The following is a 230460-nucleotide window of genomic DNA, read 5'->3' as shown; positions in this document are numbered from 1 at the left end:
TCCTCTCTCAGCCTTCACGGTGCAATCCCAAAGGTCTCACTGTCCTCATCATTTCTAATATTCCTTATACTGTTTGTAAATGTTAGGAAATTGAAAAACACAAAGTATAAATCACAATTCCAGTGCCAAATAATTATTAAAGAAGTCTCCAAGACACCCCGATAGCGACTCCCCCTGAATTTACAGACGCACATGGACACACACGCATCTGTCCTTCCATCTACTCTTGCAATAAAGAGAACAGTGCTGGACACGTTGGCAGGCAACTTGTTTTTTTCACTCAGTGTGATCGCTTAGACCTTTCTATCAAAACACAGACCCCCTGCCTCTCTTTCTTGGCTGCATGGCATTCTGCTGTGGGAGGGGGACTTCATCAGTGTCCCCAGCACCAGGCAGGCTGCTTCCACGCTGCCAGGCTCACCACCGGAAACAAACCCCCTGTGCGCGGGGCCACGTGGACTTGGGCGAGCGTGAATGCAAGAGCCCAGGGAAAGCCAGTCTCCTGCTTCTGCTCTGGATGGGGCGCATTACGCCAGCAGGCCTTCATGCGACTTCTCCACCTCGTCGGCCTCAGTGGAAAAGAAAAAGGGAAGCTAGGGCCAAGGAGGGAGCTGAGGGTTGCAGTTCTGCCCCTCCAGGGCTGGTAGAGAAGGGTTGTGGGTCTTGGTTGCGCTGCAGGAGGGGCTGTGGTAGAGGGGCTTCAGCCTCCTCCTCAGAGCGGTGGACCAAGTTGGTTAAAGCCTCCAAAATGTTTCTAGCACTTTGGGTGTCAAACTGCTCTACTGAGGACATTACACCAGCTCAAGGTTTCAATTTCCTTCCCTGAGAAGATGGAGGCTCTTAATACTAACTAACCGTGCCCCGATGTCTCTCTTAGGACTAGGACTAGGGGGTCTGCACAATAGCATCAAGAAGCCGAAATGTGAGCACCACGTCAGGACTGTCGAGGTAGAGCCTCCCCAGTCCACACCACTAGAGGGCGCCCTGGGCCCACAGTGGGCAGCGGACCCTGAGAACCTGCGCCACCTGGTGACGGCCCCAGAGTGTCCAGGTGTCCAGCTCCGGGTGTCCAGGGCAATGTCAGAAGTAGGCCGGATCCACCCTGTGCTTCAAGAATAGAGACCTCGGGTGCCTGGAAGGCAGTCGCATCTGATCAGAAACCTGGACCCCAAACCATTCACTCATCTACTCAACAAATGCCCGTGGGGCGCCTCCTGTGTGACACACACTGGCCTAGACCCAGCACATACATCCGTGGACAGGACGGAACCTGGCCTCAAGGAGTTTCATTCTGTTGCCTGGAATATTCGTGGGTCAGTGAGGCTATCATGAAAAATTAAATGGGGAGAGGGAGGTGGGAGTGGGGAGAGGACATTTTACCTGGGGAAGTCAGGAAGACCTCAGGGAGAGTGATGTGGGGGTAAGGGCCACCCATAGGAGTGTGGGGCAATATTCCAGGCAGAGGGAAGAGAGGCGCCAGGGCCCCGAGGGCTGAACCAGAGCAGCTCTCAATGCCTCCCTGGCCTCTGCATTATTTAATATGACTCAGAAAAAAATTTATATCTAAATATTGTTTTGTGATTTACTCTTCAACTTTAACATTTTTTATTGTAGACTTTTTTTTTATTTTGAGGAAGATTAGCCCTGAGCTAGCATCTGCTGCCAATCTTCCTCTTTTTGCTGAGGAAGACTGGCCCTAAGCTAACATCCGTGTCCATCTTCCTCTACTTTATATGTGGGACGCCTACCACAGCATGGCTTGCCAAGCGGTGCCATGTCTCCTCCGGGATCCGAACCAGTGAATCCCAGGTCGCCGAAGCGGAACGTGCACACTTAACTGCTGCGCCACCGGGCTGGCCACTGTTGTAGACATTTTTGAACATAGACAAAAGTAGAAAGAATAGAGAGAGGATATGAACTACTTATCCATCACCCATCTTCAATAATTATCAACATTCTTCAGTCCCTTGCTTCATATGTTCTCCCCCCACCCAGCTTTTGTCTACCACTTTGCCAGAGTAAAGTAAATCCCAGACAGTATTCCATTGTATCCATAAATATTTCGATATATACCACTAACATACAGAAAATTTTTAAAAATTATCATTATCAGACAATAAAATTAACAATTCTATGTAATCTACATAGAAATCAAAATATATAACCATGTACACCTGAAATTCATAAGTTATAAACCAATGTTACCACAATAAATAAAGAAAAAAATTCCTTCTTAATATCCAATCCCCTGTCCATTTGTCAATTTCCCTTGTCTCAAAGTGTCTTTTTACGGCTAGTTTGTCGAATCAGGGTCCCAACAAGGGGCCCGCAGCTGCTGTGGATGGTGTCCCCGTCTCTTGACCCGGATTCACTCTTTGGTGCTGTGTGTGGCGCCCGCCTGTCTGTGCCAGCATTTCCACCTGTGAAACCTGTGCACTGAACACTCCCCTCACCTCCTTTATGGGACACCTGAGACGACACCTGCAGAGAGCCAGGGATTGGCCGACAAACTGTCACCGTTTCCTGGGGCCCCACTGTGTGTGCACAATCAAAACACGGTGCCTCAGGGAGTGAGTGAACCTCCATTCCGCACTAGAATAGTGGGCAGTGTGGTGTGGAGGGCAGGCGGGCTGGCACCAAGCAAAGCTCCTCAGCACACTGCTCACCAGATGCACCCACAGCCAGCACACAGCAGGGGCCTGACCAGCAGTCACAGGCCTGTGAATGTGCCCTGACCCACTCAGCAGACTCTCCAGGGGCCCCACTTTCTGCCTCTCCCCAGCCAACTCCCACAAAACAAACAAATGGGCAAAACCAAAACAGAACACAACACTTCCAAAGGGGCAGATCCCAGTGGAGGGCTGTGTAACCTCGCCTCCTGAGATGGCTATGTAAGAGCAAAGGATTCAGGAGATGGGGGCCACGTGACACCCAGTGACAGCCACACTATCTAGAGCTCCCTGTTCCAAGCACCTGCATTGCATACTCACAGCCTAGGGGAGAAGTACTATTGTACTATTATGAGCCCACCTTTTCAGATGAGGAAACTGAGGCACAGAGTGGAAAGGCTCCAAGGTCTGGTTGGGCCAGCTCTTGAGGCCAAGTAGCCAGTTACTTGGAGCACTTGCAGCACCAGTACTTGCAGTGCCCGCTCCTGTCCTCCAAGCTCACTCTGTACTCCTCACCCCAGAGCAAGGGGACTAGTGCATATATTGGCTGCCTGGAGAGACTCTGGGGAGAAACTGAGGATGGAGACGGATTTTCAGGAGAGAGAGGAAGAGAACAAAGAGCAGAGGGTGAGAGGCTAAAAGGGAAGGAGAGGGGAGCAGACCAGGGTTTGGTGCCTCAGCCCAGGTCTGGGGCCCTGGAGAGCGAGGCCAGAGGCAGAGTGGATGCGGGAGGGGGCGTCAATGCTCTCTTCCCCATTAAAGCCTCTGTCCCGCAGGAGTGCACTCCATGCCAACCCCCTGCCCGGGCCAGTGTGAGAAAGGGTGGTGGGCGAGTTCCTTCCCTCCTGTTCAGGAATCAGTGCTGTATCCCAGATGGCCCCACCCCCCTCAACGGCCTCTCCAGACCCTAGATCCGTGACCTTAGCAAGCATTTTTATCCTGCCAATGCTTTAGCCTGTGTGACATCTGCAGTAAGACGGAATTTTACGCTTTTGGGTAAAAGACGAAGTAAACAAGTTGTGTATCCTGTTATCCCTTCATTTCAAAATTCAAGGGGGGGGGGGTGTGGGTGTGTCTGGAAGGGAGGGATGTGTTCCATGTTTCTAATTCTGGGGACGGGGGAAAGCAGGTTTTCTCTGGCTCTCCCTCCATGCCCTCCCCTCCCAGGTGGAATCGCTAGTCACTCCACCGGCGGAAGCTGTTGTGTCCCCTGGATCATTTAGTTGTCCCATTCAGGATTCTTCCAGCTCTGGCTTGTCGTCCTCCCGTTGCCCCTGACTTTAGCGCTGTCTGCTTCTCTGCTCTAGAATTCCTGATACGCGGGGCCGTGTGCCTCCTCTGTTCCTTTCTGTCAGCACAGGAGAACCTGTATGAAAACAGGCTCCCCCAAAGGGATCAGGCCTCCCAAGGCTGGTGCGGGGAGGCGGGGACCAGAATTCGCAGGACGGGTTTGGAGGCAGGGGTTCTTGCCAAAGGCTAAGTGAACTATCGTGGGATTTTCTTTTTGCCTTTATATTGTCTCGTGGGGTGTTTCAGAATCCACAGAAGAATGGATAGGTGGAAGGATGCAGGGACATGGCTCAATCCTCTCTGTGACAAGATCTAAGACACTCCAAGGCAGAAACTCAGGGCACCCTAAATTGAGAAGAGACCCCCCCCCCCAGGTTATGGAGGGAGGCACCTGAGGACTGGTCCCCGAGGGTCCCTCGGCATTTTCTAGCCCCCAGAGTGGAAGCAAACAGGGTCGCTTGCATGTGCTCAGAAGAGGGGACTTAAGCGAGGAAAGCTGCCCCTTCCTATTTGAGTGCGGCTAGAAGCCTCTAAATGAGACCCCTGTAGTTTTTTGTCTACAAGACCTACGGGAGCATAAAAGCTTGTAGAACTCAAAGAGGTTTTGCAGCATGCTCCCATGGCCTCACTGAGTCTGTGTGTGGTTTTAAAGCTCATATGGATCTAGTCACCAGGAACTTTAGAGATGCCAACTCTAAAATAAAAAAAGAAGGAAGAAAGAAAGAAAACTTGAAGGACTGATAAAGGATTGCAATGAAAACGTGAGACACGGAATTTCTCAGCCTTCAATGTGGCCAAAGGTTCAACTGAGGATGTTCAAAAAAACCAAGACAGCCCTGTTTGGTGAATAGCCGCCGAGTGGCTTTGTTTTGTGGTCAGGTTTTCTTGCGCCTTCGCCACCGAGAGCAGTTTCGGGAACGGCATCAATCCGCGTGCGGACGCCGCTCCGGCCCCAGACCCGAGCCTGCCGCGCCCACCCGCGCTGGGGCCCCGCGACCCTGCGGCCCCGCCGCCGCTCCGCGCCCTGCGGGCGACCAGCCAGTCGTCCGACACCATGGAAAGTTCTAGTCTAAATGAGATGCTACGGGGAAGAGCCTTTCTATAGAAATTTTTGGCACCTTTCCGTGACTGATTTTATTAATTTTACACCAGAAAAGAGGTTAATTGTTTTTTTCCCCAAGGTAGGCTGACTGCAGAGTTGTTTTTTTTATTCCTCATCTTTTCCCTTCCCTATCGACTCCCAAGTGGTTGGGCCTCCTTTTTGATGCAGGCGGGGCGTCGCGGCGCTTGCGGTGGCGCGGTCGCCTGCCTGTCGCCTGCCCGGGGCCCGCGGGGGCGCACGGCGCGCGGCCCGGGTTCAGACTTTTCAAAATGGCAAATGTGAATGGCTTCACTGTAAATGGTTTCCTGGTGTTCACAACACAAACGGAGCGTTTGAATATTTATTGTGAGCACGCAGCGTTTGGGAGAGAACGGACAAAGATCTCTTACGCAATTATCTTGTTCCAGCTTTAAAATATTCGCTGTCACTGCTTTCACGGGTCTTGTGAGAAAGAAAAGTCTCTTTTTCTTTAACTCTCTTTTCCCTCGAACGCAATTACCATCTCATTCGTGGCTCTTTGTGGCCACCTAATCTTGCCGATTATGCCGGTGACACGGCCACAAAGCGACATGACTGACGTACCTGACAGCTCTGGCTGGTGACACAGTGGCCACAAAGAGGGACGGCCCTTTGTGGGATGAGTCCCACCGACTGCCAGCCTCGAGGACCTCTGGCTGGGAAGGTGCAAGCCGGGAGGGAGGCCGCGCACTTGCTAGCCCAGCGCGCTGCAGAGCAGGGACTCCGGAGCACACCTGCCTGCTCGTCCCTTGTCGCCTCCAAACGGCACATCTGCACTCGCGTTCAATGGGTCACCGCACACGACGCAGCAGGCAGGTCTGGAGACCAGTGCCCACGCCCGAGGCCTCGTCTGCCTTCCCCAGGCCCTCCCAATCCTGCGCTCCGGGGCTGCGTGGGCAACACACGCCGCTACAGCCAAGCGTGCAGTTGCACACCTTGTAGAGGGACCCCGTGTGCAGAAGCCTGTGTGCGGAACCCTGTGTTGTAAAGAAGCAGATACACTAACATGTACTTGCCCCGAGCGCCACAAAACAGCCCCCAGGCTGGCAATCGGATCTCAGCTCCCTGGGCTGGCGCAGTCACTGGCCCGCGCGCAGCCACTCAGGCAGTGTGGCTAGGGTCTGGTGCATTGGGTGGGTTATGTTCTCTCACTTTTGGTCTTTTTTCCCCACTTTCCTTTTCAGACTACAGAAATAATACATATTTATTATTAAAAAATTATCCACCTTCCCATAACACTACCTGGTTATCAGCGTGGAGCACGTTCTCCAAAATCTTCTTCTTTGTACATTTACTAACATCCATACTATTAACAGTAATTTGTCTTACAGAAAAGGATTGCACTATACATACTGTTTAACAACTGACTTTTTTCTTCATTCTATCTTGGTCATCTTTGCACGATGGACATTTTTAGCAACTGATTTTTAATCGGTTTTAGGGGTAGCTCAGGCTTGGGCTCAGGGAAATGGTCTACAACCCCAAGAGTCAAGGCCCTGCCTCACTGGCTGACCAGTGACCCCATGGCCTGCCCCTCAGCACCGGGAAAACAGTAGCTTTCTTTATGTCCAAAGATTTAAATAGCTAGAAATATGCCAAACCTCGCACTGGCTTTAAGATTGACATTAAAATAACAGAACGGGGAAAAGCAAACTTGTAACGCAACAGAGTGACCAGAAGCAGGGTCACCGAGGGTATCCAGGTGTGGTTAAAACTTCCCTTCCAGTAGGGGTGGCAGGTGGGGAGAGCACCTGCAGCTGAGAGTGACTGGGAAGCCCTTCCAGGTCTCAGACCCTCGAGAGCCTCTCTCATCAAAGGTTCTCCAGGTGACCGGCCCAGAGGAAGCCAAGCCACCCAGCTCTCTCAGCCTCAGTTTCCCCATCATGAACACCAAATCAGAACACGCTTTGTAAGCAAAGCTGATGTGCCTCAGGCCACCTGATTACTCTGCCGTCTGAGAGGCCACACGCTGGGACCTGGAGAGAGAACCCTCGTCTCCCCAGTTCAGCGAGACACCTGTGAGAACACTGAGGGATCTAGAACCCATGTTCTTCAGAAGGAAAAAATTGATCTAGAATTTTACCAGATGTCATTTCAAAAGCCTTCTGAAAAATACTGTCAATAGGCAACATTTGGCTGCCACAAAAATCTGCACAAACACCTTAATTAATCATTGACACATTCCATTAAGTTTACCGAATGTCAGCAGAAAAAGTGATGTTCAGATTTTAAAATCTCTTACTGAAAGAATTCATTTGTTATGTATACCTTTTAAAAAAATTTATTACAAAAATAGTCAATGCTTGAACATGGTAGAAAATTGAGACAGTCCAGTGAAAGGCAAGCCCTCCTCCTACCTCCATACAGAGGTTCCCTGTGGTTCTGCTTGGAGACAAGCACTGTTACAGGCACTGCCATCAGGGGGTTCCACACATACTAGCAGGGTCAGGGGCTTTCTGAACAGAGCCGTTGGAAAGATTACGTGCAGGTAATATGTGCAGGATCCTAGCTCAGTGTTGGCTGTTATTCTAACACAATAGGAAGCCTGGGCCAGCAGCTCCAGAGCAGCCTAGGCGGCCCAGGGCATCCTCCTCTGCCCTGCCATTCTAAGTTGTATTGTTGTCCACATATTCGTCAATATTTGGTCACGGATGGCTGCCACTCCTCCAGGTCTCATGTGACTGCATCCAGAACCCAAAGGGAAGGATGGGTCTTCTCCCCAGGGGTTCTCTCTTTAGAGCTCAGCTGCAGAGGATGCTAGGAAAGCCAGCATCTGGTGCATTCTCCTTTCTTTGCTGGAGCCAGTCCTGGCAGGAAGTAGGTGAGGGATGGCTCCTGGTGGCCACCCACAGTACCTGCCACAGTGGGCTCTGCTCCCAGCATTCAAAGTCATTGTGCACATTAAAACAGACGCCATTTTTCACTATTAGAGTAGAAAAAATAAAAGTTTGCTAACACAGTGTTTTGGCAAGGATGTAGAGAAACAAGTGCTCTTCATAAATTTCTGGCAGGAGTAAAACCTGTACAACTGCTGTGGAGAGCGATTTGGCAATCTCTCTCCAAATGAAGACTGCTCACACTATTTGACCCAGCAATTACACACTTCGGGCAGTGCATCCTACAGATAGCCCTGAACATATGTGAAATGACATCTATAAGAGACAGTCTTAGTAGTACTGTTTGTGACAGAAAAAGTCTGAAATAGCCAGTATGTCCATCAAATAAAGATCATTAAATAAATAATGGTACAGCCATACAATGCAGCCATTAATGAGAAAGAGGCAGTTTTATATGTGCCGATACAGAGTGATTTCTCAGGTATATTTTTAAGTAAAAAAAGCAAATATAGTATACTATCACTTGTATTTTAAAAATTAAGTATATAATTATATAAAACTAAAGTTATATAACTTTTATGTCATTCATTATGTGTCAGACATACTGTTCTGAGCACTTTACAAATACTTAATTTTCACATTAAGTAAAAACTTATGAAACAAAACTATGAAACAGATATTATCCTTATTGTACGAGTGAGCTTGCCCATGTGACACACTCTAGCCCATAGAATGTGGGTGGAAGTGACAACAGCTAGTTCCAAGTCAAGGACTTAAGAGTCACGGCACGTGTCTGCTGGTCCTCCTCCATCTCTGCTCTCCCCACGAGAACACGATTCGATGCCTACAGGCCCAGAAGAATGAGAAACACAGGAGCTGCGTGAGCCCAACCTGCAGCCTGGGACCTGGCCCAGCCAGCGCAGGCGAGATGAACTGTCCTAGCACGTCACACCCACCTAGTGAGCAAGAAACACAAATGTGTCATTTTAGACTGCAGAGATTAAGGCTATTTGAAAGTGATTAATACATTTACTTAAAAAAAATTTTTTTATTGTGGTCTAACGTCACACCCACCTAGTGAGCGAGAAACACAAATGTGTCATTTTAGACTGCAGAGATTAAGGCTATTTGAAAGTGATTAATACATTTACTTAAAAAAAATTTTTTTATTGTGGTCTAAATAGTTTATAACATTGTGAAATTTCAGTTGTACATTATTATTTGTCAAACACCATATAAATGTGCCCCTGCACCCCTTGTGCCCTCCTTCCCTCCTCCCTCCCCCGGGTAAACCACTAACTTGTTCCCTTTGTCTGTAAGTTTGTTTATATTCCATTCCACATGAGTGAAATCATATAGTTAATACTTATTTTAAAAATCAAAAAAAGTTATTTGTATTTCCTTTCTATTAACTGTTCACTCATGTCTTTTGCCTATTTTTCTATTGGATGTTTTTTCTTATTAATATCTAAAGCCCCTTTACATAAGTGTTGCGAATTTCTTCCCAGTTTGTCATTTGACTGTATGCTTTTTCCATCAAGAAGATTTTAATTTATATGTGTTTGAATTTATCAGTCTTCCTTATAGCATTACCTTGAGTTTTTGTTTCATAATTAGAAATTAAAAACTGAAATTGTTTTCCCATATTTTCTTCTGGGACTTGTATAGTTTCATTTTTAACATATGATTCATCTGGAAGATACTTTGGGTAACGCATTTTTTCCCCACTGAAACGCCATGTTTACCATATACTAAATTTCTGTAGGAATTTAGGTCTTTGCGGAGTCTGTTCTTTTTTCCTTGTTTTGTTCATAATCCAGTCTCACCCTGGCTATTTACTGTGTTAAGATTTGTGGTGGCCAATGAATTACACTACCAGCTTCTTTCCACAAGTTTCCAGTGACAGAGGGAGGATGAAATACAAGCTTAATTCTTGTCCTTCTCTCCTGAATTAAACCAGCAGACTCAGACCATCAGTGGCCCTCTGACCTCATGCAGAAGAGAGAAATGTGAATCTGGGGACTGATCACTTTGAGAGAAAGCCCAGAATTTATTCCCCCCTGGTGGGGGTGAGGGCAGAGGTGGGAGGTGGAGAGAAGCCAGAAGTGTCCCTGGACCATCTCTCCAAGGGGATGAAGAGACAGCCTCCCTCTCACGCCAGGAGGTGACAACTGAAGCCTCCTGTCTGACTCCTGGGAGGACCAGCCTCCCTCACTAGCCTGTTCAGCACTGTCCTGGTTATTGCACGGCATCGTTCCCTATCAATCACTTTTAGAATCACTTTTCCACTTAAAAAGTACTTTGTAGGTATTATTACTGGAAAGCCATTAAATAAACAGATCAGTTTAGGGAGGATTGACAGATTTAGTTATTGGATCTTTTTCATCCAAAGTAGATCCTACCGTAATGCAAAATAGTATTCCTAACAAGCCTCCCATTTGCACGCTAAAATTAGGCTACGGGGAAAGCAGCGTTTGGGGGCAACCACTTAAAATCTAAGCAACCTTGTAACTAAAGCAGCAATGGTAATTATTACACCAATCCTAATAAAACTCCAGCACAGTTAAAAGGACATGTAAAATCCTAATGAAGATATCCATTAAATGTATGATTTTATCCTTTAAGATTGATGGAGGTACTCTAAGGCAGGTTGAGGCAGGAGCAAAGATGTGGCAGGTGGACAGGCAGTGCAGGCCCAGCTCAAAACCCAGCGATCCCAGAGACGCTGGTTGTGGCCATCACCCATGATCGTGGAGAATTCCCAACCAGCAACAGGTCGCCAAGCATTAGTCAATCCACCTGTGCCACTGCCCTCCCACAGGCGCACGGGGTCTGACTCGAGTGACAGATAAAGCACCGAGGTGAAGTGGGCACATGTCATTCCTCCTATTCAAGTGTCCGGTGTCCCCAGTGAGACTTTCAAGTTTTCTTCATATAAACTTCACACATTTCTTTGTATGTTTATTCCTAGGTTACAATTGTTTAAATTAGTGTGCATTTAAAAACTTACCTACAGGATTCTTTGTTCCAGTATGCCTAGCTCTTTACCTGGGCATAAAATTAGAAATTTAAAGATAAAACACAACCAGAGACTGTCCATTTTATTTAAGATTAAAAGACAGCTTTTTAATCATAAAAAAGATCAATAGTTGTTGGGTTGTCTCTATTCTTTACATGTTTATTCACCAATGTGGGTGATTTGGAAGAACTTGTTAACATTGCAGCGCAGTGGTTTTTCTTTTCCATTAAGCACCCAATGTGTTATCTATCGCTGCATCACAAATTACCACTAACTTCGTGGCTTAAACAGCAATCATGTACAATGTCAGTTTCCGTGGGTCGGGAATCCAGGCACAGCTCAGCTGGGCCTCTGCGTTGGGGTCTCTCATAGGCTGCAGTCAGGGTGTTGGCCAGGATTGGGTCTTGTGTGAAGGCTTGACTGAGGAATCAGCTTTCAAGCTCATTTACGGGGTGGTTGACAGGATTCACTTCCTTTTGGCCTGCTGGACTGAACTCCTCAGTTCCTTCCTGGCTGTTGGTTAGAGGACGCCCTCGATTCTTTGCCACTTGACCCTCCCCAGGATGGCACCTTGCTTCATTAAAGCCAGCAAGGGAGAGTCTGCTAGCAGGGCGGAAGTCAGGATCTTTTGTAATCTAATCACAGAAATGATATTTCCATCAACGTTATTCTATTGGTTAGAAGCAAGTTCCTAAAGTGGAGGGGATTACACAGGGCCAGGAACACGAGGTGTCAGGAGTCACTGTGGGCCGCCGTAGACGCTGCCTACCACACCCACTCGATTCCTTACTAATTGTGCTTACTCACAAAGCAAGTACTTTTAGAATGTCAACGCTCTGAACATTTTTAGTTATCTGCTCATTCTCTTATCCAGATGAAGGTAAGATAAAAACAGGTGAATTACTTCTTCTTTAAAATAAACAATATTTGAACTGTTTAGTTTCACTACTTTAACATGTCATTGGCCTGTTAACAATAATGACAGAGAAAGTAGTGATATCAAATAATTTCTGCAGTGGTCCTGTAAGATTTGGGGATTTATGAAGAGGTCTGGGGCAAGGAGTCCCAAGTTAGTGAGGCAGAGTGACACCACAGAGCGGAGCTGGCAAGAAGCTGGACCTCTGGTTGCGGGAATTCAGTGGCATTTTGAAATTTAATAAAAGCTGACTGGCAACCTAAAAAGATACAGTTTTCATAAAATTTGAAAAGTAAAATTTATCAGATGCCAACTTAGTCTGCTACTGGAGTTTGGGAACCAAGAATATGAGATCTGCAGATCTTATGCATCTGGATATCCAGAATGTGCCGTGGCCGAGAATGTATCTTTAAGAAGGTTGATAAATTAGTTTTCACTAGATGGAAAGACATAAAAAAATGTATCATTTAGGAAGATGCTGAGAAAATAGTTTTTCACTTCAGAACAAGGTTTCCATCAAGCCTCCAGAAAATACAAGTATCTACCACGTTAAATATAAAAATTTAGGAAATTAATACTGAGTTGAAAAGGGAGGAAAGCCATTTAAGAAACAGAGCAAAGAGAACAAGTTCGTATTTGTGAGAAACAGCCCAATTTAATTCTACCCGGAGACCTGTGCCCCATAAAATATGTGTATTGTACATATAAAACCATCCCTACCTCAGAGTTTAATTGAAGACTAAAAACAGATGCCGTCTGATCCAGTCTCATTTCTGGACTAATTAAATCAGTAATGATGCACACGAATCATCACTGAATCCTACAGAACTTCATGTCTCGCCTGCTAAATGTCTTGACTGGTTGACAAGCAGGACTATGTCCAATGAGCTAATCCTGGCGGGACACGCTCGTTTGTGATCTCAGGGTTGCATTACAACCAAAGGGAATTGAACTTTTAAAAGCAGACATACACCAATGTCATGGTTTCCCCTCATTACTTCAATTAGAGTTTCTATTATCTGCAACTGGGCACCCAAGTCAGAAAAACCAAGGTTTGATCCGAGCTCCAACCCTTTTCACTGTGTGACTTTTAGCTAATACTTAACCAGCCCAAGCCTGAATTTGTTCATTTACACCAGGCCATCCCAGGCCATCCTGCCCCCTCCTGTTGCTCAGCCCCACCCAAAGCCTACTATCAATCCACTGTCTTCCCATAGACCCTGTTGTGGGTACCTGGAGGCTGCAGCAGGAGGAAGGCCTCTGACCCTCCTCACCAAGAAAGAGTCTTTCTCTGTAAAGCTGATGACAAAGAAGGGTGACAGTGTATATAGAACATTACCTGGCACATAGGAAGCACTCAACAAATGTTTAACTGTTACTATGAGGAACTGTCTAAAGGAGACTGGTGAGAAACCAGGTAGGGAATCTTGGGGGAAGCCTGAGATGATGTTTACTGGGAATGGTGAGAAGGAATGGCGAGAAGGAATGGCTGAGACATTTGAATCAGAACAGTGAGCAGAGAACCTTCCAGACCAGTGAATGTGGCCCAGGGAACTGCTGGGCAGTAGGTCACATCATACAGATGAGGTGCTGACCAGGTGAGGCGATGCAGTGGTGAATAGGGGAGACTAAGTCTGTAGTCACACAGAGCTTCTGTTCCAGAGGAGAGAGAGAATTAGCTAGTAAACAAATGTGCAAGAACGTATCAAGTAGAGATGGGGGGCTATAATGCCAACAGTGTGATGCAATGAGGATAGTCAGGGGGTACCTTGGATAAGGTAGGCAGGAAAGGCCTCCCAAGGGAAGTGTGGAGCCGCCACACAAAGGTTGGGGAAGAGCCTTAGAGACCAAGGGCCCAGCCAGTGTGAAGGACCCAAGCACTAAGCTGGAAGAATACACAAGCCACACAGTTGGAGCTTAGTGAGCAAGAGGTTGGAGGGTGGGTGAGGCCGCAGAGGGAAGCAGGGACCAGATGACAAAGGGCCTCCCAGGCCACAGGGGAGTCTGGTGCGGACTTCAGATTACATGTAATGTAATTGTACACATAAGCAGTGGAGCCTTGGTGCTGGTCTACATTTTCAAAAAATCTAACTGTCTACTGGTGGATAAAGGGTTCTAGAGTCAAGAGCAGAAGCTGCAGTCTGGTGAGGTAACTACCACAGTGGTCTGAGACAGAGGTGATGGCTGGGGCACTGTTGCCAACACTGGGCATGGACTGAAAGACTTATTTGAAATACATTTTGGAGAAAGTTGATATAGGTGATGAAGGTAAAAGACACCAAAACCTACAGTTTTAGCTGAGTAATTGGATAGATAGTGGTGACATCTATTGAGATAAAAAAAACTGGAGAGGCCAGGAGGGAATCCAAAGTTTGAGATGCCAATTTGCTAATCAAGTGGAAATGTCTGGTTGGACATGAGTTTGGAGCTCAGAGGAGAGGTTAGGACTCAAGATAACAATTGGGAATGGATGAGAAGGAGAAACAGCTTCTAAATGAAAGGCTAATTAAAGGAAAGCTTATAACTTGGTCTATTAGATGCTCTCCCACATTATAGCTTACAGTGAAGGCAGCCAATGGTCCCTAGTTGCGTGAGGAGTGATGACTGGTCACAATGAATCACTGGTTCACATCCAACTGCTCTTAAAACTCTAAGCATCATGGTTCCAAAACATGGAGGCATAGGAAGAAATGCATATCCATGAAAGGACATGGGTCTGTGGAAGGAGAGTCTCATCCTTCTTTTTTTGACCTCCTGAGTATAACCTAAAAGGCAAAATGATGGTTACAAAGAAATGGCAATATCACAACCCTTAGGAATTGAAAGACCACGGCAAAATTTTTAAAAAGCAATACCACTGTTTTAAAATTTTTGAGGCTGTTTTCAAATAAATACACATTCGAGTGACGTCAGCATCATGGTGGAGTGAGTTGTTTCCTTTGTCTCTCTCCTCTAAGTTACAACTCAATGGACATTCATTAACCAACAAAGGATTCCCTACATAGCACAACAGGACGCCTGAGAGATCCATGCAGCCATACATCTGAAGGTGGGTGGACTCGATACCTGGGGAGCAGTGGAATTGTGTGAGCAGACTCCTCCTCGTCCCAGTGGCAACAATCCAGGTCACGGATCCTCACACAGTAGAATGTAAGAGCAGGCGGGGGCGCCTGGTCCATATGCCAATGCTTTCGAAGTGGTAGTCCAGCCACTGGGAGTGCTCACCATGCCATGCCTTGCCTGTGAGAATGCTCCCATCAAGTGGTGGCAGCTGAGCCCCCACAAAGGAGCCCTACACACCAAATGCAGTAGCTTAGCAAAATTGCTGGTGAGCACAGTGCTGGCCCATATGAAAAAGACTGCCCCTCCCACATAGTGCAGCAGATCAGTGGGTCACCTGCCAAGCACAGGAGCCCTGCCCGCACCACAGCAACCCACCTGCTGAGCACAGAAGCCCCACCCATGCATGCATGCATGACCTGCTGAGTGGCTGCAGCCAGCCTGCATAACCACAGAGTGGCCCTACTGGCACATCTTTCAGCAAGTGTAGCGGGTTCAGAAAACACAGCTCCTGCCCACTTGCACAGTGGTGGCCGGTGCAATACACAACCTGATACTACCACAAATGCACTGGCAAAGGATCAATTCATCAAACACCATGAAGAACTACAGTAATGCTTCAGGGCAGAAGGAAAATGACAGTCTCCAGAAACCAATCCTGAAGTCACAGAAATTAACAATCTAAATGACACAGAATTCAAAATAGCTGTCATAAAGAAACTCAATGAGTTACAGGAAAACTCAGAAAGACAGTTCAATGAGCTCAGGAATAAAATTAACGAGCAGAAAGAATTCTTCACCAAAGAGACTGAAGCCCTTAAAAAAATCTATACAGAAATTCTAGATATGAAGAACACAATTAATGAGATAAAAAATAATCTAGGAGCTATAAAAAATAAACCTGACCTACTGGCGGAGAAAATAAGTAACCTAGAACCTAGAAATGCTTTAGGTGGAGGAGGAGAGAGAACTAAGATTTAAAAAAATGAAGAAATTCTTTGAGAAATGTCTGACTCAATTAAGAAAAGCAAAATAAGGATTATAAGTATTTCAGAGGGAGAAGAGAGAGAGAAAGGAGCAAAGAGCTTGTTCAAAAGAATAAGAGTTGAGAACTTCCCAAACCTGGGGAAGAAACATGAAGCCTATAGAACTCCTAATTACATAAATGTAAAAGGACCTTCTCCAATGATATAACATCAAAACTGGCAAAAGTCAAAGACAAAGAAAAAATATTAAGGGTAGCAAAGCATAAGAAATTAACCTACAGAGGAACCTCTATCAGGCTTTCAGTGGATTTCTCAGCAGAAACCTTATAGGCTAGGAGAGAGTGGAATGATATATTCAAAATACAGAAACAGAGGCCAGCCCCATGGCCAAGTGATTAAGTTTGTGTGCTCCGCTTTGGTGGCTCGGGGTTCACGGGTTCAGATCCCAGGTGCAGACCCACACATCACTCGTCAAGCCATGCTGTGGTGGCATCCCACATACAAAGTAGAGGAAGACTGGCAAGAGATGTTAGCTCAGGGCCAATCTTCCTTACCAAGAAATAAAAAAATAAAAACATAAAATAATTTTTTAAAACTACTGAAATACAAAAAACTTTCTGCCAAGAATACTCTATCCACCGAAACTATCCTTCAGATAGGATAGAAAAATAAAAGTTTTCCCAGATAAACAACAGCTGAGGGAGTTCACTGCCACTAGACCCACCTTACAAGAAATGATGAAGGAAGCCCTCCTACCTGAAACAAAAAGGCAAAGGTTTACAAAGCCTTGAGCAAGGAGACAGACAGACAGACAGAATCAGAAAAACGCAGTGATCTATCAGAACAGATTAGTAAACATTTAATTATAACATAAAAGATAAAGGGAAGGAAAGCATCAAAAATAACTACAACACTTCAATTTGTTCACTAACTCACAAGACAAAAAAGAACTATTTGTGACAACAATAACTCAGAAGAGGAAAAGGATGGAACCTGCTTAGGCTAATGAAGATAAGAGGCTATCAGAAAATGGACTATCTCATCTATGAGATCTTTTACATCATGGGAACCACTAAACAAAAACTCAGAGCAGAGACACAAATCATAATAAAGAGAAAACTGATAAAACCATCACAGAAAACTACCAAACTGAAAGGGCAGTCTGAAATACAAGGCAAAAGAAACTATGGAAATACAGAATAACTGGAAAACAAGAGATAAAATGGCAGTATTAAGCCCTCATATGTCAACAATCACTCTCAATGTAAATGGATTGAATTCTCTAATCAAAAGAGTGGCTGGATGGATTAAAAAGAAGACCCGACAATATGCTGCCTCCAGGAAACAGATCTCAGGCTCTAAAGACAAACAGGCTCAGAGTGAAGGGATGGAAGATGATACTCCAAGCAAATGGCAATCAGAAGGAAGCAGGTGTTGCCATACTTATAACAGACAAAGCAGACTTCAAGATAGAAAAGACAAAGAGACTAAGGGGGGCAGTATACAATGATAAAAGAGGCACTCCACCAAGAGGACATGATACTTATGAATATATATGCACCTAACACAGGAAAAGCAAAGTATATAAAGCAACTATTAACAGACCTAAAGGCAGAAATGGATAGCAACACAATAATAGTAGGGGACCTCAAAACCCCACATACATGAATGGATAGAACACCCAGACAGAAAGTCAACAAGGAAAACAGTGCTCTTAAATGAAACACCAGACCAAATAACACACACACACACATATATATATATATAAACATCCAAAAAGAGCAGAATACACATTCTTCTCAAGTGCACATGGAACATTCTCAAAGACAGACCATATGTTTGGAAACAAGGCAAACCTCAATAAACTTAAGAAGACTGAAATCATATCAAGCATCTTTTCTGATTACAATGCTATGAAACTAGAAATCAACTCAAATAAAAAAGCTGGGAAAGTCACAAATATGTGGTGACTAGACAACATGCTACTGAACGACCATCGGATCAATGGAGAAATCAAAATATACCTAGATACAAATGAAAATGAAAAATGAAATACCACATACTAAAGCTTATGGGATGCAGCAAAAGGAGTACTAAGAGGGAACTTTATACCAATACAGGCCTACCTCAACAAACAAGAAAAATCTCAAATAAGCAATCCTAAATTACACCTAACAGAACTAGAAAAAGAAGACCAACCAAAGCCCAAAGTCAGCAGAAGGGAAATAATAAAAATCAGAGAAGAAATAAATGAAATAGAGAATAAAAAAACAGTAGAAAGGATCAATGAACTAAGAGCTGGTTCTTTAAGAAGATAAACAAAATCGACAAACCTTTAGCCAGACTCACTAAGGAAAAACAGCGAAGGTTCAAATAAACAAAATTTGAAATGAAAGAGGAGAAATTACAATGGATACCACAGAAATGCAAAGGATTATAAGAGAATACTATGAAAAAGTATACGCCCTCAAATTGGATAACCTAGAAGAAATAAATAAATTCTTAGACTCATACAATCTTCCACAATTGAATCAAGAAGAAATAGAGAATCTGAACAGACCAATCACAGTAAAGAAATTGAAACAGTCATCAAAAACCTACCCAAAAACAAAACTTGACAACTAGATGGCTTCTCTGGAGAATTCTACCAAACATTCAAAGACGATTTAATACTTATCCTTCTCAAAATATTTCAAAAAATTGAAGAAGACGGAACGCTTCCTAACTCATTCTATGAGGCTAACATTAACCTGATACCAAAATCAGACAAGACACGCCAATTACAGGCCAATATCACTGATGAACACAGATGCAAAAATCCTCAACAAAATATTGGCAAGTCGAAAACAGCAAAATATTAAAAGGATCATAAACCATGATCAAGTGGGACTTACATCAGGGATGCAGGGATGGTTCAACATCTGCAAATCAATGTGATATACCACATTAACAAAATGAGGAATAAAAACCACATAATCATCTCAATAGATGCAGAGAAAGCATTTGACAAGATTCAACATCTGTGTATGATAAAAACTCTCAATAAAATGGGTATAAAAGGAACGTAACCTCAACATAATAAAGGCCAGATATGACAAACCCATTGCAACATCGTATTCAATGGGGAAAAACTGAAAGCCATCCCTCCTAAAAACAGGAACAAGACAAGGATGCCCACTCTTGCCACTCCTACTCAACACAGTACTGGAAGTTTTGGCCGGAGCAATTAGGCAAGAAAAAGAAATAAAAGGTATCCAAATAGGCAAAGAAGAAGTGAAATTCTCACTGTTTGCAGATGACATGATTTTATATATAGAAAACCCTAAAGAATCCACGAGAAAAGTATTAGAAATAATCAACTACAGCAAAGTTGCAGGGTACAAAATCAACTAACAAAAATCAGTTGCATTTCTATACACTAATAACAAACCAGCAGAAAGAGAAGTCAAGAAAACAATCCCAGTTACAATCACAACAAAAATAATAAAATATCTAGGAATAAACTGAACGAAGGAGGTAAAAGACCTTTACACTGAAAACTATAAGACATTATTAAAAGAAACTGAAGACAACATAAAGAAACAGACAGATATTCCATGCTCTTGGATTGGAAGAATAAACATAGTTAAAATGTCCATATTATCTAAAGCAATCTACAGATTCAATGCAATCACAATCAGAATCCCAGTAACTTTTTTCACAGAAATAGAACAAAGAATCTGAAAATTTATATTGAACAACAAAAGACTTCAAATAGCCAAAGCAATTCTGAGAAAAAAGAACAAAGCTGGAGGCATCATATTCCCTGACTTCAAAATATACTACAAAGCTATAGTAATCAAAACGGCATGGTACTGGCACAAAAACAGACACACAGATCAATGAAACAGAACTGAAAGCCCAGAAATAACACCACACATCTGTGGACAGCTAATCTTTGATAAAGGAGCCAAGAACATACAATGGAGAAAGGAAAGTCTCTTCAGTAAATGGTGTTGGGAAAAGTGGACAGCCACATGCAAAAGAATGAAAATAGACCATTCTCTCTCACCATACACAAAAATTAACTCAAAATGGACTAAAGACTTGAAGGTACGACCTGAAACCATAAAACTCCAGAAAGAAAATATAGGCAGTATACTCTTTCACATCAGTCTTAGCAGCATCTTTTCAAATATCATGTGTACTCAGGCAAGGGAAACAAAAGAAAAAATAAACAAACAGACTACACCAGATTAAAGAGGTTCTGCAAGGCAAAGGAAATGATGAAAAAACCGAAAAGACAACCCACCAACTGGGAGAAAACATTTGCAAATCATATATCCGACAAGGGGTTAATTTCCAAAATATATAAAGAACTCATAAAATTCAACAACAAAAAATCAAACAACCCCGGGCTGGCCCCATGGCTGAGTGGTTAAGTTCACATGCTACGTTTCAGCAGCCCAGGGTCTCGCTGGTTTGGATCCCGGATGTGGACCTAGCACCATTCATCAAACCACACTGAGGCGGCATCCCACGTAGCACAACTAGAAGGACCTCCAACTAGAATATACAACTATGTACTGGGGAACTTAGGGGAGGAGGAGAAGAAGAAGAAAATCAGCAACAGATGTTAGCTTAGGTGCCAATTTAAAAAAAAAGACAACTCGATCAAAAAATGGGCAGAGGATCTGAACAGACATTTTTCCAAAGAACATATACAAATGGCCAATAGGCACATGAAAAGATGTTCAACATCACTAATCATCAGGGAAATGCAAATCAAAACTACATTTAGATATCACCATACACCTGTTAGAATGGCTATAATTACAAGACAAAAAACAACAAATGTTGGAGAGGATGTGGAGAAAAGGGAACCCTCATACACTGCTGGTGGGAATGCAAACCAGTACAGCCACTATGGAAAACAGTATGGAGATTCCTCAAAAAATTAAAAATAGAAATACCATATGACCCAGGTATCCCACTACTGGGTATTTATCCAAAGAACTTGAAATCAACAATTCAAAGAGATTTACGCATCTCTGTGTTCATTGCATTATTCACAATAGCCAAGACTTGGAAGCAACTCAAGTGTCCATCAACTGGCAAATAAAGAAGATGTGGTAAACACATACAATGGAATATTACTCAGCCATACAAAAGACAAAATAGTCCCATTTGCAACATGGATGGACCTTGAGGGTACTATGTTAAGTGAAATAAGCCAGACAGAGAAAGACAATCACCATATGATTTCACTCATATGTAGAAGATAAACACATGGACAAAGAGAAACAATTAGTGGTTACCAGAGGGGAAGGGGGTTGGGGGATGGGCAAAAGGGACACATATGTAAGATGACATATAAAAAACTAGCCACTGGTGGTAAGCATGATGCAGTCTAGCCAGAAACTGATATATAATGATGTATACCTGAAATTACACAATGTTATAAACCAATATGACCTCAATAAAATAATTTTAAAAAATAAAATAAATAAATAAATACACTTTAGAGCCTGAAGTCATCTCATATTTGATGTACAAAATCTAGGATTGGAGTCGGGTAATGTCACTAAAAGCAGCAACTGTTTAACTTATGAAAAATGTTTTCACAAATTTGATTTCTAAGAAAGAATTTCTAATCAAGAGAAAGTGAGGTGAAGAGGAAAGAACGAATTTGTTTTTCTATTTCAAACTCACAATCATTGGTTCAAAACTGCTACTGGGTTTAAGTCATCTAGGCAGCTTTTCAAACACTCTGAGGTCTTCCTGCTCCATCCATAACATCCGACTGTCATCATGTCCAAGCTACAACCTAGGATTTTGTTGCTCCAAAGGAGAAGGCTGTTGGCTGTGGCTCAAGATACTTTACCAAGAGACTTACTAGCAACGCTTGAGAAGCAATTAAGAATCATGCTCCTCCTGGGTAGGCCAGGTAACTGGGTCACCTTCTCTTCTCACTTCACATCTTACCACAGCTCAAGATGTCACATCAGGAGAGCTCTTCTGTCCCCTTAGTGACTCACCACCCTCCCGTCTCACCCTGTGTCCCACTAGCACCTGCTTGCAGAGAGCCCCTCCTGGATTCTGGAGCAATTGTTCCATCTAGCTTTAATTACAATAAATGCTATCTTAAGATATATCAACCTCTCCATTATACTCACACAGAATACAAAGATTTTCCCTACTCTGGAGAAAAATAATTTCTTTGAAAGTAAGCTTCCTTTCTATCCTGAGCAATTAGCTACAAGACAGGAGCAACAGAGAAGGAATTTCTTAGGGGAAAGGAAACTATATAATGGAGGAGAAAAATCACAGAACAGACCCAGGAGCTTGGAAATAATTAGCAGGATAAAGTAATATTCTGATTTCTTTATGACATCACCTAAAAAAGGCAAGTTCAGTGGAAATTAAGTTTATTTCTAGATATACCATATTAAAATATATGCCATGTTTATTTAGAATAGTATAATCAATGCAAAAATAGAACTCTCCTCTGTAAAAGTTAAGAACAATACTGTAGGCTAGATACATGATATTTTAGTCAGGTCTTCAGTATTAGCATCTCAGATCAAAGAATCTAGTTATACACACCAACTTATCATACAAAATATATACAAAAGCATAATTGTAGTGTAGAAAAATGAAGTTACCAAAATATAACTTATGTAATTTACTTTACAAAAAATGTATTCCAGTTAATTTTTTTCAAGAGCTTCACCAATTAGTCGAATAGCGACACTCTTGCCCTCGTCTGTCTGAATAACGAGCAAAGCTTCAAATCTGCCCACCGACTTTGGTCTGAACTGCACGGGCATGTTGATGTAATGCTGGGCTCTGTAAAGAGAAAGGAAACATCAGCAGCCTGATGCCACAGCAACGTGTGAATCACCTGCCATAGTTAGCACAATGCCTGGCAGAAAGCTCCAGTAGGTTTTTGATGAAAGAATCTAGTCAAGTTACATACAGCTTAAATTTAGCTCTCATTTCTCTGATGCTATAATTAAATAAGAAACTGGCACAAAGTAGAGAAGAATCTAAACTCTGATTTAACAGTACAGCACATAGATTACTGGCTATCCAATAAAAAGAGGAAAAGGGAAATAAGAGGTCTGGTCTGTTGTGTCTGGAGCTTCGCAGGCTGTCTGCAACAGCAGGTGGCCGTCGACCTCAGAGTCAGGGGGCCTCCTCCACACCCCGACCTTCTGACCGTGGCAGCACACTCAGCTGGGAAGAACATTCAACCGACCTGCCCCGTGCCTATCAGTAACGGGGCTGTAACAGTTTTTGCTCCAAAATTCATACGAAACTTTTATCAAAAATCTTCTTGAAAATGTACTTTCAGATTATACAGTAGGTAATGAGTGCTCTATGTTTAAAAGTAGTATGTTGGGAGGTTTGTTTTTGTCTATAAAACCAGGTCCAAAGAGCTTCAAAAATATACCTTTCCTCCTGCAGTGAATGAGACCACATATACTTTATCACCGCCTATGGACGTCATTGACTTTCAGTCTTAGTTGATAGCTTTTAGACTTTCCTCGAGAGGAGGTACTTCATCCCTTAGTCTCATCTGAGAGCTACATGTTTTAAAGTTCAGCAATCAGAACTGATAGACACTTTTATTTCCAAAATATTCCTGATAAAACCCAGGACAGTATCAGGTTTTGCGTTCACAATAGCACAGTGGGTTAGAAATTTAGAAAGTATTTCAAAGCCCTTTTCCTGGATATAATTGATAACGCAGAATATATACATATACACATATATTTAAAGACTGGGTTACTTTCCCCAAATGCATTTTACCTTATTTTTCCATGTCAAAGCTAATGTGCCTTTAAAAAAAGTACCTGTTCCATGGCATTGACAAATCACAATTTTCTCTTTCATGTTAGCATTTCAATATACAGAATAATAGTACAATTTGCCAACTTAAGAGACCTTATAATTTATTAATTACTAAAAGTAATAAAATATCCCAAGGTAAATCCCTGGAAGATCCCAATATTAGCAAATTTCAACATGGAATATAGAACTGTTCTATATTCAATTGAGGAAGTATTTAAAAAAATGTATTGTGATGAACATGTATCATCCACTTTAGATATACAGATACTTTGAGTAAACTATAACACAATTTAGAAAGAACTATGAACTTTAATATAGCTATAGAATACTATCAATAAGATGGACATATTTAAAATAGTAGCTTGTATTATTATTATTAAAAACTGCTTTAATCTCTCTCTCTCCACACACACACACACACACAAAACGGAAAAGGTAGTAGTAAAGTATGCTGAACCTAGTGGAGAGGTCTCGTTCTGAATCTTTCCTAGCTAATGGCCCATCTTACGGCAAATGCATATGAGAGCACAGTTTGTGAAGAGAGCAGAGAGGCAGCTGTGGACGTGCATTCTCAACCACCTCGTTCGCTACAGGCCCCGGTCTACATTTAAAGGGCTTATCAGAACCTACAATTCTTTAAGCCACACTTTTTCTTTCTTTTCTTTTTTAATTTAAAAGCAATACTTTGTGTAAGAAAAAGCTAGTACGTTAGCACAGCCAAGGTACCATCATTATCAAAGAAATCAAGAAATTGCTTGGCTCCTGTGCGTGGGTGAGAAGTAACGGCAGTAACGACAGTGTTGTTCCTTGGCTGTGACTTCTGTGAGCACTGTCCTTCCCTCTCAAATGACACAGGACGGTGTGTCAGCTGAGCAGCTGCAGCTTGCCAGGACCTGCAGCATGCTGCTGCATGGAAACGCAGGCATGGAGGAGGGGAGGCATGTTAGACTTGAAAGAAAACAATAGGTGAACAGGAGGATGCTCTTCAGGGATAAGCGGGAACATGAACAAATTCTTTTAAAAAAGATATGAGAAAGAGATGAATACCCAGAATCCAAAAAGGAACCTTTACAAAAAACCCTTAATGTTTCCTTTTCCCTATTACCTCCTGTATAATCGGTCACGTTAAGGGGGTTAACATCCCCAACATAAGTCACACTCACCCATCCCTGCACGAGGCAGAACTCATGCAAGTTCTGGAGGAAGCTCTCCTGCCTATTTATGTCGCTGTCAGTCGACACCCCAAAGGCCACGTGCTGCTTTATGCGTGAGCGTGAGAACTCACTGAGAGCAGCCCCATCAGGCTTCACAACAGCCTTGGAAAAGGGGCATATTTGTAAGGCAATTATTACCTCATGTACCCTACAGATGACTAAAGTCACGTTGTTACTCTGGAAGGGCATAGTTAATGGTGTCACAGAGCAGAAAGCGATCTAATGAATGAAAATGGGATTAATGAAAGGCTGGGAATAGCTTCTCATGATTCTCAAAACAGATCTTGTTTCACTTGCCAAAGCAAGCTAACTGTTGCTCTCAACCAGCAATTAGATTTCATGATCCCTTGTCCAAAGTCAAAGTGTCTCACACTTCAGACAGATACAAAAGCACTCAACGCTTATAATGAGAACGAGTGCTACTATTGCAGTTTTGTGGTAAAAAATTTCAAGTGAGATACTGTAGCAAAGTTCTGCTTCTTTTCCACAGTTGAAAAAAGTCATTTTTTTTTAAGCATGCTTTTTGGTGAGGAAGATTGGCCCTGAGCTACCATCTGTTGCCAATCTTCCTCTTCCTTTTTTTCTCCCCAAAGCCCCAGTACATGGTTGTATATCCTTGTTGAAGATCATCCTAGTTCTTCTATGTGGGATGCTGCCACAGCATGGCCTGATGAGTAGTGTGTAGGTCCGCACACTGGTGAATCCCGGGCCACCAAAGCAGAGCGTGCAAACTTAACCACTCAGCCACGGGGCTGGTCCCAAGTGATTCTTATGTATAAAGAAACCACCTCTCTGCCTTCCTTTACATAAACTTTAAGCCTATGGATGTGCCATGAGAGAAGAATTTTCTGTGACCTAGGATTTACTCATTTGGTTAAATAGATCACAGAGTTACTCCCTTTATAAACATGACTTTCTTATTCATATTTCACGAGGTTTATACTGAGTTGCTGCTATTAAAGTTGAAGCTGGAGGGGGTCAGCCCCACAGCTGAGTGGTTAAGTTTGCACACTCCGCTTCAGTGGCCTGGGGTTTACGGGTCTGGGATCCTGGGCACAGACCTACACATTGCTTATCGAGTCATGCTGTGGTGGCATCCCACAGAGAGAAACTAGAATGACCTATAACTAGGATACACAACTATGTACTGGGGCTTTGCAACAGTCTTCTTCATCAGGGCCAATCTTCCTCGTCAAAAGAAAAAAAAAGTTGATGCTGGAATTTGTAACATCATGCATTTATCCTGAGTTCCATAATGATAGTTAATATGGATGAACACTTTCCAGAAACTCATCATGATCAGAATAACTTAAGTATCTGTCACAAGTAAGGTATAAAATTATCTTCAAAGTATAAAAATTTAAAAATATTTTAAAGTAATAACATGTTCAAAGAGTATAAAGCAAACAAAATTGTATCCTGTGATGGTAGCTTATGTAAACTGTCTAAATTTTGCTTAATTTAAAAATACATTCCCATATTTATAAATTGTTTTAGATGCCATTAATATGACCTAAGCTGCACAGAAAAGCAGTGCTCTAATTTATGACAGCTTAAAATTTTCTAGCCTTGCAATGGCAAGTCAACATGCTCAACTCTATAAAAATGTCTACTTTTAAATGGCTAGCAATGAATACATTTTATATTTTGAAACTGGTTTTTAGAAAACAAGTTAAAGCTAAGCAAAATGCCATTTCATTTACAAAGATTGAATTTCTTATTAAAAATGTTTTAAGTGGGGCTGGCCCAGTGGCGCAGCAGTTAGTCCACACGTTCCGCTTTGACGGCCTGGGGTTTGCTGGTTCAGATTCCGGGTGCGGACATGGCACTGCTTGGCAAGCCATGCCGTGGCAGGTGTCCCACATATAAAGTAGAGGAAGATGGGCACAGATGTTAGCTCAGGGCCAGTCTTCCTCAGCAAAAAGAGGAGGATTGGCAGCAGATGTTAGCTCAGGGCTGATCTTCCTCAAAAAAAAAAAAAAAAGTTTTAAGCATCATGTTTATAATATTGAAGTCGAGATACACATGAAAAGGAGGAGGGGGAGGAGGAAGAAGTGCAGCAGCCGTTGCAGCTGTTATTAAGATAACTACTAAATCCAGGAAGGTTCACAAACAAGAAATAACGCTACTAGCTTGCTACAAAAATCAGATAAAGAAAAATAAAGATGGCTAATATGAAAATAATTTGACAATTGCCAAAATTATATCTCAATTTAGGTAATGTCCGTATTCTATGAATTTATAATATCTCAATGACAATTATACTATACCACAGAAGGACTGCCACCCCAAAGTTCCCCTTCTATCTCCTTCATTCAATTGGTCTTGTTCCTATATCCCTATTAGGAATACACTCTGCCACGTGCAATGCTATTGCAATGGAATACGTTTAGGTTCTTTTTCTGCAAGAGTCAAGGAGGTAGAGGATTTGGCTTACAAATTTCAGCTGAAATAGAATTTTTTAAAAAATCTGTGAAAGCAAATTAAGCAAAGAACATAACATCAAAAGAGAATTTGAAACCACAATGCCTTCAGTAATGAAAGTTGGAAAATGAATGTTTAATTCCAGGAAGTCTTAACTGCATCATCCTCTAGCTATAAAATGGGGAAAAGTGACATAAAGCTAAACAATTTAACAAGCTATTTTAAATAATGAGTCTTTACCACAACTACAGATAAGCTGAATGCAAACACTGTTTTAAAAAATTGGTAATGGGGCCAGCCCAGTGGTGCAGCAGTTAAGTTTACACGTTCCGCTTTGGCAGCCTGGGTTTCGCTGGTTTGGATCCTGGGTGTGCACCTACCCATCACGTGTCAAGCCATGCTGTGGCTGGCATCCCACATATAAAGTAAAGGAAGATGGGCACAGATGTTAGCTCAGGGCCAGTCTTCCTCAGGAAAAAAAGGAGGATTGACAGCAGATGTTAGCTCTGGGCTACTCTTCCTCAAAAAAAAAAAAAAGCATGGTACTAGGCTGTTAAAGGGAATTTAAAAATAAAGGTCTGTAAAATTTCTTAGAATTATTTTTTTATTTTTATTTTTTTTAGATAAGAAGAACTTCTTCAAACAAAAATCTGAAGCTCTTCCAGAAGTTGTGACATGTGTATGCTAGTTTACACATAAGTATTCCACCTGAACCACCTTGCATTTAGAGATATACTCCTCCAAAAAGCTGGTTAAGATCAGGATATGAACCAGGCAGAGAAGAAACAGGAAGCAGAATTAATAATGTAGTTATGACGAAGTCTGAATTCAGATAATAACAGCGTTCAGGATAGACCATTTATTCAGTATCTATTTGTACTCAGTTCCTAAGGAGTTACCATCACTGGGAATTTAAATGATCTATTTTTAAATAAACTAATTGCTTCTGCAGTTATGCCACTCTGTATTTAGGAGTACCAACCTCTAATAACACGCAGTACAACATTGCTAGTCTTAAGCCATCAGGGCAAACCTTTAACTGGAGGGATCACAGACTGCTGGGAGACAAGATGTCCGAGCAGAGAACTCGGAAAACGTGGACTTAGTAGTTTTTTAAACTTAGGTCTTTCTCTTCTGTGTAGTTGTTGAAGGGCTCAGTGGGAAAGCACGGATACGACGTTCTATCAAAATCTCTGGATGGACCCTGCGGGCAAGGCCAACTAAACGGAGGGAGGGCTTTATTAACAATGCTGAGGATACCATCGTCTGCTGAGTGCTTCCTATGACCAGGCACTAATACCCACACGTCTCTGATGAGTTCCTCCTAACAATTCCATGCTGTCAGGAGCGTTATCATCTCCATTATACGAATTAGGAAATTGAGGCTTAGAGAAATTAAGTCTATGACAACTTTCTAGATATATTCATTGTTCAATCTGCACAGTTTGCCTTCAGGTAAGTCTCCCAGAAGGCAAAGGAAGTGCTTAACTCTCGAGTACATAAATAACACGTTGTACAGTATATTGGATGGGGAAGGGGTGGTGAAAGAGTGAAAAGAAAAGGTCAGAGGTGGCAGGAACAGGCCTCCCACAAGTCATCTTTTCACGATCTAGAGATATGTGTAAGTTTCTAGAGCACAGCACTGCTGGTCTTAATAATTCAGTAAGACAGTCCGAGAATGTTTGCAGAGTGGTCCAAGTTTTCATAGAATATAACATGTTTTTGGAATAGTCTCCTAATGCTAAAATGAAAGATCTTATACTAATTAAATGGTTTGATTAAAGATTCAAAGATGAAGATAAAATTATTCTTCAGTATTAAGCTCAAAAGAACCCTACTGTTAAAATTCTAAGTAACAATGACAACTCAGTTTGAGATTTCAACCTAAATATACATCATAGGGAAAAAGAAAATTAGCAAGGATGACAAGAAAATGAGGCCCTGATTTAAGAACAATATAGGTTATTTGAAGAATGACAACTGGAAAATACATTAGTAAAAGTTTTCCCAATTAGTCTGGGAAGGTTTTTGTCCTAATCAGTGAAAATTTAAATCCCTGATTCTTAGCATAGTGAAAATAACATTCAAAGCAGGAACTGTTCTAAAGTTCATCACAAGATAATTAAGGTTCTACTGCTAGGTAACAGGAATCATATGCTAAGTCCACAACATCGCTCGAAGTTGGGGTTGCTAGATGGTGAAGCACACCTGGGGGCAGCCAGGCACTGCTTTCCTGCAGGCTCCTTCTCTCTGTCCTGCTTATGAAGATGCAGGTGCTCAATGTTCTGTGGGGTTGGCAATGAAGATGAGGGGCTGTAACAGCGGGAGACCGCGCAAGTCCTAACTCCCAAGAGGAATTTCGGTGTCCTTGAAAACAAAGTCCTGAACTAGGATGAGAACATTTTGATTTAGGATAAACTCACCTCAAAGAATACTTTGAATGTTTGACGTAGAAAGGCTCTCTGGGACTTAAAAACTTCAGCTGGAATTTAATATGAAACACTTCATGAAGTTATGCAAGTCAGATAATTGAGCACACTTAAAACATACATTTCTTTAATTAAAGATAACATTTTATAAATTTAAGTGTAGTCACAAAATTAGGTAAGACAATAAATGCTAATGAAAATACATTTAAGGAAATTTTAATATGAATTTACTCTAGTTTTGACTAGAGTAAATGTCATCCAGAAATATGTAGGTGTGATGGTTCAGAAGAAAAAGAGAAAAAGCTAAAAAATGAAAATATGAAAACAAATGCTAAATATTTTCAATCTTCAGATAAAGGGTCATGAACTTCCCATGAGTTTATTTTCAAATACATATTAAGGCATTTTAAAAATTAACTCATTATTACAACTTGAATATAACCTATAAAACAAGCTTCTAACTATCAGGAAAATGTTTACCAAACAGTTGAATACGCTGACTTTTCCAAAACCCACAGTAGTACTGCCAACTTACTGAGTGTGTAATAAAAGAATTATTTCGCAAATTGACTTTTAACATCCTTGATTCTCCAACTCTAGTTGGCAGAAACTGATACACATCTTCTGGGGCATAAACTCCACGGTGGGTCAAGTCAAGCTGCCTGCTTTGGAAATAGGTTTAAAAGTTAATTATTTTAAAGATCCATAGTAATTTAAACTATTTATATATTAAATTATGAAGTATTGCTTTAATTTCTGTTTTCTCTCACAACTCAGTTAAAAAACAGTTTTGTAATGGCAATTTAACTAATCTATATAAAGATCATGCTGACAGCAGAAATACTCACATAAAGGTCCTAGGGTAGCTGCTCTGTAAGACAGGAGAGCAGCGGCACCTCCACCCCCTCTTTCTCACTGAAGTCTGGCTTGCCAGGCATCTCAAACCCTGTTGTAGAAAGGTGGTCCTTCCACCTGAGTTTATTTCACCCAGACTACTCACAGTACAGTCCACTGGATGATCTTCATTTTCACAGGGATACACACTACTCTGAGAGTACGGGACAAGCTTTGGCCTCTAGGCAGCATTTAATGGTAGTGACCACTTCCTCTTGCCTTGGCTTCCAGATTCCGTGCTGCTGACTTTCATTTCTCTGGCCACTCATTAGTCTGTGCAGGCTCCTCTCCACTCCCTCACCTCTAATGCTGTGTCTCAAAGGCTTGGCCCTGGACATCCCTAACAGCTCACACTACACTCTCCTTAGGCAATCTCATCTCAGCTGATCCAGTGACTTCACACCTATGTGACTTCCAGGTTTGTATTCTCAGCTCAGACTGAGCCTCTGGACAACATACCTATATATCCCGTCATCACACAATTTTCTCCCTTTGGCTATGTCAAAGATATCTTTGTCTCTACAAATACAGACTAAACTTGATCTTTCTCCTCAAACCTGATCCTCTACTTGTATTTTCCATCTTGGGGAATGGTACCTGGGAGCCAACTTTGACCCCCTTTCTCTCTCACACCCCTTTATCCAATCTACTATGAGTTCTTCAAATTTCTTTCCTACATACTTCTCAAATCTGCCCATTTCTCATCATCTTCCTTGACTTCATCTTAGTCCTGGACTTCTTAAAAATAGCCTCTGACTTGTTTTACCCTATCTACTCTTGCCTCCTTCTAATCAGTCCATATAAATACTTGAATCTGATTATGTCATTCAATGGCTTCCAATAGCTTCCCAGATAAACACTCAAATCCTTCATCTGACATTCAAGGCCCTGAGTGGTCTGCACTCTGCCCACCTCCCTCTCTAGCCTCACCTCACACTATTCTCCCTTCTACTCTGTGCTGTAGGCCTGTGGGCTGCTTTTGGTTTCTCAAGAGCCAACAATCCTCATCACCTTAGTCTTTTACACAGCTGGGAACTTTTCCTACCCTGTTCACCTAGCTCATTTCCACTCATCCTACTCAACTTAAAGGTCCCATTTCAAGAAGGTTCCCAGATATCACAGATCAAGCTCCTTCTGTCATGTTTCCCATTTATTTCCTTCCAGTCCTTTCAAACCCTGTTAGTATGATTATTTGTGATGTGACTCCTCCTCTAGAAGGTGAAGTCCAAGGAGGCAAAGAGCAGGGCAGCTTTGCTTCCTGTCTTATCTCCGCTACCTGGCACAGTGAGCATTCAGTAAGCATGGGATGAGGAGACGAGCAAAGACATAGAGGGTGTGGTAAGAATATACTCTTTAAAGGATTCTAATTTCTTACAAAATGCATTATTCACTCCCATTAGAAAATAAATGACCACATTTATATTAAGTTCAACAGGTATTGAACATATCCATTTTTCTTACAAGCAACTTCCTCCAGAACTAAGTCAGACCTAAACATTAGTTAATTAAGGATTAGAAGAAATATTTTCATTAGGTAAAATACTTAAATATTATCAATAAAGCTACGTAAGCTGCTGGTATAAAATATACATTTTTTTAAAGTTTTTAAGAATCTATTTTCATATACTACTTTTGGGAATAGTTTTGAGAAAACTATTTGGCGGTTTACTCCAAAGTTAAACTCATGCTTACCATATGACCCAGCAATTCCACTCTTAGGTATTTTTATCCAAAAGAAATGAAAAGGTATGTCTACAAAAATACACACACAATAATGTTCATAGCACCTTCATCCATAATGGCTCCAAATTAGAAGCCAACCAAATGTCAATAAGGAAATGAACAAATTATGATATGTTCATATGATGGAATACCAAACAATACAAAGTAACAAACTACTGATATACTCAACAACACAAATGAATCCCAAAAAACATTAAGAAGCTAGACACAAAGACTGCATATGTATAAGAAATTCAGCAAAACCAACCTATAGCAATAGATCAGAATAGAACAAATCTTGGGGTAAGGGTAGGGGTTGACTGCAAAGGGACACATAAGGACTTTCTGGGGAGAGAGAAACACTCTCCATCTTGACTGGAGTGGTAGTAACGCACGTAAACTTACAGGTAAAATCATTGAGCATTTTACCGAATGCAGTTACATCTCAATAAAGTACTGGAAAAAAATTCATAAGAATGACAGAAACAACATACCCAGGTATGAGAGCAGAAGCCTCTGATGCAGCTTGTCTTTGGGGCTTAACTAAATTATCTATTTTAATGAGGGTATTTGTGGAAATGCATGGATTTTCTGGTTCATTTTCTGCTTTGACACTCTGTATAAAAAAATCACAGGGTGGTGGGGGAGAAATAAATACTCTAGGAAAATATATGGATATTTACCTATTTGAATTGTACTATTTCCCTCATAACTTTTTAAGAGGAGAAAAGATTTTTAAGTTCCCTAAAATTACAAACTCTATGCTTTCTTTTACACACACACACACACACACACACACACACAAACAATCTTACCTAATCAAGTCAAACAGAGGTTTCATAGAGCCAAACCCAGACCTTCAACATGCCAATCAATAAAAACAAATGAGAAAATTAGGATTATAGGGCTATACAACAGAATTAGTAAAACAAGAATACCAGGAAAATAGTCTGCATTTTCAAACCAGTTTTTCATGTCAGTTTCACTTAGTGTTTTAAGTGAAACTTTAACTTATTTACTTCTAATAATTTACTTAAATTCAGTGTAATACTCACTTGTCCAGAGAGTTGAAATCTCAAGGTGTGTTTCATGTGAGGCTCTTTAAGGGGGTGACACTCAACATCCCAAAATTGGGCATAATCCCCTTTATCTCTGGGCAAAAACGTGATGGAGACCTACAAAACAACACATCCAGAAGAGAGATTTAGACACTGAAACTTACACACATGTAGCTAGATCACCAATTCAAAGTGTCGGTATGAAAAATTAAAGGAAAAAATGTTTTTGCATTGGCTAGTTTTGCCACTAATTGAAAAAGAATTTGAACAATTCTATTTTTAGTGGGCTTTTATTAGACCAGATCCAAAATACATTTTTCTTTAAGGGTTTATGTAACATAGTCTTTAAAATATAAATTTTTCAAACTAAAAAAAAATATATATCAAAAAGTTCTAGAACTGTCAAGTAGAAGACCTAAACGAGGAGGGTCCAACGGCAAAAACACAACGCAGTCTTTCACTGCAATATTTTTGGAACCCTCTGCTGGCCAAGTGGGAGAGCACTAAGGCCTAGCCCACGCCACTAACTGGAGAGACCGAAAGCACACACAGAAAAGTGAAGGAAGGAGTCGGGGTGTAACAGGAGGCAGAAAAGACAAGGGCTGCTAGGCTACAGAATAGCAGTTTTTCTTACGATTCACTTCAGAACGTTGGTCAGAACTAGTTATCTTGACCATACAGCTCAAAGGTATATATATGAACTGTATGCGTACAACCTGTAAAAAGCTCAATAATGAGAAAGTGGTAAAATTTAAAAATAGTATTTTATCAAGTTTACCAGTATTAAGAGCTTTCTTTGTCAAAGAATTTAATGTTAAAAATACTGACTACGAGCTAGGTTAGTTAGGTTAACAGTTAATCAGTATCTTAGAGTCTGGACTTAACATTAGAACACTTAAGTGACCTAATCTCTGTCGATACAGAACATAAGAAACAATGCAGCCAGCAAGCCTGAGAGTGAAGGCAGAGGCAGGATACTGACAGGGATGAGATCATCGAGATTAGGGAATGACACTGGAAAAGATGATAGGGACGCTGAGAAGATTAAGGAAGAAAAGAATGAAAACAACCATGTCCTAAATAGTGAAAACATACAAATTATGTGGAACCACTGGGGACTACAGTACCACATATTCTACAGATGCCACTTACACCTGCTTCTATCACCAAAAAATAAACAACGAGGAGAGAAACACTTAGTGCATGTTATACACTAGGCACATAATGGGAACTTTAACACTGATTAGCTCATTTAATCCCAAATCAAACTGACCAGTGTTTCAAAAAATTACTGTGTACATCTCTTACTGTAAGAAATAGGTTATAATTAACATTTCTTTTCCCCTTGTAGATCACTATTATATACATCAGTAATTGTGCTATTTGGTAATACTTCCCTAAATGGTCCCAAAATGATGTGCTTTACTTCCCCCTGCCTCCCCCCACAACAAATTAAATAACCAGACCTAGAGTTCCTTTGATAAATAAGATTTGACAATGTGGCCAGCAATTAATTTGGTCAGCATATACAGTCATGAACACAATAAAAATCAAAGATCTCAGGGAGCTTATATTTCCACTGTGTGAAGAAGAGAAATTCCTGGGAGCCAATCTAGTCCTGCATCCTCACTCTTCTCCTTTTTTACAGTTTTACTGAGATATAACTCACATACATACAATTCACCCATTTCAGGTGTAGTCAGTGGTTTTCAGTATATCTCTAGAACTGTGAAACCATCACCACAATCTAATTTTAAAATATTTTCAATAATCCCCAAAGAAACCCCATACCATTAGCAGTCATTCCCCACTCTCCATCCTCACTCCCAGCCCCAGCAATCACTAATCTACTTTCTGTCTCTATAGATTTATCTGTTCTGGACATTTCACATAAAGTGAATCATACAACATGCTGCCTTTTGTGTCTGGCTTGTTTCAGCATAGTCTTCTCAAGATTCATCCAAGTTGGTAGCATGTTATCAGTAATTCATTCTTTATTGCCAAGCATTTCATGGTATGGATATACCACATTTTGTTTATCCATCCATCAGCTGATGGACATTTGGGTTATTTCCAACCTTTTTGGCTATTTTGAATAAGGCTGCTAAGAACATTTGTGTCCAAGTTTTCATTTGAATACTGATTTTCAATGTTTTTGGGTATATATCCAGAAGTGGGGTTGCTGACTTATATGGTAATTCGACATTTAATTTATAGAGGAACTATCAGTTTTCCACAGCACCTATTCCATTTTCCTTCTCCACCAGCAGCGTATGAGAGTTCTAATCTCTCTACATCCTCATCAACACTTGTTTTTTTTTTAAATCATAGTCATCCTAGTGGGTGTGAAGTGATATCTCATTGTGGTTTTGTTTGGAACTTTGGTGATGACTAGTAATTTTGAGCATCTTTTCATGTGTTTATTGCCCACTTGTAAATCTTCTTTGGAGAAATGTCTATTCAGATCATCTACTCATTTTTTAAACTGCTTATTTGTCTTTATTTTATTTTAAACTATTACTAAGTCACGTGATTTATTTATTTTTTTGTGAGGAAGATCGGCCCTGAGCGGACATCTGTTGTCGATCTTCCTCTTCTTTTTTTCTTCTTCTCCCCAAAGCCCCAGCACATAGTTGTATATCCTAGTTATGAGTCAGTCTAGCTCTTCTATATGGGATGCCACCAAAGCACGGCTTAATGAGCGGTGCATGGGTCTGTGCCCAGGATCCAAACTGGCACATCATGGGCCACCGAAGCACAGTACATGAACTTAACCACTTGGCCAGTGGGCCAGCCCGTCTTTATCTTATTGAGTTGTACACATTCTTACACATTCTGAACATAAGTCCTTTGTCAAATACTTGATTTCTAAATATCACCTCGCATACTCTGGTTGTCTTTTCACTGACTTAATGGTATCTTTTGACACACAAAAGTTTTTAATTTTGATAATTCATCTAGTTTTTCTTTTGTCACTTGTGCTTTATTGGTGTTATATCTAAGAAACCAATGCTTAACTCAGAGTCATGAAGATTTATGTTATCTTCCTAATATCATGTGAGTGCTATAGTTTAAATGAGTCTCAGCTATCAGCATAAAAAAGAAAAAGTACATTACTGAGGCCAAGTGAACAACTAATGTCACTAAGAGATATCTGAAGGGGCTATGTCAGGTCTACAAATGAATTAAAATTTAAGAGGTCATGGTACTAAAGGGATCCATCACCACGTACCCATGAAGATATACTGCTGACTACAACGTGGACATTGAGTTGTTTTTGAGTAGTGGCAGATTTTTCTGACTATGACTGGTGGACAAAACCATCGTCTAGATCAGCACTACTTGAAGTGTGTCCTAACTTTAGCAAGCTGCAGCCGCATGAAGTGCTTGTATCAGAACATAAATCAATCATACCACTAAGCATGGGGCTTCATTTAGCTGTTTAGAAAGCCAGACTTTCTGCTGCAGGAAGCAGCAAACTGACTTGCACTGATGCAGGCCTCTTCTCCTGTGGCAGCCTGGCTGTGAGGAGCACTGGTCTAGGTGTAGCAAACTACTCTGGGTGGGAACAAATGAGGCACTCCTGGCCAATCAACACCATGTTCTTACCAGCTGGCTGTGAAAAAAAAGTCAGAACTCACCTTTTGGATTCTGTGGCTTTCCAGTATACCAGAAATAGGAGAACATCTGAATGCTGTATAGGTGGCTCTAAAAACATCTCCACTTTCATCGACTCCCTACAAAGTAATCATTTAAACAATCATATGAAAAAATATAAAAGTCAACAGATCAATTTGGAGTGACACCATTACCTTTTGGTTATTGAGGACACAAACTCATTTTCAGTGAACAAGGAAAGCTCAAGGCCTGCCTGGTGTGGTAGCGCCACTTGACGTGGCTCACAGAAGGCCTCTCCTCCGTATGTCAGCAGCCACTCCTCCCTGGCTACGGCAATCTTGAGGATGCTATTCGTAATGTTGAAGGATTGCCTTTCCCTCAAAGACCCGGAAGAACTCGCTGAATGTACATTTTAACATCCTATGCAATACTAGCTATTTCTTTTCAGTAGGTCCAGCAGTATCTTTTGGACACATTTTATTAATATTATGGCTCAAAACTGTTACCATCACAACATACATGACAACACACTCAATTCAGGCAGTGCCCACTGGCGGAGATCCTTGCACTACACAGTAGGCTAACACTGGCAAAGAACATTCAATTCTGCCACCTGTACTAGCTCCCACTGGCTGAAAATATACAACAGTATTTGGAAAACAGGAGAGAAAAACTGTGTGCATGCGCACATACACACAATGTTCTACAACAAAATTTTTATATATTTTAAAAAATTACATTATTTCAGATAAAAATCAGGGCTGTAGGCGATAAATGGAGCAAGCACCTATTTTCATATACATTTTCTAATTTGACTCTCAAAACCACCTTGTGAAAAACACCGGGCATGTATTAGCCCCACCAACAGAGAAAATCAAGTAAATGGATGTGGAATAAAAATCCAATAATCTCAACCTAAGCTCATAACTCAGTTTTTAAAACATCCTGCATAAAGTTTAAACAATAAAATGAATTTATTCAAGGCAATTATTACTAACCTTGACATAAGCTGGAGCTAAAGATGACAGATGCCACTTCACGACTGTGTTACCATGATTCTCAAGTTCCAGATAATTTTCTAAAAGGAACACATATGTAACAACTCAAACCATCTCTTGGAAAGGCAAATAAACAGATTACTGTGATAATGTGTGATAATTACTGTGATTACCTCGTCACAGGGGAAAAAATACAACATTAAATCCCTAGAGGAGTCCAATAAGAACTGCAGTATTTTCTAAGAAAATCAACTTTGACAGATTATCTTATTTTGGATTTAATCAAAGTGCAATGCAAAGCTACTGAGGGGCTTAAGCAAGGAAGCAATAAGATGATTTACATTTTTAAAGAAGTACTGGCTTCTGTCGATAAAAACTGCAAGAGAATGAGAGAGGAAGGAGGAGGCTGGTAAGACGTCACTGCAGCAGCTCAGCTGAGAGATGATGCAAGGGTGGCGTGCGTCAGGCTTGAATCACAGCAATGGGAGGAAAAGCAGCAGGCAGATACGGGATCTAGTTTGAAGACAGACTCCAAAGGACTTGCTAATGGACTGGAGGGGCAAGGGCAGACAAATCAACTTCCAGGGATCTGGCTTAACCAAAAGGGTAGATAGTGGTACCACTTACTGACATGGATAAGGCTGGAGGAGAAGCAGGTTTCATGGGTAAAACAAGAGTTGTATTTTTGTGAGATGCGCACATGCAGAAGCTGAGCAGGTGCCTGGGTGTGCACATCTGGGGAACACCCCAGGAGAACAGAGAGAAGGAAGCGGACACAGGCAGGCAGAGAAGGAGGAGTCAAGCAGTGAAACCTGAGGAGGAGGAGATGAGGCAGGGAAAAACCAGGAGAGCTACAAGAAGGAAATGTTGGAAGGAGTGGTTAACAGTGTTGAGAGGTCAAATCAACAAAGACACATAAAAGAGACCTAGGATTTGGTAAAATGTATCTTTTCAGTGACCTTGATAGGAACTGGTTCAGGGCATGCTTGGTGGTACCAGCTAAACTGCCTGAGGAAGTGAAGGCAAGGAGCACAATCTTCACTATAAAGGGGTGTTGAGGAAGGCAGGAGCTGCAGCAAAATCTGGGGCGAAGGAAGGCATTCCTTAAATAAGTGATGGTAGAGTGTACCATGTGCTGATGGAAATGCATCAACAAAGAGGGAGAAACTGATGACACAGGAGGGAGAAGGGGCCAGAGGAAGTCCCTGAGAAGGCAGGAAGAGGTGGGCCTAGATTCCAAGCAGAATGGCCTGTGATGGAAATAGAAGCCTTTCATTTAGTGTAACGGTTTCTACATTTTCAATGTTGTGTGAGGCAAAGTCAAGAGATGGAAAGAGTGAGAGCAAGAATAGGAGAGGGGAAGGGGAGTAGAAGCTTGGAGAAGAAAGAAGCTGTTAAATAACTGTTGGAGATGGGTAAAGGACACATACTAAGGAGGGCTGGTAGAAAAGCCTAGTACTGAGGGGGTATCTCAGAGTTGAGATATGCATAGGTCAGCACAGTTGTAGTTTTCTCCAGCAATGTTCTGATGTTATGGTGGAGACATGGAGTAGGCAGACAGTTGGGTTTAACAAGGGTTGGGATTTTGCCAGACAAGAATGCAAAGAGGGTTATAAGAGAAGTGGGACATAGGTGGGGTGATGGAGAGTGAAAGGGTAGTAGAGCCAGTGGCCTGGAGGTCTGAATGAGGTCAGACAACTGCTGTAATTCCTAGAGTAAGTGAGCTGGAAAGATGGGGAGTAGGGGTGAGGGGATGACGGTCAGCAAGTGACAAGGTCCAGGAGAGGACCATGAAAGCAGCAAATTGAGCTTGAGTGGAAGACAGAATCAATGACAAAGGCAAGGAGCTAGAAGGCCAGGTGACAGATTGTCCCAAATCTTTTCTAATAGGTCCCACTTAAAATCCTAGTCATTTAGACTGAGCCCTTACAGAGGGTGGGAGAAAGCAAAAAGCAATATTCTCAGGACTTTTGAGGAATTTTAGCAATAGTGAGTGTCTGCTACATGGCAAACACTATGCTAAGTGCTTTACATATATTATTTCATCTATTCCTCAAAGTCCTCTGTGATAGGTGTTAATTACAATGGTCATTTTACAAATGGGGAATCTGAGCAAGTCTATTTAACCTCTCTAGAGCCTCAAAGTCATATTAGTAAGTGACAGGACCAGGTGCTATCCACCTTTCTCTCTTCTTCAGCTACTAACTAATTAGCAGTTCTGGTCAAAGATCTAGTGAGAATTGGGGAGAGATGGTCGTGACCACATAAATTCTTAGACTCCTGGCATATATAGAGCTGATAAATGCCTAGATTTAACATCTTATGATTTTTAAGCTCCCTCAAATTCAGCCCATCAGTGAAATGATTGCCACTGACTACTTGATTTTCTTCTGAAGTAGGGGGGGAAATTTTGTACCTATCACTAATGATGGTTAAACAAGAAAAGGACATTAGACTCAACATATCAGTAGGCATTTTAATTACATAATCTTGTGATGCAATACCTGAAGTTTCACCAGGTTCTGTTGTAGGAAAACTAACAGTCTTGTTTCTTATCTCAATTTTTGTGGAAGGTGGTTTTGTCATTGGTTTTACCAGATGACTAACTGAAGGCTCAGTCACTGGGGAAAGGATTCCAAACGGTCTGGAGGCCAAACGAGTGAGAAGTTCCTCTTGGGTCAAGTCTTCTTGAATTTGAACTTTCACAATCTTCTGAAATGAGCCAAATAAAGGAGGAATAAGATACAAATGTAGCTGTCATTTTTATTTATTTTTTTAAAGATTGGCACCTGAGCTAACATCTGTTGCTAATCTTTTTTTTTTTCTTCATCTTCTTCCCAAAGCCCCCAGTACATAGTTGTATGTTCTAGTTGCAGGTTCTTCTACTGGAGCTATGTGGGACACCACCTCAGCGTGGCCTGATGAGCAGTGCTAGGTTGCACCCAGGATCCGAACCAGTGAAACCCTGGGCCACAGAAACAGAGCATGTGAACTTCACCACTTGGCCATGGGGCCGGCCTCAGTAGCTATCATTTTTAAAGAAAAAATTCCGATTTTTAAATCATGGTAGAGAAAAGGAATGAACAAATGATTATTATTCATTATCATTCATATAAATGAAACTGATGAATTTAGAAATTAAAGTTTATTCAGATCTCAAAGTAAATCTTTGACTTCATCCCCTCTCCCCCAACTCCCTTCTTTTTTTCAAAGCAAATTAATAATGGCTTCTATGCCCCACTCTCCACTCCTGCCCCACCCAGGAGAACCGTTCAGATCACTAACTGAAAAACTCTGTACTAAGTGCTCTATTTAAATAAATCTAGTTGGGCTGAAGGAACAGACACTTTCATTTGATTTCTGTAATGTAAGTGCTAATAGGGTTTATGACAAATTACAAAATAAGAAAAATGTTGCCCAAAAAAACACTTTAAAAAGTACCTTCTGTCCATTGTCACAGTGTATATAGATGAAACCACTCCATGGGAACATTGACTGTTTTGTGGATAAGGAGGAATTAGGACTCACAAGAATTTGTAGTTTACTCCTTAAAAAAAAGAAATTTAATAATGAAAACCAAGAATATCATATACTTTAATAGCAATAACAAGAAGAATTATAAATGCTGTTCTGTCAATGACCAACTATTTCCTTCTTGCTCAGAAAGAGCACAGAGCAGAGGTGAGCTCCCACATACATCTGATTTTGCATCAACCCCAACTCAGTGGCTAACAAAAACCTGACTGGCATGACCCCATGAACCTAAGGGAAAACTCATGTGAAAACAGACCATGCCATAGAAATACATTTAGAACGCAATTCAAAATAAAACTTTCTGGAGCAAAAGACCAATTCTATCAATTATCTGAGCCAACTGATAATAAAGAATGATACAGTCACAGTACAAAGAGATCTAATAGCTGGGGAGGAAGCTGGAAGAAAAAGGGGGAGATGGCAAAGGAATGAATATTGTTTCTTTTTTACCCAGCTGCTAAAATTTTCTGCACTCATTGGTCTAAGAGCTATGGGATATCAAAGATGACTTTTAAAGTGTGGATGATGTAATCAGATTTGTAACTTAAAAGCAATCCTCATGGGGGCCTGCTCTGTGGCCTAGTGGTTAAGTTCAAGTGCACTCTGCTTCAGCAGCCTGGGATTGGCTCCCAAGCGGGGACCTACACCACTTGTCGACAGCCATGCTGTGGCAGCAACCCACATACGAAATAGAGGAAGACTACAAAATAGGACAAATCTTCCTCAAGGAAAAAGAGGAAAATTGCCAACAGATGTTAGTTCAAGGCGAATCTTCCTTAGTGGAAAAAAAAAAAACCCACCACCCGTTACAAAAGATATTTCAGTACACACAACAAAAACGGCAGAGCAAGATTATTTTCCATTGCTAAGAGCTAAATACATGAGGCAATGGAAAAAGTTATTTGTGAACAACCTGTCCTATCAGTTCCCTATCTTTTCAACTATTAATTAGTAAATGTTTAACTGATTGCTTTGGTCCTAGGAATGTTTCTCTGTAGTGTCCCTAACCATACCTTAGCTCAGTCTTAGTCAAGTAAACTCTCCTAAAATGTATACTCCATCATTTTGCAAAAGTAAATAGATTTTATGTTGCTGTTCTGCAAAGCTGCTATTCCCAAATATGAAGGAACTTTCAGAAGTGAATGTTCTGTGCCAACCCAGATAAAGTCCCTGAAAAGCTGGAGAGTTGTGGCTTTACCTCCTATCAATGATTAAGCTGCAAACAGAGAGCAGCTGCATCAACGTGTGGCTGCAAATGACTTCCTTGTATCTTAGAATATTCTTTGTAGAAAATGGAGAACTAGGTTATGGCTCAGCCATATTAAAAGTCAGAAAGCTTTGTCTATAAAATGTCCTTTAGACAAAATCAGCCAAATAAGTGAGCCAAACCCAAGGTAATGAAGGGCAGAACCATCTGGGCTTTAGAGACCACCGCTCCTCATCACATGCCGAATTGCATCCCTTGCTTTGTAATTTTGTAGGCAGAGTAACACATCTGATGTCTTGCGCTCCAGGAAATCTTTCCCACCTCACACGTCTCTCTCGACTCTTTTAGGCTACATACCATAATTCACTGTGGACATGGTCTCTACTCTCGCTAAGCTACATGAGTCTTGAACTCACTGTGGTTCCACAGAACAATACATGGCACTCTGTACAGAGTCAGAACACTGCAAAATTCTACCAAATAAATGAAAATGGCCTATCATTTGAACCTTAAAGAGTCATCATGCTAGCATCTGAATGACACCCAGAGGAAATGGAAGCCATACTTACTCTGGTGCGATAAATCCATGTTGTGGTGTTACCGTAAGACAATGTGCCGGCCAGTACAGCTCAAATTTCAGTAACCTAATAGAATTATTTAAAATATGGAAACGTCCAGTTTTTGCCAGATCACCTATTAGATCAGATAAATGTTACTTACATTTAATGTTAGTGAAAAAAATGTTAATAAATAGTAAAAATGAACCCTAAATAAATACACTAGTATACCAATTTATTTTGCTTTCTCAATTGCCCAGTTACAGGAATTTCAAATCCTTGGTAAAGCAGACCATTTGTTTACTCTTGGAAACTACAAAGACATTGAACAAAGTTCAATAATGAACAAAGTTAGAAAAAAAAGGAAATATGGAAATTGTTACTACCTGGTCATATCTTAGGCACACACATAGGTACCACATTTGTTCCTGCTCTGAACCAACTATATCACTGTTAAGGGTAAAAGAAACCAAGTGCCAAATGAGTTCTTTGGGAAACAGGATGTGGTGGGAGGAATGGCCCACGAACGGGTGGCTCTGCCGTTTGGGGAACTAGGAGCATGGCCTGAGGACCACGGCCCTGTGTCAGGATGATACTCCAGTGGAGTCTGAGTTAGGTCACTAGTAAGTGAGAGGAGGATGTGTGCAAGCCATTGGTCACATTTGCAAAAAGTCCACGGATACGCTCTAGATGAGCCAAGGCTACAGAGAAGGTACAACCCTGGGTTCCAGACTGCAGTCCTGTCATGTTTTCACTGACATACTCACAAGGAGAAGGGGCCAGCAAAATCAGCTGTTCAGGTTGGACAGTCCACATTTCTTCAGAAGACGATTTATCTTGAGGTGGGCGAACAGCTTGTGAAAGAAGTGGAGAACCCTGAGGACCTTTCACTGGTAAAACATCCAAAGAAACATTGCCACCATGCTTCCCAGAACTATCAGATTCACTACAGAGAGAAGAAATTAAAAGGGATAAAAAGCCAGACTGTGTCACGTGTTTATATTAATTCTTCATAAATCTAAACACATTTAGCTAAAACTAAAAATGTATTATATAGTTTGTATTGTTCAGTAAATAAAAATCCCTCACACTGTGTATTCTTAAAGTAATGCATAAAAAAAAAAGTACAGTATAGGTCAAATATTATACTAATCTGTAATTAGAATACTCAAATGATTTAATTTCTTTCCTGCCTTGATTTCTGCATGCCACTGAGGTCTCTTGAAAGGTTTACTAGAAAATTACCCATTATTAAGAATATAAAAAAAACAATGAAACTCAATGTATCTATAACTGTACAATAACTGGTTTCATAATGCTAACACCAAAAAACTTTAAAACAAGAAAGTCTTCTGGGAAAAACACTATGGTAAGAAATGCCAATAAAGTTTAAGAAGATTTTTATTAAGTGTTGAAACAGTGTTTTCCAATAAGCTTTAGATTACAAAAAATTGTAATTCAAATAAATTTTGTAAACACAAAAGCACAACTTAACTGAAGTTCAACTGTGCAGGACCCAAATTCTCCTACCATACAGTGGAGCTAAATCTTTATTTTAAGTCGGCTTTTCAAATCAGACCTCTACTGCCCCAGAGAAATAACGGAGGCATCAGCCAAAAGTCAGAAACAATTTTTAAAAAGTTGATTCTTGGCTTTTTGGCTTCCTAAGAACCAGTTGCTCACTATTTAAGTGGTTTTCAAGATAATTTTAAATATATGTAACTACTATCTTTAATTCTTTCTTTGACAGAATATCTTAGAAAAAAATTAACACAAAGTATAGGGAAAAGCAAGCAAGCTGGCATGAGCTGGAGGCACTGTGTGCTGGGTGGGTGTGAGCCATTAGTGAGCTCTCAGATGGCGGCACTGGGACCTGAAAGGAACTCTCAGTCAGTGTTGAGTTGGCAACACTGGGCCCAGGGCGAGAGCCCATGTGATGAGAAGATTGGTTAAAGATCTTCTCATTGTTTACCCCTGGAGAAGGCACACTGAGAAAACAAATGGCATCACTTCTGCGGTGTTCTGCATCTGCAAACTGAAACTGAGGAATATTTTACAAAGTAACTGGCCTGTACTCTACAAAAACATCAAGGTCATTGGTAAGAAAAGGGTTAGCAGCTGGCCTGCAGCCTATTTTCTCCTTGTTACCAGGGAATGCCCAGGAAAAAATTAGGTAAATGTAGTAAAATGTTAACAATTGGGAATCTCAGTGCAGGTAGCAGATGGGAGTTTTCTGTACTGTTTTTTAAGTTTTCTGTAAATCTGAAATTATTTCAACTTAAACTAAAAAATAAAGGTGAAATAAACATTTTGAGACAAAAAAAAAAGTACAAGGACAAGATCAGCCCTACTACACATCAAATAATCTTGAAATCTGATGAAAGATGTTTTGTTTGTTTTACCTTTTAGATACTAACCTGGCTTTGGAAGAAGGCTGAAGAAATTCTCTGTTAGAAATGGAATCTCTGAATTCTCCAATTACTGAAAGTATAATTTTACGCATGTTTCCATAAAAGAGCTGAACATCGTTAGGGCGTTGGGGAAGATCATACACTGAAATAGAAAATAATGTTTGAAATACAAGAATCTTTACATAACCACATCACAAAGTAACAGATAAATTTATATATTTATAGCTATAGAATATTATTTTCCTTGGTTGGGGTAGGTGATATTTTGATTTTTAATACTATTGATTATAGGAAGTTCAGCATCAACGACTCCAGTCTTGGATTTGAACTACAACCTTGCCAATCATGAGCTCTGTGACCTTTAGCAACTTAACCTCTCTAAGCTTTTGTCTCCTCAAGTACGACATGGAGTGACAATCTATCTCAGGCATTGTTGTGAGCATTAAAATAAGAATGGTTTTGGGGCCAGCCTGGTGGCATATTGGTTAAGTTCATGTGCTTTGCTTCAGTGGCCCGGGATTTGCAGGCTCGGATCCCAGGCACAGACCTAGCACCACTCCTCAAGCCATGCTGTGGCAGCATCCCACATAAAGTAGAGGAAGATTGGCACAGATGTTAGCTCAGCGACAATCTTCCTCACAAAAAAAGAGAATGTTTTTAAAGATACATGTGGCAACAAACATTTACATAAAGCTTACTGTGGGCCACACACTGTCCTAATCCCTTTGTATTATTAACCTAGTTAGTTTTCACAACTCCTCTTTGAGGAAGGTATTATAATCTGAAGCACAAAGAGGTTAAAAGCACACAATTTATAAGTGGTAGTCTCACAGACATTTAACTTAAGCAAATCTAGAAACCAGGCAATATTAATATAACTAAATACAGTAGATTAATAAAACAGGGCTTGAGTTGAACATCTTTATATTAATCCATCTGAATTTATATATACAAGGAATTTTATAGAATATGTTTGTATTCTACATATAAATCAGACATTAAGAATTATTTTTTTTAATGATAATTTGTGTGTGTGTGAGGAAGATTTGCCCTGAGCTAACATCCATTGCCAGTCTTCCTCTTGTCTTTGCTTGAGGAAGGTTGGCCCTGAGCTAACACCTGTGCCAATCTTCCTCTGTTTTGTATGTGGGATGTCTCCACAGTATGGCTGACGAGTGGAGTAGGTCTGCACCCGGGATCCGAACCTGCAAACCCTGGCCTGTCCAAGTGGAGCACATGGAACTTTAACCATTCGGCCCTGGGGCTGGCCCCCTTAAATGGAAATTTTAAAAGAACACAGTAAGTGTAAATTGAAATTTATAGTAACCAAGACATCAGACTACAAAAGTTTAAATCAACTGTAAAAATATTTGCCACTAATTACACATTTTGCAAAAGTGAGATTACAAATACTTCTAATAGTAATATGCTCAAACAAATGTTATTCAAAATAATCATGTAAAAAGTTCAATTGCAACATTCTCATAGGTGATCTACTCTACTAATGAACACAAAATTAAGTGGGATTGTTTCCTCCCTCCACCTGGATGATAAATATACCATCTCAAGGAATCCCATATTCCTTGAGGTGGAATCTGGAGTCCCAAAGACAGACCTGAAGTCTCAACTCAATCCCGTCTTAGATAGGTAATCTCAGCAGGTCACCTGAGCTCTTGGTTGAGTTTATCAATGAGACTCTTAATATAACACACTTCTCGAATTTTTGTATATGCACTGTCTCCCCTGGAACATCCTTACCCATGTAGGTCCCTGTGTTCTCCACCTTGTCAACTCCTCCTAGTTCTTCAGGATACCTCAAGAGTCACCTCATTCTAAGTGGGGTATCCTTTCTCTGTGCTCTCCCAGATTCCTAAATGCAGCTCTATCATAGCACTTTTCATACTGTACTTTAATCATCTGCCTTCCCCTTAGTCTGTAAACCATTAAAGGGCAAGAACTGCATCTTTCACCTCTACAGACTGGCACCCTGTACTCTCAAACACGTTCATTTAATGAATGAAACATTGGTGAATCATGAAACTGTGTCAAGTTCTGAACCACTACAAACTCACACTTAATTTTAATCACAGTCTTCATTATTGCTGCAATATGTCACTAAGTGTTTGTGTTTCATCTACGTAGCATAGCTCAGTTTAACTCTTTTATTAGGATCTTTCTTATGAGGAAGAGAGAAGGATGGTGAAGCTCACAAGAGCTGAAAGTGGCAGAGCTGGGTCTTGAATTGAGTTTCAACTGTAAATCCAAGGTTCTTTCAATACTCTGCTACCTTAACACATGCTGACAAGATCCATTTCAAATCTTTTCATTATTTTTAACTAACCCACCCTGCCTTGCCTTTAGCAGATGATCTAGACTCTTAATTACTGAAAAGATCAAAGATTACATTACATCATCTCTACAGAGGCATAAATATCCTTTTCCTTTACTATTTCATATTTCAGAAGCAATACATGTTACATCATTAAAAAACTAGAAAACAAAAACAGGGGGGAAAAACATTACCACCTGAAATTCTACCACCAGAACATAACTGCTGTTAATATTTTGCTGTGTATACCCCTGCTATTTTGCCTATGTAGTTATACATAGACATGTTATTTTTACCAAAATGAGATCTTATTATGCAAACTTTAAAAATAATTTTTTCTTAATAAATGAAGAGCTTCCCATACTATTTAATATAGAATATAATTGCTTTAATAGCTTCAAAATATTCTATTGCATAATCAAATAATTTTCTATTCTTGGGCACTTGGGTTACTTCTGACTTCTTGCTATTATATATAATACTGTGGTGAAAATCTCTACATTTTTATACAATTTGTATGTCTCAATATATATATTTTTTGTATCAGTAATAAACACCAAAAAATACTTGAACTGTTTAGCTCAGATAGGGCTAAACATCTAAGTTAGAGTCACTCCACCACTGTCTATTCTGGATTTTTTTTTTTTTTGCCACCATCACATCCTCCATTAAATCGTATAGTAGGTACAAAAGCACAGAAATCTCAAAACGAGTGTAAGTTCACAATCATTAAATCTTAAATAGTAATTAATTTGAGTTTAACAATGACCATTTTCCTCCTCCTGTTTACAGGTCTACCCATAGAATAGGTGCAATAATATATTAATCATATCTTAACATTTACGTTGTAAAGCTCTCTCACTTTATCTTCACAACAATTCTGTATGATGAGAAATTAGATATTATCATTCTTCTCATTTTACAGATAAGGAAATTGAGTTTTAGTGACGTATTTGTCCAAAGTCATACTGTGGCTCAAACTCAGCCTGATGCCATATCTAAACTCACACCCTCCCCCCTTATTTCAATCACCAGACCTAGGTAATACTACAAATGACCCAAAAGATTTAAGACGTTGAAATTCTTACCTTCAGTTACCAGTAGCTCATCTTGAAATGCTTCGGCAAAATCAATGTTCTGTAGCACACTATGTTCTGGAAGTATCTGTTTTATAATCCCTGGTTTATCCAACAGGGCTCTGCCAGTAGAGATTTTCATTCAAAACTTAGATATAAAATTACCTTAACTAGATTTTCATCAGCATATGTGGCAAATCCCACTAAGAGCATGATACGTTAGCACATAGATCTCATGTCTTAAATCCTAATATAAGTAATTTTAAAAAGAAAACCTATTCTGGAAGTTCCCTTAAAAGTTATATATGGTAGTACAATAATCAGTTCCAGCCAAACAGTAACATCAAAACAAGAACTCCCTAATGTAACAGTAGAAAGAAGAGTAAAATTAGATTCTTTTCAGGTCTAACATTTTCATTGTTTGTGATAATTTGGTTATAGTTAGAAATTTGTCTCAGAAAAAAATTATGCTAAGAAAATGATACAAATAAGACATCAGAGGGAGACACTTAAATTACCATGTAACTATGTTTATCTGGCCTCCTCTAGAGAATCTTTGAGGTGAGAGTTGAAATGTAAATTTCTCTGTAGTACTCAGATGTTCACAAACAAAAGAAGTCTCATCACTGTAAATCTGTGGCAAAGAGGAAGCTCTAAAACAATATGCTGATTTCTATATCCCAGTAGACAGAAAGGAAACAAAACCCAAAAAACCTAGAAATCGAATTTCTCCAAATGCCAGTTTCTATTTCTAAAACGCTTAATTGAGAAACAAAACCATGTTCAAAGTTGAACTTTTCACATTGCGTCTGCTCTAACATCATGTGGCAATTTACCACAAAACTCTCTCTTTTTAAACATTCCAATAATCCTCAACAGATTAAAAATAAAACAAAACAATTTCCTAAATTATGCATCAGAATAAAACAGAGCAGAGCACAAAGGGTTGGAAGAAGGAAGGACTGGTATATGCATGTGCCCCTCCTCCACCGGGATTTAATGATTCCCTACTAACAGAGGAAACATTGAGAGCTTCACTTATTTATATTAGATTCAGGTCCTCTGGGCTAGGAAACACACTTTTATAACATAAGAACTCTGAATTCAACATACAAGAACGTTACCTGGATGTAAGTCACAAGCTAGACATAAATATCTAAATCTGACAACATTGCAGCATATTAAACTAATTTAAACTAGATATACCAAATTTTCTAGAAGCACCTGCTTTAAGTAGTTAGCAGAGTTAAACACCCTACACATTTCTAAAACATGACTTGATCCTTTCACATAATTCACAACATTCCCAGAAATATTCCAAATAAGTCAGGTGTGTTTACAATATACTCTTTCAGTAGTTCTTAAATCTTTCCTGAAATTGATCTACCATCATTACAAAGATGGTCCTATTATGGAGTCTGAGTCTCCTATTTGAGTAAGAGAAGAGGCACAATAAATATGTCTCAAAAAGAAGGTACATTGCAAATATACGAAATGAGTTTCCTACAGGTATTTTCTCTTCACATTATGGTAGCTTATCAGCTACATAAACTTTATCAAGATTTTTCATCTACCAGTTCACTAAGAAATAGTGAAACATGTTCCAGAAATTCCAAATCCCAAACCATTTTTTATGACTTCATTATTTCTACTGAATAGTTTCCAATGCTGTCTAAGATAAGTAACCTACCTTCGATACTGCTGTCTTGAAATTTCATCTCCACTAAAGAAGTACACAGTTGACAGTTCTGTTGTGGTTTTATAATTGCTTTCTCTGTCTGACGGATTATATATTATAGTAACATCCTGAAGCCAAGAAAAAAATCAGGAGTGATATTAAATATTTTTCTTAAGTTATTTCACTATGAATAAACTCTCACATGAGCCTAACCAGTCAAAATAGACATGAAGGTATATGCATAGCATTTCCAAGAATATCAGATAAGTACTTCTTTTCCAATATTATTTCCAAATATTATTTTAGTTTTTAGCCATAAAATAATTATCAAGAAAAACATGAGTTCATATTTTTAGTGCAAAGACTTTTATACTTACTTCTTGTGTTTTTTCCTTGAGCACAAATTTATCTGGAAAAATCCTTAATACTTTAGGATCCAGCAAAACCTTTTTCTGAGAATCCTTAAAACCTATTGCTTTAACAAAAGCTGCCCGAGAGCCAGTGTTACGGACAGAAAAAACAATTCTCCTTTCTTTGCCAGGTATTAAGTCATTCACTGTTACCATGTAACTGTCAGATAATTTTTTGACATCTTCCAAAATAAGATTACTTGTTCCTCCATATCCAGACAAAGGTATCTAAAAGCACAGAACATATACATCCAAAATTATTCCTATGTAAACAGAAAGCAGAAGATTAAATTATAGTCAGAGAAAAAAATACATACAGATTTAACATAACTAAAATTATTATTCTTTGTGTACTTTGGCTACTTGTTACCCCACTTCCAGTCCAGCATTATATTTAAAACTTTGTCTTAAGAGAAAAGCAAACTGAAGAGCTGCAAAATTACCTTCCAATATGCTAAGAATAATTATTTCATTGTTATGAAAGCCAAGCTTAAATGATAAAGAAATAATAAAAAGATTACAGATATGCTTGCTTAAGAAGTATTTAGGGTGAAATTTACTTATGTTTGTAATTTACTTTGAAATGCATAAAAAAACAGATGAATGATGGATGGTTAGATACGTGATGAGAGAAATATAGGAAAATCTTAACTGTAGAATCTAAGCTGTAGGGTATGTGAGTGTTCACTGTCTAATTCTTTCAACTTCCTAGTAATTCTGAATTTTTGAAATAAAATGTTTTTGGGGAAAAATCTATTGTCTTACAATCCTGTTAGCTTTTGTCTAGCACAGTCAGAGAGAAGCATGCCAAAGGGACCAAATAGAAGCTAGGCACTCAAACAACTCTCAGAGGACAGATGCCCCGGTAGCGGGGGTGCAGACTAAAGGCAGCCTTTAGGTGCTGACTGATGCTGTCCTTGAGCCAGGATGCTTTCTCAGGGCTCAGTGCTACCAAGAAACAAGGATTCACGGAATAAACTCTATAAATAAGAATGTAGGAAAATAGATGCCCTGTTAGAAAACAAACTTTTCATTCTCTTTAAAATGTACTCCTTTAAAAAGGATCTTTCATTCCTAATTATTAAAGTAAGTGCCAAAGAACCCCTTGCAAACCCGAAAACATCAATAGCTTATTTTGAGTTATGTTATGCACTTATCAAAATAACATTTTGAAAAATTAAATTTAGGCTCCTCACAATTAGTAATTGCTTGCTAAAATTAATAGCATTTTAAAGGGCTTCAGATCTGAAGCTCCTACAAACCCCACCTCATTTAGAGTGAGCTCTGGGAGTTTCAGGAGCCAAAAGTGTTCCTAATTTTTCTTTTCCCACAGAAACTTGCAAATAAATTTTATGTATGAAACTAGAAAATAACAGGGAAAAAGTTAGCTTTTGAAAACACTCAATATAAGTATTCTTCCTGTATATTCAAAGTCTAAGAAACCACAAATAACTACTGAGTAAACAGTTAAGAAAAAGAATGCTTAAATAAAACGAAATGTGACTAATGCTAATAAGTCCAAAGATTCAACAGAAAAACTGACTGTAGAGCAGGGTTTCTTACCCTCGGCACTATGGACATTTTGAGCCGGATCATTCACTGCAGTGAGGGCCACCCTGTGCACTATAAGGTGTTTACCCACGTCCTTGGCCTCTACCCGCTTGATCACAGTAGCACCCTTTTACCGCTCCCAGTTATGACAACCCAGAATGTCTCTGGAAATTGCCAAATGTCCCCTAGAGGGTAAAACAGCCTCCGGTTGAGGATTGCTGCTCTATGGGACTAGAAAACAGAGAGCTAGTATGAACACCTAGAGCCTGCACAGTGGATAATCATGGGCTCTGCAGTCAGGTAGCCTGAATTTGACCATTTACTGGCATGTAAGATGCACAACCATGGGCAGGCATCTCCCTGGGCCTCAGTTTCCACATGTGTACAATGGAGATGGTGGTATGATCTCAGACAGTTGTTTTGAAGATAAAATGTGATAATCCATGTAGTGATTAAGAGTAGTGCCTGGCAGATACCCATAGCATGCAATGAATATATTTTTATTGCAGTCCCATCATGTTTTATAATACAGAAAGCATAGATAATTTCATTTGTTTCTCACAACAAAACCAGGAACTTGGGGTGGTAATTAGCTGCATTTCAGCTAGGGGAGTGAAGCACGAATGAGTGAAGAGACCGATTCAGGGTGAGGAATAGAGGCCTGGATTCTCTCATCCCTAGAGCTCAGGGCGCTTCCACCACTGAACCCGGCTACTTATCTCCACAAAGACACATTAATGTTGATAGTCTAAGTCTTCCTGTGAGATAAGAGCCATATTCATCTGTGCACTTCAGGTCTCCGTTCAGCCCACCTCTGAGAGAGGAGAGGTGGCATCTACCTAGCTCTGATTCTCACTAGGATCCTGATATGTCTTAAGAGACTATCAACCCAAACTTCTGTTTGGTTGACTGTCAAATCAAATGGTTCTGTCCTAAATGACCAGGGAATTATTAGCTCTCCAGAGATTCTTGTTGAAGAATAACTTCAAAATCTTGGCTAGTAAACCTGAAACTAATCAAAATATATTCATGATCGTCTGAAAGATACAGCCCATTTAGTCCTCTCCACAAACCACTTGATCATTATATGAAACCAGATCATTAGAGTATGTAGTACCTTGGCATTGTGTCCTAGGTTCACATGTAACGATGTTAGTTTTAAAAATGACCACTTACATCTTTAAACAATTTTGCCCTCTATAGCTCACAGGGCCAATTGAAGAGTTCCACAGAGAATATGTCAAGCTCCAGCATCAAAAAAAGTTAAATTTGACATAAATATCTCTACAAAAAGAAAAAGCTTCTAGGTATTGTTAACCTTGACACTAGGAAATGAACCTGAATTTTAGCGCCAGCCCCACTGCCAAACAACCGTACAGTTTTCAGGTATGCACTTCTACAGAGCTCAAGTTTCACTCGACTATCTTGCCCTCCTTTCCTTTTCTCAGTGATTTATCACTTTTCTCTCTTAGTGCTCTGAATGCATCTATGGAAATAACTTGAAATCCTTTGTAAAATTTTTAAAAATTATGCTAGGAGGAAACAAAATATAAAAACTCCTATCTGTGTATCTCTATTTCTGAAACAGAGTCTGCTAAATGGTGTCAATAGATATTTTGCTGAACCGAAAAAGTAAAATTTACTTGGAAAGTCAACATCTTAAACAGTTCAATCTGGATTTACCAAAAAATCTGTTCCTGAAAAGTTTGGGTACACTTCAAAATTCTCAAACTGAAATGAAAGTTAAAAGCATTAGAAGAGATTGTTACTTATAGGAACACTATGGTGGCTGTTTTTATAACATGACAATTCTACAAAGTATATAATTACTCTCTAACTTGTTTATAAATCTAAGCAATTATATATTTTGACTTATAAGAAGCAGAGTATATATAATTTACCAATATTAAACTAATAGTTATAACACATCATAAACTCCATGGAAGGAAAAAGAACAATAACATTATCTTACCGTGAACTTAATGCCTGGTTGTAATCGAATTCCAAGTTGTTTAATTTCTAGTTTAGCCAACATACAAGATAATCGAGTAGGTGCAAATAATATAGAGATGTTAATGTCTTCTTTTGGATGAATTCTGATCTCACAGTTACTGGTCAATCGCTCTTCTGAACCAAAAGTGTGCTGAAGCTACAATTTAAAAACAATCATTGCATAAAACAAAGCAGTAGCACAAATAAAACATGCCATTAACATAAACTCTTCAAAGATGACTAACACAAAACAGTCTGCATATCTAAGTGTTCTGCATCCATGTTACCAGCTCCTAGTTAATACCAGCCCTGATATTGGTTCCCCTACAGTGAACCCAGTATATATGGGTTAAAATTAAAGGCACACATTCCCAGTTCCCTGGTTCTTTAGTTATACTCATGTAAATGCTTGTTTCTTTAACCTCTGACTCCCTGAGCTACAGAGCCAAATAGAAGTCACAAATTGTTAAAGTCCAGATGACCTCACACTGGGTTCCCACTAAAGTTGTGGCTAATCCCAGGACCTTGAAGTTCTTTTACAGAGAAACTAATGTCCAGAGAATATCAAGAAACCAAAGCTTCCCAGGCCCAACTCCTTGGCTTCCTGATGTTGGAGTCTACCTTCCACCATGGAGATAAACAGCCAAGGACACTCATCTGAGAAATCCTTTGTCTCCTCTGCTGGAAGGAGCCCGAGACACAGGCCAATGGGAAAAGCCTGACCAAGGAGGTCCTGGACCCTCTCCCCTACCTAAAATCCCCAATAAAAACCCACCGCCATTTCTTAACGGGGAGCAAGCAACTTATGGAGCACTCGCCCTTGCTTTGCTCCCTCTGCCTGGCAAAGCAAAGCCTTCCTTTTTCTCCCAAGACTCTGTTCTTGTTATTTGGTTTGGCATCGGGATCAGAGACTGAACTTTTGGTACCATCCAGATGGAACATAAAACAGAAGAAAACCATGCACTCCACAAACCTGAAAGCAATCCTGATCCTGTCCTCTAATAAGCAGTCGTAAATGTTGGGTTGTAGACGTAGAATCATTTCTTAAAGCTAGTTTCTGAAGCCTAAAAACAATTACACATTTTAAATGTGGTTTTCCTCCATGGATATTGCTACTATTATAAAAACAAAGCCAATTAAAGTCAACTGCAATGTTTAGAGATGGACTGATTGCATATGCCATTTTAGCAGCCTGGAATTCTCTCCAAAGTCCTAGAAGTCTACATTTCTGAAAACATATGCTCAAGACTCACCATTTCAGAGAAGCTTTTGGCTTAATCTCTCTCCTATTATAGCTCCTTAGCTGCCCTTATTATTTATACTATATAGCTATGATCTGTCCTACGAAACAATCAGTGAAAATCAAGATTAACAAATTCATTAAGTCATTAAGTCAATACCACACTTAGCTCAAATATCTAGCTTTCATGGAAATACGGGGTCCTAGGCACACTGCCCAGATTTTTCATTCTAAGAGACTTATTTGCACAAAGCAGGCTTTTAAATAGTATATTGAATTAACCTTTCTTTTGAAAAGTTACAATGTGGGGCTGGCCCCATGGCCGAGTGATTAAGTTCACATGTTCCGCTTCAGTGGCCCAGGGTTTCACCGGTTTCGATCCTGGGCGCAGACAGGGCACCGCGTATCAGGCCATGTTGAGGCGGTGTCCCACATGCCACAACTAGAAGGACCCACAACTAAAATATACAACTATGTACTGGGGGGATTTGAGAAGACAAAAAAAAGAAGATTGGCAACCATTGTTAACTCAGGTGCCAATCTTTAAAAAAAAAAAAAGTTACAATGCAAGTAGAATGGACATATGAATACCAGGTTGCTGATATTAAGAAGCTCTTTCCATCTTCAAAAATATATGAATCTTCTCATCATTGGAGAATAGAGAATACAAGAGTAATCTCTATTTTACTCACATTTTGAAGATTGGCAGTTATTATTTAATACTTAATTATTTAAGCAGTGGTCTATGCCGTGTCCACCTTGTGTTAAAAGGGAAAGGCTGCTGAGCCTAACCTCAGAATAAAATCTAAGACCTTTGGCTAACAGCACACCTGAGAAAAGCCTTCCACAGGTACACTGACTGGGAAAGACTTACCTGAAAAACATCATTTAAAAAAATTTTTCCTTATTTAGTTTTAAAGAAATGCGGTTATCATTTTCAAGTAGTAGAGTTTTCAAGTGGGGGGGCTCAGTTTCTAATTTTAAAAATAAACTATACAAAATAAAAAGGGTTAACATTTTTATTATATAAAGAGTCTGGACAAATTAATAAGAAAAAAATATTAAAATTCTAACCAACAAATAGTCAAAGTATATAAGCAGACTTAAGAGAGAGAAACTAGAACGAATGAATAAATATATGAAAAAAACTAGAACTTTAGAAATCTAAAAATACCAAGTTGGAATGAAATGCCACTTTGGACCACTTTACACTTAGAAAACATAATTTTAATTTATTAATTATCATTCCTATCTGCAACTGAGGCAAAACCCATTAACTCAATGAGAATATTGTCCCCTAAATTATATATACTAATTTCTCCTCCATACTCTGGAAGAAGAGCTCACTTTAAATATCCCTTTTGCAACAAGCACCTTTTACAAAGGCAGGTCAGGAGCAGGCAAGTGCCCCATAGGCAGAGATCTAGTTGGGCATCATCATCTCCCTGCCCTGTTTCTGAGTCCCCTCCTAGCACCCATTGGGTCACAGCTTTTGTCTGCTCCTACGACATTTCACAGTGGGAGAGAAAATAGGAAGATTCTTTAATAAGCAGATAGAACACCTCTTTATCAGGAACACTGCTGCCACATCTTTACAGAAGAGTAGCAGGAGCCATCTGTGGTAGGAAAAATTACTGTTCTCAGCAGAACACCAAGATGGGAGGAGAAACAAAGAAACACAAATCCATAATTTAGCTAGGCGCTGCACTAAACACTTTACGTACATTAACATGTTTAATATCTATTAACTCTCTGGAATTGTTACTTTCACAAGCCCACTTTAGCCATCATGTGGCGTACCATCAACTGACTAAAGAAGAGCCATTCTTGCTCCTCCAGGCTGAGGTAAGACATCTAACCAACTCCTGTAAACGGGGGACATGATAGGCTTTTCAGGTCAATTCCCTGCACTGGCATGGGACTGACTCATAAGCTGCTTTTGGAACAAGACAAGGTACAGATAACCACATGAATGGTTAAGCAGACGTATGAACTCTATAAAGTAAGGAGGTTCAATTAGATCCTCTGGCACAGACAAAACTATAATTTTACAGAAGTAATTTCTTCACATCATTAGTCGAGATTTAACCAGAACTTTCCTCTCTCTCAGGTACCACAGAATGTATGGTAAAACACTTAGGACAAACACAAAAGCACAAAATATGAAAGAATAAACATTCAGGTTTAATTATTTCCTAGGTTGTTAATTAGAAGTGTTTACTGATTTGGGGTCCGTAAAAAAATCTAGATATGTTGCTAAGTTTATGAAGGGAAAAAATATTACTTTACTACATATATATGCCAATGAATTTTATTAACTCAGAGTTATCCATAATGTATAACCAAAATAAATATAAAAATAAGATTAGAGACATAATTCACATTAAACTAAGACAGAATATATCTGCTCTATTAGACACTCCAGTACTCTTTACAGTAAGATGTATTCACCGAATAGTTTGTAAACTCCTTAAACAGAATGCAATGCCTCTAATTATTTTTCTTCCTACTTGTCCATAGTGCCTTCCAGAGAAGGAACAAAGATACTCATAATTGCCTAAATTTGGTAATCAGTAGAGAATTTACCAAAGAGCTTAAGAAAACCAAAACCTACTTTTTTTTGGATTACATTTTAAAAAGAGGTGAAAACTTTAATTAAAAAATTTTAATTCATGATAAGAAGATCAAGGAGTATAAAACAGCTTTATCTCAATTCTAAAAACATATAAATACAGCAGAGAATAACAATAGGTGATGACAGCAAAACTTTAGCACTCGGAGGCTGCTACATGCACACTTACTGTGTTCTACCAAGAGGGACGCCTCCCCAAGCCAGAAACTGCTTGTTGGATAAAATCGATGGGATATCTGAGCAGCAGGGCCCAAGCGTCACAGGTTTACTGCCTGAAGAAACTACTTCACCTTTTAACACCACTTCATATTGAGGTCCAAATGGCTGCACAAATATTCTCAAGATCCTAACAAAGAAAACCATCTAAGTTGAATGTTCAGAATTCAATTCTTTTGGCAACTATTTCCTACATGCTTCCTTTGTCCATGAGATTGATCTGGGTGTTAAGGATACAATGACATTCCCACCCTTAGAGCTTAATATTCCAGAGGAGAATACAGACAAAAAAGAGTCTGTTACAGTACTATCTATAGGGTGGAAGAGGAGAAGGTCACAGGGCTATAGAAATACTACTAAACACTATTTATGAGGAATTTGGGAAGAGTTGAGGAAAGCTTCCCGGATGATAGAGTTAACCCAGTGAAGTTGAGGGTAAGCATTCAGGCACAAGTATTCACACTTGCGCGGGCCAGCTCTTCTCCAGTAAGCAGTAGCAGACCGAGCACACCAGGGCATTCTATACCCAAGGTGGGCCATAGGCCACATGTGGCTCTGGACAGCATGCTTCTAAGCTAGGCTTATCAAGCAAGTTCAAATACTAATGACAATGGTGCTCTAACCACTGTGAGGTGATAGTCACTTATGACTGGGTGCCAAAAAGTCAGAGAACTGGAGAAGCGGTGGTGAAAAGTATCTTTAACAACTGACAATGTCAATCAATAGTTTCCTTGGAGAGAAAGAAAAAGTTAACGAGAAACATCAAGATTAACATTTTATTATTTACTTTTCTCAAAATATACTTGAAAATTGTGATTTCTTAAATTCTAGTCAGCTAGTTTAAAAGGAGATTTTTAGTAAAAAGAAAAGAAAAAACCTGAGGCTAAATGAAAGAGATTAAACAGAGCTATATCATCTATAGGTGAAGTAAAACATGTACTCTATCATTCAGGATGTGGATTGAAGCATAGCTTAAATAAGTGGCTGTTTTGAGAAATGGGTAAAAAACTTGTCATTATGAACAATTTTATATTACCTTTCCTCACAGGCTTTGGGATCCTTTGGAGTAAATGAAACTATAATTTCGTGTTCTTCTCCAGGTTTAAGGAATAGAGTCTCTGGATCCACTGAAAAGTGACTTCCTTGATCTGGGATCTAAATATTTATATAATTATAACTAAATGCCAACTTAGGCAAATATGGCTTTTACACAGTTACTCTCCTTACGTGTCTTTCTCCTTTACTATGACAGATTATTTTCCCCTTCCTCTTTGTCCATCACTGCCCCACTTTGTCTTATTCTCTTGGAAAAGGTACTTCTTTCTCCCTCCTCTTCCATAACAAACTTTATCTTCCACCCCACCCCTAATTCTTGGTCACTAACACCCTCACATTTGCCCACATGTCTCAGAAATAATGTCTACATATGTGGATCATTCTCCTTCAATTCTACCTAGCCACAGGATAATACACACATTTTTTAGGAACTAATCTAGAACTTGCTTCTTACAAATAAAACATTAGATGTTAAAGTTCCTTATCTATTTTATACTAGCATAACACCCAGCTTTTAAAGCACTCTCAGATTCCTCCATTTGATCTCACAGTGTGAGGAAGTACTATGTTACAGCACTCTGACATCAATTCTTACCTTGATATCTAAGTAAACGTTAATATTCCCAGCATTTTTCAAAGGTAAGTGCTGCTTTGTTGAGGAAGCCACACTGGCGAACAAGTGTATAGTCTAAAGGATGGGGTAAAACAGGCATTTTAAACATATGTCACTATGAGAATGAAATCAACCTAATACAAAATAACGCAAAGAGAAGAGTTTAGGTACCTGTAAGTCTTTCGGAGCATGTATCCTAGCTATTCCTGTTCTTGCTCGAAGACTAATACTTTCAATGACTGGTGTAGGGTTTGGGCTATCAACTTCTATATCAACCCTTGCCAAGAATTCTTCTGCCGAGTCCAGAATCTCTGTAAAAGTTCATTCTTTTAGTTCAGACACCAGAGAGTTATTTAATTCTAAACGCCACGAGTGGTCCAACACTAGGCCCTCAGAGGTCACAAGAAATCTTAAGCAAGATGATTTTTTAAAGAACTCAAAGAGGAATAGAAATGAGCGAAGGAGAGAAAGAAGAAAAAGGAAGAAAACATCCAATCGGTAGATGTGATAAAAATCAATTAACAGAAAAGATCCCAAAAGTTTTCAGTGGTACTTGAGTCAAGTTACATGAATAGAACTCAAAACAGCACGCTCTCTGCCCCATTTAAAAAATAACATAAAATATTTGACAAATTATGCAAAGTATTCATATTTACTGACAGAGGAAATAAGCCTCAACTTTGTAGTTTATTTAGCTACAGAGTAAAGCAATTCCCACAAAACATAAACACGATACCTGAAGAAGTGATCTGTTTCTTTGGACTATGGAAAAGAACCCAAATCACCAGAAATTCTGGATCCTGTAAAATAAAAAAAAAAAATTTAATGTACACTGGCATTAAGATCAAAATCTTAATGAAAGAAATACAGTTTAGAAACCTAACTTACTCTTTCATTCTAAACCAGTTCTTCAATCCACCCAGCTTACCTGTCCATCATAACTGGCAGGCATCATGTGATTGATCACAGAAGGAGCTGCCAGCTGAGCAATCACGTCAGCATAAGGAGCAGCGTTCATAGAAGCATGGACAGGTTCCTTGGAAAATGTGAAGCAGCGCCAGGCTATGGCATTCTGTTGAGAAATAGAAGAGTTAGTTTCAATAACGTGAATGGTGTAATGTTAAATTTGTTGACAGAATCCTCAACAAAAAAATTTACTTTCATAAGAAAAATTGACCAAGAATGATACGCCAGTGTCTACAATTCCAAATCAATTTGCTCTGTTAGCAGGTTCTTAATGTACATTAGTACTTACTGCATTAATAATAAGTCTGATAGGCACAGTGGCACGTGTCTTGTTTATCAATTTTAATGGAAGAGCTTTCCAGCCTCCATAAGTCAAGTCCCCAAAATCAAGAAAATCTTTTTTTTCTGTTTCCACCTAATTATGGGGGGAAAAAAAAAGACTGATTTATAAAAAGGAATAAGTCACCAAAATCAAGAACATCTTTCTTTTCTGTTTCTACTTAATTATGAAAAAAAGGGACTGATTTATAAAAAGCAATATATTAATAAATTTCACAGCTTATGTGCGTATCACTGCGCTTTTTAGCCACAAATAAAGAGTCAGCATTAAAGGTAAACTTAAGTTTCCCCAAGCTATTTTACAATTGCTATTTTCTACAAAAATAAATGTTAAATTCTTTTTTTGAGGTAGCCTATATACCTAAATATACTACAGAACAAAGCAGTATCTTAGCTGCTGTTATTCTGAAAAGACTATTAGATCTTAAGACAAACTGACAATTTCATAAAATATATAAGCCTCCCTTCAATGAGCTCTATTATTACAATATTAACTTCTCAATTCCCTTCAAAACATATGTTGGCATTTTCAGATTTAGTCCAATCTTCCGACAATACTGAAGATGTCTACAATCATATCAAAACAGACATATCAAAAGTTTAAAATGAGTGCCTACCATCATGACAGACTGACTTCTTTAAACATGAGAAACCAACTTAACAGACCCCTCACACCCACTCATGTAGAAATGCTGGATAATATTTAACACACACATGAATTTTCTTGGCCTAGCCAAACATAAAATAAACAGAAATTAAAAGCAGAGTGGCAAATGGGAGCTGACTTCCCTGGTAGCCCATGAAGGTTTGGGCTTGACTCACCCACAAAGTGGGTGAGCTTCAATACCCTCCTGAGAAAGAAGGTAGGACCTTGAGCTTGTCGTGCGCAGGGTGAGGCTGGAATAAAATCTAAATTCCCTGCAAAAAGTGCAGAAATTCAAAGTGCCCTTTTTATGAAAAGAGAACAGGAAAAACTCTGTTTACGTGTCTGAGGGGACAACAAGAAAGCTTGTCCAGGGTTGAGTGGGCACTGGAAGATCGACTGCAGGAAAGTGAAACCCTAGGCCTATGCCACAAGTGTATTTCTAATTTATTTCAGATTATTTCTAGTTTCAGGTCCTAATTCTTCCGCTAGTTAGTTTTGCTCCATCTCACTGATATTTTCTTCATGTAGTTTCTAATTTTTTAATTGATATTTTAAATTTTTTAGTGTAAGCTCATATTCACATTGGCTGCTTTTTGCTATAGAAATCCCATGTGTTCTGGATTTTCAGTGTCCCTGAAGAATACTTTGAATAATGCTGGGAGCACTAAAGGTTTCAGTGATTTTCAGCTTGGAGCTCCCATACCTGAGTGGCCCACAAGTGGCTTACGCTCTAGTGGGGACAAGGAAGATCAGACAATAACAATACACAGGTAAATATTTAGTATGTCAAATGCTGAAAAGTGCTAAACAGAAAAGTAAAGCTGGCTAAAGGGAAGAGGGAAGTGGGAATGTGGGGATGAAGTGACAGGCGGTGGCAGCCATTCTATGAACAGTGTTCAGGTGACATCTGAGCAGAGATCTGGAGAAAGCGAGAAAGGAAGGAATGCGATGATCTGTGAGAAGAGTATTACAGTCAGATAACAATAGTATTGAAACTCTGACAGGGATCGTCAGTACTGGTGGCTGCTTCCTCACTAGCGATACTTTCCGAGCTGTCTTCACGCATCCAGAGAACTTAGCTTTCACGTGCAGCCAAACTGATGCCACACACTTTCTAAATCTATATGTGATGTTATCACTGAAAGTTATTCCAAGCTGAGACACTCATTCATAAAACATAGGGCAGTTGTTTTATTTATCTTATAAACATATATTCAAGATTTCCTCTACCTAACCACTTAGTACATTGTTTCTTAAAGTGATATTTAAAAGGCTAATGTATAACATCCAGCATTTACATACCACCAGGAATAATCACTGAATCTGGGTAAATTTCTTAATCTCCTGTTGTTTTTTTTTCAAACTGATTATGCCAAGTAACTTTTCAGAATGTCCCAAACTAACATTCAAGAAATTCCAGGCTAATGTGTTACCTTCAAAGAGTGAATTTGAAGCAACTCCTCCCTCTTTTCCAAGAGATAATTTCGTGGAGGAGGAAAGACAAGCCTGGTTTCATATTTGAGATACAGGGTCTTACCTGACTTGGTTATATTTAGAATTTCAGCCCAATCAAAAGAACAAAAACAAAAAGAATTGGAAAGAAGAGCCAAGGAATGCAAAAAAATAATCACACAGCATAATTATTAGCAAAGATTTATACTCCAGAATATCAGGAACATCTACAAAAATCAGTAAAGACATCCAAAACAACAGAAAAATGGGCAAGAAATATAAACAAGCAGTTCAGAGAACAGGAAATCAGAATGGCTAACAAACATACACAAAAATGCTCAACATCACTAGTAATACAAGTATACAAATTAAAAAGTTATTTCACATCCAAGAAGTAAGCAAACAATTTAAAATCTAACAATAACAAATGCTAGCAACAATAGGAACTCTCATACTTTTATTGTGGGAACCTAAATTAGCAATTTGGCAATATCTAGCCAAACTAAAAGTCCATATACCATAAAATATGACATTTGCTGTAGGTACCTGGGAGATCCTTTATGAAGTTAAGAAAGTAATCTAACGGTTTTTACAGATGTGGCCTCTATATAAAATTCCTAAACTGTCTCTCACGGCGAATACTGTTCCCTAGTCAAATCCTGCTGGTCCTTTAGCGCCCAAATACTCTTAGTTCCAAGCCTCCCAGAAGGTTTCCACTGGCCTGGCTAACACTGAACCATCCTTATACCACTGGCTCCCAAACTTGTCTGTATGTTGGACTCAAAGCCCAGACCACACCTCAGACCAAGAAAATCACAATCTCTGGAGGTGGGGTACAGACATCAGCATTTTTTGAAGTTCGTCAGGTGATTCCAAGGAGCAAACAAGTTTTGGAACCACAGCCTTACACTATTAAATATCACTTATGTGAGCAACTCAAAATATGGCAACTTCAAATATTGCTTGGTTTTCATGTCTGCTACAAAAATGTAAGCTGTTTAAGGTCAGGTACAAAAACCTAGTATAGTGGAATGTATGGAAATGCAAAAAATTACTGACATTGGTTCTCAAGTGAGGGGTAACTTGGCAATATCTGGAAACATTTTTGGTTGTCACAAGTGGGAGGAAGGAGGTATTACTGACGCCCAATGGGTAGAGACCAAGGACGCTGCTAAACATCCTATACTGCACAAGACAGCCCCTCACCTCCAACAAAGAATGATCCAGCCTGAAATATCAACAGTACCAAAGTTGAAAAACACTGCCCTAGAGAACAGCAAGCATTGCAGAGCTGATTTAAAAGTATATAAATTGGCATACAAGCAAAAAGAAAAAGATCATTAAGAGTTTATAATATGAGAACTTCTATAAACTCTACTTCCTCTTCCATGGCCCTGAAAATAAAAAGTTTCTTGAGCTAAGTTACTAAGCATTCTCCAGAGAAAAGGCACATGCACAGTGAAAAGAAACCCTGAATGATTCTCATCAGGCTCCTCAGGAGGCTAACCTGCCCCTCATTCCCCACATCCCACCACTAAACAGAAGCCCAGAACTTTGTTGAATGAAACAATAAATTAACTATAGGAGTCAGTAACACCTGTTAAGTGTGGCTAAAATATTAGGTTCAATTCACATATTAGGATTCAACAAATTTTTAATTATTATGACGAGCTGTTCTGATTTTCCTGTTTTACACCCTCCCCACCTCTCCCTCACACATTCCTTAATCTTGTTCAGTATGTTAGTTCTAATTTCACTCATAATCAACCAAGACAAGACACTTCTTATACAGCTGTGGTTGTTAACTAAAGCTCAAATTTGCAATCTTCTGGTGATATTTATAAATTATTGATACCTAGCCGCCTCCCTGCTCCTCCCCGAATTCTGATTTAGTTGGTCTGGGTGGGACTCAGGCATTGGGGTGCATTTAACACCCCCAGTGTTATCCCAACATGCAGAGAGGGTTGAGAACCATTGACCTAAAGATGCATATAATCCAGCAACTGCTTCATTATCCCAAATTGGCTAGACCAAGTTTCTTTCATTTCCAAAAAATAAGTGACTGTGGAAGAGGAACATTTTCAGTTAGCAAATAATCTTCAGGTATAAAAAAGAAGAATATGAATATGATACTTTCCTAAGTGCACATCAAATTACATACATACTAGAAACCAGTTGGAAAATAGGGTTTAATGTTATACATCGCTTTATAAACATCTTAGCAAGCATATCTTTCTGTAAAACAACTAATAATTTTAAAGTTTGGAATAAGAAGCTATTAAGAACCAGTGTTTAGCTTAATTGTAACTTTGTGGCAATTCATTTTTCCCCAAATATTACTTCTAAGGTAAAACAGCCTTGACTAAAATACCAGGTATGACAAAGGCCCGTTTACAAATAGTTACCTCAATCACAGGGGTCTCAGCAATAGCAGTAAGAATGACTCTGCTTGCCAAGGCTTCTGATTGTACTATTGTCTCCGGATCTGCTGAAAATGGCCAAGAGGCAACACTGAATGTACATCTGAAAATCCCAGGATCAGATGGTATGAAAAGTACTTTTATCTCTTCTGTGGCATGAGGTCTTATGATGACTTTATTTTTGAAAACTAAACAACGATATGCTGAAAGATCCACCTTAAAAAAAAAAGTCACATGGCTCGTTAAGAAATGCCCTGACACTGAAAATCAAAAGTTCAACTAGGAAAAGTGACATCAGCATCATGGTGGAGTGATCTCTTCCCTTAGACTCTCTCCCCTAAGATACAATGAAAAGGACATTCATAACCCAACAGAGGACATTACACAACACAACAGACATCTGAGAGATCCACACAACCATACGTCTGAAGGTGGAGGTGCTGGCTCCCCAAGGAGGAAGTGGAAGGAGGTAAGGGGAGCTCCTCTCCCTCCCTGGCAGCAATCCAGGGTGTGGGACTGCATGTGGCCCTGCAAGAAGAGTGGGCAGGGGCAGCTCTCGTCCAGAATGCCTTCACTCTCCAAGTTGCTTCCCAGTCATGAGAAAGCCCCACACAGAAAAAACCAAGCAACTGTGAGGGTTTCTTCATCAAGCCAGCACACCAGGAGGGTAGATAGTGAGGGCAGAGCAAGAAAGTCCCAGGGATCATACACGCGAAAGAAAGCACCCTGCTACCTGTACCAGCCTCGTAGGATGGCCAAAGCAAGGGACTCACAACAGTGTCCATGTACATACATTTATAAAGTGGCAGCAGCGAGCGGGCAATCGCAGACTGGCCCTGGCAGCACAGATTAAAAAAGACAGGCACAGAAACCAGGGATCACAATGGGCTCAGAATACACAGATCCTGCTCTCCAGTGGCAGCAAGTGGAATCTGTGATCAGATACTTCCACTATGAAAAGGTACAAATCCACTCCATCAAATAGTATGAAAAGGTACTTAAACATTCCAGATCAGAAGGAAAACAACAAGCACCCAGAAATCAATCCTGAAGGCACAGAAATTTACAATCTAAATGACAGAGAATTCAAAATAGCTATCGTAAAAAAACTCAATGAGCTACAAGAAAATTCAGAAAGACAGTTTAATGAAATCAGGAACAAAATTAATGAAATTAATGAACAGAGGGAATTCTTCACAAAAGAGATTGAAACTATAAAGAAAAACCAATCAGAAATGTCAGAGATGAAAAACACAATGAATGAGATAAATTACAATCTGGAGCCCTTGAACAACAGAGCTGATATTATGGAGGACAGAATTAGCAACTGGGAGGACAAAAATATAAAAATGCTTCAGAGGAAGGAAGAAAGAGAACTAAGACTAAAAAGAAAAGAAGAAATTCTCTGAGAAACATCTGACTCAATTATGAAATGCAACATAAGGATTATGAGTATTCCAGAGGGAGAAAGGAGCAAAAGCTTGTTCAAAGAAATAATAGCTGAGAACTTCCCAAACCTGGGGAAGGAGCTGGAAGTACAAGTAAAAGAAGCTAATAGAACTCCTAATTACATCAATGTAAAAAGACCTTCTCCAAGGCATATATTAATAAAACTGGCAAAAGTCAATGACAAAGAAAAAATATTAAGGGAAACAAGGCAGAAGAAAATAACATACAAAGGAACCCCTATCAGGCATTCAGTGGATTTCTCAGCAGAAACCTTACAGGGTAGGAGAGAGGGGAAAAAGATATTCAAAATTCTGAAAGATAAAAACTTTGAGCCAAGAATACTCTATCCAACGAAAATATCCTTCAGATATGATGGAGAAATAAAAACTTTCCCAGACACAAATGCTGAGGGAGTTCATCGCCACAAGACACCCCCTTTCAAGAAATGATCAAGAAGGGACTCATACCTGAAAAAAAAAAAAAGAAAGAAAGTGTTTACAAAGCTTTGAGCGAGGAGATAAATAGGCCGACAAAATCAGAAAACTGCAGCTCTCTATCAGAACAGGTTAGCAAACAACTATAACATGAAAGATAAAGGGAAGGAAAACATCAAAAATAACTATAATCTTGTCATTTTAACTACAAACTCACAACACAAAACGGAATAAATTGTGACAATAACAACTTAGAGGGGGAAGAGGAATGGGATGGAACCTGCTTAGACTAAGGAAATAAGAGGCTATCAGAAAATGGACTATCTCATCTACGAGATTTTTAATCCAAAACTCACATTAACCACTGAACAATCAGAACAGAGACACAAATAATAAAAAAAGAGAAAATGGAGGAAACTATCACAGAGAACTACCAAACATAATTAGCAGTCTGAAATACACAGGACAAGAAACAAGGGAAATACAGAATAACTGGAAAACAAGTGATAAAATGGCAGATTAAGCATTCATATCTCAACTATAACTCTAAATGTAAATAGACTGAAGTCTCCAACGAAAAGACACACAGTGGTTGGGAGCTGGCCCACTGTTCATGGGTTGAAATCCCAGGTGTGGACCTGGGCACTACTAATCAAGCCATGCTGTGGCAGCATCTCACATACAAAATAGAGGAAGACTGGCAACAGATGTTAGCTCAGGGCCAGTCTTCCTCACCAAAAAAATAAAGGTAAAAAATAAATAAAAAGACAGAATGGCTGGATGGATTAAAAAACAAAACTCAACATTAAGCTGCCTCCAGGAAATACCTCTCAGCTCTAAAGACAAACACAGGCTCAGAGTGAAGAGATGGAAGATGATACTCCAAGCTAATGGCAAACAAAAGAAAGCAGGTGTTGCCATACTGAGACAAAGTAGACTTCATGATAAAAAAGACAATAAGAGACAGAGGAGCAGTATATAATGATAAAAGGGATACTCCACCAAGAGGACATAACACTTATAAATCTATATGCATCCAACACAGGAGCACCAAAGTACATAAAGCAACTATTAACAAACCTAAAGGAGACATTAACAGCATCACACAGGGGACCTTAACATCCCATTTACATCAATTGATAAATCATCCAGACAGAAAGTCAACAAGGAAAACAGTGGCCTTAAATGAAAAACTAGACTATATGGACTTAATAGATACATATAGAACACTCCATCCCAAAACAGCAGAATACACATTCTTCTCAAGTGCACGTGGAACATTCTCAAAGACACACCATATGTTGGGAAACAAGACAGGCCTCAATAAATTTAAGATTAAAATCATATCAAGCATCTTTTCCAACCATAACGCTATGAAACTAGAAATCAACTATAAGAAAAAAGCTGGGAAAGTCACAAATATGGAGACCAAACAACAGGCTACTGAACAACCAATGGATCATTAAAGAAATTAAACGAAAATTTTAAAAATATCTAGAACAAAGGAAAATGAAAATACACCATACCAACTCATATGGGATGCAGCAAAACTGGTCCTGAGAGGGAAATTCATAGCAATACTGGCCCACCTTAACAAACAAGAAAAATCTCAAATAAGCAATCTTACACTACACCTAACATAACTAGATAAAGAAAAACAAACAAAGCCAAAAGTCAGCAGAAGGATGGAAATAATAAAAATTAGAGCAGAAATAAATGAAATTGAAACCAAACAAACAGTAGAAAGGATTAACGAAACTAAGAGCTAATTCTTTGAGGAGATAAACAAAATTGACAATTAGCCATACTCACTAAGAAAAATAGAGAGAAGGCTCAAATAAATAAAATTAGAGATAAAAGAGGAGAAATTACAATACTTACCACAGAAATACAAAGGATTACAAGAGCACACTATGAAAATCTGTATGCAAACAAACTGGACAATCTAGAAGAAACAGATAAATTCTTAGACTCTTACAACCTCCCAAAACTGAATCAAGAAGAAATAGAGAGCCTGAATAGATCAATCACAAGTAACAAGATTGAAACATGTAATCAAAAACCTCCCCAAAAATAAAACTCCACCCAGATGGCTTCTTTGGGGAATTCTACCAAGCATTTAAAGAAGATTTAATACCTATCCTTCTCAAATTATTCCAAAAAATGGAAGAAGATGGAACATTTCCTAACACATTTTACAAGACCAACATCACTCTGATCCCCAAGTCAGACTAGGACAACACAAAGAAAGAAAACTACATGCCAGTATCACTGATGAACATAGATGCAAAAATCCTCAACAAAACATTGGCAAATTGAATACAGCAATACATTAAAAGGATCATATGCCATGATCAAGTGAGATTTATGCCAGGGATGGTTCAACAGCCACAAATCAATCAATGTGACACACTACATTAATATAACGAGGAATAAAAATCATGATCATCTCAATAGATGCTGAGAAAGCATTTGACAAGATGCAACCTCCATTCAGGATAAAAACTCTCAATAAAATGGGTATAGAAGGAAAGTACATCAATATAATAAAGGTCATACATGACAAACACACAGCCAACATCATACCCAACAGGGAAAAACTGAAAGCCATCCCTCTGAGAGCAGGAACAAGACAAGGGTGGCCACACGTGCCACTCTTATTCAACGTAGTACTGGAGATTTGGGGCAGAGTAATTAGGCAAGAAAAAGAAATAAAGGGTATCTAAACTGGTATTGAAGAAGTGAAACTTTCGCTGTTTTGCAGACGACATGATTTTATATACAGAAAACCCTAAAGAATCCATCAGGAAACTATGAGAAATAATCAACAGCTGCAGCAAAGTTGCAGGGTACAAAATCAACTTACAAAAATCAGTGGTATTTTTATCCTCTAATAACAAACTAAGGGAAAGAGAACTCAAGAATACAATCCTATATCCAGTTGCAACAAAAATAATAAAATATCTGGGAATAAATTTAATCAACAAGGTGAAAGACCTATACACTGAAAACCATAAAGTGTTACTGAAAGAAACTGATCATGACATAAAGAAATGGAAAGATATACCATACATAGGGATTGGAAAAATAAACATAGTTAAAATGTCCATACTACCTAAAGCAATCTACAGATTCAATGCATTCTCAATCAGAATCCCAATAACATTGTTCACGGAAACAGAACAAGCAATCCTAAAATTCACATGAGGCATCAAAAGACCCGAAATAGCTAAAGCAGTCCTGAGAAAAAAGAAGAAAGCTGGAGACATCACAATCCCTGACTTCAAAGTATACTACAAGGCAATAGTAATCAAAACAGCATGGCACTGGCACAAAAACAGACACACATATCAATGGAACAGAATTGAAAGACCAGAAATAAATCCACACACCTATGGACAGCTAATCTTCAACAAAGGAGCCAAGAACACACAATGAGAAAGAAAAGTCTCTTCCATAAATGGTGTTAAGGAAATTGAACAGTCACATGCAAAAGAATGAAAGTAGACCATTAACTTTTGCCATACAAAATAATTAACTCAAAATCGATTAAAGACTTGAAGGTAAGATGTGAAGCCACAAAACCCCAGGAAGAAAATATAGGCAGTACACTCTTTGACATCGGTCTTAGAAGGATCTTTTCTAATACCATGTCTACTTGGGCAAGAGAAACAAAAGCAAAAATAAACAAATGGGACTTCATCAGACTAAAGAGCTTCTGCAAGGCAAAGGCAACCAGGAACAAAATGAAAAGACAACTCAGCAACTGGGAGAAAACATTTGCAAATCATATATCCAACAAGCGGTTAATCTCCAAAATATTTAAAGAACTCACACAACTCAACAACAAAAAAACAGACAACCCGATCAAAAAATGGGCAGAGGCTCTGAACAGACGTTTTTCCAAAGAAGATATACAGATGGTCAATAGGCACATGAAAAGATGTTCAACATAACTAATGATCATGGACATGCAAATCATCACTACAATGAGATACCACCTTACACCCATTAGAATGGCTATAATCACCAAGACAAAAAATAACAAACGTTGGAGAGGATGTGGAGAAAAGGGAAGTCTTATACACTGCTGGCGGGAATGCAAACTGGTGCAGCCACTACGGAAAACAGCAGGGAGATTTCTCAAAAAATTAAAAATAGAAATACCGTACAACCCTGCTATCCCACTACTGGGTATTTATTCAAAGAACTTGAAATCAACAATTCAAGGAGACTTATGCACCCCTATGTCCACTGCAGCATTATTCACAATAGCCAAGATGTGGAAGCAACCCAAGTGCCCATAGACTGAAGAATGGATAAAGAAGATGTGGTGTATACACACACACACACACACACACACAACGGAATACTTCTCAGCCATAAAAAAAAGACAAAATTGTCCCATTCCCAACAACATGGATGGACCTTGAGGGTATTATGTTAAGCGAAATAAGCCAGACAGAGAAAGACAAACACCATATGATTTCACTCATATGTGGAAGACAAACTTACACACAGACAAAGAGAAGTGTTTAGTGGTTACCAGAGGGGAAAGGGGTTTGGGGGGTGGGCATAACGGGTTAAGGGGCAGATTTATATGGCGACTGACAAATAATAATGCACAACTGAAATTTCACAATGTTATGAACTATTTTGACCTCAATTACAAAAAAAAGTAGAATCAACTTGTTTAACATCCCTTTTGACAGTCACTCCAACTACCAAATGTAGACACTACCTCTTCAAAAATACCCAAGTCTTTTAACTCATTATTCATAAAGTCCAATCAGTCAAAATTATCAAGACTTAAGAGGGTAAGTTATCCATACCCTCACTTTCCTTGAAAAGGGCACTGAAAATGGCAGTGCTTCACAGCCCTGTACCTCACCCTAGGACCTGGTTTCTGTACCTCTGTAATGGAGGGGCTTTGACTGATCTCTAAGATTCCTCATCAGGCCTCCACGTCTACAATTATGTCTCACTCCAACCCCTCCCTCCTCACTGTAAATGAGGATCTTCTTTTCTACTCCCACTTCAGAGACAACATTACTTCCTACATGCCCAATTTCTCCTCCTTCCATTCTCAACTCTTTTCTCCAACCACCTGCTTTTCCTCTAACCTCAGGATCAGAGAAGAAAGACCAGGAAAAAGGGAGAGAAAGAGTAGACACAGTCTTATTTTATCAGGTAAATAAAGGTTATTACTAGGAGGTAAGAGGGGAGAGTAAACCCATCTACTGATGTTTGTCTCTAAGTAGCAGTCGCAAAACCAGGACATTCCAAAACAGGAACTGCTGACCATATTTCCCACCCTCCCTATTCACTGATTTTCAAATGGTCATTGTAATCAACGAAAGGCGATTTAGAGTCTGGATCTTTAGCAGCTGTTAACTGCTAACTGATCAGGTGAGAAACCCTTGCTCTAACAGTTAATGCGAAAACTGTATTTCCAGGTATTTCCAAAGATCATATACAAACATGATCAGATAAATTAGTCAAAAATATTCCACTGGGGCCAGCCTGGTGGCGCAGCAGTTAAGTTTGCTTGTCCTGCTTTGGTGGCCCGGGGTTCGCCGGTTCAGATCCCGGGTGCGGCCATGGCACTGCTTGGTACGCCATGCTATGGTAGGCATCCCACATATAAAGTAGAGGAAGATGGGCATGGATGTTAGCTCAGGGCCAGTCTTCCTCAGCAAATAGAGGAGGATTGGCAGCAGTTAGTTCAGGGCTAATCTTTCTCAGAAAAAAAAAAGGGGGCGGTGGGAGACTCCACTTACTAAATGTAGGCATAGGTCCCAAGAGTAACTTGTTTCTTTGTTTTTTTTGATAAATGACAGTAACTTACATTCAATTCCATTTAACAAAACTGAAAAGCAGAGATCAGAAATCAGAGCTTTCAGTTAATGGTGTAAATGACAACACTGAAAGCATATTTACATGATTTTATAAATAAATGACAATGAAATATAATGATTAGTAAGTAAACAATAATAACTGATGGAAAATGAGCAACACATTCAGATTTCACTTCTTACACTAGAAGCACAACAACAAAGGGATGACTGAGAAAAAAAGGATACCATTCCAACAATTCCGTACAAGGTATGGGGAGGGGGGCATACTCTGTAATATAAAAAGAAGAACTAGAACAAGGAGAAATCCAGCATTAATCATAATCCAATAGCTAAGTCAAAGGAGAGAGACACAGAAAGCTTACCTTTTCACCATTAACACTAACACTGAGAACCCCAATGCTGACTTGCAGCCAGCGGTCAGTTGGATTAAGTACACTAAGATGGGTTTGTGAAGCAATGCCAACACAGCAAGCGTGAGGAAACTTCAGCTCCTCAGGTACTCTTACATTCCCTGGGAAAAATAAAGCATAGTCAAAATGCAAGTTATATCAAACACTTGACTCAAAGCACAATTGGTTAAATGAAAATTTCTATATAAGACTATCTGTTTATACCCAAGAGCTATGGTATAACATGCCCCAAGTCTTTAGGAGGCCTTGAGACTGTATACGCCTCAGTGAGGCTGGCCAGTAATTTTTTCCTGCTGCATCCAGCTGATGAAGAACAATAACTAAAATTGATCGAACTCACAGTTTACTGCTAATCAACTCTTACATATTACTACCTATTAGTAATCTCTTCCTTTTTTCTCTCACAAATATAAGCCACTGGAACCTAATAAGAAATGAGAGGCTCTAACTTGAATTTTTACTACTACAACCAATCTTTTCTCCACCCTTCTGCAGTTACTCTGAAATTTCCTTCAGAAGAAAGGGCAGAAAAGAAGACAGCACTCCAGTGGCCATGTGCACTGTGCCAGAAAAAGAACAGCACCCAGCTCTGCTCAGCAGAGTAACTGTCAACAAGAGGACAGGGGGCAGCGCAGCCACTACAGACAAGAGCAGAAGGGTGCTGTCTCTCACTACCGCAACAGTTACCCCGCAAAAGGCTTACAAGCTAGAAGGAGACTCACTCCTTCAGGGAAGCAACCCTAAACTGGACATTTCCTAATTGAAAGAATAACAGAAATCCAAGTGCAAAGCACAAGAGAGAGACAAGAAACAAAGGCATCAGGGGTTTCATCTGCATAAGTTCTCATGTTTTTCTAAGGCCACTTCAGGGTCCCTTGCACAGAAATGTGTTACGGTCTCTGTTCCAAACTCAGGACAAAGCAAAAAACTTTCGAGACACTTAGGTCAATCAGTATCTCCTTGAAACAAACTAGATTTATGGTCTCATTTGAGAAAACTCAACTTTTAAATAATAGCAAGCAAAAATAATCATCAACAGAGAAAAAGAATCTTACCAAATCCTGATGTCATTCCTGAATCCCATGGTTTGATTCCTTGATTTGCACCAACAGACTGCACAGGAAAAGGTTTTGCTGTACTTAAAAGATTCTGATTTAAGGCATTAGAATATGGGTTACAAAGAGAAGAGGTACCCATCAATCCAGAGCCAATATTTTGTCCTAGACAAATGCCCACAGCCACCGAGTTCTGAACATGCTCTCCTGTGACAACAGGATAAGGATAACTTCCTGAGAATCCACAGACTGCGGCAGTGCCAGCATGGCACTGAGGCAAAGCAACATCTCCAGCTGAAGGTAGTGTTCCCAAATACTGCTGGGCTAAGGGAGCTGCAGTAAAAGAATGCCGAGTCAAGAGTGTAGGAACTGTAGTGGGCACATTCTGCATCTCAGGAAAAGAACCACAAGCCACAGTGCTGGGAACAGCAGCACACTGGTTTCCAGAGGCCACCTGATGAGGAACCTGGCCACCTAATGCACTGTCAGCAGTTGACGGATCTTCAGAAGTTCCTCTTTCACCTTCGTTCACAGGTGCCTGACGTGATACAGGGAGGCGTGGCATCACTGACACAGCCAGGTGGCTGAGACCTGACTTGCTCAGTAGACCCAGGTTGATCTGGTCCAATTCACTGGGGTTTGAGGTCAAACCTACCACATTGGTTTCTGATAGATCTCTACTTTTGCAGGAGAGATCATTACCCAATCTAAAGTTAGGTTTTACATCTTCGGGTTTGCTACTCAGAGAAGTAGTTTCAGTCACTTTTTCTGTATCCAAGTTTTTCTGGATAGTATATGATAATGTTCTTTTTTTTCTACTTTGAAATGGACCTTTTTCTCTCAACTTTTCCACAGCCTTTTCCTCTGATAGAACTGGACTGGCTTGAACAATTGTGGTGCTCAACTCATCGGTGATATCACTCTGCGTGTGACAAAAAATGTTTAGAAATAATCCATAGATAAACTGAATATTACAAATTAAAACCATGCTGATATAACTTCAAATAAAATAATAAAGAGATCTACACGAGATTAATTCTGAAAAAAAGTTGCCTTACACAAGGAAAAGTAGTTTTACAGCTGTGAAGTACACGATTAAAAGTTAGAAAGTGTGCATTCATTGTTTTATAGAAATAATTATGAGGAGACTAAAGAGGAGGCATACACCAATTACATCTCTGAAAAATTTACATAAAGGACCAGAGACAAGTAATTTTTTGCAAATTTAAGGGATTTTTCCTGTAACTTATAATAAAAATTTAAGTAAATTAATAACAAAGGAGTATGGGGCGAGCAAGCTTCCCAATGATATCAACATGAGCTTAGGAAGCAATGCAAAGCCAGGTCACAGGTTCTCTCACCCCCATTATTTGTTCACACTGTTGTTATGCTTGAAGATGCTAATTTTTATGAGCATTGAGTCTTCTCCAATGTGTAAGCTTATGTGGTTCTGTTTTCTTAAGGATGAAATAATAGCCATAGTCAATGTTCATACAGTCATTTCTTTATAAGGCATCACCTTGGGGGTGACATCTACAGCTCTGGAGGGTAGACCAGCCAGAATTTACACACAACTTAAGATACACTTGACCCTCACTGATTATTCTTGGTACTTGGTTTGCAAATTTCTCCTGGACCAAAGCTTTAGAAACAAAGACATTGATAAATACCCAGATTATTTGTCAGTCATCATCATCAAGAAATCAATCATTAAACAGAAATAAACAGCAGCCTGCATGTATTCAGTGGTGACTTCTTGGTGCCAAGCCCGGTCCTCACATCACTGTCTCTCCTTACAGATGAAGAAATAGGCTTGGGGAGGTTATAATCTATATCAGAAAGTAGCAAAGGAGAGGCCATCTGACTCCACAATTCAGCTCTTAATCACTATGCTAAGAACATAGAGACCCAATATCTAACAGCATCATCAAAAAGACAGCTTTCAATGAAATGGGTACACTGATTTGTCCAACATGATGTCGTGTTTAGTAACTTTAGTGGATATATTTAGTAATAGCTGGGTGGAGAAGGCCTCTATTGCATACTCACAACAGTCATATTCAGCTCATTAACAAACAGTAGTCACATTTACAAAACACACACACAGATAATAAAATTCTAGCTTCTCCTACACAAATCTCAGATCTACCTATTTCTCTCCCACCCCCACTGCCACTACCTCAGTCCAAGCCTGCACTATCTCTCGCTTGACTGACTACAGTAGCCTTATGTCAAATCTTCCTGGTTCTGATCTTGCCCCTCCTCAACACCTCCACCACACTGCAACTGCAATGAGCTTTTAAAACTTCAACACAGATCATATCAGTGTCCTGCTTAAGAGCCTTCAAACTCCCAAATTTTACATCCTAGACTCTTCATGGTTTGGCCTCTCCTCCTTTCCTCATGTACATAGATTTATGGCAGCCATTCCATTCCAAACTTCACAGAGTCTCTCAAATGCAGTGTGTATTTCATAATTCCATGCCTTCTCCCATTTGTTTGTCTGCTTCCTCCCTGCCTAATTCCAAGTAGTCCTGCAAAATATGACTTCAATACATTACCTATCCCTTCCATAAACCTTTGCTGAACTCTTTTGCCACCTGCCAGTCAGATTTTTAGTAACCTCCTTCTGAATCCCCACAGCACAGGTCTATCAAAGTGCATTTCATTACACAGTGTGTCTTGTGTGCCCTCCACCAGACTGACAGCTTTTGGAGGGCAGATACTAAAATATTTATACTTCTAGTGCCTACCCAGCATGAGTAGCTGTTTAATCAAAACACGTACACACACATATTCATCTTACAGGTAAAACAGCAACAGAAATTATATAGACCTGAACTTCAGTCTGAGTCCTATATCAGTAACACTTTGGAGCCAGAAGCCTTACTAAAGAAATAAAAAAAGAACTACCCACCTTATGGTCTTCAAGGCCATGATCTGAGGTCATGGTGGGACATGTGCTCTCTTGTTCAGACACATAAGTAAGCCTGCTCACACTAGCTTGTGGACACATCAACTGAGACAACTCACTTTCACAGGCGGGCGTCTGATGATGAGCTGCTGAACCAACAGACTCTACAGCACACCTGAAAGAGAATACCTCGTGATCAGAGCTATCCATTCCTTTACTCAACATTATCTACACTAGCAAAAAGCCATTCCTGCTTGCCCACAATCTTGTTAATCTACAGCCTCTGCTCTAGGTGGCATGTAGAGTAACTCAACCATGGATTCAATTTTTTACACTTAATTATATAAATCATAAATTATATTCCTATTGAATGAAGTATCTGGCAAGCTACTGTAAAAGAAAAATGCTGTGCATTTTCATTAATAAATTCCATGTACAGTCACATAATGTTAACCACTCATTCAATAAAAGTTTATTGAATACCTGACACAGAGCAATAAGCAGAGTATCCAAAAATTCCTGCTCTCAAAGAGCAAAGATAAAAAAAAGAATCATGTGGATAAGTGCAAAGAAATGAGAAAAGTAGGGGTCAGCCCTGTGGCCAATTGGCTAAGTTCCTGTGCTCCACTACAGCGGCCCAGGGTTTTGCAGGTTCAGATCCTGGGCGCAGACGTGGCACTGCTCATCAATGCATGTTGAAGCGACATCCCACATAGCACAACTAGAGGCACTCACAACTATAATATACAACTATGTACCGGGGGGGGGGGGGGGGGGGGGCTTTGGGGAGAAGCAGAAAAAGAAGAAGAAAAAAATAAAGACTGGCAACCGATGTTAGCACAGGTGCCAATCTAAAAAAACAAAAAAAAAAGGAAAGAAATGGGAGAAGTAATATACCGCTGATAGGAATATAAAGCGGTACAACTTTTGGTTGAGCAATTAAGCAATGCATATCAAAAGCCCCTTGACTCAGATACTCTACATCTAGGAACTAATCCTAAGAAAAAAATTAATGCTAATTATAAAGACTGCTAAAAGGATATGTCATCATATATCACTATCGATAATAAAGTAGGGAACCTTAAATGTCATACAGGAAGAATTAGGCTATGGAAATTCTGGCACAAACACACAATAAAACACTATGCAGCCATTTTAAATCATGCTATTGAATATTATCCTTTGACTCAGAAAGATATTCACAATACATTAAGTAAAAATAAAAAATTAGAAAGCAATGAATAGTAAGATCCCACATCAATTTAATACATGTGCCATATTCTGTTAGTCAATACTCATCACAAGGTCAGCCCTATTCAAGGAGAGAGACTGCACCTCGTGAGGAGAAGTGGCAAAGTCACACTGGACAGGAAATTTTGTCGCAGCCACCTCTGGAAACACTTGCTGCACCTACTGAACACTCTGCCATTTAGTTTCAATTCAGCCCTTAATTGACTGAATTTTACCCCATCATTTTTTTGCACAAAGTTCAGAATAGTCAGCTTGGCAATGAACACAGACAGAAAATTCTGTTTTGAATTTTGGATTTTCATAAAGCCCCAAATCAAGACAGTATTGGCAAAATACTAGTTAGTGAATTTCTAACCAACGGAGACAAAATATTAACTAAATTGCTCCGGGCCTATTTTAGCCACTGTATAACATTCACTCTACCTGGGTTCCTGTATGCACATGCACACACATGTGCATACATACACAGACACCATGATACAGCATGAAAAAAGTTCTGGGTTACTGGGGTGATGTGTTGTATTAGTCTATCTCCTTTGGTTAAAAGGAACAAATGCATTTAGGATGTATTACCTCAAGTAACAAGAAGTGAACTGTAAGAACACATGGAAGTAAGAGGAGAGAAATTTCAGTCAAGATGTCCGACTTCAAAGGAATCCAAAAACTGCCAAGGTGCAGTCACACCAAGTCTCAAAGGCAGTTCTGGAATCAGAAACTCTAAATCAGCTCTATGGACCTGCTGGAAACTAAGCCACAGCAAAACTTATCAGAGGAAGTGCACTCACCAAAAAAATGTTGCCATTGAACAAATGAAAATTCTGACCAATATTTCACCATGAATATAAAAAAACTTAATGGAATATGAGCTGGCCGAAACCAGGAAAAAAGGAGAACAAAAATATCAAACCCATTTTACCACAACAAAAAAGTACAAAGAGGATTTCAATAAAAATAAGTGAATACAAAATTAGAGCCTACATTCGCAGCAATGAAAAGCATAGTTGATGCTACAGAAAATCAGAGACGTAAAGGATAAACATTGGAACAGCTATCCCACAATACAGAGCGAATATATACAGAAAGGAAACTCAGGAAAGAGCAAATGTTCATGGATGACGAGAGAAAGGAGGATCAAGTAATGGGCAACCAACATACTCAAAAGGAGGAGGGAATAAGTGGAACACAGACAGTAATCAAAGGTAATAGAAAATAAAACTCCCCTCAGTTGTAGAAGGAACTGTGTATGCAGAGATTATCATAATCCAAGAAAATCAACTGAAAGCACATTCATTTGAAGTTGATGAGGCAAAAATGAGAGAAAGCAATAGTAGGAACATAAAAATGGAGCCAGAAATTAGGCTTAGACAAAAACACATATTGTGCGACAGGAGAATGGATAAACAGAATGTGGTATATTCATGCAATGGAGTACCACACAGCAATCAACACAATGAGCTGCTGATAAATCTACTGCAACAACAGGATGAATCTCAAAAACACATTAAGTGGAAGAAGCTGGACACACAAAAATGTTCTGATTCCACTCACATGAAATGCAAGAACAGATAAAACTAAACCATAGTGATACAAATCAGAAAGTGGACGCCAGAGCAGGGGTGGGAGGAAGGAGGAGAACTGATTGGAAAAAAGCAAGGGATTTTTACTGGGGTGATGTAAACAGTCTATATATTTTAGGGGGTGGTGTTTAAATAGGTGTACGTAAGTGTCAAAAACTCATTGAATGGGGCCGGACCAGTGGCATAGTGGTTAAGTTTGCACACTGTGCTTCCGCAGCCTGAGGTTAGCAGGCTCAGATCCCGGGGGTGGACGTACACATCACTCGCCAAGCATGCTGTGGTGGCATCTCACATATAAAATTGAGGAAGACTGGCATAGATATTAGCTCGGGGACAATATTCCTCAAGCAAAATGAGGAAGATTGGCAACAAATATTAGCTCAGAGCCAATCTTCCTCATCAAAAAAAAAAAAAACCTCATTGAATGACACCTTTAACATCTGTGCATTTTATTATATGTTAATTATATATAGATAAAAATATAATATAACAATGCATACTGTGAAATCCTAAAACTGGGTTAGGAGTGGGCCAAAAAATGACAGTAAGCTTGCTAGCAGGCTAAACTGTGTCCCTGAAAGGATTCACGGATTAGTCTACATGCCATATACTGAGGAGATCTCAACTAGTATTTGCTTTGCCAACTATAGCAAAAAACATATGTTAAGCAACTCAGCAACACAACATCACTCTCATTTCATCTTCCCCAGGCATTTTAGTTCAGAGTACACTTACCCTCTTATAAGTTGGCCTTTTCTCATTAAGTCCCATTGTTTTGCCCCAAGCTGAGAGGTGAGGGTGCAGGTGTTTGGCTAGCCTACCCACATGGAGTAAGATTACCAATTCCATGGTCATATTAAAAGGTAAACATGATGCCCTCATTCAAAATACCTCACCATATGCCAAGTTCATGAGAAAGTTTGGCATCCACTCCCACAGGTGTGCTTCCTAAACTTAATGAATAAGTATATTTTCTCAGGAGCACAAGAAAAAACAGGTGGGTCCAAGAGTGAGAGACCATCTGGCCCAGCATTTTGTTTCCGATCATGCAGTAAAGGGCAGTGTGAAGGAAAAAAATCATAAAGTTGTAAGTCTTCTAATATAATAATAATAATAGGCATTCTCATAGTTTTTATTAAAAGCCTTCATATACAATTAAAAACTATCAAAACCAAAGAAAACAGGATGAAATTGGGAAGTACACGGGGGAAAGACACATTGCAAGAAACACCATAAGGAATCTAGATTTTAGAAATGTGATGTGCAAATGAAATGAAACAAGTAAGAAAGAGGCAGATCACTGTGATGATGGAAAAGTTCTGTATCTTTTTTTTTTTTTTTTAAAGATTTTATTTTTTCCTTTTTCTCCCCAAAGCCCCCCAGTACATAGTTGTGTATATTTCGTTGTGGGTTCTTCTAGTTGTGGCATGTGGGACGCTGCCTCAGCGTGGTCTGATGAGCAGTGCCATGTCCGCGCCCAGGATTCGAACTAACGAAACACTGGGCCGCCTAAAGCGGAGCACGCAAACTTAACCACTCGGCCACGGGGCCAGCCCCAAAAGTTCTGTATCTTTGATTGTGATGATGGTTACACAAATTCACACCTGTGATAAAATGACACTGATTTCTACCCACATGTTGCACCCATGACAAGCTCTTGGCTGTGATCCCATGCTATAATTATGTAAGATGTAACTATTGGGGTAAACTAGGTTAAGGGTACACGAAATCTCTCTATACTATCTCTGCAACTTATTGTGAAGCTATAATTATCCCAAAATAGAAAGTTCTTAAAGAAAGGATTAAAGAGAAAATAAATGCACAAGTCAGGAAAAATAGATCCCACATATGCATCACTGGAGTTCCTGGGGGCAGTAGGGGTTAGAGCAGGACCAATATTTTAACCAATAGTACAACAGAAACTTTCTTAAATAAGAGATTATTTGAATCCACATATTGAAAGAGTATGCTGTGTGATATGGCAAAGTAATCATGAAGACTCAACATAGAGATACAGCCTAATAAAATTACTAGACTTGAAAGATAAAGTATCTTCGGCATAAGCTTACCAAAAGATCAAGTCAATTCTGAGATAAAAAGAATTAGGGTAGCCTCAGATTTCCCTCCTGTATTCATTAGAGACAGTAAAGCAATCTCTACAAGCAACTTAAGAAAGCGTAAGCCAAAGATTTCAAACAGTCATGCTGTCCTTCAATTACAAATGCCACAGATCAACTTTTGAACATAAAAGAGCCTAAGGAATATTGCTCCCTCAGTCCTTCTCTGAACAAACTACCACAGGACACACTTCAGTCAACCAAGAGGGGAAATATCTGATGGCAAGAACTGAATACATTAAACTGTAAAACAAGAACTAAACAAGTATAGGGTACAGTGATAAACCACAATGTGAATGAAATGTCAATGTAGAAATTACATAACTAAAAAAAAGTGAAAAGAGAAAGAACATGAGAATAAGTTCACTAAATGTCTCATTGGTAACAGACGGTGTTACAGGTTGAGTTGTGCTCCCCAAAAAAGATATGTTGAAGTCCTAACCCCCTACACCTGAGAAAGTGACCTTATTTGGAAGTGGGGTCACTGCAGATGTAATTAGTCAAGATGAGGTCATAGTGGAGTAGGCTGGGCCGTTAATTCAATGTGAATGGCGTCCTTATTAAGAAGAGAGAAATTTGGACACAGATACAGATGGTAGACAGCCCTGTGATTACAGAAATGCATCTACAAGCCAATGGACATGTAGGGCTAACAGAAGCTGGAAGAGGCAAAGAAGGACTCTCCCCTAAAACCTTCAGAGAGAACATGGCCCTGGACTTCTAGCCTACAGAACACGAGACAATAAATTTCTGCTGTTTTACGCTACCCAGTTTGTGGTATTTTGTTATGGCAGCCATGGGAAACTAATACAGTTGGGAATCAAAGAACATCATTTAAAAACTGAGAAAACAAGTGTCAGAAGTAGAAGAACATTTAACAGTACAAAATTAAACACTTAAAAATAATTTTAGAGACAAATATGAGTGGGGAGAAGAAGGAGGAAAAACCCCTGGATGACATCGATGATGACACATCATAGTCAGATGACCTTCACATTTGGTTGGGCTGAATGACTTGGAATGTCCTTTAAAATATGAACTTAATTGTTAAAACAAGAGGTGGCTGTGTATATGAAAAAGTGTTTCAAAATGAGGTATCTAGAAGGAGTCATTGAAGCAGGAGAGAATTAAGCTCTCCATTGATATTTAGCTCTAACTTACCCATACCATTTCAAATGAATATGCAAAATTTCAATGGTACCTTGGGAAACAACAGGGAACTGTGAAACCAAATATAACATCAATTTTTTCAAAATATTGATCATTTTTGAGAATTTCACTGTTTAGGTAAATTTTTCTGTTTAATAAAATCTTTCAGGGCCAGCCCAGTGGCCTAGTGGTTAAGTTCAGTGTGCTCTGCTTCAGCAGCCCAGGCTCGGTTCCCCAGTGCAAACCTGCACTGCTCTGTTAGCAGCCATGCTATGCTGGAGGCACACATACTAAAAACTAGAGGAAGACTGGCATAGATGTTAGCTCAGGGTGAATCTTCCTCAGGACAAAAAATCTTTCAATAGAGAAACACATAAAAGATCTTTTATAAAGCCATAAAAGAAAAAAGTCATAAATTTAATAAAATAAACTTTCTGTATGGCAAAAAATACAAGTAAAAAATATTCTAAAGACTAGTAATTATAACTCATATCACAAATAAAGGGCTATTTATTCTCCCTAATACATCGAGGGCTCCTAGAAATGGAGACAAAAAAGACTAACAAGGGGCTGGCCCAGTGGCATAGTGGTTGGGTTTACGCTCTGCGTCAGCAGCCCGGGGTTTGCAGGTTCAGATCCCAGGTGCAGACCTAGAACTCCTCATCAAGCCATGCTGTGGAGGCATTCCACATAAAATAGAGGAAGAGTGGCACAGGTGCTGGCTCAGCAACAATCTTCCTCAAGCAAAAAGAAGACTGGCAACAGATGTCTGCCCAGGGCCAATTTTCTTCGCACACAAACAAAAAAAGACTAAGAATTCATAAGAAAAATGGACAACAAACATGAATAGTTATTGATAGAAAAGGAAATACAAATATAGATGAAAAGATGCCCATCATCACTCAAACAATATGAATTAAAGTTATATTGAAATACTATTTTTCTCACCTATCAGATTAGATTGTCAACAATCCGAAAGTGTGATAAACAGTCTTTTGGTGAAGCTGTGGGGAAACAGGCCCTCTCCTAAACTGTTGGTGGAAAATTAAATTAACACAACCTCTATGGAGGGGTTTTACTAATATAAATGTGAATATGAATGTATATATAGTCTTGTGTCACATAACAACAATTCAGTCAATGATGGACCACACATACAATGGCACTTCCATAAGATTAGTATCATATAGCCTAGATGTGTAGGAGGCTATATCGTCTAAGTTTGTGTAAGCACACTCTTATGATTTTCGCACAATTATGAAACTGCCTAACAATACATTTATCAGAACATATCCCTGTCATTAAGAGACATGTGAATGTACTCTTTGACCCAACAATCTCATTTCTGGGAACTACAGATATATTTGCACATGTCCATAGTAACTATAACACAGATGAAGCTGTAATGAATAACTTTATAGGGCAAAACATAAGAAGTGTGTAAAGGACCCTATGTTTAGTGTAAAAACGGATGACAATAAGAATATATATTTAGGGGCTGGCCCAGTGGCGCAGCAGTTAAGTTCGCTCATTCCACTTCTCAGCGGCCCAGGGTTCGCTGGTTCGGATCCCAGGTTGTGGATACGGCACTGCTGGGCAAAAGCCACGCTGTGGTAGGCATCCCACATATAAAGTAGAGAACAATGGACACAGATGTTAGCTCAGAGCCAGTCTTCCTCAGCAAAAAGAGGACGACTGGCAGTAGTTAGCTCAGGGCTAATCTTCCTCAAAAAAAGCAAAACCAATATATATTCATATTTGCTTTCCTTTTGTTGCTAGTGCCATTGAGTTGATTCCAATTCCCACCAACCCGGTGTACAGCTGAGTGGAACCCTGCCCAGTCTTTTGATGCCATCCTCTCATCTTCTGTTGCTATATCAGACAATGCTCTGCTGCTATTCATAGGGTTTAATGGCCAATTTTTTTGGAAGTGGGTGGCCAGGTCCTTCTTCTTAGTCTGTCTTAGTCTAGAAGCTCTGCTGAAACCTGTCCACCATGGCTGATCCTGCTGGTATCTGAAATACTGGTGGCATAGCTTTCAGTATCACAGCAACATGCAGCCACCACAGTATGACAACTGACAGACAGGTGGTGTGGTTCCCTGACCAGGAAACAAACCCAGGCCATGGCAGTGAGAGCTCCAAATCTTAACCACTAGACCACCAGGGCTGGTCATATTTGCTTATACACACATAAAGAAACTCTAGAAGAATAGCTAAGAAACTAATAACAGCTGGTGAAGAAAGTAATAACATGGTGAAGGGATTGGGGAACCAGGCAGACGAGGAACAGCTTAATGGAGGAAATATACACAGCACATCTATACGCAAATACACGTATGTACATTTGATAAAGCAATAAATTTACACTGTTCAAAAGTTATATATACATACACACATATATCTATATATGTGTATAATTTTTGAAGAATGTTACCTTACGGCCTTTTTGAAAAATTAAATTTTAAAAAGTTCTTATAACTGGAAGGTTAAGTTAGTTTATAGCTTGGGTTAAAACCTGTGAAATATTAGGATTCTTATTTTAACCCTTGAAAAAGCATTTTACCAATTTCATTAGTATTAAAAATGTAAATTAAGACTATAAAATAAAAAAAATCCAAAAATATAAGTTATTTAAAATTCTGATAGGAAAACAGTGTGATGGACACTCTCACCATACATTGATAGTAAGAGTGCAAGTCTCTAAGACACTTTGCAAAAATAATTTGCTAATATAGAGAGCCTTAAAATATTCCTACTCCGGTAATTTCACTTCTAGGTATCTATCCTAACGAAATCAGTCAAAATACAAAACAAAATTTTTATAAGCCAAGTTGTTCATCTCAATATCATGAAAGTGGCAAAATATAATAGAATACTTAGTAAGAATTCACCAGAAGCCTCAAATAAACCATGACAGATTCATTAGGCAGTCTGTAACATTACTAATTTTCTTTTAAATACAGCGAATTATTATAATAAATGAAAGAAACAGAGTATAAACATTTGCACAGAAAAATGGCTTGAAAGAAATCCACAAAATATTTACAATGGTTACCTTTGAGAGATGAACCTACAGATGATTAATTTTCTTCTTTATATTTTTTCTATACTGAGCATGTATTTTTATTATTAAGAAAAAAAAGGTAAGCACCTACCCGGATAAACTTGTTCCAGAAATTTCACTAGGAGAAGAATGACTCAGTGGAGAAGTTGAAGGTCTGAAGCTATCCTGGTCATCCTCTGAGCCATGTCCACCATGCTCAGGAGAGGGATTTTTCAAATCTATGAGAAAGGTGTATTGTCTAATGAGAACAGAAAAAAAACAAAAAAACAGCAACCACTCTGCAATTTTATAAATGTGATCAATTACTCTGACACTTACCAACATTTTTAGGTGAGATTGTGAAATGTTTATCAAAAGTTATATGCTTTTCACTGTTGCTTGTTTCACTAACATACTCATTTTGCCTCTGATTTTCTCTATTACTTTGTATTTCTTCACACTCTTCTGACAGCCAAAGGGATGCTTTTCTGGAGTTCCGTACTAATGAATAACTATTAGACGTTGGAGTGGACACTGAGGTAGCTTTTTCACTGTTACCAACATCTGGTAATTTGCTGTCAATGGAATATGGCTTCACATCAACTACTGTGCTCTCATTCTCTCTTATATTTCTAAGAATCGAATTTGAAGAATTTATTGTTTTAAATGATTCCTGGTTCTCGCTCTCTTCGTTTTCACCAGAAAAAAGAGCTGCTGTATTTTCTTCTGGCTTCCTTACACGTATATTAGTAGTATCTAACTCCACTGTATGGATGTCTTGTGTAGTCCGTTCTTTTGGCAAAGATAAATCACAAATACCAGACATATCAGCTCTTGAAAAATCACCTTCAAATCTACTAACTTCTGTTTTTTTAAGGTATTTCTCCATATCAAATATGCTGGATCCATTAGTTTTTTCTAAATCATTAGGTAAGAAATGAGACACAATGGAATAATCCTTTTGTTTATCATCTTCCTGAAAAGTCTTCTCTCTGGTTTTATTTGAAAGTGCCTTCATCATGGCAGCAAGCTGGGAGGGATCAGTATTCACTGATGCATTTGCAATGGCTGAGGCAATGGTGCTTATCCTAAGTACAGAATCACCATCATCAGGTAGTTCACCTCTGTATCTTTGAGGTTTGCTGTTCATGAAGAATGTGTCCTAGAAATGTGAAAATTTACATCAGATAAACTTACCTCAGTTCCAGACAGGTACATATTAGTTTAATCTTTATTTCTAAGTACTACATGAGATTTAACAGCAGCAAGAAATTAATGGTACACCAGTTAAGTATCCTAATGAAAAAAGATAGCTATTATCAACTTTAACTTAGAGTACTGCGTTACTTGCAAAATCAGATTATCAATTGTTAAAAAAAAATCTTCAAGAGCTAAATAGATGCTAAAACAGAATTAGAGAATAATTTAAAACCAAGAAATTAGGACACTGTGATAGAAAAACCATTGAGACACTTTGTTTGCAAGTATAATTCTAGGTAATTTCATTCACCTGTTAGAATTATTTATAAGCAAGACATAAATAGGAACCATGGATAAAAAACTGAAATGGAACCAAAAGCAAAGAAACATAAACCTATTTAATATTAAAAAACGCAAGTTAAGACTTCTGCCTCAAGCAATAGTAGATTAAGTAATGCAAACCAACTCTTGCTGAAAGCAATTAGAATGGGACAACATATCCAAAGGCATCTCTCAGAAGGCACTAGAGAGCTAAAAAAGGAGTAAAAAACTATGGGGCCAAAATCTAAGAGAAGAAAGGTCCCAGAGAGATCAGCCCAGTAATAAGGATGCTTTCCCCTAGGGGATCTGCTGTTTCACGAAGAGGCATCTGACTTCATAACACATTCTATGAGGCCAACACCACTCTGATAAGAGAGCCTGACAAGGACAGCACGAAAAAGGAGAACTACAGGCCAATATCACTGATTAATATAGATGCAAAAATTCTCAACAAAATTTTGGCAACCTGAATTCAGCAATGCATCAAAAGGATCAGACATCACGATCAAGTGGGATTCATACCAGGGACACAAGGATGGATGACATCTGCAAATCAATCAACGTGATACACCTCATCAACAAACTGAGGAATAAAAACCACGTGATCATCTCAATAGATGCAGAGAAAGCATCTGACAAGATCCAACAGCCATTTATGATAAAAACTCTTAACAAAATCGGGATAGAAGGAAATTACCTCAACATAATAAAGGCCATATATGACAAGCCACAGCCAACATCATACTCAATGGGCAAAAACTGAACTCCATCACCCTGAGAACAGGAAGGAGACAAGGACATACTCTATCACCACTTTTATTCAATATAGTACTGGAGGTTTTGGCCAGAGCAATTATACAAGAGAAAGAAATAAAAGGAATCCAAATAGGCAATGAAGAAGTGAAACTCTCACTGTTCGCAGACGACATGATCTTATATATAGAAAACCCCAAAGAATCCACTGGAAAACTATTAGAAATAATCAACAACTACAGCAAAGTTGCAGGGTATAAAATGAACTTACATAAATCAGTAACATTTCTATACTCTAATAACGAACTAACAGAAAAAGAACTCAAGGACACAATCCCATTCACAATCTCAACAAAAAGAATAAAATACCTTGGGGTGAATTTAACTAAGGAAGTGAAAGACCTATACAATGAAAACTACAAGAGTTTCCTGAAAGAAATTGATGACTACATAAGAGATGGAAAGACATTCCATGCACATGGACTGGAAGAATAAACATAGTTAAAATGTCCATACTACCTAAAGCAATCTACAGATTCAACACTATCCAAATCTGAACCCCAATGACATTCTTTACAGAAACATAACAAAGAATCCTAAAATTCATATGGGGCGACAAAAGACCCTGAATTGCTAAAGCAATCCTGAGAAAAAAGAACAAAGCTGGAGGCATCACAATCCCTGACTTCAAAACATACTAGAAAGCTACAGTAATCAAAACAGCATGGTACTGGTACAAAAATAGGTGCAGAGATCAATGGAACAGAATTGAAAGCTCAGAAATAAAACCACACATCTATGGACAGCTAATCTTCGATAAAGGGGCTGAGAGCATACAATGGAGAAAATAAAGTCTTTTCAACAAATGGTGCTGGGAAAACTGGACAGCCACATGGAAAAGAATGAAAATTGACCATTCTTTTTCACCATTTACAAAAATAAACTCAAAATGGATCAAAGAGTTAAAGGTAAGAACTGAAACCATAAGGCTTCTAGAAGAAAATGTAGGCAGTGTACACTCTTTGACATCAGGCTTAAAAGGATTTTTTCAGGGGTTGGCCCAGTGGCGCAGCAGCTAAGTGCACACGTTCCACTTCGGCGGCCTGGGGTTCGCTGGTTCAGATCCCGGGTGCCAACATGGCACTGCTTGGCATACCATGCTGTGGCAAGCATCCCACACAGAAAGCAGAGGAAGATGAGCACAAATGTTAGCTCAGGGCCAGTCTTCCTCAGCAAAAAGAGGAGGATTGGCAGCAGATGTTAGCTCAGGGCTAATCTTCCTCAAAAAAAAAAAAAAAAGGATCTTTTCGGACACCATGTCTTCTCAGACAAGAGAAACAACAAAAAGAATGAACAAATGGGACTTCATCAGACTAAAGAGCTTCTTCAAGGCAAGGGAAAACAGGATTGAAACAAAAAAACAACCCGCTAATTGGGAAAAATTATTTGCAAGTCATATATCTGACAAAGGGTTAATCTCCATAATATATAAAGAACTCATACAACTCAACAACAAAAAATCAAACAATCCGATAAAAAAATGGGCAGGAAACACGAACAGATATTTCTCCAAGGAAGATATACAAGGAGCCAGCCCGGCGGCGCAGCAATTAAGTTCACATGTTCTGCTTCAGCGGCCCAGGGTTTGTCAGCTTGGATGCCGGGTGCAGACATGGCACCGCCTGGCAAGCTATGCTGTGGTAGGTGTCCCACATATAAAGTAGAGGAAGATGGGCACAATGTTAGCTCAGGGCCAGTCTTCCTCAGGAAAAAGAGAAGAATTGGCAGCAGTTAGCTCAGGGCTAGTCTTCCTCAAAAAAAATAAAGAAGATACACAGATGGCCAATAGGCACATGAAAAGATGTTCATCATCACTCATCATCAGGGAAACGCAAATCAAAAACTACACTAAGATATCACCTTACACATTAGAATGGCAAAAATAACCAAAACAAAAAGTAACAAATGTTGGAGAGGTTGTGAAGAAAAGGGAACCCTCATGCACTGCTGGTAGGAATGCAAACTGGTACAGCCACTATGGAAAACAGTATGGAGACTTCTCAAAAAATTAAAAAGAGAAATACCATATGACCCAGCCATCCCACTACTGGGTATCTACCCAAAGAACTTGAAATCAGCAATTCCAAAAGTCTCATGCACTCCTATGTTCATTGCAGCATTATTTACAATAGCCAAGATGTGGAAGCAACCTAAGTGCCCATCAACTGATGATTTGATACAGAATATATGGTATGTCTATACAATGGAATACTACTCAGCCATAAAAAAGGATAAAACTGTCCCATTCACAACAACATGGATGGACCTTGAGGGTCTTATGTTAAGTGAAATAAGCCAGATAGGGAAAGGCAATCTCCGTGTGACTCCACTCATATGTGGAAGTTAAACATGTAGACAAAGAGAACAGATTAGTGGCTACCAGAGAAAAGCGGGGGTAGGCACAAAGAGTGAAGTGGTGCACCTACAACACGACTGACAAACAATAACGTACAACTGAAATTTCACAAGGTTGAAAACTATTATGATCTCAATAAAAACTGAAAAAATAAAAGAAGAGGCAGCTGATAAGACTTCAAGTAGAAGCCAAATAAAGCTCTTCTTACGGGAGTTAAGGGTATAAAAACTCAGTTCAGAGTTCACCAATACAAGAGGGCACAGGGTAAACATGGTAAATATCCATGCTTTAGGATAAGATCACAAAGGGTTACACCCTAGGAGTAAAGGTAAACCAAAATTAAACTGGTCCTCATAAGGTTGAGGCCCAGCTCCAATCAGCTCAATCCCAGTAACTGGATTAAAGTTATGTGAGATTGCTGTGTTCCTCCTCCTTGTCAAAAGCAAATATAAATCTCGTCTGGAAGATAACATCTCCCATGGCCTCAAATTATTTCCACAACTTTTCTTGTAAAAGTAAACCTCTCAATGAACGAATGACACTTGATGTTCCAAGATAATATGGCCAAAATCCCAGAGAAACAGACTCACAGGGGGATACGGAAAATGGAGTCATCAGAACCCAGAACACACCTAAATCTAAAATCTAAAACATAAACTTCTAAAACATATTTATGGAAATAAAAGACACTATTGAGAACTCTAGCAGAGGACTAGAAATTATAAAGGAAAAACAAAATGTAAATTCTATAATCGAAAAATACAATAACAAATTAAGACCCCAAAGGATGAGTTGACCAACAAATGGGACTCAACGGAAAAAAGACTCAGACTTGGAAGAGAAGCCCAAAGAAAATATCCAGAATGAACCATGAAAGAGAAAGTATGGAAAATACACAACAGAACAGAAAGAACATAAAGAAAAAAAGAGATACTCGGAGAAAATCTGACAAACTTTAAACTCAGCAGAAAAGAGAAGAGAAAATGAAACAAAAATTACATTTGAAGAGATATTGGCTGAGAATTTTAAAAACTTGTGAAAGTCAACAATCCAAGATTTAAGAAGGCCTACAAACCCCAAGCAGGATAAAACAACAGACACCTAAACACATCATAGTAAAATGCAGAAAAACCAAACAAAGAAAAAAATTTTAAAGCAGTCAGAAATAGTAAGATACATTATCTTTAATGAAGTTAAGAAGATTGACAGCAAACTTTTAAAATAAAACAATTTGAAATAACATATTCAAATTGCTAAAAGTTGTTTCTAACCTGGAATTCTATACCAAACAAAAATATACTTCAAGAGTGAAGGTAAAATAAAGATATTTTTAGAGAAAGAAAAAACAGAGAATTCATGATCAGCAGATCCTGACTAAAAGAAACTGTAAGGGTAGTCTTTAAGTAAAAGAAAATTAATCTCAGACGGAAGGTCAGAGATGTATATTGGCTGATGAAATAATAATAATCACCATCATCATCATCATAATGTGTTATGGAGTTTAAATAGAGATAGAATTAAAATATAAAACAACAGTAGCTTACAAGACTGGAGTGGAGTAAACTGAATGTTTGATGATCCTTGTACTGTCAAGTAAGAGGCAAAAACCAAAAAAAAACGCCCACTTTCATTAAACATTGGTAAGCAAAGGCGACAGCTTATAATTTCCTGACTAACCATTAAAATAACATGAAAAGAATATATAATTACCAAATTAATAGAGGGGGAAAATTAGAATAATATAAAATACTTAAACCAATCCAAAAGAATGCAAAAAAGAAAAAGAACACAGTCTAGGTGAAACAAACATAAAGTGAGTAAAGAGAGCAGATTCAAACCCCCATATATTGGTAATTCTATTAAATATAAATGGAAAGAAAGACTGTAAGACTGGTTGAAAAATAAAATCCAACTCTCTCTTCTTATAGGAGAAACATCTAATATGTAAGGATATAGAAAAGTTAAAAGTAAAATAATAGAAGAAGACATAACACGAAAACACTAACTAAAGAAGGCTGGCGTTAACTATGATAACATCAGACTGGACTTAAGGCATAAAGCCTAACTACAGACAAAGAGAGCTATGCACAATGTTAAAAGGTTCAATTCACCAAAAAAAAGAGAGAACAATTCCAATTTGTATATACCTAAAAATATAGCCTTGAAATTTTTAAAGCAAATATCAACAGACTCATAACACTAATGGACAAATCCACAATCATGGTGTGAGATTTTAATACTAAGTAATTGAAAGAACAAGCATAACAATTTTAAGAATACAGTTTGATCATCATGATTTTAAACATTTCACCTTAATGAAATATACAGAAGAGGGCAACCAACTATCAGACACTAGGTATTCCTTTCATGTGCACAGAAAATATTTGCAAAAACTGAACAAATGCTGAGCCATGATATATATCATGTCTCAACAAATTTCAAAAGACTAAAACCAGAAGTTTCTCTGACTACAGTGCAACTAACCTAAAATCACTATTTAAAAATTTGAAAAATCCTCAAATGTTTGGAAACTAAGCAACACATTTCCAAAAACCAATGGGCCAGAGAAATAAGAAAATACACTGAAAGAAATGATAATGAAAAAATGACATATCAAAACATAGGATGAAAAAAAACAGGAAAGGACGCAAGAAAATCTCTGCTTTCAGGCAAATTTATACCATCAGATGCTTATATAAGAAAAGCAGAAAGGCAGAAAAATTAAGCTAAGCATTCATCCCAAGAAGTTAGACAAATAACAAATTAAATTCACAGACAGTTGAAGGAAGGAAACGAAGGCCAAAAAATATGAAATAGAAAACAGAAATAAAATTGATAAATTAATAAAACTGAGAAATACCTTCTAAGAATCATCAAGAAAAAGAAAGAGGCAAAATAGCCAATATTAGAAATAACAAAGAAGACATCCCTTAAGAGCCTAACATATTAAACAATCAAAAAAGGATATTATGGTCAACATTACTGTGACATATTATCAAGTTTAGGTGAAAGATTACAATTCCTAGAAAACTACAATTTACTAAAACTGACACAAAAAATTTTAAACATCAGATTAGTCCTATAACTATTAAAGAAATTGAATCTGCAATTAAAAAGTATTAGATAAAGAAAATTCCAGACTCAGATGATTTCACCAATGTATTCTACCAAAACCTAAAGAAAATAGTACTAATCTTAGAAAAACTCTTCTGGAAAATCGAAAAAAAGAGACCAGCAAAACCTTGATATCAAAACCAAGCAACAACATTCTAAGGGGCACTCGTCTCACTCACGAATACAAGTGCAAAATTCTAAATAAACTATTAGCAAACCAAATCAAATGATCTACAAAAGGGATAATGTATCATGACCCGAGTGAGGTTTATTCCAAGCATAGAAGAATGGTTTAATATTCAAAAACCATTTAATGTAATTCACCACATTACCAAAAGAAGAGAAAGCTCATGTTTACCTTGATAAATGCAAAAAAGCATTTGACAAGATTCAATCTCCTTACAAGTTAAAAACAAAAGTAGCAAACAAAAATTAAAAGGGAATTTTTTAAATCTGATGATAAATAAAAACCCACAGCATTTACCAAATTTAAAGATAAAATACAGAAAAGCTTTCCCGCTGAGAGAAACCGGGCATTATCACTTCTATTCAACACTGTTGTAAGATGCTGTCAAGTAAGGCCAGAGAAGGAAATCAGGTATAAAAATTAGAAAGGAACAAAACTACTGTTATTCTCAGATGATAATAACTGCATATACAGAAAAATCCAAAGAATCTACAGATAATTGTTAGAGTTAATTGTAAATTTAACATGGTGGTTGGATATAAAGTGAGTATATAAAAAAACATATTTCTGTTTAGCCACAACAAAGGGAAAATGAAGTTGAGAAAGATAATATTAAAATACCATTTCAAAGACTTAGGAAGAAATCTAAGAAAAGATATGCAAAAATCTCTGCACAAAAAATCATAAAATACAGAGAGAAATTAAAACCTAAATGGAAGAATGGATAATTTTCATGGATTAGAAGATTCAATGTTATAAAGATGTCAATTTTACCGTTCTATAGATTAAATGCAATCCCATTTAAAAGCCCAACAGGGTTGCTGGTTGCTTAGTTTGAGGAAGGTGACAATCTGATTTTAACATACATATGGAAATGCAAAGAATCAAGACTAGCCAAGATACTCTTAAAGAAAGATAAGAGGGGAGGACTTCCTCTACTAGATGTCAAGACCTACTATAAAGCTGCAATATTTTAACAGTTTTACATTGACACAAGACAGACACAAGAGAGATCCCAAATGTCCGTCAACAGTAGAATGGATATAGCAACTGCAGAATACTCACAGAAGTCTATATAATAATGAAAATAGGCTTCTATTATACTTAACATAGTTGCATCTAGCAAACAGAAGTGAAAAAATCAAACAAAAAAGAATACATGCTACATGACTTCTTGGACATAATGTTCAACAACAGGCTAAATTAATAGTGTTAGAGGTCAGAGAGGAAGGAGTAGCATTCAGGAGGGGCAAAAAAATGGCTTCTAGGCTGTTGCCAATGCTCTTTCTTGAACTAGGGTGTACACAGGTCTATTAAGTTGTGATAACTCACTGACTCTAAGTTTGTTTTATAAACTCTTTTGTATGTTTACTATATATTGATAAAAACGTTTTTAAAAATTTAAAGAACACTTGTAACAAAATTGAATCCAAGAAAAACCCAACCATGTTATACTGCATATATTTTTCATGTCACCTTATCTTGATCTTATACAAGAACTACGACAACATGGTTTTAGCTTTCCTTCAGGAAAAGCTTTAGATACCTCTGTTTTCCCTTTATTGGCGGTTAATGTCACATCATTATCATCCACTTGTGAAATACTCTCCAGTTCTTCAGCCTGAAGTGTAACTGATTCTTCACTTAGTAGCTGTGCCTTTAAATCTCCTGTAGGAAATATACAATATTCAACTTACATCTATACAGTATCTCACAGAAACAATCTGTGGGATAAGGACCATTCAACATAATTGCCAAGGAAGAAGTCTTTGTACTCCAAATATCGGTCATCCTCACCAAAATTGTTTAAATGTACAGTCCCTAGAAGAAAGGACCATAGCACTGTTAATTTGGCTCAACTCTACAAAGTCTAAACTTTGAAGAAGACTGGATTTTACTCTCTCCCTTGCAAATACTGACAATCTCATTTAATATTTTTCAGCTTTAAACATTTCACAAATACACAATAAATTGAATTTAAAAATGAGTACTTCTTTACAATAAGAGAAAAAGCAACCAACTGTATATTCAGTCTCTTGATCCCAACTCCTCTATTGGAATACAGGAGCATTAATAAGCACTGGAGCATATCTGGTATACAGTTGTGCACCACATAATGACATTTTGGTCAACTGAAGACGGTATATACAACAGGGTTCCCATAAGATTAGTACCATAATCTTAGTGTGTAGTAGGCTACACCATTTAGGATTGTGTAACTACACTCTACATGTTTGCACAATGATGAAATCGCCTAATGATGCATTTCTCAGAATGTATCCCTATCAAGTGACGCACGACTAATTTTATATGATATGTAGCACCAGACATTGTACTAGCAAAAAGTAGCTGTCCTATAGTTGTATGTTGTTTGATTTTAAATAGCTAGCATAGATACTTATCATATTTAGACCATCATAGTCCAAATCTTAAAAGACTTCTTTAACTAAAAGTCTGCCTAAATAATAAATATAATAGCTATAATGCATTAACTCAGTAGTTTGATAGGCCAAAGTTAACTAGCCCATTTGAACAAGTTACATTTCATTTATTTTGGTTTTTACAAAAGGATTTAGGTGGATTTCAGCTGACTTGTTCCCACTTTAGATTGAAAAGGCAATTTGGGGTTATATAAGAATCAAATCTGTAACTAATACTGAAGAAATTCAAAGTGGTATACACATTTTCATTCATAAAGAACATGATCTCACAACCACTAATTTACAGGTTAAAAAAAAAAGGTTACCAAAATCTCCGTCCTTTAATCCATTACCTGACAATAGACCATGGTTAAGATGGGCCATTTCTTTTTCCAAATTACTTCTTGATAAATCAGATTTTCTTATTAAAGCAACAGGTTCTCTCTTCTCTGGTGATCTAATAAAATAACCAAATGATGGCTACAAAATAAACATGTGAATTATTTCCTTAGTATTCAACAGCTTTGGGAAATTCTACTTTATCTTAATACTAGTAACTTAGCTAAATGACTTCAACAAAATAATTCTGTCCTTTCCATTTAAACTTAAATTACTGAAGACGAACTTTAAAAGTCCAGATAGAACCTTTAAGTTCCTTATTGCTAGCTATATTTAATCATCAGAACTAATATTGTCTTGTTGCCCTTACTAAGAAATCCAAATTAAAACCACCCAGAAATGACACTTTTTTCCTTCAGTAATTATTATTGAGCTCTTACTATATGCCAGGCACTGGTGAATTGTCATCAGTGACATATCAGTGAGAAAAAGATAAAATTTCCTGCCTTCCTGGAACTTACAGTATAAGGGTATTTTATTTTATAAAATAAAAACATCCCTGAAAATCTGTATTAAGATTAGGTATGTTCCTACTGGCCTGGAGGAAAGTTTTTGAAAGATTTATGTTCAAGGAGCCTGCTAAAGGGCAGGGAATTCCCATTTGTCTTTCTTATAGATCTTTCACATGATAGACACAAAATGTGAATTTGTTAAATGCACTCAATTTTCAATTGATGTTCACTTGGGAATTTCTTCCCTTGATCCAGCAACTCGAAGGTAAGTAACATTTCATAACTAATACCAAAATAGAAATTCCAAATGATAGACCTATTTTTCCATGATCTAGTGCTTTGTTCATTTGTTTAGTAAGGAATTCAGTTACTCTTCAACTTCTCTCATAATGTCAAAAATCCCAATCGATCCAGGCAGAAAAATCTGCCTCTCTAAAGTATTTATTTTCATTTTTTAATTCATTGCACAGATGGGACCCACAATTCAGTTTCAAATTTAAGTTCTGTAAATTAACTGTGAGTTCTAACACCATAGCCATTATTTTAAATTATACTCCTAGTGAAATTCAGTTTTAATAAACTTCCCTCCAATAACCTTAACACCCTAAATGGAATTTATCAACAAGTCCTTTGACTCTACCTCCAAAAGAAATCTTGAACCCTTGAGTTTTTCTGTTTCCATATTATCATCCTAGATCCCAACTTTCATTGTATCTCTTCCCGTGTACTAAAGTCTCTGCCTGCTTCACTGCCTTTCTCCATGCAAGCTCCTGACATACATGGTGGCATCCTGTCACACCTGGAGATGGGCCTGGACACCAAAACAAAGCTGCTACCTCCCTCCAAGCACTTCTTCCCAGTTCATTAGAGATGAACCCAAGTCCTACAAGGACCCCTCATGATCTGGCTCTTGTCTATTTCTACTATTTAATCCATACTATCTTCGCTCCCCGTCCCTACTCACATTAGCTCTATTTGCCTGCTTTCTTTTCCTCCAATATGCCATTCAAGTTCCTACTACCAGGCCTTCACATATATGGTCTCCCTTTGCTGGGAACACTCTTCCTCCAGATCCTCGGGTAGCTGCCTCCTTCTCATCATTTAGGTCCCAGTTCAATGCCATCTCCTCAGATGTCACCCTGAGCACCACAGCTAAAGCAGCTCCTTCTGCTCACTCATTCCTCATAGAACTGATCACTATTGCCTGCATTTTTAAAATTTCTACATGTATCACATCTTATTAAACAAAAACACTCCTATATTTCAAAACATGTTTTTAGACTAGAGGTTAAAAATGTGAATCTTTCAATTCGTCCCATCAACCAATGATAGAACAATACCAGTGGCAACTGACAGGTATTGAATACTTACTGCATGTTAGGTTTGGTGCTAAATGTTTTACATGCACCATCACATTTAATTCTTACAAAACCCTATAAAATAGCATTCCATTTTAGAAATTGGAAAATTAAGGCATAGAAAAGTTAAATAAATTGTTCTGTGTCATAGAACTAGTTAAAAGGCAGAGCTAGGACTGGAGTCAGGGTCTGACCAACTACAAAACCTAAGCTTCTTACCACTATTCTATCATGTCTCTATTCTGTCTCTGCTTTAAAGATCCTATGCTCTAGCTATACCATAATAATATTCAAAATATAAAGGCTGGTGAATTTAACCACTTATAACACATATCATACTTACTCTTTTCACATTGTAACCACCACCAAGGCAACCAAGAGCTTCAGACCTTTGAGCAAAGAACTCTCCTAAAGACAGGCGTAAATAACTGGCATCATCTTTGTCCAAATCTGATGTGCTAAGTGATTTCCTCAAGAAATTGTAATTAATTGAAGTCCCCCAGGACGTATCCCCTAGAGCAACTGAAGTGTTCTGGGCATCTATATTTTCTTCCTAGGAAAAAAGTTATTGTTTCATTTTATTTCCCCAGTGAGCCCTCTTTCTGTTCTTCTAATATGCAAAAATAAAAAAATGTAACTAAGAAAACCTAAATATTTTAATTGTTTTAAAACTTGAATGAATTCAAGCTTAAGCAGCTAATAAAGGTAATGAAGTCCAGAAGAAGAGAAATTCATTTTTTAATACTTGAGTTAGAATATGCATGATTTTAATATATTGCTTAATGAAACCCTGATTGTCATCAATACGAATCTTTAGAAAAGAGCGCATCTTCAATAAAAATAAATAGCATTACCTCATTTTAAAACATGGTTAAAAACTATGAAACTATCTTTGAAGCCTATTAAGGCAATTTTAAGTGAATTAAACATCATTTCAGTGTGCCAGTTATTTTTCAATTAATAATTTAGATTATGAAAGAAAAAGCAGAAATTGTCTAAACACGAGAAGAATAAGAATATTCTATACTATAAACTCTAGATCTATTCAGAAAGAAATGACCATTTTGCCTACATTTAAATTAATTCAGAAAAAATTTTAAACTTTCCTTAATGCCAATAAAATACAAACCTGCATAAATTGATGCTCCTTATTAAATTCTTCTTCATCTTGTGCAATCAAATTCAATGCATCAGCTTAAAAAAGAATAAGTGTGTATAATTATACTAATGCCTAATTAAATACTAGCATATAAATAAAACTTTCCTTGTTAGCAAAATGAAATACTAAAGAAATAAAATTGAAAAAAGTATGTGAAAGCTTCTATCACACGAAGGATGCATCTGTATTAAGCCTGTGGTTCTCAAACTTTTGGTAATGAACATCCTACTGTGACTTATTTCATCAGCTACTAACTTGCCCTAACTTACTAAAGGGGCTTCACAATGTAAGCTTTTTATTTTTAAAAGATTCAGATTAATTTTAGCCTTGAAGATTGGCACACCTGAGTTAAGGTACTTGCCCATACATACCTATGGAGTTTCATCTGGAACTATCAGACTGACAAGTCATGCTGCAAACGCATCATGAAGATGGCTGCTGGGGTGCCCAATCTCACCAGTTTGCTCAGGACTGTCCAAGTTTTACAAAGGACAAGTCCCACATCCCAGCAAACCCCACAGCCTGGGCAAACAGGGATAAGTGGTCACCCAACGTCTGCCCTCCAAGTTCCTACCGAGGAACTCAGTCCACCTTACAGAAATGAATGTGCTCAGACACTTTCAATGTCTAAGCCAAGGCCATAAACTAAAATGCCCCGGAAGCTAGGGGTGAATGAGCAAAGGTGGCCAGGTGTAACACAATAGGGAGTGGTGGGATAGTGACAAACTAGAAAGCATATGATCCTGCTCAAGGCATTAGAACTGAAAAGAATTTTAAACATGTTGGCTAAATCAGAAAAGTCTGCAGATTAGACTCTAGACTGCCCATCTGCGGCCCACGCTGGGCCTTTGCCTGGTACTTTAGGATAGCAGCAGAGAAGGGAAGAGTGAACAGCAACCCAGAAGGGACAATCCACTCATGGCCCAAACAAGAGAGATGTCCCCAACTCTCATTAGTCCATCAGGGGCAAATCATATCCAAACTACCCTTTTTAAAACCCTGACAGTCCAACATCAACATCTTGAGAGACAAAAGGAGAACAGATACGGGAGAGTATTTAAAGTCTGGAAAAGTAGAGCTCAGGATTCTTACTTGTTAGGACAGTGCTGCTTCTTTACTTTGAGAATCCATCATTTTTTATATAAACACATTCTTAACCTAGAACTCTATGAATGAGCATCAGGAGAACCATGAAGCTCCTGAAATCACATGCAAAATATCTTCCACATAAAAATTTTTCCAAGATTCTCTATAGGGTCCATGACTCAAGGTAAGGACACTGCCATAAAATGTGAAAGCATCAACCAAATCTAACAGCCAAAAGAGGGGAAGTAGGAAATCAGCCCCTAACAAGGTAACCCAGAAAAACTTACTTCAATGAGTGAAATATGGTTTTTAAATTATTAAACAGCTCCAAATGCTATTTATTATACTCCTAAGTACCTTTTCTCTGAACCTTAAGAGATTCTTCAGTTAAAGAAAAATCTAGTTATATTGTTACCTTGTATGCACATCAGAAATCAGTCATGAATTCTGAGAAAGCAGAACTTAGTTTTTTATAAGAATTTATGCCCAATTCTTTACGAAATCTAAACAACAGTCCTCTCAAATGTCACCTGAATGCTTTAGTTGTTAAATTTTGAAGCAGTCCTTATGTCCTACTTTCCCACTCCACCCACCAAAGCCCATTCAGTGTTTAAATCCTAGGCCAGAAGCAGAAATAATGTGGTACCTCATATGCATGGAACTATCAGAGAGTGGGAAGGCAGAAATGTGGAAGAGGGAAAAGTATCTCAAGGAAATTTTCGGAGTAAAGTTTAAGTAGATACATTTTCATTTAAAATGACTGATGGCATAAAATTAAGCCCTTAGTCCAATCTTCTTCTTCTGAATATCTCTTCTTACATTTTCAAAATTCTCTTCTCTAGTTCATCCTCCTTTCTTTCCTTCCATTAAACTTTTTAATTTTCCATAATCATTTTCCCCATTGCCTTACCACCCATGCTAGTCATTCTTTTCCTAACCACAAGGATGGTTTCATTAAATTCCTCCATTATCTATTTTCATTTTTCCTTTAATAATAATACACCCACATAGTTCAAACTTCAAAAGATCTATTATGTAAATTATGTTTCAATAAAGAGTTTTAAGAACTTAACCAAAAGACATAAAAAGGAATACAACACAGAAGTCTCCCTCTGACCCCACACACTACATCTCCAGAAGCAACCAATGTATAAAGTACCCATAAAGCCCCTATTTGATTTTTGAGTTCAAGTAGCTAGAGATTCCTGTAGTCCACTTTTTTTTTTAAATCTCTCCACTGGATGTATTTATAAATACATGTGTGTGCTCCCCTCTTCCACCTTTTTACACAAATGTTAGAATATTTTATATGCTTTTCTATGTCTTGGATTTTAAATAATTTCTTTTGGTGGTCATTCCATATCAGTATCTAAAGAGCTCCTTTACCATTTTTTATGGCCACAGGGTACTTCCCTGTGTGGATGTACCTTATTTGATCAGTCTCCTATTTTGTACATCCATGTTGCTTCCAACTTTTTGTTATTATAAATAATGTGCAAGTAATAACCTCGCACATGCATCACATGCCATTTGTGCAAGTGTATCTAAAGAAAAAATTCCCAGGAGAACTGCTTGGTTATAAGGTACCTGCATTTGTAATTTTGCTAGATGCCGCGATATTGCCATACCTAGAGGCTGTGCCTATAATGTACTAGAATACCTGTTTCCCTCATACTCTTGCCAACACAGTTTCATTATCAAACTTTTGGATCACTGACAATGAAATCGAAAAGTAGTATCACAGGGTGGTTCCACAAGAAAGAATGAACTTTTTCTGTATATTTAACAAAGATTTTTATTTCCTTTTCTATAAATTGTCTGTTTACATACTTTGCCCAATTCTATACTGAGTAGTTGGTCTCTTTCTTATTGTTTATTAGAACTACTTACATGTTAGGGAAATGGGCCCTTAATCTGTAATATGAATCACAATTCTTTTTTCTCAGTTTGATCACTAATTTTTACGAACTTCTTACCAAAACTTAATATACATATGAAAAGTATATAAGTGTACAACTCAATGAATTTTCACAATCTGAACACATTTGTATAGCCAGATCAACACCCTAGATCAAGAAACAGAATGCTCCAGCACCCAAAATGCCCCTCGAGCTTCCTTCCCATCACTATATGCCCAACCAAGGGTAACCACTGTCTTTACTTCTTACTGCACAGAGCAGGGTATGTCTGAACTGTACAGAATTTAAATACGTTATGTAATGCTATATAAACAGAGTTATACAGCATGTGTTCTTAGTCAGCCTTATTTCATTAACAGATCTGTGAAATTCACCCATGTTGTTGCAAGTAGCTACACATCCTTCATTCCTACTGCTACACAGCATTCCAATGTATTGTCCAAACACAATCCATTCCATTGTTAATGGGAATTTGGGAGTTTCTAGTTTGGGGCTAATACACATAGCGCTGCTATAAACATTTTAGTGTATGTCTTTGGGTAAGTATATACACTCTATACACTAGGTATATACTCAGGTGTAGAATTATTGGGTCATAAAGTATGAAGTTCTTAAAGTTCACCTTCACAAGATACTGCCAAACTCGTTTCCAAAATGGTTGTATCAATTTACACTCCCACCAGCAACACATGAGAATTCCAGGACCACTGACTTTTTAAATGAAAAAGTCAATATCCACTGTCCAGTCTGTACCCTCTTGTTCTTTCTAAATCAAGATATCATTGATCAAGTTCTAATTGTAACTTAACCTCCAATTTCTGACTCATATTTTCTACTACTGAATATCCCCACCTCAAATCACAGTCATCCAAAATTTTACAATTTCTTCTGATTTTCTCCATCTTGGTCAATGGTACTGCCATTTTCCCAAATAATTCAGACTACAAACCTCAACGTTTTCTTGCCTCTCTAATATCCCCTGAAATCCAGTCATCAAATCCTAACCATTTTATCTCCATGTCTTTCATTAGCTACTTTCTTTTCATTCTCACTGTGACACCTACAACATCCTAAGGAACCTCCCATTCAACTGACGATCACTGCCAGAAGACGACTCACAAAGCAAGTTGAACAAGCAAGTCTTCTATTGCTGACCAAACAAACCTCAACCTCTTTGGCATGGTACTCAAGGCTCTACCCACTCCCTGGCCCGATTGTTCCTCTCCAGCTTCATTTCTTCATCTCGCATTACTCTCCCCTTCCCATATCTTACTATAAATACCAGCCACATTGGACTGTTTACCATTCTCAAAACATGCCCATGCTTTCTCATTCTTGTTCGTTGGTTTTCCAGCCCTTTGGAATTTCTCACACCCCCAAATATTTACCTGTTAAAACTCTACCTCAAAATCCACCTCTTACGTGAAATCCTCTGCTATCCACTCATGCAAAAATTCTCTCTCCCCTAAATTCCAAAAGCATTTGGTTAGTGTGTCTTATAATCCTGATGGTTGTTTTGTATTCTTGTCTGATGGACAGTTTCTTAAGGGCTGGAAAAATGCCTTATTTATCTCTGTACTTCCACATCATTAGACATTTAGGAGGCCTTATTACAAGCAGCAACTAGAATAAGTGCTTCCTCTGACACCTTCTGAGCCTATTAAAAATAAGATGGCTTGACAGGCCACTGGACGCTTTTCCTCATCCCGGGTTTAGAGGCACTTAGGTACCAGAGGCTTCAGAGCACAGCAACTCAAAATGTCATGCCTTCTGCAACCTAACCCGGTTTATCCTTTCACCATCATACATTCTGCAAATCAACAAACCTAACTGATGTTCCTAACACTCATATCCTTGGAGATTTCATTCATCTTTATCATCACTTTTCTCCCATCATTTCTACATTTCTTAGCTTTTACTCCAAAATTGACTGGCTTTTGTAACTGCTCATTTATCAGAATATTTCTTTTGTTCAAGATAGAATTTTAAAAGTGACAAAGTAAAAACCCTTAAGGGGTCTTCCAACTCTACAATATGAAGGTTCTAAACTGAAGTAAAAGAGTGCTGGTCTGACTCGGTGTCCTTACTTAAGGAAAAGGCTCAGCTCATTCTGCAATGATTAGCACTGACTAACTCAAGCTTTTGTTCCTATAAAAAACAAGTGAAGAGCCTAAGTATTATATATTCCAGAAGGGATTTGATGTGGCCAACCAACATACACAGAGTAATCTCAGAAGATCATCAGAAACAGTGAAAATAGTACAATAAAGTGGTTATCAATATACTTACAACCAGATCTGAAGTCTTCACCCATCTCATCAGTTAGAGACATGTTTATATCTTGTTCTTTATTAAAAGATGTATAATAGGCAAGGTCAGTGACCCATCTGCCCTCTTCATTTTGATAGACCACACTCTGTGGTAGATCCATTTCTAAAAAATAAAATTCCAAAAATATCTAATGACACATACAACAAATAAAATGACATAATATTCTTAAATAATTTTATTTACTTGACTTATTTTAGTTATCAATAGTACTGAAATCTGCCCAAACCCAGTTAGAAAAAGGAAATCCATTTCCCCAAAAGAAAAGTACCTCTGTGATGGTGGACAAGCCAGCCTTAATCACAGTAAAAGTCTGTAATGGAGAATGAGGGAGAAAGGAAAAGAAGACTAAGACTTAGAAAGGTACACGTCCACTAGATCTATAAATAAAGATACCATTTTTTTCATTCATAAAACACTTAAATATTTTAATATGAAAACTTAGGCAAGTTCCACTTGGAAATATATTCTATTCCCAACATATAAACATTTTATATACTTCTTTACTTTTATTAAAAAAAAAAAAGCCCACTTACGATCTTTACTCTTCTCGATAGACTTGTTACATTCACATGTTCGCCTTTCACTAGTTGGTGAGCGGAGAATATCAGTGGAATTAATTCCATTGTCACTAACAGGCTTCAAAGCTGCTATGTCCACAGTTTTTTGAATGGACACTTTAGGAGTCTCAGTGTCTAAACAGCTATCCACAGGCAAAACTGTTTCTGAATCTGATGCCAAACGCTTATTTTGATGAGGAGACCCTGCCTCCAGCTTTAAACGGTCTGTCGAGTCAAAATCACCTTTACTGGCATTTACGTCATGAAAATAAACAGGGTTAACTTTTTCATTAGTAGCCCTGACAGTCTTCACCAGAATTTCTTCTCTTGCACTTTCCTTTAAAAATAAACAACAGAGCAGCAGTAAGTTTTGTTTTTCATAACTCATTCCTAAATTTTATGGGAAAAAATTATGTAGCTGCCATAAAATGTTTATTATATAAAGGAACAGATTATACAGTATTTACTACAGTCTTCTAGAATATATATGAACCAATGTTAAGCAATTTACCAAAATCAAAATTCAATAATGTAATCATCACAAATATATACCAAGAGATTCAGATACCAAAAGTGGGTCCAACATGTTCATCACCTTAAAGGATGTTAGAAATGTCAGTGTAACTTTTATAATTACCACTAGAAGTCTCTACAAGGATGGTAAGCCCATTACTGTGACCAGCCTTATAAAATATAAATAACAGCCCTTGAAAATACAGATATTAATATCTTTTGAAAGAAACAACAAGTACTACAAATGGCCCTGAGAAGTCTAATAACAATTGCATCCGACATGGCAAATTAAGCCTTAAAACCATGCCCTCCAACATACTTTCCCAAATGGCACTTCTTTCTTTCCTAGAATAACAACTGCTGAAAAGGAAGGCTCAAGTGCCTACATTACCCTTTGCAGACATTCAGCTATCACCATTACCTCAAGTGCCAATAAAGCCTATAACAGCAGTCTTTTCTGTTGTAAGATGTAGGATGACAAAAAGAGCCTCATGGGCAAAGTTCTTTAAAGTTAAAACACTAAAAGGAGGTAGTTCTATATAAAAGAAAAGATGCTGACTTTGAAATAAAGTCATAGGTTTAAATCCTAGTGTCACCATTTATTAACTGGTTGATTTTCCAACAGTCTTATAGAAAAATTAAACTTACATCTCTACCTTATATCAAAATAAATTCCAGATGTCTTAAAGATTTAGATGTACAAGTACTAGAAGAAAACACGGATGGATAGTTTTATATTCTTCAGCAGATAACATCTTCTAAGTGTAATATTCTGGTGGGTTAAATTGTGTCTCCCAAAAAGAGATATGTCCGATTCTTAACCCCAGGTACCTATAAAGTGTGACCTTCTTTAGAAACAAGGTCTTTGTGGATGTAATTAAGTGAAGGATTTTGAGATGAGATCATCTTGGATTTAAGATGGGCCTTAAACCCAGTGAGTAGTGTCCGTATAAGAGAAGAGAGAGGAAGGGCTCAGAGGGGCACAGAGACAGAGAGGGAAAGGCCATGTGAAGAGGAAGGCAGATACTGAGTGATGCTGCCATAGCGAAGGAACACCAGGAGCCACGAGAAGCGGGAAGAGGCTGGGAAGGAGCCTGTGGAGGGAGCTTAGCCCTTCCCACACCTTGATCTCAGACTTTTGGCCTCTAGAACTGTGAGAACGAATTTCTGTTGTTTTAAGCTAGCAAAATTTTGGTAATTTGTCCCAGCAGCCCTAAGAAATTAATACAAACACTAAAACCTAAAACACATAAGAATGAGCAGAGGGAAGACCATGTGAAGACACAGGAGGAAGACAGCCATCTACAAGCCAAGGAGAGAAGCCTAAGGAGAAGCCAACCCTGAGAAAGCCTTGATCTCGGATTTCTCCAGAACTGTGAGAAAATAAATTTGTTTGAGCCAAAAAATTAAATAAATAAATAAAATGCATAAGGATCAAAATATCACCTTAACATAGAAGGTTATAAAAACAATAGTTAAAATATGAATAGCCTGATTTTAAAAAAAAGACAAAGGAGGAGCTAGCCCGGTGGAGCAGCAGTTAAGTGCACACGTTCCACTTTGGTGGCCCAGGGTTCGCTGGTTCAAATCCCGGGTGCAGACACGGCACCACTTGGCAAGCCATGCTGTGGTAGGCGTCCCACATATAGTAGAGGAAGATGGGCACGGATGTTAGCTCAGGGCCAGTCTTCCTCAGCAAAAAGAGAAGGATTCACAGCAGTTAGCTCAGGGCTCATCTTCCTCAAAAAAAAAAGACAAAGGAGACAAGTGCCACTTAAAACTAGATAATTATTTTTCACATATGATACTAGCAAAGATTAAAAAGAACCAGAATGTGAGAAGTTAGCTCTCTCCTCAGTAAAGGGACTTAAAACAATCTTGAATAAAGAATGCAGTCAGGTGATGACAGTCTCCGGAATCACTGTTACGCTTTGATGAAGACCCCTTTACGTGCTTGGCTGAGGAGTCAATGGTGGCAAAGCTTCTGTCTATGGGAAGTTATCAAGGTCTTGAGGGGAAAGGGAAGTTATTGTTTACTGGGTACAATTTTTGTTGGGAAATATGAAAAAGTTTTGGGTATAGATTCTAGTGACGATTACACAGCACTGTGAATGTATTTAATGCACGGAATTGTACACTTACGAATGGTTAAAATGACAAATATTATGCGGTATATAAAAGAGTAATTAACAAAAAAAGTCATAAATACTTGGAAATTAGAAATAAACTACTAGGGGCCGGCCCCGTGGCCAAGTGGTTAAGTTCGCACGCTCTGCTGTGTCGGCCCGGGGTTTTGCTGGTTCGGATCCTGGACGCGGACATGGCACCACTCATCAGGCCATGTTGAGGCAGCATCCCACGTGCCAGAACCAGAAGGACCCACCACTAAAATATACAACTATGTATTGGGGAGATTTGGGGAGAAAAATCAGAAAGAAAAAAAAGATTGGCAACAGTTGTTAGCTCAGGTGCCAATCTTTAGCAAAAAAAGAAATAAACTACTAAATACCATTCATTGACTCCACGAGGAAACAAAAAGGGTTAGATAGAATTACATACTATCTAGGATAGAATTACATACTATCTAGAAATAAAGGAAAAGGCAACAGCCACAACGGAGTATGATACATTAAGGAAAAAAGGACTATAGTTACATGCAACAATATGGATAATCTTAGTAGCACTGAGTGAAACAAGCCAGTCACAGAAGATTATCTATAAGATAATGACCTTGGTATAAAGTTCAAAACTAAAACTAAGTAATGTATTACACACATATGCATGGATGTGGAGAAACTGGAACTCTCACACATTGCTAGTAAGAATGTAAAATGATGCAGCAGCTATGGAAAACAGTATAGCGGTTCCTAAAAATTTTTTAATAGAATTACCATATAATCCAGCAATCCCACTTTCCAGTTCTGGATATATATTCATAATGATTGAAAGTAGGATCTTAAAGAGATATCTGTACACTCATGTTCATAGCAGCATTATTCACAATTGCCAAAAGGTGGAAGCAACCCAAATGTTTGTTGACAAATGAATGGATAAACAAAATGCAGGATACACATACAAAGCAGGATTATTCAGCCTTAGAAAGGAAGGAAATGCTGAAACATGCTCTAACATGGATGAACCTTGAGGACATTATGCTAAGTGAAAAAGGCCATTCACAAAAAGATAAATTTCTGTGATTCCACATATATGAGGTCATCTAGAGTAGTCAAATTCATAGAGACAGGAAATAGAATGGCAGTTTTCAAGCGGTGTGGGGAGGTAGGAACAGGGAGGTGTTTAATGGGTACAGAGTATCGGTTTTGCAAGATGCAGAGTTCTGGAGATAGACTGCACAATGGGAATGTTCTTAATACTACTGAAGTATATGTAAAATTGGTGAAAATGCTAAATTTTATGTTATGTACATTTTACCACAATTAAAAATTAAAAATATATTTAAAGCATGAAAAATGAAGACACAGAATAAAGCAAAAAAGCAAGCATTATTTCAGTAAATATGTAAAAAGTGGGTATCAGTGGAAAAAAATTAACCCAGGTTCAAAACTCACATCGTTGTTTATAAAACTATATTATTGTTAGGAGAAAATGTTGGAAAGAGGAAATGCTTCATGACCATTGAAGAAATGGAGCAGAGAGAACAATGATAGATTCTAACAAGTGGAAAATGTTTAGGTAATAATAGGTAATAAACGATATACTTAAAAGAAAAACTAGAATGAAGGAATTGTGAAGGAGACAAAAATCTTATGATCCAAATTATACGTAAAGAACTCATAAATACGAAGTTGATAGCTAAAATCCTCTGGATAAAAATTTTTTTCCAATTCTTTCCTTTTCAGGTATGGAGAGTTTTCACCACCAGATGGCACCTACGCTCCTGCAACTCCCACGATTTACATTATTCTGGTGGGGAAAAAAATGTCTATTTCTTATATACAGCAAAATTACAACAAAAAAGAAAGAAATTTACTTAAGATGGTCAGAGTTGTTTAGATGACATTCAATAAGAAAAATGGGCTGCTGATCTTACCAAATCAAGGATACAGTATTATCACCTCATGGTAACACAAAACCGAATCACTTTAAAATATGAGAAACATAAGACATTTCATGAATTAATGTAACGTATTTTATGACTGACATACAGGTAGGGATCTCCCCCCATCCAAACAGTAAAGCTGTGATGAATGTGTTCATTCCACACTACCCCGATCGTCAGCTGCCAGAGGCCAACCCTCCCTGTCCCTCCATACTCACTGCCTTCCTTCAACCCCTGCCGAGGACCTGAAGACTTCACCATCAGAGAGCCTGAAGGCTCCTAAAGAACCTGGCTATCTTATCAATTAAATACTTTTTTAGAAGATGGACTAGAAATGGATCATCAGAAACTATGTTTTTACTAACACAGAACACTTCCAAACTTCAAAAAACTTTTAGAATCTACCTCAATTAGAACTTAGGGACTTCTTTCAATAGGTACAATGAGATTCAATAACCAGGATTCTGCCTTACTATAAATTATCTAAGTATTTCTTTTATTTTCCTACTAAGTTTCACGAAGAGAGATTATCTTTGTATGACCTACAACACCAAGCACCATACCTATCACTAAGCAGGTAGCCAACAATTCTTTATGTTGAAATGACCTGACCAAGATGACTACAAATTTGTGAGTACTCAACAATATTAAAACTAAAAATATTCTGTTTTTAATGACAAATAGTCACTAATTAGAAAAATGATTACTGTACTATAACAGAAGGTCCTTAGCCCAAAAGCAAATGGCCACAGATAGATATATTTGTAAAATTTATGAACTATCACATTTTGACAAAATCAAGAGAATTAAAGAGATGCTGTCTCCTTTTCTTTCCTGACTTGCTGCCTCTAATCAGCTGAAGGCTGGAGATGTGTTCAATAAATATATTTAGAACTATAATTCCATAATATCAGATGACTAAACATATGACCAGAGTAAACAGCACTGTCCTAGGAGGGAAAATCCACTGATTTCTAGAACCCCTGGAACTAGATTTCTAGAACTAGAGCACCTGTTCCAGTTACACGAGGGAAGGGGTATTGTACTGTACTGTATTTGTACGAAACTGAGAAATAATAAATTCTTGAAGCTGCTGAACAGGCAACTTCTGGATAAGTAAGATATTCCTCTATAGAATAAGGTACTATATTGTCGAATACAATCTCGATAACAGAAATTCAAACAAATTGATGTACTCTAGACCTACTGAAAAGTAACCAAGGACTTGCTCTACCTAAAACTGGAAAGATAATTATAATCTGGATTAAGGGAAGAAGGGAGAAAAAAAGTAGGAACAGGGATTTGTAGAAGAGATGTGCAAGAGAAAAACTAACCCTGGGCCAGACTTTAACGTACTTTAAGGATTATTAATTTGAAACACAGAGACAAAAAGAATATTATATACATACATATATATGTCATTGTAACAACATTAACCTAGTGTTGACAAATAGAATGGAATGGTAAAAATACTGCAAATAGGGCAATAAATTAGACACATGGTAGTAAGCATCTTGAACTTGAGTAGTGGTAAAGGAAGTAAACAGGAAAGAATAAATCTAAGACATGGTCCGGAGGACATACTGACAAGACTTAGGTCTTCTGAGCTTCATTGCCTTTAAAATGACAATCCCACCATCACTTGCTGCTTTAATACACTCTGAGGATCACTGTGAGGATCAAACAACTGTCTCTCTATATATACACACACACTCCCTATAAATTAAAAACCATCATACAATACTGAGGCATACTTTACTTTTAAAAGAACGACAAAGAGAGCCATGGTGTAGTGGTTAAATTTGGCACACTCCACTTCAGCGGCCCAGGTTCCTGGGTTCAGATCCAGGGCGTGGACCTACACCTCTTGTCAGCTATGTGTGGTGGAGACCCACATATAAAATAGAGGAGGACAGGCACAGATGTTAGCTCAGGGTCAATTTTCCTCAAGCAAAAAAGAGGAAGACTGGCAACAGACGTTAGCTCAGGGCAAAACTTCCTTAGAAAAAAAAAAGAAAGACAAAGAATTGATAAAAGTGAGAAACGACTACCAAGTTTTAAGTGTAGGAGTAATGGGGTACCATTAACAAACAGAAAAATATGAAATAATGAAAAACAGGCCAGAGCAAAGTTAAAGATGATCACTTTGCTTTTTTATTTAATGTTATGCACTGAGCTAAAGAACTTTTCAAATGAATAGTCTAAATGCAAGCCATTAAATATTTAAATTTAAGAAAATGCATAAGTTGAATATTTAATATAATCTTGATAGATAATCTTGATATCAAAGATACACACACACACAGAAACATTATCATTAGGGATTTTTTTTTAATCCTCTCTATTTTCCAGAAGTCAGCTCATATCATACAAAAGATTTTTTATCCTTTTCGCAGAAAATTTAAAGAAAATGCATATGAACTTACTCCACAGGATGCAGAGCAATACCCTTCAAACTTTCTGCCCTTTCTTTCTCTTTTTCAATTCTCCAAATATTAGAGGAAAATGGGAAAACACCATCTACATGCCTTCTACTATCTCCAGTACCTACAGAAGGATGCCTGATAATTAATGTAGAAGGAAGTGGAAAAATCACCATTGTCACCACCAATGTAATAACTGTTTCTGGGAGGCCTCAACATGATACTAAAACCAGTTCTTCACGTGACCTCGATGTATGATCCCACAGATTATTTATTGATAACGAAGAGGGAAAGAAAGGCACCCTCACCAGTAGATATTTGGCAGATACTGCATTAACTAAGATTATCAATAGTGGGACAAACAGACTCATACATCTCCTGATGTGATGTAATGAGAAGTACACAACATTTCCCATTTAATCGTTCATGAGAAAAATCTTTCATCTGAATTCTTGCCAAAATGTTTAATTAGGAAAGAAAAAAGCAATCAGATATATCATAAGATGAGTCATTTTAGAAAACAATGAGCCTAGATTTTACAAAAGTTTTTCAAAGACATGAAAGAACTATTCCAAATTTAAAGAATAAAGAGATGTGACAACCAAATGCAAGTGCAATCCTTGATTAAATCGTGGATCAAAAGCAATAAAAGGCCATTTTGGAGACAACTGGGGAAATCTGAATACGAACTGTATACTAATTTAAATTAGTGTATCAAAGTTAGATAACAGAATTGTGATTATGTAGAAAAATGTCCTTATTCACAGGAAATAAATGCTGAAGTATTAGGATGAAATGTTATAATATCTGCAACTTACTTTCAAATGATTCAGTAAAAAAGTACATAACTTACAGAGGGACAAAGAAAATGCAAAGATGGCAAAATGTTAACAATTGGTTAATCTGGATGAGGGGTATATAGATGTTCACTGTACTATTAATTTCTCTGTATGTGAGGGAAAGGTAAGAAACAGCAAAGGACGGGAAAGGTATTTCTGGGAATCAGTTTATACCTGGGAAAAATAAGATTCGAAATAAAACCAAAAGACTAAGTTTTATGTTAACATCCAATGAGACCAGTAATAATTTCCTAATGTCAGATTTCTGAAAAACCATAAAGACTGGAACATACCTGACTAGGATCACTTGTAGACAACTTAAAATCTTTTTCTGGAGGTTCCTGTCCTTCCAGATCTTCATATATCATTCCTGGAATCGCCAGCTGTTCAAAATAAGCCTCCAAATGATCATCATAAAACTCTTCATCATCAATATCATCATCTATTGGTAAAATGGAGAAAAAATTGGACAAGAGTTAAAGCAGTAACTGAAAAAGTGGAAAAATGGCAGATTATTCAGAAAATGGTATGGCAAAGGGTAACTATCGAAAAACGATAGATAAGCCTATCATAGGAGAAGTAAAAATAAATTCTAGGTGAATTAATGATTAAATGTAAAATGAAACCTCAAACAATATTTGATCTTGAGAAAGGAACTAAGGAAAAAAGATATAACAAAGTTGAACAGTGACAGATATGATTAAAAAATATTCAACCTCCATCAAAACCAAAAAGTTACAAACAAACCAGTAAAACAACACTGGCTCTGGTTTTCAGTATTTTAACACCCAGCCCAACAAGGGCAAGATAAAACTAGAACTCTCAATCACTAACAGTTTGAAAGTTGTCACTGCCTTTTCAAGAGGATAATTTTGTAATCAACATTAAAAGCCTTAGAAGTGCTCATAACCTTTGAATTAGCTATTTCATCTGTAAGAATCTAGACTACTAAAACAACGACCTGTAACGAGGGAAACAAAAGAAAAAATAAACAAGTGGGAATTCACCAGATTAAAGAGCTTCTGCAAGGCAAAAGAAACTAGGATCAAAACAACGAGACAACCCACCAATGGGGAGAAAATATTTGCAAATCATAAATCTGACAAGGGATTAATCTCCATAATATATAAGGAACACATAACTAAAGAATAAGACAGCACACAACCTGGTCAAAAAGTGGGGAGAGGAGATGAACAGACATTTTTCCAAAGAAGATATGCAGATGGCCAATAGGCACATGAAAAAATGTTCAACACCACTAATCATCAGGGAAATGCAAATCAAAACTACACTAAGATACCACCTGACACCAGTTAAAATGGCTGTAATCACTAAGACTAAAAATAATAAATGTGGGAGAGGGTGTGGAGAGAAGGGAACCCTCACACACTGCTGGTGGGAATGCAAACCGGTGCAACCACTATGGAAAACAGTACGGAGATTCCTTAAAAAACTAAAAATAGAACTACCTTATGACCCAGCTATCCCACTACTGGCTATCTAACCAAATAATCTGAAATCAACAATCCAAAGTAACATATGCATCCCTATGTTCACTGCAGCACTATTCACAATAGCCAAGACACGGAAGCAACCCAAGTGCCCATAGACCGATGATTGGATAAAGAAGATGTGGTGTATATATATATACAATGGAATACTACTCAGCCAGAAAAAAAGACAAATTCATCCCATTTGCAACAGCATGGAAGGACCTAGAGGGAATTATGCTAAGCGAAATAAGCCAGTCTGAGAAAGACAAACACCAGATGATTTCACTCATATGTGGAATATAAAAAAACACGTGGACAAAGAAAACAATTCAGTGCTTACCAGGGGAAGGAGGGTGGGGGGTGGGCACAGGGGGTGAAGGGGAGCACTTACGTGGTTACAGTCAAGAAATAATGTACAACTGAAATCTCACATTGATGTAAACTATTATGAACTCAATAAAAAAAAAAAAAAAGAAGAAGAAAAACAAAGACCTGTATAAATTCAGGTCAACAATTCCTTTTGCACAATTCCCCAATGCAAAAATATCTACAAACACTGGCAGCAAAACCTGTCCTGAATTTAGTTTCTATTTAGCCCACTCAGCTCATCAGCCTGGCCTTCAAAGCCATTAATAATTTGGTCCCTGCCTATTTTTCTGGGTTTATTCTCCAATTCGGCCGCCTACAGGTGCTACAAATCTGCCACAAAAAACCACTGGCTATTCCCCAAACACATTCTATATGCCCCACCTTTGGGTCATTGATGAAGCTGTTCCCGCTTCCTGAACTATACTTTTCCTCCTGTATCTATACTAGGGCCTATCGCAGACAAGCTTTTTCAAGAAAGAGGAAAAATTGCATCCTCTTTCAATAAAACTTCACAAATACTTTTAACCAAAATTAATTTGTCACCCTCCTATGATTCCCCCAGTTTGTACTGTTGAGATATACTTAATACAGTCCGAGGTTAAGCTATGCATTTCTTTTCTTACTTGGCAGGTCTTGTAGAGAACAGAGGCTAAATATTTCATTGTTCCCCAATTTCTTAACATAGTGCTTCATAGTGAGTAGCACCTAAGGTGACTACTTTGTACCATAATGATATTAAGCTGAAGGATGAGCATAATCATATCAGGATTGATATACAGGAATAAGTTTTTAAAAATCCCATCACTTAACAGAAGTGGCCATTTGAGTGCTGGTAGGTAGGGGGTAAAGGAAAAGCCAAAGAAAGAAAACGCTGGCATAATAACTACTTTGAATGAAGCAGAAAGCTGTGGAGTGGCAAGAAAAGACGAGGAAAACACAAGTTACTTTACGGTACCAGAAGAACCTTCCAAGCTTGTCAGTGACATAAGTTTCTCATTTTCTATTAAACTAGTATGGCTTAAGTCATTGTTTGGATTCTTATCTTCAAAATGTTTTCCATCATCAGGAATAACAATCTATAAAAAAAAAACACATGGTTAAGAGAAGCACACTCACAGCTTTGAAGACCACAGTACAAGGCTGCAAAAAAAAAAAAAGACCTCCAAAGTGCTCTGTATCTGTAATTCACAATTTAGGCAATGACAAAGGACTAGTTATTTTATATGTATTGATACCTTTCTTTCTGCCCCCTTACCATGCCCCCTCCCAACTCATCCAATGAGACACTAACATCATATTGTGTGCACACGCTCGGAGGACCTAGTAATATAGTTAGTATGCTAATACACAACTGAATTTGAGCAACACAAGGCTTGCAATAGGAAGTGAAGATAATAGCAAAGTTGGACTCAGCAACTTAGACTGGAACAATCAGTTTCTCTGCTCCTCAACCCAGGGACCATGTAACCCTAAGAGCACACAGCAATTTGCTAAGGACACTCAAGGCCCAGAATAAAATATAACGTTTCCTTCTAAGCGTCGATTTTATTTCACAATCATATTAAATATATATCAAACAATATCATCTTAAGAATTAGACTGCAAAATGCACACTAATTCTTAAAAGAAAAACATGAGCTCTCAATGCAATCGCATAACTGCACACAGCATAACGGTGCTGAGTTATGCTCATAAAGATCTAAGGCATCAGGGGCATAAGGGGCTACTGTCGTGGAACATAAGCACTGAGTTTTGAAATTTTTCATAATAAAAAATTGGGGAAAATCTACATGAGAAAGAACAATATATAAATTATCTCTGCCCTTTTGGTCACACCTGCTACTGAGAACTCTATCCACTCTGCCCTGCTTGGTGCCTTACACATGGGCCAAGAGACCCTGCAAAACGTCTCTATTCCAATAAAGTGGTATAGCTCTTACAGTTTAGACAATGAGACCTACAAAAACATTTCCTTTGCTGACGTGGCAGCCTAGACAGTCAAAGCTAAACCAAAAGTCAAATGCAATAGTGGCTCCTTCTGGTCTAAGGTTTTCTCACATATTTATTATCCCCCTGCTTTCACTTTTTCACCCCTTTTATCAAGTATCTTGTGTTTCTACACTTGTTTTGCTGTTTCCCAGTTTTATGGTCCCTCTCTTTTATTATCAATGATTTCTAATACTTTTAGGAAGTCAATTCTTCAACTATCCTAAAAAAATAAATTACCTACCATATGGAAAAGTTATGTTCTCTTTCTTTAGAAGCCATTTTTTATAAATGTTCTAAAATTAAGCAAGTAAAGTGTAATTTGTTAAAGAAGAAGAATTAAATTTCATGTTTAAGAAATCACACTTTCTGACTTCATTTCAATTTGACTATATCTTTACTTCCTCTAAAAACACATCTGTCACACTTGAAAGTTATTAGTGGTTACATATAGGGAGCAAGCATACAGCGCAGGAGTTGACAAACATTTTCTATAAAGGGCCAGACAGTAAATTATTCCAGATTCTGCCAGCTACACAGTCTCTGTCACAACTTCTCAACTCAGCTGTTGTAGCCCAAAAGGAGCCATACACAATACAGAAACAAATGGGCACGGGCTGTGTTCTGATACAACTTTACAAAAACAGGCAGCAGATCAGATTTGAACAATGAGCTACGGTTTGTCAACCCCTGGCATTGGGAAATAACTCTTACTTTAGCCCCTTTTGTAATCATTTCATGAAAATTCTTAAAAATTCTTATGAAAGTATGGGGCCAGCCCCGTGGCTGAGTGGTTAAGTTCGCGCACTCTGCTGCAGGCGGCCCAGGGTTTCGTCAGTTCGAATCCTGGGTGCGAATATGGCACCGCTCATCAAGCCATGCTGAGGCGGCGTCCCATATTCCACAACTAGAAGGACCCACAGCTAAGAATACACAACTATGTACCTGGGGGCTTTGGGGAAAAAAAGGGAAAAAAGTAAAATCTTAAAAAAAAAAAATTCTTATGAAAGTAAAACAAAAATTACACCTCCTTTTTATAAGTTTTTAAAGTACTTAGTTGATATTTTATCAACAAGTATCATAAATATGAGACTACAGGCCTGCAATCCCAGTTCACTGTTTATGTTGCACATAAACTGTTTATCTGCTTAGCACCACGTCCTGTGAAGAACTCAACTCTTTATACTTCATGTGGTCCTGGTGGGGTTGTCAGTCACATTCCTCTATCTGTACATGTACATACACTGATGCATGTGTATGCACATACACACACACAGAGAAGTGGACATAGGGTACAGGCTCATAAATCAGAGTACTTCATCCCAACCCACCCCTGGCACAGTGATTTAAACAGCGGGATATGTCTGACACAAGAGCTCAGTAGAGTTGTCTTATCTTTTTTTTTTAATTTACCCTCAAAGAAAGATCACACTCTTCTTTTTTGATCATGAATGTTAAAAGTGTAGATTCAGGTTACCTACAGATGAAGACAGCCTCCCTATCATTCAACAAATTATTCAGTGCCAACTATGTACTAGGCACTCCGGATACAATAAACAACACAAAGAGAAACCTATACCCTTGTGGAGTCAACATTCTAGAGGGAGCCAGCACAAAACGAAGTAGAGAAGAGGTGGAGATAGTCCTGACGACACACGAAGCCCAGGAATACAAAGGCCCTGGACCAGCACTGCTCTCAACATCCTGGTTACTTGAAACAGCAGGTTGCATTTCTGCTCTTTATAAGTAGAAGATTTCTAACTAATATTAATACTACTTAGCACTTATATATGTGAAATAGGGACTTTCACTTTCCTAATAACACTCTAGTAATTGATAACAAACATAACACATTACCTTGTTATCCTTATCATTCATCCATGATGGTAAACAAAAATCAACAGGTGAGTCTGTTTAAGAAAAAAACAAAAACTGAAAGACCAAGTTATTTTATCAACCAAATACACAATAATACCTAAAAATAACAAAATTAATGAACTAAACACTCTTCCCTTGAAATAGAATAGAATACTTTCAAATGATGGTATAGCAACCCATCACTGGTTAAATTAAAAAACCATTACAGTGGGGAAGTGTAAAAAATTATGTACATGCTAGAAAAACTTGAATATGAATCTAATCAAGCCTTTAAAGCTAACTGCTGCTTTATGGGGGATATGAGGAAGAAGGAAACAAACAAACTTACTCATGACACCATAAGTAAGCAAAAAGACAAATCCAAATAGGGCAACAATCTACAGGGTGACTGACCTTGCTTTTCTCAACAAGGCCCTGACTTGAGAGAGACAACAAATGTCCCAGAACGTAATATAACCTTGCTTGGACCCCAATTCAAGCAAACCAACTGAGATAATTAGTAACTGAATATGGACTAGAGTACCAAATGATAATAAAAGAACTGTTAAGTTTGTTAGCAGTGTTAATACAGCACTGTGATTATGTAAGAAAATGTCTTACATACTAACTGAAACTGAGGGATACATACTTAGATACATACTAACATATGTAGAAATAAAATGACTTTTGGAATTTTAAAATATCAGAAAAAAAGTAACAAAAGAACAGAAGAGATGAAGCAAGTATGACAGATCTTATACTAACTGAAACTGAGGGATGGGTATACGGGGAGTTTTTCTTTTAACTAATATAAAATTTACATACCCTAAAATCACCCTTTTAAAGAGTACAATTCAGTGGTTTTTAGTATATTCACAAGGTTGTACAACCATTATCACTCTCTAATTCCACAACATTTTCATCACTCCAGAAAAAAAACACTGTGCCCATTAGCAATCACTCCCCATTTTCCCCTTCCCCTAGTCCTAGCAACCACTAATCCACTTTGTCGCTATGGATTTGCCTATTCTGTATTTATAGATTTATCTATGGATAAATGGAATCATACAGCATGTTGCCTTTTGTGTCTGTCTTCTTCCACATGTTTTCAAGCTTCATCCATATCATAGCACATATGAATACTTCACTCCTTTTTATGGCTAAATACTCCTCCATTCTATAGACATACTACATTTTGTTTACCCATTCATCAGCTGATGGAGATCTGAGCTGTTTCCACTTTTTGCCTACTGCGACTAATGCTGCTATGAACATTCATGTACAAGTTTTTGTGTGGACGTATGTTTTCATTTCTCTTGGGTATACACCTAGGACTGGAATTGCTGGGTCAGTAACACTATGTCTAATGTTTTGAAGAACTGTCAAACTGTTTTCCACAGCAGCCGTACCATTTTACATCCCCACCAGCAATGGATGAGGGTTTCAATTTCTCCATATCCTCACCAACAAGTGTTCTTTCCCATCTTTTTGATTATAGCCACTCTAGTAGGTGCCAAGTGGTATCTCATGGTTTTGATTTGCATTTCTCTGATAACTAAAGATGTTGAGCATCTTTTCACATGTTTATTGACCATTTGTACAGCTTCTTTAGAGAAATGTCTATTGAAATTCTTTGCCTATTTACAGTATTGGCTTGTCTTTCTATTGAGTTTTAAGACTTTCTTTATTCTAGATGCTAGTCCCTTATCATATATATGATTTGCAAATATGTTCTCCTATCTTTGGGTTGCCTTTTCACCGTCTTGATAACGTCTTTTGAAGCACAAAAGTTTTCAATTTTGATGAAGTCTAGTTTACCCATTTTTTTCTTTTCTTGCCTGTGAGTGTGAAGAGTTAATGCCATTCTCTATACTTTCATATATATTTGACAATTTTCTTCAAGAAATACAAAAATCTCTTGAAATTTTTAACTTAAACATGTAAATGCATATTTATTCACCAATCTTATAATTAGGCGCAAGCAAGGGTTTTTGAGTATTGAACCACAGTTTGAAGTTACTTTGCTACATAAGTCTATAATATAGTTTTCAATTTCTAGTTTTGATTTCTTTGAAGAGAACAGAGTACTTAAAAGCAATCTGACAGCAAAAGCCTATAAATTTAATTTATTTATTTTACAATTTTCCCCACATTTTTACAGTTTCTTTCCCAGATCTAATTTGATGGCAATTTTTCAAATGACTCCAAAGCATTCAACTTGGTTATCTTAGAAACAATTTCTTTTAGAATTTTAATTCACCAGTTTATATAAAAACAAGTTTAGGAACAAAAATGACTGTTGAGAAGAAGATAAATTAATTGGTGGGGGGAAATATGAAAGGTGTATTAGAAACAGTCTCCTTGTCTTGAATATAAAATGTGCTGTGGCGATCAGGCAGCATGGTTTCCAAAGGAAAGGAGATTTCAACTTAATCAGTAAAGTCAATTAAGAGATTGATTAAGAGACTTTTTCCTATAAAAGTATTATAAACATGATATTAATAGGCAAATGCCAAACAAAAGCATTTTCAGCTTACCATATGATAGCTTAAGATAAATACATGTCCAAAGATAGAGAAATGAGAAAAGAAATTAAAATATACACATTAAGAAATTAATTTCTAATAGTTCAGTACCTTGCATTTGTTCCAGTGGTGAAATCCGACCAAAAAGATCTTGGCTCTGAAAGGATTTTGCAGTTTTAGTTTGCTCCTCTTCTGTTCTTGCTGTATCTCTTTGAAAAACTAACTCTTTGAGGACAGCATCTGACAAATGTTGACTTTCCATATAGTTCTTTTTCTTAGACATAGAACTTTTTTATTAGGGCAGAATAATGATAAAATGTTAGTTACCTTCGGTAATCTATAAAATATCTATTAATCTATTATCTATTATGTATTTCATCTCTCAAAAAGAAAAAAACAGATACAGTGAAAAGAAACATTTCTGGGTCTAGCCAGAAACTACAATTGGTAACGCTCTGAGTGTCCTGGGGACTGCAGCATCATTTTGGGTCCAGTGACGTAGTCTTCAAAATCAAATATCATATTGCTACTCTGCCTCTCAAGAAATGAGGTTTTTCCTTTCCCGCCTAAGTATCTCTGAACCTATCACAGCTAGAGAAAAACTCGGCTTTCTAAAATCAAGGTAGACTTAAAGGATACCAGTATATTTGCCAAATAGTTAGCTAATTCTCTGAATAACTAAATGCTTTAAAAGTTGTACTTTTAGCTCCTGTCACTGGTTCTTGTCCCCATCTTTCTACTTCTGTTGTTTTATATATGGATGAAAATGTTTTTCCTTAAAGCCAATTTTCCTTCTAATCTACTGCAAAAGCTCTTGGGTCTATCACAGCTCACCCACAGCCATTTCACCAGCAATAAGGAGGGGTAGGAATGCAACTTTAGGAAAAAGCCTCTAAATACAACAAATTCATCATCTGAAAAACTGATACCTCGGGCCAGGCTTAGATCTGGCCAGGATGCATGAAAAGAAAATAGCCCTTCCATATGTTCCAAATCTTAACCCTTTCTGCCTGAGGCAAATCCCCAGCTTTAATTCACTTCCCAGTTTCGCTGTCTCTTTATTGGGGCGCTACAGTACACAGAAAGCCATTACCTTAATCCCAACGTGTGTTCATAGGTAGGTCTAGGAAAGTTTCACCCCAAATAGAAGCTGAGTAAAAGGGAGGGATGGGGTAGGTGGAAAGACTACAAATGGATACAAAGTCCTATGGTTGAAAAGACAGAAAGAAAGAGAGGTGGGGGGAGGCAAGATGGTGACATGAGATAAATAAAAGCAAGTCCAGATATTTAGGTTAATTTTCAAATCTTAAAGCCCTCTCCTGAGAAGAGCATGTAGCCGGACCTTTAGAACTTCAGAGTAACAGAGACAGTTAAGGGCACTCTAAATTAACCACTGCCACTCCTCAAAACAATTTACTTCCTCAAACCTATAGCTTTCCATTGTTTTTATTTGCCCGTAGGAATTTCTCAAATCAAGTCCTAACCTTAAGTAAAAGCGGCAAGAGCGACTTCCAGGAGTCCATTAAAATGACAGTAAGGAAACCTGTAAAAGTAAAGCAATCTGGATGAGAGCTACCATTCCCAGCCCAAGCTTACCTCAGATTCTACAATCTGAAAAGCAGATGGGGTATGCAGGAGAAAAAATAGCTGTTGTCCAGAACAAAAACAAAAGGACCCAGAACCAGAAAACAAATCAGCCAAGAAGAACCGCAGAAAGTTTCCCGACTAGAGTCAGAAGGATGACAGGAGGGAGCCAGGAGGAGAGCAGAAAGGAGGGGTCGACTGAAGTCTATCAGACGACCATGCCAGGCAGTACTCTGCTCCTGCTCCCCAACCCACACAAACAAAACAGCAGTATCAACGTGACACTGAACACCTGGGAGGAAGGCTCTTCTCCAGACAAGGCACATGAAACTTCTGTGCAGAATGAAGCTATGGTGATGACAGCAGCCCAGAATAAAGCGTTAAACACCTGGCATGAATTTAAGACTCCCAGACTGCTTGCCCTAAAGTACTGCTGCCCAAGAGTACTGTCCCACTCACACAGGACCCAAAAGAAATGAGACCTGGACACACAACAGCCGAGGATGCCTCCACTAGCAACCCAGAGGACAGTCACAAATCAGACACAGGAGAAGGAGCAGCTCAAGAGATAAAAATAAAGATGAAAAACTGAACAAATAACCCCAGAGACAAGGAATAATTTAGAGAACTTTGAAAAATCTCAATTAGAACTCTCAGAAACATTCAAGTAGCTATTACATCCACAAAAAGGGCCATTACAAGAAAATGAAAAGATCAGAAAAAACAGCTCTCAAAATTATGAGTGCCAAGTGATTGAATAGAAGGGTCATCTGCCTTAGTACAACTCTAATCCTTTGACCCCTTCTAAGCCTCCAATCCATTCATATGCCACAGTTCACTCTCCCTCATCCTTTTGATATCCTCTCCTCTACCTTAACCTAAATCCCATGGCCAATCATCAAACACCCTCAACTCCCTTATCCCTCACTGCCTTCATCAAACTACAAGCCTGTTTAAACCGAACATCACCATCACACTGAGCAGCCTCACACTAAATTTATGACCATGGTCCTAGAGTGGGGCCCCTAATGCTGTCTGACAATCCTACTATTTCCCTTGTCCTTTCACCATCCCACACTCCCATATGATTATTTTATATCTCTCTTTCAAATCAACTCCTCCTCACTGAGTTGATGGCCAAGCCTCCTACTTCACTGAGAAACGTGAAGCACTGAAAAGACAACTCCCACAGATTCTTACCACACATACCCACATAGTCCACCCTCCCACCTACTACAGAGGAACTATCCATGGGCCTACCCCTCTAAACTCATTTTCTCCACTGCACGTTAGATCCTAGCCTCTCTCATTTACGCAAAGACTTTGCTCCAGCAATTCCCTTCTCTTTCCACATAATCAAATTTTCCCTTTCCAGGAGATCATGCTATTACCATTCAAACATGCAGTAACTTCTTCCACTACAAAAAAAAAGAAAAACTTCTTTTGACCCACTACACCCAGTAGCCATCACAGCTCCACTTTTCTGCACTCTTTTGCAGCAAAACTCCATGAGTCATCTACTCTCACTGTCTGCAATACTAACCTCCTATTCTCTCTTAAATTCACTCTACTGTGTAACTGTGCCTCCCCGTACTTCCACCAAAACCACTTGTCAGGGTTAGCGATGACCTAACCTCTGCTAATCCAAGGGTCACTTCTTAGTCCTCATTTTATTTGACACAATTGGGTAACTCTCTTCTTTTATGTATTTTCTTCACATAGCTTCCAAGACACTCTGTTTTCTTCCTACCTCTGATCACTATTCCTTAGTCTCTATGGCTATTCCTCCTCTCCCAACTTCCTAATGTTGAAGCACCCTGAAGATCAGGCCTTGGCAATCTTCTCTTCTCCATCTACCTCACCACTTTGATAATCCAACCTCCAAAAAGGCCTTCCTGCTTTCAGTCTTGGCTCCCAACAGTTTGTTTTCCATACAGCAGCCAGAGTGAGCCTTTCAAAACACAACTCAAATGGAAGCCTCTGATGGGTTCCCCTTTCACTCAAAGTCAAAGTCCTGGCTCACCCCATTCCAGCCTCCTTCCTGCTCTTTGAATATACTGGGTATGCCCCTACCTTAGTGCCTTTATGCTGGTTGCACCCTCTACCTGAAACCTCTTCCTCCTGATGCCTGCATGGCTAACTCCCTCCTTCAAGTCTCTGCTCATATCTTACACCTCCTCAATAAGACCCACACTGACTAGCTTCTGCCTTCCTGATAATCCTCCTCATCATGTTCTATTTTTTTCTAGCACTTTTCCCTTCTAATCTACTATAAAGTTGGGTTATTTTAATGTCTTCTTGTTTAATATCTGTTTTGTTCACTGGTATTTCCTAAGCACTTGGAGAAGTACCTGGCACATAGTAGGCACTCAGTCAAAAATACACATTCAACGAATGAACATACAAAGAGTTAACATCTTCAAGATATAGAAAGTGCTTACATCTAAATATTATCAAGAGACAATTCACAATAGAAACATAAGTAACGAATAAACATTTAAGTATGTTCAACCCATAAATAGTCAATTACAAATTCAAACACAGAAAGCTTTAAGACTATCTGTAATACCACCATCAAGAGATAAAGACAATTTACATTTTGGTTTATAGCCTTTCAGACTTTCTTCTATGCATTTATACGTGTGTATAATGTTTTTTTACTTCTAAAATTAAAGATCAAAAATAATACCACCAAATGTTGAGGAGGGCTCAGAGAAGTAGGCATTCTCATGTACGTCTTCTAGCGGAAGGGTAAACTGGCACAAGTCTTCTAAAGAGCAATGTGGTAATTTGTAATGGTCATCAAAATTAAATATTTGTAACTCAGTAATTTGAATCCTAGGAATTTATCTTAATAAAATAATCTGGTAGGTATGCAAAATATATGTATAAATAAAGAAGTTCATTAAATTTACAATAGCAAAATTCTAATAATCTAAATGCCTCATATGGTAGAGCCATAACATTATGTCACATATCTTTTTTAATTGTAATTGAAAGGTGAGCTCAATATATTAATTTTTACAAGTTATGAGCAGTATGTACAGTTTAATCCTATTTTTGTAAAAAAAATTTTATATATATGCACATAGAAAAGAGTCTGGAAGATTATAAATAAAAATGTAATCAACACCTATTCTCTAGTTAGTGGCATTATAGACCTTTATTGTATTCCTTATAATTCTCTGTATTTTCTACTTTTTTCAATGAGCATATATTACTTTTAGAATCAGAAAAAGTGTTTTCAAAGACTAAAAGTGTTTGTGATTAAAATCATATAAAGAAAATTCTTAAAGATTCTTAGAATTCATCAAAGACACAATCACACTTTCATTTTTCATAAGACACAGTGAGACCTGCTTGTAACACAGTGAGAGCAAGACAAAGGTAGGAACTTACTCATCATCCTGGAAGCTAAGCTGTAACTTCTCTCTTGGTTCAGCTTCACACTGGCTACTGGGAGATGACTCAGATGGAATAGAAAATCCCCCTTCTACTAAATAAGATGCCTGGTTATCAGAATACCTACACACAAAAAATTTTGTTTTAGTTGTTAATAGTTAAATTATGCACATTTAAAATTCACCATGTCATAGCGCTGCATGATTGTAAAACCAACCATCAGGGATAAAAACAAATAGGGCCGCCAGTGTTCAAAACCATGATCCTACGTGCAAAGGACTGAAAACCTACGGATCAGCAACGGGGTGTGCATGTATTAAACAAGCGAGTCACAGAAATCTAATAGCTAAAAGAGTTTTTACAGAGTTAATCCAACCCCTTCATTCCAAAAGTAAAGAAGATGTTCCTTATCAAACATTAGCTTGGGAGGAGAACAGAAAAGTGGCGAGATATCTAAGCATGGGCAAACTACACATCACACAGGCTGGGTGAACTGTACACACCACATTTGGAGACACAACTCAAATTGCCAGCCACCAATAAGGCTGACCTAATACAAATCCAAAACACTATGGACAGAAAAAACACTTAGTAGACCAAACGCTCCCTGATGCTCAATCACACACCCACCTACCCACCACTGATAAGGCAATGGAATAGGGAAAGAGTAAGTTTTTAAATATTTTTTCTAAAAATTTTACGTATATGGCCATCTCCCTTAGATAAAGCAAAAGCTCAAGCTTGCCTGAGAAATTTTACAAAAGTATCAGCATATTGCAGACTTTATGGACCTAAAAGAAAATATATGATTTGTTCAAATAATTCTCACCTGTTATTAGTGCTGCATTTATCTCTAGCAAGTGTGGAAACAGCAACAGGCAAGCCAAGATTTGAAGAAAGAGTGACATTTTCCAAAGTCCCGCTATTAGCAAGTAATGAATTGGTGAGAAAGCTCGGAAATGACTCTTCAGTTATACCTCGAAAATCTTCCATCTCACTGCAACAATAAAAGTATTTTTATAAATCAAATCTTACTATAAAATGTTGTCAAATGATTAAGAGAGTACAAGTTTCACAAATCTTAGAAAACTGATAAATCTTAGAAAAAAATAATTTTAGGGGAACAGCACTAAGAGGGGATACTACTGGCAAGCATTCTGAGGTAAAGTAATTCTCAGAATACTTTGCTACTTTATAGGTGAGAATATAAACATCAAACTATCTTCCTATAATTAACATAATAATGAAATACAACACAGCCTAATTTACTCTTGGATTGCCATAGCAAGGGATATGAATTACAAACTTATCTAGTAAAGAAGCAAAGAAGGCACAACACTGATGGTTTATACAGATTATTTTAGGATGTACTTAAAAGTTTACCCGTTGGGTACTCATTCTAACATGGAATAGGAAAAACAACTAGCGAAATCTAGCCCCTGATTTCAGAGACTACTGTTAAGGACGAGTAAAGGGTTTAAAAAGTGAGTCCATTCAAAGAAAAACTTTAAGTATATTTGGCACAGGGACAAGGCCAAAAATGGTAAAAGAGGTACACAAAGGACTAAGTCTGGAAAACACTGGCAAAGAATCTGAACTACTGATAGAGAACCTCCAGCCCACACTGGCCATTGGTTCAAGCTGACCCTGACCACAGTACTCAGGAGATGTTACTCAATCTCAAAAACATTTCGGAGTGTTTATCACGAAAGGGCTATGTGGAATTCAGTAAAGAAAATAAGTAAATTACATCAGGAAAGTCTTAATAAATGAGAGTACTGGCCCTGTAACTTGAAGAATGAGCATAATTTTTATAGGCAAAGCATGAAATGAAGGAGCTTTAAAGGATAACAAATAAACATAAGCAAAGGGGGAGGAGAATTAAGATTTATTGCATACCTACTACCGTAACTCATTTGTCCCCATTTTACAGATGAAGAAACAAACTCAGAGACTAAATTAGCTAGATTTACCTAAGGTTGTACAATCATTAAGATTTGAACCCAGGTCTGACTCCAAAATCTGCTCTAAGTACCAAGTGTGTGGTGGCAAAAGCAAGTGCTCCAGTGTATTTTGGCAACAGGCATACAAAACAACATGGTGAATGAAACCATAGACCCAGATCCTAACAGCCTTTAATAGTGTATTAGGAAGCCCGGACTGTATTCTGTAGCCCAGGAAAGCATTGATCCCATCAGCCTAGTAGCAGAGGAAGGGAGAGGGCTTAAAGCCTAGAAGGTTATTCAAAGAGCTACCACACGTGGTACCATGGATGACAATGAAGGACTGTACTAAAGTCAATGACAAACGCACTGAAGTAAAGATTTTAGGTAGTATGGACTAATTTAATTACTCTATAAAAGTAGAAAAAGTTTTAAGACCACTAGAGATCTAAAAAGGTTATTTGATTATGAAGTAGCCATGCTCCTGTAGGAAGCCCACCTCTCCACTTTGCAATTGATCCTAACCCCTCTCATCAACACAATGACAATCACTCTAGCAACTGTCCCTCCTCTAAAACATCATCAACTTTCTCTCTGTGCAGTCATTCCCACCAGCATGCTGTTAGTTCTCCCACCTTTTAAAAAGCCTTCCTCTATCTCACACCCTATTATCCCCCTGCAGCTGCCACCACGTCTACCTATCTACACTCACTTTACCACATACTCCTCCAAAAAGAAATCACTACTGGCCACTACTTCCAATCTCGTCATCTCCTGAACCCACTCCAAGCTGGTCTTCATCACACCACCCCACCAAAACCCTTGGCAACACCACCACTGATCTCCTTGTTGCCCAACCCCAAAATGCCATGGTCAATTTTGAGTCCTCATCTTCTTTAACCTAACAGTATGGGATTCACACTCCTTCCTCATAGAAATACTTTCTTCACTTGGTTTCCAAGACACAGCTGTCTGGGTTCTCCAACTTCACCAGCTGCTTCTTTTCCTTCTCTTTGGCTGGTTCCTCCTTATCTCCTGGACCTCCACACAGTGAAGGCTCCAGGGCTTGGTCCTGGATGTCTTCCATCTACCCACCCTCTCTGGGTGATTGCCCTCAGTTTCAAAGCTTTAAATACCACAGGAAATTTCTATCTCCAGCATTGGCCTCTGCCCTGAACCTCAGATGTTCAACTGTCTATTTGGTATTTTCACTTAAATATGTAACAGGCATCTAAAACCTGAATCTTGATTCCATCTCATTCCAACCATCTCAAGAAAAGCCTGTTCTCTGGTCTTCCCCACAGAGAAAATGACAACTCCATCCTCTAGTTGCTGAGACCAAAAACTTTAATCATTACTGACTCCTCTCTCCCTCTCTCTCTCTCTCTCTCACACACACACACACACACACACACACACATTCTACGTGCAATTCCTAAGCAAATCCCAATGGCTATACTGTAACAACATAACCAGAACCTACCATTTCTCACTCTTCCACTCCTACCACCCTGGTCAAGCCACCACGACCTCCTGCCTGGCTACTCACTGCAACAGCCTGCTGACTGTCTCCATGCCTCCACTCTTCTCCTAGCCCATTCTCCACACATTAAAGTTACCCCTGTAAAACAAGTCAACCACTGTCACTAAGCTCAAAACCCTCCACTGGTTTCCTGTCTCATTCAGAGTAAAAGTCAGTCCTTAGCAGACCTCAAGAAGAGAAGAATCCACCCAACTCTGTAGGTAGTGCAGCCGAAATCTGATGACAAGTCTTTGATTTGGCTTTCCTGGCCTCAAGAAGACTTTAAAGTTCAATCTAAGATTCCTTGTAAAAAGTTCCAGCAGCGCGGATTTAAAAGAACCTCTATGATCAATGGCTATTCTTGCTGTACTTATGTAAATAATTGGGCCAAGTTTATTGAAATTAAACTTATTTTGCAAACAGGTTAGTCTTAATTTGGCTATCTTTTATAAAAATGAGGGTGATTTTAGAGAGAAAAATTACGTTTCAATAAAAACTATAGTACACATTCATGGATATTAGGTTCTAGTTCTGATAATTGTCTTTGAGGTTTTTCTTCTCTGTCAACTGGACTGGATCCTGAATTCTTCTACTCTCTTGAAATATCTGGCTACAAATCTCCAAACTAATGTTTTCAATTTTTTCCCATCATTTTCACTTGGAATCATTGAGAATGGAACCTGCCCTTTTTCCTAAAGCCTTGCAAACTAAAGCTGGACAACTTGATATAAACTTGAGAGATTTTGTGTCTGTTGCTGTATAAGATACCTGAACACCAGAGGATGTCATCAGAGACATTTCAAACTGCAAAAGACACTTCAACTCTGACACCTAGAAATCTTTTTGACTGGCTGCTGCCTGGGCTCAGAAAGGTTTATAATTTGCTGGTTTATAATTTGCTCCCACCATGAATCTTGTTTTTCTTTTTGTCCCTCTAGAAAGACTTATTAAATACCTGGTTACTTGTTTACACAATATATGCCTAACTTTGGGAGCCCACCTGCATCACTGTCTTACTAAGAGACTGGTTCAATGAGATGGAACAACCTACACCTCTCATCAACAGGATAGCCCTCAAGATTGAGGATGAACAACAAAAGGAGGAATTGGATACTAGCTTAACACAAGGTTGACAAAATGCAAGCCATATTGTAGAAAAGAAACCATATTGTAACTTTGAAGGACCTCTAATTAACCCAGACATGCTCTGTAGATTTTATGGCCCCTCCCAGATGCTATAAGTTGATAACTTTGTTCTCTTGAGTTCCTTAGGAATGTGATGACCCCCAGGCAGAGAGTCTATGTTAATAGCCATCATCAATGACAAGTGAAAGATCAGAGTATAGGATGCTGCTCCTGTCTCTGATGCATATCCAGTAAAACAAAAGACTTACCAGGAACTAAGACCAGATGTCTGCCCTCACCTAGAGATCAGATGGAGACCCCACTAGGATTAGGTCTAGTTTTCAGGGACTGTTAAAATTCAGGTAGTCCATACTTCTCATCCTTCTGGTCCAATACTTAATTATAAAATGTGCCTTTAGATGTTGTTCCAAAACTATTGAGCAAGGTACAAAATTCTAATAATACAAAATGTCAACATGAAGCCAAGAACAAGAGAATATTTCCAAATGAGTGCTAAACAGTTTCATTCCTCTAACCCAGATCTATGCCCCAACTCAGCAGGAAGTAGCTAGATCAGTCGTTGTCCCGAATCACTCAGGAATGAGGAATAGGAATGAGGAATACCAAAGAACAAGAGGGAATGAACCTGGCAAACAGTCAGCCATTGATGATTAAGTAGCTAGGAACTAAAGGTTTTTTTCCTTTTTGCAATTACTTATTACAGCTTTTAGCTGTTTAACCCACCCATTGTTTAGGCAATATCTCTGACTCCCACTAGGTTTCTATAGATATCATCTCCCTAGAGCCTGGCTCACTGCGGTAATGGGTGTTTGAGCTGTTCTTCAGGAATTAGAACCCCTCTGTCCACTCCAGGCCGGTTGAGACCACCAACTAATCAACTGGGCCTGCGCTGATGTCCGATAGGGGACATTTCAACATCGAGGCTAGAAACTCCACCCTCATATCACACTAATGCTGCCATTTTCTGAGCACACATCCTATGAAGAGGCATGAAGTCTGACCACACTCGTGCAGATCAGCAATTACCTCACTTCTCCTCACCTCCAATCATCTATCTCCACACTTCAGACCACCTTGCCACCTACCCCATAAATATCCCTGAGTCCCTATTTTCGGGGAAGCAGATTTGAGACTCACGCTCTTGCTTCCTCACATGGCTGCCTTGTGATTAAAACCCTCTCTCTGCTGTAATCTCGTCATCTTGGTGTTTGGCTTTCTGGGCAGTGGGCAAAAACAAACCTGGTAGGGTAACAAAGCTCCTGCCTCAGAGCTTTGCCCTTGCTCCTACCTCTGCCCAGTACACCAATGCCCTAGATATACTCTTGTCTTGCTCCTTCACTTCTTTCATGTCTTTGTACAAATGTCCACTTTCCTGTCAATACTTCCCTCATTAATCTACACAGTCTAGCATGGCATTCCAATCTGATCGCCATTTCTTTTTTCTGTAGTCCTGACCACCATCTGGCACGCTATATAATTCACCTCTTTAACTATTTCCTCCCCATACAGTCACATGTCACTTAATGGCAGGAATATGTTCCTAGAAATGGGCTATGTGGTATGAAGCTGTATGGTACTAATCTTACAGGACCATCATCTTATATGTGGTCCATTGTTGACCAAAATGTCGTTATGTGGCACATGACTGTACCAGAATGTAAGCTCCATGAGGGCAAGGACTCAGCCTGTTTTACCACTGAATTCTTTTCTAAAGCAATGCCATGCAGAGCAGACCCTTGATAAATTTGCTGAATGACTGAATGTGTTCAAACTATGTCAATACACAGCAAATTCATCACCAAACATCATGTAAGCACCCTCCTCTCAGACATGCCCCAGTATTTTCCTCTCTTCGATATTTCTATTTCCTCTTCTTAATTTCTATATACATGTTCAAAACTCTCCCGTTAGGTTGGAGGAGGTGGAAAACCTGTTCCCATCCTTCATTTGCACTTCCTGCCACCATTTTCTCACCTTCCTTTCACAGCCAAGTGTATTAGAAGAATCCAAAATTACTACTTCTATACCTCACTTGACATCCCCTTCCTCTATCTGCTCCTTACATATTAGGGATACCCAGGATTCTGACCTCAGATCTTATGTCATGCAGTGTACATCTATCTCAAACTCAAATCCTTATTCTCTTGCTATACAAGCCAGACACCTGGAACCATTCTGATCCTTCTTCTTCGAAGCATGTTCAAAATACACCCGTCCTCTTCCCAAATTCTAATGCTTCTAAATGCAAATGTATTTCTGGAGCTGAGATCCACTTCTATATTCCCAGCATGTGCTGCCCATCACGTTTTAATCTGAACTACTGCATAAGTCTTCCAATTAGTCCCCCAGTGTCTACTCCTGTAATTACTAAGTTATTCATTCATTTACAAATATACAAACCACATTAAAATATATACTGAACTCTTTAAGAGTTATCCCTACTTAGAAGGAGTCAAATCCAAGAAAATTCAAATATTAAGTAAGGTTCATTCTGGCAACAATCTTTATCAAACACGAATCAGGAAAGACACTCTCCCTGCACCAAGAATACAAAAACCCTCAGGGAGCTGACAATGACTACCAATTATGAGACATAGCGTTAAGTGCTTGGATAGAGCTTTGTCACAGGCGCAATAGTAACACAACCCAGTGCAAGATTCCACAAGATGTAATCTAATACCTAGGCTCCCTTGTTTCCAGAAAAGATTACACTTGTTCTAAACCATCCATAGACATGCCATACTCCTAAAGCTTTCCCAGAAGGGAAAATTCTCGAACTTCCTATTATTTTTCCTTTAAATATATTTGAATTAAGTAACCATCTTTGGGATTTCCCTTGCTATTTCCTTAAATTAGTAACCTCAAATTTCCCATTTGAGGTTACTAATACTTAACTGGTCTAATTACATTTCTGGATACGTAAAATATCACTTACTCCAGTCGTTAACTGGAGGTCTGCATGTACAATTAAACACACTTACAAGTATAAACTGTGGGGAAAAAACACAGTCAAACTTTCCCAACACTCATCAGCTACTATTGGCATTTTAAGATACACTTTAGAATTAGGTAGGCATTTAGTACATTACTTTTAAAAGCTTACCATAAACAGAACGATATTAAACACTGTCTCATTTCAAGTTTTTTTCATAAAGAAATCAGATGCAAGGAATGTAGTAAAGCGAATGTTAACGCGGCCTAGCAGAAACCAAAAGTCAATAACCGAACGATCCGGGCAGACCCCTCGGTATTTAGTTAACAATGATACTATTTCCAGGGTCAAAGTTTTAGACAAAAACGAGAAACAGAACCGGTGATGCTACGTAAGAGGCAAACACGGCAGGTCAACATACCACTCTGCAAAAGAAAACTCCAGAGCAAAGCACAACGCGTTTGTTCCTCAAGAGTTGGAAGCAACCGCGGGCGGGGGGGCACGGACATGGACGGACAAGGATGTCATCCCCGAAAATCAAAACACGCATCTTTCAAAACCCATCTCTCAAGCTTGCCCAAGAGCCTCAGACATAGAAGCGTCCAATTAAACTCAATGAGCGTGGCAGTCGGGCTGGGTGCGAAGGGGTGGACGGAGGGGAGCGGGCCGACTCAGGCCAGCCCCCCGCAGCCCCAGGCCCGGAGCCTGTGCCCCAAAGCCAGCTCCTGGCCCAACCGTCACTGCCCCGCCAGCCTGGCAGCCGAAAGGATGGCCAAAAGTGGATTCGCCTGCCTCCTCCCGAACCGCACGTCAAGAGAGGGAAGACCCTTCTCACCGAGCCCACGACCCCTAACTGCAGGAGCCGAGAGGCGGGCAGAACGTCTGCAGGGTGCAAAGGCGTCTCGGCAGAGCTGCAAACGCGCGTGCGCATGCCCCCCAGCGTCGGTAGCCGCACGGATCGGCCGTACCGCACGCCCCTCGGGTTTACGTCTGTTCGCGGCACCAGCCGAGGGGCGGGGACTCAGAGTCGGCTTTGGATTGGACAGCGCGAAGGGATGGGGCGAGAGGAACCCGATGATTGGGCGAGGACTGCGCATCCCTGGATTTGAAGCGAGGAAGCCGCGCTGTGCAGATCCGGAGCCGCACTTGAGCAATGCTTGATGCCCGGCGGAAGGCCTTCCCGCTATAAGGTGAACTGAAAGCGCCGCCTCCAAGGCTACAAGGCCTGGGCCAAATTGAAACTAACGCTTATCTAACTTAGTTGGAAGACCCCAAAGCACTGTCACTCACCTTACATACAAATATTTCCCGTGACCAAATAACCTGATACTACCCTGAGTTTATTATTGTTACCACCTTTTTGTCCTTTCCTAAGTGCAGGTCTTTTCTGTCACCATTTGTTAGACACTGAAATGTGTCACTTGCCTTATGTTACACACTGCTAATAAGCTTCAATTAGGAAATCATTCCTCGAAATCCAATTCAGGAATAGTTCGCTACACCTAATGGCCTCTGTGAGAGTAAGGTTGGTCTCGGGTGGAAATGGCTGAGGAGATGAGACAATTCATCCCTAATTAATTTCCCTTGTTTCCCCCTCCTCTTTAGGCCACAAACCCCATCACCAACGTCTGCTCAGCACAAGCCCTTAACTACTACTTCACTGAAACCATAGAGATGATTCAATTTCACACTCAAAATTTCTTTCATACAGTCTCAGAGGGAGAGTCTCTTTTCCAAAGCTAACTTCTGAACTTCATCCATCCAACAGTTATTGAATGTTTAAGATGTGCAACACACTTGGGAGCAGAGAAAAGGAAAAACACAAAGTTGAGTTGAACAGTCCCTACTCCTAATTTTAGCATGGGGAAGAGAGCAGTGAGAGACATCTATCTGATCACTTTCCTTTCTACCTGTACAATATTGCCTATCAATCCTGGATACCCTCTCCCCTGGTTCCTTTCTCTCTGCCTTGAAAAGGGCTGCATCTATCCAAAAAAGGAAGGAAAAAACCCAAAACTCGAAACCTTCCTTGTTTCTGTTTTATCACCTAAGACCATTCTCTCTCTCCTTCCATGTCTCCACTTGCACACCTTATCACTCATTCCACGTCATCTGGCTTGGTCCTGAGCACCAGTTTAACACTCGCTTTCATCTATCAGGCTGGCCTCCTGTCAAACTCAGTGATGTCTCTGCAGTTCTCTTGACATCTCTTCTTGAAACCTTCCAGCCTTTCGGCAGTCGCAAAGCGTAATTACCCCTGAACTACCTTTGTCCACACTCAATGAACAGAGAAAGTGGACAAAATCTCAAGTTTCTGAATCCTGAAAAATAAACCAAATGCTTAGCTCTAGAGCTGAAAGTATGCTATTTGAGTGTAATGACCCACCCTTGTTTCACAAAGTATCTTAACTCCTTTATTTACACCATGGCCATACATTGGAGGTGAACTGCTGGAATGTCTGTATATTCCAGACTGTCATTCACCTTGTATCCCTGGTACCCAACTCAATAAATGTCCTTCCTCCATAAAAATCAAGTGAGCAAAGCTCTCCCCACAATGCTCAATAACCTGGTAGGACTCTCTAGTGACAGGGGTCTATAATCCAAAGTATCTGCAGGCAGGAAAGCCTCTGATGCCAGACTGCCTAGATCTCAATCCTGGCTCTCTGACTTCCTAGCTGTATAGCCTTGGGCAAATAGCTTTAACCTGCCAGTTTCCCCATCTGTAAAATAGAGTTAATCAGAGCACTAGCCTCAGAGGTTTCTTGTGAGGATTAAATCAGTTAACTCACATAAAAGTGCCTAGAACAACACTGGCACATGAGAGTACTCAAGAAATATTAGCTATTATCTAACCTTACCTTCTAAATGAAAAGTAGAAATAGAACTCCCAGTGAAATCCAAACCTCCTTAGATATTGAGTAGAGGTTGCAGAAGCCCCATGGCCGGGGGTGCCTCCCAGGGAATTAGCCTTCTACAATGTGACCACAAAGTATGATTGCAGATTAACCTCCCATCTCTCTAGCTCCCCAAATGAACCTTTCATCAGACTACTACTTACATCTTGTTGCCTGAACACGTCCCTGTCCTTTTACATCTGGGCCATCACCCTGGAATTCCTACCCTCCTCTGCTTCTACTACTCCACCTGCAGAAATCCCACATCCCTTCCAAATCCTGCCAGCTCAAATAAATGTTTTATACTACTATACTGTTTCAACCTTTATTATGAAGCTGAATCATCACCTTTTGTAAATTCTGACGATGCCTTCTCTCACTAGAATGAGTTTGTATGCAGACTACCTATTTTTTACATATTTCAGAGTGTTTAGCACAGTATCTTGGACATAGAAGATGCTCCATATTCAGTAATTTGGAGTGAGAATCTGTTCCAATTCATTATCCCAATCTAACCCCAGGCAACTCTATGATTGAAATCTCAAAGACATGAATTCTTAATTCTGAGCTAGAGTCTGCCTTAAGTTAGACTTCTTGCTTTGAACCTAAAAAAGCCTACAAGTCTAAAACAAGTCCCTTAACAGAAGGAAGACCTTTAAGAATTATTTGGAAAGGATTTTTTAGGATTCTTTTTCTTACATTGGAATGCTAAAATGCTAACTTTACAAACAAAACATTTTAGTGATTATATGCAACAAAACTCAAAATGTTCCTTAAATTAAAATTAACACAATGTATCTTATCAGTTCTTTATCCTTTGCATGTTAATAAGCTCTAGGGGTATGACACTATTCGTAGGAAAGGTGTCTTTGAAAATTAGCTTATAAATTATAGACAATTATATCATTTATATGTGATTAACTGATAGACACATAAAATGCTGTTCAAATTACATCTCTCTCTAGCTCTGAAGGAAGTGAAATCCTTGACAAATCCTGAGAAAACTGAACTAAAAAGACTATTACTACCCCACAATTTTAATCATTTTACCATAATTACTGTCAAGTATATTCTAATTTCAAATTTTACAAGTATCATTTTAGAAAACAGTCTAATGTCATCTATTTAGATTGAAAGTCAACATGTGTCAGTTCTAGATGTCGGTCTACATACTGACTTTCTACCTTTTAAATAAATGTCATGCTTAGCCCCCCCTTTTTTTATTTTTGTTTTTTAGTAACATGGTATTTTAAGGAGATATAAGCTTTACCAACTATCAAAGAGAATATATTCTATTCTTATAAAGCAACAGATTCATATCTTTAAAATATATTTTATTAAATAATCTACTTGGAGAATAATTACAAAAGCTTTAAACAGTAATTCCAAGTAGTGAACGGCAATTTTCTTTTTTAAAAAAAAAAAGACCAAACAGTCCACATTATATTTTGCTGCTTTATACACAGGAATGATTTATTTTACAAACTAGTCAGTTGTAACATTAGCCTGTAAAATTAAAACACATTTCTTAATATCTCAAAGGCAAAGTAAACCTTTTAATGATATGCTTTCATATTAACCAATATGACAAACCATAAGAAACTTAACACCAAGATAACAGTTCAAAATAAAATTTACAGAACAGGCACTTTGAAGTCAGCTACTGTGTATATCACAGTTAACATTACTTTGTACGCATCTCATTTCATCAAAGGTTATCGGACCAATGCAGTAAATGTTCCTTTGATGGAGAAGCACAAACACATTTAGGTTCCAAACACTGTGTTCTGGTTGTAACACATGCAAGACAAACCCTAAATTAGAAAAATCTTCTGAAAGAAAATGAAGAAAAACAAAAAGCAGCCAGGAATGAAAGCATTTACAAGCACTTGAATAAGGCCTTTAAGTGTTAAATCAGTGTTTTAAACCCCTTCATTCTCAGGTAAGGGATTAAGAGGCCGAGAGAGAGATCGTCTGCGAGGGTGAGGATACTGGAGGTTGGCAGTGTCAGCATCGCAAGAGTGCTCTACCAGAGGAGGAGGAGGAGGAGGAGGAAGGAGCTGGGCATAACTGGACCATCTCGATCCAGCCCGTGGGGAATCCAGAGGGGGAAAGAAATACCTGAAACAATGAAGACAGGAACAAAACACCAAAACAAAACAAAACAACAGAAAAAAAAAAAAAAAACAGAAGAAAAAGAGAAAAGTAGTAAATACAAAGAGAACCAAAGAGGAGAAACCACATGCTGGAAAAAAAAGCTTTAGTATATTCATGCCAAAACTAATAGAACATAATAGCAAAAATCAAGACCCTTACTCAAATCAAGCTTGCTTAAGCAAGTGTGGAAACTTGAAAGAAATACAATCTGTTAAACTTAAAATGTTAAAAAAATTATCAATATAAATGTTATAAAACAAGACATTAATTTTATAATTTAAAACATTTTCTAATCTCTCAGAAACATATTTGATGCTATCCTGTAAATTTACAAATCTAACAAGTTTTTTTCTTTATTTTAAGCAATGATTCATTTGTAGTAGCAGCAGGCACACAGTTTTTTAGGTGTACATGATACTGAGAACCAATTCAAATATTTTCACACAGTATGGTCAGCTATTGCAACATACTTTCAAAGAAATACAATCCTTGAATATACTAAGCTGTTTTTCTGCAAAAACCTTAGAATAGTACAAAATTTTAATAAGTAAAAGGGCTCAAATAATATGTCCTATTGTTATTCTTCTGCCATTTTATAACTTACCCGTAACACTTATGCATTTTAGCAAACAAAGATTTACAGCTTTGTAATCAAAGTCAGAGTTCTAGAGGATATGAACTAAATGAAGCAGCCAACTAAATTAAGAAAATCCTGGGACATGGAATGTGGAGGTTAATGTGCATGCACAATTTTAGCAAAATTTTAACTGCTTCTCTTATGTATGTATCCAAATTTTTACTTGAAGGAAACTTTCAGCCATGGAATCACACCATAATAATACACAGCATATATTAGAAATGTTTATCTCTTAGTGAATATGAATTGAAAACTTACAAAGGTGTTTTCATTTTACTACCAAATTATAAATGAAGCAATACCAAAAGTTTACTTTAGCTACAAATTGTACAGTCAAATTACTTTCATTTTATTACTACTTCTCTCACTCCTTTACTAATATTTTTTAATATTACAAAGAAATGACAGTTGTACTGAATAATATCATGTATAAACCAATTCTACAAAAGGTAAACAAATTAGCACTCAAAACAATCTTTATGAAAAATAGTTAATCTTCAAATTAAAATTACAAAAATTCATCATTGTAGCTTCTTGTTTTAAAAAACAAATGAAATAAGCCTATACTCTCCAAATGGAATAAAGTGATAGTTTCCCTCCTCCCAACTACTTGTAAGGATGGTAACAATCCCTTTAATTTTAAAACCCATGTTAGTTTCAGGAACTTTCAAAAAATTGTTTTGGTGACAATGTCTCAACAAAAAGCCTCTCCATTTATATTTCAAAAGTTTCAAATAGTGTCAATAAACTGGCTAGTACAAAAAAAAATGATATACACTGTATTTTTAAAGGCCTTTTGGATTGCGTTTAGTAGTAAGCAGGCTGCTGGTGTATCTTGGGAGAGGTCAAACGGCGCTGGGGAAGGGGAAAAGGAGCTCGCTTTCCATTCCTGTGTGCATGCAACAAGCAGCAAAACAGCAAAGTTACTCCAGTTAGCTGGTACTCAGCTGTGCTTTCTGTTAAAGGACATAATACAAATGGAGAAGGGAAAATGCATCACAGATCTAACACACACGGTTATCGGAACAATAAGAATACAGATCAAAACTTCAAAGCTCTTTCCAAAAAAGAATATGTAGTACAGATAGCAACCAAAAACCAGATTTTTTTTTTTTAATTAACAGTAGTAGCTTTTGCTTCATGAAATCATCTTTATAATCGGATATCTTCTATAGTAGCCTGAAATTGTTGATGCAAATACTGAAAACCTCAAAATCAAATACCAGGACTTCTTTATAAAAATATTAACAATATAAAAATAGTTTAAGAAATTTTAAATACAATTTTCTTCTTTTACTTAAGATGACAACAGGATAACCACAGGACAGTTTGTTAAGGCTGTGCTTTGAAGTTTCCTGAATCATGCCGAATTATTCACAAAGGCATATTAAAATAATTTTATTTTACAAATTCACATATTTGAAATTTGAATATGAAAACAAGAGGATGACTCTTTAGATCACATCAAACATTCTTTATTAAGATAATCTAATATGTTAAAAATTCTAAAAATCACGAACTCAGAATTTACCATTTCCTCTTAAAATCTCCATTAAAGTTTTAAACACACACACTTAACTCACCTTCTTCTACAAAGCGTTAATGTATTTTATTTTACTTAAAATTTCAGTTTGACCTGACTCAAAGGCTACACTACCAGCACTAACAACACACTGATGCTCATCTAGGACTAACATCCTTAGCATTACATTATCCCATATTTCCTCTCCATCTCATTACTGCAGAAGCAAAGTAAAATAAAGTTATAAACATTTCTGATAGACCATAAATTTCAGAATATAATTTAGTTTGTTAAATGGCCTCACAACGTGCCTATAAATATTATAATCAAGTAAGCCACACACAGAGCTAACAAAAGTGAATTTTTAAACTCGTCATAATTAAGTGTGAATTTCTTCAATCTTAAAATCCATAAACTAACACACCATTAGTTATGACTACCAGAATGATTTAAAAAGAAGATAATTGCTAGTTTTCCCACAAAACAGCCTACCTGCCAACAGAAGATCCATTTAATGAATTTTGAAGATTTGGGATATTTGAACTTAGGGAAGGATTTGAGTTTCCCTGCTGAGAACTCCCATTGACAGGGCTCCCATTACCTTTCAAAATACCAGTACACTTCCAATTGTCCATATAATTAGCTGAAAGGAAAATGGTCAAATACATTAACATGATTAATATCCATGCTCAAGGGCACAAATCTGTGTTCACGTCCTTAAACCAATTAAAGCAATGGGAGAGATCTATGGGCTACATTTCTCTCAGGATAAATGTTAAAGACATTTTTTAAATGAAATACATATATCTCAATTTTAACAATTTTTTTAAAGTTTTGAAAGAACTACTAATCTAAAAAACATAAAGCTTTCATCACCCACTTCCCTTCTTTAAAAGACAAATATTAACAGAGATAATTCTCTAAGCTACCATATTATCACATTTTGAATTTAATATCAAATAAATTCTTTGTCTTCATTACAATGAATTTCAATTACATGTATATGTAGGGTACTAGAGTTGCCTTCATGGTTATCCAAGTAAAAGTCATGTGGGTACCTAATGTCCTCAGAGATGGATGTAGGTAACAAAATCTCTGGGGTTTGAGTGGTTTATTCAACATGGCCTAAATCTTTAAATGCAAAATTGGTCACTGAAGACACTGAGCCCAGGAAACCCAAGTTAGGGGAGCCTACTGAGTTGGAGGTGGGTGGTCCTGACCAAAGCCCAGAGGTAGGAAAGCGCAGCAAAATTACAATGACAAAAGTAAGTTATAGGCTGGTTCTACCACAGCCTCAAACGGACCATGAGAGATTTGCTAACCTGCATTTTGGGAAACAATAGTGCTCTGGCTAATTAACTAAACTATAATTTTGGATCCTAAGTATGGGACGCCATCCCCTAGAGTGGTGCACGGACCAAGGATACCTCTGCCCAGTGGACAAACATCCTGGAAAAGTAAAGACCACACTACAGCAACCACAGTCAGTGTCGACTGACCAGAGTGAGCAGAGCTCAGCGTGGCATTTGCAACAAACTTTTAGAATCAACGGCCCCAAGATTCTTGGACTTTTGGGAGTTGTAGAGAAGTGGGGAAGATAAAGGATTTTCTCTTACTAATGGCTGGTTGGCTAAAGCAGTTATTTAATAAGAGACGACTGTAGTCCTGTCTTGAGTCTGCAGAGCACTCACACAAGTTACACATATAGCAAACGCTGTATTTTTATTGGAAATACTGCATATTCTGTTAACAAATTAATTTTACTTTTAAAAGTGGCTCTGTTCCACATGGAAACTTAAAAAACAATTCAATTAGTCATTAACTGCTATGAGCTAAGTAAACTGATGATGGTGCAAAATAAAAATTAACGTGAGATATTAATTAAAAGTAACTGTAGAAAGATAATTTTTTTCAAAATATTTCAGAGTTTACACTTCTAAGTGAAAATTCTAAAGTGGCAACATAAAGCATCAATTCCTTCAGTGAAATCTTACCTTTCCACAGTCTTACACAGCCATCATCTCCTGAAGATGCTAACACTGTTCCTGTTATATTCCAACTCACTCGCCAGACCTGAGAGTTATGATTATCAAACTGAGCCACTATATGGATTTCAAATTTTGTTGGCCCACCAGAGGAAGAAAGTTCTTTCCTGTTAATAAAAAAAATTAAAGTTAATAAAAAAATTTTCCTAAGGAATTCTGAGAAAAGTTTTAATAAATAAATATATACTTATTTTATAATTTATTTTACAATATTATTTTATAATAATGGACACATCTATGCCATCCTCAAACCCCCATTAGCTCATTGAGAGCTGGACCATGTCACTTTCATTTGACTCCCCAGGACCTGGCATGATCTTACTACATAAATGATATTCACTAACTGTTTCATAGAAGAAAGAAACAACAAAAGAGAACTTTATTCCCCAAAACATGGTAGAGGAATAAAAGAGATGATGATAATTAATTTTGAAAGGAAAACAGTAAGAAGAGAAGAATAGGAGGAGAGAAGAAGGAAAAAAGGAAAGAAAAAGAACTGAAACTCATAATTCAAAATTAAAGCTAAATTGGTTACTCAAGAATGTTCCTATGCTAACACTTTTCCCAAAGTAGACTGCCATCTCTTATTCTTCAAACATTTATGGAATACCAATTATATTCAGAGGATCCAACTGTTACTAGTATGAGTCTAACTAAAACACAATTAAGAAAATATAAATCTCCTCTCTACTCATCCTCGATCCCCCAAAGTCATATATTTATAGGTAAAACGTTCATTACAGTATCCACTCTTCAGATCATAGTTGCCTCTACTCTCTCCTCCATAAACGACAATAATCAAGAGTTAACAGCACTTGCAAATTAGTAAGTGTTTCAAAAACTCACCTCACAGGCTTTAAAGTAAAAATTCTCACATCTTTAGTTGCTATAGCGAGAATATGGAAAGATCTTCCCAAGTTTGGAGCAAATGAAATATCATGGACAGGATCTGTGACTGTCATGAGGGTTTCAGCTTTTGCATATTTCCTAATGAAAAAACAAACAATTTACATTAAAAATTTCAGAAATAAAATTTTTTTAAAGCCACATGTCGAGGTACCTCAATTTTTTTCATATTGCTCACAATGAAATATAGTCATGTGTCACTAAATGACAGGGATACCTTCTGAGCAATGTGTCATTAGATGATATCACGGTTGTGTGAACAGGATCGAGTGTACCAAAGGGGAACAAAACCAGCCACCCCAAAATGTGTCTCTATAACATGAAGATTATTTTAGGCTGGTTTTTTTTTTTTTTTTTTTTTTTTGAGGAAGATTAGCCCTGAGCTAACTGCTGCCAATACTCCTCTTTTTGCTGAGGAAGACTGGCCCTTAGCTAACATCCATGCCCATCTTCCTCTACTTTATATGTGGGATGCCTACCACAGCATGGCGTGCCAAGAGGTGCCATGTCCGCACCCGGGATCCGAACAGGCAAACCCTGGGCCGCTGAAGCAGAACATGCGCACTTAAGCGCTGTGCCACCAGGCCGGCCCCTAGGCTGCTTATTTTTAAGAAACAAAATATTTAGAAAGTTTTTCTTGTTATCTCCCCCTTAACTGCCTAAAAGAATTCAGATTAAAAAAAAAAACCTGTCTCAGGAAGGGAACTATCACCTTAGCATAACATGAACTAGGTGGTAGAAAGGAAGGAACTTAGAAAAACCTGTTTGTTGGGCTCCCCTCTGTGTTCTCCTATTTCCGTGTAGCCAAACACTTGTTTTCTAAATGTTTGCTCCTTTTCACCAATCTGTGAATTGCTTCCTTCCTTCTGAAGTCCTTGACTCTCCCCATCCCCAACATCTTCTTTTGCCTCTAGCTGAGGATGGTATTTAGGCGAGGGCTTCAGCAATTTTGGTGAGTTACTTGGTTTTCCTAGGTTTCTCCAATGTGTATATGTCATGAACCTTTTCTTCACTTTTCTCCTGTTAATCTGTCTCATGTCAATTTAACTATTAGCTTAGCCAGAAGAACCCTAAAGGGTAGAGGAAAATTTCTTCCTCCCCTACAGCTCTTACATAAACCTAGACGGATTGCCGACTACATACCTAGGCTATATGATACCCATCTTACGGGACAACCACCATATATGCAGTCCACTGTTGATCGAGACATCATTAGACAATGCATCACTGCAGAGTTTACCTCTGCGGTATGTAGTATGGCCAAGGCCTAACCCCTAGAACCTGTGAATGTGACCTAATTTGGAAAAATGGTCTTTGCAGATGTAATTAAGGGTCTCAGAATGAGATCATCTTGGATTTAGCCTAGGCCTTAGAAAAGACAGAAAAGGAGAAACAGAGACACAGAATGGGGCCATGTGAAGGCAGAGATTAGAGTTATGCTGCCACAAGCCAAGGAACTCCTTGAGCCACTAGAAGCTTGAGGAGACCAGGTAGGATTTCAGAAGCAGCACAGCCCTCGCAGCACCCTGATTTCAGATTTCTGGGCCCAGAACTGAGAGAGAATCAATTCCTGTTTTGTTAGGCCCCCAGTCTGTAGTAAGTTGTTACAGCAGCCCTAGGAAGCTGATAGAACCTCCTGAGTTTCTTCTTTTGATTTTTTAAGTTTGGCTTAAAACAGTTTCACAAAATTAACTAGAACGAGATCTTGACTTTAGCCATTAATATCTTTTTTAAGAAAAGGGTAACTGAATTTCCTAAGTATTTGAATGTAAATAAAAAAGTTAACCTGATAACAGGAGGAATTGAGTTTTTTTAGTGGTGATAAAAGAAGCTATGCCAAAGTCTATTTTATCCTTACAATTCTATTTCTGTATCTGCAAATGGAGACTAAGAAGATAATGAAGGAGACGACAAATCAGAGTTTTCTATTATGTTTTTCTATGTCTTCAACTAAGTATTAGGGACAGAACTGAAGCACATAACCCTGAGTACTAGAGAGGGGGTTAGAGCAATGTCCTTATCTCATCCTTCCACCACCCTCCCCGGAAATATTGGTGTTCCTAGCATTCTATATTTAGCATTCTTTACACCCCAACAATCTTTCAGAATTATCTCCAAGCTAGTGTGCCTCAAGGTTCTCTCCTTGACCTCTTCCATTCTATATGATCACTGTGAGCAATCTCATCCACACCTTTGCTTCTAACACTGTGGTCCTGACTCCTATATTTGACCTTAGTCTAGTCATTTTACTTTGTTAGTCTGTTTGTTCATGTGTAAAATTGTAATAATATAAAAGCTACCTATCCTATTGATAAGGTGGTTGTTAGGATTCAAATTTTATAATATATGTGAAAGTGCCCTGTAACCAATATAAATGCACAGCACTTGTATTATCATTGTCAACGCCAGGTCTGCCTTAATACTTTATTCACCAATAAAAATAAAAATATCCAATATTGGTTAATTTGACAAATGCTTCCTGTGTATTAAATGGTGTTACTACTTACATTAGGTATTAAGAACTGGATGCTACATAGTCGTCTATCACATATCCTCCATGTAAACAAGTTTACTCTAAATAAGAACCTTCAACAACTCTTACCTCAAAGAACCAGACCAAGAGATCCAAAAATAGGTAAACTGAAAAGGTCTGATAATTTCATGTCAATCCCACACACACATGCAGACACTGTTACCTACTCAATGCCCCTTCCCCTTCATTCTAGATGCAGAAAATGCCTGACACTTGCTATCTGACTCCCTTGCAACTAACGTATGGATGAGTGACCCAATTCTGGCTAGCAGGATCTGATGATAAACCTCCTAAGATGCTTCTACAAAAGCTTTTCTCTCTCTAATATAAAAAGTCACATGAAAGGAAATGCCCTTCTTTATATCTGCATGTGAAACCTGGAACTGCTCTTGTGATGCTAAGAGGGAGCTGTCACCAATACACTCAGAATGACAGCAGAAAATGGAAAATACTAAGGCCCTTGATGTGATCACCGAGCAACTTAACTAACACCAGAATTGATCCACCACCAAGTTTCTTGTTATATGAGATAATAGAAGGGATCTAGCCCTTAATCTAGATTTATTCTGCTGGCTAAGGGAGTCATAAGCAACCTCGAATTACCTTTATCACTGGATTCTTTTAAGTACTTATGTATTTCTATCTCCCCTGTATTTACTTTCAGAACCAACTACAAGTTCTTTATCCTTCTACTAAAATCTTATTTATGAAGTACTTTTTTATTTTCCAAGTTTTAGAAATGGTCCATCTGTTAAGTTTTAGATTTATGATTCCATATTCATTCTGCTCAGCTAAGGCTGAAATTAACAACATTAACTCTTCACGAAGCCTCTTTAAAATGTACTCTTAATGTGTTCCTAGCTTTTTTAGCTTAAAGGCTATGAAAACTTCACAAGGTTGTAGAGGAGGGTTCCTATCTTCTAGAATTGTGCTAGCCAATACAGCAGCCACTAGCCACATGTGCCTATTTCAATTTAAATGGATAAAAATTAACAAATTCAGCTCCTCAGCTGCAGGAGCCACATTTCAAGTTTCAATAGTCTCATGTGGTTTAATGGCCCCTGCATTAGAAGGCACAGATACAGACCATTTCCATCATCGCAGCAAGTCTACTGAACAGCACCGTTGTAGACAGAGCCTCTCTGACGCAAACATGAATCTAGGAAGGTAGAAGGCAGGTATAAGAACCCCTTAAAAACACAAGTAGCAACATTCTGAATTGCGGAGCCAACAGGAATGACACGAGTTCTCTTCTGCTTCTGGCCCTAGCCAATATCTAACTACCATACCCAAGAATTTTGTCTAGCATGTGTGAAACCCACCTGATCACCTGATGGGTGTTCTTTTCTCCCATAAGACTCAAAGTACATCTCTGACACTGCTCATGGCCCTCACAGGTGTTGCAGATATCTCAACGTGACCAAAATTAAACTTTTCTTCACATGTTGCTACACTTTACCCAAATATGCCCTGTTTCCAGAGTTCCTTATCTCAAGAAATCACACATTATCCATTGAACTATTAAGCCATAACCTTGAAAATCATCCTGATAGCTCCCCTTTTTCTTCTTCACCTCCCACACCCAATCACCGGATCCTACTGATACCACTTCGTACATTATTCTCAAATTATCCACTTCTCTCCATCCCCACTGCCACTACTCTATTCCAAAGCCACTATGATCTCCTACCTGGACTATTATAACAGCATCCTAGCCCTGAATCCACTCATGTTCCCCTCCAAATACTTTCTACACCTATAGAAGAGTTAAACTATCTTCTGATCCTGTTCTTTCCTAACTTAAAAATCTTTCAATGACTTCACATTACCCTTAAGATAAAATACAAACACTGAACGCTAGGTCTTGCAGATATGAGACGTGCATATTTCTCACTACACTCCCTTTTGCCTATTATCTTCCAAGTACAGTAAAAATATATTGGCTCTCTCTTCTTCACGGGCCTCATTACTTATTACCACATGCGGTTTCCCACTTGGAATGCTTTTGCCTCTTTATTTGGCTAACTTCACTCATCCTATAGGTCCCCTTCTGGGTGACCCTTCCTGGCCCTTTAAACTAGATTAGGTCCCTCCAGGTATAAACTCTTAACTCCCTGATTCTCCCAGTTTATAAAATTCATCACCATTTTTTACCACTTTTTTGTTTACCCTGCAAGATGGTATATACTGGGAGATCAATTACCTTCTCCTCTGTATCGTTCAATTCTATATTATCAGAGCCTAGCACAGAACTTGGCATAGCATAAGAAATCAGTAAATATGTCATGAATAATGCATAATTCAGTTAATGAATAAAGCAATAACATTTTAAAAATTTAAATGTAATTTGAAACAATAATCAAAACCAAAGCAGTACTGACCTGGTGTTTTCATTATATTCGAAAATCTGAACCTTGGCCATTGCATTTGGACTACTGTCATCACTTCCTACGGCTATCATGGGGGAATGAGCACGAGAGCTAGAAATGAAGAGTGAAAACTATTTTACATAGTGATAAAATTAATACATGTAATTCAGAGAATTAAAAAATACTGTCACCAAGCAGATCTACAATCCACAAGTCAGATGTCACTACTGTGACAACTAGATCCCTGCCATACATCCGTCACAGCCACACCTTGTGAAGGTGTGCCCTGGAGAATGCTCAGCGTGAGGATGGAGGATACCATCATTTTGCATTGTTTTTACCACATTTTCTTATAGCTGAGATAGAAGGTAGCTCTTTTCCCAAAAGAAAAGTTTTCAAGCATTCAACAGACTAAAAAAAGACACCTAAGGGGTCCTAGAATTTTTCCTCCTGAAAGATTTAGTCACTAACTATGGAATGAAAAGTTAACACTATGGTGACCAAATTCATGACAAAAAGATTTTAAGTGCTTTGTACAAAAAAGGAAGAAACCGTGATGGAAGGAGGAAAAGTAGAAAACGACCACCCTTCAGGAAGGCATGCTCCCCACATGTCATTCTCCTTTCTAGACTCACGTGTGCTCAACTTCATCTTGAAAAAGCAAAAGATAAGTAATAAGAGAATGAACTCTACTGAAGTGAACTCTAGGTTAAATGACTTTTATCTTTCTGTACCTAATTACCTAGATACTGATTTCCTTTGCCTCCCTCATCCAGATTAAGTAATATCTCTATGAACATGACATAGAGCCTTATTTAACCTCTGACCTTGATGTCGTGATGTGTCAACGCTTGAAGCTAAAAACAAAATGTGATAGTTAAAAAAAAAGATTTACTTCTTTATTACTAAAGCTTTATTAGCAAAGCTTCTAATAATGAAATCAAATCACCTAGTATAACAAAAATACTAGGTAAACTGCAAAGTGCTACAGTAATAAAATAAAATGATCAGTTATTTACAATTGTTAGCCAAAGAGATGTAAATTCAACAGTAGTTTCTATATCTCATAAACTTTTTTTCCTTGTTCTATAAAGTTTTCTCCTAAACAAAGAGGACCCAAAGTACATTTACAGTAACATATTCTAAAATAACTAAAAACATAAAGCTTGTAAAAAAACATTTTTAAATCAAATTATAAAACATCCAGATAACAACCGATGAGAAAATTACCTCATGTGTACATTGAAAAATAAGATGTTCACATTTAAACTTTTTTCTAAATACGACTCACAACTAAACAGTGAGAAAAACCATCCAGCTTTCTGACCAAATACAAACCGATTACCTGCATCTCTTTTCTCTTTCCCACGCCTCCAAAGACTCCATGGAAATGCTGAAAGAATAATCCCATAACATTGCTACAAATAAGAAAGTGTGCCATTAGAAACCAAGAAATTTAAAGGAATTCCAGGAACACAGGAAACAGAAAGGAATCCGACTGACAGAGAAAATGCAAAAGGAAAAAGAGCCCATATCACTATCAGTCTGCAGGAAATTCCAGAAGCTCCAACCTCCAATCAATAAATGCAAAGTACAGGGATGAGCCATGGGGCGATCATGAAGTGATTCACTTAAAGAACCGCAATCAGAAGACTCCATGGCTGGCAACCGACACAGCTCGAGGCTAAAGTAAGCCTGAGGAAGGATCCTGGTGAGATGATTAGAGCTTGAAAGAGGAGAGGTAAGAACTTGAAATAAAGTAGTACTCCAAAACCGGCAAGGAGAGGAACGAGGAGGAAGGAAATACACTGAAGTGCTCTATCCCCAAAGTCAAGTCCTGCTTACTTTGGCAGTTTGGGGGTACTCCAGCCTGCCAGCTCGCTCTTGGTCTACATGCCCTACAAAGAAGTCCTGCCAACCCATTCCACCTTAGAGGAAACTCAGCCAGCCCCTAGGTAAGAGAGTGAGCTGTTCAGAAAACAGAGCACCTAACGGGAGAAAAACACCAGTATCAGTTTTCTCTACTAGCCCTAATAATCTCTTGTTCATAAATACAAACAGATAAACACTAACATACACTTAAGGAAAACAAGGAGCATGAAAGGTAAAGATCAAGGTATACAAACAGATGTTTGAGAAAATAGCACAACAAATTCTCATCATATGCAGATTCTATATTTGTAAACAGACCTACTTGCTAAAATTTATTTGTAACCCCAAAAATCCAGTGTTTGGGGCTTTCAGTCATTCATGGACACGCCGGCAGTGGCTCTGCAAAAAATGTGAGTTACCTGACATACTTGTTCCTGACACTGAGGTCGAGTAAGCTGAGGCTCTGCCTTCTTATTTCAGCTCTCATCAGAAAACAAGTGTCTGTTTTGCACTCTACTTACCACCATGTTTTTTTGCATTTTTGGGCTTTGTGTTGGTGATTTCGCAGTTTAAAATGGCCCCCAAGCATAGTGCTGAAGTGCTATCTAGTGTTTCTAAGCACAAGGCTGTGATGTGCCTTATGGAGAAAATACTTCTATTAAATAAAAGCTTATTAAGGCAAGTGTTTTAATGCTGTTGGCTGAGGTCAGGGTTAATGAGTCAGCAATACATGCTAAATAAGGTGTCTTTAAACAGCAACATACGTAAAACAAGGTTAAGTATTGATCAGTTGACAAAAATGTGATCAAAGCCTCATGGTAACCTAATCCTATATTTCCCCAAGGAGCAATGGTTCAGTACTAGCTAATTCGGTGTTTGTGGCAACTTCATCGAACGTAACTACTGAAAATAAGGAGACCTGACTGTAATTCAGGAAAGATTCACAAATTTTAAAATATTTTAATTAGGATCCTCAGAGAAACACTGTATGTAAGAAAAACTGACTGGTATAAAAAAGGAATAATCAAAGAAAAAGAAAGACTTCTCAACAATTAAAAATGACTGCCACTCCCTGTCCCCACCCCAAATCAATGGATGGGATACAATGTACACCTGGAGAACAAGTTGGATATCTAGAAGACAGAGTACTAAATCTCCAATTTTAAAGAAATGGAGAGTAAATCCAGGAATAATCAAGTATGAGTTCTGGAAAGACATAACAGATGGAATAGATGAGAATAAATTATCAAATTATCAAGATATTCCAACCAAGAACCTTCATCTTGAAAGGGACCAGTAACATCAAGCAGGATGAATCAAAAAAAGACCAACAACACCTAACAGTATAGGTCTAGATTTAGTTCAAAATAATCCATTTTGGTGGAGCCGGCCTGGTGGTGCAGTGGTTAAGTGCACACATTCCGCTTTGGCGGCCTGGGGTTCGCCAGTTCAGATTCTGGGTGCGGACATGGCACCGCTTGGCAGGCCATGCCCTGGCAGGCATCCCACATATAAAGTAGAGGTGGGCATGGATGTTAGCTCAGGGTCAGTCTTCCTCAGCAAAAAGAGGAGGATTGGCAGCAGATGCTAGCTCAGGGCTAATCTTCCTCAAAAAAAAGAAAAAAATCCATTTTAGGGGATTGTGAGGCATAGAGATGAAACAAGAGAACTCTGAGTTATTGTAGCTGGGTGATGAACATGTGAGGGTTAGTCTATTGTAGTTTTATTATTACTTTTGGTTTATTTGAAACATTCCCTAATAAAAAAATGTTTTAAAAGAAAAAATACCTAGAAACATCCTGGCTAAATTTTATAATTCTACTACCTCAAACCACACAAAGCAATTCCAGGAGGTTTAATGATCTAAATGTGAACGGCAAAACCAAAAACCTTTCAGAATACACTAGACAACCTCAAGGTGGGGAAGAAGTTCTCAAATAAAACCAGAAAAGCACTCTAACAGTAAAGGAAAGACTGATAAATCTGGCTACATTAAAATTCAGAACTTTCTGCTGACTATCAAAAGTCATCATAGTGTTAAAATGACAAACCACAATAACTAGGAGAATATACTTGCAACAGAGCTCGAAGTAGTAAGACAAAATTCTGAAAACTTCCAGAAAGAACAGGCTACCTACAAAAGAACCAGCATCAGACTGACCTCAAACTTCTCATTAACACCTAAAGTTAAAAAAGTTCAAGAATATCTTTGAAATTCTTACATTTGGAACTTAAAACTCTAAAACTAGCCAAACTACAACTAAGCATGGGGTAAAATTAAGACATTTTCAGGTATGCTAGAATTTTGCCATCCATCTCGTACAGAAAAAAAATTACTTTAAGAGGTGCGCCACCAAAATGAACAAAAAAAAAATCTAAAGACAACACGTGATAAGAAAATTGTGACAGTCAAGATAATCCATAAGTAGAGGAATCAAGAAAGAAAAGGGAGAGTCCTTCAGAAGGTAACACCAGCTTTCTGCCTGAACAACGGTTTTCAGGAAACAGAAATTTTCATCTGCATCTACAATGAATATTTAATCTAATAGTGTAAATTTGGTTGCTACTTAATTTTTAGAAGCAACTTGTAGTCAAAAGATAAAATACATATATATGTATTAAATGTTATCAGAATGTAAATATAAATATTGTAAACCTTGCCAATATATAAGCAATATAGCAAAATATTCGGAAATGGAACAGTGAATGTGACGTAGAAGCAAAAGTTAATTTCCTCTTTTTTAAGAGAGGTGAGGCAAAATATAGTCTAAAAATTGACAAATCAATAAGTAGAGACATAAATATATGATAATTATCAACATAACTGAAACAACTATCGACCTTATCACAAATAAGTTATCTATCTAGTTACACCGTGGGAAGCGGAAAGCTTTGTAAATGTACCAAATTCATCTTTCATATAGCGAGTACAGATACTGTTTAAAGATAACAGAGCAAGCACCATAGGTATAAGTAAATCATTTAAAAATGTGATGGCCACTACCAGAACTAAAATCTAAAAACAGAACTGTTAACAACATTTGTTTTTAGCAGGTAGGGGAACTTTTACCTTTCATTTTGTACTCTTTCAGATTGGAATTTTTTTCTTTGCCAAGTGATTCATTATTCTTATAATTTTTTAAAATAGTTTAATAAAAGGCAACTATGGTATAGCCACAGAATCACACTCTACAGAGCAGGTAAAGGAATGAGGCAAAACTAGATATACTAACACATGACAAAATGCCCACAACGTATCTGTAAGTGAAAAAGGCAAACTGCAAGGAAGAAAAATGTATGTCTATACACGGTGTGTGCTGTCTGTCTACTTGTACATGACAGTAGATATCTGGGTGTATTTACACAGACCTGTGTTTATAAATACATTAAATAATTATTTGTATAGGCATGGAAAAAACCAAGAAGGTGCACACCAAAACAGTTACAATGGTTGGCTTCTTCTGTGGAGTAGAAACAGGAGAATAAGAGGGGCCAGTCTGGTGGTATAGTGGTTAAGTTCAGGGCACTCTGATTCAGTGGTCCAGGGTTCACGGGTTCAGATCCAGGGTGCAGACCTACACTGCTTGTCAAGCCACACTGTGGTGGTGACCCACATACAAAAGAGAGGAGGATTAGCACAGATGGTAGTTCAGGGTCAGTCTTTCTCAAGCAAAAAGAGGAGGACTGGCAAGAAATGTTAGCTCAGGGCCAATCTTCCTCACCAAAAAAAATAAATAAATAAATACGGGGACAAAAGATACGACTAGGTGATGAAGGAAGAATTTTTATTCTACATAATATATATATTTTTAAAATAACTAACATGGGGGCCAGCCCCGTGGCCGAGTGGTTAAGTTCTTGTGCTCCGCTGCAGGCGGCCCAGTGTTTCGTCCGTTTGAATCCTGGGTGCGGACATGGCACCACTCATCGAGTCATGCTGAGGCAGCGTCCCATATGCCACAGCTAGAAGGACCCACAACTAAGAATATGCAACTGTGTACTGGGGGGCTTTGAGGAGAAAAAGGAAAAAATAAAATCTTAAAAAAATAAATAAATAAAAATAAAAAATAAAATAAAATAACTAACATGACCACTGAAGAAAAGCATTTTTAAGAAAATAAACCATCATGGGCTGGCCCTGTGGCCGAGTGGTTAAGTTCGCGCACTCCACTGCAGGCAGCCCAGTGTCTTGTTGGTTGGAATCCTGGGCACAGACATGGCCCTGCTCATCAAACCACGCTGAGGCAGCGTCCCACATGCCGCAACTAGAAGGACCCACAACAAAGAATATACAACTATGTACTAGGGGGGGCTTTGGGGAAAAAAAGGAAAAAAATAAAATCTTTAAAAAAAAAAAAGAAAGAAAAGAAACCATTAAAGCTTAGCTTAAAAATTACTAATTTGTTTTACTATGATTACATTATCAAAGGTTTGAGGTGTAAGCTTACCTTGAAGGGTTCCAAGAAATACAACTACAGCTTAGCTTACATGAGATCTCGTGCTGCAGAGACCACTGGCTGAGATTCATGACATCTGGTGCCTCATATATTCTTACTATACCATCTGCTGAACAGGTTGCTAACATAAGACCCATATGCTTGGGAGCAAATTTCACATCGGTAACAGATGTTCTGCTATCCACTAGAGTTGTCCTCTTAACCTGAAAAAAAAATTAACAATTTAAATTATATACAAAAAGAAAGGATGGTAAAGTAGAAAGAATACAGGCTCTCAAAACCACATAGAACTCCTCTGCTGTTTACTAGGTACACAACCTTGAACAAGAAAGCACTTGGCAAAATACCACAAACACAGCTGGCAAACAGTGACAAATTAGCGACCTATAACTAATTACTCCAAGGCAGAAGAAATTTGGCCTTAGGCTATCTAACTTTATTAAATTAAAGCAGACTGGTCACTAAACCAAAAATGTTAGAATTGAATTAAATGAATTAAGATTCTTTAAGTAAAATGGAAGGCACGCAACTTCTTCCGTCAAGCATAAATGTCAGTTAACCCAGGAACCCAAGGCTGCCGAGGTGGAGCCCATGAATTTAACCACTACACCACTGGCCAGCCCTGCCTATCCACTTTTAAGAGCAGGCATTTAGGGGCCAGCCTCGGTGGCCTAGTAGGTAAGTTTGGCACATTCTGCTTCAATGGTGTGGGTTCAATCCCAGGTGCAGACCTACACAACTTGTCCATCAGTAGCGATGCTGTGACGGCAGTTCACATACAAAACAGAGGAAGACTGGAAGGGGATGTTAGCTCGAGCAAATCTTCCTTGGTCAAAAAAAAAAAAAAAAAAGGAGTAGCCATTTAGTAGAGGCCAAGAGAATGGTATGAAGCTGGCGCTGTGATAATCAGAGAATTCCAACATAGCATTTACAAACTATTTTTTGCCACCTAGATAAGATGATTTTTGATGGAAAAACATCCATAGAATTTAGAAATCAATGGTTTAGTACCTAATGGTTACCAAAATATTTCTTAACAGTCTCAATATTAAAAGAATATCCCATAAACTTCAAAGATAGCATCTTTGCAAACTTCTGTCTTCAAACACAAACGAATAGTTAATACCAACACAAATGCTGAAATATTGAATGTATTGAGAGTTGATTTAACTAAATACAAATAAATATATCTTTAAGTTCAAATAAAAATCCTTTACATGCTACCACTCCTAAACTCAACCTACAGTATACTAACTGATCCATCTCAGACTGACTGCTAGAAAAATCCCTTCTATTCTATAAATTTCCTTTCTCTCCCACCCTTAAGCAGTTGTTTGCCTTAGGGAGGCCCTAGTGCAAAGGCAATAAAACCAACACTTTCCATCACTAAAAACAGAATTGTAAAACAATATGAATAGCATGCAAGCTACAAACCTACAGTAATTAAAACAGTATGGTATTGGCCTAAGGAGAGACATACAGACCAGTGGAATACAACAGAGTCCAGAAATAAACCCTCCATATGTGGTCAATTGATTTTCAATGAGGGTGCCAAGACCACTCAATGGGGAAAGGACAGTCTGTTCAAAAAAAGGTGCCGTGGGTGCCAGCCCCGTGGCCGAGTGGTTAAGTTCACGCACTCCACTTTGGCGGCCCAGGGTTTCGCCAGTTCGGATCCTGGGTGCGGACATGGCACCACTTAGGCCACATTGAGGTGGCGTCCCACATATCACAACTAGAAGGACCCACAACTGAAAAAATATACAACTATGTACTTGGGGGATTTGGGGAGAAAAAGCAGGGGGGAAAAAAAAAAGATTGGCAACAGTTGTTAGCTCAGGTGCCAATCCTAAAAGAAAATTTAAATTAAAAAAAAAAAGGTGCCGAGAAAACTAGATATCAACATGCAAAAGAATGAAATTGGACCCTTACTTCACAACATATACAGAAATTAACTCAAAATGAATCAAAGACCTAAATGTAAGAGCTAAAATTGCAATACTCTTAAAAGAAAACTTTGGGGAAAGTCTTCAGGACATTGGATTTGGCAATGATTTCTTGAATATGACACCAAAAACACAGGAAACCAAAGAAAAAACAGATAAACTAGACTCCATGAAAATTTTAAAATTTTGTTCATCAAAGAACACTATCAAGAGAGTGAAAAAGTGGGGGCCAGCCCAGGAGTGCAGCGGTTAAGTTCACATGTTCCACTTTGGCGGCCTGGGGTTCACCAGTTCGCATCTCAGGTGCAGACCTACACACGGCTTGTCAAGCCATGCTGTGGCAGGCATCCACATATAAAGTAGGGGAAGACGGGCACAGATGTTAGCTCAGGGCCAGTCTTCCACAGCAAAGAGGGAAGGACTGGTGGCAGATGTTAGCTCAGGGCTAATCTTCCTAAAAAAAAAAATTAAGAAGAGAATGGAAAGGTTAACTCACAGAAGGGGTGAGAAGTATTTGCAAATCATATATCTGATAAGGGGTTAATATCCAGAAGACATAAAGAACTCCTACAACTAAACAACAAAAAACCAAAGAACTGGAAAAAAGGGCAAAGGACTTGAACAGACATTTCCCTAAAGCAAATATACAAATGACCAATTAGCACATAAAAAGATGTTCGATGTCATAAATCATTAGGGAAATGCAAATCAAAACCACAAGGACACATCACTTCACACCCACTAGGATAGCTATAATTGAAAAACAGAAAATAACCAACTGGCCAGGATGTAGAGAAACTGGAACTCTCATGCATTGCTGGTGGGAATATAAAATAGTACAGCCACTGTGGAAAACAGTTTAGCAGTTCCTCAAAAAGTTAAACACAGAGGGGCCGACCCTGTGGCCGAGTGGTTAAGTTCCCACGCCCTGCTTCAGCGGCCCAGGGTTTTGCCGGTTCAGATCCTGGGCGTGGACATGGCACCGCTCATCAAGCCATGCTGAGGCAGCATCCCGCATGCCACAACTAGAAGGACCCACAACTAAAGATACACAACTATGTACCAGGGGGCTTTGAGGAGAAAAAGGAAAAATAAAATCTTTAAAAAAAAAAAAGTTAAATACAGAACTACCACACGAGCCAGCAATTCCACTCCTAGGTATATACGCAAAATAACTGAACACAAGGTATCTAATACACCAATACTCACAGCAGCATTATTTACAATAGTTAAAAGGTGGAAACAACCCAACTGTCCTCCATAGATGAATGGATAAACAAAACATGCATATATATACAACGGCGTGTTATTGAGCTATAAAAGGAATGAAGTTGATATAGGCTACAACATGGATAGACCTTGAAAACATTCTGTTTAGTGAAATAAGCCCGACACAGGACAACTACCGCATGATTCCATTTACATGAGGTATCTAGAGTAGTCAAATTCACAGAAACAGAAAGTAGAATAGAGGTTACCAGGGGCTGGGGGAGGGGGAAGGAGGAGGCACTATTTAATGGTACAGAGTTTATGTTGTGGATGATGAAAAGTTTTGGGTTAGATATTGGCAACGTGTACACATCATTGTCAATGTAATTAATCCCAGTGAATTGTACACTTACAAATGGTTAAAATGATAAATGTTATGTCATGTATATTCTACCACAATAAAAACAATGCAGCAGAAGAAAACAGTATTGATAACATGCAAGCATTAGTGCGAGGGGAGGTGGGGAGGACTGGTAGGAATGGAGAAAAAAATACTGAATTCACGTTCTTGTAAATGGCATGGAATAAATCCAGTAGGATAAACAACAAACCTGCAATAGAGGCTGCCTGTAGGGAGAGAACTGTGTGGCCAGAGAAGAGGAGGAAGTTCTCACTGTATACATTCTTTTATACTTGTTTAATTTTATACTTTGTGCCTAATTATCTATTATGAAAAATAAAGAGGAAAAAAGAAAACATTGGAATGGGTCTTAAAGGTAATCTAGATTAATTCTCTTTAGAGATGAGGAATTTGACCAGCATACACATGTTTTTGCCTAAATTCAAACATCCAATCAGCAGAGAGCTAGAGTTGAAGTATAGGCAGATAAAGAAGAGTATATTTAGTAAAAAGGCAAAAGTAACCATAAAAGACAAAAAACAATTTTTAAAGGATTTTAGAGGGTACTCTGTGACAAAGCAAATACTCTGGATTCATCATGAAAGTTATAATTAATGGCATGGGTGCTCCTGGACACCAATTCAGGCCCAAAACAAAACTGAATAAACAAGTAGGAGAAAAATGTGGAAGAAAGAAAAATGGAACTGGTAAATATAGACAGGAGTGGTAACATCTCACCAAGCACCTGAAGCATTTTTGGAGAGACTAATGCTCCTTGGGTGCTCATGTCCCCCACCCTCCAAAACTAATAAATGTCGCACCCAGTGACTCTGTCCTCGCAGTTTATCATTTGATTCTCCTACTATTTCTTCCCACACAGCAGCTGTTCGGTCAAAAGAACAGGAAGCCAAAACTTGTCCAAATTCAGGGTGGGCCCACGTCACACGCCACACAGATCCACTATGTGTCTGAGGAATTTAAAAAAAGAAGAAAGAAAATTGAGTTTACTCATATTTCACACACATAAGGTTTTATTTCAAGAAACAGAAGACAAATATTTTTACTTTAATAAAAGGAGAAAGCTATTCAATTTAACATTTAAATAAAAAGTTAAATTTTAGAACTTTTTGACCTTTACAAAATATTCTATAATTAGGATTGTGGCCCTTCTGGAGTCAAGTTCTTCTAACATTTTACTAATAAAGAAGAATCCAGCTGGATAAAGCTGACCTCTTTCGGTGCTAATAGTTAGAGACTTGCTTCAGAGTTTAGCCTAACCAAGACTTTAAACAGAGATTCTACCAGTCCCTCACTTTTTTTACTTGCAAATTCTCTCCACAGAAACATCCACCTAATAAAATAAATAATATTCATCAAGATTATTTGTTTCATGACAGTAAGTGTTGAGGTTTTGTTATAAAAATCAGTGATGGATACAGAGTTTCAGTTGGAGAAGACAAAAATGTTCTGGAGATGGATGTTGCTAATGGTTGCACAAGAATATGAATGTACTTAACGTCACAGACTATACACTTAAAAATGGTTATGTTATGTCTATTGTATCAAAATAAAAACAATTTTTACAAATGTAATAAATAAATAGAGTTTAGAAGCAAAAAAAAAAAAAAAAAAGATTATTTGTTTCAAAAGCCTAACAGTGCTACAAAGAAACTATCACAACAAAATGCTTAAATGATTCTAGTTGATGTACGGCTAGACAATGGACTATTCTAGGAAAAAGAGATAATGAGTAAGCAAACATAGAGAAGCCCAAGTTCTTATATTCTGAGAAAACGATTTAAAGCTCAGGAGCATTATCTTTATATATGAAAAATGTCAAATTACTATTCTTCAACTCTTCATGTTAGAAAAAAAGAAGGAAAAGCCTTAAAGCATTTCACATACACAGAATTTCACTTGTGCTTTCCAATAAAAATATTGTATGACAAGTATCAGTCCACTGATTATGTTTACAAAATTTGTTTCATGCTTCTGTATATCTAACATGTTTACACTCCAACAATCTCAGAACACTTTCATAAGCTAATAATTTCTACACAGTAACAATGTCATCATCCAAAGGTAACTTTGCACCCTTATTTTTTATCCTCTGTTTTGTCCAGTCTTTCTTGTTTCATCTTTAATTCTTATTTAGATAAGCTATTAGGTAAAAAAATGCACTAGGGTAGTGAAATTTTGTTAAATGTTAGAGTCCCAGTAAAGCACAATCTAACTAAAGAATAAAGATTGCACAAAGCTGTTTATCACAATAAAAAAGAAACAACCAAACTATCCATCAGTTAAGCAAAACAGGTTAAACATACTGCTACCAAAGTATTTATAAAAATGCTGTTAAACTAAAAAGCAAGAAATATGGGTTTCCTTTTAGAGCGATAGTTTTGGAACCAGATAGAGGTAGCAGTGGTACAACACTGTGAATGCAGTAAACACCACTGAATTGTTTCCTTTAAAATGATTAATTTTATGTTGCGTGACTCTCACCTCAATTAAATGGGGGGAGAGAAGAGGGCAAAAGATTTGGATAGACACTTCAGTAAAGAAGATATATGAACGGCAAATAAGCACATGAAAACATAACCAACATCATTAGGGATTAAGAGCATACAAATCAAACCCCAATGAAATACCACTTCACACCCACTAAGATGGCTATAATCAAAAAAGATAATCAAGTACAGGAGAGGAGGTAGAGAAACTGGAACCCTCATATATTGCTGATGGGAACATAAAACGGTACAGGCAATTTGGAAAAGAGTTTCACAGTTTCTTAGAAAGATAAAACACACACAATCCAGCAATTCCACTCCTAGATATCTACCTAAGAGAAATGAAAATGTACATCCACAAAAAAGACTTGCATGGCATGTTCATAACAGCATTATTCATAATCACCAAAAACTGGAAACAATTCAAATGTCCATCAACTGGTGAATGAATAAGCAAAATGTGGCTCAATTTATACAATGGAATACTATTCAGCATTACAAAGGATCAAACTACTGACACACGCCACAACAGGGACAAACCTCAAAAACATACCAAGAGAAAGCAGTCAGACACAAAGAACTACATATGGTAGAATTCCATTTATATGAAATGTCTGGAAAAGGTAAAACTATAGAGACGGAAAACAGTTCAGTAGTTGCCCGGGGCTTGGGAGGGGAATGCGGATTGACTCCAAATGGGCACAAGGGAAATTCCAGGGTTGACAGAACTGCTCCAAAACTAGACTGTAGTGATGGTTGCACAACCGGATAAATTTACTAAAACTCATTTTAAATTGATGACTCTTAAGGTATATAAAATTCTACCTGAGTAAAGCTATTTAAAAAAAATAAGAAATAGGGGCCACTCTGATGACATAGCAGTTAAGTTTGCATGCTCCACTTCGGCAACACGGGGTTCACAGGTTTGGATCCCAGGCGTGGACCTACACACCACTCATTAAGCCATGCCATAGCAGTGTCCCACATACAAAGTGGAGGACTGGCACAGACGTTAGCTCAGCAACAATCGTCCTCCAGCAAAAAGAGGAAGATTGGCAACAGGTATTAGCTCAGGGCCAATCTTCCTCACCAAAAAAAAAAAAAAAGCAAGAAATAAAACTATGTGTGAAACATCTCATCTATTAAAAATATGTCAAGGATAAAATAAGAAACACTGACATGCTAAAAATAGTTATGTTAGAATGCCTTGGAAATACAAATTTGCTTACTCTAAATTTTCTTAAGTGTATTTCTGTTATTTTAATAGTGAAAAGAGGTAAAATTATCTTTTTAGGAAAAAGTATAAATTTTATAATTCTCTCAAAGCTGAACAGCAAGTCACTGATGCTACCAAATAGTAAACATTTCAATATTTTTTAATCACTGTAAAAATAAATACTAACCTTCCAGCTAGCAGTACAATGCCAATCTCCACTTTCACTTTTATCCCAGACCTAAAGGAAAATAAAAGACAGATATTTTATACAAAGAATTCCTACAAATTAATATGAAAAACATTAAGACTGACTCAGTACTAGGGCAAAGGAAGTGAACACAAATTTAAAACAGAATACAACCAGTAAGCAAATATTTATTCATCCAATCAAGTATTTATTGAGATCCCTGGATGTCTCAGACACTGGACTAAGCACCAAGGGGTCAAGGAATCTGCACTCTAAAACATACTAGAGAGAATTACAGTTACAGTCAAGTCTTGGTTTTTGTAGTTGTTATGTTCTACAATGTTGCAGTGAAAGTGAATTAGCAAATACTGAACCATTGCTCGTAGCAGAAATACAAGGTAAGATTCATAGGAACCTCTGGTCACAACATATTTGTCAATTAATCAATACGAAACCTTGTTTTATGCATCTGGTTTTTTTTGGTTTTCTTGTTTTTTTCCCCGAGCAAGATTAGCCCTGAGCTAACATCTGCCAATCCTCCTCTCTTTGCTGAGGAAGACTGGCCCTGAGCTAACATCCATACCCATCTTCCTCTACTTTATGTGTGGGATGCCTACCACAGCATGGCATGCCACGTGGTGCCATGTCCTCACCCAGGATCCGAACCTGCGAACCCGGGGCCGCCAAAGCAGAATGTGTGCACTTAACTGCTGTGCCACCGGGCTGGCCCCCTATGTATCTGTTTAAAGACACTTTATTTAGTATACGTTACTGATTCACTAACATTGAAATCATAGCCAACACACTATAACTCATGCCTGAATGAAGCTTCCCTGACACACGTATTGTCTCCATAGGGCACATCACAGCCTTCTTGCACTTAGGAATGCTAGGGAACACTTCAGCACTACACTTGGGGACCATTTTAGACAGTGAAATCACCAAAAAAAGAACAAAAATGTGAAAAACATGGTGCTACATAAACAATGAGGAGGATACTTGTTTACAGAATGAGAACCAAAATAAAATGGTAGAGTGTCTCCTGTTCAACCTCAGCTGGAAACACACACATCAGGCAACTCCAATTTTTTGCCACTCCGCTCATGTCAGCAAATAATCGTGAGTATTGATTTTGAGGTTACAAATAAATTTCAGAGAACAGGAGAATTCACAAACACAGGATTTGTAAATAATGAGGACCAATTGTATATGTAACAAACAAGCAAAATATCAAATCTTACTACTCATAAAAATATAGATTACAATAACAAGATGAGATTTTAACCTGTTAAAAATGTGATAAACAGTATGGTGACTCTTCAAAAAACTAAAATTAGAATTACCATATGTTGCAGCAATTCCACTTTTGGGTATACACACACAAAGAGATATTTGCACACCTACATTCATAGCGGCATTATTCACAATAGCTAAAACATAGACGGCACCCCAAGCCCATCAACAAATGAATGATAAGCAAAATGTGGTATATACAATAAACACAATGGAAATTCAGCCTTAAAAAGGAAGCAAATTCTGACATATGCTACAACACGTACAAACTTTGAAGATGTTATGCTAAGTGAAAATAAAAAAACAAATATTGTATGATTCCAATTATATGAGGTACCTAGAGTAGCCAAATTAATAGAGACAGAAAGCAGAACGGTGGTTGCTGAGGCATGGGGGACACGGAGAACGGGAAGTTATTGTTTAATGGGTACAGAGTTTCACTTTTGCAAAATGAAAAAGTTCTGGAGATGGATGGTGGTGATGGCTGCACAAAGATATGAATGTACTTGCTAGCACTGAACCGTACTTTTTTTTTTTTTGAGGAAGGTTAGCCCTGAGCTAACTACTGCCAATCCTCCTCTTTTTGCTGAGGGAGACTGGCCCTGAGCTAACATCTGTGCCCATCTTCCTCTGCTTTATACATAGGACACCTACCACAGCATGACTTTTTGCCAAGCGGTGCCATGTCCGCACCCGGGATCTGAACCGGCAAACCCTGGGCCACCGAGAAGCAGAATGTGTGCACTCTACCACTGCGCCACCGGGCCAGCCCCCGTACTCTTAAAAATAGTTAAGACGGCAAGTTTTACGTTATGTGTATTTTACCACAATAAAAAGAATTAAAGAAAAATATGTAATGATAATGCCGGAAATAAACAGCAATGCTATCAAATCAATACTCTCAGGGGTAGTGTAAAATCGTACAACGCAATTTACCAATTCTTCTCAAAAGCTTTTAAAATATTCGCTAATTTCTCTACTGGAATGAGCCCAAGGAAATAATCCTAAATATATAAAAAACTAAATTAATGAAGATTTTCATTGTAACATACTTCTCAGAGACAAAGCCTACAAACTGAAAGATCTACTAAAAAATTCAGTAATGAGTGGATAAGGAAAAAATGTGTGGACTATTCAGTTAACAGACATTAATTTATGCGATATTCACAACAGCCAAAACATGCAGATGAATGGATAAACAAAATGTGGTGTAGGCATACAACAAACTATTATTCAATCTTAAAAAAGAAATTCTGAGGGCCAGCCTGGTGGCGCAGCAGTTAAGTCCACACGTTCTGCTTCAGGGGCCCCAGCGTTCACTAGTTCAGATCCCAGGTGCGGACATGGCATCGCTTGTCAAGCCATGCTGTGGTAGACATCCCACATATAAAGTAGAGGAAGATGAGCATGGATGTTAGCTCAAGCTAGTCGTCCTTAACAAAAAGAGGACTGGTGGCAGATGTTAGCTCAGGGCTAATCTTCCTCAAAAAATAAATAAAATTCTGATACATGCTACAAATACAGATGAGCCTTGAAAACATCATGGTAAGTGAAATAAATCAGACACAGAAGGACAAATATTGTACTATTCCATTTACATCAGGTACCCAGAACAGTCAAATTTATAAAGAATTAGAGGATGACCAGGGGCTAGGGGCAGTGAGGAGGAGGGAGTTACTGAGTACAGTTTCAGTTTAGGATGAAGAAAAAATTCCAAAGATGTATAATGGTAATGGTACACAACAATGTAAATGTGCTTAATGCCACTGAACTGCAATGTACACTTAAAAATGGTTAATTTACCACAATAAAAAAAAACCTAAACCAAATGATTCTAAACGTTTTACGTGTTACACTATAGTTATTTGATGGATTTGGCGGCACTACTCTTTGAAAACAAAGAACGAGTTATAATAACTATCTTTGAGGGATCACTGGTATCAAACTTGACTGTGAAAAACAAGGAGTAAAAAGCATCTTTCAGATTTTCAGTTATTTTGGAATTGTCGAGAATGCAAATAATCCACACTCCAGCTTTGATCTTCAAGTCTATTACCATTTACCTTAAATCTCTGAGGTTCCTAAATCCCAAATAGCATCTCATATCACAGAAGCTCTGCTTGTCAGAGCAGTCTACACACGTGTACAGGAACTTTAAGAAACAAACACTCCACTTCCTCCTTAACAAGCAGAGAACTTCACTGGATATAAATGGATTTGTATTGTTCTTTCATCGCGAATCAAGGTGCGCTTTCTATTGAACACAAGGAGAGAACAATCTGCCCAAGTGGGATGAGGTACACAGAACTTGAGACACACCCGCGACCTGAAGGCACTACAGGTGCCAAGGCAAAGTCCTCCCTGAACAAGTGTGGTAAGGCACGTCAGCTACTCCAAAAACTGCGCGGTCGGACAAACTCCTACTGGGGATTAAGCAGGGGGCGGTGGGGGAAGAGGGGAGTCCCACGCTCTCGCCTACGTGGACCGGAGTCTCAGTACACCGGAATCCCGCGTGCTCACAGCGTCTCCGCAGCGGCGGGAGCGCGCACGTGGCCACCACGGCCGCCCGCCCTGCCCGCTCCGCGCAGGCGCACGGCCGCGCGACCCCCGGCAGCGGCTGTGACCCCACAATACAGCAGTGAGGATGGCGGAGCCGGCCAGGAGGCCCAGGCTTGCCCAACTACCCTGAGCTCCAGGCCTCGTACGTGACGGCGCGCCTCAAAATTGGGAGTAGTCCCCACTTGCACGCGCCCGTCCCCCAGCTCAGACAGCAGGACGCACACGTTCCCACTCCCCCGCCTTCCGGGCGCGGCCCCGCCCGAAGGTTCCGCGCACACCTTGACGCTTTGGTCGCTGGAGCAGGTCGCCATCCGCCGCCCGTGGAAGTCGAAAGAGACATCATGGATGAGGTCCTTGTGGTCCGCCGCGATGCTGCGCGCCACAAACATGGCTTCCGCCGGGCCCGCGCTTCCTCCGTCCGCCCCTCCCGTTTCCAAAGAGGGCGGCCGCAGGCGCGCGGACCGCGACACACCGGGACCCGCCGCCGGGGCGCGCACGGCGCGTGCTCTGCGCGCGCCCGCGCCCCGCCCCCCGGCCCGTCATGCCCCGCGAGGCCGAAGCGACTGCGCCTGCTCTCTAAAAAGAAGCGGTGGGGAGCCCACCCGCTGCGTTCCGTGGGTTGGTGTTGCCGGGCTTTAATGAAAGTTAAAGGAACTCATTGTTGAAGGAATGAAATTGAGAACAATGTAAAAGTTAAAAGTGCCATGTACAGTCCTCGACCCTGAGTCAGTTTTGGTCAACATTTCGTTGTGTTTCCCCTGAGACACCGGCTGAGTGCTTGGAGCTACTGGAGAAGATAGACGTGGATTTGGTCAGCGGCAGAGCTTTGCTGCGACAACTTCCAGGAGCAAGGAAGTGAAACGTAGGGTGAAGGAGTTAAAGTTTCCCTGCATTAGGATGAAACTGTGCCTGTACCTACAAGGTTAACTGGGAAACAGAGTAACCAAAGTTTCTGAGCTTGTCTTGCAGAACAGTGGGAGAACGCTGATAAGAGAGTAGGTTGCTGACACCTTTCTGCCTAAGCATCACGCAGGATCACTGAGAAGCTACGATGACCGATTGTGAGCTTCACACGTCATAGACTAAAGATCCACCGCATGCCAACTTAGGACCGCCACCCCCCTGCGTTTGCACGTGACCTGTGAAGAAATATGAAAGTCGCCGCTGCGCAGAGGACTCTTAGAACTTCAGCCCCCAAGGCCACATGCTCCCCTCCCCATCTTATTCTCACAACATGCTTTGGAAAAACACTTAGAACTGCACCTAGGCAAGCTAACTATAACTGATAGAAAGAATAACTTGATAGCAGAAAATTTATATCCTATGCCCAAACTTTTCCTTCTGTCCCAGATAGGAAAGTAACTGAGTTTTCTTAGATTCCTCAGGAATGTGGCATTCAACAGATCCAGTACAGAGAGGCGCCCAACGTTCTTTGGTGATCCATCACCTGACATTCCCGAGTCCCCTCCCCAGCCCTGTTTGCCTTATATAAGTTATTTCCAAATTAGTTCCCTTTAAGATGGGTTTTTTAAAAAAATTGTGCTTTGCTTTTAGTGTGCTTTGCAGATAGGTAAATATTGTTTTAAAGTAAAGCTTAGAGACAGTAAACGTCAGTGGTTGCGAGCGATCATCTGGGAATTGAATAGGTGAAGCACCGGAGTTTTTTTTTTAACAGACTATTTTTTAGAGCAGTTTTAGGTTCACGGTAAAACTGAGCAAAAATACCTAGAGTTCTCATATGCAGATGATCCCTAACTTAACAATGGCTGAGGGTTCAACTCAGGATTTTTTTACTTTACAGTGGTGTGAAAGCGATATGCATTCAGTAGAAAGTGTACTGAATTTTCACAAACTGAACACATCCGTGCAGCCATCACTGGATTGAGAAACAGAACATGACCGGTGCCCCAGAAGCTCTCCTTATGCTCCCTTCTGGTCATTACACCCCTGCCCCAAGGGTAACCACCATCTTCATTTCTAACAGCGTAAGTTAGTGTAATAGTTAATGTTACGTGTCAGTTTGCTTAGGCTGTGGTGCCCAGTGTTTGCTCAAACACTAGTCTAGATGTTACTGTGAAGATATTTGGTACATGTGATTAATATCTACAATCACCTGATTTTAAGTGAAAGCGATTACCCTCAATGTAGATGTGCGTCGTCCGTTCAGTTGAAAGTCTTAAGAGCAAAGACTGAAGTTTCCCAGGGAAAGGAGGGAATTCTTCCCCAAGACAATAACAGAGAAGTTGTGCCTGAGTTTCCAGTCGACCTGCCTACCTGCCCTATGGATCGCAAACTCAAGACTACAACATCAACTCCCACCTGAGTTTTCAGCCCGCCAGCCTGTTCTACAGATTCCAGAGTTGCCAGCCCTAACAGTCACATAAAACAATTCCCTGAAATATATGGAGAGATATATATTGGTCCTGTATTTCTGGAGAACACTGACTATTATAGATTTTGATAGCAAGTGTGTCTAGAGGAAGAGAATCTTAAGGGTGAATTTTCTCAATTCGTTCTGTGGTTTCTGGAAATGGTTCCCTACTCTGATTAAATTTAAAGGCACTGAGGACTCTATTTCCAGTGGTAAAGGAGCACCAATAGTCCATAGCATGATGTGGCAATAGAGATACCCAAAATATCAACATTGGATACTCCTACTCAAATACCTATGAAAAGCAAGGTTCTGAGTGACCATATATTTGATAACTTAGAATATTTTTGTTAAACTAGTGAATATAATGAGACTGGCTGGTTGCTTTTAGCTGTACTAGAAAAGTAGATAAAGAAAAGGATGAGCTGAGGGCTTCAAATTCCCAGCTCAAGCACCACATAACTGACTAGAAAGTTTCTACGTCTGCTCTGAAAGAACCACTTATGTCCTATCACCATAGAGCTGAGATTTCTGAAAACCAAAACGAGGGTCTCACCCTACAAGTGGTTGAATTACAACACAAATTGAATTCTCAGCCTCACAGGAAACCTCTGCTGGATTGAAAAAAAACAAAAACAAGATCCTGAAAATTGGAATGGTGACGTAAGGGCAGATCCTGGTGAAGCTGGGGACACTGAACCTTAAATTCTGTGAGTCGCCCTTGCCAGTAGAAGCAACACTTCCACTCCAACATCTGAGGATGTTGACCCTGCTTTGCCTGAGGAGCCTGTAATGGGCTCTTCTGAGGTAGTCACCTTGTAAGACGCTGCTGATTCCCCTCAGGACTCACCCCAGGCACCCCTCTTTGCTTCTAGAACTGTAGCAAAACTCAAGTCCCAGCAAGCCTGAAAAGATGAGGTACAAGGTTTGACCCATGAGGAGGTGCACCATGCTCCAAAAGAACTGCATTATTTTTTCCAATTTATACAGTATATTATATACTGTATTATATTACATTATACAATTATAATTATATATATAGTATATATTATATTATACAATGTATATATGTGGCAGTGGATATTAAGAGGGTGGGAGAATGATGGAAGGTAGATAAAGTAGGATTGGGCTGAATTTATTGATATGAACCTACTAAGCAGAGGTTCTGGATTCAATGTTGTAACTCAAGGGGTTAGACAGGACTCTAACTGGTTGGTTGGTTTGTTGGTTGGTTGTTTGGTTGGCTGGCTGAAACATGGACCAAAAAGTGATCCACAATAAATGAAGAAATGTCAGAACTGCCTTGGTATACTGTAAAGGAAGGGATCCAAAGGCATAGTGAGATTGGAATGTTAGAGTGTATTTATCATGTAAGACCTGCTCACCCACTCCGGGAGGGTCTGGAGGACACACCTTTCACCATGACTGTGAGAAATAAATTTGTCAAAGGAGTCCCAACATCCTTGGAGAACTCCTTGGGTCACTTTTCTCTGTAGGTCAGAAATTACAGTGGGAACTGCTGCTGCTAAACTGGAATTCTTAAACACAATGGGGATAATTGGATCTGGAGATAGCAGGATAATTGCCAAAGACAAGGTGGGACTGGTAACCATCATAGATGGCAGATTCAAAGCAGTAATCAGAATAGTCTTACTGACAGAAATCTATGGTATTGGTTAGTTGATCTAGTGTCCCTAGAAGAAAATAGATGGGCAGTCTACTAAATTCTTCTTCATTCTGTATAAATGGAAGGGGTCTAGATCAAGATCACAAAAGCCCAACTGATACTGTAAAAACAGAGTCACAGCCTTTCAGTCAATTCCAGACTCGGCCTAGTTTACAGACCCAAAAACCCTTGAATAAAGAGGAGGCCAGATCCCCTTGAGGAAGGACCCTACCGCACTGCAAAAAATACTGCTAATATTCCTCTCTGCCTTCCCTCAGGGACCAAGGACCCTTTACCATAGTGATTATGCTTTGGGGGAAAGGAATAATTAGACTTTTCAGGAATTTCTGAACACTATCTCTCAACTGACACTAATTCCAGGAGACCCAAACATCATTGTGATACACCAGTCAGAGTAGGGCTTATGGAGATCAGGTGGCCAGAGGAGTTTTATCTCAGTTTTAGACCCATCTCACAGTGGGTCCAGTGGGTCCCCAAACCCATCCTGTGGTTATTTCCCCAGTTCTGGAATGTATAATTGGGATAGACATACCCAGCAGCTGGCAGATTCCCCACACTGTTCCCTGACCTGTGGAGGAAGTGCTATTATGGTAGGAAAGGCCAAGTGGAAGCCGCTAGAACTGCCTCTACCTAGGAAAATAGTAAACCAACAGCAATACTGTATTCCTAGGATTGCAGAGATTAGTGCTACCATCAAGGCCTTGAAGGATGCAGGGGTGATGATTCCTACCATGTCCTCATTCAACTTACCTATTTGGAATGTGCAGAAGGCAGGTGGATCTTGGGGAATGATGGTAAATCATCATAAACTTACCCAGGCAGTCATTGCAACTACAGTTGCTGTTAGAGATGTGGTTCCACTGTTTGAGCAAATTAACACGTCCTCTGGTACCTCATTTGCAGCTATTGACCTGTCAAATGCTTTTTTCCCCCAATACTTGTTAATAAGAACTTCCACCAGAAGCAGTTTACTTTCAACTGGCAAAGCCAGCAATACACTTTCACTGTTGTGTTCGTCTGCTTGGACTGCCACAATAAAATACCACAGACTGGGTGACTTAGACAACAGAAATGTATCCTCTCACAGTCCTGGAGGCTAGAAGTCCCAGGCTGAGGTGCCAGCAGATTTAATTTCTGGTGAGAGCTCTCTTCCTGGCTTGCAGACATCCACCTCACTGTGTCCTCACATGGTCTTTCTTCTAGATGCACTCAAAAAGAGACGATCTCTGGCATCTCTTCTTCTTCTTGTAAGGACAGCAGCCTTATCAGATTAGGTCCCACCATTATGACCTCATTTAACCTTAATTACCTCCCTACAGACCCTATCTCCAAATACAATCACATTGGGCCCCCAAAATTCGTATATTGAAGTCCTAACCCCCAGGAAGGTGGTGGCTCCAATTGCAGCTGCTGTACCAGATGTGGCTTCATTGCTTGAGCAAATTAACACATCCCCTGGTACCTAGTGTACAGTTATTGATCTGACAAATGGTTTTTTCTCTTTGCCTGCCAGTAAAGACTACCAGAAGCAGTTTGCTTTCACTTGGCAAGACCAGCAATGCACTTTCGCAGTCCTACCTCAGGGGTATATCAACTCTCCAGCCCTATGTCATAATTTAGTTTGCTGGGATCTTGATTGTCTTTCCCTTCCACAAGATATCACACTTGTCCATTACATATATGACATTATGTTGATTGAACGTAGTGAGTGAGAAGTAGCAATTACTCTTTACTTATTGGTAAGACATTGTGCGTGGGAGGGCGGGAGATAAATCCAAAAATAATTCAGGGGCCTTCCACCTCGGAGAAATTTCTAGGGGTCCAGTGGTGTGGGGCATGTCAAGATATCCCTTATAAGCTGAAAAATAAGTTGTTGCATCTGGCTCCTCCTACAAGCGAAAAGGGGTACAATACCTAGTGGACTCTGTGGATTTTGGAGGCAACATACTCCTCATACCGGTGTGCTAATCCAGCCCATTTACCAAGGGCCCCAAAAGCTGCTAGTTTTAAGTGGGGCCCTTGGCCCTTACTCTTGCTACACTACCTTCTCTGTTCCAGCCCCCACCTATGGCCTCATGAAGAGTTTCCTACAATCAGTTGACTGAGGAACAGAAAGCTCAGGTCAGGTATACAGATGGTTCTGCATGATATGCAGGCACCAGCCAAAAGTGGGCAGCTAAAGCACTACTGCTAGGACATCCTTGAAGGACAGTAGTGAAGGGAAATCCTCCTGGTGTGCGGAACTTCAGCAATGTACCTGGTTGTTCATTTTACTTGGAAAGAGAAAGCGCCAGAAGTACGATTGTAAACTGATTCATGGGCTGTGGCTTGATGGTCAGGGACTTGGAAGGCACATGATTGGAAAATTGATAACAAGAAAATTTGTGGAAGAGGTATGTGGATAGACTTCTCTGAATGGGAAAAAAAAACCCATGAAGTTGTTTGTGACCCATGTGAATGCTTACCAAAGGGTGATTTCAGCAGAGAAGGATTTTAATAATCAAGCGAATAGGATGACCAATTCTGTGGAGACCAGTCAGCCTCTTTTTCCAGCTACTCCCACCATCACCCAATGGGCTCATGAACAAAGTGACTTTGATGTTAGGGATGGAGGTTATGCATGGACTCAGCAATATGGATTTTCACTCACCAAGGTTGACCTGGCTATAGCCACCACTGAATGCCCAATCTGCCAGCAGCAGAGACCAATGCTGAGTCCTCAATATGGCACCATTCCCCAAGGTAATCAGCCAGCCACCTAGTAGTAAGTTGATTACATTGGACCACTTCTGTCATACAAGGGGCAGTGTTTTATTCTTATTGGGAGAGACATTTACTCTGAATATGGATTTGCCTTCCCTGCGTGCAGTGCTTCTGCCAAAATTACCATCCGTGGACATATAGAATGCCTTGTCCACTGTTGTGGTATTTCACACAGCGTTGCTTCTGATCAAGGAATTCACTTAACAACAAATGAAGGATGTCACTGGGCCCATGTTCCTGGAACTCACTGGTCTTACTATGTTCCCCACCATACTGAAGCAGCACTCTTGACAGAATGGTTGGGTGGCCTTTTGAAGACTCACTTACTGTGAGAGCTAGGTGGCAGTACTCTGCAAGGCTGGGACAATGTTCTCCAGGAGGCTATATTTGCTCTGAATCAGCGTCCAACATATGGTGCTGTTTTTCCCACAGCCAGGAATCAAGGGGTGAAAATGGAAGGGGCACCACTCACTATTGCCCCTAGTGACCCACTAGCAAAATTTTTACGTCCTGTCTCTCTGCTGGTCTAGAAGTCTTAGTTTCAAAGGGAGGAATGCTTCCATCCAGAGACACAACAGTGATTTCATTAAACTGGAAGTTAAGTCTGCTGCCCAACCACTTTGGGTTCCTCATGTCTCTGAATCAGTAGGCAAAGAGGGAATTATCGTGCTGTCTGGACTGATTGCTCATGACTGCTAAGGGAAATTTGGCTGGTGCTCCACAATGGAGGTAAGGAAGCGTATGTCTGGAACACAGGAGAACCTAAGGGTAGGGCGTCCCCTAGTATTACCATGCACTGGCATTAAGATTAATGGAAAACTTCAACAATCCAATCCAGGCAGGACTACTAATGGCAAGAATGAAGGTTTGGGTCACCCACCATGACCAGCTGAAATGTTTGTTGAAGGCAAAAGGAATACGGAAGAGGTGGTAGAAGAAGATAGGTATAAATACCAGCTATAACCATATGACTAGTCCCAGAAATGAGGACGGTAATTGTTATGAGTATTTCTTGCTTATTTGTTTACAAATATGTTTGTGTGTGAGTGTATATAGCAAATATCTTTGTCTTCTTCCTCTCTTATTCCCTTATTATATGACATAAGGTGTATTAACTTTGTATCATTATGTTTAAGTATTGCTAATTTTTTATTATAATATTTAAGTCATAGTATATCAAGGCAAAGAGTAAACACCACTCAAGGACTTTGCATTCTCTCCTGAGGAAAGAGTTAGTGTGTTTTCAGTTGTACATAGGGTAGTTATATCATGCTAGGTGAAATTACGACCTTGTTATTGTCTCTATTTGGAGATTAAGTATGGTTTAAGGAAATGTGTGTAGGTGCCAAGCTGACAAGGGGTGGACCACAGTGGTTAATTTTATGTGTCAACTTGGCTAGGCTATAGTGCCCAGTTGTTTAGTCAAATACTAGTCTAGATGTTGCTGTGAAAGTATTTTGTAGATCTGATTAACATCTATAATTAGGTGACTTTAAGTAAAGGAGATTACCCTTGATAATTTGGATGGGCCTCATCTGTTCAGCTGAAAGCCTTAAGAGCAAAGACTGAAGTTTCCCAGGAGAAAAAAGGAATTCTGCCTCAAGACTAAGACAGAAGTCCTGCCTGAGTTTCCAGCCTGTCAGCTGCCCTACAGATTTCACACTTGCCAGTCTCCACAATCCCATGAGCCAATTCCTTAAAATAAATCCCTTTTAATGTATGAGGAATTTATTTTAAGGAATTGAAGGAATATATATATATATATTATATTGGTTTCCTTTCTCTGGAAAACTCTGATACAATTGGTTTCACTTGGGTTTGTACTTTCCGTAAGTGATACAATATATACTGTGAGATTCATCCCTACTTGGCATGGGTCGCTCCATCCTAATACGGATGAATTGTGAAAGTAGACCGTCTGTGTGGTCTAGAGCTGCTTATCCGACAGTAACCTGCAGGTGGCACTAAAACATTTGGGATAGAATTTTGAAGCACTGCAGCCCTCCACCCCCACCCCCTGGGATCCATGCAGGTGCCTGGGTGCCAGCAACCTCTGAAATTTTCCATGGTCTATAACACAGCAGACAACATATCATCAAATTGGAGAGGAAGTCTTTACATTTCTAAATTCAGTGCTTATTGGCTCAATAAACTTGAAGTGCACAGGATTTGGAGGCCTTGACAGAGTAGGCTAGGGGGCGGTTTGTGCTGAGTTCAGCGCTACAGAGTGTCCATGACTAGGAGGGATATGAGATTTCACCCTACTTTCAAGTTAATCACCAGCTGTCCCAGATTCATGGACACTGGCAGAAGCTATGTTATTACTCACGACCATAGCAGTGGCCAGAGCACCCACATTTTCTTGCACCATTTCTGTGAGCTCCGATGTGACTGTGCCAGGTGACAGCAGCATATGCAGGAGGTTGCAATTCAGAAGGATCTCTGAGCACAAGGACGCTGAATATTTGGTAATGGGCAATAAGCCTGCATACTCCTTTGTTCCCATGAGAGACACTCTATCTTCCAAGGGTGTAAGCAAACTGCCTTTTGCTCAGGAGAAAGACATTGTCTCTGTCTTCCAAGGCTGTTCATTATCAAACATTCTTGAAAAGATAAACCAGAACAAAGGGAAACCAGTGCCTTGCTTCCAAGACACGCAGAAAAGTGAGAGACCTATGGAGCATCATCTTGCAACAGGAGTGTATCGAGTGAAGGAGGTCCTTTCCCACTGGAAGGTTTGGTAAAGAAGAAAGAGATGCACCTCTAGAATTGTGAATATGGCTGCAAGTGGCATCTCTGTCTTCTGAGCATTGACATCAGTCGTCAGGGCCAAAAGGCTGCAATCTGGGAAGTTGGAGACTAGCCTGGGGTCTGCAGCCTTTTATGGCATCCCCTCTTGAACATTTGAGAAGGTGGAGATCTCCCTCTTATCTCCCTGCAGCAGGTTGTAGAGAAGGCAGTCATGCAGGCTTCCTTTGTGTCTCTGCTCCTGAGCTTTGGAAGGGGGAACCTGTCAGGTGCAAGAGCCCAGGACAAGTTTTCCTTTCTGGCTGGGGCAGAAGAAGAGAGAGAAGATGGTACATTTGTGGCTCCAGCAGAGGCAGCTGTGGTGCTGAGAAGGGCAGAGGGATGGCAGATCCCTAGGAGGCCCACCCTCCTGCACAGGTCCAACTAAGTCTTGGTGAGACTAGAGACTGTTTCCAGAACAATGGCTAGGTTTTAGAGGGAAACCCTTGCTACTCTAGCCTCTCTCTTAGTGTACGAGGAACAGCGTTAGGGGCTGGTCCATGAAGAACTCAATCTCTTTCCTGCAAAGTGTTCAGAGGGAAGTTTTGGGTTGAACTGTAAGGAAGGTCTGTGTTTCAGAACTAAGATGTCTGTGGTTGCTGAGTGTAAAGGAAGGGAGGATCTTCCATGTTACTTCCCTGAGATCTTTACTTCCTGTTGTAATTTGTATTATATATTAAAAGGACACAATAGGTGTAAAATTACAGGATAATGAACTTTTATTGGTAGAAAGGATATCAGAGATGGCCTAGTCCAATAGTTGATTAACTGGGATCCTGGGACTTCTCAGAGCTCCATGAATGTATTTCAGGGGTCCCACCCTCTCCTAGCATAATGTATTTGACCCTCTGAATGTTTGTCATTTGACTGGGGATCAGACAGAACAGACTGGCCTCTGGGGTTTGGATGAGAAGAGGTTGGTGTGGCCTGGCATGGCCAGGTGTTGCTGGTATGAGGTAGTGGCCTTGAACGGGGTGAGGAAGTGGGTGTCCAGGAGTGACCAGCAGCCTTGATGTCCTCAACCATGACATGCAGGAAGGACATTTTGTAATGTTTTATGCTGAGAATTTAAGCAACAAAATAGAAAACAGTGAAGTATCTCTATTTAGATTGGTTTGGCTAGAGTTTGAGGTTCATGTTTTGAGTCTTGGGGGAGAATGTTGCATTCTCCAAGACAGGACTCCAAGTGCCAGACTGGAGACCCTAGTCTTTACCCTATAGGCAGAGGGGAGCAACTGGTGCTCCATCAGCAGGGAAACAACACAGAAAAGTGGTATCTTAGGAATGTTCATCTGGAGGAAATTGTAAAAGTGAGAGAGTAGGAAAGGAAGAAGACTTTCTTTCAGAGCATTCTTCACCTGGCACACGGTAAGCCCTCAAAAACATTTGAGGAGAGAGAGAGAGGGAGAGAGAGAATGCCTCATGTCGAGTCCTATCAACACAGCTTGTTCCAAGAGTGACGCGGTGTTCACTTTCAGTGCTCATGCAAACGGGGAGGTGAGGATGCATGACTCTACAAATATTCTTCACTGCTGCTCTGAGTAACACTTCCACTTCCTCTTCCCCTTGTAACGGAGGGCAGTTACTGTTCTCAAGTTCTCACGTTGTAATGGGGCCTGCTGTACTGGGACCTGAGAAAGGAAATTGAGTTTTCTGTTAATACGATCACTACCCCAGAGCCTGGGTATTTGGGACAGCTGACGTGCAATGCTATCGTCTAGGGAGATGTGGAACATTTTTGAAAGGTCACTTTTAGGAAATAGTTTGAGATGGCTGTGGAACTATCCTGAGCGCTTTGAGTTTCAATATTCCAGGTGAGGAGTCAGTCCTCTCTCTGACATCTCAAAAACTGCATTTTGAACAGCGCAGTGTGGTAGGCTAGATAATGGCTCCTCAGATATGTCTGCATCCTAATCCCCAGAACTTGTAAATAAGTTACCTTATATGGTAAAAGAACTGGGTAGAGGTGATTAAGTTAAGGGTCTTAAGATGGGGAGACTATCCAGGTGGGCCCAATGTAATCCTAACCATCCTTATAAGGGGGATGCAGAAGGGTAAACGTCAAAGGAAAAGATGATGTGATAAGAAGCAGAGATTAGGGTGAAGTGGCCATGAGCCAAGGAATTGGATGGCCTCTACAAGCTTGAAGAGTCAGGGAAGTGGTATCCTCCTGGAGCCTCCAGAAGGAACATAGCTCTTCTGACACCTTGATTTTAGCCCCTCAAGACTCATTTTGAACTTCTGACCTCCAGAACTGTAAGAGAATAAACTTGGGTTATTTTAAGCTACAACATTTGTGATAATTTTTTACAGCAGCAATAGGAAACTCACACACACAGCCAGCACTAGGTTCTATGGAGGATGCTACATAGGCCTCTCTCTCCACCCAAGACCGGCACTGGCCTGGTGCAGAGGGCTTCAGCCTTCGCTTTACACTGGAATCACACGGAGAACTTCTGAAGATCCTCTTGCCCAGGATATACTCCAGATTAACTGAACCAGAATCTCTGGGACTAGCACCCAGGTATCATTATTTGGGGGGGGTGGGTGATATAAATAGAGAAATCATCATTATTTTTGGGGGGGTGTAAATAGAGAAGTAATCCACATGGCAGTAAAATCTATATCTCAGGTGTCCAGTTCAAAGAATTTTCACAATTGTACATATCTGTGCGACCACCATTCAAACAAGATACAGAACATTTCCATCGCAACAGAAAGTTATATCATGCCCCTTTGCAGTGAATTCCAGTCCCTGCAAGAAGCAACCACTTTATGACATTTATTACCATAGAGGAATTTTACCTGTTCTTGGACTTCATTTAATGGAATCACACCGTGTGTATTTTTTGGTGGGTCTGGCTTCTTTAATTCAAAATAATGTTTTTGAGATTCATCCATGTGTTTGTACATTCCTTTTTATTGCTAAGTAGTATTTGATTATATAACTCTATCACAATTTATTTATCCATTTTGATGTTGATGGATTTTGGGGTTGTTTACAGTTTTGAGCCGTTGTGAATAAGGTTATGTAAAACGTGGCCACAAAATCTTTGACAGTTCTTCATCAGAAATAATCTCTGCATCCCCTCCTACTGGATCTGGGCAGGCTTGTGACTGCTTCAACTAATAGAGAATTGTGGAAATGATAGTATTCTAGACCTAATTGCATCCCCCCAAATTTATATGTTGAAGCTGTAACCCCCAATGTGACTATATTTGGAGTCAAGGCCTTTAGGTAGGTTAAATGAGGTCGTTAGGATGGGGCTCTAATCCGGATAGGAGTTCTCTCTCTCTCTCTGCACACACACAGAAGAAAGGCCGTGTGAGGACACAGTGAGAAGGTGGCCATCTGCAACCCAGGAAGAGTCCTCACCAAGAACTAACCCTTGGTCTTGGACTTCCCAGCCTCCAGATATGGGAGAAAACAAATGTCTGTTGTTTAAGCCACCCAGTCTGTGATGTTTTGTTATGGCAACCCTTGCAGACTAATGTAAACATTATGTTACTCCTGAGGTTATAACATGTATAAGAGGCCATGCAGCTTCCCGAAGCTGGGAAGTTCTCTGGGAACACTTGCCTTAGAGCCCTGAGATGCCGTGGAAGAAGTCTGGCTACCCTGAGACCACCATGCCAGAAAGGCTACTATAGACGCTCTGGTTGAAAGTCCCAGCTGAGCCCAGCCTTCAACCAGCCCAGCCCAGAGGCCAGACGTGAGTGAGTGAGTTAGCCATCTGGGAATGACTGTGTCAGACACTGGCCATGGTGGGGCAGAGCAGAGCTGCTGCATCGTGTCCTTTCTCAATTCCTGACCAAGGAATCTGTGAGCACAAAAAATGGTGGTGGTATGCCACTCACTTTGGGGTAGTTTTTTAGTCATACTGGATAGCTGGAAGAGTGCTGCTCTGAGCATTCTTGGAGAAGCCTTTTTTGGGAACTATTCATTTCTTCATTTCTCACCATTAAGTATGTCAGAGTAGAATTGCTAACTTGAAGACTAGATGTGTTTTTGGCCTTATACAAATTTGCCACAGTTCTACAATGTGGTCGTACTATTTTACACACCCAACAGCTATGCATGAGAGTTTAGTTGCTCTGTATCTTTGCCAACGTTTGGTGTTATCATTCTGATGTTAGCCACCCTGGTGGGTGTGAAAGGACACCTTGTTGTCATTTTATTTTCAGTTCTTTTGTCACTAAGGATGTTGAGCACCTTTTCATGTGCTTATTGGCCATTCATATGTCCACTTTTGTGAAGCATCTGTTCAAGTCTTTTGTCTATTTTTAAGCACGGGGTTGTTTGTCTTTTTATTGTTCATTTGTGAGAATTCTTTATATATTCTGGATATAAGGCTTTGTCAGACAAATGAACTGTGAATATTTTTTCCCAGTCTATGTGACATTAGTAGTTTTTAAAGCTCCCTAGGTGATTTCAAGGTGTAGTCAATGTTGAGACCATTGACCTAGTGCTTATTCCTTCTTTTCCTGGGAGGACAAAATCGGGGTCCACTGTGCAAAGTTTGGAGTCAGACTGTCTGGTCTTGATGTGTCTTCAATACTTGCCTCCAGCATGTGTCATGTTAAAGTGACCGCCAGCAAGTCATGTTAAAAGATAAAATGAGGGCCTGGCCCAGTGGCATAGTGGTTAAGTTTGTGCACTCCACTTTGGTGCCCCAAGATTCAGGGGTTTGGATCACAAGTGTGGACCTACACACCACTCATCAAGCCATGCTGTGGTGGCATCCCACACCCAAAAAATAGAGGAAGAATGGCACATATGTTAGCTCATGGCCAATCTTCCTCACCAAAAAAAATAAATACAATGAGGCACGTTCAAATTTTCAAGAGTTTATTTGAGTGTGTGTCACTTTGAATGGGGCAATACCAAAGCAAATGTGGTTAGGAGTGCTCCATGGCAGGAACGAGCAAGGGAAGAGGTTTTTATAGAGAAGACCAGAAGCAGAGCAAGGAAATTATTTCATTGCCTATAGCTTAAGGGGTTGCCTTATTTAGGAAAGCCTAGTTTTTTGTCTGTGATTGGCTGTTCTGAAGTTTCCTTTTCTCAGATTAGAGTGGACTGACTCTGGCTTTGGTTTTGGTTTGCTTATATAGGCTTCCAAGGCATTAAAGCCACCCCAGTCTAATGGCCTCCTTGTTTAATTATTTTACCAGTCACTTAATAGCTCTATACCTCATTTCCTTATCTCTAAAATAGAGTTAATAATAGTACTATGAAGAGTGTCATAATAATTAAAGGAGATCAAATGCAGAACCATTGGTGTAGTAACTGACAGTATGTGAACGGATTATGGTATCTTTAGGACAGTATTAGGTTTTCAAATTAAAATTCCTCATACTTATATAGAATCTTCTATCTTAGGTAAGTTTTTCAGGTCACCAATATTTGCCCTGGATAAAAGACTAGTGTAGGGGTAAGAAGACAGAACGCTTTAGATATGTAAGGAAATCCTTGGAAATAACATCTCTACTGGGTATTTGTTCTTTTTTAATATCTTCTGCTTTAGATAGTCTCCAATTAACACGGGAAGGGGGTAAGAGGGAGGAGCTGCAGGGTCGGCAGTGCTGAGTGACAGTAACATGGAGTCTGGCATCTCAGGTTTTCTAGATACAAATTTTCAAGACTGAAATTGGCACTAGGTATGTCAACTTTTCAGTAGTGCTAAACCAGTTCACTCTCATACCTGGCTTCTTTTGGGATCAAGGCTCACTTCTATAAGGCAACTGTCTAAGCCTATGATAACACAAAGATCTAGGTAACAGGCCAACACAGGAATTGAATCCATGTTTGAGGTAACATACTTTTATTTTATTTTTATTTTTAAAATTTTAATTTAATTTATTTTTCCCCAGTTTTATTGAGCTATAACTCACGTACAACATTGTATAAGTTTGAGGTGTACAACCTAATGCTTTGATATATGCATATGTTACAAAATGATTACCGCAATAAGTTTGGTTAACATTGAATCCATGCTGAAGGCAGCATGGCCTAATTATCATGGTGCTTTAGTCAGAGGGATGTGCAGCTTACAGAATGCTTTTGTATATTTATTGTAGGTTAATTTAACTTATAATAATCTTGGAGGAAGGAATGGAAGGGATCATTATGATTGTCTCCAGTTTGCAGATAAAGAAGCTGGGGCTCAGAGGTCACACAGTTGGTAAAACTCTGAACTTGCACAAGAAGTCAAATGTTCCAGCTTCAAGCTCAGGGCCTTGCCCGCTAAACTAGGGCTTCGCAAACTCTAATTGGAAGCACCTGGGAGGGTCTGTTAAAATGCAGATTTTGACTCAGTAGGTCTGGTTGGGGGCCAAGTTCTTGTATCTTTGATGTGCTTCCGGGTGATGCTGATACTGACCCATGGACCATACTTTGAATGGCTAGGCACTATGCCACACTCCATTTTAATGAATCAACCAGCCATAGGTCTCGGTCTTCAATAGTTGACATTGAGTGCTGCTGAGCTCTGAAGAAAAATCATGTAGAGGTTGGCTTACCAGCACCTTGGATGTGCTCCTCCTTTCTTAGGCTTAGCTAGGGGAAGTAGAGCAGAAGAATGCATCCAGGTGATCAAAAGGTCCTTATGCCTGAAAACGACTTTTCCTAACCCTTCTCAAGAGCTCTGACTGGAGAAATGGCAGTGAGTCAGCCTTACTCCTCACCGGAGCTCTGTCTGGGAGGAAACAAGAAATGATCAAGAAAATGTGATTTATGGCCTGGAAGTAGGGCACTGTTATGGACTGTACATTACCATTGTTGTTCTGGAATCTACAAATGTGTGAATATGCATGCTAGTGTCACAACACACAGCAATCAACAAAAAGATGCAAACAACATGAAAAGGTATAAGGTTTCTCCAGAAGCAAAGGACACAGAAACTTTTCCAGACCAAGAAGACTGCGCAGAGGAGGAAGTAACGTGGCATACTCCCCGCTGGGCATTCAGGTTCCTGGGTTCCCAAAATCCTCTTGGTGATACACAGCTGCCAACTGAAACTCCCTCGCAGAAGAGGGTGTTGTCAGGCATGGGAAGCACCCCCTTGGACATTCTGAGGGGACTTTACACCCTCTTCACCCCTCCTGGCTGTGCCTAGAGTCTGCGCCTCCCGTGCAAATGTGCAGAACAAGCCAACAGCCCTACCTGCCTGTTCATGGCCAGCCAGGGGAAGCAGAGACCAACTCCCAGCTGTCTAGCAGGATCCAGAACAGATCCTAGGAGTCCCTGAGGGCCTGTTCCACCAGCGTGTGCTGGTTGTCAGTGGTGTGTGTCCCTGTCTCTCTTTTTTATTCCCCTTTCTTTGGCACTTCTCTTTTCTCTGCCCACTTCCTTGAGGCTCCTCTTACCCTGTTATTTGTCCAGATCCGACACTGCTCCCACATTTCTTTCTTAGGCCTTGCCTCCTGAAGTGTGCTGGCTACTCTTTTGTACCTAGAAACCCTATCAATGAACCAGGTGGATAGAGGGCTAAGGAGGCAGGTCAAGGGCTTAAGCAGGACAGCCTACTAGCTGGGAAGGCCCAGTTCAGCCTGCTGATGGGCATCTGTTCTGATTCGTCAGTGTCCTTGCTATCCTGGCCTGTTCGTATTTTTAATACCTCCTCTAGGTTTGAGGATGCAGAAGAAGTGCAAACAGCTCCTGTGTGGAACTAGGGAGGTCGTTACGAGCACAGGCTTTGCAAACGGCATTGAAACCTAGAACGCTCTTGCAGCTGGGTGCCCATTCCCCATCTGCGTCTCTGTGTCTGTCTGTATCTATGCTGCATGTGAGGGGACAGGCTCCGTGTGCAACAGACAGGTGGGAGCAGATGGAGAGCCACGATGGCTAAACTGAGCTAATTTAACATCTAGGTTTGCAGGAGGGTAAAGAGTCTGGGCTTCTTTCCCTTCAGTCCATCTTTAGAGCAGGGAGGCTGTTGCTTATTTAATCCCCTGAGGTTTTCCTGCGTCAAGATGCTGCTGAATATGACAAGAATAGCGCTGGGCCATCAGAGAATAACTTGCCAGGCAATTATTAAGTGTTTTCCGAAAGTGATGTTGCTTTGCAAAATGTTTTAAAATAAATTGAATGTGCACTTTCACTTAGAGATGAAGAGAAGCATATCATTTGATTTCACTTATAATGATTTAGATGATGGGAAGAAGAGCAAGTAAATTCAAATTAAATTATTAATTCTCATGATTATAAATTAGAACTCCAACAAGAATAAATGACAGATATTTTTCTATCTGAGCAAATTCTAATTCTTAGAAAGTTACAGGAAAAATACATATTGGCCACTATATGTAATGAATGGATATGCTGACATTGTTATTTATAAAGTCCTTGTGGAGTACAGGCCTTTGCAATGAATTACCATATAGTCATTTTTCTCCAGTGACACTGGAGGACAACATAATGGGTTCTTCTGTACAATATCCATTCCTGCCGGTTAGTGGCTGCACTGCCTGGTGATGGATGTTTTCCAGGCAACTGATAGAACTTGCTAATAATAACTCAATATCCATTGAATAATATGCAATAACAATGAGATTCAATTCAAAAATAAGCCACAGTCTACCTATATTTTTGTGATTCATCCATCATCATATTGATTCCATTTCTCACATTACATCAAGAGTGTTTTTTAATGTGGGAGCCCTATTTATAATATGGGTGGAAGAAAGGGATGAGAAGGGAGATCTTATCATCTGCTGAAGTTCACTTCCAGATAAGAGATTTAGAATAAGAAATTCCCACCTAGAAACAATTTTCCCGTCTTCGGGAAACGCAAAGGCAGTTACCGCCAAGGTTTTTAGTTAGTCACTGTACCTGGATCATAGTTTTGTCCAACTAGAATGTATAATTAATATATTTTGGGAAATGCAAATGTATCTGTTCAAATCATAAGTGAATGAAAGTTAGCTTCATATATCCTTTCATGCTAAAATTTTAAATTGTACTCATATATGTGAACAATTTATATAGTTTCTGCCTATAAGATAGAGACTATAAGACTAATAGAAAGTCCTACATCATACTAAAAATATTCCTGGGAGTCTCATAAACTAAATAAGCAACCTGGGGTCTTGGACTACCTATAGCCTGAGATTTAACTTAACTACCACCTCCTTTGCCTTTGCTCACTCACTCATTATCCAGATATCATAGAAGACCCGGAACAAATTCCAGATCCAGCTCAACAGTTGCCAGACACCTCTGGTCTTCTCCACAGGCTTGTCTCTGATACCAGCTGTCTCTGCAGAGATGAGCTCTACGTGGTTCCAGCTGACCTCCCGCGGGTGTGACCTTACAGCACTTTGCCTCTGTCCGTGACTTTTGCTTCCTGCCCAGAGTTCTCAGTTGATAATGAGGCATGGGATGAGTGGACTCACCCACTCAGTGCCCATGCATGCCCAACCCAGAAGTATGGGGGCGTTAACTCACTGTGAGGTAAACTTATGTCCAACAGGACGCAAGAACTGGGGGACATTCGCTTCCCCTGGCTATTCCTAGATTCAGTTACACAGCGGTTCACAGGACTGTCCCACAGACAATCACCTGTACTCAGCAATGCCAACTTGAAAACCATTACAGTCATGCACTACATAACGATGTTTCAGTCAACCACAGACCACATATATGATGGTGGTCCCATAAGATTAGTACCGTATAGGCTGGGTATGAAGTAAGCTATGCCATCTAGATTTGTGTAAGTACACCCTGTGATATCAGTTCACACAACGATGAAATCGCCTAATGGCACATTTCTCAGAACATATCCCGGTCGTTGAACAACGCATGACTGTATCTCCAATTGGCTCTTTCTCTTCCGTTTGGTTCCCCTTGGCCTTTACCCCTGTTCCCGGGGACTGCGCTCCTCATAAAACATAGTGCTTAGCCCTTCTCCAGGCTCTGTTCTCCAGGCCTTCCAGGTGAAAATAAATATATTCCTTTGATTGAGGCTTGTTTTCCTCAAAGTGGGGTAATAATACCTACCTCATAAGGTTGCTTTGAAGGTTAAATACAGATTATTTACATAACAGTATTTTGTGGAATGGAGTGTTGCGGCATATAACTGGTTCTCTCCTTCAGGCCCGATTTCGAATAGTACAATCAGTTGAGTTTCCCTACTACTTGTTATGTCCTAAGCCCCACGGTAAAAAACTCTTGTTCACTTGCTTTTGACCCCTGTGTTTCTGCAGTTTCTTCTTCATTGTCCTACTTGGCCGACCCACTGCAACTAAATCAATATATCTACCACCAACCTAGTGCATCTTACTTAACGACATTGGTGTACCTTTATTCTTGATGTGAAATACTTGGGACATCTCTCTCACTTGAAACCTATGATCTCCAAGAAGCCTTCCTAATTACTGTGCGCCCCATCTAATATCTATGTCAATGATGAGATCTCATTTTATTTCCAAACCACTTATGGGCTGAAGTGGGATTTGATATATCATCAAATGACCAAACTAATTCAAAATCTGTATCCTTATACTTATATTGGAACTGAAATATAATACTGCTTGCTGTAAATGGAATTTGTTATAAAGTAAATTTGGTTTTTTACCACACTTAATGTATATACCTTGGTTGCAATCTTAAACATAGGCAAAATTTATTGGAGAGATTCTGGGGTTTACAGAATCAACAGGAGGCTGGAGGATCTGACTTGGAAAATAGGTGGGAACTAACGGAGCCTTGGAGGAGACAGAAACTGTAGCAAGGTTCACACCATAGGAATGATCTGGTCCAAACAAAGCCTCTTTGGTTATGTGTTATACACTGAAGAGTCAAACCCTAGGAAGATAGTACGCGTCTATTAATCAGGCCAGGCTAAGTAATGCTGCAGTCACAGTTTAACCCTCAAACAGTGAATCAACACAACAGGATACGTTTCTTGCTTACTCAGCCTTCCTCAGGTCTAGCAGTTCCTCAGGACAGCACTTTTCCGTTTAGGGACTCAGTTCACTTATAGTCAGTCTGTGGCTCCGTCTTATCAACATATGGCTTCCAGATTGCCTCAGCAGGGTAAGAGAAAGCTAGAGGGCTCTACAGGGACTTCTCATTGCTTCAGTCTGCAACTGACGTGCATCACTTTCCTTCATGGTCCATCAGACAGAACTGGTCCATGGCTAACTGCAAGGTTGCCAGGAAGTACAGTCACCAGAAGTTAGTGAGCACTACTAATGTCTACCACCATGTGCTTTTTCCTATTCCTGAAATGCTGCTCTACCCTTCCCTCTCCTAGCAAATTCTCCTGTTTGCTCTTCACGATTCAGCCTAAATATCGTGTCCTTTGTGAAGTTTTCCTAGCTTCATGGACAGAGATGACAGCCACACATTCCTCTGTGCTTCCAGAAGCCTTGGTTCACAGCTCTAATGTGGCGCTAGGCATAGCCTGTGGTCATTAACTTGCAACCTAAGTCTCAGCTGGGATCACCCTTTCTTTTAGATGTAAATAAAATATGGCTCAAACCAAGATCCCTCTTGGGACGGCTGATAGAGCTAACCTGGGGGTCCTCCCAAATGTCTCAGTGTTCACTGGGGTCTAGCATTTCTCTTGGTCGCCTTGTTTCCAAGTTTCACTCCCATGAATCCTCAGACTCCCTTACACCCACCTTCCTTTGGCGTGTTCTTCTCTTTGCTGCATTGATTAAAACACAGCCCTTTTTTTCTTGATTTCTCTAAAATAAATGCACACAAAGCACTTAAGTGAGTGGCAAAGTTCAATGAGCCTGGGTTATGGAGGACGTTTGCATCACAGAAATACCACTTAAAATTAAATACTAGATGTGTTTGCTCTTCTGTTGTCATTTAGCCTTTATATAAACAATTTAATGTAAATAGCAACACAAACAAAATGTCATATAAACACAAGGAAGTGACATGGAAATGAGATTGTTTGTTCTTTTTATTATAAAAGTAATAAACACTCATGATTTAAAAATTCAAACAACAAAGGGAAAGGTAAATATCCCTTTAGCACTTTCTCCTCTCTCTACCATTTCTACTTTCCAGAAATAGCCAGAATTATATATTTGTACATATCCTTCCAGAAATTTGTTATGCATATACAAATTTTTTTTCAAAAATTGACTCATGAGATTATTTTGTGATTTTCTTTTTTCGCTCAACATTATATCTTGGCCCTCTTTATATGTAGTGTATATGTTCATGTGTGTATATATATATATATATATATATATTTGAACTGCTATAAAGTTTCATTTTATGGATGTACATATGCATTCATTCATTCAATAAACATTTAGTAGCATTTACTATGTGCCAGGCATTTTAACCAGTCTCCTTGTGATGGACATTTAGGTTCCAATTTGTTGCTGTTGCACACAATGCAATAATGCACATCCTTGTGGAACTGCTGAGTCAAAGAGCATATGCACTTTAAATTTGGATGGAATTGATAGATTACCCTTTGCAATGTTCGGATAAGTTCACAGTCTCACCAACAGCATCCCATACCCTCAGACAACGCTAGGATATCATCATGCTTTTTCGCTTTTTCCCTATATGATAGATAATGATGGCCTTTTGTTTAACTTTACATTTCTCTATTTATAAATGAGGTTATACATCTCTCCACACATTTGTTGGAGACCTCTTTCTTCTTATAAGTCTGGAATTCTGTCACTAGAAACATTTTCCTGGTCTCCTTACTCCCCAGTTTTAACTTCCACCATACTGTTGGCCCTCTGGCTCTTCTTTGACCTTCTCTTTTTTCTCTGGTTGCCTTACCTTACCTCAAAATCCCTTTTAAGAGGTACAGTTTAACAATTCTGAAGACACTACATATATTGACCAATTTAGTAAATGGATAATACATAGTGGGAACCAGGTTTCTCCCTGTTGCAGGAAGAGGTCACAGGTGAGGAAAAGGGACAGGCTAGAATGATTCATCTGGTAAGGAATTAAACTTGGAGACATCAGTATAAACTCCTCTTTAGCTTAGTATAGATACAAGTGGTTACATGGTTAGAATGGTTAATAGTTAGAAATATTTTAGATGTTAGTGTACACTATATTTCCTCGCTCTGTCAGCTGAGATGACATAGAGGTAGCAACAGCCCAGTGGCAATAAGCACATCCAGCACCCAGATTTGGTTTCTAAGATCATTCTCAAAAAACACAGGAGACAACTGAAAGAGATCCTATGGTCAAAGTTGGAAGAACTTGAGCAAGAAAGTAAAAGTAGTACTAGATTATAATCCAAAGTACATAGAAAATCCATGCATCCATACCAATATTAATTTAAAAAATTGGACACATAAAATATTATTTATTGAAAAATAAGTAAATGAGAGAGAACAGACAACTCTCCTGTGCAGAAGAATTCCAAATAATTTATGTAGATACTCCATCCTCAAGGAGGAGGAGCATAGTTCTCCAACCCTTAATAGGGCTGCGCATGGTGACTTCAAAACCAACATCAGCAGTGAGAAGTCATGTTGATAGCATGCGCCGTTGATAGGATGTGATGAGAGTGGCACTTTACCTCCGTGGTCTTCCTCCCCAAAACACATAACCCCAGCCTACTCCTGAGAAAAATGTCAGATAAACCCCAACAGAGTGACATTCTACAGAACACCTAGCCAGTATTCCTCAAAACTGTTAAGATCATCAAAAACACAACGTCTGAGAAACCGTCACTACCAGGGAGCCTAAGGAGACAATGTGGTTTAACGGATGGGATCCTGGAACAGAAAGATGTTATCAGATAAAAGCTAAGACAATCTGAATAAAGTGTGGACTTTAGTTAACAATAATGGGTCAGTATTGGCTCATTTCTTGTGACAAATGCACAACACAAATGTAAGATGTTAATAATAGGGGAAACTGGATGTGGGGTATATGGAAACTTTGTATACTAACATCCCAATTGTTTTGCAAATCTAAAATTATTCTAAAATTAAAATTTTACTTTTAAAATTCCTGTTAATTTCTTATAGAGAGCATTTAGCTACTTTGTTCAGTTACCTCCTGTAGAACATACGTTTGGGTCTCACCTTTTCTACCCAAAGGATTTTTGGTGCTGCCTGTTAAAATAGCCTTTTTTCCCCAGTTTACTACATATGCCTATGTATCTGTGAATTTGAGTTCTGGTTGCTACATTTCAGGGTCTCAGCTGGCCCTGCTGGAAAATGAAGTAACAGGACCATATACTCTATCATTCTAAAGATTTATGATTCTCATGAATTGCATTCTATCACTTTTCAGTTGTTGTTACATTAATTTGTATTTTCTCCTCATGTTGTTTCATAGGGCGTTTGCTTTACTTGATGCCAGACCATCCGCAATTTAAGAGAAAAATATGACATTTTGTTTCTTTCATATTCCACACACACAAAGATGCAAGCAATTTATCAATCTTTCTTTTTTTGTTAACTTTATTTAATTTTTATTTATTTTTTATAGCAGTATATAAATTTCAGGTGTACATCATTATATTTCAATTCCTGTGTAGACTACGTCATGTTCACCACCCAAAGACTAATTACAATCCATCCCAACACACGTGTGCTTAATCACTCCCTTCGCCCTCCTCCTTCACCGCTTTTCCTCTGGTAACCACCAATCCAATCTGTTTCTATGTGTTTGTTTGTCATTGTCTTTATCTTCTAGTTATGAGTGAGATCATACGTATTTGACTTTCTCCCTCTGACTTATTTCTCTTAGCATAATACCGTCAAGGTCCATCCATGTTGCCACAAATGGCCAGATTTCATCATTTCTTATGGCTGAGTAGTATTTCACTGGGTATATATACCACATCTTCTTTATCCATCCATGCCTTGATGGGCACCTAGGTTGCTTCCAAGTCTTGGCTATCGTGAATAATGCTGCAATGAACATAGGGACGCGTGTATCTTTACACATTTGTGTTTTCATGTTCTTTGGATAAATACCCAGCAGTGGAATAGCTGGATCATATGGTAGTTCTATTCTTAATTTTGTGACGAATCTCCATACTGTTTTCCATAGCGGCTATACAAGCTTGCACTCCCACCAGCAGTGTATGAGAGTTCCCTTCTCTCCACATCCTCTCCAACATTTGTTTTGTGTCTTGTTAATTATAACCGTTCTGACAGGAGTGAGGTGATACCTCATTGTAGTTTTGATTTGCATTTCCCTCATAGTTAATGATGTTGAACATCCTTTCAAGTGCCTGTTGGCCATCTGTATATCTTCTTTGGAGAAATGTCTGTTCAGATCTTTTGCCCATTTTTTAATTGTGTTGTTAGTTTTTTTGTTGTTGAGATGTATGAGTTCTTTATATATTTTGAATATTAACTCCTTATCAGATATATGGTTTGCAAATATCTTCTCCCAATTGTTAGGGTGTCTTTTTGTTTTGTTGATGGTTTCCTTTGTTGTGCAGAAGCATTTTAGTTTGATGCAGTCCCATTTGTTTATTTTTTCTATTGTTTCCCTTTGCACAGTCAAACAAGGTCCATGAAAATCTGAATCTTAGAACAACGTCGAAGAGTGTACTGCCTGTTTTCTTCTAGATGTTTCGTGGTTTCAGGTCTTACATGCAAGTCTTTAATCCATTTTGAGTTAATTTTTGTGTATGGTGTAAGATAATGGTCTACTTTCATTCTTTTGCATGTGGCTGTCCAGTTTTCCCAGCGCCATTTATGAAAGAGGCTTCCTTTCTCCATTGTATGTTCTTGGCTCCCTTTTCGAATATTAGCTGTCCATAGACATGTGGGTTTATTTCTGGGCTCTTGATTCTGTTGCATTGATTTGTGTGTATGTTTTAGTGCAAGTACCATGCTGTTTTGGTTACTGTGGCTTTGTGGTACATTTTGAAATCAGGGAGTGTGATACCTCTAGCTTTGTTCTTTTCTTCAGGATTCCTTTAGCTATTTGGGGTCTTTTGTGGTTCTATATAAATTTTAGGATTCTTTGTTCTATTTCTGTGAAAAATTTTGTTGTAAATTTGATGAGGATTGCATTGAATCTGTAGATTGCTTTAGGACATATGGACATTTTAACTATGTTAATTATCCCAATCCAAGAGCATGGAATGTCTTTCTACTTCTTTGTGTCTTCCTAAATTTATTTCAACAGTGTTTTATAGTTTTCAGTGTACGAATCTGTCACCTCTTTGGTTTAGTTTATTCCTAGGTATTTAATTCTTTTTGTTGCAATTGTAAATGGGATTGTATTCTTAGTTTCTCTTCCTGCTACTTCGTTGTTAGTATATAGAAATACAACTGATATTTGTATGTTGGTTTTGTATCCTGCAACTTGACCATATTCATTTATTATTTTTAAAAGTTTTTCAGTGGATTCTTTAGGATTTTCTCTATATAAAATCATGTCATCTGCAGATAGTGACAGTTTCACTTGTTCCTTTCCAATTCAGGTCCCTTTTATTTCTTTTTCTTGCCTGATTGCTCTGGCTGGGACTTCCAATACTATCTTAAATAAGAGTGGTGAAAGTGGGCATCCTTGTCTGGTTCCTGTTCTTAGAGGGATAGCTTTCAGTTTTTCTTCATTGAGAATGATATTAGCTGTCGGTTTGTCATATATGGCCTTTATTATGTTGAAGTACTTCCCTTCTATACCCATTCTATTGAAAGCTTTTATCATAAACAAATGCTTTCTCTGCATCTATTGAGAGTATCATGTAATTTTTATTCTTCATTTTGTTAATGTGATGTATCACATTGATTGATTTGCAGATGTTGAACCATCCCTGCATCCTTGGAATAAATCCCTCTTGATCATGGTGTATGATCTCTTAATGTATTGTCGTATTCAATTTGCTAGTATTTTGTTGAGGACTTTTTTTTGCATCGATGGTTATCAGTGATATTGGCCTGTAATTTTTTTGTGTGTGTTGTCCTCGTCTGGTTTTTGTATCAGGGTAATGTTGGCCTCATAGAATGAGTTAGGAGGCTTCCTCTCCTCTTAATTTTTTGGAAGAGTTTGAGAAGCACAGGTATTTAGTCTTCTTTGAATGTTTTGTAGAATTCACCAGGGAAGCCTTCTGGTTCTGGACTTTTATTTTTTGGGAGGTTTTTATTGTTTTTGGTTTTGGTTTTTTTGTAAGGAAGATTGGCCCTGAGCTAACATCTGTTGCCAATCTTCCTCTTTTTGCTTGAGGAAGATTGTCACTGAGTTAGCATTTGTACCAGTCTTCCTCTATTTTATGTGGGATACCACCACAGCATGGCTTGATGAGCAGTGCTAGGCCCATGCCTAGGATGCGAACCAGCAAACCCCAGCCCACGAAATTGGAGCACTTGAATTTAATGACTACACCACTGGGCTGGCCTGGGAAGTTTTTGATTACTGTTTTGATTTCCTTATTGGTGATTAGTTTATTCAAATACTCTATTTCTTCTTGATTCAGTTTTGGAAGGTTGTGTGATTCTAAAAATTTATCCATTTCTTCTAGATTATCCAATTTGTTGATATGCAGCTTTTCATAGTACTCTCTTATAATCTTTCTGAGGTGTCCATTGTAATTTCTCCTCTTTCATTTGTGATTTCATTTATTTGTGACTTCTCTCTTTTTTTCTTGGTGAGTCTAAAGGTTTGTCAATTTTGCTTATCTTTTCAAAGAACCAGTTCTTGGTTTCATTGATTTTTTTTTCTACTGTTTTTTTAGTCTCTATTTCATTTATTTCTACTCTGATTTTTATTTCCTTCCTTCTACTGATTTTGGGCTTTATTTGTTCTTCTTTTTCCAGTTCCTTTAGGTGCATTGTTAGAGTGTTTATTTGAGACTTTTCCTTGTTTGTTTAGGTAGGCCTGTATTGCTATAAACTTCCCTCCTAGAACCACTTTTGCTGTATCCCATAGGTTTTGGCATGTTGTATTTTCATTTTTGTTTGTCTCCAGGTATTTTTTGATTTCTCATGTGATTTCTTCATTGAGGCAATTGTTGTTCAGTAGCATTTTGTTTAATCTCTACACATTTGTGGCTTTTCTGATTTTCTTCTTGCAGTTGATTTCTAGTTTCACACCTTTGTGGTCAGAAAAGCTGCTTGGCATTAATTTGAACTTCTTACATTTATTGAGACTTGTTTTGTGGCCTAATATGTGATCAGTATTGGAGAATGTTCCATGTGCATTTGAAAAGAATGTGTATTCTGTGGTTTTTGGATGGAATGTTCTGTATATATCTACTAAGTCCATCTGGTCTAATGTGTTGTTTAAGGCCAATGTTTCTTTATTGATCTTCTGTTTGGATGATCTATCCATTGGTATAAGTGGAGAGTTAAAGTCCCCTACTGTTACTGTGTTACTATTTTTCCTTTTATGTCTGTTAATCATTGCTTTATATATTTAGGTGCTCCTATATTGGGTGCATAGATATTTAAAAGTGTTATATCCTCTTGTTGTATTCTTCCCTTTATCATTATGTAGTACCCTTCTTTGTCTCCTGTTACAGTTTTTGTCTTAAAGTCTGTTTTGTCTGGTATAATTATGGGCACCCAAGCTTTCTTTCCATTGCCATTTGCATGGAGTGTCTTTTTCCAACCAATCCTTACCAGTTTATGAGTGTCTTTAGGTCTGAAGTGTGTCTCTCGGACACAACATATATATGGGTCTGGTTTTGTTATCCAGTCAGCCACACTATGCCTCTATTGGAGCATTTAGTCCATTGACATTTAAAGTAGCTCTTGATAAGCAAGCACTTATTGCCATTTTGTCACTTTTTTTCTGGGTGTTTTAGTAGTTCTCCTCTGTTCCTTTCTTCCTCTCTTGTCCTCTTCCCTTCTGGCTTGATGGTTTCTTTAGTATTACGTTCAGGTTCTTTCCTCTTAATTATTTGTGTATTTATTATAGGTTTATGTTTGTGATTACCATGAGGTTCATATATAACAAGGTACATATATACCAATCTATATTGAGTTTATGGTCTCTTTAGTTAGACCTCTTTTGAAAGCTCTACTCTTTTACTCCCTTCCTCCCACATTTTATGTTTTTGATATCCTGTCTAACCTCTTTGTGTGTGTGTGTGTGTGTGTGTGTGTGTGTGTGTGTGTGTATCCATTACACTCTTATCATTGAAATAGGTAATTTTAGTACTTTTGTCTTTTGACCTTTATATTATCTTCATAGGTTGTTGATCTGCTACCTTTACTATATTTTTGCCTTTGCCAGTGATTTTATTGCCTTTTTTGGATAATTTTATTATTCCTATTTGTGGTCTTCTCTTTCCCACTTAAATAAGTCCCTTTAGCATTTCTTATAAAACTGGTTTCTTGGTAATAAACTCCTTTAACTTTTGCTTGTCTGGGAAACTCTTTATCTCTCCTTCCATTCTGAATGATGACCTTGCTGGGTAGAGTATTCTTGGCTGTAGACTTTTTCCTTTCAGCACTTTAAGTATATCGTGCCACTCCATTCTAGCCTGTAAGGTTTCTGCTGAGAAGTCAGCAATAGGCTTATTGGGTTTCATCAATCTTCCAATAACAATATTGCTGTTCCTATGTGAGTATGATGGTATTACCTGTTGCTGCACAATTGGAATTACTTGTGTTACTTTTCTGCCTTTGGCAATGGGTTTGCATTGACCCATCCCCTCTCTTGCCTCATCTCTCACTTTTGAGAGATAAGTGAAGATAATGAACTGTGGACATTGGCCCACCAGCTCAGTAAACCAATAAATTTGCTCAAGTAAAGTGCTTTAATCCAACTAGGCATGTACAAATGTTTGATAAATATTTCACCAAATACCTGGAAGTTTGTTTTTAACTACAATTGAAAATATCCTACCTGTTTTCTGGACTGTGTGATGTTTCCTAAGGTATCTCATTTTGGGTCCCTATTACTTTTTGAGTTACTCCCTCCTTACTTTAGCTAAGAGAATAAAGTTTATATTTCCTGAATAATGAGTATTTTTAAATAATTTTTTTCTAGATGTGTATTTTTTTCAATGCATCCTTCTTTGCTAAGCTTATTTAAATACTGTTTTTCATTTAAGGAGAATTTATTTAAATATAGCTCTTTGACTATGATCCTGAATGGTTTATACCAAACTTCATACCTTCGAAAGAGGAAAGCTGGTCATTAAAATAAAATATTTATTGTTCATGGAAGTGTCTCTTAGTTAAATATCTTTTTCTTATGTGGACTTTTACGTGCTTACAAGAACTTTTTGGTAAATACCTACCTATTTTGCTGCTAAAATACTTAAAAGATTATTCTTAAAGGGGCAACCTGATGGTAAAAATGAGTCTTTTCCTCCTTTCCTAATTAATGCTACCCAGTTTGAAAATAACAAATCTGGAATGCATCGAGTGCCTCATGAATGTGATTTTGCAAAATTGCTTGAGAAGTTAGTTACTTTGGAAGATCTTCCTTGACATACAGAGACCACTGTAGCCAACAGGGAGACTCTCTGGGTGCCAACACAGACAGGAAAGGCAACAAAGACGGCTCACAGCAATGAGCACATTCTGTCCTTGCTCAGCATCCACTGAAAGCTGAAATGATGGGGCTGAGACCCCAAGATGGCAGCTCGGCTGCACCCAAACATCCCCACTCTCACGACACTCCTTGACTCTGATGATACTGAGGCCGCAAAAGGGAAAGTGTTTTTCTCTGGTCTGTGGTTTATTCTGGCTTCACAGAGTCCTAGGCTTGTTTGTTTTTGTTTGACTTTTTACTTCTTTGCTGTTTTGCACTTTCAGAGCACAGTTTGTGATTTGGCAGCAAAACTTTTCTTTATGGTTCTTGTTAACATTTAGTTTGGCACAAAGTTTGCCAATGTGCATGAGGAGCACAACACCTCTTTTATGATGAAGGAGTCTGAGTGATCTCAGGAACCTTTACTAAAAGCCATTAAATTTATTAAAATAATGATTCTTTAATGTAGCACTTTACAAAATCATAGTTCATTCTACATTAGTAGTGTGCATATGTGTGAATTTCCAAAACTAATGCGTTAAATTTATTTAACTAAATCTAATCGTTTTTACAAGCATATACCAAGCTGAAGGCTATTGACTAATTGTCAACAGAGGTGGATTGGAAATACCATTGGCTAGTTTCAGGCTTTCTATCTCCACAAAATGACCTGCCTAAATTCATTAATATCAACTTTTCCTGTGTGTCTACAAAAGTCAGATAAATTATATGACCGGTAGACTCTAATTCTTTTTTTAATTTTTAATTTAAAGTTTTTATTGTGTTGAAATACACATAACATAACATTTACAATCTTAACCATGTTTAAGTGTACAGTTCAGCAGTATTAAATACGTTAACATTGTTGTGCAGTCATCACCACCATCTATCCCCATAAATCTTTTCATCTTGTAAATCTGAAACTCTCCACCTATTAAACAATCATCCCCATTCTCTCCTCTCTCCAGCCCCTGGAAACCACCATTATACCACCTGTCTTTATTATTTTGACCACTTAAGTAGTTCACGTAAGTGAAATCATACATTATTTGTCTTTTTGTGACTAGCTTATTTCACTTAGCACAATGTTCTCAAGGTTCATCCCTGTTGTAACATATGGCAGGATTTCCTTCCTTTTTAAGAGTGAATAACATTCAATGGTATGACTATATCACATTTTGGTAATCCAGTCAGCAGTCAATGGACACCGGGGTGGCTTCTATGTTTCAGCATTGTGAATAATGCTGCTATGAACATGAATGTACAAATATCTACTCAAGACGCTGCTTTCAATTCTTTTGGGTGTATACCCAGAAGTAGAATTGTTGAGTCATATGGTAATTATATTTTTAATTTTTTGAGGAGACTCCATGCTGTTTTCCACAGTGGCTGTATCCTTTTACATTCCCACCAACAGTGCAGAAGCGTTCTACTTTCTTCACGTCCTCGCCAACACTTGTTGTTTCCTGGTTTTTTGATAGTAACCATGCCAATGGGTATGAGGTGGTAGCTCACATTTCCGTAGTGATTAGTGATGTTTTACTTCTTTTTTAAGGGCAACTTTGAGTTGAGACTATCATAAAGGTATGTAAATCATAAAGATAAGGTTGTGAGATAGAGGTTTCTTAAAGAAAGAGATTATAACTTCCAAGGGAAGGGAAAAAGCACCTTTGTTTAGTTACACACCTTGCATGCTATGAAAAATGGGAGTTAAGTGTTCCATTATAAGCAAGAAAGAAATGATAAAGTTTCTAAAAGTGTTGGACTAGTTGGAGAGAGAAAGAAACAGAAGTTTTATGTACCAGAAATGGCACAAGCTCACAACATTGTCATAATTTCTGCCTGAGTGTTGGCAGGTTCAAGAGAACGGAAGAAATTAATAGTGGCATTGCTAATGGCTTTAGCGAGTTAATTCAAGTTGAGCTAGCAAAATAAAAACATTAATCAGAAAGGTAAAGTTTATGAGACAGCTTGAAATAAAACCTTCCTACAGCTTTAAACAGGCTTTAAAAGTAAAGGCAAACACTTTCAGGGCGGGGGGTGATCCATGTAATTTTATTTTGAGATTTTTCTCTCACTACATTAAGAAATTAAAGCTTTTTGAGAATCAAATACAACATTCATAGGCTCATGGAATTAGAAGCCACCTTCAGACAACATCACACCTTCCTGTCTCAAATTGTAGTAAAATTACACAGAGATGAAAATGCTCACCCAAAATAAAAGTTTTATGAGTGCAGCACTACAGAAATTCACACCATATTTGACTCTTCTTACTTCTTTTTATCTTAAACTATCAATGAATAATTATAGTCTTATATAATTAACAACTTAAAAAATGAGGACAGTTGCTATATGTTTATAAGATATATTTAAAGCAGTAGAGTAGAAATGTGTGACCTTGGAGAAATTACTTACTCTCTCTGAGCCTCAGTTTTCTCATCTGTAAAGTGGGTATAATAACTCTTACTACAGAGTGTGGTGCCAAGGATTCAGTGATCACATATGTAATGTGTCATGTATAGTGTTTGTCACATAGTGGAACATTCTTAGATGGTAATAATTCTTATTGTTAAATATGATTAATGACAAATATTCAAATAAAGTTTACCAGGGGCTGGCTTGGTGGCATACTGCTTAAGTTTGTGTGCTCTGCTTCAGTGGCCCAGGGTTTGTGGGTTCAGATCCCAGGCATGGACCTACACACTGCTCATCAAGCCGTGCTGTGGCAGCATCTCACACAGAAAATAGAGGAAGATTGGCACAGATGTTAACGCAGAGTCAATCTTCCTCACCAAAAAAATGAAATTAAATAAATAAAGTTTACTAAAAAGGCTATGCGAATGTGAGTGTATATAATCATATGTTACTTATCACAGAGCAGCGTTCCTAAGTGGATCATGAGCTGGTAATTCTTTAACTCATTAAGAAAAAACCAGACATGCCCCAGTTACAAAATATATTTACAAAATTCAATGGCTTTCCTATATATCAGCTTTAAAAAATGCAAAAGGAAGTCATCCCACTCACCATAACAAGAACAAAAGATTATTTAGGAATAATGTTAATAGATGTGTGGATCAAATTATGTTAATACATTTACTTAGAACAGTTCCTGACATATAGCAAAAGCTCAATAAATAATAGCTATTATTAAGAAGAAAAATTATTTAGAATTTATATGAGGAGAGTTCTAAAACTTTACTGAAGTGCTGCAATATACACAGATGATTTGAACAAATGGAAAGAAACAATATTTTTCCCTATGAGAAGATTCAATATTGTAAAGTCATTTTTCCCTCAAATTAATTTATATATTTAAAATATTTTTAACCAAACACCAACAAGATTTTTGTGGACTTTTAAAATTCATTCTAAAGTACATATAGATCAATAAAAAGTTCTATATATTAGCTAGAAATTTTTTTAAAGATGTTGAGGGAAGAATTTGATTTACCAGTTATGTACGGCATAACGACATTTTGGTCAACAATGGACTGCATATATGATGGTAGTTCCATAAGATTAGGACCATCCAGCCTAGGTGTACAGTAGGTTATACCATCTAGGTTTACATAAGTACACTCCAATGTTTACATAACAACAACATCACCTAACAATGCATTTCTCAGAACATAGCCCTGTCATTAAGTGACACATAACTGTATTAGAGTGTACTATAAAGATACAAAAATTAAAATAGTGCATTACTTGCATGGGTTGAACAATGAAACAGAATAGAAAGCCCATTAACAAATATAAGCACAACATATGTAAGGATTAGTTAGCCCTGGTGGTCCAGTGGTTAAGATTCAGTGCTCTCATTGCTGTGGTCCCAGTTGGTTTCCTGGTCACATTGCTTTTCTGTCAGTTGTCATACTGTGGTTGCTGTGATGCTGAAAGCTATGCCACTGGTATGTCAACTCTCTCTGAGAGTTGCACCAGCTTTCATATCTAGAGGCAGGCACCTAGTTGACACACAGGCAGGAAAAACAAGCCTGCCATAGATGAAGTCTTGAAGAGGAGAAACCGGCTAAGCCTTAGATGATAGTGAGAGCTAGCAAGATTGATTACAATCTGGAAGAGCCCCCAAGCACAAGTACAAACCACTCGGCTGAATAACCCCCACCCTGCCTCCACATTTTGAAAATAAAGGATAGTGGAGGAGCAGCTGGTAAGCAGGAGGAAATCATATAGTCCCATGCATCCCTCACAGCTTTTGGATTCTGGAATTCTGATGGAATTGAATCCAAAGTCGCATCAAAAATACCTAAAATTGTAGTCCAACTCCATTCCATATCAAACTTTGACAAGATCGAAAAAGTAACTGCTGCATGGATACTAGGGGTAAGCTAATCACATGTAAACTCAGTCTAGTTGAAGTTGTGGCCCAACAGCAGCTCAACCCAACTCTATGAGCGTTATAAATGATCAACCCTCACCATAACCATCAGACAAGGGAAAGGAGTTTTACTCTTTGGGAAATACACAAAATACACCCACAAAATCTGTACTTTAGTTTGCACTGTTATTTTTTGCACTAAGTAAAGAATATGACAAAACAATTATGATACATGTGAAGAAGAAGGAATATATGACCCATAATCAAGAGAAAACACAGTCAATAGAAGCAAATCCACAGAGAACTAGTATAGGAAATAGCAAAAAAGAACTGTAAAAAAACTGTTAAAGGTATGTTAAAGGATTTACAGAAAGTATATACAGATGAAGAGATGGGTATTTCAAGAGAGAAAGAAAAACTTTGTAAAATGCCAAATGGAAATCCTAGAACTGAAAAATAAAATATATAAAAATTTAAAATTCGCTGGCTAGCTTCAACATCAGATGGGACACTACAGAAAAAAGATTCGGTGAACTTGAAAAGAATTCATTAGGAATTATCCAGGCTGAAGCAAGAGAAAGAATAAAATTGAAAAAATAAGTAAATAAAAATAAATAAAGAGAGCATCAGTGACATCTGGGATAATATGAAGCAGTCCAACATACTTGTAAGTGGTGAAAGAAAGAGAGAGAAAAAGAATGAGGCAGAAAATTTTTTGAAGAAATAATGGTCATAAATCTCTCAATTTTGTTGAGAAACATCAACTGTAGACTCAAAAAAGTAAACAAGCCCACATAGGAAAAGTATAAATAAAACCACACTATGCACATTATAGTCCAATTGCTGAAAGCCAAAAATAAAGAGAAAATTTTATGAATAGCCAGAGAGAAAAGACAGATTACATGAGAACAATGATAAGAATGATAGCTTACTTCTCATTAGAAATAATGGAAGCCAAAAGACACGGAGATGACATTTTTTAAAGTACAGAAAGAAAAAACTGTCAACTTAGAATTCTATATCCAATGAGAATATCCTTCTGAAAAACAAAGGTAAAATAAAGGCATTTCCAGTTAAACGAAAGCTGAAGAGAAATTATACCAGATGGAAACCCATATCTATACAAAGAAATGAAGAGTGCCAGAAAATGGTAAAGAAATGGGTAAACATAAAATATATTTTCTTCTCTTTTCTTAATTTTTTTAAAGTCAGTTTACTGCTTAAGGAAAAATGATAACAATATATCATGGGTTTTACGAGATACATAGAAATAAAATGTAAGTCAACAATAGCACCGGGGCCGGCCCCGTGGCTGAGTGGTTAAGTTTGTGTGCTCTGCTTCAGCGGCCCAGTGTTTCACCGGTTTGGATCCTGGGCACAGACCTGGAGCCTCTCATCAGGCCACAGTGAGGCAGCATCCCATACAGCAGAGCCAGGAGGACCTACAACTAGAATGTACAACTATGTACTGGGGGGCTTTGGGGAGAAGAAAAATAAAAAGCTTGGCAACAGATGATAGCTCAGGTGCCAAGCTTTAAAAAAACAACAACAATAGCACAGAGGATGGAAGGGGTGGCTAACTAGAAGAATCAAATATGACTCCGGGAGTTGTTTCTTAGAGAGTTGTGATTATGGCAGTGCCGTTTACTAAGGTTAAGAGAACTAAGAAGGATAGACTGGGAGGGAGAGAAGTAAAAAAAAATCTCATTTGGACACTAACTGCCCTGTCCACTGTCCATTTCGCCCTGGCTAACAGCATTCTGATTTCTTTCATGAATTTACCAGGTTTTCATATACCCCAAATGATTCAAGAAAAGCTGGCTTCACCTTCTTTTCCAGAGTTGGCCTAATTGATCTAAGGGTAATTGCGTCTCTCCTTGTTACTGACTAATTCAGGAATCCTAGCCTAACCAATCAGTGCAGAGCATTCCATTGGCCAGAGGGAAGGTTTAGGAATGGGTTCAGGTGAGGAGAAGTTTTCTAGGGACTTATGAGAACAAAGTTTATTCTTCTTCAAGAGTGAGCCCCAGAGTGACATCAGCTTCATGGCAGAGTGAACTCTTCTACGTGTGGCTAATCTTTGACAAAGAAGCCAAGAACATACAATGGAGAAAGGAAAGGCTCTTCAATAAATGGTGCTGGGAAAACTAGACAGCCACATGCAAAAGAATGAAAGTAGACCATTACCTCATGCCATACACAAAAATAAACTCAAAATGGATCAAAACTTGAAGATAAGTCCTGAAACCATAAAACTCCTGGAAGATAATATAGGTAGTACACTCTTTGACGTTGAACTTAAAAGGATCTTTTCGAATACCATGTCTTCTCAGACAAGGGAAACAAAAGAAAAAGTAAACAAGTGGGACTTCATCAGACTAAAGAGCTTCTGCAAGGTAAAAGTAACTAGGATCAAAACCAAAAGACAACCCACCAATTGGGAGAAAATTTTTCCAAATCATACATCGGATAGGGGGGTTAATCTCCATAACATATAAGGAAGTCACACAACTGAAAAACAAAAACCAAACAGCCCAATCAAAAAGTGGGCAGAAGATATGAACAGACATTTTTCCAAAGAAGATATATAGATGGCCAATAACCACATGAAAAGATGTTCAACATCACTAATCATCAGGGAAATGCTAATCAAAACTACCCTAAGATACCAGCTTACGCCTATTAAAATGGCTACAATCACTAAGACTAAAAATAACAAATGTGGGAGAGGGTGTGGAGAGAAGGGAACCCTCATACACTGCTGGTAGGAATGCAAACTGGTGCAGCCACTATGGAAAACAGTATAGAGATCCCTCAAAAAACTAAAAATAGAACTACCTTATGACCCAGCTATCCCGATACTGGGTATCTACCCACACAACTTGAAATCAACAATCCAAAGTAACATATGCACCCCTATGTTCATTGAAGCACTATTCACAATAGCCAAGACATAGAAACTATCTGAGTGCCCATCGACTGATGATTGGATAAAGAAGATGTGGTATATATATACAATGGAATACTGCTCAGCCAGAAAAAAAAGACAAGTTCATCCCATTTGCAACAACATGGAAAGACCTAGAGGGAATTATGCTTAGTGAAATAAGCCAGACTGAGAAAGACAAACATCAAATGACTTCACTCATATGTGGAATATAAACAAGCACATGGACAAAGAAAACAGTTCAGTGGTTACCAGGGGAAGGGGGTTGGGGGGTGGGCACAGGGGGTGAAAGCGAGCACCTATGCGGGGACAGACAGGAAATAATGTACAACTGAAATTTCACAATCATATAAACTATTAAGAACTCAAATAAAAAAAATTTTTTAAAAAACAGCTCGAAAGGAGCCTAAAAAAATAAAAATTTAAAAAATGGATCAAAGACTTGAAGGTAAGACCTGAAACCATAAAACTTCTTGAAGAAAGTATAGGCAGTACACTCTTTGACATCAGCCTTAAAAGGATCTTTACAAATACGATGTTCACTAAGACAAGGGAAACAAAAGAAAAAATAAATGAGTGGGGCTCTATCAGACTAAAGAGCTTCTGAAAGGCAAAGAAAACCAAGATCAAAATGAAAAAGCAGCCCACGAACTGGGAGAAAATATTTGCAAATCATGCATCCAACAGGGGGTTAATCTCCAAAATATACAAAGAACTCACACAAATGAACTACAAAAAAGCAAACAACCCACTCAAAAAGTGGACAGAGGATATGAACAGATATTTTTCCAAAGAAGATATAGAGATGGCCAACAGGCACATGAAAAGATGCTGAATATCACTAATCATCAGGGAAATGCAAATCAAAACTACACTTAGATATCATCTTATGCCTGTTAGAATGGCTATAATCATCAAGACGAAAAATCATGTTGGAGAGGTTGTTGAGAAAAGGGAACCCTCATCCACTGCTGGTGAGAATACACACTGGTGCAGCCCCTTTGGAAAACCGTATGGAGATTTTTTAAAAATTAAAAATAGAATTACCATATGACCCAGCTATCCCACTATTGGATATTTATGCAAAGAACTTGAAATCAACAATACAAAGACACTTATGCACCCCTATGTTCATTGCAGCATTATTTACAATGGGCAAGACGTGGAAGCAACCCAGGTGCCCATCAACCGATGACTTGATAAAGAAGGTGTGGTGTATACATACAATGGAATACTACTCAGCCATAAAAAAGACATAATCGTCCTATTCGCATCCACATGGGTGGACCTTGAGGGCACCATGTTAAGCAAAATAAGCCAGAGAAAGACAAACACGATACGATTTCACTCATATGTGGAATACAAACAAACTTACACACAAGGAGAACACTTTAGCGGTTACCAGGGGTAACGGGGGGAAGGTGGTCACAGGAGATGCAGAGGCACATTTATACAGTGTTTGACAAATGTTAATGTACAACTTAAATTTCATAATGTTATAAACTATTTAGACCACAATAAAAATTTTTTTTAAAAAAGAGTGATCCTCCAGGGGCTGGCCCCATGGCCTAGTGGTTAAGTTCAGTGCACTCCACTTTGGTGGCCTGGGTTTGGTTCCCGGGTGCAGACCTACACCACTCATCGGGGGCCATGTTGAGGCAGCAACTCACAGACAAAATAGAGGAAGATTGGCACAGATGTTAGCTCAGGGCCAATCCTCCTCAGCAAAAAAAAAGAAAGAATAATCCTCCCAAAACAATGTCCCTTCTTCCTGTGGCTACTGTGGTACGTAGAGGTCAATCTGGTACAATGGCAACCATCTTGACCCCAGCTTGAGGATGAACTTAGACTTACAGGAGGGCAGAGCTGAGAGCACGGAGTCATGCTGCTCATTGAACTACTGCTGATCCACAGGACTTCTCTAACAAATACTGGAGTTCAAGCTGTCATCTGTAGTCCAAAGCAACCTACCTGATACAGACATTAAGTTTGAGATGCCTTTTGGATGTCTGAATGGAGATGTCAGCTAGGCAGTTGCATATTTGAGTCTAGAGTTCAGAGGAGAGGGCAGTTGTAGGAGACAGAAATTTTGGTGTTAGTAGTGTAAATAGTATCTAAAGGTATGCATTTAAATGAAATCACTAAGGGGTTAAGTGTAGACAGAGATAAAAAGAGGGCCCAAAACAGGCCCTGAGGGCATTTAGAGATTGAAAAGGAATAGTACTGAAACTAGAAGAAAACCCAGGAGAGTGCAATATTATAGAATAAAAATATTATGTAATCTTGGCATGAGCAAGAGGTTTTCTCTTTAATGTATGGGATTTCATGTAAGTGATGCATATGTCAAAAATCAAATGGCGGAAAGGTGTGTACAGCAAAAAGTCAGTCTCCCTCCCTAAGCTCCCAGTTCCTCAGTTCCTTTCCTGAAAGGCAACCAGGTTTACTAGCTCTTGAGTACCATCCGAGACAGAGATATAAGTGTATATACAAATATATATGTATGTAAACGTATATAAAGACATGTAGCAATATATGCATATGTTTACACGAATGGTGGCATACTATACACACTTCCTCATATACAAAGTATGCTTGTATTTTCACTTTACAATAAATCTTAGAAAATTGTTCTCCACAGCAATATTTGGCTTTCCTTCTTTTTTCTTTGCGAGGAAGATTGGCCCTGAGCTACATCTGTGCCCATCTTCCTCTATTTTTTACATAAATTTTACATAATTTATTTAACCTGTCCCCAATGTAAGACATTTAATTTGTGTCAATGTTTTGCTACTACAAATAATGTTTTAGTGAATTTTCTTGCCTTATGTCTTCACACACATGTGCTAGTGCATCTGTGAGATATATTCCTAGAAGTGGATAAGTTTTGGATGTATTAAATATGATGCTCACGACTGGAAGTAACAGAAATCTCTGACTCATTTGACTTAAACAATGAACAAGTGAGTGATCACGTTCCATTGATTATTAGATCCAGGTTTTTTTACATTTTAAAATCCCTGAAATCATGACAAGTCTTCTAACTGATGCCATGCCATGGTTTAAATGGCAGCATTTTCTTTTTTTAGTGGCACATAAAAAACATTGCATATTATAGTTGATGATGTTTTAGATGAAATGAAATGTGGTATTTCACGTAATAAAAAGTCAAGAGATAACTGGCGTCTAAGTTGGTTGTTCCAGCTGCTCAGTAAGGTTAGCAAGGGCTGGGGTTTCTTTCCCTCCACTCTGTCAGCCTCCAAGGACAGGCACATGGCCTCAGATGCTGTCCTTAAAGTCACAAGATGTCTACAACATTTCTAGGCACTAAATCCAGACATGACAATGCCCCTGGAGGAAGAGGGACCATTTCTTCAGGGCTTCCTTCTGAAGAGTGAAGAATTCTCTTCCAGAAGTGCCCCTCATGGGCTTCCCCACATCTCCACTGGCCACGTGAGACTCAGCTATCTCATGCTCTATCGGAAAGGGAGGGGAGATTTTGATGACTGGTATAAATAAACAGGATTTACCTCTGAGCTGAGGATGTATATCTAAATAAAATTAAATTTCTGAGCCAGTCCTGATGGCTTATTGGTTAAAGTTTGGTGCTCCCGTTTCGCCGTCCAGCTTCCATTCACAGGTGCAGAACCACACCACATGTCTGTCGGTAGCCGTGCTGTGGCAGCAGCTCACGTAGAAGAACTGGAAGGACTTACAACTAGAATACACACCTATGTACTGGGGCTGGGGGAGAAAAAGAAGAGAGAAAGATTGGCAACAGATGTTAGCTCAGGGCGAATCTTAAAAAAAAAGTGAAGGAAAAAAATTAAATTTCTGTTATCATGAAAGAAAGAAGAAATGAGTATTAGATAGGAACCCAAAATACCTCATGACAAAGGATATCACATTTTTTACTTTTGTGAATACTGCTAATTACTGACGAAGGCCCTTTTAGGCACGACATCAAAGGCATAAAGGAAAAAATGAGTATACTGGGCTTCCTACAATTTTAAAACGTCTGTGCAGCCTAAGACAACATCTAAAACATCTGACAGTAAACATCAATTTATAAAAATACATTTATAACATTTGTATCTATAAGATATGAATAAATTTTACAAATCAATAAGAAAAAGACAATCAGGTAGAAAACTGTCTCAGAAGATGAAACACAAATGGCAACTAAAATTGCGAAAATATGCTTATCTCACTAATAACCAGTATATTTTTCAAAGTAAAACATTTAGATACTATTTTCATTTATCAGGTCAATGACAAATAAAAAATTTGATAATATTTATTGAGGGAAATGGGTTCTTTTAGTCATTATTGGTGCAGAATGTGTAATTTGGTATAGTGTTTTTAAAGGACAGTTTGACAGTAACTATCTGCTATTTTAATTTTAAATGTACTCATTGATTCAGCAACTCCTCTGGGAATCTACTCTGCAGAAATACTTGCACAATAATACAAAGGTACTTGCACAATTATGGCTGTTGCTGTATTGTCTATAATATTAAAAACAATCTAAATATTTATCAACGGGTGAGTGGTTATACAAGCACGATATATCTGTATTTCATCCGTTAAACAAAAAAGGCCTTGGACATATATCACTGACATAGAAGTTGTCCATACTACTTCTAGGACAAAAAATAATTTGTAGAACAATATGTATGATCTCATTTTTGGTTTTAAAAGCTTCAGCTGTATATGCTTGTACATGTCTGGAAAATGGTGAGAAGGCGCGTCAGACGGCAGGCAGCACTCACCCCCCAGGGACGGCTGGGACTGCGTAGGGGTGAGCAAGTGGAGGGGTTCCACATTTTCACTTTATATACTTTCTGTTTGGTTTTTTAATGATCAATATTATTTCCCTAATTTTAAATAGAATAAGGGAAAAATTACAAAACTTCTCTGTATCAAAAAACACATACAAAATTTTTAAATCAAGCAATAAACCAGAAAAATGTTTAAGCCATGGCGACAGAAAATGGGTTAATCGGAAAATCTCTTACAAATCAATAAGAAAAAGTTGACCACAGCAATAGAAAATAAGCAAAGGTCACAAACTCAAGACACACACACACAAATATAAGTGTACATCAATATTTGAGAAAAAGTTCAATCAATGAAATAAAAATTAACAATGAAGTACTTGTTTTCAACCTAGCATATTGGCATGGACAAAAAAATAAGAAGAATGACAGTATTCAGAGAATAGGTTGAAAGAGGAGCTGCCATATACTGCTTGTCCAAGTATAAGTTAGTTGAACCCAAGGCAATAAGCAATACACATCGAAACATTCACATAGGCCAGCAATTCTACTTCTTGGAATTCATCTCTAGAAAAAAATTATGGATGCACACAGAGATTTAATTACAAGGATGTTTATAATGCAAAATATTGGAAACAATGGGGGATTTACAAGTAAATCATGGTTTTTTTAATTCATAAAATGGGATATGTTGCAGACATTACAAATTAGTTGAATATTTAACGGCATCTCAGAAAAATTTTGGTTGCTCTAAGCCAGCGTAACCAAGTGGTGTAGGTGCTGTAAGTCATGATGACTAATGACTGAAAAGAACTAAGCTGGACCACACCGGGGATTTAAAGATAGCAGAGAGGTCATCTCTCTCTATTTTTCTGGGGCTACATGGTTCTTAATTTCTACGTCCTCTGTGTCTATCCCTCTTCTCTCTCCAGACCACATTCCTCCCTGATGCTCTTAATCTCTGCTTTCTTATTGCTTTTATGACTGGTTGCAACTCCACAGAATCTTACAGCTTAGGATCTCCCGCCATACGACTGGCTTGATCTCTGGGTACTTAGTTCAATTTCTTTTTTCTTTTCTTTTCTTTTCTCTTTTTTTGGTGAGGAAGATTGGCCCTGGGCTAACATCTGTTGCCAATCTTCCTCTTTTTACTTGAGAAAGATTGTCACTGAGCTAACATCTGTACCAATCTTCCTCTAATTTATATGTGGTGCCCCTGCAGTGTGGCTTGACGCGCTGTGCTAGATCTGTGCTGGGATCTGAACCAGCAAACGGGGGCTGCCACTGAAGCAGAGCACACAAACTTAACCTCTCCGCCACCAGCCTGGCCCCTAGTTCAATTTCTTGAGAAAGAATATCTGACTGGCTTAGCTGAGCTTGTGGACTGGTTCTCCCTGGGTGAAAAGTGTCAGTCCTGGCCTTATAAGCTTTGGCCAGGGATGGAGCCAACCCTCACTGGGCTCCAGTACCAACTTCCTGCAATTACTAGTCCTCAGTGCCTCAGCATCTCTTGTGGGTGCCGTGAACCCTGCTCACAGCTCTGAAAATGGTCCCCCTATTAACTCCGCTTTAAAATTCCAGCCATGGGTGCCTTCTGTTTTATGATTGATGGAGATGTGAATATGATGCTGACTGGAAGTTGATTAACTGAAGCTGAACTGGTGCTCTTCAACCTTATCACAGCAGGATACCTTCTAAACCAGCTACTCACCCATCCCTGGATTGTATTACAATGTAATGTAAACAAGACTGTTAGTGGTGAAGGTTTTTCTTGGCCACTAAACTCTCTCCTTTGCTCAAGCATGGATTCTTCTCTGCTTTATGAAGCAGTGAGTTCTTAGAATAATAGGGCTATAAGAGACCATAGAGGTCATCTATAAAAATGCCATTTTATATCTTACAGATGTTGGACCTTGGGATCAGAAATGTAAGAGGACTAGATATCTTTTTTAGATGTCTTTCTGTGGGCAAGGAATATGCATTCCTACAAAATGCCAATATTCTTTATTCTTCCATATTTTTACGTAGCATATTGCCTGGGACAAAGAGGTAGCAAACATGCAAAAACCACAACTTTATGTCTTTTCATATGTCTGCTTCTACATGATGTTGGAGTAGTAAGAGGATCAGGCTCAATCATTTGAAATTTTAAATTTTTGGTTAAAAATTTCAAATGTGTACAACTAAGTAAAGTATGTCTAAATCTGTACCTAAAATAAATCAAATATTGATTAGGAAAAAAATATGAAATTATCTTTTTATGTGAAATTAACATTAGCGAGAAGTGGCATTCCTGGGGTGATGAGAAGTCTTTTTAAGTGCAACATGACTCTGGCAGTCCTCCTGGCTGTGCGGCCGTTGACATCAGAGCAGTGTTTAACTGGGGAATTAAGTGGCTCAGCAGTGCGGGAATTACTTCTGTGATATCATCTATGTTTTGCTGCCAGTAAATGTTCTGAAAATACTCTGCTCCGGAAAAGCTGCATCTGAATGAGAGAAGTCAGTTTTCCAAAATAATTCTCATCAACTCCTGCCCCCAAACAACCTAATCATGTAGAACAGAGAGAAATACATGAAGCAGTCTTTGCAAGAGGGCATTGCTGAGAATTCAGATTGAGGGGACCATCTGCTGGTAACATCCTTCAAACATAGATATAAAAAGGATGTTGTTAGATTGATGGTCCATTAATTATGAATTCAGACGTTTCTATTTTTCTTTTCTTTTCTTTTCTTCTTTCTTTCTCTCTCTTTCTTTCGTTCCTCCCTCCCTCCCTCTCTCTCTCTTTCTCCCTTCCTCCTTCCCTTCCTTCCCTCCTTTTCTCTTTCTCTCCCCTTCCTTCTCTCCTTCCTGCTTCCCTCTCTTTCTTCTTTTCATTCTTCGATGGAAAATAATCAGAAGGGCAGAACTGCTTACACAAAGTTTTCATTTGAAAGCTGATGCTAGAGCCTAAAGAATGCAGGATGGTTGGAGACTAACACTTTAACCAAGTTTAAAATCTGTGTAATGAAAAAGCAATTATCATTCACTCTCATAATGTAAGGAACAGTTCTTACCAGCCTATAAAAGATCAAATATTAGTTTTAAAAAAATTCCAACAACCCCACAAACATTCCTTTAAACCACATATTTTTGTTAATTAAACGGTTACTTTTGCTTTAAAAGATCCACAAAATGTTATAGGGAGCATCGATACAGCATTTTTCACGAATCCAGATTCTGGCTTCATTGTTTAAAAAAAGTCATTACATATTTCCTGGAACTGTTTTTAAAAGAAGTCATTCCTATCTATCTTGGCAGGCTCTATGAAAACATTAGCCTTCCTTGCAACCACACTTTAACAAAAGTTAGTCTCAGAGCTTAGCTAAGGATAGTAAAGGATCCAATAGCCTATGAAGCAAATTTATAGCTGAAAGAGTATTATTAAAAAAATAAGCATGAAAAGTTATTTTTAGTTGATGAGAACTGTGAGTTCCCATACTTCCCCTCTTTTACTCTATAAGCCATTCCTGTACTTTTGCCAACAATCTGGCTAAACAGAGCACTGTGGTGCCCCTGGCTGTAAGGCATAAGACTTTCCACATTTGCTTGATGCTGGTGTTAGACTCACCACCAACAGAGGCAGTAAAAATAACCCTCACTCTTGGTGGATAGACTGCAAAAGCCATCATTTAGTTATGGCTGTGGGGGTTAGACTTGGCTCTGTGTGTACTGCATTTCTCAATTTTTTTTTAAAGATTGGCACCTGAGCTAACAACTGTTGCCAATCTTCTTTTTTTTTTTTTCCTGCTCTTCCTCCCCATATCCCACCAGTACGTAGTTGTATATTTTATTGTGGGTTCTTCTAGTTGTGGCATGTGGGACGCCGCCTCAGCATGGCCTGATGAGCGGTGCCATGTCCGTGCCTAGGATTCGAACAGGGGAAACCCTGGGCTGCCAAAGGCGAGCGCGTGAACACAACAGCTCGGCCACAGGGCCGGCCCCCTATGTTTCTCAATATTTTCTGCTTTCCTCTGAGGCTGGGCCATCTAGGTGGGCACCCTGGTCCCAGACCAGGTCCCCCATGATTTCAGAACCCATTTCTCACCTTCAAGGCCCTCTGACTTTCTACTCCCCCTCCCAATAAGCTGGAGGTGAGGGCGAAGGGTAGGACTGAGGACTCTCTGTAGATGGGGTCTCATGACCAAGGCAGTTGCAGGAGGACCATGGTAGGTCACAAACCCTTGCAGGTACAGTGTTTCTTTCAATTCTTGAGAGATTGGGACACCACAGTTGTGCTAACAAACTGGTTTTGGTGACTCTCAATCACCTGGGGCACATGACAAGTTCAGGGCTCTGAGTTGCTGATAGTCCGTGTATGTGGACTCACGTGGCCCATCTGAGTTGGAGTTGAAGGCAACAGGGCTGGCAACAGGTGTCCTTTACCCCGTATCCCTGCCTCTGGTACCCAAAGTGGTGACCTCAGCCCCTCTGAAGTCTCCATGCCACATGTCATCTCCTCGAGGGCTTGCATGACCAACCCCAACAGGACCTTCCAGTTGATGCCCTCTCTTGCCTCCAATAGATGTGATGATGTCTTGCTTTGCCTGGTCAGTCATAGGTTCTTCAGGATGAGTTTCTTGCTCAGCTCGTGGGCTCCTTGCATGCCTCCACACTCCAGCTGATAGTAGGGTATAGAAGGCAGGGTGGGGTCAACATTGAAGGAGATCGCATTCTAAGACTGCAATGATTATAGCCTAAAGGGATCAAGAAAAGACACAACTGGAAGGTCGTTGTTCTACCTTTATGCTATAAAATTCCAGACAGTATCTTTACCATGACCAGAAAAGGAACCTTCATTTGTATCATCCTGTGCACTCTGGGTAATCCTGGCATTGGTGGGCACATCAGCGAAGCACAGAACAACTTGGAGAGAGTTGTGGAAGCCAGTGTTCATGGCAGTAGGTCAACCAGACACTGCAGTCTTCTGATCCATGATGCAGAAGCATCACAGAAATGGTCCCGGGGACCACAGAGGCAAGAAGTTCTCCATTCTGTCAGCACGAACAGGTGCCGGACCCATGGCATTGCGAGCAATGACCACGTGGCTGCTTTTTCTCAAAATGGAAGCTATGTCATTAGCCAGAATGGTGACTTGACCATAAAGGACAGGAAGAGTTGGTGCCTGGACACCACAAAGAATCTTCACAAGCACTGATTGGGTGATAAATAAATGCAGAAGTATCTCTTCTCTATCCATTATTCTAAATCTTTATCAATAAATCTATATACATCACATGGACCTATGAATTTTATAATGCATTCTTAAAACAAATTGTGTACATATTTGCTTTAAAACAAGTTGTGTACATTTTTCTGGGACACTGCCCCTCTGGGGCAGTCCTGGTTTTTCATGGCAAATTCATTTTTCCAGGCAAGTGTACCTCAATCATGCACAGAACACTGCTAACGAGAAGTGAATTAGAACAGCTTCTCTAGAGGGAAATTTGGCAACATGCATCAAAATGCTCTTTATTTTATTGTTATTTATAATAGTGAAAAGTTGGAAACAATCTAAATGTCCAACAATAGAGGATTGGTTAAATAAATCATAATGGTACATTTAAATGGAACTATTAAAATGAAACTGAAGCCTAAAGATGAGCTATTGTATTTTTTAATTAAAATTAAGCGAGCTTACTTTCTTTTCATGAGAATCAGCAAAGGGCAATATGATTTCCAGTAGATGGTTGTCTTGAATATTTCCTACTGGTGTCTCTAGGCATTCGATACCTTCATTCTGCCCTCTGCCAGCATAGGTTGCCACTGCAGCATCCTGTGTGGCCAAGAAGTTATGCAATTCAGCGAAAATGTATGAAGTATGTACTCAGGCCTGGGAATTGTGCTGAGTGGGAGCTGTAAAGATGGATTCCATGTGGTCCCTGTCCTCAAGGAGCCGACAATCTAGGAGATGAGATGAAAAGCAGGGAATTATAATAGAATGATAGATGCTACAAGGTAGCACTTGTACTGTTCACAACAAATGAGGGAAATATAGCTCAATCTTAAGGAATAGGAAAGAATTCCCAGAGGAAACAATGTCTAAACTGAGACCTGAAGGATGAGTGGAGCAGTCAGGTAACGGAGAGAAAAGGGAATTCGCTCAGAGGCTCAGATTTGAGACAGTGGCTGTGAGTCAGATGGCGAAGCTTGCATAGGTGCCGCTGCAGCGTCCTTGCCACTGTACTTCTCTACGGAGTGTTGCGTAATTGTGATTGCTGCCCTGTTAACATTCTTTTTGTTTTTGTTTTTGAGGAAGATCAGCCCTGAGCTAACATCTGCCAATCCTCCTCTTTTTGCTGAGGAAGACTGGCCCTGAGCTAACATCCGTGCCCATCTTCCTCTACTTTATATGTGGGACGCCTACCACAGCATGGCTTGATGAGAAGTGCCATGTCCACACCCGAGATCTGAACGGGTGAACCCCAGGCCGCCAAAGCGGAACGTGCACACTTAACAGCTGAGCCACCAGGCCGGCCCTCCTGTTAACATTCTTGAAGACAAACTCTGTTCAGGTTTTATTTTTTAAAAATTATTTATTAACTGTTATAATTTGTTTTTAAAACAGGAATTTAAAAATAATAATTTGTTATTTTTAAAAATAAAAATTTAAAGTATGAGGTTTTCATTCAAAGTGATGAAAAAGTCTGTAAAAAGTGGTGGTGATTGTACAACACTGCGAATGTACTTTACGCCACTGAATTGTACACGTTAAAATGGTAAATTTTGTATTTACCATACAATTATGTATATTTACCATAGTAAAAAAAGTAACTTAAATACCAAAAAAGAAAAAAATGATAATAAGACAAATACCCATATAACTACTCCCATATGGAATTCCACATTCCAGACTAAGACCATCTATGCAAAGGAAGAGGTCTGATAAAAAGGATCAAAAGTATTCAGCTTTTACTTGGAATGAACAGCTCAAATAGTGACCAGTGTGATATTCTGCAGATGCGAAGAAGATCAAGATCCCAGAGCACTCACTGCGTTATAACAGAAAGTAAAAGTCCTGGGGCATGACCGTGAATGTGTATTTCTGTTTATTCCAAGTAAAAGCTAACTACTTTTGATTCTCTTTATTGATGGCTATTGGGAGGAACAGTAGTAACAGCTCAATAGCCACATAACAAGTTCTGGAAACTGCGTTGATCGTTCATCCATACCACCTCCAGCATGGCAACTGTAACTGGGGCTACTGTTTAGTTGAGTTTACAGACGTCCACCTTTGTCTGCCATGATCCATCTGATTTTTGTAAGGTCCAGTCAGGTAAATCGTAGGGGACCACCACCCTCTATCCTCGAAGTCCCTTATGGTGGTGCTAATCTCTGCAATTCCTCCTAGGTTTCTTCTCATTTTTATCTTGGCTGGGCTGGGGGCAGTTTCAGTGACTTCTCCCTATGTCTCTTATTCTACATGTCAGGAAATCATTATAAGGTTTCTGCAAACTATTAAGTATGTATTCCAATTATACGTGTTGGAACTGGGAAAATAGCTACAGGGCATGTCCATGGACCCAGTGGACCCTTTGCAGGGTGTGCTCGGCTCAGAACTCCATTTATCATCTACCTTTCATAAGCCCCAACTTTAAGTAGAGGAACATAGTGGTATTTCGGGTCCTGCAGTATCCGTGTCAACCCAGATTCTCTATCCATTTCATTAGGCACCATTATCCTGATATCTGGCTGCAGGTTCCTTTGGGGGAAGGACTGGGATAATATTTATCACTTACACTTTTAGTGGTGTTGCAGAGTCCTTCATCAAGGGGAACTGGCAGCCTTCCCTTCAATCAATGTGCTTTTAGGTCTGTGAATTGATTCAGCTTTGGAAATTGAATGAGAGATTGTGATTTTCCACTGCCATAGTTAATCTCAAACTTCAACTTTCCAACACTTGATTTTTTTCTTTTTTTAAATTAGTTATCCAAGTCAAGTCACACCCCAGTGAGCTGTCATCTGTGGCACCCCCTAGAACAGAGCACCATGATCTATTAGTTACCACCACAGTTCTTTGCAGGTCAAAGCACTCTGCCATTCGTTTTTGTTTTGTTTTGTTTTGTTTTGTGTTTGATTTATTTTTTATTGTGGTAACATTGGTTTATAACATTAAATAAATTTTGGGTGTACATCGTATTTCGATTTCTGTGTAGATTACGTCATGTTCACCACCCAAAGACCAATTACAATCCATCACCATAATCACGTACTTAATACTCCCTTTTACCCTGTCCCAACCCCCTTGCCCTCTGTCAAGCACCAATGCAATCTCTGTCTCTGTGTTTGTTTGTTGTTGTTGTTATCTTCTATTTATGAGTGAGATCCTATAGTATTCTAATTGCTATTCTGGCCTTTCTGACCATTACAGTAATTTCATCCTCCTGCTGCTGCCGCTCCTCTGGTATATTGAATCCTGTCATCTTCATTGATACTTGGCAGCCCATTGGCAGCATCTCCCTCTGGTCAGCTCTGGCCTACAAAGGACATGTCCTACCAAGCTTCTCAAACATAGGCCCATGCCTCCCTCACCAGGTCACTTCTTGTGCTTTATGAAGGGAGTTTCCTCTTCTCCCAAGGAACAAAGCCAGGTGGTGGGCTCTCTACTCCCACATAATGGATCCATTCTAACGTCTAACCTCCCCTGAGTTTTTCTAGTACTCTGCCAAGGAAATTTAAACATCTTCACGTCATTCATTGTAGGTCATCATCCTGACCATGCTTCAAGAAGCTATTGCAGCAGTGAATTAGACGTGGATTCAGGTGCCCTCAGCAGGGCTCCCAAATCATCAGAATGTGTTCCTATATCAGTAAATTCTCCTCTACCCATCCTTATATTTGTTTCCTCTTGAATCCGATACTTTAAGAATTACAGCTGTCCATTTTCTTCTCCTTCCTATTGGTCCATATTAGCCACGTCTTACAATATTTTTGATTGTATAAACTTTCTTCCTAGAGTGTGGACTGTTTTCCCCCGCTCAAGCTGTGCTAACAGTGGACCTTGATTATCAATCAAGAGGTAATGAGTGGTGGGAGGGGTAAATCTTGAGAAGTAGAAGCATCATCTTGGGACACTTCTTCAGGTGAGGTCTTCAGTTAGTCTAGCAAGAATGAGGGGCGTGTGACTGGTACCTGGAGGATCCAAAAGAATTTGGAGTTGCAAGATTCTCAGGCTAGTCCACCAAATATTTCTCATGTCTCTGATTGTGATGATGATATCTTTTATGGTTACTCATTTATTCCCCTTTGCATCTCTGTTTTCCTTATAACAAGGTTTTGTGCTTGATTTTTATTCAGCACACTTTGTGATCAAGGTGTCTCCTTGAACACTTAATTCCATAGAGACCCCTTTGCTTACACACCTGCCTCAAGTTGACAGATGGCGACCAAAACCTGTCTTTTGCTTTATTCAAGGTTTCCAAAGCATTTGACAAAGGCTAGCCACCTCCAAAATCTTTATAATTGCCCTTGTCCCAATACCGTTTAGGTACTAGAGTTACCACGTAGCCCAGCACTTCTCCTTCCGCCTGCACCTCATCCCAAGCCACCACAGGTGAGCTCCTTGGAAATCGTGATGTTATTGCATGCCATTTTCCTCCAGCAATGGCTTCTTTATTGCTGTGTGCCACAGCTCCAAAATCCCATCCAAAGGATCTGCTGTCTGTGGCCACTTCTGAGGCAAAATATCTTAGCTTGAATCCCCTGAAAGCAAAGTTTGAGACAAAGGCTCATGTGCAGGTTCTTTATCTGGGAAAGCGCTTCTGGAGAGCAGTGGTGGAGGATGGGGAAGTGGAGCAGGTAAGGAGGAAAAGCTAATAGGAGGATGCCTTATCATATTGGCCATCACTAGGAACAAATGGTGCTCATTCTCACTGGGACCTTATAAGAAAACTTATGAAATATTTCAGAATTTTGTGCCTGGGGGATGAAAAAAGAAATCATCCGTGGTCAAGGTGGCCCCACTGTGCTAACTTCCTTGCACTTCTGAGTCATGCATGTTTGGATGAGCAGTGGGCTCTTTAGGGCATGCCACGCCACAGCACCAGAGAAACTGAGGGCAGGAAGTGAAGAATGTTCAGAGAGAGAATTCATACTGCTATGATGCTGGGTGCAACTGGTTAAGATTCGGGGATTTGAATGTGTCTTCCATAGCAAGAATATACTTCATACAAATTTTTCTTATAAAAGAAATTAATTAAAACTGTCTAGAGTCTCTGTTTCACCTGAGAGAAAAAGAGTTTTTGCAACATAAATTCTTTTCTGTTTTTAAATCAACTTAGTTCTAATTCACTTTAGAAGCAGCCCAATTTACACACAAGCACAAAAGTAGGAAATGAGGAGCAGTTGTAGACAAAAAGAAAGCAAAAGGAAAACAACATAATGCATTTAAATATCCTAAGTTTAAGAATAATTACAATGACTAATGTTAGTAGGAATGCGGGTAAAGTAACGTGATTTTAGGTTCCTACCTAGAGTATACATTGATTTTTTAATTTAGCAGTGCATTTCAAAAGCCATAAAAATATCTTTAGTAGATGCTCTCTAAATGCCTTGCTAATCTCCCATCAGCATTCACCTCTACTCTTAGAGGCTGTTTTCTCCTTAAAGATATTCTGGCCATAGGAACTGTCTTACTCCATTTGGGCTGCTATAACAAAAATACCATGGTCTGGGTGGCTTAAACAACATTTATTTCTCACAGTTTTGGAGGCTGGAAAGTCCAAGATCAAGATGCCAGCAGATTCAGTGTCTGGTAAGAGCCAGCTTCCTCATTTATAGATGGACATCTTCTGTCTTCTAAATGTGTCCTCACATGGCAGAAAAGGAGCAAGAGAGCTCTCTGGGGTCTCTTTTCCATTTATGGAAGGCACTAATTCCATTTATGAGAGCTCCACCATCATGATCTAATCTCTCCCCAAAGGCCGCACCTCCTAATAACATCACCTTGAGGGTCAGGATTTCAACATATGAATTTAGGGGACAGCAGAAACATTCAGTCTGTGGCAGGAACATACCCAGCTTACACACAGGACAAGCTGGAAGAGCAGAGAGCTAATAACCTCTAGAAGCATTCTTCAAATCGTGACAATACGGAGTTGGTGATAATACCCTAGCTTCTTGGCCCTTTAGCAGCATGTTCTGTACTTTTTCTCCGAGTTTCCCAGTGGGACTGAGGTCCAGTTGCCTACAGTGGTAACTGGTTGTTAACAAACCCTTTCTTGTCTCCCTTTCTTTCCCTGTCTCCCTTCCAGATTCCCTTGCAAATGTGTCCTGGCATCACCTCCTACGTAACATACTTGCACTTAAATCTCCATCTCAGGGCTTGCCTCTGGGAAAATCTAAGTGGAAAAACCAGTGATACCTTTTTTGCCCAATACTTCCACGTCTGGGTATTTATCCAAAGGAAATAATCCTTAAAAAGGAGGGAGGAGTTGGATCCAAAAAAGATATTGCAGCATTTTTGTATGATAGTAAAATTGGAAACAATGTAAATGTCCAACAAAGATTCAGTCACTCCTTCTTTCAACCACATTTATTTTGCATCTACTATATTCCAAGCACTATGCTGGTACTCAGGATACCCAAATGGAATGTCATACAATTGGATAGGACAGGAGATAGACAGAAAGATTATGAAAGCTGAACTAAGGCAGCAGAGGGGGAGAGAGTAGAGCATATATTTTAGAGATGTCTTAGAAGGCAAGAATCAACAGAACCAAGTGACTCATTAGATACATAAGATAAAGGATAAGGAGATGCTGAAGATAACTTCCAGGCTTGTGGCCTGGGTGAATGAGTGATGCCGTTAACTGGAATAGAGAAGGCAGGAAAAGAAGTAGGTTTTAGAGGTAAGGTTTCGAATTCAGATTTGGGTAAGTTGAGTTTGAGAGGCTTTAATAGATTGCTTCAACATTGCTTAATATCTATGACCCTCATGCTGCTTGACGCTGTAAGTGAGGCTCTGGATCCCGATTTGCATGAAGTTTCATTCAAAAGGAAACAAAAATTCAACTACAGAAACTGAAAAATACTTTAGATCTTTCTTACCAGTTTTCTTAAAGCCTTGTTTCAGTTTTCACAGGATACACTCAAAAATATTCCCAGAAATCCTCGGTAAACATTGTTCCTTCTTCTCAAGTTTTCATGGTCATAAAAATACCTCTCATTCTTGCTTATCCAGTAATTCTCTCACCACCATGCTTCTCTTTCCATTCATTTCCTCCTCTACTACCTGCCCCCTCCCATGTGCCATTGACTTGTCTCACAACTGAAAGATGACACCACAACTTCCAATCACTGCAGGCCATGCAAAGCCACTCTAGGGAGGCTGGAGGATGTAGGGCCCTGATCCAGTCAGTGTAACATGTCTCCCGCTATGGAAGGAAGTAGATGTTGCCACTTGGGGAATGTAGTTTATCTCTGCCTTGACTATTTTTCTTGCCTGAAATTCTGTGGTAATGAGGGAAGGTGGGAAGAGAGAAATATGCAGCACAAAGCAATCCAAAAGGCACAGAGTATGACTGCCCCACTTTGGTTCCATTCATAATCCCTTTTTTGTTCTCCTTAGAAATTTGAGCCCCGTTTTGTCCATGACCGTGGTTGATCTCTTCTCCTTTGTGGGGTATAATTAGGTAGGTGAGATTTAATTAACTCAATCTGTAAGTAGATGTTCGAGCACTGTATCAATCAGCATGATTTTGGCTGCACGTAACAGAAAACCCATATCAAACTGGCTTAAACAAAAAGGACATGTATTAACTCACATAAGTTGGGGTTCAGAAGAAGGGCAGACTCCAGTCTATTTAATTCAATGACTGTAACACTGTTTCTCTGGAAATCCCTCAGCTGTGGCCTTCTCTGAGTGTTGCCTTTGTCCTCAGATAAAATAGTGAATCATAGAAGCCAACCTTAGAAAAGCTTAGAAGGAAGGAGGCCTGTGTCTTGCTTTCCAGAGCTCAGAGAGACGTAACTACCCCCTCAAAGACTCTGGTTAGACTGTCTTGAGGCACCGATATATCCTGAATCAATTGCTGTGACTTATCTATGTCATGTGCCCACCTCATTGGCAGAATGAGAAGGATCCTTTAACTGATGGTCCTATAGAATCCTGAGGCAATGAGGAGAGGCAGTTCTCACAAGGAAGGGAGGCAGGGAGGACAAAACATAACAGATGTCCACTATGCACCTGACAAATCTTACTACTCATTTAAGGCATCTCTTGTGGCTTACGTTGTCATTTAAACCTTAAAATTGATAGTCATAAAAATCACTACTGATTTTCTCAACTTGATAAAGAACATCTACAAAAAACCTACAGCTAATGTCATACTTAATGGTGAGAATCTTGAAGCTTTCCTACTAAGATCAGGTACAAGGCAGGATGTCCTCTGTCACCACTCCTTTTCAACACTGTACCAGAAGTTCTAGCTAATATAATAATACATGAAAAGGAAATAAAATGTATGGACATTGGGAAGGAAGAAATTAAGCTGTCTGTTCACAGATGACATGATCATTTGTGTAGAAAATCTGAAAGAAAGGACAAAAAATTTCCAGGAACAAATAAGCGATTATAGCGAGGCTGCAGGATACAGGATTAGTATTCAAAAGTCTATTGCTTTCCTAAATACCAGCAACAAACAAATGGACTTTGAAACAAAAACCACAATACCATTTACATTAGCACCCCCAAAAATGAAATAAACTATAAATCTAATAAAACGTGTACAAGATCTATATGAGGAAAATTACAAAATTCTGATGAAGAAAATCAAAGAAGGACTAAATAAATGGAGAGATATTCCACGTTTATGGATAGGAAGACACAATATTGTCAAGATGCCTGTTCTTCCCAATTTGATCTATAAATTCAATGCAATCTCAATCCAAATCCCAGCAAGTGATTTTGTGGCTACCAACAAACTGACTCTAAAGTTTCTATGGAGAGACAAAAGATGCAGAAGAACCAACACGATTTTAAAGAACGAAGATAGAGGACTGACACTACCCGAATTCAAGACTTATTGTAAGGCGAAAATAATCAAGACAGTGTAGAATTGACAAAAGAACAGACAAATAGATCAACGAAACAGAACAGAGACCCCAGAAATAGACCACATAAATATAGTCAACTGATCTTTGACAAAGAAGCAAACACATTACAATAGAGTAAAGATAGTCTTCTCAACAAATGGTGCTGGAATAACTCCACGTCCTCATGCAAAAGAATAAATCTAGCAGAGACCTTATACCCTTCAGAAAAATTAACTCACAATGGATCACAGACCTAAATGCAAAATACAAAACTATAAAGCTTCTAGAAGATAACATGAGAGAAAACCTAGATGACCTTGGGTATGGTGACGACTTTTTGGATATAACAGCAAAGGCATGATCTGTGAAAGAAATAATTGATAAGCTGGACTTCATTAAAATGTAAAAGTTCGGCTCTGTAAAAGACAACGTCAAGAGAATGAGAAGACAAGCCACAGACTGGGAGAAAATATTCGCAAAAGACATATCTAATAAAGGACTGTTATACGAAATATACAAAGAACCCTTGAAACTCAACAATAAAAAAACAAACAACCCGAGCAAAAAGTGGGTCAAAGAGGGGCCGGCGCAGTGGTGTAGCAGTTCAGTCTGTGCGCTCTGCTTCATCAGCCCGGGGTCACGTGCCATACATTTGTGTTTGTACCTTGCTCTTATTCTTCAAAATGTATTCATTTCTTACGTATACTCTTAGCTGTGTATTTAAATCCTTTAAATCCATGGCCTCCTTCGTGCTGAACATACTGAGGATAGTGGAAAGCGCCTTCTGTGGCTGTAGTTCTGTTTTGTGTATCACGAGTTACAAATTTGGTTTCTACATTGGTAACTGAAGATTTAGCTCTCTTAAAACACAACTTCCCGTCTCCCAATTTTTCATTAAATCAATCGTCATTGTTAATATTATTATAACGTTATTCAAATATTGTTCATTGCTAAACTCTGTGGTATATAATGATTATATTTCCTTTCTTTGACATTGTTTTCTGTAGTTAATAATTGCATCATTTTTTATTTTTATATATAACATATATACGTTTTAGCATATCTCAAAATATATTTATTCTAACTCTATAATTGATTGATTGAACATCTCTGCTTCCCTCTGTATGTGTGTATCATTCTTCTTTCTTTCTAGCTACCTGCTTTCTCTACTCCTCTCGTCTTAATGGTGTAATATGGATATATTTTCATTCCATTCACCTGCTGAGACAGACTTCTAGACTCAATTCTAAATTCCTGGGAGAGAGGTTCTGATTGGATAAGCTTGAGTTTGGCATCCATCTCTGGTCCAATCAGCTGCATGTATATTACTTTCTTAATCAGAACAAAGAAATTATTTGTCACCATGTATAAAATCTTTAAATGCATTTGCGCTGGGTAGTCTCCATTTACATCTGCAGATCCATAAGCTGCCATCCTTCTCTCCCTCTTGTATGCCCTGGAGGTTGACCTCTACAGACACCAATGGTTCCCTTGCCTCTGGTTTCCTATTTCTCAGCCAATGAGAGACACCAAGGACATTAGGAGCAGGAAAGAGAAGGCAGGGTATATGCAGCAGACAGAAAGATGGTCCCCAAAGATGTCCACATCCTAATCCCCAACACTTGGCAAAGAGAACTTTGCAGATATGGTTAAAGATCTTGAGTTGGGGAGATCATCCAGGTGGACCTAATGTAATCACAAGGGTCTTTGAAAGATGGAAGAGGGAAGCAAAAGGCCAGAATAAAAAAGTTGATGTGACAATGGATTCAAATATCAGAATGATTCCATTGCTGGAAAGGTACACAGCCTTCAGAAGATGGAATAGCCAAGGATTGGAGTTTTCCCTCAAGCCTCCAGAAGGAACACAGTACTGCCAATACCTTGATTTTAGACCCGTAAAACACATTTCCAGACTTATGACCTCCAGAACTGTAAGATAATAAATTTGTGTTGCTTTAATCCACAAAGTTTGTGGTAATTTGTTACAGCAGCAGTAGGAAACTAATACAGTGTGTATTCCCACTGAAGTCATTGGCTTGCACTGGCTGTGTTTCTGTAAAGAATTCCACAGCACCCATCTAGCAGCCCTCTCCTGCCTGCTCTCTGGGTTTTGGTAACTGCTCCCTTCCCTTGCACTTTCTGATCTAAAGTGGTAGGATTTCTCCACTGTTGCTAACCTAAGGTGTTTCACCCTGCTTTATTGATTTCTTTTACTCTTGTCAACAACTTTGTAAATTGTCATGTTCTTAAATGCTCTTTAATTGCCCTTTTTGAGTGTAGACCAGCTATTTCCTACTGGGACATTGATGGATAAAGATTTTAAATGATCAAAAGAAATAAAAAGTCCTCGGTTTCAAGAATTAAGGAGACTTAAGAACCATCTGACATGTACAAAGGAATATGGTTATAATACAATATTCAAAACCTAATCATTTTAGAATCCTGGTCACAGTTATCCAGCTTTTGCCTTCCTTTACCCATTATTTATTCTTCTTTCCAAGACTGCTCAAGGGAAAATTGTGATATTTATCTTAATGTAGTAGAAAGTTACATTTTTATCCCTCTCAGGCAACTTTTCTTCCAACAGATTTTTATGCCACCTTTTCTCCTCTAGAATGGTTCAATGCGGCTTGGCTTGCTAGAATCTTACTTTCTCTGAGTCAAAATGTACTTATGCAACAGGGTGTAAGAGCTGCACTTGTTCCACGTGCTGCACTTGCCATTCTGGTGGGGGTGAGGAGTTATCTACTTGCAGATTTAATTTGCATTCTCTAGTGACTAATGCGGTGTAGTAACTTTTCATACGTTTTATTGGCCCCTTGAATATCCTCTTCGCAAGATGCCTGTTCAGATCTCCTGTCCATTTTCCTATTGAGTTATCTTTCACACATTGCTTTGTAACCATTCTTTATGTATTCTGGACCTGAGTCATTTTAGATCTATCCATTGCAAAACTTCTCCCACTCTGTGGCTTACCATTTCCCGTTCTTAATGCTGTCTTTTGCTGAACAGAAGTTCTTAATTTTAAAGTGGCTCAATTTATAATCTTTTCTTTGTTATGTTTAGTGCTTTTTGTGTCGTTGTAAAACTATCCTTACACGTCTTTTTCTTCTCCTCAAAGCTATATTGTTTTATTTTTCATGTTTAGGTCTCCAAACCATCAGAATTGTTTATTGTGAATGGTCTGAGGTAGGGGGTCAAGATTCATTCATTCCATATGCATATTCAATTGGCTCAGCCTCATTTATGTTTTTTCCCTCCTTTTTGACATGGTTATTTATTAGGGTAAGGAGTGTATAAGGTAGGGTAGGTGAATTCCATAGATGTGTGCACCATTCCTTTATTCATTCAGTAATTAAATATTTGTCAAAATATCATAAAGGAGGTGTGAACTTTCCTTCATGAAGGAAGTTAAATTTAGAAAAGTAATTTTTTTGAGTCTTATTTCTCAGAGTATCAGTCTGAGTCTAATTGGAAGAGAGAAATCACTCAATAATTTGAACAGAGAAAATTTTATATAAAGAATTATTAGCTATTACAGGGGGCTAGAGTAACAAAGGATTTACTAGTAAAAAGTATAGAGAACTCTAAAGACTATAAGAATAGCAGGTATGAGGAGTAGCTATCACCCCTCTGGCTGAAATAGTACCCAAGGAAGAGTGCTCCCTGCCTCTGCTCTGCCCTTACAGCCATCCACCACAGGGCTAAGAGCCAGAACTCCTTAGAGAAGGCATGCCCTGGCTCACTGAATGGCGGAGAAGTCCCTATGGTGCTGCACTGGTAGAACTTGCTGGAAATCTTGTACAGCTGGCTGCCATAACAAATCACCACAAACTCGGTGGCTTGAGACAACAGCGACTTATTCTCTCCCAGTTCTGGAGGCCAGAAGTCAGAAATCAAAGTGTCTGCAGGGCTGTGCTCCCACCCGAAGGCTCTGGGGGAGAATCCCTCCTTGCTTCTGCCGGCTTCTGTTGGCTCCAGGTGTTCCTGAGGCTGCATCATTGTCACCCCTGCCTCCATCTCTATATGGCTTTCTCCTGTCTCAAATCTCTGCCCTCCTAAGGACATTTGTCATTGGATTTAAGGCCTTCCCAGATAAGCCAGGATGATCTCATCTCAAGATCCTTACCTTAATTACATCTGTAAAGTTCTTTTTTCCACACAGGGTCATACTCACAGGTTCTGGGCTGACACGTTTTTGGAACCATAAAACCCACTACATTACCTTCCAAAGCTTGTTGAAAATCGGCTCTCTAGGGGGCACAGGAAAGCTATTCATGGGGAGATGTCTCACCGAAAGGACTCTGCCACAAAACCACCACTAAGGAGTGGGGTGCTCGGGCAGGCCACTGGCTGCTGCAGGAGTCTGCTTCGCGAGCACACGGTAACCAGGAAGCAAACCCTTTCGTCCTGCAATGTCTCTTCACTGCCCTCTACTGGCAAAGCCTAATATGGTATCAAGTAGCAGAGGGAAAATATTTAACGGGCCCAGATCCATTTTCATATAGAAAGCAAAAAAGGAGACTTTGGAGGTTGAAGGCAATAAATTGATAACCAGCTCACTCAGACACCATGAGAGTTCATTTGAAAGTCTACCACACATGCTGTTTACTTGGATGATGTAGTTATTCTTTTAACACCATAATTTATTTGGGCTTTTACCAAAGCCATATTTTAGAGGCTATGAATGAAGTTGAACAAATGTTAACATTTTTGTTAGATACATTAATCGTATTTGGTACAAACCTAGGCAGAAGACATAGTTTATAGCTCCAAAATATGGGATGAATGAATCCCCATCTTAATCCCACGAGCTCCATATCTGTACTCTTGTTGCTGGCAATTCAAGAGACTCTAGGGTGCATTGTGTGGCTCTGGAAGCTGTATACAGTCTTTTGCTATGTTCACTAGATGATGTCAACTTATTACATTTCATGTGAGATACTGTGTGTGGTTTCCACTTCTAAAGGAAACAGCACCATTTACTTTTATTAATTTAAATTTTTAAATGTTTATCGAGGTTAGCATACATAGAATAAAGTGCAAAAATCTTAAATGTATATCTCAATGAATTTTTATACACACATACACACACATGAACGTGCAAACATGTGTATACTATATACAACCCAGATTAAGACATAGAATATTTCCAGAAACCAGAAGTTTTCCTCATGCTCCTTCCCAGTCAACACCCTGATCCCACCCTGACTGCCCCATAGGTAAGCACCACTCTGTTGTTTGAACTTCATGTAATCTTCATTTAAACATCTGCTGCCTTTTTTTGTTTTTTTAAGATTTTATTTTTCCTTTTTGTTCCAAAGCCCTCCGCTACATAGCTGTGTATTTTTAGTTGTGGGTCCTTCTAATTGTGGCATGTGGGATGCTGCCTCAGCGTGGCCTGATGAGCGGTGCCATGTCTGCACCCAGGATTCGAACTGGTCAAACCCTGGGCTGCCGCAGTGGAGCGTGCGAACTTAACCACTTGGCCACGGGGCCAGCCCCCTGCTGCCTATTTTTAAACTTCACATAAATGGAACCATGTGGTATCTACTCTTTTGGAACCAACACGATTTGAAAACACCATCATTTCCCCATTGTACCAGTGTCAGTCTCTGTGAAACACACACACACACACACACACAAACACACACACAACTATATATG

The 230460-nt window shown here is 38.9% G+C and overlaps 2 protein-coding genes, 1 non-coding gene and 1 pseudogene across 9 annotated transcripts; 2 read left to right on the top strand and 2 right to left on the bottom strand.

Annotated features, from left to right (window-relative positions):
* Positions 1-22324: 22324 nt before the first annotated feature.
* Positions 22325-136866, bottom strand: CEP192 (centrosomal protein 192). 6 transcript variants are annotated; one of them, XM_046671159.1, is made up of 43 exons: positions 136776-136866; positions 129227-129394; positions 128395-128520; positions 123523-123698; positions 120887-120939; positions 117999-118119; positions 115475-115623; positions 107323-107683; positions 106748-106891; positions 101424-101488; positions 100638-100847; positions 98439-98565; positions 97212-97333; positions 88014-88836; positions 87787-87913; positions 78539-78710; positions 75622-76543; positions 74519-74667; positions 66401-66631; positions 61848-61973; positions 61521-61664; positions 61329-61392; positions 60764-60903; positions 60575-60667; positions 59960-60078; positions 58877-59053; positions 55809-55899; positions 54816-54992; positions 51260-51520; positions 50895-51010; positions 49217-49326; positions 45806-45941; positions 44156-44334; positions 43401-43524; positions 41532-41637; positions 40595-40802; positions 38091-38170; positions 37116-37211; positions 33472-33591; positions 32911-33032; positions 30336-30465; positions 29795-29853; positions 22325-22725 (listed from the first exon to the last, which is right to left on the bottom strand). In XM_046671159.1, exons 2-43 carry the CDS (start codon positions 129388-129390, stop codon positions 22587-22589), a joined length of 7359 nt encoding a protein of 2452 aa, XP_046527115.1. In that variant the 5' UTR covers positions 129391-129394; positions 136776-136866; the 3' UTR covers positions 22325-22586. The 6 variants fall into 6 exon arrangements, with proteins under 6 accessions (XP_046527115.1, XP_046527116.1, XP_046527114.1 ...); XM_046671160.1 differs by lacking the exon at positions 136776-136866 and adding an exon at positions 136362-136704 and having other exon boundaries at positions 30336-30462; XM_046671158.1 differs by lacking the exon at positions 136776-136866 and adding an exon at positions 136362-136703.
* On the top strand, positions 109760-109830 carry LOC124245241 (small nucleolar RNA MBII-202). Its single transcript, XR_006890237.1, has one exon. It is a non-coding gene; the product is annotated as a small nucleolar RNA MBII-202 (small nucleolar RNA).
* Positions 136867-140194: 3328 nt separating the features above from the next.
* On the bottom strand, positions 140195-169140 carry SEH1L (SEH1 like nucleoporin). 2 transcript variants are annotated; one of them, XM_046671164.1, is made up of 9 exons: positions 168931-169140; positions 164801-164851; positions 161712-161858; positions 157327-157538; positions 151019-151117; positions 146045-146185; positions 145148-145305; positions 143646-143796; positions 140195-140958 (listed from the first exon to the last, which is right to left on the bottom strand). In XM_046671164.1, exons 1-9 carry the CDS (start codon positions 169039-169041, stop codon positions 140760-140762), a joined length of 1269 nt encoding a protein of 422 aa, XP_046527120.1. In that variant the 5' UTR covers positions 169042-169140; the 3' UTR covers positions 140195-140759. The 2 variants fall into 2 exon arrangements, with proteins under 2 accessions (XP_046527120.1, XP_046527121.1); XM_046671165.1 differs by having other exon boundaries at positions 140820-142587; positions 168931-169139.
* On the top strand, positions 169040-176003 carry LOC124244553 (uncharacterized; annotated as a pseudogene).
* Positions 176004-230460: the final 54457 nt, after the last annotated feature.

This window comes from Equus quagga, chromosome 9 (genome assembly GCF_021613505.1).
Source record: "Equus quagga isolate Etosha38 chromosome 9, UCLA_HA_Equagga_1.0, whole genome shotgun sequence".
NCBI classification, from domain to species: Eukaryota; Metazoa; Chordata; class Mammalia; order Perissodactyla; family Equidae; genus Equus; species Equus quagga.
Note: the sequence above shows the minus strand (reverse complement) of the source record. Positions and strands in the feature narration are given on the sequence as shown.

Excerpts from the sequence above, each read along its gene's own strand:
- CEP192 (XM_046671159.1), bottom strand. The coding sequence starts at position 129,390 with ATGGAAGATTTTCGAGGTATAACTGAAGAGTCATTTCCGAGCTTTCTC. Across the intron at positions 107,684-115,474 it reads CTACAAGTGATCCTAGTCAG|GAAAGTGCAAGAGAAGAAAT; the intron begins GTATGTTCCAGT and ends TTATTTTTAAAG. Across the intron at positions 100,848-101,423 it reads AGGAGCATCAATTTATGCAG|GAAGAAAATATAGATGCCCA; the intron begins GTTTGTATTTTA and ends CTTTTTTCCTAG.
- SEH1L (XM_046671164.1), bottom strand. The coding sequence starts at position 169,041 with ATGTTTGTGGCGCGCAGCATCGCGGCGGACCACAAGGACCTCATCCAT. Across the intron at positions 164,852-168,930 it reads CCAGCGACCAAAGCGTCAAG|GTCTGGGATAAAAGTGAAAG; the intron begins GTGTGCGCGGAA and ends ATTTTCCTTTAG. Across the intron at positions 140,959-143,645 it reads AATGGATCTTCTGTTGGCAG|GTATTTCTTTCCCCCTCTGG; the intron begins GTAGGCTGTTTT and ends TCATTGTTTCAG.